The following is a 258,836-nucleotide window of genomic DNA, read 5'->3' as shown; positions in this document are numbered from 1 at the left end:
CGTGGAGACCACCCCAAAGGTGGCCCGTCGATCTCCGGTTTCCCCGTCCACGCCGCCATCTGGTCCCAACGCCTGATATTAAATTTTGCGTCCAGGCAGCGCGCCACCCATCGCGATGTAAGTGGTTCGTGGCCGCACACTGGCAGCGAAATCTTGAGTTCCTGAGCCAATTCCAGCATACGGGAGAGGATGAGAGGATCCAAATGGTCGGCCGTCGCGTCGGGGTAGGCAGCCATGGCCAGCGCCATCAATGCCCCACGATAGGCCAACGGCGATTCCTCCGATGCTCGGCGATGTAACATAAATTTTCTGGTGGCTGACGTCGGTGGGTCATAGAATTCCGCCATCTCCACGAACGCGTCCCGCAGTGTCTTCTTCTTGGCCGCCGGAATGGAACGGAAGACCCCCAGAGAAACATCGTCGAGCAGTGTAGGTAGCGCTCCCAGTGCTTCATCCTCCGTCCAATTGACGGATCTAAAAGCCGATTCAAAGCGCCATGTGAAAGCACTCCAATCACCTCCGGCGATGAATTCTTTGATTTGTGGAAGGCGATGTCCGCGGTGGCAAGCGCGCGCCGCGGGCGTCTCCGACTGGCGTTCCCGCTCTCCATCCGTATCAGACAAAATGGCGGCCGGTGGCCGCGTGGCGGTAGGCGCGCCCAAAATGGCGGCCGACGGCTCCGGCGCAGCTGCTCCACCCAGAATGACGGCGTCCTCTCGCGTAGCAGAAGGAATGGCGGACGCAGGTTCCTTCACCGGACTCCTTCCCGCGGCGTCCAGTTGATCGGCAATCTGGCGGCCCGCGGCTGGTGAGGATGCCACCGCGGTCACCAGACTAAGCAGAATGGCGCGTAATGACTCGATCTGCTCCGCCATCAGCCGCCACTCGCCTTTTGTTCCTGCAGCGGTCGCATCTTCCGTCGGTCGACGCTGAGAGACGTCGAGAAGTACATCTTCAACAGGCGGCATAGGGGCTGTAGTTCCCAACAGCTCATCTTCATCCGTCTCGCCCTCCTCCTCCGATAGAGGCACAGTCAGGTTCTTTTTTCTGGGGTGCTTGGACATCTTGACGATCGTCCAAACAGTCGCAGAAGTACTTCTGACACCAATGTAATAATTCTCCGGAGACGGATTCGGAATCGGTCCTCTTTATTTTCACTTCACGGTACACTTGCTCCCACACGCTCCGTTGCTGGCAGACAACGTAGTGGCAACGGACTCCCACCAGCTCCCACCGCGCACGTGGCACCCGGAGCCCCGTACGCGCGTGGCTCTCGCCCCCGTTCAGTTCCCAGTCTCCCCCCCGATCCTTCCTCTCTCTCCCTCTTAATCCCTTCGTCACGTGGTCCTCCCAGCCAATCCTCCATGGGCAATCTCGACCGTTCTCGATGGTTCCCTGTCAATCCCGGGACCACGCCTCTTACCCGGATCCCCCTTGGCTGGGGCCCCAAATGGCTGGGCCAATCACTCCTGATGACATGCCGTGATCACGCCGGCCCCACACTCCCTATCTCGACCCTTATTGGCTACAAGCAGGACCGGCAAGCCAATCCCCCACGTGAACCCACGATAGCTGTTATTACAAATACATAGATTACGTAATAAAACAGATCCACTGCAAACCATAGTCACGACCATGCCATGTATTAATCCACCTCGCACCTGCACACGAGCTGCTGTCATTACTCCATCTCCATGGTGGACGTCCTTCAGGACACGTTATCTCCCTTGCCTGCTACTCCGCTATAGTTATCGACAATGGTCAATGTGCATTGGACATCATCCATTCGCATTCATGCCTCTCACACCCTGATTCGCTTTCACAGAGATGTATTAACTCAAGCAAACTTAATTCCTGTTCACAAAGATCTGTTATTCAAATAAAACATTTCCCCGTTATTTGAAGTCATATCTGTTTACAATCATAAACAGCTGTCAGGTAAATTCAACGCCATTTAGATAGTCAGAATTATCCTTATCAAAGTCACAAATATTCATGTAAACTATGTCCAAAAAACAATGTAACGTCATCTTTTGTGTAACTATGAATGATGTTCATGTGCTTGTACTCGTGTCTCCACCAGTGCCGTCAGGCGGTCAAACACCCCCGGCTCGAGCTTCGTGATCCGATTGTCTTGCAAAGCCAGATACTGCGGGTTGCTGGGGATTCCGGCAGGCACAGACGCGAGGCTTTTGCTATTGCAGTTCACAGCTGCCCCTGGGCACGAACACTGCGAGGGACGGGCGACGTTTAGAGGCGGCTCACAACGGCCTCCCCTTGCACGCGAGCAGAGTCGCGTGTGGTTCAACAGTTAGTTGCCTCTTCCCGAAGATTTCCCTCAAAATGTTTTACCCCAATTACATTTAAAAGTGCTTCGTTGAAACGTACTGTATATACGCCGCGAATACTGATCACTGTATTTGCGTCTATAGTTTACTTACTAGTAAATCTATTGCATCATTGATTAAAGTATTTAAGATTTCAATAGGCTCTCACCTACTTCATATAACATTCTTTTCACGTCAATGCGTGTATATGTAATCATTAAGAACAATCATCGATCCATTTGCAAGCCGAAGTCACGACCATACGATGGATGAATTCACCTCGCGCCTGCACTCGAGCTGCTGTCATTACTCCATCTCCCTGGTGGACGTCCTTCCAGGCGCGTTCTCTACCTTGGCCGTCACTCCAGTATAGTTATAGACCGTGGACAATGTGCATTGGCCATGGCAGATTATTATTCCACAGCCCCCTCTTGTGCGATATCATGACCAAGCCAGCTTACTTTTATCATCGGTTTGATGTCATTTACAAGAGTTTGGTCTGTTATCCACGTGTTCCTCTGCCTTGCAATGTAATTTCAAGCATGCAACTCGCAGTGCTTATGTACACACTTCAGTCCACAAACTCGTCCAGGAGAACTGGCCATGTGCTGTCTTCATCATCGTTGCCGAGGTCTGCGTTCATAGTCCGGCTGAACTCCAGGATATTGCACCATTGATCCTTGTTGACCACTTTGTATTTGCATTGCTCCAGGAACTGATGGAAAGAGGAGAAGAGAGGTCAAATTCTGCCCAACAGCATGGCCAAAATGGACGTGGTTGTGTCAATGTCCAAACTTCGCTGACCTTTGTCCCTAGCCAAGTCGAAGCAATATCTGTAGATCTACTTGAAGAACACGGGATAATTGCGAAGCGAGCGCAGGTACCCAAACTTTCCCTGCAGCTTTTCTGAGCCTCCAGCTTCGATGGCAACACAAGCATGATTATATTTTCATAAGCCGGGTCCCTCTGGGGGACCCGGCTTATGTTCTCTGTGGCGTGGCTGGCTCCGCCTTTGGCCATGACCACCTTCCAGAACCCTCGAGCGGGATCTGGACCTGGACCACGTGACCACCCCGAGCTCCCACTTTGGTCCTCCTTGTAGACTTAACTGGTCATGTATCCTTTCGGGTCAACCAGTGGCCTTTAGCAACCCCTTTCCTACGGCTAGCATCCCTACACCCTATCTTGTAGGACTGGAACTGCACGCCGAGCGTGGTGCCATCCAGTGCTATCAATCGGCACTCACCGAGTCCCTATAGGGCCGGTAGTACACCCACATCATAGCGGTGTCTGCGATGTGGTTACATTGCACGCCGTGCCTTTCTAGGGCCGGCACCATTCAGTGACATCCCGCGATGTCACAGAATCACCCTCCCTCTTCGTAGCACTCAGCCATCCCGGCTGTCAACTCTCCCTGCAACAAACAAACATAACCCCTATGTGTGCCTCGAAAAAATAACCCATCCCCACCTATACAATATATACAAATATACAGTAACTAACGGGGAAAGGGGACGAAAGTACAGAACAATAGACAACAAAGAAAGAGAGAAAATATAAAAACGCAGTAAGTAACACGCAAAACTACAGGATCCGCCCCAGAACCCGCATCTCCCACCCTCACCGTGTAACACCTGCAAGCACAATAAAGGCCAGGTTCAGCCAATAACCAATACGGCCTGCCGAGTGCGACAGCCAACTGACTGTGTGGGAGCGTGTGTGTATGGGGATCATTTATTTGATGGAGTCCTTGTGGCCGGGCCCCCAGGGGAGGTGGGCTCACCTCTCCCTGGAGGTCCCGGGGGGAATTTACAAATGCCCCGTCGAACCCGGCTCCTCAAGAAGAGCAGCCGGCCGGGCAGTTAGGCCCTCCTCTCCCGAATCCAGTAGAGATGGCGCAGGTGGCAGCTTGGACGTTAAACGCGCAGCACCGGAGGACAGGATCACATGACTTCCCTGAAGACCAACCTCTACCAGGTACACACCTCAGCTCGACGGACACATCTGACACTCGGGCCCCTGCGTAGTTGGAGATGGAATGAAAGGCTTGAACCATCACCAGGCTCTGGAACAGAACACTCAGCGGATCAGTCCCAGGCACCTCGAGCGGGATCAGTCCCAGGCACCTCGAGCGGGATCAGTCCCAGGCACCTCGAGCGGGATCAGTCCCAGGCACCTCGAGCGGGATCAGTCCCAGGCACCTCGAGCGGGATCAGTCCCAGGCACCTCGAGCGGGATCAGTCCCAGGCACCTCGAGCGGGATCATTCCCAGGCACCTCGAGCGGGATCAGTCCCAGGCACCTCGAGCGGGATCAGTCCCAGGCACCTCGAGCGGGATCAGTCCCAGGCACCTCGAGCGGGATCAGTCCCAGGCACCTCGAGCGGGATCAGCAGGTAATTTTGAGCAGGATCATTAGTGAAATAAAATCCCGCCCCCGCCTCAGTCTCTATCTTAGCAACCGCCTCGAACAAGCCGAGTAGCGGAGTGAAATTTTCACCCCCTCCCCGGATTCCCCGCGCCGGGGCCTTTTATTCAATCACGCCCTTTCCCCATTTAATTATAACGTGCCCATGAGTCCAAACCCCCGTGCCCACGAGCCAATCCAACCCCACACACCTGCAACCACTTTCACACAAAGCCACCACCCGCAAGTCCTCGCTTCTCCCCAATCAAAGAAACACCCTACCCCCCAAATGTATCATTGACTGCAACAGCTTTGTTGAGTAGTTTTTTGCTGTGTTGCGTTGTGGTGATTATTTTGCGTTGTTAGGTTATATTGTTGTTGCTGCACTAACCAAGCCTGCACATCACGGGTGAGTTTCTATAATCGCTCAATATCAGCCCTAATTATTCACACAATTCACTACATGCAACATTTACTGATGCACTAATGCAGACGCTTACCTCACTGCTCAGTGACACTGCAGACTAACACATCGCACAAGGGGGCACAATGACGACGATGATAATGACGTGGTTGTTAATAACGAGGTAGTTTTATAAACTGAACGCTACTCGTGCCGAGCGTCATCTCTATCCCTATTCCCAGCAACACAGCAGAGACCGTTGCTGGCAGCGCTGACTCCGTTTGTCAAACGCGCCCCTGGGAACGCTCTTCAGCTGGTTGTTGTACAGAGTCAGATAAGTGAGTTGGGTCAGTTTGTCAAACACCCCAGTGGGGAGAGACGCGAGTTCCTCATTGCGCAGAAACATCAGACAATCGCTGTCCACTGTTTTATGGAGACTCTAGCAGAGTGAATGTAAAAACGACTACAAATAGCGTTCATTGCATTTCACTCACCGATTAAGCTTGTGAGCGGATTGGTATGGTTCGAAACATCAAAAAAATCATTCAAATCCCTTTGTTTATCTACTGCTGGTCTGATTTCCAATGTAGTGGTCGTTACACTGATATTGGGTGACGAGGTTTGAGCTTTATCTTTACCGTTCTTCCAATATTTTGGCATTGTCGTCGGAAAGGCGGATATGGAAATTTCACACTCCTATGCTGGGAGCCAAAACATTGAAGATCGATTCATGACTGGTTCCAATCAGTCTTGAATACATTAACCCGGCATGGGCCTCCCCTCTGTTTACTCAGCCTTAAGTGAGTACCTGGCACGGTTAGTAAGCATCAGCACTGGGGAGACAACACGTGTGTGAGAGGGATTGTTTTGAAACGAGGATTCTGTGACAGTCTTTGTCTGCTTCATCACTGCTATGAACCATCACTGATTCGACCGATGCCAAGCCGTTGTGTCTATTTCTCACCTGTTTGATGTCACGCTCTGCCGAGTAATCGAAAATGCTATCACACGTGAAGCTGTGCACGCGTGACTTGCATTGCGATGTTAACAGAACACAGTTGCAAAGGAATCGCGGATCAACGCGGGGCAGCTGAAGAGCATTCCCAGGGGCGCTTTTGACAACCTCAAGAGCCTCACTTACATCTGGCTGTACGGCAACCCCTGGGACTGTGCCCTGCGCGGAGCTGTCAGCCTCCTCTCTCTCTTTCAGCCTTCTCGCATCTCTCAGCCTCCTCGCCTCTTCAACAGCTCCCTCGTCTCTCCCAGTCTCCTCGTGATGACGAATGATAAAGTAGCCTACACCGTCGTTGCATTATGAGCATATGTAGAAGGTTGTGATTTGTTTAAAATGGCAAATGTGAGAGATAGCCGCGGGGAGTGGTGGGCCCAGTGGTTAACGTACTGCGCTCTGAACACGGTGACCTGGATTGAACGTCAGCCACGGCGAACATCAGAAGCGAGTGATGATCATCACCACTTCAGCAGTGACGTTTGGTCAAAACCCCTACAACCGACGCAGTGCTTGTGCCAGGCTAGGTGCACACACACACATCCATGCATATGTAATGTAGTAACTCGGCGGGAGACGACTTCACGGGTAACACACTCTTTATTTTATCAAACTCGTTCACAGGTGACTAACACCTACTTTGTATCTCGGGTGACAAACACCCACTTAGTATCTCGGGTGACAAACACCCACTTAGTATCTCGGGTGACAAACACCCACTTAGCTACTAGGCGACTAACGCCCACTGAGCTACTCGGATGACCAACATCCACTTAGTATCTCGGGTGACAAACACCCACTTAGCTACTCGGCGACTAACGCCACTGAGCTACTCGGATGACCAACATCCACTTAGCTACTCGGCGACTAACGCCACTGAGCTACTCGGGACACTCCCTGGCCGGGGTATCCGTCTCGACTGTGGGTCCCCAGCCCGACCCACGGGGGCGTCGGACCCCGGGTCCCACAGCCTCGCCTCCGAGCCACACAGGGCCCCGGTCCCCACAAGGACGGCGGGACTAGGGGTCTCGGGGCACTAGGTCTTCAGCTCCGTCTTCGGGTCTTCAACTGGGTAACTCTCCCCGAGTGCTCTCGCGCGTCCCCCTTTATACCCCACCTGCGGACGTCGCTGCGAGCACCCACTTATTCGACCAATCGCTGGGCGCTGGCTACGATCCTGTTTTCCCACATCTCATCGTGCCTCACCACCCACGCCGCGCCGCCCCGTCATCTGTCACTCCCGGCGCGCGCGTCCACACCACGCCCACAACGCGTGCCCAACCCCGCACCCCGCGCCGCCCCGTGATCCATCACTGTCACAGTCGGCGCACGTCAATACCACCACTACATCACCCCCTACCACATAGCTCGCAGCCGACCCGGCTGCTATAAAAATATACAAACCGCCCTGTGTGCCCCGTAACACAACACAACAACAAGAACAACAACTAACGTAACAACACAACACGACGCGAACACTACCATCCGCAACCATCAACCAATGCCACCGCGACAATAGAACAATATATACAAACCGGCGAGTGACAATAGCAATGTGTATGCAGAAAGGAAAATAAATGGAAATTTTTTTTTTTTTTTTTTTCTTTCGACTCGTGCAGTGTCCCCTTCTTTCCGAGCGTCCCTACAACGGGACATTACCCCGGCAGAGGGGAACACCGGGCGAGCTCGGTGTAGAGAAAAAACGTCTTCATGAAAATTGTTGAGCCCTAGCCCGAGTCCGCCTTGCCGGTCCGTCGTACGGCACCAGACGCGGTTGAACGTCCGGTGGTGCCGGCGGTTCAGGAAGACATCGGCCAGGCATCGAGGACCCGTGCGTGCCCCGGGGTTCAGGCTCCCGACGGTCAGCAGCCGTCAAGCCCGAGGCACCTGGGGGTGGGTCAGGTGGAGACACGTGAGGATCAGCCTGCGACACCTCCCTCCCCGAGTCGACGGTCACATCACACGCCTGGTCGTCACAGCACAGAACGGGGTCACACGGTGCCGCATAGGGCTTCAGTCGGGAGGGGTGCACGTACCAACGGCGTTTCCCCCATTTAATCTGTATACTCTGGGGTCGTGCAACCCGCACAATTTCCACCGGTCCCCTCCAAGGTCTCAACAACTTGGGGGACGTAGCCAACGGTGCATGTGGACAATGCAGCCAGGCCTTATCGCCCGGTTTCCAATCATACGTATGCACCCTCCGCTCATGCAATCTCTCGTTCGCAATTTGCCGCGACCGCGAATTCAACCTCGCCGCCTCCCGCGCTTCAGTCAATTTGGCGATATTAAATTTGATGTGGTCTGCCAATTTAGATTTTGCACGTGGCTGGGAAATCCCCAGTTGGACGTCCATGGCCGGATCGGCCTCCCGCCCATACATAAGAAAAAATGGGGAAAACCCCGTCGCCGCATGAGGGGCCATTCGATAGGCCGCGAGTACCCCCGGCACCTGTAAGTCCCAATCAACCTGATCGTCGCAGACCTGTTGGCACAACATAGACGTAATCGTCCTATTCAGACGCTCAACCATCCCGTCAGTCTGCGGGTGGTAGGGGGAAGTACGCACTTTCTTTGTACCCAACAGGTCGCACACCTCGCGCAACAAAACGCTCGAAAAATTATTTCCTTGATCCGTCAGCAAGCGTTCGGGGGCGCCCTTGTCCAAAACATAACCCTGGACAAAGGCGTCCGCCACCGCCGCAGCCGACTGGTTGGCGAGCGGCCATGCCATAGGCCATCGGGTGAAGTATTCCACGCCAACCAGCAGGAACCTATTTCCCCTTGGTGTAGCCGGAAAGGGCCCCAAGATGTCCAACGCTACCAATTCGTTTATACGCGAAACCTGAATGGATTGCAGCGGTGGATTAGCTGCCAATGGTGGCGGTTTCCTTTTGGCGCACCCTACGCATCCCTTAAGAATATTCGCCACGTCGTTACCCATCCCCGGCCAATAATAGTCTCGCTGGATTAGGGCGAGCGTTTTGTGAAAACCCAGATGCATGAGCCGTTCATGAGCTGCCAGAACAACCCTACCCCGCATAGCAACAGGCACAACGAGCACGTGACGCCGGGACATGCTGTCCCACCTCATCAAAAGGCCCTGTCTGCACACCCAGGAACCGACCCGCGCCTCCCCTACCTCGGGAGCGCCAACTTTCCGACGTAGCGTAAGTAGGGAGCTGTCGGACATCTGGAGACGGCCCCACTCAATGAGGGGCAACGACAACAGCGAATCCCTCCCCGTGGGGGCGTCCTCTCCCGGGGTGTCAGTGGCGGCGAGCGCAACTCCCGGCGTGCCCGCGACCGGGGGTTTGCACCGCGCCGATCCCAACAAACATGTGCAGTCCGTGCACGGAGGCAACCGCGACAAGGCGTCCGCATTTGAGTGTCGCAATCCCTTGCGGTAAATCGTCGTGAATTGGTAGTCCTGAAGGACCTCCAACCATCGGGACAATTGGCCCGATGGCTGTGCCACGCGCATAGCGTATTGTAGAGCCGCATGGTCCGTACGGACCGTAAAATGACGGCCGTAAAGATACGGCCTGAATTGCTGTGTAAAAAACACAATGGCTAACAATTCACGACGAGTTACGCAATAGCGTTGTTCGGCGGGGGAAAGAACTCTACTACCGTAGGCGACCACCCGTTCAACCCCCCCGACCACCTGTGAGAGCACCCCCCCCGATACCCGTGTTGCTGGCGTCTGTGTCAAGCAAAAACGGTTGTGTGAAATCGGGGTAACACAAGGGGGGAGCCTGCACCAAGGCGTCACGAAGGGAGCAGAACACAGCCTCCTCTTCCGCCCCCCAGTGAAACCTCACACCCTTAGCCGTCAAAGCGTGCAGGGGCCTGGCTATGGTGGCAAATTGCTTGACAAAACGACGGTAATAGGAGGCGAAACCAATGAAACTGCGAACCTCCGTGACCGAGGTTGGCGTTGGCCATGAGCTGACGCAATGCGTCTTAGCAGGGTCCGTCGAGATCCCTGAACGACTCACGATATGGCCCAAATACCTGACCGATTCCCGAAGCAGAAAACATTTAGCCGGTTTAAATTTAAGCTTAGCGGAACGCATCCTGAGGAACACCGCTCTCAGTCGCTGGAGGTGCTCCTCGAAAGTCCGACTAAAGACGATGATATCGTCGAGATAAATCAAACAGGTATCCCATTGGAGGCCCGACAAAACCAATTCCATGAGTCTCTGGAACGTGGCGGGAGCGGAATGTAAGCCCTTGGGCAAACGGTTGAATTCAAATAGGCCACCAGGTGTCCGGAAAGCAGTTTTAGGTTTAGACTCGTTATCGAGTGGCAATTGCCAAAATCCAGAAAGCAGATCGAGTGTGGAAAAAAACTGTGCTCCCGCCAAGGCATCCAGCGACTCATCCATCCTGGGGAGCGGATACGCATCCGCCATCGAGATTTTGTTTAAGCGGCGGAAATCGACACAAAACCGCAAGGACCCGTCCTGTTTCTTTACTAGGACAATAGGAGCACCCCACGGACTAGAAGAGGGCGAAATGATATCGGCCGCCAACATATCATTAACCGCCGATTGCACATGTTCCTTCTCGGCTGGGCTGAGCCGGAAGGGATTCTGACGAATAGGGGCCGCGTCCCCTGTAGCTATGTGGTGGCGCAACAGGTCAGTGCAGCCGATATCGTACTTATGTTTGCTGAACACGTCAGCAAACTCGAGTAGCAAACCCCTCAATGCTCCCAATTGCACCTCGGACAAGTTAGCAGAACCGGCACACAACGAGTCCAACCACTCAGTCCCCTCATCACTTGGAGGATGCGACTTGACAGTGAAATCTGCTTGAGCCACGAGCCGTTCCTCAACGGGTAGCGGCGCGGCGTGAGCCAGCACCGTTCCCTGCGCAATTATGGCCGGCCGCGACCCCGTATTCAGGACCATTACGAACGGCTCACTGTCCCCTCTCACCATGGTTTGAGCAACCGCTAAGTCGAGGCCCCTTCTGGCCCTGTTAGACGGCCCCAACAGCACCCCCTGTGCCTCCGCACCCACCTCGAGTGGCTTCATGAACCGAAGGGGTACTAACATTTGCGATCCCGGGGGCACCCGTACAGTGTGAGTTGCCAGCGCCTGCACCGTCGCACAAACCGTGCGCATTTTGGTAGGGCTCGTCAAGAACGCAACCCGCCGACCTGACGGAAGCTCTATGCAGGCCTGATCTATAAGAATTTTGATGGGCATTTTGGACAAAAAGTCCGTACCTAGCAAACAGGGAACGGCCAGCGATGATGATACAAAAATAGGGCCCGCCAATTTGATGTCACCAATGCAAATAGTCGCCCGAATCTGGCCGATGATCCCCAGGGATCCCCCATTCGCCGCATAAAATGGCACGTCTACTGGCAGAAGGGGTCTACTTTGGACGGGAAGAATGTTATAAATAAGGTCCGAGATGATGGTGGCCGACGCACCCGTGTCAACAAGCACCCGGACCTCAACCCCGTCAATGAACCCCGTTACCACGGACGACCCGGCCGACGCAGCCACGATCCTGTGGGCCAATTCGGACCACTCGACTGCTTGCGGGCCGCGTACGGACCCCCCTCGCCGAAATGAACCCCCGGCACCCAGCCGCGAACCCCCCACCGCCAAGCGGCGACCCGAATGTGCCGTGTTTGTGGACCGAACGTGTGAGGTGCCGCGACTTGCCGGGTTTTGTTGGGATGACTTGTGGCCCTGGTCGTCGTCCCGACGTGGTCCTGTGGCGCGCTGACGCGGGGCCCGGCACCCGGCTGCGACGTGACCCCGAAGGCCGCAGTTGTAGCAGACGACGGACGTCGTAGGTTTCGGTTGCTCCAGCTTGCGGGGTGAACGTGTGGGCGAACGACCTCCCGTTCTCCACTCCCCCGGACGCGATGCAGCGAAGGCCTGCTCCTGATCCGCAGCTGGCTGAGGTTCGGCGATCGTGGCGGCCAGTGCCGCGTTCCCCGCCCATTCGCAGACGACCCCCGGCTTGCGTTTGAGGACCTCGTACGCGTGAATGCTCGTGGCGATCGCCAGGGAGCAGATATCCATCTCGTCCGCCACATTGATGGGGACCCCCAACTCGTGGGCCAACGCCAGCAGCTGCTCCGTCACCATGGCGTCCTTCCCCTCCTTATCCATGCGGGGAAAAGCTGCGTCCGCCAAGGCGAGTAGTGCCGTGCGATAGGCGAGCGTCGTTTCTCCAGCCACCTTCCGCCGATCGTACAACTGGTGGCGACACGTGGAGGGCGGCCCGAACACCTTCGCCATCAGGTGTAGTGCGGCCTGGAGCGTAGAGCGGGACGACCTTGCAGCAGATGTGAAGGCTGCAAGCGCGTCGTCGTCAAGCATCGCTGGCAACGCACGCAGGGCAGTGGTGTCGGACCACCCCGACATCTCCTGATGAGCGAGGAACCTTCGTTGGAAGGCTCCCCAGTCGCCCCCATCCGCCTTGAACGCCGACAGCGCGGGCAATCTTTGCTGGAGGACCCGATCGTCGTCGACGTCGGAGAGATTTTCCCGCGCTACGCTGTAGTTGTGTAAAATGTCGGCTCGGTTGTCAGGCGCAAAATGGAGAGCTCCGGCGCGCGCTGATGACGTGGGCTGCGCTGAGCGGAGGTGTCCGGCCACGTGGCGTCCGTCTTTCCCGCCAATCGGTGGCGGCCCCCCAAAAACGGCGGCAACTTCCAGACTTTTGGCGCGAAGCGCCTTTTGGCGGGATTCCTCCAACGTCGCTTCCTCCACCAACCCCGCAGCCGTTTTTCCGCTCGCCGGAACGGAGATGTCGGCCAAGACAGCGGCGGCGGCGAGTAGCAACTCCGCCAACCGGGAGTGCGCGTCATGGAGGCTGGTGTCGGAGGCAAGCGGAGCGTCGGCCATCACCGCGAAGTGCTGCATCGGCGGCAACTCCTCGTCCTCTCCTCCCGAGGTTGGTGTCCCCGGTACGCCATCGTCGTCCCGACCTCGCTCGTGGGTACGGGTAGTCTTCCTCGTGTCCATACTTCTTGAAGACAGGTTTACTTCTGACGCCAGTTGTAATGTAGTAACTCGGCGGGAGACGACTTCACGGGTAACACACTCTTTATTTTATCAAACTCGTTCACAGGTGACTAACACCTACTTTGTATCTCGGGTGACAAACACCCACTTAGTATCTCGGGTGACAAACACCCACTTAGTATCTCGGGTGACAAACACCCACTTAGCTACTAGGCGACTAACGCCCACTGAGCTACTCGGATGACCAACATCCACTTAGTATCTCGGGTGACAAACACCCACTTAGCTACTCGGCGACTAACGCCACTGAGCTACTCGGATGACCAACATCCACTTAGCTACTCGGCGACTAACGCCACTGAGCTACTCGGGACACTCCCTGGCCGGGGTATCCGTCTCGACTGTGGGTCCCCAGCCCGACCCACGGGGGCGTCGGACCCCGGGTCCCACAGCCTCGCCTCCGAGCCACACAGGGCCCCGGTCCCCACAAGGACGGCGGGACTAGGGGTCTCGGGGCACTAGGTCTTCAGCTCCGTCTTCGGGTCTTCAACTGGGTAACTCTCCCCGAGTGCTCTCGCGCGTCCCCCTTTATACCCCACCTGCGGACGTCGCTGCGAGCACCCACTTATTCGACCAATCGCTGGGCGCTGGCTACGATCCTGTTTTCCCACATCTCATCGTGCCTCACCACCCACGCCGCGCCGCCCCGTCATCTGTCACTCCCGGCGCGCGCGTCCACACCACGCCCACAACGCGTGCCCAACCCCGCACCCCGCGCCGCCCCGTGATCCATCACTGTCACAGTCGGCGCACGTCAATACCACCACTACACATATAACACTCGATGGAGAGCAAAATTATCGCCCTGCAATGCTCTTAAACTGGTTTACGTCCAAACCTATGTGAGTAATTTGAGGTTGATTTGACCTAGGGGAAGCACAGGACTGGTTCGGATAATCGTCGCTGGTGGTGGGAATCGAAATCGGGTCGCCGTGTTTATAGCGCATCACGTTAACTGATACACTCCCGATCCCCATTAAACTGGTACAATGAACAGTTTACCACCAGAGAATAGCCCTGGAAAAGGACGTCAACATTTATACGCCTCTTATTCTCACTCAGTGGCGCACTTTCCCACAAGCCCTGCCAAGTGGGTTCCTCGCATGCATTTATTTCAGCTGGAATGAGCCACATCAAGTGGATTCTCATGTGTAACATAATTAGATTGGATTAGGATTCACTAGGTTGTTTGTGCACTCATTGGTCACTGCGCTGAGCCCATCAGCTAAAAATGTCTCCTCACTTCTCATCTCTTAAGGATGATCTACGAATGCGTCGACGTCTCTTGCTAATTGCGCTTCTGCACCACTTCCAACGCGGCATCGCCAGACAATCGGTGAACCGTCATCTCAATTCACAACGAGCTGCAGACCTTTGCTGAATACGCGGCGTTCATCTGGCAATGGAATTTGCTTTCACAACCAGCGCGTGGTCGTAACAAAAGCAAAGAGCCTAACAGATGATCGTCTTGGCCGTGACGTTAACATTCCCCGGTGATGGTGCGCCGCAGTGGCGAGATGTTAACTACCTCGCCTGATATGTAGCAGGTTGTAAGGTCGATTCCAACCCTAACTCTTGCTGTATATTTGTAATTTGGATGTTCTCCCGGCGGTCGCGCGAATTTTTTTCCAGGTCCTCTGGATTTTTCCCCTCGACATTTAGAAACACGCATTGAACATTTGGCTGCTATACATTTCCATCATTTATTGCGAGGTTGCTTCTGAAAAAGAGCTAGATAGCTTAGTGGACCTGACCTGGTAAAATAACAAGTTTAGTATAGAAAAGCACTGCTGTGGAAGACACGAGGAAGCACACTTACTGCCCCATCCCCACTTCCCCCCGGCTATGGCTCAAAAACCCGGGTGTGGAGTGCGGTGTTGCGATGTGAAAGATGGCGGTGTGGGATGCGGTGGCGTGGAGCGAGCTGGAGCTATGGACCTGCACTTCATTGGAGGACTCAAGCTTGGGATAATATTACAGTGGTTTTAACGGAGCCCCAGAGTCTCGCGTCTCCCCAGTCAGACTGTCAATAACCCCGAGTTTGAGCACTGGAATGCAATTGCTCTGCAAACACAGGATCTGCGTGTTGGATTTGCAGCTTATGCCTTGAGCACGCGACCGATTCATTAAAACTCGACTGCAGCTGATATCTTTTGTCTATCCGACCCATGGTTGTTTCATGGAGGCGATGGTTGATGCCCTCCATAGCCGTCGCCTGATTCTCGCGCTTGTGGCTCCAACTCCACCGCCAGTCATGCTCCTGGGAACGCTCTTAAGCTGGTTCTGATTCAGATACAGGCGTTGCAGATTCACCAGGCGGTCAAACGCTTCCTCGGGAAGGGCCTGCAGCCGATTGCCACTAAGAGACAAAAGGGTCAGCTGGGTCAGACTGTCAAACACCCCAGCTTGTACTAATTTAGATTTACATATATGTTAATGAAAGCGGCATCATTTAAAACGAGATTAGTTAAAGAGACCTTCATTCATTTACATAGAGAAATGTTTAGTTTCAGCGATCTCAATTTACTGTTATAGACATATGTATTTCATACCAATGTGCATTCACAATCAGAGCGACTTCCTTTCACTTCCATAGATATATTAGCTTAAGCGACATTCTTTCATTTTCATTCACACATTTTACGTAAACATACGTGCGTTGACTGAAATACAGATGTGTTCGTTAAATTGTTCGTGATTCACATGCATACTGTCAAACACCCCAAGGAATACTTATGGATTATGATAATGCGAATGACCTGTCAGTTCAAAGTGGCCTCTTCACTTCTAGAGACTTCAGTTGAGTGGTAACCTCCATGCTATTTGTCCAAAGGGAACTACCACCTGTCTCATGGAAATATATTAGTGAGAGCGAAATCCATTCACGTAAAGTGTTCAACCAAGGCCGCTCTCTCTCATGCAGATATGGGAGTTGACACAACCTGCATTCGCTATCATAGAGACTCATGATCTAAAAGAACTTCTACTAATTTAACGTGAAAATTTTGACAGTTAAAGTGATTCCAGTTAACTTCCGTCGAGATCTGCTCGTTAAAATGAGAGACGTGTCAAGTAAATAAAGTAAATATAGTGTTTCTATTTAAGGCTTTCGTGACTGCAGGGATTCATCTTCTTGGTTCTTTCGGTAAAGTCACGTAGAATATTATTTTATTATTTCCATTCTACGTGACTTTACCGAAAGAACCAAGAAGATAAATATAATGTCATAGATTACAGCGTTATTAATAACTGCGTGATCCATTCGCATTGATGCTTCTCACAGAGACCTATTACATTCACCTCGATTCTCTTTCACAGATGTATTAAATCAAGCAAACAACATTAACGTTCACAAATATATGTTATCCAAAGAAAGACATTAATGCACTTATGTTATTTTGAAGAAATATCAGTTTACAATCATAAACATCCGTCACGTTAAATTACCTACATTTTAATTGTCAGTTATACTTTTTAAAGGCACAAACATTCCCCGAAACACTGTCCGATAAACAATGTTAGGTTAGCATTTGTGTTAATATGAAATATGTGATCATACGCAATAATTCACTATAGTAGGAGCTTCAGGGTCTCGTGTCTGCACCAGTGCCGTGAGACTGTCAAACACCCCGGGCTCGAGCTTCGTGATCTGATTGCTGAACAAATACAGAGTCTGCGTGGTGGTGGAGATACCCGCAGGCAGTCCACAGTTTACCCGTAGCACGAACAATGAGAGGGATGGGCGACAGTTTAGAGGCGGCTCACAACGGCCACTCCTTGCACGCGAGCGGCGTCGCGTGTGGCCCAACATTTACACGAGTTACCTCTTCCTGAAGATTTCTGTTCAAATGTTTTCCCAAATAGTTTTAAGAGTGCATTGTTTAAATATATACGTTGCTAACACTGATCGCTTTGGATGTGTTTTTTTTATAGAGCTTTGCATTTCGGTCTGTAGTTCATTTATTGGAAAAGCTACTGGATCATTATTTTATGTATATAACGTTCAATTGGCTCTCACCTACTTCATATAAAATATATCTATATCAATATGTTATCAATCTACTGAAAGTCGTATTCACGACCAAGCGATGTATGAATCCACCTCTCACCTGCACACAAGCTGCTGCCATTACTCCATCTCCATGGTGCACGTCCTAATGGGCGCGTTCCCTCCTTTGGCTGCCACTCCGCTGTTGTTATCGACCATTGTCAATGAGCATTGGCCATGGTGGATAATTCCATAACCTCTTCTCGCACCGTTTCCTGGCAAAGCCAGCTTGCTTATATAATCTGTTTGATATAATTTGCGAGAGTTTGGTTTCCGGTCCATTTGTTTCTCTCTCTGCCTCTCAATGTAATTCCAAGCATGCAACGCACAGTACTTCTGAGTTCACTTCTCGGTTGCGTTATAGTCACCGTGTTTCTAAACCATCTGCCATAATAGGCGGGTAACATTGATCAAAATATATCTTCATTAGTGATGTTAAATTTCTTTGTGAAGTTCAGTATTACAAAAGCACTTCAACCTGCTCTCCTTCGCTTCTTTATTTGCATTGCTTTAGCCTCCGTGTCAGTGTTGGTGAAATCTCGCATGAGGAAACAATTGGCGTTCAAGTTACAGCGTTGGCTGCGATTCGTAAACTCATACGGAGGGTGCGGTGAGAATGCGGGTGATGCATTGAGTCTAGAGTCGAAGCGTTGACTCTATAACGACCACCAGTCCTTGGTAACACTCCTCGGTTGGTTGTTGTTCAGAACCAACCCATGCAAATTCCATAGGCGGTGAAATACCCCAGCGGGAAGACCCTGCAGCTAATTCCTATTTAGATCCAGAATTGTCAGCTGGGTCAGACTCTTAAACACCCAGCAGATACTGATAACTTGTGCTGATGATAATGACCTGTTAGTTCAAAGTGGCCTCTATTCACGTCTAGAGAACTCCATGCTATTTACTCATAGCGAACTCTTACTGCTCTCACGGATATTTATAAGAGAGAGCGAAATCCATTCACATGAAGTTATCAACCAGCCCCACGTCCATTTACTTTCATGCAGACACGGGAGTTGACAAAACCTCCATTCGCTATCATAGACACGTGTTGTTTAAAACAACGCTGACTTACTTCCCATGAAACCTGGCAGTTGAAGTGTGATTCCGGTTACTTCCATCGAGACCTTCTCGTTATAATGAATGTAATTTACTTGCAGAGACATCTGTGAGTTTAAGATACCTCAAATCACTTTCATGGAAAGACGTGTCACGTAAATAAACAACATTTAATGTAAAAAAATAATCGCGTTATTAATTACCACGTGATCCATTCGTTTTCATGCCTCTCACAGAGACTTACAGTCACATCGATTCGCTCTAACAGAGATGTATTAACTCAAACAAACTCCATTTACGTGATGCACAAAAAACCCTTTCATGAAAATATGTTATTTGCAGCGATATGTTTGCAATCATAAATATCTCAGGTAAAATCACCTCCATTTGAATTATAAAAACTTGACTTTTTTAAGGTACACATATTCACGTAAACGATGTCCGAAAAACAATGTAACGTTATCTTTTGTGCAAATATGAAAGATATAATTTTGATCGCAAGAGCAGGAGCCTCATGGTGTCGTGTCTCCTCCAGTGCCGTCAGACTGTCAAACACCCCGGGCTCGAGCTTCGTGATCTGATTGCTGCTCAAATACAGAGTCTGCGTGGTGGTGGGGATTTCCGCAGGCACAGACGCGAGGCCTTTGCAACAACAGTTAACTTCTGTCCCCGAGCACGAACACTGCGAGGGACGGGCGACGGTTTAGAGACGGCTCACAACGGCCTCCCCTTGCACGGAAACGGCGTCGCGTGTGGTCCAACATTTAGACGAGTTGAGATTCCGTGAATTTTTTTTACCCCATTACTTTTCAGAGTGCTGCTTTTAAACATTTATACGTTAACACTGATCACTTTCGATTTGCGTTGGGATTTGTGTTATATTTGCGTCTATAGTTATTTGTAAATATATTGGATCATTAATTAATGTGTTTACCAGGTGCTCCTTTGAGCATACAGGTGTCGTGTTTTGAATTACGGACGAATAAACTCATTTGAGGCACACACTGTTTATTGTCTTTTCTGCGACACGGTCCCTAACACACAAGGGGTATACGGTCCCCTTACCCGCTAACCTAAGGAGGTACATTCTAGATTTGAAGCTTTCGTGACTGCAACGAATCATATTTTTAGGTTTTTTCGGTAAAGTCACGTAGGTAAAACATCAAAATTAATGAAAATAAAATAAAATAAAACAAAAACACGACGTTTCGGAGGCAACACAAGTCGCCGTCATCAGGTGGGACCGTCACAGCCAGATTAGCTGCATCAAGTGAGGCAATGATTCAAGATGTAATCCCTTATAAGCAAGTTGAAGGGGGGAGGAGAGGGGGGGGGAGTTCATCAGAATGTGGTAGCCAATGAATGGAACGTATCGGGAGGGAGGGGGGCGGGAGGGGGAGGGGGGCGGGAGGGGGAGGGAGCCAACAAAAAGTTGGCGACGGCTTGGACGCGGCTGCTGCACACGCCAACACAATGGACAGAGAGGGGGAGGGGAGGTCTGATACACATGATAGAACAAAGGAACGAAAATGCCCATGTTTATACCAATGCTGGCTGAACAATGAAGAGAGTACTGTTAAAAATAACTGGGGATGTTAACACTCGGTAAAGTAAAATAAAATAGTGCCTGTCAGATAAGAAGGTCCAAAAAACTGTAATTAGGTCTTTTTTGCGTGGTTGATAACATCTTTCCAATGATTACTTAGTTTGTACCCATCATCACGGTTGAAATTATGTCTGTTTTTGTATATTTGTATGGCTTCGTGTACAAACCTTTGATGGTATCCGGGAGGTTTGCAGAGAACCTTGGTCTCGGAAAAGACAATTTCATGTGAGCCCACCGAGTTGTAGCAATGATCGGCAACGGCAGAAGAATCAGTTCTGCCGTGTTTCAGATCTGACTTGTGCTCGCGGACACGATCAGCAACATGACGTTTCGTTTCTCCAATGTAGCAATCACCACAAATGCAACTCAATTTGTAGACTCCAGGATACTGTAAGTCAGGAACGACATCCTTCACAGATGGAATCAGATCACGGATTTTATGCACTGTATTGAATCGGACTTGGATCTTATGTTTGTTTAGAATTTTGGAGATCTTTTTGGTCACGCCTGCTATGTATGGTAACGTGATGGTTTTGGTCGGAGTTTCATGTGGCTGTTTCTGTGTGGTGGGAGAGACAGCTTGGCGGATTTGACTTTACCGAAAAAACCTAAAAATATAAGGAGGTACAGCCTCCGGACTTGGCGGGACCTACTCACAAGTTTACCCGCTAACCTAGCGTCCTCTGACTGGGACCTAGGGGAGGCTAACTGACCCACCGCTGGCTCGGTGAGTCCCCGACCACTTGTCACGCTGAGCCTCAGCCCTCAGAAGGACTGCAAGGCTGGGTTCCAGGGTCCTGCCGATCCAGGACCTACTCTCCCCTGACCACTGGTAACACTGAGCCTCAACCCTTAGAAGGGCTACAAGGCTTGGTCCAGAGTCCTAGCTATCTTCTGCATGGGCTTCGGTGTTCGTGTAGGTAGATCTCTTTCGCGCTCTCAGCTCTCACCCTTTTATACCGGTTCATGGCTGGCCCTGTCCAATCCACCGCTCCTTCGTGGAACCCTCTGATTGGTCCTTCCCAATCTGTCGTTTTGATCCGCTTTTACCTTATCTGACCCCGGCCGTTTCCCGAGCAGGAATCTGCGTTTTTGATCCGCTCTCACCTCTACTTTTCCCCAGGGAGGTAACGCTGCAGCGCCCCTTTATATATCAGAATAGACTAATCTAAGAATGTGTGTTAAAAACAGTCATATTTTATTTCCTACTTATTTTCGAAAATGGTTATCTCGAATAATGACGGGACAATACGAACAAGGAATACATAACTGTGTTATCTTGGATTGAATCGTGACAATTTGTTGAATTGCTGGAGGATGTCTGTGTAAATGTGCCTGCCCTGCATAAATGTACTTAGGCTGAGTCCCATGCTGACCAACACAAGTGTAAAGCTGTATGATTGAGTAAAAATACCTTAACATAACGGTAATGCTCTCTTCTCTTACATCAGTGAAGTCACTGCATAGAAATTTCATTAAAACACATGCAAGTTTTGGTTAAGCGCCTAATAAACATGAGCTCGACCATAAATCAGCGGCTTTTGGATAATCATCGAACAAAAACGGTCACTGCATCGCGCGCTTTCAGATTCACGTGTGCAGTCGTCTGGAGCGTTCTTCCTTCCAATATGAGGAAGGCACTGTGTGCTATGCATTTGCAAATCCACATTGAAAAGTCACTTCAAAAGAAGTGCTTTTTGTTGTAAGTTTGCTGTCCTTCCCGCAAGGCACCTTCTTTATTATAACATTCACGGTCTCGTCCACCCACTCTCCACAGTCGCTTAGCCTAGCCTGTACACAACACTAGCCATCTATCACTGACGTCGCTGACTGAGACAGTCAACAACTATCCTGCAGCGCAATATCTATCGAAGACGGCAGCGACGACGAGACGACAGCATTGACGAGACGAGTCCACTCCCAGAACCGGCAGCCGCGAGCTCCTGCTCTCAGCTCCTTTTATTCTACCAGCGTGGCCTGGCCCCGCCCTGACCGTGCCTCCCTTCTCGAACCTCCTAGCAGGTGACCCTTGCCCCATTTCCTCCAGTCTGCCAACACACCCGTGCACACACTCACCAGAATGTGTACTGGCTGTCCACCACAGTTGCCTCTGCTGTTCACCAACCAGCACTATTACACTACATCACCCTACCCCTCCCCCCCCCCTTGTTTAAAAAACACAGCCGTCCCGGTTAATATACAGCAACGCAACTGGGTGGACAGGCAGAACAATCCCACAACCGAGGAACATCAAAATTCCCACAAAAAATACAACAAACAACTAAAAAACATAGTCGTGACACTTCCCGCGAATCGACAATCACAACATCTGCTCCACCCAATCATGCCCGGCGCACGGCACAGGCAAAAAACCAACAACATTCCTCCGATATTGGGCCACAAGGTCGGAGCTTCATCATTACCCTGATTGCAATATTTCACCACTTTCCTTGGCACATAATTGCCAACTGGAGGAATTGACCTGATAAAATATTTTCTGAAGCTGTACCGCAACTGAGTTATGTTGACTGATAGCACTTCACTCTGTCATACAACAACAAACAACAAGAAGCAACAACAACCACCAATAACCAACCACTTACCGGACACCTGAACTGGAACCCACAAAGTGGCAGAGCCGGGGGCACCTGCTAATGACTGCAAGTTTTGTGCAGTAGCCAATCGTTAGCGACTGCACTGAACGTGCCGTGATCTCTGCAATTTGGTAGCTCCAACACACAAGCTCCACTAATTCAAGCGTTACACAGTTTAAAGGAACAGGTTTCAAATGGGCATTGTCCATCCAGCTCTAGACACACATACGCCCAGCAAACTTCCCCTGGGAATACTCTTCAGTTGATTGTCGTGCAGACTCAGAGCAGTGAGCAGGGTCAGTTTGTCAAACACCCCAGCGGGTAGAGCCGTCAGTTTGTTTTTATGCAAACTCAGAATAGTTAGTTGAGTCAGTTTATCAAAAATTCCGACAGGCAGAGCCGACAGTTGGTTTGTATATAAATACAGCTTCTGTAGATTCACCAGGTGGTCAAACACCCCCTCGGGAACGACTATCAGCCGATTCTCAGACAAATACAAGATGTGGAAATTCGATAATATGTGCTTGGATTAGAGTTCACTACACCAAGGCTGTCTGTTATATTCCACGAGCATTTGTTTTCTTAACTAAATATTCGAGCCGTTATGAATAAATTAAGATAATGCGTAATATATAAATAGATTTTTACTTATATGTTGCTGTTTCCTCCACTTTATTGCAATTGTAATACCAACGCCAGTTCATGATATGAAGGAACAACTGGTAACTTTCAACCATCCCAATGGGTAGAGCCGACGCTGGTTCCCAAAAAAATATCTACTTGGTACAAATGGAATCATACAATGAAACATACACGTTCGTTACATTTCGGGTGAAATTTCTTTACAGCAATGACTTTTAGTGAGTTCATACTCAGTGTAGCAAAGCAACTCACTTTCGTCAATAAAACTACATTTTATATGGATTTTGAAGTATTGCATCTATATACATTAAAATCTACAGGCGCATTAATATGCTTCTATTTCCCCATGCAGGTGCGGTATCGGTTTGCTATGTTTAAGTCTTCGTAACTTGTCTAGTGACTTCATGATGACATCAGACGGAATATGTTGTTACACTTAGCCATTCTAAGTTATTCCTTTGGCGATGTTCCATGTTCAGCGGTTGGCCACAATGGACAAAACACGGGGAGCCGATGGCAAGGGCTGGAATTGCTGAGCTGGTGGCAAGTTCCTGAAATTCCTGCACTAAGTAGAGTGTGATTATCAAAGAGTCTGTGTGTGAGGACACTCACGGACATAGATAGACAAAGGTTCACTATGACCAATTGATCCATGATCCACCACAACCCCCTATGACCATACATCGTGTACACGGACTGCAGTGATTGTGGGTAAAACCTGGACCTGTGGAACGGTCTACAGCTGTGATTGTGCAGCTCCACTCGGGTCATTTGGTTCAGTTTGAGGACACCCATGGGCAGAGCTGTCAACCGGTTCGGTATACAACTTTAGTTTCTTTAGACTGAACAGGAGATCGAATCCGCCATGGAGTAAAGACTGGTTATCACACAGGCTCAGGTCGATCAGATGCATCACACTGTCAACCACCTTTGCAAACAGCTATGGGAATTTCACATTCCTATGCCGGGAAGTAGTATATTAAAGTTATATTCTTGACCGTGTCTAGTATAATTCTCGAATATCTTAACCGGAAATTGGCATCACCTCAGTCGACTAACCCATAACTGAGCACTGTACCTGCTATCGTGTGTAGGCATTGGCACTGGGGAAACAACGCTTGTGTGAGGAGGAGAGGCTGCCACTCCTCTGTCGGGAGCTAAACCGGTACCGCCTGGATCTCTGTGGTATTCAGGAGGTCCGGTGGACCGACTCTTGCTCCTGCAGGGAGGGTTTCCACACATCTGTCATTTTTATTTTATTTTTCTACCTACGTGACTTTACCGAAAGAACCAAAGAGTATGGATTCCTGCAGTCACGAAAGCTTCAAATCAATATTGAACAGCCTCTACCGGGAGGGTTTCCACACATTTGTCATTTTTATTTAATTTTTCTACCTTCGTGACTTTACAGAAATAACCAAAGAGTATGGATTCCTGTAGTCACGAAAGCGACAAATCAAGATCGAACAGCCTCTATGGGGATGGTTTCCACATGTCTGCTATTTTTATTTTATTTTTCTGCCTACGTGGCTTTACCGATAGAACCAAAGGGTATGAACACCAATCCGCTCACAAGCTTGATATGTGAATAAAATATAGCCAGTGCTCCTTATAGTCGTATTCACATTCACCCTGTTAAAGTCTCAGAAAACAGAGGAGAGCGAGTGTCTGAGGTTCCTGCGTAGTGAGGAACTCGTGTCTCTCCCTGCTGGGCTGTTTGGCCGCCTGGTGAATCTGCAGCAGCTGTATCTGGGGGCGAACCAGCTGGGGGCTCTACCTGTTGTGGTGTTTGACAAACTGACCTAGCTCACTCATCTGGCTCTGAACGTCAATCAACTGAGAGCGTTCACAGGGGCGTGTTTCAAAAACGTATCTGCCTCTACTCTCCCAGTCTAAGCAGATCATGGCCTTGAATATAAATGTTGATTACCTTCACTACGCATATGAAATTAATGCACTGTTCACGTGTTTGAATTAATAAAGCATATTCTTGAGCTAACAAATTCAAATTATCTTTTATATTGCAATGTAGATTGACTGCCATCGTAAAAAAGCTCTTTATAATGTCTGTTACCTTGTCTGGTAACCCGTAGGTGTTGAGAATCACCTCCCCGTGCATCTGTCAAAAGCCTTTTTTCCCAAAAGTATTTTAAAGAAACAAACCATTCAAGTACACACAGAAGACAAGTATAGGAATTGACACCAGTAGAGACACAATGCGAAGTACAATGATTGTTACTGTTTTTTTTTACCTGTCTATGCAATGTGTTTCAATAAACTCTACATCCCCAGTGTCTACTTCCCTAACTCGAATACCCATCTAGAGAATGGACAGAAGTAGGAATGAGGGGAGGAAAAATCAAACTCGGGGGGGGGGGGGGGGGGCTTGACAGCCCTTTTACAAATATAAGTATTTAACCAATATTCGTGTTTCATGCGCAGTGACTCTTTATGGTTGGGGAAAGTCAATCAATCCTCTGTCACTTCATATTTCTTATTGATACGTCATGGCGAGAAGTATCCACGGATTGACATTTGTAACTGGGGGAAAGTTGGAACGCTAATATTTTCAAACGCACTCCAAATTGACAGACTTCACATGTAAATATTACAATTTGGATCACGATCTGATCTCAAAAATAGCCCTAAGGAGGATATTCTGATGCGGCTTCAAGCTGAATCCCTCCAACAATTATTTTATCGCACTTGTTTGGTGTTTAGTTTATTATATGAGTGCATATTGTAGTGACTGACTCAGAGACAATAAGAGTAGGAGGCCTTCTGTTTATTAGCAGCCTTAACAGTTAACATTTTAGCAACTACGGTTCCCAGTCAGGACAGCTGGCAGATTGCCTCTGACTGGCGACGCCGAGATAGTTAAGACGGAGACGATGGTGAAGACTCCAGCAGCAGCACGACGGGATCCCACTCCAAACGACAGCCCCGAGATCCCCTCTCGGAGCCCCTTTTATACTGTCAGCGTGACCTCTGGCTCCGCCCCGGCCACGCCCCCCTTCTGGACCATGCTAGCAGGTTCTCGATGTGCCCCTGCCGTAACCTTTCCCCTACATCCCTCTCTCTTGTCTATCATGTGACCTGCTGTCAGTCAGGGTTGCTGTAGCTGCAGATCCCCTTCCCTGCCAGCAACCAGCGCTATGCTCCTAAGGGGACGTCCATAAATGACGTCACGCTATTTTGGACGATTTTTGACCCCCCCCCCCCCTTTGTCACACGACGTCACACGACGTCACAAAACTCTGCCTCCCCCCCCCCCTAAATTAAACATGCTTCAAATCGCTTTAAGCTATTGTCATTGTAGTGCGTAGTTAATGTGGCGCTGCACTGATGTTGTAGGAGAAAACATTTATTTAACGTTTATTTAATTAAGTAGAACGTGTTGTCTATATTTATTTAAAGTTGTGCATATTTACGTGATGTCAAATTTCTCAACTCCCCCCCCCCCCCCCCTTCGTCACACATCGTCACAAATGTCTAACCCCCCCCCCTCCCCCTAGGTGCGTGACGTCATTTATGAACGGCCTCTAAGTGAACGATTCTATGTCACTGCACATATAACAACATTTAGCTTGATTATGAATTATTTTATTACCTGCAATGATGTAGTTTACATTGACATTCTTGAGGCTATTCATAGTAAAATTTAAGTTGTAACAATGTGTTATTAGCTCAAAAATTGTTTCCGTATTCAAGGTTTTAGCAACATCTAAAAGGAGACTAAAACAATGCAAATAAAACAATACAAACGAGAGCAGGTTGGAGTGTCTTTGTAAACCTGAACTTCACAATGAAACATAACATTCCAATGTGCCTACAACAAGACACGTTGATCCGTGTGAACCACCTCCGATAGCAGATGGTTCAGAAGCACAACCGAGAAGTGCTCACATAAGCACTCCGAGTTACATGCTTAGAATGACATTGAGAGATAGAGTAACACGTGGATCAGAGAATACACTTTAGCAAGTTACATCAAACAGATGAAGGTAAACAGGCTTGGCCAGGCTATGGCACGAGAAGGGATGATGGATTAATCAACGATGGCCAATGCACATTGACCATGGTCGATAACAATAGCGGGGTGGCATTCAAGGTAGGGAACGCGCCCTGAAGTACGGATACCATGGAGATGGAGTAATGACAATAAGCTCGTGTGCAGGTGCGAAGTTGTTTAATACATCGCATGGTCGTGACTACGGATTGTAGAGATCTTTATCCAGTAGTGGGATGATCATGACGAGCATATTGGAATACAGATCTCTATTTTTAAGGGATACATCATGATTTTGATACATCATGAATAAATAATTACACTTATGATCCAAACCAATTACAGCAATTAAAATAAAGAAACAAATAGATTTCACAAGAAAAACTCCGAAACAATCAATTCATACCATTGATTTAGAAATGCACTAAACACTCAAAATGTTTCGTGAACAACGTTTGCATGGAAATCTTCAGGAAGAGGCAACTCGTGTAAATGTTGAACCACACGCAACGCCGCTCGCGTGCAAGGGGAGGCCGTTGTGAGCCGCCTCTAAACCGTCGCCCGTTCCTCGCAGTGTTTTTGCTCAGGGACAAAAGTGTACTGTGATGGGAGAAGCTTCGCATCTGTGCCTGCGGGAATCCCTACCAATGTGCAGAATCTGCAATTGCAAATCAATAAGATCACGAAGCTCGAGCCTGGGGTGTTTGACAGTCTGATGGCACTGGTGGAGACACGATACCTTGAGGCTTATTTTATTATCACTGCGATAGTGAATCATGATTTTGAATTCCTCACATACACCGGCATGATGGCAAACAAGATACAATAACAATGTTCTAACGGGCTTCATTTAAGGAAAGTGTGGGCTTAATGAAGTGAAATTTTCTTATGATAGGTTGCACACTCGAAATGAAGGACGTGGGCAGGTGCTCCAAATCGAGGGCAAGCACATTTATACATTGTAGTTAATATTAATCTTGTGAAAAACCGCACCGTCACTCTGTAAAATGAAACAGCGCGTGTTACACGCAGCAATTCTTCCGAGACGCCATTAACCATGTGGCTGGTTTACACGTGCGGTTATTCATTAACCCTTTCTCTTAAACCCAATTCTACTACTGATAAACCATCTTTGTCTTTGACAATCACATTTGCACATCACTATTCGAATATTACTTTAATCCTAAGCTGTATGTCCATCTATACCATCCACTTATATCGGTATCTTACACCTATTATATGTACTGTATGTGTACAGTATACGTACTGTATCTCACCATTGTACAGTTTACTACTTTACATGTGTTCTCTATTCTCAATAGCATTGCAAGTAGTCATACTCTGGGTACATGGGCATGGTTATAGACTAAACAGTATTAGAGTTAGAGAATTACAATGACAGTAACTAATTACAGTGCGTCATCCCTTTACAATGCACAGTGCTAAAACGCCTCTAATTGCATATATCACAAACGAACAATTCAAAGCCCAGCTTAAAGTCTAGAACAAGTCTAGAACAAGTCTAGAACATTTATATAACGATCAAAAACAACCTTTGGGTCCTTTACCTGTAAAATGAAACAGCGCGTGTTACACGCAGCAATTCTTCCGAGACGCCATTAACCATGTGGCTGGTTTACACGTGCAGTTATTCATTAAACCTGCCAGCCACCTACAGGCCCGACTCAGTCATTACATGCTGCTGTACACACATGCATTGATGCACTGCACAGCACATCCAGGACCTTCACAGAACCACACTTTACTCCCTTGCTGCCCAAGGATATAATTAAAAGAGTGATCCATTCCTAATGTGCCACAGAAAGAATAGAGGTCGCTTTAGTTAAAATATGTATATGATTGTGCATCAAGGTCACTTCAACTAAGTTCTCAATTCATGTGAATGCACCTAGCCTTATTTAAAAAAATAGTTTGGAAAGTGAATGTAATTCGTATAACTTCCTGCCAGCGGGCGTTCGACACTTCACGTGGCCTCAAGTTGCACATAGCCTGGCACAAGCGTCGTGGTGATGTCACCGCCACTTAGGGGTGAACGGTAGTTGTTGTAACATTCACCTCGATTCGCTTTCACAGAGATGTATCAACTCAAGCAAACTCCATTCCTCTGCACAAAGATCTAGTATCCAAAGAAAACGCTTTCTTGTTATTTTAAGCGATATCTGTTTTCAATCATAAACATGTTTAAGGTAAAATTATCTCCATTTAAATAGTCAGAGCTTTACTTTTTCAAGGCACTAATATCCACGTAAACGATGTCTGAAAAATAATATTAAGTTATCTTTTGTGTAAATACAAAAGATGTCTATGTGATTATACGGGATGATTCACCATCGCAGTGGCAAGAGCAGGAGCCTCAGTGTCTCGTGTCTCATCCAGTGCCGTCAGACTGTCAAACACCCCGGGCTCGAGCTTCTTGATCTGATTGCTGCTCAAATGCAGAGTCTGCGTGGTGGTGGGGATTCCCACAGGCACAGACGCGATGCCTTTGTTCCAACAGTTAACTTCTGTCCCCGAGCACGAACACTGCGAGGGACGGGCGACGGTTTAGAGGCGGCTCACAACGGCCTCCCCTTGCACGCCAGCGGCGTTGCGTGTGGTTCAACATTTACACGAGTTGCCTCTTCCTGAAGATTTCCATGAATAATGTTGTCACAAAACAATTTAGAGTGTTTAGTGCATTTATAAATCACTTGTGTAAACGGACTGTTTCAGAGTTGTGTTGTTTTATCTATTGGTTCTATGTTTGAATTATTGTGAATGGTGAGGATCATACTTTTATTAATTTATTTCGCACGTCTCCATTGAAGATAAAGATGTGTATTTCAAAAGGCTCTCATCGAGAAACATTCATATATCAATACCCTGATATGAATGTGTAGTGTTGTAAAGGACGGACTAATAAACTTCTTAAGGCACACACTGTTTGTTGTCTCTTAAGACACAGTCCCTAACACACAAAAGGGTATACGGTCCCCTTACCCGTTACCCTGAGGAGGTACAGCCTCCGGACCTTACACAGCTCAACACTCACGCTTAACTCCTATCCTAAGAAGGTACAGCCTCCGGACTTAGCAGGCTATCTAAATCTGCCTGCTATCCTAGCGTCCTCCGGCTGGACCTAGGGGAGGCACACTGACCCACCGCTGGCCCGGTGGGTCCCCGACCTCTGGTCGCTCAGGACCTTCGCCCTCACAAGGGCGGGAAGGCTGGGAGCCAGGGTCCTGCCTATCCAGGACCTAATCTCCCCTGACCACTGGTTACACTGAGCCCTAGCCCTGATAAGGGCTGGAGGGCTTGGTCCAGGGTCCTAGTTGTCTTCGGCCTACTTGGGTCTTCGTGTAGGCAGAACTGCCAAGAGCTCTCAGCGCTCTGGCTTTTATACTGGTTCGTGGCCAGGTTGTCCAATCCCCGGCCACCTTGTAGAACCCTCCGATTGGTCCTTCCCATTCTGGCGTTTGGATCCTACCTTACCCCATTTGACCCTGACCGTTTGATCGAGCGGGAAAACCGTGTTTTACGATTCGCTCTCTCACAGCATGCGAACAGCAAGTAGTTATCACCACTACAAATGTATTCATCAGCTATGTTCACGTGTGGTCCAACATTTACACGAGGTACCTCTTCCTGAAGATTTCCCTCAAAATCTTTTACCCCATTACTTATGAAAGTACTTCTTTGAAACGCACTCTATATACGCCGCTAATACTGATCAATTTCGATTTGTAGTTTAGTTAGTCGTTTTTGCATCTATAGTTCCATTACTAGTAAATCTATTGGATCATTAATTAAATATCTACCAGGCCTCCTTTGAGCATAGACATATGAATTTCAATCGGCTCTCAACTACTTCATATAATATAGTTTTGTTCACGTCAATACGTGTATATATTATCATCAAGAACCATGATCAATCCATTGCAAGCCGTAGTCACGACCATGCGATGTATGAATCCACCTCTCGCCTGCACACTAGCTGCTGTCATTACTCCATCTCTATGGTGAACGTAATTCTGGGCGCGTTCCCTACCTTGGCTGCCATCCGCTATAGTTATGGTCAATGTGCATTGGTCATCGTAGTGAATTCCATCATCCCCTCTTGCGTTATATCCTGGACATGCTAACTTACTTTTATCATCGTTTGATGTCATTTACAAGAGTGTGGTCTTTGATACACGTGTTCCTCTGCCTCCAAATGTAATTCCCAGCATGCAACTCGCAGTGCTTCTGTGCACTGCTAGTTCACACGGATCAACATCTCTAGTTGTAGACACATGGTAATGTTACGTTTCATTGTGCAGTTCAGCATTACTTGCACTGCTTTAGTCTCCTTATCGCTGTTGCTTAAACGTTGAATACGGAAACAACTATCGGGCAAATGACACCTTGTTACAAATGAAATATACAATGAATAGCCTCAAGAATATCATTGTAAACCGCATCATTGTAGGTTATTAGATTATTCATAGTTTCATATATGTACACGTAGAGTAAACTAAACAACAATGTACTGTACAACAAGTGTGATGATCAAAATTTATCATACTTAGGGCTATTCTTAAGATCAAATCGTGTTCCAAATTATAACATGTGTAGAGGAGTAGAGGAGAGTGGTGGCGTCGTGTGCGCTGTCCGGTGCGGTGACATCACGGGACGTGGGGTCGCACGCGCTGGGCAGTGCACGTGACGTCACGCCTTCTAGGGTATTTAAGGGAGACCCCGTGACGTAAGCGGGGTCACTGGAGGAACGGGGATAGTCAACAGGGTGAAGAGGGAACCAGGGATAGTGAGTAGGACCCCTAGCCCCTGGGGAAGAGGGAACCAGGGATAGTGAGTAGCAGTGGCGGCTCCTGCAAAATCTCTCAGGGGGGGCAAATGTCTGGATGATTGATAAGGATAAGGTCCACCCATGCAATGGATAAATTAACAGCTTAAGCATGTAAAGGCAACTTCACTTCTTTAATATTAATGAAAAATAAAGTGACTCTTACAATACATCTTGTTTGTTTCTATACTCACTATTAGTACAATCCACTCAAGTTTATTTTATTAAAGATTCCACTAGGTGGCGACAAATTATATTGCTGGATGAAACGTGCTTACGTATGATGACGTAAGCACGTTAGTGCGAGCCCTCCCGGAAGCCATAGAGAATGCATTGCAGCGCCCCCCGTTAGAAAAAAAACATCTTTGAATGTAAGTCTATGGGACCACTCGGGGCGATTCTCAGCCAGAGTGAAATCGCCCAAAAAGAGGCGGTACTCCACAGAACGTGACATGACGCTGATTGGACTATATCCAGAGGCACAGTGACGGCTAGCGTGACTCTGTGGTTGAATGACATTGGTGGTGCGTCGCCCAATCGCCCTAATGAAGAAACCGCCCCTGGTGAGTAGAACCCCTAGCCCCTGGGAGTTGTGAACCCTGTGAAGTAGTGATACGTGTTAATAAACCCTGGCGGAAGCCCCTAACTCACCTCCGCGTCCGAGTTCGTCTGTCGGAACTACTCAACACATGTACAGATGAAGTCTATCAATTTTGGAGTGCGTTTGAAAATATTCGAACTCTTAATCTCAGCGTTCCATCTTTCCCCCGATTACAAATGTCAATCCGTGGATACTGCTCGCCATGACGTACAAATAAAACATAGGAATTGACAAAGACGATGGATTGACTTTATCCAACCATAAAAAGTCACTGTGCAAGAAACACGAATATTTGTTAGATACTTGTTTGTAAAAGGGCTGTCGAGCTCCCCCCACCCCCTCCATTTTATTTTCCGCCCACCCCCACCCCTGTCCATTCCCTAGAGGGGTATGTGAGTTAAGGAGGGAGACACCAGCGATGTAGAGTTTATTGAAACACATGGCATAGATAGGTGGTGCAAAATATTAAACGTTGGTAACAATCATTGTTCTTCGAATTGTATCTATACTTGTGTCAATTCCCATACGTGTCCTCTGTGTGTTCTTTAATCGTTTGTATAATTTAAATACTTTTGGCAAAAAGGCTTTCGACTGTGTGTACAGGGAGTTTATTCTCAACAACCTCAGTTTAACATACAAGACAATAGACCTTGTAAAGAGCTGTTTTGCAATGACAGTCAATCTTCGGTGCAATATGAAAGACAACAGTTGTGAATTGGTTCCATATTGTCGGACAACGATATGCTGAAGCAAATAAAACGCGTGTCGAGTGCAGTAACTTCATAGGCGTAGTGCAGGTACATCAGTATTGATGTTCAAGGGCATGACCTGCTTAGGGTGCGGGAGCAGAGGCTGCTGAGTCTGTGTAACGCAACCCTGGGAAAGCTTTCAGTTGATTGACTGCAGAGTCAGATGAGTGAGCTGGGTCAGTTTGTCAAACACCCCAACAGGTAGAACCAATGGCTGGTTCCACCCCAGATGCAGCTGCTGCAGATTCGCCAAGCGGTTACACACCCCAGCGGGGAGAGCTTGTGCGTGGGAGTTGCTTTGGTCAGAGAGCTCAGAAGAGAGAAGACGAACGTGGATTTAATTCTAACTTCACTAGCAGTACAGGAGCAGTTCCACGATGAGAACTTACATTTGAGTCACTTAAAGATGTTACATTATCTCCATCCAGCGGTAAATAGACACTGGCGAATGACGATGAAAGACAACGGCTGATTATACAGGCCATATACACAGTTGACCGGCATACTGTTAGATTAGAATTGCGTTTGGAGACTTCATAAGGTTTTGGATTACTCAAAGAGAATGGAGAAGGCTTGCAGCTATATTGTAAGACGCTTACTGAAATAAACTATGGGCCAGGCTTATTAGTCGAAACAATAAGGCAGACCTACTGGCAGAGACTATAAAGGTAGGCTGACTGATAGAAGCTAAACAGCAGGGTTACTGGTAGAAACCATAAGGCAATCTTACTGAAAAAGGCTGTAAGGCAGGCTTACTGGAAAAGGCTATAAGGTAGGCATACTGGTAGACACTCGAAGGTTGTAGGTTTATAAGCTGAACACTGCTTGTGCCAAGCGTCATCTCTATCCTATTGTCCTTCGACAATGCAGCGTCCATTGCTTGGAGTGCTGGCTGCGTTTGTCACACGCGCCCCTGGGAATGCTCTTCAGCTGGTTCGCATGCAAATACAGCTTCTGCAGATTCACCAGGCGGTCAAATACGCCAGCGGGTAGAGACCGATTTGCCTACTGCACAGGAACCTCAGACACTCGCTCTCTACTGTTTTATGAAGGATCGAGCAGAGTGATTATGAATAGGACTACAACAACCACTGGCCACATTTTATAAATCCATAAAAAAATGTGAGAGGATTGGCGTTGTGCTATCAATTTTAAAATGAATTATTAAAAGTATTTTTTCGTACCAGTGCTGGATGAAGGCCTTCCCATGCCATGTCAGTCATGGGGTGCATTTTAATATATTTTACCACGCTGTTCACGGGGGGAATACATGGGTGCCCCTCACCAATGTTGAATAATGAAGAGTGCGTTAATGATCTAACTTTAGTATGAACAGACTAAGGGAATGACGGCATTAAATACACAGAGCTGGAACTTGACTGAATATGCACAAACAACGTTACACATTTTCCAATGACACTGCCTTGAAGTGAAAAATATATAAAACGCGACGTTGCACACACGTACATTTACGTGCTATGCAGAAGGGCCGTCGCCCGACACGTCAGCCATTATATATTTCCCATTCAGCGCGGTGTGTGCATGCCGCCACGAGAAGAAGCTCTCAAAAGCCTGATGAGATCTTCCTCAAATCACTACTCTGTTGGCGTATAGCACATAATATGCTCTCGGCCTTCATGGGGTAAAGAAACAAGGTAACATGATTACACTCAACTTGGATATGAAGGAACAAGACATTATGACTCGTCAAAAACAGCTCATAAGATTTTATATTTCGATTTAAAGCTTTCGCGACTGCAGGGATTCATATTCTTGGTTCTTTCGGTAAAGTCACGTAAAAAGGAAATAATAAAATAATAAAAATAAAACATAATACAAATTATCACAATGTTTCGATTGCAACACAAGTAATCATCATCAGGTGTGAAAACTACGGCAAAAAAATGTTAGCTGAAGTGGGAGATATAAGTATATATACAAGGTCGGGTCTCTTGGAATTTCTCTTTACTTGATACAGCAATCGTGCTGTGACGGTTACACCTGAAGACGGAAGCTTGTATTGCCTCCGAAACGTCGTCACGAAAGCTTCAAATCTAGAAGTAAACAATGCTCTTTGGAGTCGTTTTAACATTCACTCTGCTAGAATCTTCCAAAACAGCAGAGAGCGAGTGTCTGAGGTTGCTTCGCAGTGAGGAACTCGCGTCTCTCCCCACTGGGGTGTTTGACAAACTGACCCAGCTCACTGAACTGACTCTGTACAACAACCAGCTGAAGGGCGTTCCCAGAGGCGCATTTGACAAGCTGAGCCAGCACTGCCAGGCACGGTCTCTGCTTTGTCGCTGGGAATAGGGATAGAGATGACGCTCGGACACGAGTAGCATTCAGTTTATAAAGCAAACCGCGTTATTGAAATCCACAGTCATCGTTATCATCACCGTATTCATGGTGTCCTTTAGTGCTAAAGGTTAGTCTGTAGTTTAAGTGAACATTCGTGAAGATTAAACGAGTGAATGTTGAAAATTATTAGTGCTGGAATTTATCGTTTACAGAAACTAGCATGTGCTGTGCGGGTGTATGTTAGTGCGGCAACAAACACAAAAATAACAACCACACAACAACAAAGACAAAGATTCCCGTATAACCTTAAAAGACTGTTGCGGAAAGTGCTGTTAGCGAGCACCGATGAAGGTATTTACACATCATACCAGGTACTCATTTGAGGCTGAGTCGACCTAGGGGAGGCCCAGGACCGGTTAAGATAATCGTCACTGATGTTGGCCATGATCGGAAATCGAACCCGGTTCGCCAGGTTCGTAGGGCAGCGCGCTAACCGCGACACTGCTGATCGAGTAAAAATGTTCCAGAGGGAATGCGAGCTCTGAAGACCGTGCGGGTCACTGTTCTGCACCGCACAGACAGTGGGCACGGCATGGAGCGAGGTGCCGAGATGTGAGGTGAACACGACACCGCTAACGTGACCTAAGGGCCCGTGTTGAACTCCACTGCCGTGTGAAGAGCGACGCTCTCTTGTAGAGTCTGCTCTACAGCAATAGGCGGAGGCTGCTGACCTGCGATTCGTACTCAGCGATCAACTCACAGCTCTCCCTGCTGGGGTGTTTCGATCAGTGGAATTTATTCCGGAATTCGCCTGTCAATGGGAGGCTGACTGAGTCCCCAGGCTCTGTCTTCAGTACGATGCTTCTACAATGGGATTCGTGGCCAAGTCCTGTTGGAGTAAACTTTTGAGTTGTTGGTGCTGTTTGTATAGTTGTTGTTTTGTGTGATTGCTCTTGTTCTGCTGTTGTCCGGTTCTTTAGTCATGTCATGTTTTTTTGTTGTGTTGCGTTGTTTAGATGTTGTGGTGATTTTGTAGCGTTATTCTGTTGTTGCTGCACGAACTAAGCCCGCATAGCACGCGTGAGTTTCTATAAACGCTCAATGTCACCTCTAATAATTCACACAATTCCCTCCATGTAATATTCACTGATGCACGAAGGCAGACGCTCACCTCACTGCTCAGTGACACAGCAGGCTAAGTCGTAGCACAAGAGGGCACCATGACGATAATGATAATGACGATGGCTGTGGATGTCAATAACGCGGTAGCTTTACAAACTGAACGCGACTCGTGCCGAGCGTCGTCTCTATCCCGGTGCGCAGCGACAAAGCAGAGACCGTTCCTGGCAGTGCTGGCTCTGTTTGTAAAACGCGCCCCTGGGAACGCTCTTCAGCTGGTTGGTGTCCAGAACCAGATGAGTGAGCTGGGTCAGTTTGTCAAACACCCCCGCGGGGAAAGACGCCAGTTCTTTACTGCGCATAAACCATTAACCATAGGCACTCACCTACTTCGTATGAAATGCATATTTATCAATATGTAGATATGTAATCAACAGGAAGCATGATCAATCCACTGCAAGCCGTCGTCACGACCATGCAATGTTTTAATCCACCTAGCACCTGCACACGAGCTTCTGTCATTACTCCATTTCCATGGTGGACGTCATTCAGGGGCGCGTTATCTCCCTTGCCTGCTACTCCGCTATAGTTGTTTTCTTCTTGGTTCTTTCGGTAAAGTCACGTAGAAGGGAAATAATAAATAATAAAAACAAAACATAATAAAATAATTCAGACGCTGTCTTTCCGACAGACCTGTTCTTCACCTGAGGACGGCTGCTTGCGTTGTGGCCGAAACGTCGTGAGAATTATTTTATTATGTTTTATTTTTATTATTTTATTATTTCTCTTCTACGTGACTTTACCGAAAGAACCAAGAAGATGAATCCCTGCAGTCACGAAAGCTTTAAATCGAAATAAAATTCCGCTATAGTTATCGACAGTGGTCTATGAGCATTGGCCATCCATTCGCATTGATGTCTCTCACATCCTGATTCGCTTTCACAGAGATGTATTTTCTCAAGCAAACTTCATTGCTGTTCACAAATATCTGTTATCCAGAGAAAACACTTCCCTGTTATTTTACCTGACAGATGTTTACAATCACAAACATTTATCAGGTAAAATTTAGTCCATTTAGATTGTCAAAATTATCCTTTTTAAAGGCACATATATTTAAATAAACGATGTCCAAAAAACAATGTAATGCCATCTTATGTGTTAATATTGTAGAAGTGTCAGGGGAAGGATTCCCACCAATAGGAGGGGTAGTGGGACTGTGACAGGAGAAGGGGGATGGGTAATCGTGGAGATATAAGGGGAGAACGGGCGGGAAGAGAGGAGCTTTGGCAGGAACGAAATAGAGACGGCTGGGGACAGGTGGGGATGAGAGAAGAGGAATAAAGGACGAACCCCTTGCAACCTTGTGTCGGCTCTTCTTTACAATATTAAATGTCATGTAATTATACTCGTGCCTCCACCAGTGCCGTCAGGCGATCAAACACCCCGGGCTCGAGCTTCGTGATCTGATTGACGTACAAATACAGAGACTGCGCGGTGGTGGGGATTCCCGCAGGCACAGACGCGAGGCTTTTCTCATGGCAGTACACATATGTCCCTGAGCACGAACACTGCGAGGGACGGGGGACGGTTTAGAGGCGGCTCACAACGGCCTCCCCTTGCACGCGAGTGGTGTCGCGTGTGGTCCGACATTTAAACGAGTTGCCTCTTAAAGAAGATTTTCCTCAAAATGTTTTACCCAATTACTTTTAAGAGTGCATCGTTTGAAAATATACACACATCACTTTGGATGTTCGCTTGCAATCGTTTTCTACTTGCGTCTATAGTTAAATTATTTGTAAATCTATAGGATAATTAATGTACGTACTTAGCAGGTCTCCCATGAGAATAGAGATATACATTTCAATAGGCTATCACACACTTCCTATGAAATGTATACATAGGTATGTAATTGTGTCTGAACATCTTAACACTTGTTTCATTGCAATAAAGGGTAAAACATATTATAATTTTTTTCATCATCTTGATACTGGAAAAGAGGTCCTATGGATATTAACTGCTCAACCCGAGCTATTAATTATTTATACTTTTATACTGTTCGCCTTTTGGCGTTCTCTGGTCTAGCAATCATGAGACGAGGCCATAAAAATTAACCCGTAAAAACAAAGATTTTCACTATAAATCCTTTATATGCGTGTTCAATGGGCCACAACCCAGCCCACATTGGTCTTAGAAACGGGCGGCTAGAGTCCTCTCGTCCTCTGGCTTGAGATGGCTGCCACCTATGGGTCAGATGATTGTGTGCCAGCATTAACCAATTGGTAAATAAATATGTTAAAAAATTTCCCTAAACAGTGTAAAATTTTGGAAAAATTTTTTCACGAAAATGCATTGTCACGCACAACGAATCTGTGTACAAAATGTCAGCTCGATTGGATCACGGGAAGTGGGTTAAAAAACGACCGAAAGATTTGCAGGGTCCTAAGCAAGCAAGCAAGCGAACTTAATATAAAGGATTTAAAAAGAAGCCTGCCTCTGGTGTAGGCCAATCAGTATCAAATACAAATCAAATATTATCAGAGAATTCTTGACTTGAAGCTTTCGTGACTGCAGGAATCTATACTTTTTGGTTCTTTTGATAAAGTCACATAGGTAGAAAAATAAAACAAAATAAAAATAATATATCAGGATATATTGAGTTTTATTTTTCTACTTACGTGACTTTACTGAAATAACCAAAGAGTTCTAGATTTGAAGCTTTCGTGACTGCAAGGAAACATCTTCTTAGGTTTTTTCGGTAAAGTCACGTAGGTAAAACATCAAAATGAATGAAAATAAAATAAAATAAAATCAAAATTCACGACGTTTCGGAGGCAACACAAGTCTCCGTCATCAGGTGGGACCGTCACAGCCAGATTAGCTGCATCAAGTGACCAAAGAGTATTATCAAAATATGTTTGTTTGTATGCTTTGCCACAAGTATGTGTAGTTTTTGCAGACTTCACGACTTTTAATGTGTATCTATTTGGTGTTTGAACGTTTAAAACCTGTTTTATAGCATATAGATATAAAATCGATTTATATCAATCAGTGTGTAAACCATATCAATGGTCTATAATACAGGTTTTGTTGGGTTTGATCACGTAAATTTATAAATGTGTCATTAAACCCACCACCACCCGATACAGCCAATTAGTAAGGTTTGTCACGTAAACAGAACATGTCAATTCGTTACTAGTACAGCACACTGGTGTGTTGGAGAGCAAAGCCACAACATTTAAAATCTGAGTGATTTTTTGCTGGTAATTACAACTAGCTTCATCAGGCGACAGACATATTTGCGTGGAGGGGGGCATTAAAGAATGAATATATATATGACTATGGATATTTTTGCCATTTGGGTTATTTAAATGGTAATTAACTTGTCGATTGTGTGCACTAAAATAGCCATACGGTAATTCCTATTGAAGTATGGTGACCTGTATAGGTGTAGTGGAGTAACGCGCGCAGGGGTTTGCAAACGGTGTGCACGCATGTGCGAGTTACGGACAGTGAGGTCGCATCAGGGCGAACAAGTGCTGCGAGAGAAAGCAACGGGTGGGAGACGGCCAATAAGGATGCATACCAGTGATTGGCTGGCTGCAAATGCAGGAACGGAACAGGCGCCAGGTTGACGGGAGATTGAGGCGATAGCGGGCATGAGAGGGAGTACGCCAGCCTAATTAGAAAGTTAATTAGGGAGATAAATACGGGAGCGTGTAAGAAGAGAGTCGAGTTGGTCGGAGTGAAGACAAGAGGAAAGATAAGAGAAGTCCAAGGCCCCGCTCTCCACACCACCTCGCCCTCCAGCAGTGATGGCTGAACCCCCACTGGAGGCAAGGGCGAGGTTAGAGTGGCGAGGGTAGACAGGCTAGCAGTAGAGAAAGCTAGTAAAGGATATAGCGAGAGGCTATCAGTGGAGAAGCTAGCAGAGGGTATGGTAATAGGCTATCAGTGGAGAGGCTAGCAGAGCATATGGTGGGAAGCTATCAGAGTGTGTAGTTATAGGCCAGCAGCGGAGAGAGCAAAGCGAGCGGAGGGTGGCAGGCAGGCTAGCAGCAGAGAGGCTAGGAAAAAGAGAGAGAGCAGGCTAGCAGTAGATATGTTAGGAGAGTGAGAGAGTGAGCAGGATAGCAGTAGAGGGGCTAGGAGAGTGGGAGTGAGATAAGGCTAAGAGTAGAAAGGCTAGGAGAGTGAGAAAGGGCAGGCGAGCAGTGGAGAGGCTGAGAGAGAGAGAGCGGAGCGAAGCGAAGCAGGCGAGCAGCGCAAGCGTGAGAGTTACGACGGAGTTACGGGGTGTTGAACGCGAGAAGTTCTGTTCAATAAAAAGTGACACAGGAAAAAATAAGTTGTCCACGCGAAATAAAAACACTACATAGGCATGCTTCAATTCCAAGCAGCACTAAGTCTGTCCCTATCCGAATGGTTAACTTATTTTTAATCTCAATTTCGATAGATTATCGAATTAGTCTTGGCCAGTAATAAATAGTTTAGCACAAAACTTCAACATTATCAAAATCAATTGTGTCCTTGATGGTACACCTGTTCTGCCACTACTGGCAGTTGCATTTGGGAGTACATAATATTTATTTGGTGTTCTTTTACTCTCGTGCTGATCATTCGCCCTGTTTGCACAACATAGCATTTGCCACACGTGCAATTAATATGGTACACACCTTCTGTTGATAGCTTTGGCAATACATGTTTTGTACCATATATTAATATATTTATTCTATGTACCATGCAAAATCTGACTCGGATGTTATGTTTTTCCAAAAGATGTGGCTAGTTTATCAGTTATTCCCGCAATACGAATTTTTAATAGTTTTATTTGCTTGCTCAGTTTCCACGGTGGTGTTGAAACTTAACAAGTAATGTGTGTTATTAAATCATTTATATTAAGTTCACTTGCTTGCTTGCTTGCACACTTACGACAGTGCAAATCTTTCGGTCGTTTTTTAACCCACTTCCCGTGATCCAATCGAGTTGACATTTTGCACACAGACTCGTTGTGCGTGACAATTTCTATTCGTGAAAAAAAAATTCCCAAATTTTACACTTTTTAGGTAAAAATTGTTTTATATTTAATTACCAATTGCTTAATGGTGGCAGGCAATCATCTGACCCATAGGTGGCAGCCATCTCAAGCCAGAGGACGAGAGGACTCTAGCCGCCCGTTTCAAAGACCAATGTGGGCTGGGTTGTGGCCCATTGAACACGCATATAAGGGATTTATAGTGAAAAACTTTGGGAGAGTTCTGGCAGCTTCCACTTCCATGGTGAACTGGAATGACGGGTTTTGCGAGTTTATATGATTGAGAAATTCGTTAAGTGTATCTTTGCCAAAACCAAATTAAATAACACGACCGTTGAAACTGACCAAGTAATTAGAACTATTAAAATACTGTACATTGCGGGAGTAACTGATAAACCCGCCAGATGTTTGGAAAAACAAAACATCTGAATCAGATTTAGGACGGTACATAAAATACAGAAGTTATATCTGGTACAAAAGATGTATTACCAAGGCTGTCAACATAAGGTGTGTTTTTGCGTCCTCATAGATGTTGGTGAAACCTCGAACAATACTGCCTCGGCGGTGATTAATGAACTCATGGAGGATGCGCTGAGAACGCGAGTGATGCGTTGAGTGCAGAGTCGATGCATCATCATCTCTGTGGGACTGTAACGTGTGTAGCCACCACCAGTCGCGCCCCTAGAAACGCTCTGCAGCTGGCTCATGTGCAGAGCCAACCACTGCAGATTTTGCCCGTCCAACGCAGTGGTCATGCCCAGGGACACCTTTGGACTGCATGTGGAGAAGCCTCGCATCTGTGCAGTGGCGTAGCTAGGATATTTTGCGCCCGGGGACGAACTATTAAATTGGCGCTCCCCCCCCATTTAATCACATACCAAAATGTAATTACATGACATGTAGGCTGTGTGTGGCGGGATATAGAAACTTTTAGGTTGAGGTGTAGATTTGTGCAGTAGTTTCAGGCTGCCGCGCCCGCCGCAATAAGTTATAATGTAGCGTTGTAAGCCTCATTTTGGCGCCCCTTTACCTTGGCGCCCGGGGACACGTGTACCCCCCTGCCCGCCCCGCTAGCTACGCCTCTGCGTCTGTGCCTGCCGGAATCCGCACCAATGTGCAGCCTCTGTGGTTGTACAGCAATCAGATTACAGAGCTCGGGAATCTGCAGCGGTTGGCTTTGAACAGCAATCAGTTGATGTCTCCCCGCTGGAGTGTTTGACAAACTTATCCAGCTCATATGTCTCACTCTGCACACCAACCAGCTGAAGAGCATTCCCAGGGGCGTTATAGAGTCTCACGAGGTTATAATGCAATTAATTAATCCATCATCAGCAAATATCTCAGCGTAGAGAGACAAACGCCAAAAATAAACGATCGTAAATAGCAATCACGAGCTGTTGTGTTTAACAAATGTTACACTGAGAAAATTCTCAAGAATAAAGTGCCAAAGTTGACTAATTTGGAGCCATTCAATTAATAATAACAATAGTGCTGCTTACATAACGGATGTCAGCAATGATGTCAGTAAAGACTACATTTTTACTGCTTAAACAGATATTCTACACAATGCATCGATTATCTTCTAAATAAATCAGCTATCGTGCCCATCACTGCATTGATAAAAACGCTGGTGATACTGAATCTACATCTCCTATAGATATAGAAGCTCAAATCTACATTTCACCAGACGAGATACTTTTGAAATCCATTCCTTTTATTGGAGACCTTGTAAGAAAAGCATGCAAATGAATAACCATCAATAAATGTATAATTAACGAACCAATATAACCACTTAAACACGTCAACAGTAAAAAAAAGTTGGATAACAACATTATTACGAAGAGATTCAGGAAGAGGAAACTCGTGTCAATGTTGGACAACACGCGACACCGCTCGCGTGCAAGGGGAGGCCGTTGTGAGTCGCCTCCAAAACGTCGCCCGTCCCTCGCAGTGTTCGTGCTCAGGACCAACTGTGGACTGCCGGAACAACCGCTTATCGTCTGTGCCTGCGGGAATCCCCACCGACAGGCAGAACCTGTGGTTGAATGGCAATCAGATCACGAAGCTCGATCCCGGGGTGTTTGACAGTCTGACGGCACTGGAGGAGACGCGAGACTCTGAGGCTCCTGCTAAAGCCGCTGTCAACTCGCAACATTTGCACCAAAGCGTGCATGCGAGTTGAGATCACAGTAAGCAAATAACTTTATGTTGTGTTGGCAGTGGTGCAAAAGCACAATTAACAAGAACACGCTCATTCGTCAAAAACCCCTCAGAGATCAAGGGAAGTGAGCAGAGAGTAAGCGAAGTGTTAATCTGATGGACTGTTTTAGTCCAGGAACGAATTACTTCACGCAAATAAACACTCTAATAAACTATAATTAAATATAATAATGTTACCTCTCGAAATTCACTTGACGTGACTTATTCCAGGTTGGAGAATTACATCTGTGTTTTGGTTTCCACGCGAGGAACCCGATCTGCCCTGTATGTTACGTTATAACGACCGTGTTCATGAACGATCTTCCATAGCAGGTGGTTCACTCCGAGCCACCTGCTATGGAGCGCCATGGTGGCGAGATGTTAACTAACCCACATGGCATACAGCAGGTCGTGGGTTCCATCCGACCCTGATGATCTCTCCATGGTCGCGTCGAGTTTTTTCTCCAGGTCCTCGGGTTTTTGTCCCTCCACATTTAAAAACACATGTTTAGATTAATTAGTTGCTATACATTTCCACATAAGCAACTTCCTTAAGCTCTTATTTGTGGCCAGGTTGCTTCGGAAAAAAGAGTTACATAGCTCATTGAGTTTTATCTCGTAAAAACAATTTGCGTATGAAAAAATATTGAGTAAAAAAACAGAAACATTCGAATTTTAAGTCCAACAGGTAAATCTAGTCTGTTATATCTGCTGTGCGGGCCTGAATCCGATGTCTTTGAGGCTTCTGTATTCGAGTATCACAACGCCGCTATAACTCCACTGTCCAATCTCGACAGCCGTCCCACTCACCACGGTGATTCAGTGCCAGCCACCCGCGCCACTGTCTGTTCGCATGAATCATGTCTGTCCCGTATTTTTATTCCGTGCTGTATGTACCGCCTGTATCATGTGAAAAGACTGTCCTGAACACCGTGCGGGTCGCTGTACTGCACCGCACAGACCATGAGCACGGCATGGAGCGAGGTGCCGAGATGTGAGGTGAACACGACGCCGCTTACGCGACCTAGGGACCCGTGTTGAACTCCACTGCCGTATGCAGAGCGACGCTTTCTTGTAAAGGATGCTCTACAGCAAGAAACGGAGGCTGCTGATCTTCGATTCGTGCTCAGTGATCAGCTAACAGCTCTCCCCCCTGGAGTGTTTCTGTAGTGGTGGTATTGACGTGCGCCGACTGTGACAGTGATGGATCACGGGGCGGCGCGGGGTGCGGGGTTGGGCACGCGTTGTGGGCGTGGTGTGGACGCGCGCGCCGGGAGTGAGAGATGACGGGGCGGCGCGGCGTGAGTGGTGAGGCACGATGAGATGTGGGAAAAGAGGATCGTAGCCAGCGCCCGGCGATTGGTCGAATAAGTGGGTGCTCGCAGCGACGTCCGCAGGTGGGGTATAAAGGGGGACGCGCGAGAGCACTCGAGGAGAGTTACCCAGTTGAAGACCCGAAGACGGAGCTGAAGACTTAGTCAGTGGCGTTAGTCGCCGAGTAGCTAAGTGGATGTTGGTCATCCGAGTAGCTCAGTGGCGTTAGTCGCCGAGTAGCTAAGTGGATGTTGGTCATCCGAGTAGCTCAGTGGCGTTAGTCGCCGAGTAGCTAAGTGGATGTTGGTCATCCGAGTAGCTCAGTGGGCGTTAGTCGCCAAGTAGCTAAGTGGGTGGTTGTCACCCGAGTACTAAGTGGATGTTGGTCATCCGAGTAGCCCAGTGGCGTTAGTCGCCGAGTAGCTAAGTGGATGTTGGTCATCCGAGTAGCTCAGTGGGCGTTAGTCGCCAAGTAGCTAAGTGGGTGTTTGTCACCCGAGTACTAAGTGGATGTTGGTCATCCGAGTAGCTCAGTGGGCGTTAGTCGCCAAGTAGCTAAGTGGGTGTTTGTCACCCGAGATACAAAGTAGGTGTTAGTCACCTGTAACCAAGTTTGATAAAATAAAGAGTGTGTTACCCGTGAAGTCGTCTCCCGCCGAGTTACTACACTACATTTCGCTCAGTGGAATGAATTCCAAAATGCTCTTGTCCAATGCAGCCTCTTCGAGTCCCGAGACTCTGTCTTCAGTAGGATGCTGCTACAATGGGATGTGTGGCAAATTTCTGTTTGAGGAGAGTTTTGCGTTTGTGTTGTTGCTCTTGTTGTGCTGTTCTGTGGTGTTGGATGGTTGTTTTGTTAGGGTGTTTTTTCATGTATTGTGTGGATGTTGTGCTATTTTATGACGTTGTTCTGTTGTTGTTTCTGCACTGACCAAGTCCGCACATCACGCGTGAGTTTCTAAAAACGCTCAATATCACCTCTAATTATTCACACAATTCACTCCATGCAATGTTCACTGATGCTCACCTCACTGCTCAGTGACACTGCAGATTAACTCGTAGCACAAGAGGCCACCATGATGAGGATGATACTAAAGATGACCGTGGATGTCAATAACGCGGTAGCTTTGCAAACTGAACGCTACTCGTACTGAGCGTCGTCTCTTTTCCGGTGCCCAGAAATATAGCAGCGACCGTTCATGGCAGCGCTGGCTCCGTTTGTCAAACGCGCCCCTGGGAACGCTCATCAGCTGGTTGGTGTGAAGAACCAAATGAGTGAGTTGGGTCAGTTTGTCAAACACCCCAGCGGGGAGAGACGCGAGTTCCTCATTGCGCAGAAACCTCAGACACTCGCTGTCCCCTATTTTATGACGACTATAGCTGCGTCATTGTAACAACGACTACAAACAGCGTTGGTTGCATTTTACTCACCGACCAAGCTTGTGAACGGCTTGGTGTTGTTCGAAACATCAAATGCATCATTCCAAGCCCTTTGTTTATCCACTGCTGGTCTGGTTTCAAATATGGTGGTCGTTACACTGATATTGGTTGGAGCGTCATCATTACTGGTGTTGCAACATTTTGACAATTTCTTCGCAAGGCAGATGTGGAAATTCCACACTTCTATGTCGGGAACCAGTACATTCAAGATCGATTAATGAACCGACCACGGGCCATCCCTGCCATAAACCATCACTGAATCGACTGATCCCAAGCCGTATCGATGTCCGTTGTGTCTACTCCTCACCTGTTTGATGTCACGTTCTGCCAAGTCAGCGCAGATGCTATCTCACGTGAAGCTGGGCACGCGTGACTTGTATTGCAGTGTTAACAGAATGCAGTGTAAAGTAATCGCTGGGAGGGTTCTTTATGAAATACATTTTATCTTGGTTATGTATGATTGACTTATTTCGCCTTTGATTCTTCTGGACGACCCTCGGTCCAATACTTCATAATTATTATTTGGTTTATTTTTATCCAAGATTTCATTTTTTGGTTCTTTCGGTCAAGTCGTGTAGATGGAAGGATAATAATAATAATAATATTTAAGGTGAATAACATTAGTATTAAAATAATGAATGAGAAATAATAATAACTAATGTAGATTTTAGCCTGGTTTTAATCGGAGTGTGTGGGTCTATAGTGTTCACTTATTCTTGTCGCTATGTTTTGAAGTTTTCCCTTAACTAAAATAGCCTACAAAAACGTGTCTGTTTGGTTTTCGCTGCCCTGGACAAGCTGGCCGCCTGTTTGGTGGTGGTCATTGAAGTTGTCATGAGATCTCCCCAGAATCTCATTAGAGAACTCCCGACATCTTCTCTTTTGTTCTGGTTTTTTATTATCATTTTATGGTTTACTGTACCTCCGGCTCTCTGGTCCCGAGTGACAAAGGCGGCTGCTCGTGAGGGGGGTGAGGGTGGTTGTTACATTTTTTGTTTGTGCCTCATGCTACACCCCGATTAATTATTAAGGGAAAAAATATTGGCAGAATTACTCTTAATATTCATAATGGAAAAAGGCCTATATATACAACATGTTATCATAGCAGGTACCACCACAGTCAGTATACACTGCTGTAATCATAGCAGGTACCCCCACAGTATGCACTGCTGTCATCACAGCAGGTACCAACCACAGTCAATATGCACTGCTGTAATCACAGCAGGTAACACCACAGTCAGTATGCACTCCTGCTATCATAGCAGGTACTACCATAGTCGCTATGCACTACTCTAGTGATAGCAGCTGCCACCACAGCCGGTATGCACTGCTTTAGTGCTGGCAGGTCCCACCACAGTCGGTATGCCACCACAGATACCACCCTGATGGCGTTCTTTGTTTCGTGCCAAAGTTACCCATTTGCTACCAAACCTGCTCCACCATTAAGTTCCCTCTTACTATACATGGACTGCTAAAAAAAATGGAAGAGACGTGCTGCTAACGGTGAATCTGATGCCTTACGAAGACTCTACACAGTTAATTCCAATAAACAGGAGTGCTACTTTCTCCGAATGCTTCTCAGTCTTGTCAAAGGGCCCAAATCTTTCCAAGACCTCAAAACAGTGAAAGGGTTGTCTGTCAAACATACAGAGAAGCTTGCAATTTTCGTGGAATTCTTGATGATGATCAACATCTTGATTAAGCTATGATAGAAGTGTCTGTTAGTCCCCTTCCCAACTGATATTGCTCTTCTGCATACATCTTCAAGTTTGCAGCCCATCTAACCCCATGGGACTCTGCCAAAAATACAAAGAGGCCATGAGTGAGGACATCCTCCACAGAGCTCAACGAGAAAATTCAAACCTCGACGTCAACTTTTCTGATGCCATCTTCAACCAGGCCCTCATTCTCCTTGAGGACAAACTAAACTCCATTGGTGGAAAAGACCTCATGTCTATGGGACTACCAACAGCCTACAGCAGGGGTCTGCAACCTTTAAGACATAAAGAGCCACTTGGACCCGTTTCCGAAGGAAAAAATAAACTGGGAGCCGCAAAACCATTGCAACTATTAAAACAAATATAACACTGCATATATTGTTTCTTACCTTATTGCTATATACAGGATCATGCAGTCAGCTGTCAATCTGAATAAAAAAAGGACTTTTTCACTTAACAATGTAAAATATATTTTTGCAAATTAATAGCTAAATTACCTGGTTAATGGGATTTTTGCTCCTGAACCTCAGTGCACAGTGTCTGCACATCAGGGCTGTAAGACGTCACCTTCATTTTCACACAGGCTTGCAAGCTGTCATCTGTGAGGCGTGATCGATGTTTGTTTTTAATATAGTTCATGTTGGAGAAGACCTGCTCACATACATATGTGGAGCCGAAGATCGACAGGACTCCAAATGCATACTTTTTCATGTTTATATAAGTGTTGGGGATGGCATTCCATGTTTCGAATACAAGTTTGTCCTGTTTGGGAAGGTTTTCAATATCACTCCATTTATGATTCTGAGCCAGAATGGCCTTCTGACGGGCAACATCCTCAAGAGTAGCGGTCAAGCATTTGAACTTGGACACCCATATATCTTTGTCGGCTATATCGGCCAGTTCCATCTCAAGATCAGGTTGACTTACACCTGCAAATGCAGTCATATTCAATAGGGATGGATCGATCGCCAGGGGAGTGACAGGGAAGGATAATGTCGTTTTTTCCTCTCTGAACTCACAGAATCGTTTCCCAAACGAACTTTGCATTGTGGTGATTGCAGACTTGAAATATTCCAAATTTATCGTATCATGACTTTGTTTGAACTCTCTCAAAGAGGGAAAGTGAGACAGTGTACCTCTCTGTAAATTTTTGACAAACACTGTCAACTTGCGCTCGAATGCCAAAACCTCCTCCAGCATGTGCAGGGCTGTGCCTCCTTTCCCCTGAAGGGTTGTATTTAGCGTGTTTAGATGTGCTGTCATGTCTACCATAAAATGTAATTTTTCCAGCCACTCTGGCTGTTCCAGCTCAGCAAAGGTGAGCTCTTTGCTGCCCAGGAAGGTTTTTACTTCTTCCAAACATGTGACAAAGCAACGGCAACGTTATTGCCTGTCACCGGGCGGGCAGTGTGGAGCGGAGCGGCGACCTGTCAGCAGCGGCAACGCCAGAGCAGGTGTCACAGTGCGCCTCCTCCCCTCGCTAGCATCCGCCCCGGAGCCGCGGTCAAGGTTCAAAAGAGCCGCATGCGGCTCCGGAGCCGCAGGTTGCCGACCCCTGGCCTACAGGGACAACCTGCATGCCCTTGCTCAACAGATCCTACGTGAAATATCATACGATGAATTACAGCTTCTTAAATGTATTGAGAAATTTTTACCACAGCTGATGGATGCACAAAGAGAAGCCTACGCGAAATTTTGGAAGACATTAATACTAAAAATAGTCATTTCTTTCCTCGAAGCACTTTTGCGGTACTGAAAACACTTTTTTTCTAGATTTAAAGTTATCGTGATTGCAAGGATCCATACTCTTTGGTTCTTTCGGTAAAGTCACGTAGGTATAAAATAAATAAATTAAATAAATCACGACGTTTTGGGGGCAACACAAGCGTCCGTCATCAGGTGGGAACAACCACAGCAGGACTTTCCTGAAAAAACCAAAGAGTATGAACACCTTTGTTCTCAACCTGCTCCTCGCTGAAGTTTGCCAGAGGGAGAAAATTGCTCGAGCTGTGGCATCATCGGGAATTGGTGTCTAAGTCGATGTGTGTGCGTGAGTCGATGTGTGTGTTTGAGTCCATATGTGTGTGCGTGTAGGTTTACGTGTATGTGGGTCAATATCTGTGTGTGGGTGTAAGTCTATGTGTGTGTGTCTTTTTTGCCCAGGCAACGCCAGGTACTTCCCGCTATTTAAATATAAAATAGTCTCTGAGTGATACATGTGCCTATGACGCACGCGTGAGGTTCATCATCAATCACTGTTACGCGGCTTCTGTGATTGGCGCAAGTCGACCCCAGCCATCTTTCTGTACAACAACCCATGGAACTGCGCCTGTTCACACGGCCTGCGTCTCAGCTGGTGAGTGACTCGAGCCGAACTCGGGAAACGTCGCCTCGATTGGTGACACCCAATGCCCTCACTCGTTCAGTATCGTGAAGAGATGGTGATGATCATGAGGATGATTCATAATAATGATATGTTAAATGCAATACTCCTCAAGTTATTGTCCAACATTCCAAATAAGATTAATCAGAATCTCTTGAACTAAACTTTACTAATGCAGGCAGTGGTTAGTAAACTCTGTTGTGATTTCAAATTTGGTGGCCGTTACACTGACACTGGTCCCCAGGGTTCTAGCTTCGTCATTACTCTTCTTGCAATGTCCCGGAACTGTCGTCAGCACACAATGGCCAACTCGAACAATTGACCTGAGGAAATATTTAACGAAGCTCTACTGCAAACGGTGCACTTTGACTAATAGTGCTTCACTCTGCCATTAAGAACAGCAACCAACAATAACCAACAACAACAATAAACAATAACCAATCACCAACCCGACACCTGAACTGGAATCGACAAAGTGGCCTGGCGGGGCACACCTGCTGGTGGATACAAGTTTTTGTGCAGTAGCCGATCGTTAGCGACTGCACTGCACAAACCGTGGTCTGTGCAAGGTGGTCCCTCCCACACACATCCTCTACCCATTCATGCGTCAAGCCGTGCAGAAGAAGAGGTTTCAGATAGGCATTGTACATCCAGCTCTAAAGACGCACATGCCCAGCAAACTTCCCCTGGGAATGCACTTCAGATGATTGTCTCGCAGTCTCAGTTCAGTGAGTTGTGTCAGTTTGTCAAACACCCCGGCAGGGAGAGCCGACAGTTGGTTCGCGCTCAAATACAGCTTCTGCAGACTCATGAGGCGGTCAAACACCCCCTGGGGAAAGACCAACAGCCACTTCCCAGACAAATACAAAATGTGGAAATGTACCAGCATGTGCCTGGCTTGGGGTTCTATATATCTCAACTTCTGGTGCCATTTCGGCTCCCGCCTCGTTCAAATTTGGCGCCATTTCCCCAACGGGCGCACCACGGGAGTTGGGCGCCAGTTTGGCCACGACGCAGCCATCGAACGCCATTACCACTGCGACTCCGCAAACCGCCGCCATTACCACTGCGACTCCGCAAACCGCCGCCGGTGCCGCTGCGACTTTGTACACTGCTGCTGTTGCCACCGTGACTTTGCACACTGCCGCTGTTGCCGCCACAACTCCGCACACCGCCGCTGTTGGTGCCGCGACTCCGCAGCCGGGCGCCGGAGCTGATGCAGCTCAGCAACCCGGCATCGCTGCTGCTTCCATTGCGACGCCGTCGGATGGGCCCATGTTCATTTTGGGCGGCCAGCAGCTACGTCGGTTGCCACCAGTCCGCCCATTCATCGCTGCTTCGATGCGGCATACGCATCAGTGGGTTGGCCAATGGAAGAGGCTCTGCGGGCGCTCCCTACATGCCTGGATGACAGGGCACTGCGGGCACTCCGGCGGATAGGGCGTCGCTTCTGGCGGCAACCTAACAGATGGCTGCGGTGTTCGAACCACCGTCAAACACGTGCCTGAAATTTTCGCTGCGGCGGCGGGAGGAGGGGTAGCCACCATTTGCCTTTTCTTCTCCCTGCTGGCGCTGGCACAGGCTGCCTACCCCGGCCTGGAAGGCAAGGTACTGGACTCGCTAGCCTTGGAACGATTGCTCTCCCTGGTGTGTGAGCTCGGGATCATTTTGTCTATCACCGAGGAACGCCAAATTACATCACTAAAGGTGGCACAAAACATACAGGCTCACCTTGCCTTGCGACAGTCACCCAGTGTGGCGGCGTGAGCGGGGGTCCCAGTGCCTGCGGGGGTGGCCGGGTGCCTTTGATACCTCATGGGAAGGACTCCCTCGTGGCCCTGGTGGTGGCCGATAGCCGCGGGAGGGGTGCCGGAGATCGCCGGCCAGAGCAGCAATGGTGGGCAGGACCTCCTCACCCCCAAGGCTCTGCAAACCTGGCCTGCTTCCGATATGGTCAGCAGGGCCACATCGAGCGGGGCTGCCGCAACGCTCCTGGGGCCTTCAACAAGGCCTCTCCACCTTCCCTCGGCTCTACGCAGCATCGGCTACTGAGTCCCAGGCGGGTCGCGATGCATCAATAACACGGCCGCTCCCCTCATCTCACGCATCTAACAGGGTTAGGGTCCATCATCGCAGGGTCATCGCCGGCGGGTTGGGTTCATCCCCTGCGCACTCGTTGCCATCCGCAGGGTGGCCTAGGCAGATCCGCCAATGGGATGCGCTCGCGCATCGAGTTGTGGCGGCCGCTGCCGGGTCCTCGGCGGTGGTTGGGTACGTGCAGGGGGTCGAAATGCGGGTTTTGGTGGACACAGGGGCATCCGCCACTATTATATCCGAGTGCATTTTTCAGTTGTTGCTACACAACGTTGGTCCATTACGGCTGATTCAAGGGGGTTGTGTTGTGTGATGCCGCCGCCAAGAAGCCGTTCGGCAGGCACCCCATCCCCGACCTCACCACCACCAAGCGACGGAGCCAACCCCTCGTCCCCCTCACCTCACCTCACATGAACACACCCGCACGCACTTTCCCCCACCCATAGAGCTGGAAGGGGAGATCACCTGAGCGACCGGTTTTTATCCGAGAAGCCCTTATCGGGATTGACTTTCACGGTTTCCGGCGACTAGGGAATTGGACGACCTCCCCCGACGCTACATTGCACCGCGGCGCTGCGACCGACCTTAAGATGGTATGGTTGCGGCGAGGGGCATTCGGCCACCGCGGTTGAGGCGCATCCCCCACACACACCCCCCACGTGTCGACGAGGCAAGCAGGGACGGGACGGCATAATTAGCAGGAATGCGGCGGCTCTTGCATAGTCGCGGATGGTTAGGATGGTTGCGCTCGAGCGCGCAGGCACCATTGTTAGGGAAGGTAAAGCACTAAGCGGAAAGTATGAATAATCGGGAGGGCGGACGCACGCGGGGAGCCCGGGCACAAATTCCCACGACGAGCCTTTGTAATGGACGCCGCCGCATAATCTGCAATAACAAAGGCATGCGTGAGAAAGGGATTAACTTGCGTAACGCCGCACTTGCGGCACATCCGATTAGCATATCAAAGGCACCCGGTACGTGGGAAGGGGGTAGGGGCCTGAGTCCGGGAATTAGGATAAAAGGGAGCGTAGCAAGGTAGGGAGGCTCTCTCCTCACTTCTCTTCAAGAGGCACGCGTGCAAGTCGGCTCCCAGCTCTGCCCTCCGGACGTCCGCGTGACGTGCCCCGACGGCATAGAGGAAAAGCCACAGGACGCCGAATACTTCGAACCGTGAGTAGGAAGGTGAAGTAGGATCATAGCCGATAAATAGAGAATAGATTCAGGGATGGTAGAATAGGCCGGCCTCGTCGACTCATACTGATCTAGCATCAATTCGCAGGTAGCAAATAATAAATCATTAATAGCGAATCGTGGCCTCGTGTGATCTCGTGAGCGGTGTGAACGCGTGAAGTGCTGCGGCTCGCCTCGGGGGAGCGCTGCGCAGAGCGGCGCGAGAGTGGGTGTCGCGTGTGGAGCTGCGTGTGTGCGCGTGTGTTCACTCCGTGTGTGATACAGGTGCGCGATCACAACGTGAGTGCTCAGTGGCGAGTGAGCACTCGGGGAGCTGTGTGCGGGAGTGCGCGTACGTTCGCTACGTGTCAGATACGGGTGCGCATTGGTCACGCGGTTATTCGACGTGGAGGCGAGTGCCGCACCGGGCTGTAGACAGGCACACGCTCGCAGCGTGCGAGAGCTGTACGTAGCGGCGTAAAGAGGGGGAGTATGGCGTTTGAGTGATGATGTCGTGCGCACGTATGCTCGCAGCGTGGGAGCGCTGCGCGAAGCTGTAACAGTAGGGGCGTCGCGTTTGAATGCCGGCTAAACCTTAGCGGGGAATAGGGCGGTGCGACAACGCAACCGGAATAGGGGATGCGTGAGGGAGAGACCCCGGGGGCCAACGGCCCCCACAGTTGCTGCAAATGGCGACAGTTTGGGTATTTTGGGCACATTGTGGCATCGGTCAGGATTGGCAAAATCTATTTGGAGGGGCTCATTCTAGTTTCCAGGACCTTGGCAGTGCCATTCCTCTTGGGAACTGACTTCTTGGCCAAGATGCCCATTCGCATTTTCGTGGACAAGGGTTGTGTGGAAATGCCATTGGGGCATCGGTTACACTTCCTCCAGTCTCCCACTATTTTGTCCCCCCTGGCCACCAGTCTACGGGCCTTAAATAAGGCGTCCGTGACCGTTCCACCGGTGTTACAAATCCTGCTACCCCTCAGGCTGCGCAGACCCCTGAAATTGGACTCACCGGAGACGGGCTTCCTTTTGTTTCCCTCTAATTACTTTACAAGAACACCCGGGTTGTTAGGTGCCTTGACGGCCGTGTCGGAGGGCCAGGACCTCTTTTTGCAAGTCCTCAATTAGGGGCCCTCGCCGATCGTGGTTCTGGCCGGTGCTGTTTTGACACACACAACCCTGGGCCCTCCACCGGCTGGAGGGGTTGTGGTGAGCGTGATGCACGAGGGGAGGACTGACACATCTTGGATCAATGCGCTGTGTAACGAGAACGTCTGGTTATCCTCCGATGAGCGCCAGCAGCTCCGCAAACTTTTCGAGAAGTTCACCGATGTGTTAAGTCAGAGTAAATTCAATTTTGGTCGCACCACTCTTTTGGAACATCACATAGACACCTATTCGGCTAAATTCACACCGCTTCAGCCCGGCAGAAAAAGAGCATGTCCGCTTGGCCGTCGACGAGATGTTGGCAGTGGACATTTTCTCCCCATCCACTAGCTCTTGGGGTGCCCCCATTGTGCTAGTCAAGAAACGGGACAGGAGTCTCTGGTTCTGCATCGATTTCTGTAAATTAAGCAAGATCTCGATGGCTGCTGCATATCCATTGCCTCGCATGGATGATTCCCTGGATGCCCTCTCAGGTGCGCAGTTCTTTTTGACCCTAAACTTGCTCTCAGGCTTCTGGCAATTGCCATTGGACGAGGCTTCTAGACCCAAGACTGCATTCCACACACCCCAGGGGCTGTTCCAATTCAATCGGCTTCCTATGGGTCTCCATTCATCCCCGGCCACCTTCCAGCGTCTCATGTAGATGGTCTTGGCGGGGCTACAATGGGAGTATTATTTGATTTACTTGGACGACGTTATTGTTTTCAGCAGTACGTTTGACGAGCACTTGCAACGCCTTGAATCAGTGTTCGTCAAAGTGCGTGCTGCGGGCTTGAAATTTAAGCCCTAGAAATGTCATTTGTTATGTAATGCGGGCGAAAGCGACCTTCCGGATGTGACGTCACGAGGAGGTGGAGCCAGGTGACGTGGGTGAAAGGTAGGGGGTCCTTAAGCGGGTAAACCGGAAGGAGAAGGCAGTCGGGGTGTGAGCGGAAAAGAGTGAGGCCACGCGGGCGTGTGTGGAGAGGGGGGGCGCCGACGGCCATCGGGAGCCAACCCCGAAGATAAGAGGAAGCTGCGGAGTGGTGTGCAGCTGCGGAGGAGACAGCCAGGAGGGCTGCGTGTTAGAGGCAGCGGTGTGGCTGCCAGGAGGAGCTGCGGAGAGAGAGAGAGAGAGGGCTGCTTGTTAGAGGCAGCGGTGTGGCTGCCAGGAGGGAGCTGCGGAGAGAGAGAGAGAGAGCAAGAAGCTGTGAGAGCTGCGGAGGGAGAAGAGCAGCAGCGAGTACAGCCAAGGGAGGCTGTGTGAGAGAAACAGCAGCGGAGCTGCTGTTGTGGATCGGGCCGACATTGGAGTCAGCACCGTGGAGAAGCTGAGAGAAACAGCAGCGGAGCTGCTGTTGTGGATCGGGCCGACATTGGAGTCAGCACCGTGGAGAAGCTACAGAGTAAAGACAGCCGTGTGGGTGTACAGCACGAACCGAATAATAAAGGACACTGAGCCAGACATCGTGGTCCAGTCGTTCATTACACTGGTGTCGGAAGTGCAACGGCATGTCGAAACAAGTGAGGAAGAAAGTTAATCCGGCGCCTGCATCGGCTTCTTCGTCCGACGACGACGAACTCCCTCCAACCACGGATCCTGTTGGGGTGGTGGAGGAGAGCCCGGCTGAGGCGACCACGGGAACGGGAGTGGAGGATGTTGGAGCGGTGGCGGGTCCGTCGACATCATCAGACGCGGATCAACGATGGCAAGCGATGGCGGTACAACTGGAGGCACTTAAGGACGTCCTGGCGCATCTATGCCATCTCGTCGCGCCAGGGACGATGGATGATGCAAGTGGTGCTCCGCGGGCCGCCACGTTGCCTGTCCTGCCGCCGCCATTGCCCACGCGGCAAGAGGCCGCCATTTTGCGCGCTCCGTGGCGCCAAATCGCCATCTTGGCCACGCCGCGGGCCGACGCCATTTTGAATTTGCCATCACAACCACCACCATTGGAAAACGGCGGGAAGAGGAGTCGGAGTCGCCACCTTACAACGGTTAAAGAATTTTCCGTCGGTGGGGACTGGAGCGCGTTCGCCTGCCGCTTCTTGGCGGCGGTACGCACAGCAAGATGGACCGATGCGGAGGCTTTGGAGGTGTTGCCGACTCTCCTGGACGACGAATCTGTCCGATTCTTCCGTTCCATAGCGACCGATAAGAAGGCAACTTTATGTGGTGTTTTTCAAGAAATGGCCGATGCTTATGAGCCACCAGATGATGCGCATCGGCGATTCGCTCAACGACAACGAGCACCAGAGGAGTCGCCCGTGGCGTTCAGGGGTGCGGTGCTGGAGCTGGCCATGGCAGCTTATCCTGAGACGCCACAGGACCTGCTTGAGCCTCTCATATTAGGGAAAATGTTGGAGCTGTCTCGGGATCTAGGGATCCCCATGCCTGTGTGTGGGCATGAGAAGCTAACTTCCCGGATGGCTGCTAAGTGTCTCGATGCGCAATTCAACCTCCGTCGCTGGAAACAAGTGACGGCGTGGACGGGGGGGCCCGTCAAAGAAGGGGAGGCGCTGGGGTGGAACCCTGCGCAGGCCGTCTATGTTCCGGATGACCGGGGCCCTCAACAACTGACGGCCGCCTCCGCTCCATGGACGGGACGCGGCGGGCCGAGACCGCGCGCGGTGCTACCAGGACGGGGCCGTCAGGAGGCGAGGCCTGCGCTTCGGCGCAACGAGGCCGAATGTTTCCGCTGCGGGCGTAGGGGCCACTACGCCAGAGACTGCTGGGCCCGCTTCCCGGCTCCGCCGCAGCAGGAGGCCTCGGCACCGGTCAAGTCGGCTAAAGATCCTCCGAAACAGGCATGTCGGCACGCACCAGACACTCGGCAAGGCTTTCCACCTCACCCACCACCTGTGTTGCGCGATCCTATTGTTGTTGTTAAAGAAAGGCCATCGACGGGGCCTTTTCATTCAGTTACGCAGTGGCGCAAATTGGCACGGAGAGTTGTCGCGGCCGCTACGGGTTCGTCCACTGTACCGGGGTCCATACAAGGTGTGGACGTGCGCATTTTGGTTGACTCGGGGGCGTCTGCGACTATTATATCGGATGTCATTTTCCATCTGTTGGGCATTCCGTCGGGGGCTGTGCGTCCGGTTTATGGGTCGTGCGTCGCTGCGAACGGGGGTAGCATGGGTATCGTGGGTCAGGTGGATGCTAAGATATCTATTGGGGATGTGTCGGCCTCGGGTGTTGTGTTGATATCGAGATCTTTGGCGGTTCCTTGTTTGTTAGGCACCGATTTTTTGGCTAAGATGCCCATTTTGATCAAAATCAATGAGAATTGTATTGAACTGCCGGGGGGCCGTCAAATCTCGTTTCTGCCGTCGCCCTGGGGGCGACCTGCTTCGGCCGTACAAGTGCAGGCGCTGTCCGTCGCATCTGTGGACATCCCACCTGGTACACAGATGCTTATACCCTTGCGGTATCGGAAGCCCCTGCCTGATCGGCTAGGAGCAGTAGGGGTCTTGTTGTCACCGTCCGCCACGATAACAACCGGGTTGGCGTTAGTGGGGGCACAGACCATCGTCCGGCCGGATCAATTACCGTTTTTACAGGTGCTTAATGCGGGGGGGGAAAACGTCCGTGTCCCGGCCGGTACGGTTGTGGCACATGCCACTACGGCGTTTGCGACCCATGATTGTCCACATAGCCGGGGAGTCGTTGCTGGGGTTTCCGAGCCAAGGAGTTCGGATGATCGTTGGGTTGCTCAGTTATGTGACGAAAATTCTTCCCTGTCCATGGAGCAACGTGGTGCGCTGCGTAAATTGTTGTTGACATATTCCGATGTGTTCAGCTCCGATGATTTGGATTTGGGCCGCACTTCCTTGCTTTACCATCACATTGAGACGGGCGATGCTGCCCCTATTCGATTAAATTCGCATCGGATGAGTCCTGCGGAGCGAGAACACGTACGGGGGGGCAGTGGAAGACATGTTGGCTGCGGACATTATATCGCCATCTAACAGCCCATGGGGCGCTCCAGTCGTCTTGGTTAAGAAGAAGGATGGCAAATTGCGATTTTGTGTTGATTTTCGCAAATTGAATAAGATATCGGTGGCAGATGCGTACCCCCTGCCGCGTATGGATGACTCCCTCGACGCATTGTCGGGGGCTAAGTTCTTTTCCACACTGGACCTCTCTTCGGGATTTTGGCAGCTTCCCCTTGACGAGTCCTCACGGGAGAAAACCGCATTCCGTACGCCGCAGGGGTTATTTCAATTCAACTGTCTCCCGATGGGATTGAATGCGGCCCCTGCTACATTTCAAAGATTGATGGAGCTCGTTTTGACGGGGTTGCAGTGGGAGACATGTCTTATATATTTGGACGATATCATTGTCTTCAGCCGCACATTTGATGAGCATTTGACGCGGCTGGAGACAGTGTTCACGAGGATGCGTTCTGCCAAATTGAAATTCAAACCAAAGAAATGTCACCTACTGCAACGGTCCGTCCGCTATTTGGGGCACATTGTGAGCGCTGAGGGAGTGTCCACGGATCCGGAAAAGACGGCGTGCGTCCGGGATTGGCCGACTCCGGCCACCGTGGGGGATGTTCGGCGGTTTTTGGGATTTGCCTCGTATTACCGAAGATTTGTGCCGGGTTTTGCGACGATTGCGAGGCCTTTGCATCTCCTTACGGGTAAAGGACGGAAGTTTGTTTGGGGACAGCCGGAGGAGGCGGCCTTTCGGAGTCTGCGTGATCTATTGGCCACGGCCCCAACATTGGATTATCCCGATTTCGATCACCCATTCATTCTTGATACGGACGCGAGTGACACAGGTATTGGGGCGGTGTTATCACAGTCTAAAGGGGGTGTAGAGCGTGTCGTGGCGTATGGTAGCCGAGTCTTGTCTCCTGCGGAAACCCGCTACTGTGTCACTCGCAGAGAATTATTGGCGGTTGTTTTTTTCCTACGGCAATTTCGACCATACCTCTACGGTCGTTCTTTTATTGTGCGTACGGATCATGCGGCCTTGCAATATGCCCTTAAAATTGACCAGCCATCCGGACAGTTGGCACGTTGGTTGGACACGCTACAGGAATTTTCCTTCCAAATTCAACATCGGAAGGGAGTGCGCCATGCAAACGCTGACGCACTTTCCAGATTACCGCGGCGCGCCCCTTGTAAATGTGAGTCGGGGACGCATAGGTGTTCGCCGATTCCAAACCCCCCTCAGCCGCTTACGTTGGCCGTCGAGAAGTCGGACACTCCGATGGAACCGGGACCGGCTGACGGGGTTTTGAATCTGCCGCGGTCTGTCTGGATCCGGGAACAGATGATGGATGAGTCATTGGTGTCCTTGCGGAAGCGGTCTGCTAAGGACAATGGGAGTCCGAGTACGGCTGTGGGGCCGCAAACCGCTCTCCGAGATGGTCTGCTTATGTGGCGGGAGGGGTTCCAGGAACGTTGGCGCCTGGTGGTACCAACGTCCTTGCGATTCGAGTTGATTAGAACCCTCCATTGTGACACTCTCTTACATTTAGGGGTGCAGAAGACCTTGTTGACGTTACAACGTCATTATTTTTGGCACGGCATGGCGACAGATGTCGTAGGGCACGTGCGCGCGTGCCCTGAATGCGCCCGGCGTAAGCCGCCTAAACATCCTTACGTGCCGCCTCTCCAGTCGATTCAGGTGTCTCGAGTCAATGAATTGGTGGCACTGGACATATTGGGACCCTTCCCACCATCGGCGAGGGGAAATAAATATTTGCTGGTAGGGGTTGAGTATCTCTCCCGTTGGCCGATGGCCTGGCCGTTGCCCGATCAGTCGGCCGCGGCCATCACCGACGCCTTTTTGTTTGGGTACATTATGGACAAGGGGGCGCCGGAGAGACTCCTCACGGACCAGGGCCGAAATTTCTCTTCTAAATTATTGGCTGAAGTGTGCGCAGGCCTTGGGACTAAGAAGATACGGACATCTCCATACCATCCGCAGACGGATGGTATGGTTGAGCGGCTGAACAGGACATTGTCTGCCATGCTTTGCCATACCGTGAGTGAACAGCAATCGGATTGGGATCTGCACATCCCCGGAGTGCTTTCGGCGTACAGGATGACGCCCCATGCGGCTACAGGGTATTCGCCGTTTTACCTTATGTATGGTCGGGAAAACGTGCCTCCGGTGGATGTGCAATTGGGTACTGGGGTGAAGGGACCTCGTAAACCACTCCCTGAATACATTCAGGACACGGTTCGCCGGGTTACGGAGGCGCGGGAAAACGCCCGCGTGGCTACGGCCAAAGCCCAGGCCCGGAACGAGCGGTATGCTCGGCGGTCTGAGGGGGAGTGCCCCTGGAAGGTGGGAGACCTGGCCTGGCTCCATTGCCCGCAGGTGCGGCCGGGGACCTCTCCTAAATTGCACAAACCTTGGCATGGTCCTGTGCGCCTCATTGAGGTTCCCAATCCACAGTCGGCGCGCGTTCAGTTTGGTTCTCGCCGTTGGTTTGTTCATACGTCGCGGTTGAAACCATATGTTGCTCCCCTACGTGATGCGTCATCTCCCAATGTTGCCTTGCCGGGGTCTGTTGCTGCTGACTCTGACTCTTCCCCGCCTGCGTCCATTGATCTTGCTGGAGCGCCTGTCGTACCTGTTCCAGACAGGCCGACCGTGACACCGCGGGGGAGGAGTGGGCCTGTTCGGAGGGCGCCTGCCAAGGCTGCGGGACCTTCTAGCCCGGCGACCCTTCCGACCCCGCTGCAGGCGCATTCGCGGAATATGACCAAGACTGATTCGTCAGGGACACGAGATGTCGGTGGACTTCCAATCGCAGCAGGGGAATTACCCCCTGTCATTTCTCGTGTTCCATCGCGTCCCCGTTCTACAAGCGGGCCGCCGACCGTCCGGGACAGGCCGGCGACCCGCACTCGTTCCAAATCGCTTACGTTTCGTTGATTGTATGTTGTTATTGTTCTTGTTCTTGCCGTCGTATTTATCGCATGCTTTCGTACGTTCGTCGATGTTACTTGTGTGTTGTTCTTGTTGTTATATTGCATGCTTAGTGTCCTTTAAGGGGGAAGGTCGGTTCACCGCATTACGCTTTGGTGTTGTTCAGCCGAGGTCGGCTGGGTTTTTTCTATGGGGGAGGGTGGTGTAATGCGGGCGAAAGCGACCTTCCGGATGTGACGTCACGAGGAGGTGGAGCCAGGTGACGTGGGTGAAAGGTAGGGGGTCCTTAAGCGGGTAAACCGGAAGGAGAAGGCAGTCGGGGTGTGAGCGGAAAAGAGTGAGGCCACGCGGGCGTGTGTGGAGAGGGGGGGCGCCGACGGCCATCGGGAGCCAACCCCGAAGATAAGAGGAAGCTGCGGAGTGGTGTGCAGCTGCGGAGGAGACAGCCAGGAGGGCTGCGTGTTAGAGGCAGCGGTGTGGCTGCCAGGAGGAGCTGCGGAGAGAGAGAGAGAGAGGGCTGCTTGTTAGAGGCAGCGGTGTGGCTGCCAGGAGGGAGCTGCGGAGAGAGAGAGAGAGCAAGAAGCTGTGAGAGCTGCGGAGGGAGAAGAGCAGCAGCGAGTACAGCCAAGGGAGGCTGTGTGAGAGAAACAGCAGCGGAGCTGCTGTTGTGGATCGGGCCGACATTGGAGTCAGCACCGTGGAGAAGCTGAGAGAAACAGCAGCGGAGCTGCTGTTGTGGATCGGGCCGACATTGGAGTCAGCACCGTGGAGAAGCTACAGAGTAAAGACAGCCGTGTGGGTGTACAGCACGAACCGAATAATAAAGGACACTGAGCCAGACATCGTGGTCCAGTCGTTCATTACAGTTACAACCATTGGTGAAGTATTTGGGACATATTGTGAGTGTGTCAGGTGTCACCATGGATCCGGAAAAGACAGCTTGTGTCCGGATGTGGCCGACTCCCACATCTGTCGCTGAGGTGCGTAGCTTTGTTGGCTTCACATCGTATTATCGTCGATTTGTGCGCGATTTTGCGATGATAGTGAAGCCACTGCACGCACTCTCTGCCAAAGGCCAAAGTTTTTGCTGGGGCGCCAACTTTGTTACGCTTCGCACATCCTTAGCGGATGCGGCGCCCTTGGGGTACCCAGATTTTACAAAACCCTTCCTTCTCGACACCGATGCCAGCGACATGGACATTGGGGCAGTCCTGGCTCAGGTGGTCGATGGGGTTGAAAGGGTTGTGGCCTATGGCAGCCGTGTTTTTCCCCCGCTGAACAGTGGAATTTTGTGACCTGGAGGGAGCTGCTGGCCATAGTTTTCTTTGTGCAGCTATATCGGCCCTATTTGTATGGTAGGTGGTTCACCGTCCGGACTGACCATGCGACCTGCAATATTTGCTGCGGATCGATCAGCCCTTGGGTCAGCTGTCCTGCTGGCTCGAGGTGCTGCAGGAATACCTTTTTGACGTCATCCACAGGAAGAGGGCACAGCATGGTAATGCTGATGGGCTGTCCAGGTTGCCTACGGAGGGTGGTTGCACTTGTGCCCTGGGTTCAAGTTGCTGCAGGACCCCAGTGGACGCCGCGGCCCAGTTGGTTGCATCGGTTGAAGCGGCCCCCCCTCCAGGTGTGGCGTTGCCCATTGATTTTATCCTGGAACTCCCCCGAGAGGTATGGTCCAAGTTGCAGGTGGAGGATTCCTCTCTGCTGAGGCTACAACGCCGTTTTGGGCCAAATGACCGAGGCCCAGCTATGTCGGCTGCCCCGGTGATCGCTGTGCATAACAGCCTCCTCATGTGTTGGGATGTTCAATTGGAACATTATTGTGTTGTTGTACCCACTGCCCTGCGAGGTAAATCGACCCGGGCATTTCACGAAAAACGTATGCACCTTGGCTACAATAAGACCTTGTTGACCCTTAAATGGGACTACTACTGAACGGGTGTTGAGGGTGACGTGGCACTAATTTTGAAAGGTTGCCACGACTGTGCGTGGAGGAAGGCCCCAGTTGGCCAGGATCGGGTTCTGCTGCAGTCAATCCGGGTTTCTCGTGTCAATGAGCTCATGGCACTCAACATTTTGGGCCCATTTGCAGCATCCAAACGGGGCCATAGGTACCTTATGGTGGGAGTCGAATACCTCACACGTTGGCGTATGGCATGGCCTCTGGTGGACCAATCGGCCTCTTCCATCACCAAGGCATTCGTACAAGGGTCCAATCTGGACAATGGTGCCCCTGAACAACTGTTAACGGACCAAGGGTGGAAGTTTTCTTCCCGGTTGCTCAAGGAGGTCTGCGACCTCCTTGGCACCAAGAAAATACACACCTCGCCCTACCACCCTCAGTCCGACGGGATGGTAGAGCGGGTGAACCGCACCCTCACGTCCATGCTGTGCCACCATGTGAATACGTCCCAATCAGACTGGGACCTGTTCATTCCGGGGATCCTGGCCGCATATTGGTTGGCTCCTCATGCCTCAACGAGGTTCCCGCCATTTTATATAATGTATGGAAGGGAACCAGAGCCCCCGATGCACATCTAAATGGATGTAGGGACTTCCAAAAAGGGGTCGTCAGTGCCCGCTCTAATGAAGGTCGCACTTGACCGGCTGCACGAGAGATAGCAGGCGGCTGTGGATAATTCGACCAACCGGCAGGTGGCTAACAAGTGCCTGCCCAAACATTAAGCTGCCGGCCTTCCATGGGAAACAGGCCAAAAGGCATAGCTACGCTGCCCCCAAGTACCAGTTGACACGTCTCCTAAATTGCATCGCCCTTGGCAGGGCCCTGTTGAGGTCGTGGAAATCCGTCGGCCGCAATGTGTTTGGATTCGGTTCGGTCGCCGGCACTGGATAGTACACCTGTCCCGGCTCAAACGATATGTGCCACCTAGCCTCGTGGATTCATCCTCACTTCCTGAGTGGCCGGTGATTGATGCGTCCGACAAGCCGGGCCGCACGGATCGTGATGACAAGAGCGATGTCCGGCCTGTGTGTGCGCCTGCAGAGCCCTCACCAGTAACACCTGCGGCGACGCCTCATCCATTGGAGGTCCCGGCGATGGGCCTGTCACCTGCTGGCGTGCCGCCTGTGCCACCAACCGACGCCGCATGGGGGAGCGGGCCTGCGGCACATATGCGCTTGAGGGGCATGCGGCTCCGGTGAAAGCCAGTGTGGCCGTTTTCATCGGCCTCCAGCCTTCGTCGCCCAGTCCTAAGTTGTCCCGTGTGATGAAGGCCTTCAAACTTTAGTTTATATTTATACCGTGCTGCCCTAATGCTGTGTTCATAGTTTGCAGATGGTCCCGCCTCAACACACACATCACATGGTTTTTATTGGTGTTCTGTTGATGTCTCCCTGTCCGGGTTGCCGGACTTTGCTTTTGTAGTGGTTACAGCCAGGTCGGCTGATTTTTTTTGACGGGGGGGGGGGGTAATGTAGAGGAGTAGTTCGGGGATGTTACGTCACGCGCACCTTCCGGTGTGATGACGTCATAGAATGTGACAGCATGCGCGCCTTCCAGTACAATGACGTCATGAGAAGTGACGTCATGCATGTGGGGCGGGGCGATGACGTCATATCTCCTCGGGGTACTTAAGGTGGAGCCCGTGACGAGAGCGGGGTCGTTATAGGAGCCCGGGAAGGTGAACGGTGGAAGAGTTAACCAGGGGTAGGGCTCACGGAGTCTGGAGCGATAGGAGTGGCTGCTCTCCTCGGTCGGTCGGTGTTGGCTAATCCTCCGGCCGACGCAGAGGAGAGAGCCCGGGAGCTAGCCGAGCTACAGAACAGACAGTGTGGGTCCGGGTGAAGGACCGAGCATAGGACCCCTACCCCTGGGGAATAGTTTGTAATCCCTTAATGATACCGGTGTAAGCCCTTAATAAACCACTGACGTAAGCCCTTACAGAAGATCTGCCTCCGAGTCGTATTTTGCACCTTAACACTAATATACAGTTGGTAGATGCAGACACCACCACAGTCAGTATGCACTGCTGTAATCATAGCAGGTACCACCACAGTAGGTATGCACTGCTGTAATCATAGCAGGTACCACCGCAGTCAGTATGAACTGCTATAATCATAGCAGGTACCACCACAGTCGGTATGCACTGCTGTAATCATAGCAGGTACCACCTTAGTCAGTATGCACTGCTGTAATCATAGCAGGTACCACCACTGTATGCACTTCTGTAATCATAGCAGGATACCACCACAGTCAGTACGCACTGCTGTTAGATTTTTAAGAGTAGTTTTGAAATATTTTTAAGACCCGGGCAATGCAGGGTACTTCCTGCTAGTTTATAATAAAAAAACAACAACGTTCATGACTCGCTCACCGTCACAGTCCGAGTTTGCAATGCTTACGGTCTTCCAATGCGTGTTTACAGGAAATATTAATTAAGTCACTGTTAGGGGCCGTCCATATATGACGTCACGCACATGGGGTGGAGGGGGGTCAAACATTTGTAATGATGTGTGACGAGGGGGGTTTGAGAAATATGACGTCACATCAAAATGCGCAACTTTAAATAAATATAAACATCACGTTCTACTTAATAAAATATAATTATTATAACAACAGTAATTTGTATTAATTTTCATTATTAACTATTTGATTAATTAAATTTACTAAGGAGCATTTTGCTTCCCCATGGGAGAATGGAGAAGCATACATTTTGTAAAAAATTTGAATGATTGTCATTAAACATTTTGATTTTAATGATTTTACAAGGGCTTTTCATTCTGTGGAATGAATATGTTATTGTTATAATTGTATTCTCCATTTTGCTTCGTTCTACTACAAAGTTTCAAGTATTTTTTATAGTTATAATTATGAGAGAATTTCAATATAATATTCTGAACATCTGCAGTTTTAGTTACACGTTGATTATTTTCAAGTGAATTTTATGCTAAATTTCAGCTTTCCACCGCCTCCTTTTAAATATTTGTTTTCTCCTACAACATCAGAGTGCAGCACCACATTAAATACGCACTACAATGACAATAGTTTAAAGTGATTTGAAGCATGTTTTATTAATCGGCAAAAATCGCGTAACGTCATTATGGACAGCCCCTTACTTCAGCGAGGTCTAAATACATAATATCTATACGATGGTCGGTTCAATGCAATGCTGTTTAATGTGTATGATATGCCAACGTGTCGTGCAATGGTCCTTCTTCAGAGCAGAGAGAGAGAGGGCAGTTTGACTGATGTATGGTTGAAGCCCGCGCTCCACAGTAGGGCCCTTTAAACCCTTGGATAATCTGAAGTTGCCGTATTAACCCAGTCTCCCAATGGGTAGCAAACAAACTCCCTCGAGCAGGGAGATATCGATATAGAAAGATCTAATGCCCAATAGGAACCCAGCAGCTTCTGTTAGCGATCAAAAGCAGCCCTCTCATGTAAATATAGACACGTACATATGAATGTAGACATGTCCATATAGACATGTGTACTATACGGATACTACCCGCTTGGGCAGGGCTTCATCTAGCAGTGGATTGATCATGGCTACTGCTGATGATGATGATGATTTTAAAACGTGTACAGATAATTAACAGTGACACTACATCGCGTACCCGACAGGCAGAACACTCAAGGCAGGCGATGCGACTGACAGTGCGCAATTACACAAAAAGGGCAGGCGATACAGACTGAGCATATGAGGCGTACAACATACAACACACGCGCCACAGGGGCAACAACGACGACTACAACAACCACTAGCGCCACAGCAGCAGCAGTCGTGCGTAGCGGCTGGAGAGTGAAGAGCACGCAGACGTAAGTGTGAAACGTCCCTGCGGATCACTATTGTGCAATTTCACTCAAACCTTTGTTTAACACCGTTATTCAACAAAGAGAGCGAGTATTCAACTAAGCAAGGGTCCGAGACCCCACTGGGTCAAACACCCCCACGGGGAGACTCTGTATCCGATTGTTTTGCAATTGCAGGATCTGGGTGTTGACAGGGATCTCAGCGGGAACTGAACTCAGTTCTCTAGTGTAACAGTCAAAATAATGGAGCCTATTCACAGGACCCACGTAGCACGAACACTGCAAGGGTCGTGCGGCTCCGCGTGGCTCCAGCACAGACTTCGCCTCCTTCAAAACTCAAATCATCAAGGAAATTAGATGATTTTCACTTAGCAGTTATTTGCGTGTGATTTATTATCATGGGTTATTATTAAAACACTTGTATTGTTATTTTTTCCTATATATTAATATGCAAGTATCTCCAAGTATTTGATCAACATTCAGGTACCACACAATATTCAGAATATTCAGTTTATGTCTATTCTGTTTCTATACATATGTGCAGTGACACAGCGCTGTCCACCAGCAGAAACTGCAGTGGACAGTTAGTGCACGCGCTGTTGATTATTTACACGGGTGCGCCAGCAGGGTGGAGGAACTGGGGCAGGGAATCACGAGCGACCTCTTTGAGAAGCCCCTGGAACCTGCTAGTGGTGCCAGGCCAAGCCGAGTAGGATAAAAACAGCAGAGAGCAAGAGTTATGTGCTGTCAGATCTGGGATTGGACTCATCTCGTCGTCGCTGTCAGCTTCGCTGCCTTCATCGCTGATGCCTTCACGCGATTATTGCATGCCTGGATAGTTCTTGGCTGTCCTTGTCGACGCCGTCAGTTTAACGCGGTTAGACTTGAGTTTAGGCTGGGCTGTACGAAATCAGGAAACTACGGGGAGAAATTGTCAAGCTGAGAGTGATAAGGTGCCTCCGACAACTACCTCGTCTCTGACTTGTGCTACACTACATCTGGTGTCAGAAGTGGGGTACCCAAGTAACTAAGAAGAGGGACCCACAAATGGTGTCATCAGTACGAGTACGGCAGGACGGCCATCCCTTCGACAATCCCGGGACCCGGGACCCCGTTTATGAAGCCAGTTGGCTGCGGAGCAGCCGGAGAGCCGCCGCGGATCAGCGCGACATCCGCTACACATCGACGGGAGGGCGGCTACGCATCTGCGGCAGAAGCGACCACGCATTGGCGGGAGAGCGGCTACGCATGTGTGGAGAAAGCGGCTGCGCATCGAAAGGAGAGCGGCGCAATTTTTCTGCGGTCGCGTGCCAACCACGTGGCATCGTGGAGGTTCGCCGTGGCGGGAGAGGTGAGGGACATCATGGAGGATGCGCCGCGGTAAGTGGCGCAGAGAGGAGGAGCCCAGACCAGAGAGCGGAGGAGCCCAGACCAGAGATCATACATATGACGGGCACCATTTTTCCCCTGGAGGATCTGCCATGGCCAGCAGCCGCCATTTTGAGGTGAGCGTGTGAACGTGCGGAAAGTCGGCGGTGCTGCAAGAGGCCATTTTTAGCGTGCCACGGGAGGCCCTCACCAGGTTCCTCCAAAGGGAGCGAAGGGTGGCCGAGATGCCCTTACATGTTCCGGGAGGCGCTGCTGGTGCTGGGACGGGAGACATACCCACATTTGGGTGAGAGGGCGCTCGACTTCCAGGTAGCAGAAAGGTTGAGGGCGCTGGCACAGGAGTTGAAGATCGCCCTACCATCTGCCACTGGCAAAGAAATCTTGTCTTTGATGGTGGCCCAAAAAGTTCAAGGCTACGAGGACCACCAGTAGTGGTCAAAGGTAGAGGCTGGGCCATGGGGGATTGAGGACGTGATGGCTGCATTGGGTGGTCGGGTGACGTGCGGGAGAAGGTCCCCGCGGGCAGATTGGCGGCCAGGGCAGTCCCTTCTGCCCTGGGAACCCATGGCCAAGTGTTTAATGTGTGGTCGGTCGAGCCACATCACGATAGAGTGCCAGGGAGGCGGCAAGGTGCCAGATGTGCCACCAATGCCCTCCCACCCGCCAGCAACATCTTCTCAGGCCCCACCAAATCCAGGTCTCCAAGGCCTACCGAAAACACCATGTGTGAAGTGCCAGGGACCGGATCCGGACAGGTGGGATAAATATTCAGGGAGGGGCCGCGCCCTTTGGGCCACTGTGTTTGTTTTTTCCCCTTCACCTCTCCATTTCTCGGAGTCCCAAATGTGCAAAACCCTGCTAAGGCAGGAGTGACCTGTGTCATGGACTTGCTCACACAAGCTACGTCCCAAAGGAAATGGGAAATCTCCCTTGCACGGTGGAATTCGGGGGGAGAGTGGGCTCCGCATTGTGCAGGGTGTGTTGTCGGTTCATGGGAGGCGCCGTGTTGTGTCAGGTGTGCTGTCAGTTTGCAGTGAGCACCACGTTGTGCTGGGGGCTGTGTGTTGTTGGTTCGCGGAATGCACCGCGGTTGTGTTGTGACTGTATGTTATGTTTTTTTTTCGGTGTTAGGGGTGTTTCTCGGGTTCGGGGATTGCTCTACCTGTCCACCGGTTGCAGCTGCTGTTTTGTCAGCCGCGACAACTGTTTTTTTTTTAAGAGAGGGGGGAGGGGTGATGTAGTAATACAGCACCAACTGCTGTCCAGCAGCAACAACTGCGGTGGGCAGTTAGCGCACACGCCATTGAGAATATACAGGGGTGTGCCCGCAGGACGGAGGAACTGGGGCAGTGGTCACGAGAGACCTCATCGAGAAGCCCCTGGAACACGCTAGTGGGTTTGAGAAGGAAGGCTCAGCCAGGGCTGAGCCAGACCGCGCTGAGTAGGATATAAGCTGCAGAGAGAGAGGTCGTCTTCGCCTCCTTTGTTCGATTATTGCGCGACCGGATAGTTGTTGGCCGTCCTGGTCAACGCCGTCAGTGTAACGCGGTTAGGGTTGTGTTTAGGCTGGGCTGTACGAAATCAGGAAGCTACGGGGCAAACCTGTCGAGCTTAGAGTGATAATAAAGAAGGTACCTCCTGCAACTTCCTTGTGCTACACTACATATGTATAGAAGCTATGATGAGATGTTCATGAATATTGAGGTATGATTTTTGGCATGCTGTTTTAATTCAGTAATAACACATTGTTCAACAACATAATAATAACGGTGTTTTGTATGTTTTTAGGGTGGATGGAAAAATAAGTATTGTTGCTTTCAAATCCTAAGAACTGGGTTAGTACGGAAGATAATACACACATAGATGGAGTGGTATTGTTCGATTTGAAACAGCCATGATAATGTACCTCAGTGGTAATAATTTTAAACATTTTAAACATTCACACCAAGAGGAGGGATCTTTTCGGCCTGAAAGAGGTTAATTTGAAATTGTGTTAGCCGGGACGGCTATGTTTTTAAAATAAGGGAGGGGGGGGGTGTAAGGACAGTACGAGGTGATTTAGGGACAGTACGGCTCCACATGGCCATGGTTACTAATTAATGTACCAGCAACAGACAGGGTCACGTTAGGGAAATGTGTGACCTAAGTGGTTGCTAATAATGATTGATGCGACAAGCGTTGACAGGGTCACGTGAGGGGAAGCACGGGGCCTAACGGTCGTAAATTGTAATAAGGGCAGAGACAGACGGGGCCAGGTGCGGTGAGAGAGGGTTCGGGAAGAGGGGCGTGGCCGAGTCTGAGGTGGATAAGAGCCGGCACGAACCGGGGCGCTGGGCTGCTGTTGTGGGGAAATTGCCTTCACCGTCGTCACCTTGGAGCGGGTCGTCTTCATCACCCTGGAGTGGGCACCTTGTAGTCTTGAAAGGCTAGAGTTATTTTGTCTCAGAATAGAGCTATGTAAGTTACCCAAGTGTATATAGTCACTCGCGTTACTATTTGAATCATCAGTGAGTCGGCGGAATTTATTCATAATATACATATAACTGAACAAAACGGTGTCTCTGAGAGCTACATTACACTTGTATTTATTAAAATAAACAACTCCTGCATTTACACCATTGGAACCTCATTTGCCAGTAAAAATATGATAATTGGTTTTTTTACACTTCTATCTGGCAACAAAACTGACACCTTTTTTACAAGGAGTCATATTTACATAGACCACAATACCTGCAGTCATAATGTGTCATCTAGTCCAACCCATGTGAGACTAGGCTCTAAGGAAAGCTGTCTCGGGTGTGGACCAATCAATTTCAAGGACAGTGCACATTATCAGAGTTTTTTTTTTGCATTATGACTGCAGGTATTGTGGTCGATGTAAACATGACTCCTTGTAAAAAATGTGTCAGTTTTGTTGCAAGATAGAAGGGTAAAAAACCAATTATCAACTCCTGCATCATCATCATTGTCACGGGGCAATCTCAGTGTATATATAACCTCAGTAAATGTTATTATTAAATGACATCACAAGGCTATCAGTAACATAAAGCAATTCCCATTTGTAACACAGTATCCTTTATTTGACCGCACCACGTGACACGGGGATTTAGTTCTCAATGAAGCGAGGGGGTGAGGCCCCACTGGGTCAAACACCCCCTGTGTGAGTCTCTCGATGCGATTTCCCTCCAAATCCAGCCACTGGGTGTTGTCAGAGATCCCAGAGGGAACTGAACTCAGTCCCTTTCCTGCACAGTTTGTCCTTTGGAGTCCATAAACCACACCGCATGAACACTGCGAGGGGCACGCGGCTCCGCGTGCTCTCAGCTCTGAGCGAGACCCAAGACTCCTGCACAGACCTCGCCTCCTCCAATACTCAATCATCGCTACTCCGCCAGCACCATCACCACGAATGATAATACTAATAGTATAACTATTTTTGAAACCACTACTACTACGTAACCTTTCGATTTAAAGCTTTCGTGACTGCAGGGATTCATCTTCTTGGTTCTTTCGGTAAAGTCACGCAGAAGGGAAGTAATAAAATAATAAAAAATAAAACATAATAAAATGAAATAATTCTCACGACGTTTCGGCTACAACGCAAGCAGCCGTCTTCAGGTGAAGAATGAGACACTACCAAGCTAGGAGCTTATATATAAACTGGGTTGGAGGTGGAAGAGCGCCTTAACAAAAAATAATGTGCATATGAAGAGGAATTTAGCATATTCATGGAAAATGCGTAGGAGGTGGGCGGGGGGGGGTTTCAAAGGCATATTATTCCCATGCATTATACAGGATCAGCAGCACCAAGGGGGGGTGCAGGGAGTAGCATTAACAAAGGAAAGGAATGTTATTGATATGTAGCTGCAGTTACTAAACAACCACGTAGAAAACTAAAGTATAAACTACATAAAAAACTAAAGTATAAACTGCATAGCACCATCAGTATACTTACTATACTCTACAATAAGCTGAGTTACTAACAGCAAATAATACATTACAATTCTACGTCGTAAAAATTATATAATATGCTTCCATCTAAACTTTATTCTCTTACATCACACGAGCATATACCGTACTATATACTGCCATAGATAAACCCAACATTAAATTATATACTGTATTACTATAAACCACCCTATACCTTATACATTTCAACATAACACTATGTATTATTCTACCCACCCTAATGTGTATCGAAATGGTTTATTACGTCCTTCCAATGATTGCTAAGCCAGAATCCATCTTCTCGGTTAAAATTGTCTCTGTGTTTGTATATGTGGATCGCCTCATGAACGAATCTCTCATGATAGCCAGATGGCTTGCAGAGAACCTCTGTCTTGGAGAAGTCAATGTCATGTGAGCCCACTGAGTTGTAACAGTGATCTGCCACGGCTGAGGTGTTTGTCCTACCGTGTTTCAGGTCAGCTCAAACACGGTAGGACAAACACCTCAGCCGTGGCAGATCACTGTTACAACTCAGTGGGCTCACATGACATTGACTTCTCCAAGACAGAGGTTCTCTGCAAGCCATCTGGCTATCATGAGAGATTCGTTCATGAGGCGATCCACATATACAAACACAGAGACAATTTTAACCGAGAAGATGGATTCTGGCTTAGCAATCATTGGAAGGACGTAATAAACCATTTCGATACACATTAGGGTGGGTAGAATAATACATAGTGTTATGTTGAAATGTATAAGGTATAGGGTGGTTTATAGTAATACAGTATATAATTTAATGTTGGGTTTATCTATGGCAGTATATAGTACGGTATATGCTCGTGTGATGTAAGAGAATAAAGTTTAGATGGAAGCATATTATATAATTTTTACGACGTAGAATTGTAATGTATTATTTGCTGTTAGTAACTCAGCTTATTGTAGAGTATAGTAAGTATACTGATGGTGCTATGCAGTTTATACTTTAGTTTTTTATGTAGTTTATACTATAGTTTTCTACGTGGTTGTTTAGTAACTGCAGCTACATATCAATAACATTCCTTTCCTTTGTTAATGCTACTCCCTGCACCCCCCCTTGGTGCTGCTGATCCTGCATAATGCATGGGCATAATATGCCTTTGAAACCCCCCCCCGCCCACCTCCTACGCATTTTCCATGAATATGCTAAATTCCTCTTCATATGCACATTCTTTTTTGTTAAGGCGCTCTTCCACCTCCAACCCAGTTTATATATAAGCTCCTAGCTTGGTAGTGTCTCATTCTTCACCTGAAGACGGCTGCTTGCGTTGTAGCCGAAACGTCGTGAGAATTATTTCATTTTATTATGTTTTATTTTTATTATTTTATTACTTCCCTTCTACGTGACTTTACCGAAAGAACCAAGAAGATACTACGTAACCATTATGAATCAATAATTCTAACACAATGACATCGTTAGAAATGTATGAAATACTTCCAGAGTTACTGCCACCACTACTGGCGGCAAGAACAGAAGACCCCTTCTGTAACTTGATACCGATTAACTGATTGATCAGTTAAGATCGATTCCTACGCGCCAAATAAACGCATCGAATCGTGTGTGTCATGAATCTCTACCGTTTCGTTTGTTGAAGAAGGAAAGTATACACTTGGGAAGATAGCAGTACAGTACGCGTGTATGTTTGTTGAAATTATTTCGCACCGTACATAGCCAACCGTGATAATTAAATGTGCGGGGGAAGGACAACAAACTAAACACAGAAAGCAGTTATGAATGAATACGTTTTCAATCTAGATTTGAAAGTGCATAGCTCCAGTGTCGATTACTGATTCTGGTTGCCAGAATCAGCAGTCGTACTCAGGACAGTGTGGTGTTTGACGGTTAATTATCTGTGCCTTGGGCAGCCACGTGACTCTTACTTTCAGCTGTGTGATTTACTTGAGGATGATGAATGCAGTGCGCCGTCACCTGGAAAGGAGTGGATCGTGTCTCGCGAGAGAGAGATAATCGTCAATGATACACAGAATAAGTTATGTTCGAGACAAAACATCATTGCGGAACGCCAGAGTTAATGGGGAAAATGTCCGATTGGCTGCCATCTTTTAACTAATGTATATTACGACGCAATGCCCGATCCACAAATACGAAGGAGACATCTCGGTGATACAATCCACTACTCCTTACGGGGTTATTTAGCTTGACCACCTGAATGTGAATTTGTAGTTGTTGCTCCGCATCTACATCAGCCGTATCAAAGAAGGAGAAATGAATGGGTGTGGGATAGTCCAGTTCAGATAACCCTGGCCTGTGGACAACCTTGTGCGGATGGCATTATAGAAAGGAAGAAAAACTTATTTAAAAGAGAAACGCACATGAGTGCAGATAATATGCCGCAACAAAGTTGTGCACAAGGAACTCCCTCTATACAGTGAGGGAAAAAAGTATTTGATCCCCTGCTGATTTTGTACGTTTGCCCACTGACAAAGAAATTATCAGTCTATAATTGTAATGGTAGGTTTATTTGAACAGTGAGAGACAGAATAATTACAACAAAATCCAGAAAAACGCATGTCAAAAATGTTATAAATTGATTTGCATTTTATATGAAGGAAATAAGTATTTGACCCCCTCTCAATCAGAAAGAGTTTTGGCTCCCAGGTGTCTTTTATACCGGTTCACGAGCTACGATTAGGAGCACACTCTTAAAGGGAGGGCTCCTAATCTCAGCTTGTTACCTGTATAAAAGACACCTGTTCACAGAATAAATCAATCAGATTCGAAACTCTCCACCATGGCCAAGACCAAAGAGCTCTCCAAGGATGTCAGGGACAAGATTTTAAACCTACACAAGGTTGGAATGGGCTACAAGACCATCGCCAAGCAGCTTGGTGAGAAGGTGACAACAGTTGGTGCGATTATTCGCAAATGGAAGAAACACAACAGAACTGTCAATCTCCCTCGGCCTGGGGCTCCATGCAAGATCTCACCTCGTGGAGTTGCAATGATCATGAGAACGGTGAGGAATCAGCCCAGAACTACACGGGAGGATCTTGTCAATGATTTCAAGGCAGCTGGGACCATAGTCACCAAGAAAACAGTTGGTAACACACTACGCCCCCTGCTCAAGAAAGCACATATACATACCCGTCTGAAGTTTGCAAATGAACATCTGAATGATTCGGAGGACAACTGGGTGAAAGTGTTGTGGTCAGATGAGACCAAAATGGAGCTCTATGGCATCAACTCAACTCGCCGTGTTTGGAGGAGGAGGGATGCTGCCTATGACCCCAAGAACACCATCCTCACCGTCAAGCATGGAGGTGGAACATTATGCTTTGGGGGTGCTTTCTGCTAAGAGGACAGGACAACTTCACCGCATCAAAGGGACGATGGACGGGGCCATGTACCGTCAAATCTTGGGTGAGAACCTCCTTACCTCAGCCAGGGCATTGAAAATGGGTCGTGAATGGGTATTCCAACATGACAATGACCCAAAACACGCGGCCAAGGCAACAATGGAGTCGCTCAAGAAGAAGCACATTAAGGTCCTGGAGTGGCCTAGCCAGTCTCCAGACCTTAATCCAATAGAAAATCTGTGGAGGGAGCTGAAGGTTCGAGTTGCCAAACGTCATCCTCGAAACCTTAATGACTTGGAGAAGATCTGCAAAGAGGAGTGGGACAAAATCCCTCATGAGATGTGTGCAAACCTGGTGGCCAACTACAAGAAACGTCTGACCTCTGTGATTGCCAACAAGGGTTTTGCCACCAAGTACTGAGTCATGTTTTGCAGAGGGGTCAAATACTTATTTCCCTCATTAAAATGCAAATCAATTTATAACATTTTTGACATGCGTTTTTCTGGATTTTGTTGTTGTTATTCTGTCTCTCACTGCTCAAATAAACCTACCGTTAAAATTATAGACTGATCATTTCTTTGTCAGTGGGCAAACGTACAAAATCAGCAGGGGATCAAATACTTGTTTCCCTCACTGCACCTACGCATATATCTAGACAATTATACCTGAGGATCGGTCTGCTTAAGCTTAGGTATAACTCACCGTCTACGTACTCACCGATCTACCCATAACATGTGATACAATGGGCCGGTGCAGGTGTGCCGCTTCATTCTGTAGAGTCTCGGCAGCGGGTTGGAGCCTGAACTCCCTGCCTGCCTCCTCGCCTGCCTGAAAATGTGTGGTCACGTGGAGCGCGTGAAAGTGAAGTTTCATGGACAGAGTCGAGCAACGTCGCGCACCTCATATTAGCACGGTTGGCTACGTACCGTGCGACACCTGCTGAGCCGAGTCACCAAGCCAAGGTGTTGACATTTATCTGGCTCATCTCCACACGTGAATCACAGCTGTTGAACCTGTTTTTTTTCTTCTAGTTTACCTGTTTTAAACTCAACTTTGCGCCGCTCCCGAATAATGTCGGGTAATGTTGAGCTAAGAATTGTGAATGTATCCTCCAAACAAGTGCCGTCCGTGAAGATTCACCAGATAATCAAACACCCCAGCGGGCAGAGCCGTCGGCTCATTGGCTTTGGAGCGGCGACTGTTTGAGATTCGCCGGATCCTGTCGCGACGATCGGGTCAGATGGTCAAACACCCGCTCAGTGGGGCGGGTCGAACCCGGCTGTTCGGTTTCACTCAGGCTCGCCGGAGACCGCGTGGCTTCTTCACAGGCCGTAGAGCCCCACGTGTGCGTCCCTGCCTCTGTACAGCGAGGGGCACACACGCGTGCGTTCCTACGCAATGTGTTCAAGCGAAATGATCTGCGCTCGCACGGGACGTCCCGTGTGGGATGAGTCGAGTGCGAATGCGGCATTGTCAGCCTCTTGCAAAACATGAAGTCATAACCATTTTCTCAATGTGCGATGCACGGTAGACTGATAGTTTCAGAAGAAGTACAACATTATCTGTTTTTGTGATCATCTTCCTACCCGTCAACTGTTAATAATTGTTATACTGGTAGGAACGAAGTGGACCAGACCACCAATAGATTAATGTGTCCGTCCGTCCGTCCTTGGCATGACCCTGTCCGACAAGATGGCCGCCCGCTCCCCCTGCGATCTGTGAATTAAACAAGATGGCCGTCGCTTCCGGCGCCTCACGGCGAAACTTTTTGATCGACTGACTATGGGCGAACTCATTTATTCTGGTGGGTGAACAGTGGCGGGGAGGGGTGGAGGAGGAATTGATGATAAAAACAAACTTGCACCATCGATACAGCTGCCGCGACGAGAGATGTGGGAGGAGAAGCGGCGACCGCTGCCTTGCAGGTGAGAGGTGCGTGTGTGTGTGTGTGCGCGTGTGTGCGCGTGCGTGCGTGTGTGTATGTGTGTGCGTGTGTGTGTGCGTGTGTATGCGCGTGTGTGTGTGTGTGCGTGTGTGTTTGCGTGCGTGCGTGTGTGTGCGTGTGTATGCGCGTGTGTGTGCGTGTCTGTGTGTGCGTGTGTGCGTGCGTGTGTGTATATGTGTGACTGTGTGCGTGTGTGTGCGTGCGTGTGTGCGTGTCCGGCCCACTCGAGCGGCGTGATGAATGGGCGCTATTGGGCTTCGGATCGTTATTCACGGCGAACTGGAAGCGTAGCAACACAACTTCATTACGTGTGCGTGTGCGTGCGTGCATGTGTGTGTACGTGTGTGTGCGTGCGGTGTGTGTGCGTGTGTGTGTGTGTGTGTGCGTGTGTACGTGTATGTGCGTGTGTGCGCGTATGTGCGTGTGTGTGTGCGCGTGTGTGTGCGGTCGATATCCCTGTACCAGTATTAGTATTATTCCTACCAGCCCACCCCGCAGGGTCCTGTTTTATAATAACTTGTAACATTTTATTATCATCGTCTTTTTGGGGACTGGTAGGAATGTGTAATGATAAAAGCTTTCTAAATCATCATCAGTGTCATCATTCATCATCAGCACGAGCATTTAGATCGTCAGCAGCAGCTGATTCCATGCTCAACAGTCATGTTTTGTGTCAGGGACGCTCTTCAGCTGGTTTCCTTGCAGAGCCAACAGCTTCAGCTTGGTGAGTTTGTCAATGCCAGTGGGCAGCTGTGTAAACTTGTTGCAGCACAAATCCAGAGCCACTATATTCATGAGGCGGTTAAACAGTCCCTCGGGTAGAACCGTCAGTTGGTTGCTGTAGAGCTTAAGATCCTTCAGATTCGTCAGTTTGTCAAACATCCCGGCGGGTATGGACGACAGTCGGTTCTGATACAAAAACAGCTGTTGCAGATTGATCAGTCGGTCAAACACCCCCTCGGGTAGAGCTGTCAGCTGGTTGGTATGAAGGCTGAGATAAGTCAGTTGCGTTAAACTGTCAAACACCCCAGCGGGGAGAGCTGTGAGTTCATCACTGAGCACGATTCTGATCTGCGGATCAGCAGCCGCCGCCTCTTGCTGTAGAGCAGCCTCTACAAGAGAGCGTCGCTCTTCACACGGCAGTGGAGTTCAACACGGGTCCCTAGGTCGCGTTAGCGGCGTCGTGTTCACCTCACATCTCGGCACCTCGCTCCATGCCGCCCGCTGTCTGTGCGGTGTAGTACAGCGACCCGCACGGTGTTCAGAGCTCGCCTCGCATCCCCTCTGGAACATTTTTTCTCGATCAGTAGAATTAATTCTGGAATTCCCCTGTCCATGGGAGCCTCATCGAGTACCGAGTCTGTCTTCAGGATGATGCTGCACCAATAGGACGTTTGCCTAATTTATGTTTGTTAAGAATGTTGCGCTCCTGGTGCTGCGTGTGTAGTCGCTCTTGTTGCGCTGTGCTGTTGTATAGTTTTGTTTTGACATTGCAATTTTTTTGCTTTGCGTTGCTGTGTGGTTGTTGTTGTGATTGTTATTATTGTTGTTGTTGCTGCACTACCACAAACCCGCACGGCACATGCGAGTTTTTGTTCAAGATCAATATCAGCTCTCATTATTCACACAATTCACTCATTATTCACTAATATGCAGTGACACTGCAGACCAACTTGTAGCACAAGAGGGCACGATGACAACGATGATGATGACGATGGCTGTGGATGTCAATAACGCGGAGCTTTACAAACTGAATGCTACTGATGACGAGTGTCATCACTATCCCGTTGCCCAGCGACACAGCAGTGACCGTTCCTGACAGTGTTGGATCCGTTTGTCAAACGCGCCCCTGGGAATCCTCTTCAGCTGGTTGTTGTACAGACGCAGCTGCTGCAGATTCACCAGGCTAATCACATCACACGAAGCTCGAGCCTGGGGTGTTTGACAGTCTGACGGCACTGGAGGAGACACGAGTTAATGCATCTCTGTGAAAGCGAATCGAAGTGAATGTAAGAGGTCTCTGTGAGAGGCATCAAAACGAATGGATCACGTGGTAAATAGTAACGCGGTTTTGTATGAAATGAACTCAAGTGGATTTATTTGACACTTCTTTAAATGAAAGGGAATTAAGGTCTCCTAATCTCACATGTGTTTATGCAAGTAGATTACATTAATTTTATCTAGCAGGTCTTGATGGAAGTAACTGGAATCACTTTAACTGTCAGGTTTCATGTGAAGTGAGTCGGAGTTGTTTGAGATCAGAAGTGTCTGTGATAGCAAATTGAGGTTTTGTCACCTGCCGTGCCTGCATGGAAGAGATTGCAAGTGGTCTGGTTAATAACTTCATGTGAAAGGATTTTTATCATTATCATATAATCGTGCGAGTGGTGAGAGTTCACTTTGAAAGAACCGGTCACTATCATCATTCTAAGCCATGAGTAGCCGTTAGGGTGTTTAACAGTCTGACCCAGTTGTCTATTTTGGATAATAGCAACTAGCTGCAGGCTCTTCCCGCTGGGTTGTTTAACCGCCTGGGGAATCTGCAGCAGTTGTCTGAGCAACAACAAGCTGAAGAGCGTTCTCAGAGGCGCGACTGCCGTCGCTAGAGTCGACGCTTAGACTCTACACTCAAGTAAACTCGCATTCTCAGCCCACCCTCTGTATGAATTAACAAATCACCGCCAACTCGACAAAGCTGTAATTTGAACAGCAAATGTTTCCATATTCCTGGGTTCGCCAACATCTATAAGAATACAAAAAAATGCGAGTAAAAGGCGAACGAAAGCGACTGAGAAATGCGCACAGTAGCACTGCGAGTTGCAAGCTTGGATAGATTTAGAGGCAGAGACAATAACGATCAGAGAAGAAACGCTTGTGAATGGTATTTAACGGTTTACAAAAGTAAGCTGGCTTGGCTAGGATATGGCACGAGAAGGGATGATGGTCGATAACAACAGCGGAGTAGCACCCAAAGGAGGGAACGTGCCCGGAAGGGCGTTCACCTTTAGAGATGGAGTAATGACAGCAGCTCGTGTGTAGGTGCGAGGTAGATTACTACATTGCATGGTCGTGAATACGGCTCGCAGTGGATTGATCATGGCTGTGTATGATTACATAAACACATATTGATAAATATACATTTCATATTAAGTCAGTGATAGCCACTTGTAATGTATACTTCTATTTTCAAGAGAGACCTTAGAAATATATTAATTCGTTATTCTATAGATTTACTAATAAGTGAACTACTAGACGCAAATACAACACAATTGAAAACAAACCTCAAAAGTGGTCAGTATTTACGGCATGTAGATGTTCAAACGAAGCAGTCTTTAAAGTATTAGGGGGGAAACATTTTCACGGAGATCTTCAAGAACAGGCAACTCGTGTAAATGTTGGACCACACGCGATGCCTCTCGCGTGCAAGGGGAGGCCGTTGTTAGCCGTCTCTAAACCGTCGCCCGTCCCTCGCAGTGTTCATGCGATCAGACAACAGTGTACTGCCAGAGCAAACGCCTCACGTCTGTGCCTGTGGGAATCCCCACCGACAGGCAGAAGCTGTGGTTGTACGACAATCAGATCACGAAGCTCGAGCCCGGGGTGTTTGACAGACTGACGGCACTGGAGGAGACGCGAGACCCTGAGGCTCCTGCTAAAGCCGCTGTGAACTTGCACCGAACTTGACTCCTCTACCGAAGGGCTGGTCCATGGTCCAGCTTCCTCCATCTGATGCGAGTTGAGATCACAGTAAATACATAATTTGGTAGCTGTGTTGGCAGTGGCGCAAAAGCAAAATTAACAAGAACACGTGTATTCGTCAATCACCCTTCAGAGATCAGGGGAAGTGAGCAGATAGCAAGCAATGTGTTGAGCTGATATACGGTCTCAGTCCAAGAACGAATGACTTAACACAAATAAACAATCTAATGAACCAAAATCAAATATAATAAAGTTACCTTTTCAATTTCAACTTGACGTGGCTTATTCCAGCTTGGAAATTTACATCTGTGTTTTGATTTACACACGAGGAACCAACTCTGTAGGGCACGCGGGAATGTGAACCACTAAAATAGGCTGAAACGGTTAAATGGAATCCCTTTTTAGGGTCATACTCTGGCACAAGTGTAAGTTCCGATTAAATCATTTGTTATAGCCAGGTCGCTTCTAATAAAGCTGCATGGCTCAGGGGCCTTACCTGGTAAAATTAAAGTAGTTTACTTTAAAAAAAGTTAAGTTGAATAAAAATAATATTTTGTAGGCAAATTGGAATGCTAAGTTGCATTATGAATTTGAGATTCACAAAATGACTCCAATATGCTCTCATCAACCACCTTATTTGCGTCGTTTTAATATGCGTATACGTTTTGTTAAAACTTATAACAACTATGGAAACAACTGCCGTTCAAATTACAGCTTCCACTTTTGGCAGTGATCCCCGAACTCATATGGAGGGTGCGAGGCGCATGAAGGGTCTGCTTTTTGTCAGTAACTTTGTCCTGGTTTATGGGTTCGTTCGGGTTCAGGGTTCGTGATCTCCTAGTCCGGGTTTATTGGTTCCTATTCCGGGATTGTGGTTCCTAGTCCGGGTTTGTGGGTTTCTACTATGGATTCCGGAGTTAGACGATTCGTAGTCAGGGTTTGTGAATTCCTAGTCCGGGTTTCTGAGTTCATAGGCCGGGTTTGTGAGTTCCTAATCCGGGTTTATTGGTTACAAGTCCGGGTTTGTGAATTTTTAGTCCAGGTTTGTGGGTCCTTAGTCCAGGTTTGTGGGTATATATTCCGGGTTTGTGGGTTTTTAATCTGAGTTGTGGGTTTCTAGTCCGAATTTTTTCATTTCCTAGTCCAGGTTGGTTTGTAGGTTCATATTCAATGTTTGTGATTACCTAGTGCGGGTTTGTGAGTTCCTAGTCCGGACTTGTGAGTTTCTAGCCCGCGTTGTGGGTTCTTAGTCAGGCTTTGTGAGTTCCTAGTCTGGGTTTATTGGGTCCTAGTCGGGTCTGTGGGTTTCTAATCCGGGTTTGTCGGCTCCTAGTCTGGGTTTGTGGGTTTTATTTCGGGTTTGTTGAATCCTAGTTCGAGTTTGTGGGTTCTTAGCCCAGGTGTGTGGGTTCTTAGTCCAGGTTTGTGGGCTCCTGGTCGGGATTTGTGGGTTTCTATTCCGGGTTTGTGGGTTTCTAGTCCGAGTTTTTGGGTTTCCCTGTCTTGGTTTGTGGGCTCCTAGTCCGGATTCCGGAGTTTCTAGTGCGGGTTTGTTGGTTCCGAGTTCATAGGTTCCTCGTCAGGGTTTGTGAGATCCTAGTCCAGGGGTCGGCAACCTGCGGCTCCGGAGCCGCATGCGGCTCTTTTGAACCTTGACCGCGGCTCCGGGGCGGATGCTAGCGAGGGGAGGAGGCGCACTGTGACACCTGCTCTGGCGTTGCCGCTGCTGACAGGTCGCCGCTCCGCTCCACACTGCCCGCCCGGTGACAGGCAATAACGTTGCCGTTGCTTTGTCACATGTTTGGAAGAAGTAAAAACCTTCCTGGGCAGCAAAGAGCTCACCTTTGCTGAGCTGGAACAGCCAGAGTGGCTGGAAAAATTACATTTTATGGTAGACATGACAGCACATCTAAACACGCTAAATACAACCCTTCAGGGGAAAGGAGGCACAGCCCTGCACATGCTGGAGGAGGTTTTGGCATTCGAGCGCAAGTTGACAGTGTTTGTCAAAGATTTACAGAGAGGTACACTGTCTCACTTTCCCTCTTTGAGAGAGTTCAAACAAAGTCATGATACGATAAATTTGGAATATTTCAAGTCTGCAATCACCACAATGCAAAGTTCGTTTGGGAAACGATTCTGTGAGTTCAGAGAGGAAAAAACGACATTATTCTTCCCTGTCACTCCCCTGGCGATCGATCCATCCCTATTGAATATGACTGCATTTGCAGGTGTAAGTCAACCTGATCTTGAGATGGAACTGGCCGATATAGCCGACAAAGATATATGGGTGTCCAAGTTCAAATGCTTGACCGCTACTCTTGAGGATGTTGCCCGTCAGAAGGCCATTCTGGCTCAGAATCATAAATGGAGTGATATTGAAAACCTTCCCAAACAGGACAAACTTGTATTCGAAACATGGAATGCCATCCCCAACACTTATATAAACATGAAAAAGTATGCATTTGGAGTCCTGTCGATCTTCGGCTCCACATATGTATGTGAGCAGGTCTTCTCCAACATGAACTATATTAAAAACAAACATCGATCACGCCTCACAGATGACAGCTTGCAAGCCTGTGTGAAAATGAAGGTGACGTCTTACAGCCCTGATGTGCAGACACTGTGCACTGAGGTTCAGGAGCAAAAATCCCATTAACCAGGTAATTTAGCTATTAATTTGCAAAAATATATTTTACATTGTTAAGTGAAAAAGTCCTTTTTTTATTCAGATTGACAGCTGACTGCATGATCCTGTATATAGCAATACGGTAAGAAACAATATATGCAGTGTTATATTTGTTTTAATAGTTGCAATGGTTTTGCGGCTCCCAGTTTATTTTTTCCTTCGGAACGGGTCCAAGGGGCTCTTTATGTCTTAAAGGTTGCAGACCCCTGTCCTAGTCCAAGCTTGTTGGTTCCTTGTCCGGATTCCGGCATTTCTAGGTCAGAGTTTGTGGGTTCGCAATCTACATTCGGGAGTTTGTAGTCGGAGCGTGAGGATTCTTATTTCTGTTTTGTGGTTAATGAGTCTCTGCGTACAGGTTGTTAATTGTGCAGCGTGTAGGGTGTTCATGGTACAGTGCATATAGTGTTTTTGGTGGTGGGTGTTAATTCTGCAGCGTGTATGGTGTTCATGGTGCAGCATTTAGGGTGCTCATGGTGCTGTGTGTTGGTGTTTATGGTGGAGCCTGTTCATTCTGCAATGTGTATGGTGTTCATGGTACAGTGTTTAGGGTGTTCATGGTTAAGCATGTAGATTGTTCATGGTGCAGCGTGTAGGGTGTTCATAATGCAGAATGTATATTGTTCATGGTTAAGCGTGTAGAGTGTTCAATCTGCAGAATGTAGGGTGTTTATGGTGCAGTGTGTAGGGTGTTCATTTTGCAGCATGTAAGGTGTTCATGGTTAAGCGTGTAGAGTGTTCCATCTGCAGCGTGTATGGTGCACATAGTGCAGCGTATAGGGTGTTCATGGTGCACCGTGTAAGGTGATCATGGTTAAGCATATAAGGTTTTCATAGTGCAGTGTGTAGGGTGGTCATGGTGCAGTGTGTAGGGTGTTCATGGTTAAGCGTGTAGAATGTTCATCGCCCAGCGTGTAGGGTGTGCATTGTGCAGAGTATTTGGTGTTCATGGTGCAGCGAGTATTGTGTTCAGTGTGCAGCATGCACTGTGTTCATATCGCAGCAAGTAGGGTGTTCATAGCGCAATGTGGAGGGTTTTCATTGTGCAGGATGTTGATGCGTCAGCCTGTAGAGAATATATGTATGTGAAGTATTGGAAAATGACGGCAGGAAACTCCTTGACGGGAACACACTTCTTTTATTAAATCTTGACTTGTAACAATACAACGCGTGGCCTCTCTTCTTCACACCGCACTTCTCTTGACTCAGGATTCTGTGCTGCCGGCTCTCTGTGCCTCGTGTAGACTCCGCGCCTCGGCTACACTCCTCTCTCGCCTCGTGTAGACTCTGCGCCTCTGCTACACTCTCCTCTCTCGCCTCGTGTAGACTTTGCCTCTCTCTCGCTGGCTACACCGTATGCATACTCGGCTCGTGCAGACCGTTCTCTCTCGCTGGCTACACCGTATGCACACTCGGCTCGTGCAGACCGTTCTCTCTCGCTGGCTACACCGTATGCATACTCGGCTCGTGCAGACCGTTCTATCTCGCTGGCTACACACTATACATTACTCAGCTCGTGTAGACCTTTCTATCTCGCTGGCTACACACTATACATTACTCAGCTCGTGTAGACCGTTCTATCTCGCTGGCTACACACTATACCTTACTCTCTTCTACTCTCCATTACTCTCCTCTCCGGGCTCTATCTCTACACCTTCGTCTTCATTCTTAGATGGTTCCACTTCTGCCCCTTGCTCCTCTGTGCATCACCTTATATACCCCTTCTTCCCGGGAGACGGAGCGGATGCGGACCTCAACGTCGGCACCGCTCCTCCGTTACCCAATCCCCACGCGCTATCCCCACGATCCGGTTCCGCTCAGCGCGTGTTTCCACTCTCCGACCAATCACACCGCGCTGCTACCCGATCACTCCCTCTGGGCGCGTCACCGGCACACAGCCAATCAGCAGCACTACCCCCACCCGCGCACTGACGCCTGCTCCTCCCCGTCAGCGCGCGTCACCACACACACACCCGTACATACGCGCTGGCACACGACATATACACCCAGCGCGTATCACCACTACATCACCCCCTCCCACATAGCTCGCAGCCGGCCCGGCTGCTAACAACAACCAACCACGACGATAAAACGACAACCAACAAAAAAAAACCCCATAACCCCCCGAGTGTGCCCCGTAACATAACACAACAACAACAACAACAAGAATAACTATGTACAGATTGACAATGAACGCGAAAAGTCAACAATAACACGATACGAGCAAATACGAAACGAACGCGCCCCACGTCCCTGCGACTACACGCAGTGACGAGGCGCTCCAGCTGCCCCGACTCCTCACGAGGCAGGTCATGCAAAGTAGCACGACCTGGCGCGAGTCCGTCTGGCTGGTCCATCGTATGGGGCGGGACACTGACGACCGTCCGGCGGTTCCGGCCGCTCCAGACGGCGCGGAACGGGCCTGAAAGGGCCGGCCCCGCCGCGGAGATCCGGCCGCCGGTGATCGGCAGCTGTCAGTTCCGAGACACCTGGGAGCAGATCAGGCGACAATACGTGTGGATCAGGCAGAGACATTTCCCCCTCTGGGTCGCCGGTCACGTCACACGCCCGGCCATCACGACACAAGGGGAGGCCATATGGAGGCGAGAACGGTTTCAGTCGGGAGGGGTGAACGTACCACCGGCGCTTTCCCCACTTTATCTGAACGCACTGGGGCCGTGCAACGCGCACGACCTCCACTAACAAATATTTATTCCCTCTCGGCGTGACTGGGAAGGGCCCCAAAATATCGAGTGCCACGAGCTCGTTGGTACGCGAGACCTGAATAGATTGCAGCGGTGGATTAGCTGCCACGGCCGGTGGTTTACGCCTGGCGCACTCAACGCACCCCTTCAGAATATGCACCACATCACTTCCCATTCCCGGCCAGTAATAGTCACGCTGAAGCAGGGCAAGCGTCTTGTTAACTCCCAAGTGCAAGAGGCGTTCGTGTGCCGCCAAGACAACCCTCCCCCTCACAGCGGAAGGCACCACGAGTGCGTTCCGCCGGGACAAACTGTCCCATTTTAATAACACGCCCCGCTCAAGTACATAGGAGCCGGTACGCTCCTGGTCCCCCTCGGGACCCCCAACCTTGCGGCGCAATGCTAGCAGCGGGCTGTCCGCCATCTGGAGGCGGCCCCATTTGCTGAGCGACAGCGAGAGCAGCGAGTCCCGACCCTGAGAGGCAGTGGAATCATCCCCACTCGGTGCGCCCGCTGTCGCAGCCAGTGCCCCTATCTCCCCCGCAAGCGTCGGTTTACAGCGCGCCGATCCCGACAAACACGCGCATTCATCACAAGGCAACAACCGCGACAAGCAATCGGCATTCGTGTGTCGCAACCCCTTACGGTACGTAGTCGTAAACTGATAGTCCTGGAGGACTTCCAACCAACGCGACAACTGGCCCGAGGGCTGGGCGACCCTCAATGAATACTGTAGCGCCGCGTGGTCCGTTCGGACTGTAAAGTGACGACCATACAGATATGGCCTAAACTGCTGCACAAAAAAAACAATGGCAAGCAGCTCGCGACGGGTGACACAGTAGCGCTGCTCCGCCGGAGACAACACCCTACTACCGTAGGCGACAACTCTTTCGACACCCCCAACGACTTGGGATAGCACCCCCCCAATGCCCGTGTTGCTAGCATCCGTGTCCAGCAAAAAGGGACTGGCAAAATCGGGATAACACAAGGGTGGGGCACCCACCAAGGCGTCCCGGAGGGAGCGAAACGCGGCCTCCTCCTCCGGTCCCCATTTGAACTTCACTCCTTTCGCCGTTAGAGCGTGCAAGGGTTTTGCAATAGTGGCGAAGTGCTCAACGAACCGCCGATAATAAGAAGCAAACCCGATGAAACTACGCACGTCGGAAACGGACGTAGGTGTCGGCCATGAACCGACACAATCCGTCTTCGCGGGATCGGTGGAGATCCCCGAAGAATCGACAATGTGACCCAAGTATCTAACGGACCTACGAAGGAGGTGACATTTGGCCGGTTTAAATTTCAACTTAGCCGATCGCATTCGCAAGAACACCCCTCTCAATCGCCGGAGGTGTTCCTCAAACGTTTTACTGAAAACAATGACATCGTCCATATAAATCAAGCATGTATCCCACTGCAAGCCCGACAAAACCAGCTCCATAAGTCGCTGAAACGTCGCTGGAGAGGAGTGAAGTCCCATGGGTAACCGGTTAAACTGGAACAGCCCCCCTGGAGTCCGAAATGCTGTCTTAGGTTTCGACTCTTCGTCGAGCGGCAACTGCCAAAACCCCGATAACAAATCAAGAGTCGAAAAATATCGCGCACCAGACAATGCATCGAGGGACTCATCCATCCTGGGGAGCGGATACGCGTCAGCCACAGAGATCTTATTCAGGCGACGGAAATCAACGCAGAATCGCAGGGACCCGTCCTGCTTCTTAACCAGCACAATAGGCGCTCCCCACGGGCTAGAGGAGGGTGAAATAATATCGGCTTCTAGCATATCGTTAACAGCCGACTGAACATGTTCCTTCTCCACGGGACTCAGTCGGAAGGGATTTAGCCTGACCGGCGCCGCATCGCCCGTTTCAATGTGATGGTGCAACAAATCCGTGCACCCAATGTCATACTTATGTTTACTGAATACATCAGAGAATTCAATGAGCAACTCGCGCAGCGCACCCAACTGCGCCGCCGACAAATCGTCCGAGGCGGCACATAACGAATGGACCCACTCAAGGTCTTCCCTTGGCTCAACGTTCCGCGCGGGGCTCGAGCCCACCTGCGCAACCAACCCATCATCCCCAGGAACCTGCGCCGCGTGAGCCAGCACGGTGCCCTGCGGGATGACAGCTGGTCGCGACCCCGCGTTCAAAACCATCACAAACGGATCCCTGTCAGCCCGCACCAAAGTGTGAGCCACCGATAAATCAAGACCCCCGACAGCCTTGTTAGAAGGACCCAAAAGCATACTCTGTCCCGAAGCCTCCCTCACCCATGGTTTTCGCAACCGGAGGGGAATCAACATCTGTGAACCCGGGGGCACTTGCACTGTCTGCGTCGCCACCGCTTGTATCGTAGCGCACGTCCGAATGTCAGTAGGGCCCGTCAAAAATGAAATCCGGCGACCCGATGGCAGTTCAATGCATCGTTGATCGATAAGAATTTTAATGGGCATTTTAGCCAAAAAGTCAGTGCCCAAAAGACACGGAACTGCCAAGGAAGACGAAACGAAAACGGGTCCCGATAATTTGATATCTCCAATGCAAATGGACGCCCTAACCTGACCGATAATGCCCAACGATCCCCCATTAGCGGCGTAAAATGGCACATCCACTGGAAGCAGCGGACGACATTGGACTGGAAGAATATTATAAATGAGGTCCGATATAATAGTTGCCGATGCCCCCGTGTCCACTAACACCCTAATCTCAACCCCATCAATAGATCCCGTAACAACGGACGAACCCGCCGAAGCAGCCACAATTCTATGCCCCAATTCCGCCCATTCAATGTCTCCCTGGTCCCGGCCGAACCCCCCTCGCCGAACCGAATCCCCGAACCTTAACCGGCCCTCCTCCGCCGCAACGCGGCGTCCCATGTGTGCCGAATAAACAGGCCGAGCGTGTGAGGTGCCGCGACTTGCCGGGGATTGTAGAGATGACTTGGGCTCTCGGTCGTCGTCCAGCCGAGCTCCCCTGGCGCGCTGCCGCGGAGCGCGGCACCCGGACGCCACGTGGCCCCGGAGGCCGCAGTTATAGCACGTGACGAGGGTCGGAGTAGATCTTGGTTGCTCCGACTTTCGGCCCGATCGCAGAGGCGACCGGGCCCCCGGCCTCCAGTCCCCTGGTCGTCCCGTGGCGAACGCCTCCTCTCGTGGGCTGACGACTTGGGGTTCGGCGACCACCAACCCCGGGGCTGCGACGACAGCAGCGTTGCAACCAACGCCTTGCTTCCGTTGTAGGGCCTCGTGCGCTTGAATACTCGTGGCGACTCTCAAAGAAGAAATATCAATGTCGTCAGCTGTGTTGATAGGGACCCCCAGGTCCTGCGCCAACTTGAGCAGCTGCTCCAAAACCATCGCGTCTTGGCCCTCCTCGTCCATCCGAGGGAACGCAGCATCAGCAAGAGCCAGCAACGCCGTGCGATAGGCCAGCGCGGTCTCCGTGGCCGCTTTCTGTCTTGCGTAGAACTGATGGCGGCATGTAGAGGGAGGCCCGTAGACCCTGGCCAACAAACCCAGCGCATCCTTCAGCGTGGAGCGGTCCGACTTCCGTGCAGCCCTGAAGGCCGCGAGCGCATCGTCGTCCAGCATGGCGGGCAATGCCCGCAGCGCCGTAGCATCGGACCACGCTGACATCTCTTGATGCGCCAAAAACCTTCGCTGAAATTGGCCCCAGTCTCCGCCTTCCGCCTTGAAGGCTGACAACGTGGGCAGGCGCTGCTGAAAAATGAAGTCATCCGCCTCGTGGTTCCTCTCCGCCTGTCCGTCGGTGTCTAAGATGGCGGCTCCAGCAGCAGACGTAAGATGGCGGACCCCCTCGCGCGCTGATGAAGTCGATGCGCGCGCTTGGGAACCCACCACCACGTGGCGCTCGCCGTTCCCGCCAAAAGCAGGCCCAGGCGCAATGGCGGGAATCCCCCATTCGTTTTGGCGGGAATCTGCGGGGCGACCTTGTAAAATGTCCCCCACCGTCCCCGCTCCTCCCGACGAGCTGATCTCCGCCAAGATGGACGCGGCGGCGAGCAGCAGCTCCGCCAGTCGGGAGTGCGCCTCACGAAGCCCGGCGTCTGTCCCCGGTCGCTCGGCCGGCGCCGTCGACGGACCCTGCAGCGTGGGCAAGTCCTCTTCCTCACCCCCCGCCACCAGCGGCTCCGAGTCGTCCAGGTCTTCCTCGCGGTCAATCCCGTGGGTCCTACGGGTCTTCCTCGTCTCCATACTTGGAAGCCCGTTTCACTTCTGACGCCAGATGAAGTATTGGAAAATGACGGCAGGAAACTCCTTGACGGGAACACACTTCTTTTATTAAATCTTGACTTGTAACAATACAACGCGTGGCCTCTCTTCTTCACACCGCACTTCTCTTGACTCAGGATTCTGTGCTGCCGGCTCTCTGTGCCTCGTGTAGACTCCGCGCCTCGGCTACACTCCTCTCTCGCCTCGTGTAGACTCTGCGCCTCTGCTACACTCTCCTCTCTCGCCTCGTGTAGACTTTGCCTCTCTCTCGCTGGCTACACCGTATGCATACTCGGCTCGTGCAGACCGTTCTCTCTCGCTGGCTACACCGTATGCACACTCGGCTCGTGCAGACCGTTCTCTCTCGCTGGCTACACCGTATGCATACTCGGCTCGTGCAGACCGTTCTATCTCGCTGGCTACACACTATACATTACTCAGCTCGTGTAGACCTTTCTATCTCGCTGGCTACACACTATACATTACTCAGCTCGTGTAGACCGTTCTATCTCGCTGGCTACACACTATACCTTACTCTCTTCTACTCTCCATTACTCTCCTCTCCGGGCTCTATCTCTACACCTTCGTCTTCATTCTTAGATGGTTCCACTTCTGCCCCTTGCTCCTCTGTGCATCACCTTATATACCCCTTCTTCCCGGGAGACGGAGCGGATGCGGACCTCAACGTCGGCACCGCTCCTCCGTTACCCAATCCCCACGCGCTATCCCCACGATCCGGTTCCGCTCAGCGCGTGTTTCCACTCTCCGACCAATCACACCGCGCTGCTACCCGATCACTCCCTCTGGGCGCGTCACCGGCACACAGCCAATCAGCAGCACTACCCCCACCCGCGCACTGACGCCTGCTCCTCCCCGTCAGCGCGCGTCACCACACACACACCCGTACATACGCGCTGGCACACGACATATACACCCAGCGCGTATCACCACTACATATGTATTTTGAACTTATTTCACACTGTACGTAGCTAGCCATGCAAATAATCGTAGGTGCTGGACAAGGACAACACACTAAACACAAAAGGCAATTCTAAAAAAATTAGTGTTCAAACTAGATTTAAAAGTTCGTATCTGCGATGGCTTCCTAATATCGGAAGGAAGAACGCTCCAGACGGTCGCAGAAGCGCACCTGAAAGCGTACAATCCAGTGACCGTCTTTGCTCGATAGCTAGCCAAAATCCACTGCGAGGAAAACCAGAGTTCGTGTGATGGTTTATGATACTTTGAGATCAGCAAGGTATTGTGGTTCAGTTGTGGCAAGCACTTTATGTGTAATGAGCGCGGCCTAATAATGTATTCGCTAGGCAACCAAAAGCCAATCTAGCTTAGTGAGGCCTGGACGGTCGGATCGTGCAGTTCCCATCACGACACGTGCCAAAACGTTGAACACGCTGCAGCTTTGTAATTATGTTTTTTTGTTAGACGTCCCGTACAATAGTGAGTGGCAATAATCAAGCCTTGTCGATACTTTGCTACACGCCACTGTGTTGGCCCCTGGCCACGCCCCCTTTCTAGAACCTACCCACGGGTTCCCCGTGTGCCCCTTCCGTGACCTTTACCCTAGATCCCTCTCTGGTGTATCACCTCGCCTGCTGTCATCAGTGCTGCTATAAGCTGCAGATCCACTTCCCCGCCAGCAGCCAGCGCTATGCTACATGACAAATATTATGTCACTACACATAGACCTGGTTGCCTCGTTAATGGGTGGTTGAAAACCAACAGATGCGTCATAGACCACGGGGGTCGCAAGCCGACTCATTGACGTGCAGAGCATAGAACGATCTGCGAGACTCAATCATGAGTCAGTTGGCAGATCTGCAGCTGGCTCTGTAAGTGAGTTGTCTCAAAACCATTTTATTCCAAAGATGCTGCAGCCTCCTCCTCGTCTGCTTCGCAACGATCACCTCCGGTGAAAGATAATCATTGCACACATTCTCTGTTATATTTGTGCTTGTTCGGATAGGCCCGAGTTCATCAACAAAGTGGTGATGTCATTTTCTAAATGAGCTGCAAATGAATCGAGTGTCGATGCAGGATTTAGACACGCAGATGACGACCGGATATTTTGATTGAAACCATCGTGGTCCAGTAAGAGGCTGATGATTGGATGGTAAACATGCAATAATTCACTCCACTAGCCATTAGATTAATTGTCACGATTCAATTAAATAGTCTACTATTATTTTGGCCGTGTTTTTCCATCTCCCTTGCACTTTGGTGCTTTGTTCCGTCTCAATTTCAATGATTTACTTGTTGAGGAAAAGGATGCTATTGTAGTGAGTTCAACTGAGTCACAGACGTTCTATTTGGGAGCAACACTATTTATGCACATAACAGTACGTAACATAACACAACCTACGCTCGGGTCTCGAATGCCCATCTAACCACACTACGGCAGAACTAGACACGGTTCGCTATCCCGGTCCGGACCGCGTGGCTTGAGGCTTCTTCTCCCTGACGTGGATCTTCGAACACCAGCACTTGAAGAACCCCGAGCTCCTCGCAGAGCTCTCATTATATGCTCCCGGGCTGGGGCTGGCTCCGCCCTCAGCCCCGCCCACCTTCCAGGCTTCTCAAGCTCCTCGAATGTTCCCGAGAGCCCCTCGGAACCACGTGACCCCCCTCGGCCCCCGTCCACCGGTGCCCCCCCCCCCCCCTCTAGTATCGTCCGGTCACGTGACAACAGGTCAGGCAGAGTGTCTTGCCCCAGAGTAAACCTGGCTGGCTGACGCTCCCTCTCGCTCCCTCACTGGGAGCCGGCACCGCACACTGCTCGCGGTGCCTCCGCACTAACCAGCGCTCACCCAACCACCGCTAAAGTTGGTACTGTAACCCGGGCTGCACGTTATCACAACGTTCTTGGTCGTGATTTCGCAAGCCCGGCACCATACAGTGACAAGTACAGTCACTACACTATTACCAATAACGATATAATTGGTTGACTAAAACGAATACAAATACCTTCACAAAAAGCATACTGCATCTAAGATCGCCGATCGCTTCAGGTTGGCTACGTCAGACAAAGACCACGTGTATGATCTTTACAATTCAGTGTAAATGCCAAAAATTCCAACAGCCACAGTAAAAACAACGCGGCTAAGAACCTCAGACTAGCAGGATTTCAAATTGAAACCGTGACAAGAACTGCCACGTAAGGAGGAGAGATTGCTCATTTGAATCCATTCCACCACCATGCTCGTAACTTGTTCAACTATGGGTACGATACCGCAATCGGTCCGCCAGAGGTCGCACCATTCGTTGCATTGAGCCTCGGGTAAAGTGCAGTGACATGCGGATTTTAGATTGGGGGCTCCCTTGGGCTGCTGTCAATCTCAACATAAAACACATTGTTTGTGTAACTGCAACTGACAGTGATGTACAAGCACAAACAACAGCAAAAAAATCAACATGTTCATCAACAACACTGTGGGCTTTTAAAAGAAAATATAACGGGCAATGTTTTGGATCACGGCCCTTCATTGCACATATTTATATATTTTTTTTAAATATGTGCTTTGAATAAACATCGCCTCATTATAGTGTTACATCCTAACCTACTCCTTGTTTTGTTTTCCTCAATTACATTTAAAGGTTAAACCCGCTCATTGAGATTTATTATCTGAGGGGAGAGCCCGACTTACCAGCTCTGAAATCTCCCTACGTTAATCCGACTATGAGTTCCAAGGGTGGTGATATCACTGCCACCCAGTGGCAGCAATTGGACATTCATTTTATTACTACATTCTTACAGTCTGTTCTTCTATAACGTGTGTTTCATAACGCCAATTGGACCATACGCGATTTTGTACACATAACTACCTCGTGTGAGTAGACTGCTTCGGCATAGCATCACACAAGAAGGGATGCTGCTGGATGTGTGTATTTGCTACCCATGCGCCTCAGTCTTTGTTCAGCTTTGTTCAGCATGCATGCGCATGTCACGTGTTATTGTGGTCTGGGCTTGTACCCTATATTATACATTATTTACTACAACGCGATTTTCCCACAATGTGGTGTTCTGCAGAAATGCAACTACCGCGTTATAGGAGAACAAACTGTATTTTCACGCATGTATACCCTTGGATATCCTCAGAGACAGCCATCGGGCCGCGATCACATATATATATAAAGCACTTACAAGCATGATCTGCTCGTTATCCATCTGAGCCACAAACTTTTGCCGCCAAACCCACGGAGCCGTCGTCATACCTCAAACCTTGTCCCAATGCACGCACCAACATGCAAACTCAATGTGAACTCGAAATGCCTATGGGTTTTTTTGTTGTTGCAACATTTCAGGAAGACGAAGGTACGTTGCAAACCGACTGGCTGTCTTCAAAGATTCATTCATGAAGCCATCCATATATACAGACACAATTTCAACGGAGAAGATAGGTAAACACTGAGCAATCATTGGAAGGACGTTATCAACCAATTTAAGTCATAACTGGCTGTTATGTTTCCATCCTACCACCTTCCGATGTTAGTTGTTGTTTTCGGCTCTGCGATTTTACATTAACAGAGGTTGTGGCTCTACGATCTACCATTAACATGCTAATCTCTCATATTAACATAGCCACCTCATTTCGCACACCATGGAGGCCACTCACCAATCTTACATGAACATGCTAATTTTTACCTGGCAGCCCTTCAATTGGAGGAAAACCCACCACCGTCGAAGTCGCCGTCCACCACTGACATTAACATTAGCTGCCACACCCAAGCTGCTGACATTTGGGCTACGCCCACTTCAAACCTTGAAAAACAGTTTACCTTGAGAAGATAATCCCCTTTTCCTGATGATGACCGCTTGTGTTGCAATCGAAACGTCGTAGTTTTTTGTTATTTTCTTTGAACCTATCTACATGACTTTACCAAAATACCCAAAGAATATAGATAAAGTATAGAAGTACAAATTGCACAAGTGCATAGATTCCTGTCGATTTGTCAACACCAAATAAGGCGCCGTGGTGGCGGGATGTTAACTCTCTTGCCTGGTATGCAGGAGTATGCGGGTTCAATCCCGACCCTGACACCTATATATTTGGAGTTTGCATGTTCTACCTGTGATTGCGTGAATTTGTCTCTGGTTCCTACGGCTTTTTCCCTCCACAATTAAAATCAACACACCTTTAAATAATTTGCGTGCTTTAAATGTCCATGTGATAGTCCAGTAGTACTTATCTGGTAAAAACATTTAAAAGTGTTTAAATGCAAGCTTGGGGCAAGCCAAAAACACAACAACAGTTCCAAGAATTCACTAAAACAACAACGCACAGTCCCTTCAATTAATTTGCACATTAAAATGTAACCATCGATACACAGGGTAAGGTTAAACTTTACAAATAACATTGGCGAACATGGCCGTATTCTCCACGCTGTCCTCTGCATTTCTGGAGATATTGGGGTAATAATCACGGTACATCCGTTTAATGTTTCCGTGACGACTGCATGACGAACGTCTGAACCTAATTTATCTGCGCCATTTTTGAAAGTATATATCTGTGTTTTTGATTCCTCCTGTAATTGTGTTTAATGTTGCTCTGCAATTGATATTTGCTTCATCGTATTACTCTACTTTATGTTATTCTACGGTCTTTGTCATATTGGTGATCCAGGTTACTCCAGCACGTTTGGAACGCTGGACTTATTTACACATTTATAACAAAGAGTAACATACCACTGCGCCTAAAGGAGAACGATTTTTATCAGTACTGTCTTTTACGACACATGCTTCAGAAACGTGCTTATTCAAAAATTATATATAAAGACCAAAACACGGGAAAGTACGCAAAGCAGCGTGGAGAGATGCATACTTTTTAATTACACTGAAATTAACAGAGAGGAGACAAACATTAAAAACAGTAGGGGGGACTAAGGCAGGCCTTGTCGCTAGAAGGGATGATGTGCGATAGTTAAAAATAACGCATACGTTATAAGGTCGCACTCATTTAGAACACCAAAGTTCTGGCCACAAATGAACCAAAATACCTCGCTGATCTCGTCAAGGAGCATAATTCATCATCACGCAAAACCTCCGGTCATCCTCACAGCAGCGGTTTTTGGCTAACCATCGAACGAAGACGGTCACCGCATAGCGCGCTTTCAGATGCACTCCTGCGGCCGTCTCGGGCGATCTTTATCCCAACATTAAGAATCCACAGAAGCTCAGCAATTTTAATTCATAAAGATTGAAAAACTAATGACTTTAGAACTGCTTTTTGTGTCAAGTTGGTTGTCCTTCACCCGTACCTCCGATTAGCACGTTTGGCTCAGTATAGTGAGAAAGAAGTTCAACGTAGATACATACACAGTGGCAGCCAGGGAAATTAACACGTCCGAGATGATATCTACCAGGGAGATAGAACGATCAAATCAGTTCGTGTGTAGGTGCTGGGTGTATTATAACATCGCAGTATGGTGAGTAGTGGCAGTGGCTTGGGGAGGCCTTCATCCAGCAGTGGACAGACCCTGGATGATGATGTTTCTGTACGAGTCCCTGAGCTCATGCACGTGGTGGCCTTGATGCGGTCGCTCGTTCCGTCCTTGTGCTGAAGGGGAACTTCCCGGATTTTGCAAAATCAGCGTGCGTGTGTCCGAACGTACGTGTGTGTGAGTTGTGGTGTGGAGCGGTGATGCAGCGCAGCGGTTAGCGTGCTGTGCATAGAATCCCGGTGACCGAGTTCGATTCCCGTTCACTACCAAAGCATTGACGATTGTTTGAACCGATCCTGGGCATCCTCTGGGTTGACTCAGCCTCAAATGAGTACCTGGTGTGGTGTGTTAACATCGCCACTGGGGAGACTAACGCGGCCGGGCGTGATGCTGGCCACCCACCCCCTCGTGTCCTCACCTGGCCTTCATAGATGCTCGCGAACAGCACTTGCCCCAAAACGTATGTTAAGGCTACCCGGGGATCTTTGTCTTTTTTGTTGGTTGATGAGGGGGTGGTGGGTAAGGAGCAGTGACGCAGTGGTTGGCGCACTGCGCTACTAACTCGGAAACCTAATTTATATCTGAACCGGTTCTGGGTGTCTGATAGGTCGATTTGGCCTAAAAATCAGTACCTCGTGCGGCTTGTTAAACATCAGCAATGGTGAAGTAAAAAGCAGTGTCCTCTAACAGTGGCAGCAATTGCCCCACGTGTGTTAAAGCCTTGTTGGGGGATCTTTATATTCGTATGTGTATGAGTGTATGCGACTATACGTGCATGGATGTGGACACTCAGGTGTCTGTGTAAGTGGTTGCGCATTGCACTACGAACCAGGCTTCCCAACCAACATCAGTGGCGACTTATTTCTGAACCTGTGGTTGGCTTCACTAGGTCGACTCAACCTGAAATGAATACCTGGTGTGGTGTGCGTTAAACATTAGCAATGGGGAGACAGAGGCGGCCGGAGATAGTTCTGACCACAGCACCCACTCGTGCTTTGCTCTATGTTTGTGGCGAGTATCCACTGACAGCACTTGCCCCACCAAGTTGTTAAAGGCTATAGGGGGGATCTTTATCTCTTGGCTGTATGTGCTTGAATTCACAGTGATACATACACTATCGCTCGTTACCCGCAGCACCTGGTTCCAATGGTGTAAATGCTTATCCCGAGCTCTCATACTCTGATCGTGCATTGTCCTTGAGTTGTGTGCCTTTTCGCGTCATCTGGTCCAACACCATGTGAGACTAGGCTCTAAAGAAAGCTGTCTCGGGTGTGGACCAATCAATTTCAAGGACAGTGCATACATTATCAGAGTTATGTTTTTTGTTTGCACTCCGACTGCAGGTATTGTGGTCAATGCAAACATGACTCCTCGTAAAAAAGGTGTCAGTTTTGTTGCCAGATAAAAGGGTAAAAAAACAGTTATAACAAATAATCCCCTTATGGCTTGAACAGACTTTTAGGGAAAGTAGTGCATGCAGTCATGAAGGCCGGCACACCTTGTCACGTTGTGCCGTCAGGTCGAGTACGACTTCTGGTGACATCCACGACAAGACTCCGCCATCCGCACACATCTCTTTCTGCCTCTCGTAGCTCAGTTAGTATCAGGCCAGTGGTGTTCTTGATGTCGTCCATCCACCTCCTCCGAGGTCGACCTCCGCCCCTTCTACCTTCTCCATTAATTGAAAAAAACCGATTCCTTTAGTCCAGAGGTCCTCATAACGTGTCCAATATTTTCTGAAGGCCTGCATGGTGCACCTATGACAAGGGGTTGTGTGGCTAGCACCATGGCCGGCCGCAGTTGTATCCCCAATGGTGATATTTATATACCAAATCAGGTACTCATTTAAGTCTAAATAGACCCGGGGAAGGTACATGACCGGCTCAGATCCAAAGCTTGAAAAATAAATATAAAAGTGTCCTGTTCAGCCTGGAATTTTCAGATGAAATTTAACAGCCTCACGAAATGTATTGATTAAGATCAACCTAAATTTTCGTGTTTTTTTTTCAAAGTTTCATTGGAGAATAATAGTTCATGTACATGGGGGCCTTGGGTTTAAGAAGGAGCCTTTTAAATAAATAAAGTGTTCATTATTTTATTTAAGTCCCACTGATGTTAGCCGTGAGCGGATATCAAACTCAGATCAACGGGATCGTAACGCAGTGCACCGAGCAACGACCCCGTCCACAAAAGACAAAGACTGTTAGGGCCATTGCTGTTCGCGAGCACCTATGAAGGCCGATACGGTACACAAAGGGGGTGAGTGGCCAGCACATCGCTCGGACGCACCAGCTACTCATTTGAGGCTGAGTCGGCCTAGGGGAGGGCCAGGACCGGTTCAGATAATCAGCACTATTGTTGGCTGTGAGCGGGAATCTCACTTGGGGCGCCGGGTTCGTTGCACAGCACGCTAACCACTGTGCCACCGCTCCCGTCTACACACACTCACCATAACATACCGATATGTTTAAGGATGGACGTTCTCAACCAGTGTGTACCACGACTACTACCTGCTATGGCTCAGAAACACGGCCACGTATGATGAGATCAGCTCGTGTGCAGGAGGCGCTGGGTGGATTGTCGTTGCATCGCAGGATTTCGAGGAGTGGCGGCTGCGGCTTTCAGCCAGCAGTGGATTGACCGTGCCTCGTGATTATGCACACGCACACGGAGAACGCTGACTTTTGCGAAACCTGGCAAGTTCCCGTTTCATGCGCGCGGGAAAGCTCAGGGCCACCATCCCCCCTTTTGCATGGCGATCGCTTTGCTCAGCGCAATGCGGTGACTGTTGTGGTCGCGATTTTTCCGCTTATAGCTGGCGTTTAGGTCAGGTGGCGTTCGCGCGCCTCGCTCAGCGTAGTTTACCAAATGCTTAGGGCGATGTGCGTGATGCCGCGTCCGTCCGTGCCAAGCAATTCATAGAAATGACTGTTGTGTGTGACCTCGAGCACTTTATTTGGCAGGAACATAAATGACCCTGCATGCAAAAAATGTGACGGGTGTAATTTTATTGGGGATGGTGTGGTTGGCCCAGTGGTTAGCAAGCTGCGCTCTGAACCCCGGGTCCCCCGAGTTCAATTCCTGGCAACGGTTAATGGACATCAGAGGCGAATGATATCTTAACCGTGCTGATACATACGTGGTAGGGTTTATCTCTTGCGTTCAAAAACTTTCGAGGTACCAGTCGCAAGGACCAAGTGTATGTTCCACTTGTGCTCACTGTCTGACTGTAACTTGCCTGTCCCTCCGATACTACGTATCTCCTTAGCTTTAGGTTTCATTACATGTGTAATAAAGGACTTCGTCACACACTGCTGGTCTCCGTTGCTCTTTATTTAGCTTCTTGCTCGCACCCCGCTGGTCCTGACAGCGGACCAGCGTCTCCTCACTCGCACCCCGCACGCGCTTTCTCGTCAGTCCTTCCGCTCCCCCACTCTGCACACCGCTGGCCGACGGTGTGCCGAAGCTCCTCCAGCCAGGTGGCTGATGGCGCGGATCCCCTCCGGCCACCCAACGTGGTCCAGCTTCTTAACTCCAACAACTGACCTGGAGCCCTTCCGGGCTCCCACCTATATCCCCATTACCACGTGATCCTGTCTCCCCCCTTCAGGACCGTCAGATCGGGCCTTCCCATAGCGCCCTGTTGGCTCTACCCCCCGTTCACCTCGCTTCCGATTGGACCCAAGGTGAACGGCGGGCCCTCCCATATGCCTCCATACTGGGCTCCGCCCCCCAATACCCCGGGCCGTATGATTGGGCCAGAGCCCAGCAGGGAACCCCGTTTACGCTCGCATTACACATGATTCGAGACAGTCAAGAAAACCTCATCTGTGCGGTTCATAGACGTGTAGTGTCTTGTAAAATTACTCAGACTGACACGTTGTAACAAGTCACCTACTTACACTTTATTAACCCATTTCCGCACCAGTTGTAGGCACTCCTATCGCTATCTGTGCGGTCACTTCTGTTAACCAGTTCTCACTCTTATTTACGTTACACCTCACTAACCTGCACACAGCAGCTCTCAGCATCTCCGCACTCAAGGCTTCGCACACATCAACTCTTACACAGAGGCTTGCACTCAGCAGCTCTCACACAGCTTGTCACCCAGGGCTTGCACTATGCAGCTCTCACACAGCTTCCCCTACTCCACCGATGCACTCACCTACGTTCCCTCAGACCCACTCACTCATCCATCCCGGGCGGGGGGATCAACCATCACCCACCCGGCGACTCGTGAGGTTTGAGGTCCTTTCCTGGCTTGATAGGCAGTGGCGAGACATCTTCTTTCTCTGGTCTCCAGCAACATGAACTCTTGCTCCGCTCTCACGCGCGTCCTTATATCCCCCTCACAATTGTCCAGCTCCTCCCTTGTGTCTCTTTAGAGCCACACAGGCTGGCGCCCGTCAGGCTATCAATCACCCCTTATTGCACGTCTCCCTGGCAACACCTCCGGTGTCAGCGTGCAACCCCGGGCCGGCCTGGTCTGCACCAGCTTCTCTCCCAAATTAGGTGGCCGTTTGCCCGTGCAACCTCATCTTGCACACGCACACGTGTTTGTCCTCGGTTGCCCTCGACCAACAGTGTGCGCCACGTATTTCACCACACTACAGACGTATAGTTCTGACATTGTTGTGCTCAGTTCATTCCCATATATTCGGCAGCATAAGAATAGCTGATCTTGTTTATTCAACTGGCTAGTTAACCGTGTCCCAAACTCCTTTGCACAGCTCCGGGATCCTTTCCACCATAGTTTCATCCACTTCAGTGTCAGTGCTGCGAGGTATTTCCCTCTGTGCCAACTACTTTATTTGATTACAACAAAAATACTTGCATATCTCCCTCTGCTTCACCTCGTAATATTTATCCGGTCTCGTCTGCTTTGCAGGATGAACCTTTTAATATTTATTCACAACCAATGGTTATTTAGTTGGGTGTCCAATGCCCACGTTGTACAGTTTCGTAAAAAACTAGAGCGATGTCGTACAGGCTGAGTGGGTTATTTGACCATATTTCACCACACTTGTCATTGTGAGTTAATAAAAACGGCCCATCATAGACTTCGGAGCATAGTAGAGTACAGTAAATGGTTTTGCTGTTTTGCTGCACTACCCTCTGCTGCCCACAACGTTATATTATGAGACGATATATGGAGTGTATACATGTAGTTACGCATGTATGCACGTATGTATGGACAGTTATACCCCGATGTACGTCCCCCCCTATTAAGTCGTTTCGCAAATATGTCGTCACTTCATGAATACACGTCTTGATTTGCGTTGCCTCAACCCACATTTACAACGCTGACAGCATCGTCATCCATCCTTTCTCATTATCCGTTGCCTCGGCGTCCACGTACCCTGTACAGCAGTGTTCTTCATTGCAAGGCCCGCGAGCCACTGGCGGCCTCTGTTGGCCTTTAGTGTGGACCCTGACAATATACGAATGTGAAAACACCCATTGTAGGCGGTGTGGCGGCCCTCGCACTGGTATCTTATCAGTGAAAGTGGTCGCCCTCTGAAAATTAGTAAATAACATTGCTATATGGTGTTCTTAAATATCTACCCTAGACACCAGGTTAGCTCTCTAAAGACTCTCAATAATGGTTTGCCTCAAAAGCCTCGGTGGTGGCACCATTGTCATTTCATATCTCAACAAGCAACCTGTTGCAAACAATATAACAGAGGATTGCATACGCCGTTAATGTGACCTTTGCCAAACGAACACGAGATTGAAATGACATGAGCCGCGCACCAATCACAGACAAGACCATAACGGAGGGCGACTTTGGCACGGTGGCACCTCTGTCTGAACCATTAAAATTGCTGCGGTTACCACTCCGCTTGCCATTTTCGATGATCGGCCAGCGAATGCTGAACATGAACGCTTCTTTCCATGGCGAAAAGTCCAGGAGGTGGACAACCAACCCAAAATATATCGGTGTAAAGCTTGACTTGCCGAGGACACCCGAGAGGCAGGTCTGCGTGGTAAACTAAAGCACAAACAAAACTTGCGGGGCACGAGCTGGAGAGCGACCGCGTGAACTCTGCATGCCGCCACGTTGGCCTGCATGGTTTTTCACCCGTAATGTGTTCCTGTCTGGGCGAGGAACATTCGCACAAAGCACTTGGACCCCTTCCTAAATTTAGCAATGCACATCATCACCGGCACACTCACCTCCACTCATCTTCCCTGGCTGGCGAGGCTATCAAATATTCCACCCACCCCACTATCAGTACCCGCAAGCTCGACTCTTGATATCTGCATTGATAGTACCACGCTAAAGGCAACACGTAACCCACCCATCCACGAAGATCTCCAAAACATACGGCAAGCTCGTTCTAGAACTGACTGATGCACACCAATATGAACGCAGGAGTCGACGCTACAACATTGGAGACAATTCTGATCTATTACGGTGACGTGCCGAACAAACATCTGGCATTGGATTTCACCAATGCACCACGTGGTGATGACCTTGCCTGAAACAATGGAGCACGTAACCTGAAAGCAATGGAGCACGTGGTTCAATTGATTGCCACATGACCTATCACGGTCATAGCCTTCACGAGTGGAACATCAAAGAGACCCAGATTGTGATCTCGGAGACCCCTGACCAAACAATTTAGTGCATTGTAAATCACTGAAAACTATGGGAAGTCAACATAGGCACAGCAGCAGAAATTAATTGAGCGTCAAATGAAACTGTCGCGTGGCTTTCCAGCCTGGACATGTACTGTATCTTTAAGGAGCATATTCATTATGCGATATGCAGTAAGAATATGCCAGTTCTGTATTATAGCTATCAGTATGAGATCACTTCATGACAAGGCCGTATTTCCCCGTTCCAAGTGTATTTTATTTAACCAGATGAGAACTCAAGAGATCGAACATGCAACGTTGGCTTGTTATGTCTGTGATATTTATATATAATAAATATGTATGGTTTTTGTATATGTTATGCCCATATGATATCTCTGTGTTCAAGATGTGCATGTTAAGTCTCTATGATAGCACTACTTAATTTGTATGGCATATTTTTGGAATTTCAACATATTACAAATTGATGTCGAGGTTTGATATCCATTCAACTGCTTCAGGAGTAGCCGCTTAGATTTGTTTCAGATCGTCGTTGAATGATCTGATTGTTGTACGGTTTGAAATGTTGCACCACCACAGTCACAAACTGGACTCTCGTTAATTCTCCATTTGTGATAGTGTCCACATCTTCCATGGAGTGTCCGGATCCGAATCAAGGAGGACCAGATCTTTCTCGGAAGGTCAGATCCGGGTTGGAGAATTATGTGGTCGCTGATGATGGATTTCTGCAGCAGGTTGGTGTTTGCTCAGGCTTCCCTCCATCGTGCTTTGGTGGTCAAGTCAACGTCATGGAGGTTCTTTGCATATTGACAGAAAGGGTTTTAGGGATTTGAGTTTGTGCAGCAGTATCATGGAGATGTGCTTGTTTATTAGGATGTTATAATTTCTGATAGTCGTGCGATACTCCCTCACACACGCGGCATCGCGGCAGAGCTACAGAGGAATAATGTTTGTGAGGACCAGAAGCCACTTCAGCGGTGTGCTTTTTGGCGTCCCTGAGATGATCCTCATGGGTACATTTAGCTGTGTGTCCACCAGCTTCATGTGCATGCTTTTGTTCTAGGCTGGAACACAATATGCTGCCACAGAGAACTACCGCTGTGGTGGCCGTCCGGAGCATTATTGCGTTCCCCCCCCCCCCCCCCATGTTGTTCCGGTGACTATATGAAGTAGATTAACTCGTGATTTAGTTTTTATAGCAGTATTCTGCAGATGTTCGCGGAAGGTGAGCCTCCTGTCCAGAGTTACACTGACATATTTTTGGTGACTTTTCGTGCTGGACCTCTTCGCCACAGAATGTGACGGCCAGTTTTTGGTCAGCATTTGCATTTTTCAGGTGGAATGATGTTACCGCAGTTTTACTTGGGTTTGGCCAGAGCTTCCAGTACTTGAAGTACATTTCGAGTTTCTTGAGGTCTTCGAAGAAAGGTTGCTTTGTACCTCAGTTTGGGTCCTTCGTTTGATGGTAAGTGCCAGATCATCGGTGTCGCCAAATTTCAAGCTGATGGTAACAGAAAGGTCACATATATATGTTAAAAAGTGTTGGAGCAAGCTCTGATCCTTGTGGGAGCCGGTTATTGAGTAAGCGGACTCTGCAGATAGTGTTTCCCAGGTGGACCCGGTATTGCTGGTTGGACACGAGTGATGATAGGCGTCGGAGGGTCTGCTGGCATCTGATGACCATCAAAACCGTTAGCATGAGGCCCTCCCGCCATACTGTGTCATAGGCCGCTGATAAGTCGACGAAAGCAGCTGTTGTGATGTCATTGCGCTGGTAGCCAGCTTCAATGTGCGAGGTGAGTGCCAGCACTTGCTTGCATGTGCTGCGGCCAGGGCGGAAACAAGCCTGTTTAGTTAGCATAGCCTCCTCGAAGATTGGTGACGTACTGGTCAGTAGCATACTCTCGATGAGTTTGTTCACCGTGCTAAGCAGGTATATGGGGCAGAAGTTATTTGGTTTTGCGGTTGATTTCTTGGGCTTCGGATTCGCAATGACCCTCGTTTGTCACAATTTATTCAGAATTTTGCCTGAGGCCATTGTGTCCGAAAGCAATCTGACCCACCAGCGGCATCCATTTTGGCTAAGGTGTTTCAGGAACTTTGGATAAATCCCGTATAAACCTTATGATATCTATGTATGTTAGCACTGTATAATACCTAAATATCTTAGCTTTGTATGAAAGCTCCATATTATAAGGTATGATCGCTTTGTATGATATCTATATATTAATCTTTATGTTAGATATACATTATAGCTTGATATGCTCACTCTACATGGTAGCTCTGTCGGTTAGCTATTTATTTTGCTCTAAATGAAAGCTCTTTAGTTTATGTATGTTGCACTTCGTTGGCACTATACACAGTCAACAGTGATAATCTTTGTTAGCTCTGGATAAGAGCTCAGTGCCGTTGCTTTGTGTGATAGCTATGTGTGCATATACTGTATATGTTAGATATATTTGATAGCTTTGTATGATATTCCCATGTGATAGCTCTAAATTTCAGCTCTGTGTAATCGCTGTGTATGTTATCTCTGTATCATACATAGCGTTTTAGGATAACTCTGTACATTACCTGTGCATGGTGGCTCAGAATGAATCTCTATATAATATATTTGTGTGCTTGCTTTGCAGGATCTCTTAATCTTAACTCTGTATGGAACCGTTTATGTTAGCTCTGTATGATAGCTCAATAGAGTGCCCGTGTTTGATAACCTCTGTATGAAACACAGTGTAATAGCAATGTATAATTATCTCTAAGATATCTCTTTAAGATTATCACATTGTTTCTGTGTAAGTTAGCTCCATATGGTAGCTCTGTCTATTATCTATGTCGGTTATATCTGAATGATAGCTCTAAATGTTAGATGCTTGAAAGCTCAGTATGATTGCTCGGTATGATACCGACGTACACGATGTGTATAATTCCACTGGGCTATTGGAATCGCTTGGTGTTAGACGCCGTTGTGAAATATGTTTGTTGTGTCAATGGGTTCTCACCTTGATACATTATAGTAAGTCGTATTCTTATAATAATAATAATGATGATATATTAAATCGTTATCGCTAAATGGACATACACGCCAATAAGATGTTGTAATAAGAACTTGTGATTATGAGGATAGTGAGCCCCATTGCGTCACATTGTTTGAAAGGGGCATAGGTGAGGAGGTGGGGGGGGGGTGCAAAGACGCAATGTTAAACAAACTTTAAACGTGTATGTATGTTGAACTTCTATCGCACCATACATAGCCAACCGTGCTCATCGAAGGTGCGCTGAACGAAATGAGTAACCATTTGCTTTTGTCTATCATGCATCGTTTGCCCGTAGCTCTCACCCCCTGTGTATAGATGAGTAGAGGCTCCGAGTCAAACGACTCATTGGACTTGCATTGTGTCCAGCCGTCATCCCCTCTTCCACCATTGCAGAGAGTTTGTATATGAAATTAAACGTATTTATAAAAAGAAGGGGGGGGAATTTGAACCTCCCCTCGCCCCCCTATCCCTAACGTGTTGACGGAGCTAAAACCTTGTTCTTGGGATAGCCGATTTAGCAAGACTTTATGTTGTGGCTCTTCTAGCAGCAGCTCCGAGATGCATTGGCACACATTCATACCTTAACCCCAGTGGGACTTGAAATGCCCAAACAATCGTGCCACGAGGCTAAAAATTGCTATAAATAAAATTTTCTTTACGATGAATCACCACCATCACCCTCATAATCATGTCTAATCCACTGCTGGATGAAGGCCTCCCCAAGCCGTCGCTAAATTTATCAAGATTTTGGCGATGTTAACGTGTGCTCAATAATTATAATGTTGCAGTAATTGTGCGTATCTTTTCATTTTCCATCTTCTGCTAGAATTTGACAATGTCCCACTATGACTTCACAGTACGAACAAATGCTTCCAACATTTGTATTACACTCTTAACAATATGTGCCACGGTTCATTAAAAAGAGAATTTTCACTGTCGCCCAAGTGTGTGGATGTGCATGTGTTGTAATAACCGCCACAAAACAACTACGTTGGATATATCTTTTTTTACATAACAGCAACTCAGAAGCTGACCTCGACCGCTGCGGTAGCCGACTCAGCGCTAACGAGTGGCTAATAAATTAAATAATATGCAAATTACACAAATTAAACAATTAATTGGCTCCAGTTCCTTTTCTGACGTCGGCAGTTCCTCATTGAAATTCGTTTAAAAAGGAGCGCCTGAGTCCAGAAAGGCACAGCGACTCGGCTCTGCAGCTCTCAACAGCTCCAGCTACAGCCACCACTGTCTCCTCTCTCGCTCTCTCTCCCCAACACTCTCACGCTCTCCGCTACTCGGGTGAGCCTGCAACACTTCTGCTCGGAGCCTCTCCGTGCCATTTCGAAAGATGTTGCTTACTTGTTAAATGCCCGTTTGAATCTTGCTTCGTGAGAAATGTTCGCATTGTGTGTGGCGGTGCGCTTGTCAAATTGTCTTTGTCGTCGTTGCTGCTGAATTCTGATGGCGATGGATCCACGCAGGGTTGGCAGCGCGTGCCGGCGTCCTCACACTCGATGGCTCTGCACCGAGTGTTAATTATGCTCAGTCGATCGAATGTGAAGACAAAACGTCGCTCGTTTGATGAACGTTTGGGTCGAGGATGCAATGCACTTGCAATGTGCGCCTACTCGATCAGAATAATGTTTTTTTTTTAAGTTAAACAATTAATTCGCCTCATTTAATTTCTGGACTAACCAGGGCACGAACCCGTTCGCTTCTGCCTTCGTCTCAAATTCAACAGCAGCAATGAAGATGCAGCCTTCCACGTGTCGCACTTCCCGGTGTATAACTTCGAGCGGCTAATCGCATTTTTGGCCAATTTTGGCAAATTTTGGCACGCGCATGAATCCCTTCGGTGCGAGATGCGTTTACGATGGTACTTAACGCACCCTGTCCGTTTTTATCTCTCGCCCATCAGCCTGCAGGAGCCAATCATCATGTGGATCAAGTGGATCGCCACGCTGGTCGCCTTTGGCGCCCTAGTGCAAAGTGCAGTAGCATGTCCCGCGCAGTGTTCGTGCATAGATGCTCCTCAGTATGGTGGGGCCAATATACAAACAATGCAGGGTTCTTAACCAATATTTAAGTTGCTATCAGGATATATGTAGTTAAATATATTAACATATATTTGATATAGTGTTAGAGATGAAGTGAATATGATATGTAAAATTTTCCAAAAAATATTTTGATTTTGTTTTTTTAAAACAAATAAGCCATTTGTAAAAAAAAAAAAAAAAAAAAAACTATGTTAAATAATTCGAATCTGGAAAATAAATTCCAATTCTGGAAAATGATCAAATAATGGTCAAAAAAATTGCATGCGTGAAATCATAATAATCGGAATTTTGAAAATAAGTCCAATCTAAAAAACTTGGTCCAATGAAATTACGATAAATGTATATATAGTCTGTCAACAGGTAGGTGCTGCATAAATCAGAGTGCACACTTGATATCGATGAAGGCGTCTCAAATGGAATTACATAAAATACAATTCACACAAAATCCCAAACCGTAGAATATATTTAACACTTAGTTTATCAATAAAGAAAACAAACAATCAATTAATGTGTATTCGTAAACACGAAAAGTCCTGTGTAAGTTCAAAGTTAATTTATTAGGTACAGCCCTGTGAGCCATTCGGCTCTTGAATCGGGTGCAACCGCAACAAACAAAAAACAAAAACATAAACAAAAAACATCTTAAAGTGAATATGTGACTGAGTGCAAGCTACTAAGCTAGCTTGCAAGGGAGATCCCGTGGTGCATTGGCACTACACAAGAACAACAACGACATCAAAGTGATACGTACAGAAGAAACGGGCAACAACGGAACAAAACGTGTCATAGGTGCAGGCAAACATTGTGCTTAAAGAACAATACGTAACAACATTAACAAAATAAACAACAGGCACATTGCACCACCAACAGCAATAAGGATGAGGTAATGAACTATTGGACTGGGCGTGAGCACGATGTGAAGCGAATGCGATCGAGCGATTTAAACAACAACAATAACCACCACGGGAACGCAGACAGGAATAGCACGTGACTCTCGGTAGAGATGCAGCATCCAAACTGTGTGTGTGCATTTGGAACGAGGTAAGGCCAGGGGAGGGAGCCGAGCCTCAGCCGAAGAGACGAGGGCATTCATAAAATATCAACATAGCAATATACTCCAGGAAATATAATTTACAATACATAAAAGCTTATCCTCCCTCATATTAAAGGTCATTTATTAAAATCAAGGAATGGCACAGTTCAAGGTAGATAGCCAGCTGTCCTGTATTGAGAGATATGCTATGAAACGTACTGAGAGATGTACACTCTCTTGAAAGAGGCGAGGTTATTTGAGCTCAACAGCTCGTTTTCCAAGGGCGACCTGCCCATGAAGGCGGAAATAATGCTACATGCACAGGGAATTACGAGGGATGATACGTTACAAGAACTAGTAGGAAATGAAACGCAGCGAGTGGCAAAAATATTTTAACAACAAATGGAATAATTACAACGGACTGGAGGAAGGCCTGCAAACGCGAAGACGCGTTTCAATGACAATGCATAAAGTGACAGAAGTAATTATATAAATAAAAATAATCAATGAAACACTTTGATCATTCGGGATGGCATTCGCATCTGTGGGTGTAATGCTCTTGAAGCAACAATCATAAGCTGCGTAGAGCTGGATGCGATTGCAAATCTCAGTGCCAAGACCGGTTCATTCCGAAATTTAAACGCAGCGATTGAGAATGCCCCGGAACACTGCGGTGTTCTCGAGATGAGCCGGGGTTGTGACCCATTCCATAACTGCGTGTAATTGTTCTTATATTTTTTGTTATAAATTTTGTTCCTTCAATAAAGATCGCATGAATGTGTAAAGGAGAGCCGACACAAGATTGCAGGGGTTTCGTCTTTTAATCATTTTCTCCCATCCACACCTGTCCCCAGCCGTCCCAATCTCGTTCCCGCCAAAGGCCCCTTCTTCCCGCCCGTTCTCCCCTTATATCTCCTCGATTACCACTCCCACGAACCCTCCTATTGGTGGGAATCTTTCCCCTGACACCCCTACAAATGAAACAAATATCTACCTCTGTTGATTGAATATTCTTTGGGTCAAGAATTTCACCACTGCCTTGCTCGATGTCGGGCGCCTGTGATGATATGAATCACAGGTAGCTGAAACACAGATTCTAAGCCAGGAAGACAACAATTCCAGCTCAGTCCATTATGGGCCATCTGCCCATTATTTTTGTGGATGACGATTCCTAACGACAATGGGGTTGTGTTCATAAGGTAGGGCCATGATTCTGGTGCTCATAAATTGCTGGCGCCTCAAGAGGAGCGTTGATGGCAGTGCACGTGGCGTGTAATCCAGCAAGGGTTGGTGACTCACCACACAAATGTTCAGAAACTCCTTTCCCGTGCGCGTAGAGTAGGAGCCATAGCCTGATTCGCAAGGAAAATGCAGTATAGTAAATGTGGACTCCACCTAATAGATCTTTGTGGGAGACATGTGTGGGTTTTATCCAGGTGCTCCAGTTTCCCCCCACATGTAATTGCTCATTAATTGGTCAACATCACTCTCATCTAAAGAAGACAACAGAGCTTGGGCAATTGTTGGCGCCAGTTCAGCGCATGGTTACCTTCCATCGTGTCTATGCTTTCTCCACGTGCCGTCGAGTCGTTCTCCGTTGTCGAGAATGAGCGAATACTGTCGTGGTGCATTACAAGTACAAATTATTCCAATAATAATATGGCAGTCAAGAAGAGACACTCTGGAGTGCACCTCAGTGTCAAAAGCATCACATATGGTAACCCTTTGCACTGACGAGATCAGTATGCTTGAGATCACAACAGCCACCACGTTCTGGGGTTTGCCCGGGATCAACCAGAGCAGTTGTGGGTGGATCCACCTTTACTGATCCCACCACTCTCCGGCCATCGCACCTCAGAGACAGAAGCGATTTCAACTCTCAGCTTATGTAGCTGCGACAACAGCAAGGGCAGATGACGGGAACGGGAGAGAGATGATAATCCAGGTGCTCACTCAGATGGCTTACCAGGGATTAAACACAGAGCAGGACTGTACTAACCTGGCAAAGCTTCCCCCAAAAGAAGTGCAGTATACTAAACCCAATGTGACCATTAGTCCCCTCGCATGTGCATAGGGGATGCTGCCGTGGTGTGATGTATATTACGCACGCTGGACTAACAATTCGGAAGGTCTAATGATGTAGATGCTTACCCCGAGCCCTCATTACTTTGATAGTGCATTGTCTTGAGCTGTATGCCTTTTGGCGTCCTCTGGTCTAGCACCAATTGAGCCGTGTCTGGTGTGGACCAATCAATTTCAAGGACAATGCATATATTTTCAGTGTGTTTTTTTTGCATTTTTACCGCAAGTATTGTGGTTAATGCACACATGAATCCTCGTAAACGGTTTCAGTTTTATTGCCAGAAAAAAAGTGGAAAAGCCTTCTTATTATCTTTTGGTACTGGCAAAGGAGGTCTAATGATGTAGATGCTTACCCCGAGCCCTCATTACTTTGATAGTGCATTGTCTTGAGCTGTATGCCTTTTGGCGTCCTCTGGTCTAGCACCAATTGAGCCGTGTCTGGTGTGGACCAATCAATTTTAAGGACAATGCATATATTATCAGTGTGTTTTTTGTTTGCATTTTTACCGCAAGTATTGTGGTTAATGCACACATGATTCCTTGTAAACGGTTTCAGTTATATTGCCAGAAAAAAAGTGGAAAAGCCTTCTTATTATCTTTTGGTACTGGCAAAGGAGGTCTAATGATGTAGATGCTTACCCCGAGCCCTCATTACTTTGATAGTGCATTGTCTTTGAGCTGTTCGCCTTTTGGCATCCTCTGGTCTATAGCACCAATTGAGACGAGGCTCTAAAGAAATCTGTTTCTGGTGTGGACCAATCAGTTTCAAGGACAATGCATATATTATCAGTGTGTTTTTTTTTTTGCATTTCGTTAATGCATACATGATTCCTTGTAAAAAAGGTTTCAGTTTTTTTGCCAGAAAAAGGGGAAAACCCTATTATTATATTTTGATACTGGCAAAGGAGATATAATGATGTAAACATGACAATTTATAGGAAACACATCGCTAACATAAAAAATATCATAAACGGCCTCCAGATGGTCACATCTTCGATAGATCGGTGCATTCAAACAGTTCTTAGTTTGAGCTCAGCAACTCTTCCCCCATCTCAAGCCTCACCTATTTCGATAATATTGGGGATCCGCCTGAACCGTTTAAATTTAATATCACAGCGCCGGATGTGCTCAGCCAACTAGCCTCAGGACAGACACCCTCCTCCATTGGGGCAGATAAACTACTCACTTTTTAGTTGGTCACAACGGATAATATAATCTATAAACCTCTAGTCCATCTCTATAACCTATCGATCAAGAAAGCCGCAGTGCCCCATGAATTGAAAACTGCGTTCATTCGTCGTCTTCGCCACAGGTGTATCTACAGACGACTCCAACAATTACCGGCCATTTTAGATCCTATCACCATAAATTTACATCTTTGAGAAGAGTCTCAAGGCCCAAATGAACAATTACACGTCTACAGATGGGCTGTCTCACCTTAAATAACAAGGCTTCTACAAAAAAACCCTTTCACTAACGTAGCTGTACTCGGCTTCCTTGATTTTGTATTTAATAGACTGGACCATGAGCAATACGATGCCACACTTTTCTTGACTTGTCCAAAGCCTTCGATACGATAGGTCGTGCAATCCTACTCAAACGACTCGACAGCCTCAATTTCTGCCGCCATACAATTGACTGGTTCAATAGCTACTTTTTTGAGCGAAATCAGGTTGTTTCCGTCGAAAGTTGGTACCCAAAATGTTTTAACCACGAAGGCAGTTCCACAAGCCTCCACACTTGGACCAATTTTATTCCCCCTCTTAGTTAATATTCTTGGAGACCAACTTAAATTCTCTAATGTGGGCATTTTTTCTGACGATACTGCAATAATGTTAAGTGGAATTTCACAAGAAGCAGTAATACCTTACATTACAAAGTGATTTTGCCCTCATTCAACATCTCCTTTGTTCCCTCAAATAAGTGCTGAAGGAAAATCAAACCAAAGTAATTATTATCTCCAATAAGATAAATCCTGCCACATTAACAACCCAGGTTGTGTATCAAGATAATCAACACATCGAACAAGTGGGGAATTACAAATACTTGGTATTCATCATCGAGTCCAAACTGAAGTTTCACTCCCACTTTGATTATATTGAAGATTAAGGTGATGTTTCGGCTAGACGATAAGAAGTGCTGCATCGGTTGGAAGGTGTGAACGAATCGATTGTGAAGACGATCTATTAATCACATATGTTGTTGTCTATGTATGTTTCTTTGTATAACACACTCAACACATTCATGTACAACGGAACAATGGAACAACGTAAATGTTTCACATTATCGCATGCATCTATTCCTCCAAGTAATTGAGGATATCAGTCATAAGACCGTCTACATAGCGAATCATTAACGTTCAAGAGACAGTGTCAGGGGCGAGCGTTGGGCGTGAGTGCCGTGGAGTGGGAAAGGTAATGAAGACGGGGGTTATGTGTTGAGGTGAAATTGAAAGAGTGTACACACAGAAGACATGGAGAGCGACTCAGCATATTTTAGTATAAAAACAAGTGCGGAAATCATCGAGAATTATGTAAACAAAGAGGGAGGGGGTGATACTTTTTGACCCTGGAATGTAACCCTATTTTTCTGATAGGGTCTATTCTTTGTCAAACGCGGTTTTTCCCAACACGGCATTTTCCAAAAACGTGTCATAGTTGGTAATATACACTGATTAACATCTATTTAACATCTATATTTCCATATACGCATCGCTTTATTGCTTTTTATTATTAAGTTTAGTTTGCCAAAAGCACGGACCCATTCTCATCCATTCTGCGTTCAATAACCGCCATCAGTATCTATGCTCTGAAGTGTGCCCCAGTTGTCTCTCTTTGACGGATATTTTACATCCCTTTAGGAACTTGTTGAACGTTGTTATTGTGTTGCTCTTTTTTCTTGAGACCCACTTTGTAACCTTCTTCATAATCTTATATCCCCTGCTGTTAATTAGCATTACTTGTCAGTAATAATCCGTTGATCAACACATTTTTATTGTAAAAATGTTCTCCGTTTAATATTCATGCCTTTGCGTCGTAATGACAATTTTTTGCGAAACATTTTCATGTTTCGGCGCGTGTGTTTTTTGTGCCGAAGTTTCTTGACACTCAGAAAGCACACATGCACCTGGGACTGCGCCTGCACGGACATCTTGTATCTCAGCACGTGGATCGGCCAGAATTCGGGTAAAGTCATTAAGGATAGTGTAAACAACCCAGATAGCGCTGTGTGCTCTGGTACCAATACAACTGTCCGTGGGTAATTTCCCTGCTCGACTCCCACAGCCGCCAGGGACTCGCATCAACTGCTCCATGTGATATGACATACGTCCTCGTCTCTTTATTGCACTTGTTAGTGGAAAAATAACTCTACATCTCGTTAATGTCTTTGCAAGGGTGAAAGGTTTTCAAAACGAATTTGCTTGAGGCAACTTATATTTCAGGTAATTGCATATTTGCCTTAAGTCCAAGGAAAAATGACACTCCTCAAACTGGGAATATACCACATCGGAGAACAATTAGTTTTTGATCAATCTCCCTCTTGTGCCAACCGTACAAGCCGATTTAAAGGTTCACAATAAACTACATTGCACCACACGTCAAAAAGAGGCGGATTTGTGTACGATGAAAATTATGCATTGTTCAGACGGTGACTTTAACAATCTGAAAACCTAACGTGCAGAAAACCGTCTATGCACGAGCCAACTCATCGAGACTCAAGTCTGCGGACTGCGCATCACACGGAAATGGCAGTAACCTGCCACACCGCTTAAATCCTGTCGACCTCGGCGCAACTCTCAATGAATCTCTGACGTCCGAGTCACCTCTGATTAGTACGGTTGGTTATGTATGTTGTGACAAAATTTCAACATACATACGTGTCGGGAAAATTAGGATGAAGGGGAGCTCAAAGTGTAATATCATCCATACACTGGCGAACACCTAATCGGGAGTGGATGCATCGACACTCAGGTAAGCCGCGTTCACTCTCTGCTGGTCACCAGTGGAGTGCGCACGTGCTGTAAGGTAGGCGTCTGAATGTGCAAGACAGATTGACCCATCAATATTATTAATTAAATTCCGTAGAAGCATTACTGGCTATCTAAAGCGAAGCAATTTAGACAGTGTTCACCTCTTGGCTGGCATTGTACACCTGCACATTCGACGTACGGTGCCCAGCTGTACAGATTGGTTACGTCATACCAAGGACCCAAGGCATCAGCTCTACCAGCTTATAGCAGCTGCCACTTTACTCAAATCACAAAGCTGTTGCCAGTAGACTTTAATTACATAGCAACTGCCACTAGACTCAAATATCATCACCAGCGTTGTATTACCACCATAAAACCTCTCAGCTGGAATGTACGACCTCAAGCAACATCAGGAGCTGCTCATATAGGACTTTAAATAGTGGATACTCTATCACCAGGGTCAGAAGAACCACGGACAAAATCTGGCGATACCTTAACAGCGTCAGTTCAGGTATTGGCCACTCCAGAGCAAATATATCTGTCAATGGTGGTCCATCTCGACCAGGTCCAGAACACGACCAACGTTTGTTGCAAGAATCAGACGATCCCTCACTCATCCTGTTATCTTACCGAGGTGTCGCACACAACTGACAAAATGCAGCACTGTCATGGGCCGTGTGAGGGCCTGTGTCCACATATGATTGTGACTGGTGGGCACAAAATGAATGAAGTGTTTTCTTCAACAGCCCTTGTCACAAGAATCTACGATGGTTATACTGGATATCGTTCCTTTTGGGTTTTTATTTCTCTATATCTCTCTCTGTATTATTGACCTTCTTTTTGGCTCCCTCCCTGTCTACATCTATCTGTACATGCATCTCTCTTGATATCTCACGTCCGTGTTTGTCTACATCCCTCCGTGTCTCTTTCTCTCCGAAGCCCATCCTCCAAGTAAGTAAACACCATTTAGAGCATCCATCCACTCGAGAACCTGAAAATTATTAACCTCATATATTCGCCTGCTTGGTGCCCTGCTAGATTCAGATGTCTTATTCGGTTAGAATTCTACGGTTTGGTTTTGGCTCAGCTCGGAAAATGGCAAGTGGTAAAACCTGTAGGGGCATGAGTGTTGCGAAGTCGTTGCCAGAACCGAGCGAGGTTCCGAGGCATTTAAGCCATTTCCCCAGAAGCTGAGCCTTAGTCCACGTTATTCTTTAATCTACAGTGCATGCATACATGTGTCGTGACTAACTCGGAGACGAATAGAGTTGGAGGCACTTCTTTATTAACAAGCACCATCGGGGTTAACACTTTTATAATTAGTTCGTCTATGGTCGGCGACGTTACTCAGTCCGGACAGTTGGTAGGCTGCCTGACTGGTGACGCCCCGAGATGGTGAAGATGGAGATGACGACAAGAAGGATGGTGAAGATGACGAGAAAAATGGTGGCGAAGACATCAGCAGCCCGATGGGGATCCCACTCCATACAACAGCCCCAAGGTCCCCTACAGGGGCCCTTCTTATACTGACAGCGTGGTCTGGCTTCACCCCCGGACACGCCACCTTTCTAGAACCTACCAGAGGGTTCTTGGTGTGCCCCTTCTGTGACCTTTCCCCTAGATCCCCCTCTGGTGTATCACGTGGCCTGCTGACGTCAGGGCTGCCGTAAGCCACAGATCCCCTTCCCTGCCAGCAGCCATCGCTATGAGGCTACACTACTATTATTCTATGCCACTACACATGTGTAGGTGGTATCGAGGTGCCTTACTGAGCCCACTCTGACCATACGTCAGAGGGAGTCGCCAGGCAATAGCCCTAGACAATGATTAACGGACAAGTATAGCTAGAGCAAGGAATAAGGAGTGGGGAATTTCACGGGAAAGTGTAGGACTGTTGGAATAATATAGGATTGGTGAGTGGAGATAGGGTGTGGAGCAGAAATAGGGGTGAAGGGTATACAAGAGAGAGGAAGGAGGGAAGTTCTGATTGCGAAGTCTGAGCAAGCGTGCATGACCTGCTTTGTAAATCTGTTGTGTCACCTGTGGGTCGTCAATATAGGCACCTTTGTAGAACACAGCGTGAGCCGAGTACCCTCAAATGGAAGTGCTTTTAAATATGTTTGTATTGATCACTAATTTCATGTTTGGTTTGGGATGTTTCCGTGGTGTAATGGTTAACACACTGGACTTGCAATCCAGAGGCCAACGGTTTGGTTCTATCTCCCAGTGCGGCAGTTGAATCGATGGTCAATTTCTTTTATTTTTGTAATTCCCCTGCCTCTATGCACCGAGTAAACATGGGAACATGTAGTCAACCAACAGGTGGGGTGTGTGTGGCGGGGTAAAGTGTAGGTATTTCACAATTTTCAATACGTCTGGCGAAGTGGACACCTTTTGCAAATGCGATTTTAAACCATTAACCTTATCCATTGCATTGATAATTCAATTATAAAGTCAATGTAATCCACATACTGTATTGTCGTAGTTTGATCTTAGCTTGTTGCTGTTATTGTTGTTTAGCTGCTTTGCCCAAGCATACATTCTATCTTGACAAAACAGCAAAAAATGTTTCGACGAGTACAATGTGTACTTCCATGCTTGAACTATATTTGGTTTTTCACAGATTTTTCTAAACGTTTTTCTATCTTACTCTTGTATACTCTCTTGTATTATTTGTTGATGTAATTGTTCTGACCCGCCCCTACTGGCTGGACATCGGTGAACAAGAGCTTTGTATCTTCATCAGATTCCTCGAGGAAAAAAACACGTTCTGATTCTGATCCAGAATGGTCCTCGAGCGCGCAATCAGAGCTTGTGGGGGAGCCGTCACCTCCGATTATCATGATTGGCTACGTATGGTGTGAAAGACGTTCAACACACATACGTGCATACATTTTCTCAGCATGATTGGCTACGTACCGTGCGAAAGAAGTTCAAGATGAATACATCCGATTAGCACGGTTGGCTACGTACAGTGCGAAAGAAGTTCAACATACATACATACATAGAATTTACTGGAGACTCTTCCGTCAGCAGCAGCGTAAAAAATAAATGTCGGGGCTGTCCCTTACCATATTATGCGATTCCGATGGCACGCTCAATTGCCAAAGATGTTCGAGTTTGTTGTTGTTGTGTTTCACGGGTGTTTTGTGATTTATGCTTCGCTTCAGCTGTGTTGTTCTAAAACGAAAAAAAACCTCCCATGTCAACCAAGGAGACCATTCAGAACTAAACCTCGTTGCACGTTTTCTTAGCGGGGTCGTGTTGCCCCTACTTCTGCCATGTGATCAAGAATAACGACGGCGTGGCATCCGAGAGGTATGAGATACGTACGCGACGTGGTCCACAGTCGTGCATCATCATCATTATCATCGTTATAACGTATTTTTTGTATCAATTCACTCCATCATCATTATCGTTATAATGGTTATTTGTATTCATTCACTCCATCATCGTTATACCGGTTAATTTTATTAATTAACTTCATCATCATCGTTAAAACGGTTATTTATATTAATTCACTCCATCATCATCGTTATAACGTCTGTTATCATTGATTCACTCAATCATCATCGTTATAACATTTATTATTGATTCACTTGATCATCATCATCGTTATAGACGTTATAATTAGTATTCGGTCACTCCATTATCAACAGCACAGCTGCACCAAACAGTCACAGGCCGCTACCACACGTGTCAACTCATCGCCCACGAGAGCTTGCGGTCGATGTGGGTTTTTTTTGCACGCACGAAGCAATAACGTCCTCTCGGGCGAGTCATGGAGTTTTATTTGTGTTTTGTGAATTCGCTGACGGCTTCCCCACAAGTTCTGTAAACTACGCGGACACCACCATCCACCCAACGCTTACTCCTGACTCATCACAGAATTCCCGCTCACCACTGCAACCCACCAACTCACCGCCCCTCCCTTCCCCCCTCCCCTCAAAATCCAACATCACACGCCACTCTTCGTCAAGTGTAGAGTGCTCCAGTTGGACGCGGACACAGCAGCGAACTGGTAATAATTAATAGGTGCTGCTTGCTGAAGAAGATAACAGCCGGGTTCATGACCTGTAGACGTGGTGAGGTAAGGGTCGGCTATAGTGTTTGGTGAGGCAGAGGATCCGGATTGGTATTGGGTGGGGAGTTATGTGGGGGTGAGCGATGGTGATGGGTAGCGGATGGTGAGTGGTACGCGACTGGATGGTGATGAGCAGTGGTTGGTGGGTGATGTCAGTGTGCCTGGCGAGTAGATCTCTACATAATTGGTTTTCCACGCGATTTACTTAGACTCCATATCAATATACTAATCATTTCGCGAGCCGAGCGAGTTTTTGCGAGTCTATGGATCGGCGATGGAAAGAGTGGGTGTTGAACGGTGGGTGATTTGGCTATGGATGGATAGTGATGTGCGATTGAGGAACGAAGTTTTTGGTGAGTTATGGTGGGAGGTGGCGATTGGTGGTGGTTGATGAGATGAGTCGTTGTAATCGGTGACGGACACCAAGTTATTGGTGATGACGGACGGTTGATGTTTGGTTGCTGATGAAGGAGTGATGACGTACGGGTGAATGGTAAGCAGTGAATGATGGATGATATTGGTGGATACAATCGATGGGGTGATGAGCTTTTCCGCGATGTATAATGAGCCAATCAATAACACGGTGCTCACCGCTCCCTTGTGTGATACAATCCTATGATGCAGACGCTTTTATAAATACACGTTGCATTGTGCTTCACTCACAAATTAATCCATATGTATCATCATCATCATGTAGTGCAATAACGATGCATTAAATCGTATCAATACAAACGACCAAACGCGTTACACATGATGAGAAGGCATTCACGGCCATGGCCAAACCTTGTGATGGATTCTAATTCGTATTCACGAAGGGTATCGCGTGCACTTGTGAGCGGGTGGGACTTGCTTGCAATTGGTGGCCGGGCGACGGCTTACAGCTGTTTTTGTTCTACGATTAAAGTCCCACTGTTTTCACTTCGCACGCGCCGTGGATTCTTGTTAGGTTCGTTTAGTTGCTTAATTCCGAGCTCGTTCGTTATTGTAAGTAAATAAAACCCCCCACAATAATCCGTAAATGAGCGCGATATGCAAGGGTTAACAGATATAGCATTTAAAATGTAAGGCTGAACTCGTCGTATTCATGCGTCGTATTCCATCCGATTGTCTTTAAGACGTGTGCTCTGTTAATGATAAATATTTACTATACATACACACGCGATCAAGCAATAGAACCGTTATAAAACAATTAACCAAAAAACTAAAAAGAATAGCAAAAATTTTCAAAAAAACACCCAACTATATAGACTTGTAGTATGTAAGTTAATTGCGTGGGAAAAAGAAAATAATACTATATTTTTATCAACCTAACGGCAAAAACTAACAATTGCTGTATGTAACCGCCATTTTTTTATAATACAAAGTAGTAACAATCTGAGAACAAAAGACAAAAGTAACACCGATTTAAGGCTGCAACATATTAAAAAGTGTCACAAGACCATGTAGACCGTACCACGTTGTTTAGTTATATGCGTCCATCAATACTAAACGTGGTGCACGTATAAATAACAACAAAAAATGGCCCGAAATTTTGCCACATTTTCTGGTGATACTGGAAAATTTGGGGAAATAAAACTGGAAAAAAAACATTGAAGCGAACACAATGCACCACATGTCACCATAAAACATCCATCGCCCTCTGCAGTTGCTCTGGTACCAATACCCCCGTCCGTGCAGTCACCGAGGCCAGCACTAGCCCCTCAAAATGCCCAGGCTACGTTGCTACGACCACGACGCCGACGACGACCACGCCCGAAATCATCCCAGAGACCACAACCTTGCCGCAGACCGTGATCACAACCCAGAAACCCAGGTCTCTGATGAATTTCAACTGCAGCTCAATTCAGGAGAGGAAGAACGACGGCGGCGACTGCGGAAAGCCCGCCTGCACAACTCTCCTGAACTGCGCCAACTTCCTCAGCTGCCTCTGTTCGACCTGCGCCCTCTGCAAGAAACGTTAATCGGTGTGCGACGGTCGGGGAGGGCGGTTGGTAGGCGGGCGGGGTGGGGTGGGGGGTGTAGTGGAGAAGGTGGGTGGAAGGAGATGGAGGAGGAGAGTAACAAGAAGAGACGATTTGATTGAAAGGTTGACAAACTTCTCGCGCAAACTCCACCACCTTCGCGTCCGAACGACCACGAGGATACCGCGACGACGACGACGATGATGATGACGAAACCAAGCAAGGATCAACGACCACTCTTGTCGAATCGCTTCGTCGGCGGCTGCTGCCGACACACACGCACGCACGCGCACACGCACGAGCGCATTTGAAAACAAATAGAGTTCCGATTTAATTTGTTTGGTTTTTCCGATCCGTGTGATGCAGCAGTTTCGGCGACTGTCGATTTCGTCGCTTATTTTACTTAGTTTATAATTTTATGTTTTTATTTGATCAAATTATATAACTTGCATATTCTCTTTTTTAAAGTATAGTCAACAGTTATGCAATACGTTAATCACCGCTTAAGTGACGTTTCGCTGGTAGTTAAGAGTTTAATTCTACGAGTTCATGCGTGAAGAGTTGAGTATTTTGTCACCCAATACTCTCGATCGTGTGTTTTCGTGACGCGATCGCTGTTTCCTGGCTCGGCTCTCGGCTACTGTTCACCATTCGCCCACGTCTGTCTTCGCTTCATCCATACAACTACAAAATAAAAATGATTTAAAATTTCAGTCGTTGCATTTTCGCTGTCACTCTGTTCGCGATGCCCACGCGTCACGGTTACTCTCGGACCCTCGCAACGGTCTCACTGTCCGACTGAAGGTTTCATTGGGTCTCTTGATACAGGACACTGAAGCATATGTTCATATCTATAGACATATATATGGTAATTGAAACGTCATTGTAGGACTTTTCGAATAGAATATGGATAGAACATTTTACATAGAGACGGTAGTTGGTAGGGGACACTGATATTAACCATAGTTAGAGAACATTCATAGGGTATAGAGTACATAACACCATTGACAGGAGATTTCATTTCACACTATCGATGGAGCATAGAGTACAGAACATTGATAGGAACTTTAGCACAAGGACATTAACATAACATATTGCACAAGGTGTCCATGAAGTCCCTACCTATTTTGTTGAAATCAAAGCAATTTCGGGCACCCCATGCAATAATATAATCAGAGGTATACTTATTAATAAAACGTAAGCATTGGCTTCTAGACGAGCACTGTCAATATCTTTGCACAGCTCAAATCTTGTCAGCTGCATTGCGGAACACATTTTGCAGCATCTGTGGAGTTATTATTAGTAACCGCAGCCCCTATATAGAATCTCCTAAATCTTGTAGATCTGTAAGTCATGTTTGATAACAGCTCCTGACTTGATAAAGCTCCTTGCTTCGGAGATGGAGTTGTCCAGGTCCTGTTACCGCCGCGTCCAATCCAGCAATTTGGAACACGTCCATGAAGGTTCTCCCGAACAATAATTAACGATAAGGAGCCTCGTCTTATTCAAAGTGTTATTACCATCACACGTTCTTGTACATTCACATTCATAGGATCCTGAAAATATATATACCATTAGTTCAATCAAATACATAGGGACTTAATAGACACCCTGTACAGAACATTCATCCGAACAATAGTGATGTAATATTTACAGGTGCTTTAGCGTAGAACATTTATTTTAAATCGATACAAACCACATTCATAGCACGTTCCACCGCTATGTGGTATTTGGTACAGATGACCAATAGGATCCCTGCTAGCCAACAGTGATTGGGACCACAGAGCATTTGACAAACAACAGTCAATCAAAGGGCCCATGGACACAAACGTGGCTTCGGTAGAGAATATCTCCTTACGAGTATTGATGCACAACATTCATTTATAAGGTGTTTCATATCAACATCACTGTTGGTAAACACGATTAATATTGCCTCTGAAACAAAACGATAACACTTGGTATCGCTGTCCCTTTATGAGCAAGGACGACGATGACGCCGCTGATAAATATCACGGCTCGTGTGCGCGACTGTGTCTAAGGGGAACATTGCGTCGGTGGCGGTATGTCTCCCACAGTGGCTGAACTTGTAGTTTGACGTTTGAGGAAAGGCTTGAGTTGAGTTGTTTTTACGAAATCAAAGCAATGGGAGGAATTTTTAAAAATAACACGGATTAATTGAGTCCCATTGACGTCCAGATGGTCGAGGTTTTTTTTTTGTTTACAAAAATTCATAGGATTGCGGAACACGAATTGGACGATGATCACGGTATATTAAGCTGCTTGGCATCGAGATGTCCGCTAATATTGACAAGATCTTTTGCAACGAGATAGATTGTGGCATGTTATGGTTTTCATGGCATAATCGTATTTGTCAAACAACATTGGCAATCCCATATTCGGAGAACATGAACAGGACACCATTAGAACAAATGTAGGTAAAACGCCCGCGCCATCAAGATGGAGTTGGGTATATCACGCACGGGCAGCGTCATTGGTACGGAAACATAAAAGGCTCCCTCTGTCACGCACATTACCTCGCAACGTACCATTCACGAGGCCTCCGCCACGGTACAACGAAAGGGGCCTCTTGGCTCCCAAGCTTGAGAGGGCCTTTAGATTAGATCACTGGGGGGGTGGGGGCGTAGTTCGCTGCCCAACGGCCGCCCTGGTAAATACAGCAGGTGTATCAACCAAAAACAACAAACGAAAAGCGCCGTCTGCATAACAACTATTCCATTATTTTTTTATAATCTATGTGAGCTAATTAGGAAAACGCCAGTAGACAACGAGCCCATTTTAGGGCACATTCCATCGAGACACAGTTAATATACATAAACGGAAGGACGCGCATGCATACAAAGCAACGTTCGTATATTGTTAGACTTAATCAATAGATAGATATACATGTACATATATTACCATGTAGTGTGCACGAAGTAAAAACAATGCCCACAATAGCCACCATGCGCCCGATCTCGGGTTGAGCCTGGGATTGGGCTTGGATGTGCGACCAAATGCATAACAGGTATTATAGGGTCCTACGGGGCAGCGTTGTCAGTCGTGGGCAGTGCAACCCATTGTTGTATTTTACTACGGCTCTGTCGTCTGTGCTTCTCACCTTGCTCAAAACCGCAATGACCGGCGCGGTGAAGTATGGTCAAATATCAAAATCAGAAAGTGTATTCATAGAGGGAATCCGATGAGATATAAAGCTCTTGTTCGCAGATGTCCACGTCCAAACAGCCGCACCCAGGGATCCTCCCGGCGAGGGGAAGCCCTCATCCCTCATCTAGCAGTGGAATGAGAAATGGCACGCATGCTATCAGTGCGGTGGTGAATAATACTGCTGCGCTTGACATTGTCCATTGAAGTGCACCTGTTCGTCAGAAAATGAGAAGTCAAATGTTGCTGCTATAATAATCCTCGAGTCGCACACTCGACCCACACGGGCTGACAGCGACAGCAATCGCAGCACAAAAGCGGTCGTAACAACAACACCACGTGCTCCAACTTCCTCTTTACTTGCCAGGAGGTCTCTTTTAATTATTTCATCAGCCACTGCACGCAATGTATATTATAAAAAAACATCACATATAGCGTTGAACAGACTGTTGGGGAAAGTGCTGTGAGCGAGTACCTTAGTACCTATGAAGGCCGTCACGGCACACGAGGGGGTATGGGTGGTCAGCATCACGCCCGGCGGGCTTTGTCTCTCTAGTACTGATGTCAACACACCGCACCAGGTACTTATTTAAGGCTGAGTCAACCTAGAGGTTCGGATATCCATCGCCACTGATGCTGACTGTGGTCGGGAATCACACTCATAATGCTCATTTCGAAGCGCGGGGTGCTAACCACTGATCCCAATGGCACACATTACATTGCGACGTAACGCATAACCGCGAATTGGACACGTTCACTATAGGGCATAGGTAGTTGAAACAACGGTGCAAGTCAGTTTCTGACATTCCCCACCTCTGTCCACTCAGCACCAGGTCGTCGATCGACAGGTGGGGTAAAGTGTGGGTAGTCCGCCACCCCCACCTCTTCCAAGATGTATGAGCAGCGTAGAACGGTAGAGCGCCCTCTAGCACTCTAGAGCTCCCTCTAGTGGAGGGCCTTCCGCCAGTAATGGAGTGGCTTATGCAAGAGATTGCAGGGATGTACCTTTAACTTTTACTGTAGCATTATTCATGAAATCCCACGTAAAATGCGTTAGATTTTTCAGCGAGAACTCAAACCTCACCCAGCCTGCCTGCAACATGTGACACGGGCCATCTGAGCCACTGCTAACATCAGTGGCGAATGATAATTATGTTCCAGTCATGTCCGTCGCCACTCCACCAAACCCGTACTGACCATCACGGTGAAATATGGGGCGGAGCCCTTCATCTCGTAGTGCCCTAACAAAGGGCTGCATGATATTAGAGAGATATAGGCCGAATTAGTTGGACAAGCACTGTTAGCGAGCAACGATTAAGGCAGACAAGATGGACAATACTGTTTCATGCTATTGTAATAAAGAACTTGACCACGATGTCTGGCTCAGTGTCCTTTATTCGGTTCGTACTGTATTCCCACACGGCTGTCTCTCTTATCCGTTCAGTCCCCACAGTGCTGGCTCCGATGTCGCCCCAGTCACCATCAGCTGCCCTGCTGCTGTTCCTTGTCGCTCTCGTAGCCCCACAGCAGCTCCGCTGCTGTTATCTCACACAGCCCCCTTGGCTGTTCTTGCTGCAGCTCTTCTCTCCCTCTCTCCTACTCCGCAGCTCTGACAGCCTCGTGCTGTCTCTCTCTCCTGTTCCTGCTACTCTTGGCAGCCACACCGCTGCCTCTCACACACAGCCTTACTGGCTTATTCTATCTGCAGCTTCACACCTCCCAGTAGCTCCCTACTGTTCCCGGGGTTGGCTCCCGCTCCGACGGTGCCCCCCTCCTCTTGTACGCCCGCGTGGCCTCCTCCTTTTCCCTTCACAACCCGACTGACTACCCCTTCCGGTTTACCCCCTTAAAGGCCCGAACCTTCCACCCACGTCACATGACTCCGCCCCCCTGTGACGTCACATCCGGAAGGTCGCTTACGCCCGCATTACACCACCCTCCCCCGTAGAGAAAATCCCAGCCGACCTCGGCTGAACAATACCAAACCGTAATGCGGCGAACCGACCTTCCCCCTTAAAGGACACTAAGCATGCAATATAACAACAAGAACAACAACACAAGTAACTTCGACGAACGTACGAAAGCATGCAATAAATACAACGGTAAGAACAAGAACAATAAAACAACATACAATCAACGAAACGTAAGCGATTTGGAACGAGTGCGGGTCGCCGGCCCGTCCCGGACAGTCGGCGGCCCACTTGTAGAACGGGGACGCGATGGAACTCGAGGAATGACAGGGGGTAATTCCCCTGCTGCGATTGGAAGTCCACCGACGTCCCGTGTCCCTGACGAATTAGTCTTGGTCGTGTTCCGCGAATGCGCCTGCAGCGGGGTCGGAAAGGTTGCAGGGCTCGAAGGTCCCGCAGACCTGGCAGGCGCCCTCCGAGCAGGGCCACTCCTCCCCCGCGGTGTCACGGTCGGCCTGTCTGGAACAGGTACGACAGGCGCTCTAGCAAGATCAATGGACGCAGGCGGGGAAGAGTCAGAGTCAGCAGCAACAGACTCCAGCAAGGCAACATTGGGAGATGACGCATCACGTAGGGGAGCAACATATGGTTTCAACCGCGACGTATGAACAAACCAACGGCGAGAACCAATCTGAACGCGCGCCGACTGTGGATTGGGAACCTCAATGAGGCGCACAGGACCATGCCAAGGTTTGTGCAATTTAGGAGAGGTCCCCGGCCGCACCTGCGGACAATGGAGCCAGGCCAGGTCTCCAACCTTCCAGGGGCACTCCCCCTCGGACCGCCGAGCATACCGCTCGTTCCGGGCCTGGGCTTTGGCCGTAGCCACGCGGGCGTTTTCCCGCGCCTCCGTGACCCGGCGAACCGTGTCCTGAATGTATTCAGGGAGTGGTTTACGAGGTCCCTTCACCCCAGTACCCAATTGCACATCCACCGGAGGCACGTTTTCCCGACCATACATAAGGTAAAACGGCGAATACCCTGTAGCCGCATGAGGCGTCATCCTGTACGCCGAAAGCACTCCGGGGATGTGCAGATCCCAATCTGATTGCTGTTCACTCACAGTATGGCAAAGCATGGCAGACAATGTCCTGTTCAGCCGCTCAACCATACCATCCGTCTGCGGATGGTATGGGGATGTCCGTATTTTCTTAGTCCCAAGGCCCGCGCACACTTCCGCCAATAATTTAGAAGAGAAATTTTGGCCCTGGTCCGTGAGGAGTCTCTCAGGCGCCCCCTTGTCCATAATGTACCCAAACAAAAAGGCGTCGGTGATGGCTGCGGCCGACTGATCGGGCAACGGCCAGGCCATCGGCCAACGGGAGAGATACTCAACCCCTACCAGCAAATATTTATTTCCCCTCGCCGATGGTGGGAAGGGTCCCAATATGTCCAGTGCCACCAATTCATTGACTCGAGACACCTGAATCGACTGGATAGGTGGCACGTAAGGATGTTTAGGCGGCTTACGTCGGGCGCACTCAGGGCACGCGCGCACGTGCCCTACGACATCTGTCGCCATGCCGTGCCAAAAATAATGACGTTGCAACGTCAACAAAGTCTTCTGCACCCCTAAATGCAAGAGTGTGTCACAATGGAGATTTCTAATCAACTCGAATCGCAAGGACGTTGGTACCACCACACGCCAGCTTTCCTGGAACCCTTCTCGCCACATAAGCAGACCATCTCGGAGAGCGGTTCGCGGCCCCACAGCCGAACTCAGACTCCCATTGTCCCTCATAGACCGCTTCCGCATGGACAACAACGACTCATCCATCATCTGTTCCCGAATCCAGACAGACCGCGGCAGATTCAAAACCCCGTCAGTCGGTCCCGGTTCCATCGGAGTATCCGACTTCTCGACGGCCAACGTAAGCGGCTGAGGGGGGTTCAGAATCGGCGAACACCTATGCGTCCCCGACTCACATTTGCAAGGGGCTCGCCGCGGTAATCTGGAAAGTGCGTCCGCGTTCGCATGGCGCACTCCCTTCCGATGTTGAATTTGGAAGGAAAATTCCTGTAGCGTGTCCAACCAACGTGCCCACTGTCCGGATGGCTGGTCCATTTTAAGTGCATATTGCAAGGCCGCATGATCCGTTCGCACAACAAAAGAACGACCGTAAAGGTACGGTCGAAATTGCCGTAGGAAAAAAACTACCGCCAAAAGTTATCTACGAGTGACACAGTAGCAAGTTTCCGCAGGAGACAAGACTCGGCTACCATACGCCACGACGCGCTCTACACCCCCTTTAGACTGTGATAATACCGCCCCAATACCTGTGTCACTCGCGTCCGTATCAAGAATGAATGGGTGATCAAAATCGGGATAATCCAATGTTGGGGCCGTAGCCAATAGATCACGCAGACTCCGAAAGGCCGCCTCTTCCGGCTGTCCCCAAACAAACTTCCGTCCTTTACCCGTAAGGAGATGCAAGGGCCTCGCAATCGTCGCAAACCCCGGCACAAATCTTCGATAATACGAGGCAAATCCCAAAAACCGCCGAACATCCCCCACGGTGGCCGGAGTCGGCCAATCCCGGACGCACGCCGTCTTTTCCGGATCCGTGGACACCCCTTCAGCACTCACAATGTGCCCCAGATAACGGACGGACCGTTGCAGTAGGTGGCATTTCTTTGGTTTAAATTTTAAATTCGCAGAGCGCATCCTCGTGAACACTGTCTCCAGCCGCGTTAAATGTTCCTCAAATGTGCGGCTGAAGACAATGATATCGTCCAAATATATAAGACACGTCTCCCACTGCAACCCCGTCAAAACAAGCTCCATCAATCTTTGAAATGTAGCGGGGGCCGCATTCAATCCCATCGGAAGGCAGTTGAATTGAAATAACCCCTGCGGCGTACGGAATGCAGTTTTCTCCCGTGAGGACTCGTCAAGGAGAAGCTGCCAAAATCCCGAAGACAGGTCCAGTGTGGAAAAGAACTTAGCCCCCGACAATGCATCAAGGGAGTCATCCATACGCGGAAGGGGGTACGCATCTGCCACCGATATCTTATTCAATTTTCGGAAATCCACACAAAATCGCATTTTGCCATCCTTTTTCTTAACCAAGACCACAGAAGCGCCCCATGGGCTGTTAGATGGCGATATAATGTCCGCAGCCAACATGTCTTCCACCGCCCCCCGAACGTGTTCTCGCTCCGCAGGACTCATCCGATGCGAATTTAATCGAATAGGGGCAGCGTCGCCCGTATCAATATGATGGGAAAGCAACGATGTGCGGCCCAAATCTAAATCATCGGAGCTGAACACATCCGAATACGTCAACAACAATTTACGCAACGCACCACGTTGCCCCATGGACAGGGAAGAATTTTCGTCACATAAGTCAGCAATCCAACGATTATCCGAACCCCTCGGCTCGGAAACACCAACAACCACTCCCCGGCTATGCGGACAATCGTGCGTCACAAACGCCGTAGTGGCATGTGCCACAACCGTACCGGCCGGAACGCGGACGTTTTCCACCCCCGCATTAAGCACCTGTAAAAAAGGTAATTGATCCAGCCGGACGATGGTCTGTGCCCCAACTAACGCCAACCCGGTTGTTATCGTGGCAGACGGTGACAACAAGACCCCTACTGCTCGCAGTCGATCAGGCAAGGGCTTCCGATACCGCAAGGGTATAAGCATCTGTGAACCAGGTGGGATGTCCACAGATGCAACGGACAGCGCCTGCACTTGTACGGCTGAAGCAGGTCGCCCCCAGGGCGACGGCAGAAACGAGATTCGACGGCCCCCCGGCAATTCAACACAATTCTCATTGATTTTGATCAAAATGGGCATCTTAGCCAAAAAATCGGTGCCTAGTAAGCAAGGAACCGCCAAAGATCTTGATATTAACACAACGCCCGAAGCCGACACATCCCCAATAGATATCTTAGTATCCACCTGGCCCACGATACCCATACTACCCCCGTTCCCAGCGACGCACGACCCATAAACCGGACGCACAGCCCCCGGCGGAATGCCCAACAGATGGAAAATGACATCCGATATAATAGTCGCAGACGCTCCCGAGTCGACCAAAATGCGCACGTCCACCCCTTGTATAGACCCCGGTACAGTGGACGAACCCGTAGCGGCCGCGACAACTCTCCGTGCCAATTTGCGCCACTGCGTAACTGAGCGACAAGGCCCCGTCGATGGCCCTTCTTTAACAACAACAATAGGATCGCGCAACAAAGGTGGTGGGTGAGGTGTAAAGCCTTGCCGGGTGTCTGGTGCGTGCCGACATGCCTGTTTCGGAGGTTCCTTGGTCGGCTTGTCCGGTGTTGTGGCCTCCTGCTGCGGCGGACCCGGGAAGCGGGCCCAGCAATCCTTTGCGTAGTGGCCCCTCCGCCCGCAGCGGAAGCAGTCGGCATCGTTGCGCCGAAGCGCAGGCCTTACATCCCGACGGCTCCGTCCCGATAGCGTAGCGCGCGGCCCCGGCCCGCCGCGTCCCGACCATGGAGCGGAGGCAGCCGTCAGCTCGTGAGGACCCCGCTCCTCTTGCACGTATACCGCCTTCGTAGGGTCCCACCCCAGCGCGCCCCCTTCTTTGACGGGCCCCCCCGTCCACGCCGCCACTTGCTTCCAGCGACGGAGATTAAACTGCGCATCCAGACACTTTGCTGCCGCCCGGGAAGTGAGCTTGTCATGCCCACACACAGGCATGGGGATCCCCAGATCCCGAGACAGCTCCAGCATTTTTCCTAATATGAGAGGCTCGAGCAGGTCCTGTGGCGTCTCAGGATATGCTGCCATGGCCAGCTCCAACACCGCACCCCTGAACGCCACGGGCGATTCCTCGGGTGCTCGTTGTCGTTGAGCGAATCGCCGATGCGCGTCGTCAGGTGGCTCATAAGCGTCGGCCATTTCTTCAAAAACTCCACACAAAGTCTTCTTCTTATCGGCCGTTATGGAACGGAAAAATCGAACAGATTCGTCGTCCAGTAGAGTCGGCAACACTTCCAAGGCCTCCGCATCGGTCCATCTTGCTGAACGAACCGCCGCCAAAAATCGGCAGGCGAAAGCGCTCCAATCGCCCCCGATGGAGAATTCCTTAACTGTAGTAAGGTGGCGACTCCGACTCCTCTTTACGCCGTCTTCCAATGATGGTTGTTCTGGAGGCAAATTCAAAATGGCGTCGGCCCGCGGCGTGGCCAAGATGGCGGTTTGGCGCCGCGGAGCGCGCAAGATGGCGTCTTCTTGCCGCGTGGCCAATGGCGGCGGCAGGGCAGGCAACGTGGCGGCCCGTGGAGCACCTTCTCCTTCCGCCGTCGTCCTTGGCGTGACGAGATGACATAGATGCGCCAGGACGTCCTTGAGTGCCTCCAGTTGTTCTGCCACCTGTTGCCATCTTTGATCAGCGTCCGATGTTGTTGACGGACCCGCCATTGCGCTGACATCTTCCACGCCCGTCCCCGTGCTCGCCTCAGCAGGGCTCTCCTCCACCACCCCAGCAGAATCCGTGGTTGGAGGGAATTCGTCGTCGTCAGACGAAGAAGCCGATGCTGGCGTCGGAGGAATTTTCTTCCTTACTTGCTTAGACATGCCGTTTCACTTCTGACACCAGTGTAATAAAAAACTTGACCACGATGTCTGGCTCAGTGTCCTTTATTCGGTTCGTACTGTATTCCCACACGGCTGTCTCTCTTATCCGTTCAGTCCCCACAGTGCTGGCTCCGATGTCGCCCCAGTCACCATCAGCTGCCCTGCTGCTGTTCCTTGTCGCTCTCGTAGCCCCACAGCAGCTCCGCTGCTGTTATCTCACACAGCCCCCTTGGCTGTTCTTGCTGCAGCTCTTCTCTCCCTCTCTCCTACTCCGCAGCTCTGACAGCCTCGTGCTGTCTCTCTCTCCTGTTCCTGCTACTCTTGGCAGCCACACCGCTGCCTCTCACACACAGCCTTACTGGCTTATTCTATCTGCAGCTTCACACCTCCCAGTAGCTCCCTACTGTTCCCGGGGTTGGCTCCCGCTCCGACGGTGCCCCCCTCCTCTTGTACGCCCGCGTGGCCCCCTCCTTTTCCCTTCACAACCCGACTGACTACCCCTTCCGGTTTACCCCCTTAAAGGCCCGAACCTTCCACCCACGTCACATGACTCCGCCCCCCTGTGACGTCACATCCGGAAGGTCGCTTACGCCCGCATTACACCACCCTCCCCCGTAGAGAAAATCCCAGCCGACCTCGGCTGAACAATACCAAACCGTAATGCGGCGAACCGACCTTCCCCCTTAAAGGACACTAAGCATGCAATATAACAACAAGAACAACAACACAAGTAACATCGACGAACGTACGAAAGCATGCAATAAATACAACGGTAAGAACAAGAACAATAAAACAACATACAATCAACGAAACGTAAGCGATTTGGAACGAGTGCGGGTCGCCGGCCCGTCCCGGACAGTCGGCGGCCCACTTGTAGAACGGGGACGCGATGGAACTCGAGGAATGACAGGGGGTAATTCCCCTGCTGCGATTGGAAGTCCACCGACGTCCCGTGTCCCTGACGAATTAGTCTTGGTCGTGTTCCGCGAATGCGCCTGCAGCGGGGTCGGAAGGGTTGCAGGGCTCGAAGGTCCCGCAGACCTGGCAGGCGCCCTCCGAGCAGGGCCACTCCTCCCCCGCGGTGTCACGGTCGGCCTGTCTGGAACAGGTACGACAGGCGCTCTAGCAAGATCAATGGACGCAGGCGGGGAAGAGTCAGAGTCAGCAGCAACAGACTCCGGCAAGGCAACATTGGGAGATGACGCATCACGTAGGGGAGCAACATATGGTTTCAACCGCGACGTATGAACAAACCAACGGCGAGAACCAATCTGAACGCGCGCCGACTGTGGATTGGGAACCTCAATGAGGCGCACAGGACCATGCCAAGGTTTGTGCAATTTAGGAGAGGTCCCCGGCCGCACCTGCGGACAATGGAGCCAGGCCAGGTCTCCAACCTTCCAGGGGCACTCCCCCTCGGACCGCCGAGCATACCGCTCGTTCCGGGCCTGGGCTTTGGCCGTAGCCACGCGGGCGTTTTCCCGCGCCTCCGTGACCCGGCGAACCGTGTCCTGAATGTATTCAGGGAGTGGTTTACGAGGTCCCTTCACCCCAGTACCCAATTGCACATCCACCGGAGGCACGTTTTCCCGACCATACATAAGGTAAAACGGCGAATACCCTGTAGCCGCATGAGGCGTCATCCTGTACGCCGAAAGCACTCCGGGGATGTGCAGATCCCAATCTGATTGCTGTTCACTCACAGTATGGCAAAGCATGGCAGACAATGTCCTGTTCAGCCGCTCAACCATACCATCCGTCTGCGGATGGTATGGGGATGTCCGTATTTTCTTAGTCCCAAGGCCCGCGCACACTTCCGCCAATAATTTAGAAGAGAAATTTTGGCCCTGGTCCGTGAGGAGTCTCTCAGGCGCCCCCTTGTCCATAATGTACCCAAACAAAAAGGCGTCGGTGATGGCTGCGGCCGACTGATCGGGCAACGGCCAGGCCATCGGCCAACGGGAGAGATACTCAACCCCTACCAGCAAATATTTATTTCCCCTCGCCGATGGTGGGAAGGGTCCCAATATGTCCAGTGCCACCAATTCATTGACTCGAGACACCTGAATCGACTGGAGAGGTGGCACGTAAGGATGTTTAGGCGGCTTACGTCGGGCGCACTCAGGGCACGCGCGCACGTGCCCTACGACATCTGTCGCCATGCCGTGCCAAAAATAATGACGTTGCAACGTCAACAAAGTCTTCTGCACCCCTAAATGCAAGAGTGTGTCACAATGGAGATTTCTAATCAACTCGAATCGCAAGGACGTTGGTACCACCACACGCCAGCTTTCCTGGAACCCTTCTCGCCACATAAGCAGACCATCTCGGAGAGCGGTTCGCGGCCCCACAGCCGAACTCAGACTCCCATTGTCCCTCATAGACCGCTTCCGCATGGACAACAACGACTCATCCATCATCTGTTCCCGAATCCAGACAGACCGCGGCAGATTCAAAACCCCGTCAGTCGGTCCCGGTTCCATCGGAGTATCCGACTTCTCGACGGCCAACGTAAGCGGCTGAGGGGGGTTCAGAATCGGCGAACACCTATGCGTCCCCGACTCACATTTGCAAGGGGCTCGCCGCGGTAATCTGGAAAGTGCGTCCGCGTTCGCATGGCGCACTCCCTTCCGATGTTGAATTTGGAAGGAAAATTCCTGTAGCGTGTCCAACCAACGTGCCCACTGTCCGGATGGCTGGTCCATTTTAAGTGCATATTGCAAGGCCGCATGATCCGTTCGCACAACAAAAGAACGACCGTAAAGGTACGGTCGAAATTGCCGTAGGAAAAAAACTACCGCCAAAAGTTCTCTACGAGTGACACAGTAGCAAGTTTCCGCAGGAGACAAGACTCGGCTACCATACGCCACGACGCGCTCTACACCCCCTTTAGACTGTGATAATACCGCCCCAATACCTGTGTCACTCGCGTCCGTATCAAGAATGAATGGGCGATCAAAATCGGGATAATCCAATGTTGGGGCCGTAGCCAATAGATCACGCAGACTCCGAAAGGCCGCCTCTTCCGGCTGTCCCCAAACAAACTTCCGTCCTTTACCCGTAAGGAGATGCAAGGGCCTCGCAATCGTCGCAAACCCCGGCACAAATCTTCGATAATACGAGGCAAATCCCAAAAACCGCCGAACATCCCCCACGGTGGCCGGAGTCGGCCAATCCCGGACGCACGCCGTCTTTTCCGGATCCGTGGACACCCCTTCAGCACTCACAATGTGCCCCAGATAACGGACGGACCGTTGCAGTAGGTGGCATTTCTTTGGTTTAAATTTTAAATTCGCAGAGCGCATCCTCGTGAACACTGTCTCCAGCCGCGTTAAATGTTCCTCAAATGTGCGGCTGAAGACAATGATATCGTCCAAATATATAAGACACGTCTCCCACTGCAACCCCGTCAAAACAAGCTCCATCAATCTTTGAAATGTAGCGGGGGCCGCATTCAATCCCATCGGAAGGCAGTTGAATTGAAATAACCCCTGCGGCGTACGGAATGCAGTTTTCTCCCGTGAGGACTCGTCAAGGAGAAGCTGCCAAAATCCCGAAGACAGGTCCAGTGTGGAAAAGAACTTAGCCCCCGACAATGCATCAAGGGAGTCATCCATACGCGGAAGGGGGTACGCATCTGCCACCGATATCTTATTCAATTTTCGGAAATCCACACAAAATCGCATTTTGCCATCCTTTTTCTTAACCAAGACCACAGAAGCGCCCCATGGGCTGTTAGATGGCGATATAATGTCCGCAGCCAACATGTCTTCCACCGCCCCCCGAACGTGTTCTCGCTCCGCAGGACTCATCCGATGCGAATTTAATCGAATAGGGGCAGCGTCGCCCGTATCAATATGATGGGAAAGCAACGATGTGCGGCCCAAATCTAAATCATCGGAGCTGAACACATCCGAATACGTCAACAACAATTTACGCAACGCACCACGTTGCCCCATGGACAGGGAAGAATTTTCGTCACATAAGTCAGCAATCCAACGATTATCCGAACCCCTCGGCTCGGAAACACCAACAACCACTCCCCGGCTATGCGGACAATCGTGCGTCACAAACGCCGTAGTGGCATGTGCCACAACCGTACCGGCCGGAACGCGGACGTTTTCCACCCCCGCATTAAGCACCTGTAAAAAAGGTAATTGATCCAGCCGGACGATGGTCTGTGCCCCAACTAACGCCAACCCGGTTGTTATCGTGGCAGACGGTGACAACAAGACCCCTACTGCTCGCAGTCGATCAGGCAAGGGCTTCCGATACCGCAAGGGTATAAGCATCTGTGAACCAGGTGGGATGTCCACAGATGCAACGGACAGCGCCTGCACTTGTACGGCTGAAGCAGGTCGCCCCCAGGGCGACGGCAGAAACGAGATTCGACGGCCACCCGGCAATTCAATACAATTCTCATTGATTTTGATCAAAATGGGCATCTTAGCCAAAAAATCGGTGCCTAGTAAGCAAGGAACCGCCAAAGATCTTGATATTAACACAACGCCCGAAGCCGACACATCCCCAATAGATATCTTAGTATCCACCTGGCCCACGATACCCATACTACCCCCGTTCCCAGCGACGCACGACCCATAAACCGGACGCACAGCCCCCGGCGGAATGCCCAACAGATGGAAAATGACATCCGATATAATAGTCGCAGACGCTCCCGAGTCGACCAAAATGCGCACGTCCACCCCTTGTATAGACCCCGGTACAATGGACGAACCCGTAGCGGCCGCGACAACTCTCCGTGCCAATTTGCGCCACTGCGTAACTGAGCGACAAGGCCCCGTCGATGGCCCTTCTTTAACAACAACAATAGGATCGCGCAACAAAGGTGGTGGGTGAGGTGTAAAGCCTTGCCGGGTGTCTGGTGCGTGCCGACATGCCTGTTTCGGAGGTTCCTTGGTCGGCTTGTCCGGTGTTGTGGCCTCCTGCTGCGGCGGACCCGGGAAGCGGGCCCAGCAATCCTTTGCGTAGTGGCCCCTCCGCCCGCAGCGGAAGCAGTCGGCATCGTTGCGCCGAAGCGCAGGCCTTACATCCCGACGGCTCCGTCCCGATAGCGTAGCGCGCGGCCCCGGCCCGCCGCGTCCCGACCATGGAGCGGAGGCAGCCGTCAGCTCGTGAGGACCCCGCTCCTCTTGCACGTATACCGCCTTCGTAGGGTCCCACCCCAGCGCGCCCCCTTCTTTGACGGGCCCCCCCGTCCACGCCGCCACTTGCTTCCAGCGACGGAGATTAAACTGCGCATCCAGACACTTTGCTGCCGCCCGGGAAGTGAGCTTGTCATGCCCACACACAGGCATGGGGATCCCCAGATCCCGAGACAGCTCCAGCATTTTTCCTAATATGAGAGGCTCGAGCAGGTCCTGTGGCGTCTCAGGATATGCTGCCATGGCCAGCTCCAACACCGCACCCCTGAACGCCACGGGCGATTCCTCGGGTGCTCGTTGTCGTTGAGCGAATCGCCGATGCGCGTCGTCAGGTGGCTCATAAGCGTCGGCCATTTCTTCAAAAACTCCACACAAAGTCTTCTTCTTATCGGCCGTTATGGAACGGAAAAATCGAACAGATTCGTCGTCCAGTAGAGTCGGCAACACTTCCAAGGCCTCCGCATCGGTCCATCTTGCTGAACGAACCGCCGCCAAAAATCGGCAGGCGAAAGCGCTCCAATCGCCCCCGATGGAGAATTCCTTAACTGTAGTAAGGTGGCGACTCCGACTCCTCTTTACGCCGTCTTCCAATGATGGTTGTTCTGGAGGCAAATTCAAAATGGCGTCGGCCCGCGGCGTGGCCAAGATGGCGGTTTGGCGCCGCGGAGCGCGCAAGATGGCGTCTTCTTGCCGCGTGGCCAATGGCGGCGGCAGGGCAGGCAACGTGGCGGCCCGTGGAGCACCTTCTCCTTCCGCCGTCGTCCTTGGCGTGACGAGATGACATAGATGCGCCAGGACGTCCTTGAGTGCCTCCAGTTGTTCTGCCACCTGTTGCCATCTTTGATCAGCGTCCGATGTTGTTGACGGACCCGCCATTGCGCTGACATCTTCCACGCCCGTCCCCGTGCTCGCCTCAGCAGGGCTCTCCTCCACCACCCCAGCAGAATCCGTGGTTGGAGGGAATTCGTCGTCGTCAGACGAAGAAGCCGATGCTGGCGTCGGAGGAATTTTCTTCCTTACTTGCTTAGACATGCCGTTTCACTTCTGACACCAGTGTAATAAAAAACTTGACCACGATGTCTGGCTCAGTGTTCTTTATTCGGTTCGTACTGTATTCCCACACGGCTGTCTCTCTTATCCGTTCAGTCCCCACAGTGCTGGCTCCGATGTCGCCCCAGTCACCATCAGCTGCCCTGCTGCTGTTCCTTGTCGCTCTCGTAGCCCCACAGCAGCTCCGCTGCTGTTATCTCACACAGCCCCCTTGGCTGTTCTTGCTGCAGCTCTTCTCTCCCTCTCTCCTACTCCGCAGCTCTGACAGCCTCGTGCTGTCTCTCTCTCCTGTTCCTGCTACTCTTGGCAGCCACACCGCTGCCTCTCACACACAGCCTTACTGGCTTATTCTATCTGCAGCTTCACACCTCCCAGTAGCTCCCTACTGTTCCCGGGGTTGGCTCCCGCTCCGACGGTGCCCCCCTCCTCTTGTACGCCCGCGTGGCCCCCTCCTTTTCCCTTCACAACCCGACTGACTACCCCTTCCGGTTTACCCCCTTAAAGGCCCGAACCTTCCACCCACGTCACATGACTCCGCCCCCCTGTGACGTCACATCCGGAAGGTCGCTTACGCCCGCATTACACTATGAAAATATTTGTTATTTTATTTTGCCAGGTGAACCTTATGGCAGGACCCCGGGGTCCCATAAGCCCCCGGCTCTCGCATAAACATGAAATTATAATGTAAACAAAAACTTTGCTCTTTTTCACTAATGGGTTTAAAGGATGGTGGCAAGTGTTGTCTTGTTAAACTATGCCTTTAAAACTGAAAACCACTTACCTACAGTACCTCTGTAGTGGTGATACGCGCTGGGTGTATACGTCGTGTGCCAGCGCGTATGTACGGGTGTGTGTGTGGTGACGCGCGCTGACGGGGAGGAGCAGGCGTCAGTGCGCGGGTGAGGGTAGTGCTGCTGATTGGCTGTGTGCCGGTGACGCGCTGAGAGGGAGTGATCGGGTGGCAGCGCGGTGTGATTGGTCGGGGAGTGGAAACACGCGCTGGGCGGAAACGGATCGTAGAGATAGCGCGTGGTGATTGGGTAACTGAGGAGCGGTGCCGACGTTGAGGTCCGCATCCGCTCCGTCTCCCGGGAGGAAGAGATATATAAGGTGATGCACAGAGGAGTAGAGGGCAGAAGTGGAACCATCTAGGAATGAAGACGAATGTGCAGAGATAGAGCCCGGAGAGGAGAGAAATGGAGAGTAATGTATAAGTGTGTAGCCAGAGAGAGAGAAAGGTCTACACGAGCTGAGTAATGTATAGTGTGTAGCCAGAGAGAGAGAAAGGTCTACACGAGCTGAGTAATGTATAGTGTGTAGCCAGAGAGAGAGAAAGGTCTACACGAGCTGAGTAATGTATGGTGTGTAGCCAGAGAGAGAGTGGAAGGTCTACACGAGCCGAGTATGCATACGGTGTAGCCAGGGAGAGAGTGTAAGGTCTACACGAGCCGAGTATGCATACGGTGTAGCCAGAGAGAGAGTGTAAGGACTACACGAGATAGGTACTGAAGAGTGTGTAGCCGAAGATGTAAGGTCTACACGAGACGGGTACCGAAGAGTGGGTAGCCAGAGGTGCAAAGTCTACCCGAGACGAGTGAAGAGTGTAGCAGAGGCGTAAGGTCTACACGAGACGAGTGAAGAGTGTAGCAGAGGCGCAGAGTCTACACGAGACGAGAGAAGAGTGTAGCCGAGGCGCGGAGTCTACACGAGGCACAGAGAGCCAGCAGCACAGAATCTACGAGAGTCGAGAGAAGCGTAGGGCGGAGAGAAGAGGTCACGAGTTGTACCGTTGTATGGTGACCGCATTGTGAAGAAGAGAGGCCACGCGTTGTATCGTTACAAGTCAAGATTTAATAAAAGAAGTGTGTTCCCGTCAAGGAGTTTCCTGCCGTCATTTTCCAATACTTCACCTCTATTAAAATACACTATCGAAATAAATAATTTACACCCCTCTGTCAATCATCGTGTTTCTCGGTGTGGATTTGAAACACACACTTTGTAAACAGTACATAAAATAGTACGCGTTTAAAATGCGCTGTTCATATTGTAACAAGCTATTATACCAATGTTACTCTACAGAGTAGTGGGTCGCCGTTCCTCTTATCCACATTTATACGAGCGGTGTGTGGAGACTATGGCTTAACCGCAAAAAAATTATATCTGCACAGATGCATACGGACAAGAGAAGTAATTATCAAACAGGAGGAATTAACGGTGCAACGCATCTCATCTGTTAAATATCTGCAGATAATAGGATTGTCATCGATTGATTCTGGCTGCAGACATTGGTCGGTCACAAATAATTATTAAGATAAAAGAGCAGTTTCACTGTATTATGCATACCGTTATGACAAATAAAGGACTTAAGTCGCGTAGGCAGTTTGAGCAGCTTTGGATAAAACGTATGATCCTGCCCATACCCGAGCATGGAGTGCATTCGCTTGTTTAGCTCTTTTGCGCATTCGTCCTCACTGCGCCTGGACGACATGACAACAGAATGATCCGCGCCAGGTGAATCGCGGCGTTTATGTGTGCGGTGGAACGGAGTCGCCAAAAATAAAATAATTATTTACGATTTTGACTTCCGTTTATTCGAGACCCCGGGGTCCCGCCATGAAGTTTGTAAGGCCCACTGAACTATGTAGCTCTTTTTCAGATGCGACCTGGCCACAAATGATAGCTCAACGAAGTGGCGTATCACGTGGAGACGTATAGCAGCCAAATACTCTAAAGTCTCAACGCATATTGATTCTAAATGTGGAGTGAAACCCGGAGGACCCGGAAAAAAGATCCACGCGACCACGGGGAGAGCATGCAGACTCCAAATAGACAGGCGACATGCTCGGGAGCGAACCCACGACTTACTTTATACCAGGCGAGGTAGTTAACATCTCGCCACTGTGTTGTGGACCGCCTAATTTTGTGTTTTGTTCTCAATTATGGTAGGTGTACATTTATAGCAGCAGTAGATGTGGTAATACAAAATTAATAATGAAAGAGCCTCGTTATGCACACGTGTTCGTGAAAAGCGGAACAAAATAATTCCAGCCTTAAAACACAAGATACAATTTGCAGAATAGGCAGGGCAGTCGCCTCGGTAATAACCCCGGCCCATTATGTTACCAAGGTCCCCGTATAGGCTTAGTAGACTGTTTGGGTGAGTGCTGTTAGCGATCACCTATTAAGGCCGATAAAGGACACGTAGGAGTTATGTGGCCTCGATCACGCCCGGCCGCCTTTGTCTTCTCAGTTTTAATGTTCAATGGGTGTGTGTAATCACTCGCCTCCCTCACGATTTATGATCTTAAGTCTGGTCAACAAACATTTTTTCGTACATTTTTGTTAATGGCTGGATATCTCAAGTGAACCCTTTATATACAACATATATTGTACAGCAAGTCCTAGTTTAATGCTGTAGATGAGTTCCTGAAAAGTGCCGCGTGAAGCTAAAAACGCATTAAGCGAAAACAATTACCTAATGGAAGAACCGTGTAATAGCGAAAACACGTTGCGCGAACACGCGTTAAGCGAGGACTTGCTGTGCTCGAAAATAAAAGCTTTGCTTTTCACGCGAGTAAATTAGACCCGTCTACATTGGGTCTAACAACAGGCATTAACCGATGATGCGATGTTTATTTTGCAATCCTAACGTCCACACATCGCATGAGGTACTCATTTTAAGGCTGAGTCTACATTTGGGGAGGGCTCTTTTGCCATTGGTACTGCCTGCGTGCGCTCACCGATCCACGCACAGCTTAAGCAAAAAACCCAAATAGGAATGGTGACCGATGGGTCAAGACTAAGGACGGGGTGGGTAGGCAAGGAAGAGAATGCGCCCCACAGCACAATCGCCGGAGAGATGGAGGGGTGAAATCAGCTCTATATAAGCAGGTGCGATGTGCATTATGACATTACAAGATCGTGAGAGGGAAGCCTTCATTCATTGTAACGTTCTTGCCCGCCCCTACTGGACATCTGCGAAAAATAGCTTCATAGCTCATCATATTACTCCAGCATAAATAAGTATTTTGATTAAATTGTGACTTAAAACTTTCGTGACTGCAGGAATTCATATTATCGGTTCTTTCGGTGAAGCCACGTAGATAGAAAATAAAATTAAAATAAAATATAATAAAACGTAATAACAAATAAAATTTATATAATACATAGAAAATAATATCTACGTGACTTTACCGAAAGAACCAAGAATAAGTGTTTTGATTCATATAGCAATGGATTAGGCATAGCCGATGACGATGTTGACGATATGGTATAATATAATCCCCGTAGTGGGTTATGGGTAGGTGTTACGGGGGTTTCAACGGATAGAAATGCAATCGCCATGTGGTATTGCATAATCGTGGCGTGCATTGCGTAGTCTACATCGATTCGAGGATGCCGCAGTGGTGTAATGGGTGGCAGCACACTGAACTTGCAAACCAGACATCACCGGTTTGCTCTCCTGGCACGGCAGCTGAAACAATGAGCGCGTTCGTAAAAATTACCACCGCCTTTGTAACGACGGGGACACATTTTAGTCGATTGGGAACAAGTTTAGCTGGTTGGGGTCAAAATGTGGGTATTCTCACTTCTTCCAAGACGTCTGCCTCGCGTAGAAAAGTAGGCTAAATACCCCACGGAGGAGCTATCCAGGAGCTTATTTTCTCAGAGGCTCGAGCAGGCAATTACAGAGCTGCACCTTTATATTTGTTACTCAACAGGAAAACACGCGTTTAAACTTGAAGCGGCTAAGCCAGAGATCTACAAGAAAAATAACAAGAAAATAATTTTTTGTTTCGAATTCGGTGAAAAAACCCCTCAATATTTCAAAAGCCGCGAAGCGTGTGAATAACGTCGCGAAGAAGTCCTTAAATAGCGACATGCTGATCCGGAGCTGCAGGTTGGGCTAAGCGCACTAAGGCCAGTCATCTGAGGATTGTTGGTATAAGAACACAATGCACTGTCGGCGTCAATGCTTCGTCCAAAGTTCACTAACTTCTCCCCGTTATGACCGACCCAGCGACTGAGATACAGGATGTCCGAGCAGCCGCAGTCCCAGGGGTTGAGAACTGGGATGATGAGTCTCTCACATAGATATAGAAACTAAGATTGTTTTTTTTTTTATCAAATACAGCCTGACACCAATCCTTACCCTATCAACCTACCGTCCGGTGTCACACATAGCAAGAGAGGTGATATGTTTTGTGCAACTATAATTTACGTCTTAATTTGGAGCTTTCGTGACTGCAGGAATTACTCTTTGGTTCTTTCGGTAAAGTCACGTATAAAGATAAAATAATAATATGCTATTATTTAATTTATTATTTTATCTTTATACGTGACTTTACCGAAAGAACCAAAGAGTATAATTTACGTAATACAATGAGCCGACAAGCTAGCCAGCATAAGGACTCAATGTAAGTGAAACTGAAACTGATATTTACTATTTATGTTGGATAATTTTTTGTTTTATCTACTACAGTATTTTTTACAGTTTTCTATGCAACTGCACAATGTTTATTATTTATGAGTTTAACAATGCTTCAATTTTTGTTGAACCATAACACATTTTGAAACATTGACCGTATGGGTATTAAAATCCAATATATTATAGTATTCCGACTTACGAACAGTTCGGCTTTAGAACGGGTCCCATGAACGAATTATGTTCGTAAGTCGATGACTACCCTATATATTTCGAGTTAAAGCTTTCGTGACTGCAGGGATTCATCTTCTTGGTTCTTTCATCGGCATACGCAGATACGAAGTGAATTCGTATTTGCTCAAAGCGAACCCCTATTATTTTAATTTAAATATGTTCGTGAAAAGAACTGACATTCACTTTCATAGCGATATTGTTTACAGACGTACTTCATTTATTTTATAGAGATGTCAATAAAGCAACCAGTGGTCGCCTTAAATAGAGGTCTTAGAAAAGGATAATTTCCAATAACCAAGTCTATTAAAACAATGTTAGTTTATGATCTTTGGTTCTTTCGGTAAAGTCATGTAGGTATAAAATGTAATAACGGTACTCCGCTTGTTGTCATGAGCATCACTCTTCTGCCCTCCGTTGTTACTGGAGGGCGACTACCTCCCACTGCCCAGAAGCATTCTTCACGAGCCTCCTCTGCAGAGGCAGATCTTGACACCGCTGGTACCAGTCATCGGCAAGTCCACTCATTAAAATGCAAATCTATTTATAACATTTTTGACATGCGTTTTTCTGGATTTTTTTGTTGTTATTCTGTCTCTCACTGTTCAAATAAACCTACCATTAAATTATAGACTGATCATTTCTTTGTCAGTGGGCAAACGTACGAAAACAGCAGGGGATCAAATACTTTTTTCCCATCACTGTAGATAATCGGCATACATAACATGGTTGACCAATAGGAGCCATCGGCGTCTCGTGTGTCCACCTGTACAGTCAGGCTGATTGGCGTACAAATCCAGCCGTTGCGTGATGTTGGAGCCGCGAGGTTTCTACGATTGCAGTTCACAATTGTTCCTGAGCACGAACACTGCGAGGGACGGGCGATTTTAGAATTTAATTTAATTTACTTCCAGTGATCTGTAAGTGTAAGAGACCTTAAATCACGTTCATAGAGTGAGGTATGAGAAAAATCCACTTAATGTAATAGATAACCGCGTTATTAATTAGTACGTGATCCATTCACATTGATGCATCTCACCGAGACCTCTTACATTCACCCCGATTCGCTTTCCCAAAGATATATCAACTCAATCAAATTTTATATACAATCATGAAATCCGCCAACTAAAGTTACCTATATGTAAATGATCAGAGCTATACTTCTTAAATGCACGAATATTCACATAAACGCGGTCCAAAAATATATTATTTTATCTTTTGCGTAATTATGAAAGATGTTTTTTTTTTTATTATATGCAACGATTCACTATCGCTCTGGCTATAGCAGGAGCTGCATAGTCTCGCGTCTCCACCAGTGCCGTCAGGCGGTCAAACACCCCGGGCTCGAGCTTCGTGATCTGATTGGTGTACAAACCCAGCACTTGCGTGGTGGTGGGGATTCCTGCAGGCACAGACGCGTGGCTTCTGCTATTGCAGTCCACAGTTGTCCCTGAGCACGAACACTGCGAGGGACGGGCGATTTTAGAGGCGGCTCACAACGGCCTCCCCTTGCCATGCGAGCGGTGTCGCGTGTGGTCCAAAATTTACACGAGTTGCCTCTGACTGAATATTTCCCTGAAAACCGCTCTTCACGCAACATTTTAGAATACCTAGTGCATATATAACTCTTTGGTATGAATTAATTGTTTTAGAATTGTGCTGTTATATATATATTTAGTCCCATATTTTGATTATAGTTTGGATCATACATTTGTAGTGACGCAGATCGGAGACAGTAATACTTGGAGGCACTTCTTTATTTAACAAGCACCATCGGGATAATCCACACCCTACGTGGGTGCACACTAGAAGACGGAGACGACGACAAGGAGATGGTGACGACTACGAAATGGTGACGACGACGAGATGGTGACGACGATGATGTTGAACAGCACGACGGGGATTCCACTTCCAGAGACAGCCCCGAGCTCCTGCTCAGGGCCCCCTTTTATACTCCCAGCGTGGGATTGCTCCGCCCTGGCCACGCCCCCTTTCTGAAACCTGCAAGTGAGTTCCCGGGGCTTCCCGATGGTCCCCTTCTGTGACCTTTCCCCAAGATGTCCACCTCTCGTATATATCGTGGCCTGCTGACGCGAGTACTGTCGTACACCGCAGTTACCCTTTCTGCCAGCAGCCAGCACTATGTCACTTCACATTTAAGAATGTATTTCCCATGTCTCAGTGAAAGCAGAAGTGTATTTCCATAGGCTCTCGCTGAGTTACGGATGTGCATGTTTTTTCAATACGTAGATTTGCATACATAATCATCGGGTACGATCAATCCACTGCTGGATGAAGGTCTCTGCAAGCCGTAGTCACAACCATGCAATGTATTAATCCTCCTTTGACTTGTCATTATTCCATCTCCATGGTGTACGTCCTTCCGCAAGCGTTCCCTCTCTTGGCTCCACAACATTTATCGACCATCTTCAATGTCAATTGGCCATCTTGGAATATTACACCGTCACTTCTAACGCTGTATAGGCCAAGCCAGCTTCCTTTTATCCGTATGATGTCATTTGCGATAGTTTATTATCTGTTCCATGTGTTCTTCTGCCTTCCTCTCAATGCAATTCCAAGCATGCAACTCGCAGTACTTCTGTGCGCACTTCTCAGTCGATGTCTTATACTTTGTTATAATCACCGTGTTTCTGAACCATCTGGCAATGCAGGTGGTTGCTCTTTTATTGCCAAGTGTTTATCTGCTCATATGTGTTGCTAAAACCTCGAACAAAACTGAAATAACTGCCGTTCAAAAAACAGCTTCGGCTCGTTGGCTGTGATTCATAAACGCATACAGAGAGTGCGCTGAGAATGCTAGTGATGCATTCAGTGTAGAGTCGATGCATCACAAACTGTGGGACTGTAACGTGCGTAGCCACTATCAGTCATACCCCTGTGAATGCTCTTCAGCTGGTTGCTGTGCACACCCAGCTTCTGCAGGTTCACTAGATGGTCAAACAACCCGGGCTCGAGCTTCGTTATGTGATTGTTGTACAAACGCAGCTCCTGCGTGGTGGTGGGGATTGGCGTAGGCACAAACGCAAGCCTTCTGACCTGGCAATCCACAAGTGTCCCGGAGCACGAACACTGCGAGGGACAGGTGACGGTTTAGATGCAGCCACGACTACATTATATTCTACCTTCATAAACGACCTGCAGTGAGCACTCATTCCTGAAATTAAGTAAAATATAAATGTCTTAATTTAGGAGCTTTCGTGACTGCAGGAATTATTCTTTGGTTCTTTTCGGTTAAGTCACGTCTAAAAATAAAATAATAAATTAAAATAACATATTACGACGTTTCGATTGCAACACAAGCAATCATCATCAGGTATAAAAGAAATAGCAACAAAAATCTAACTAGAAAACTATAGACAGACATACAAGCAGACAGACATCACAACGGCACACAGAGAGAGGACACACATCGGCACAAAGAGAGGGGTCGTTTCTGTGACGGTCCCTTAAATATAGAGAGGGGGGGCGGGGACGGAGAGAGGGAGAGGGGGGCAGAGAGAATTAGCATATCAATGAGTGTACGGCCACGTGTTGTATTACATCACATTTCGATATTTTGCTAGGTTATTTAATTTTCGTGTGCCTGTCTCCTAATTTTCAATTTTGCGTGCCCGTTCCACATTGTCATCTTACTTGCAACAAGAGTACGTGGCCGTACACTCATTGATATGCTAATTCTCTCTGCCCCCCTCTCCCTCTCTCCGTCCCCGCCCCCCCTCTCTATATTTAAGGGACCGTCACAGAAACGACCCCTCTCTTTGTGCCGATGTGTGTCCTCTCTCTGTGTGCCGTTGTGATGTCTGTCTGCTTGTATGTCTGTCTATAGTTTTCTAGTTAGATTTTTGTTGCTATTTCTTTTATACCTGATGATGATTGCTTGTGTTGCAATCGAAACGTCGTAATATGTTATTTTAATTTATTATTTTATTTTTAGACGTGACTTAACCGAAAAGAACCAAAGAATATAAATGTCATTTGATGCTCGTTTTACAGTCGTTGCGGTCCAGGCTGAGACCATCACCTGGCTGCACCTAAGATTCCGAGTGAATCACGTACGGCTCTCCCGCGAAGATCGTTGTAATTATTTACATGTCACGGTGCTTTCGCTGTCAAACGAGCGTGAAGAGGTGCTCATCTCCCGTGTAAAGCCCTGCATTGACATGCTAATCTATCCCAATACAATGACCAGCCCAATAGCTTTGGGGTGCCCTCGATCTTCCTTTTCTAACCCCACCCACTTACCCTTGGGCTGCACCCATCTCAGGCCTATATAACACCCTGCTTCAGCAGCTCTCTTGCTATATTTTTCACCTGAGGATGATTGCTTGTGTTGCGATCGAAACGTTGTGATTTTTTTTCTATCTACTTGACTTTACCGGAAGACCCAAAGAGTATCAATTCCTGCAGTCACGAAAGCTTCAAGTCAATCTAGATTTGAAGTTTTCGTGACTGCAGGGATCCATACTCTTTGGTTCTTTCGGTAAAGTCATGTAGGTAGGAAAATAATAGATCACGACGTTTCGATCGCAACACAAGCAATCGTCATCAGGTGGGACAACCACAGCAAGGAAAACTGCTGAAGTCGGCGAGAGATCTGCCATGGCACGAGGTTATATAGGACTCAGCAGAAGGGGGGCTAGGAGTGGGGAGCTGAAGCAACAGGAGATGCGGATTCAAACACAAATCCAAAGCAGTCAGTGTTAACAATGTATATATGTGTAATAAAGGTCGCGGAGGCAACTTCTGGAATCAGTGTTCTTTATTTACTTTCTTCCACAGCTCTCATCGTACTGGCTCCTCTGCTCTATGGCTCCTTCACGCTGTTGGCAGACAGCGTGAGAGGGAGGGATAGAGAGTGAGAGAGATGACTGTCGCTGCCACGTGGCAGGCTCTGGACCCCGCGCTCCCGCGTGACTCCCCCCTTCGTTCGTTCTAGCTCTGACCACGTGTTGCCCGTCTCCACCCCTTTTAATCCCTGCGTCACGTGGTGCCTCTCAGCCAATCCTGGGTAACCTCCCTGGAATCTTCCAGATCCCATCCTACGGTCCCAGGACCACGCCCCTAATTCGTCTCCCCATTGGCTGTGGCTGAAGCCAGCAGAGCCAATCATCTTCTTCCAGGTGTAACCTTCGCATTACGTCAGGACCACGCCCCTACTCCTCTCCCCATTGGTTATGGGCTGGGACCGGTAGAGTCAATCATTATCAATCAGGTGTGACCACTTAATCACCCAGGTGTACCCTCACATTACATATGTATTGAGGGAAAGGATACTAGCGTAAATGTTTGACTGCACGTGACGCTGCTCGCGTGCAAGGGGAGGCCGTTGTGTGCCACCTCTAATCCGTCGCCCGTCCCTCGCAGTGTTCGTGCTCAGGGACAACTGTGGACTGCTATAGCAGAAGCCTCGCGTCTGTGCCTGCGGGAATCCCCACCACCACGCGAGTGCTGGGTTTGTCCAGCAATCAGATCACGAAGCTCGAGCCCGGGGTGTTTGACCGCCTGACGGCACTGGTGGAAGCACGAGCCACTGAGGCTCCTGCTATAGCCAGAGCGATAGTGAATCGTAGCATATAATGACAACTTATTTTATAATTACGCAAAAAATATATAGTTTTTTGGACCGCGTTTAGGTGAATATTCGTGCCTTTAAGAAGTATAGCCCTGATCATTTACATATAGGTAATTTTAGTTGGCGGATTTCAAATAACAGATGTGCATAAAAGTGTTTTCTTCAGATAACAGATCTTTTTGAATGTGAATTTAATTTGATTAAGTTGATACATCTCTGGGGAAGCGAATCGGGGTGAATGTAAGAGGTCTCGGTGAGATGCATCAATGTGAATGGATCACGTACTAATTAATAACGCGGTTATCTATTAAATTAAGTGGATTTTTCTGATACCTCACTCTATGAACGTGATTTAAGGTCTCTTACACTCACAGATCTCTGAAAGTAAATTGAATTCAGTTTAGCAAGCAGGTCTGTTAGGGTTAATGTAAAGTGAATCTAAGTTATTTTAGATCAGATTTGTCTGATAGGGAATGGAGGGTTTGTCAACTCCCATGTCTGCATGAAAGAAAATGTAAATGGCTCTGGTTAATTACTTCATGTGAATGAATTTAGCAGTCACTAACAACATGATTTCCATGACAGTGGATAGAGTTCAATTTGACCAAATAAAGATCTGAGAAACAGTATGGAGGTAACTCCTCAACTGATGTATTTGGAAGTGAATAGACGCCATTTTGAACGAAGAGGTCTCCTACACCACCATAAGCTATTAGTACCCGCTGGGGTGTTTGACAGTCTGACCCAGCTGACTGGTCTGGATCTTAATCGGAACCAGCTGCAGGCTCTTCCCACTGGGATGTTTCACCGTCTCGGGAATCTGCAGCGATTTGATCTAAGCAGCAACCAGCTGAAGAGCGTTACCAGGGGCGCGACTGGTGGTCGCTACAGAGTCAACGCATCGAGTCTAGACAGTCATTATAACGGAAAGTATGGGACAGCGACAGATGTGCGTAAAGAAGTCATGCGAGTTGCGAGTTTGGAATTACATTGAGATACAGGGGGACAGATAGATCAGAGAAAAACACGCTTGTAAATAACATCAAACGGTTACCAAAAGTAAGCTGGCCTTGCCAGGATAAATGTTGGGGCACACGTGACGCCGCTCGCGTGCAAGGGGGGCCGTTGTGAGCCGCCTCTAAACCGTTGCCCGTCCCTCGCAGTGTTCGTGCTCAGGGACAACTGTGGACTGCCGGAGCAAACGACACGCGTCTGTCCCTGCGGGAATCCCCACCAACGCACTGAATCTATGGTTGAACCACAATGAGATAACGAACCTCGAGCCCGGAGTGTTTGATAGCACTTGTCGAGACACTAGACACTGATGCTTCTGCTGTTGGGACTGCGATTGTGAATCATTATGTTTAATTACACACAAATTCCCATGAGAAAAGTGAGAGTTCGCTTTGAGCAAACAGCTTGTAGGCAAATACTCACACAATGCCTCTAAAAGTGAATAGAGGCCACTTTGAATTAACACGTATCTAGCATCATCATAAGCCATTTGTACCCGCTGGGGTGTTTGACAGTCTTACCCAGCTGACCGTTCTGTCTCTGCCTACAAACCAGCTGCAGGCCCTTCCCGAGGGAGTGTTTGGCTGTCTGGGGAATTTGCAGCGTTTAGATCTGAGGTACAACCAGCTGAAGAGCATTCCCAGGGGCGCGACTGATGGTCGCAAAAAGTCAACGCATTGACTCGAGACCAATTGCATCACTCGCAACCCCAGGGCACCCGTTTTATGAGTTTAAGAATCACGACGATGTTGTTAATTAAACTGCAGTTGTTTCAGTAGTGCCCGAGGTATTACCGACACCTATAAATAGACTCAAACAATGCAAATGAAGAAGTGAACGGCAACTGGTTGAAGTGCTTTTGGAAACCCGAACTTCACTTTGAAACGTAACATTCCAATGTGGCTGCAGAGGAAGTTTTTGATTGGAGTGGACCACCTGCTATGGCTGGCGGACTGGCGGACGGACACCTGTAAAGGACGTGTGGGCTGATAGTTTATATTATATGATAGTTCACATATGAAGAAATGCAATCGCATATGGAGACACTATGCAGAACAGATGGACATGGAATCATTTTACAGAGGACAACAAGACAATCTTGCTACGTGTAACTTAAACACTACTTAACACGTAGGCTTTCGCGACCAATATTATTCATAATATAGGTTTTTGGGTCAGATCGCGTTATTTATAAATGTGTCGTAACCCTCCACCACCCGACACGGCCAAACAGTAAAACATGTGTCACGTTTTCAAAGGACAAATTAATTGACTTCTTTAGCCCACCGGTGTGCTGAAGAGAGAATCAACAGCAGTCAATTAATTTGTCCTTTGAAAACGTGACACATTTTTTACTGTTTGGCCGTGTCGGGTGGTGGAGGGTTTCGACACATTTATAAATAACGCGTTCTGACCCAAAAACCTATATTATGATTAGCAGACCATGGATGCGGCTGTAACCTCGCTCCCAAACTGTTGCTGCTGACGTGTGTGTGTGTGTTTGCAGCCTATCGCACAGGATTGCCTAGCGCCAACTGACTGGCCGATAGGCAGAGTGATAAACGTAGCACTAGAATTATATTTTAAAAATAGATCTTCGGTTGACGAATGACGACCGAAAGTCAATATCAGTTTCGGCCGAAACCGAAACCAGACCGAAAGTTAAAAATTTACTTTCGGCTGAAACCGAAAATATGCCGAAAGAGGCCATTTGCCAACTTTCGGCGCTGAAACCGAAATCGAATTTCGGGCGGCCTCTACTCGTCGATCTCTTTTTCTACCGAGCTTTAATCTCGTTATGGGAATTGGTAAAAGCTCAAACGATACAAAAAACAGCACCTTGGGCATGTTAGCAATGATTCCTAAACGCGTACAGAGGATGCACCGAGAATGCCAGTGACACAATGAGTCTAAAGTCGAAGCATTGACTCTGGATTGACCACAATTCACGCCCCCTGGAATAGCTTTTTAACTAGTTGTTTCTCAAATCCACCGCCTGCAGATTCCCCAGGCGGTGCGGTCAAACACTCCAGCGGGAAGAGCCTGAAACTGGTTACTATCAAGACCAAGATCAGTCAGCTCGGTCAGACCGTCAAACACCCCGGGCTCCAGCTTCGTGATCCGATTGCTGTAAAAACCGAGCACTTGCGTGGTGGTGGGGATTCCCGCAGGCACAGACGCGAGGCTTTTCCTTCCACAATCCACAGTTGTCCCTGAGCACGAACACTGCGAGGGACGGGCGAAGGTTTATAGGCAGCTCGGTTGGTTGTTCCTCAAATACAAACCTTGCAGATTCGGCAGACGGTTAAACACCCCAGCAGAAACAAAACTGAACTATAAACGAAACTATTTTAATGGTATCACGCTAGGTCCATTGAGCAAAATATCTATTTTTCTGAAGCGAAGTGACCACAAACGATAACTCAACTTAGTGGCTTATCATGTGGAAATTGATTTCAGCCAAATACTATAAACGCATGTTTGTAAATGTGCAAGGAAACCCTGAAGGACCCGGGAAAAAGTCGACGCGACCATGGGGAGAACATGCAAACTCCAAATTTAAAAGAGTCAGGGTCGGGATCGAACACACGATCTCCTGCATAGAACTGGTTTTGTGTTTAGTTTCTTGTCCTTACCCCGCAACTCAGATTAGCAAGATTGGCCATGTACTGTTCGAAATAATTAGAAAATACATACATACCAGGGGATATATTTAACATATCGCCACCGTGGCGCCCAGAGCTGACAGCTGGTTCCTCTTAAGATCCAGAGATGTCAGCTCTGTTCAGACTGTCAAACACTTAAGCAGGTACTAATGATTTATGGTGTCGATATCACTTATTTCAAGTCGCCTCTTTTCACTTCCAGCGACATCAGTTTAGGAGAGACCTCCAAAATATTTCACAAAGATGCATTTGCTCTAAGTGAATGCTCACTACTCTCGGGGAAATGTGATAGTGAGAATGAAATCCATTCCCGTGAATTAACGAGAGCTACTTCCATTCGCTATCATAGAGACTTCGTGCCTGAAACAACTTCGATTCACTTCGCATGAAACTTACCAGTTAACGTCATTCCTGTTAATTTCATCGAGACATGCTCGTTAAATATTTTCACTTGCAGAGCAAACTGAGTTCACGCGACCACGATTCACATTCATAAAGAAGAGTCAGATAAATGCACTTAATTGTTTTCTCCTGTGTCGCGTTTATTTGAGCAGCACTCCTCGCATTCCACACCCCGTAACCCCGTCGTGATTTTCCCGCTTGCGCTGCTCGCCCGCTCCGCTCCACTCTTCTGCAGAGGGCGAGGCATCGAGAGCGGGACTTGGGATTTCTCTTGTCTTGTCTTCACTCCGACCAACTCAAAAACTCTCCCTCACCCTCCTTTATATATCATCCTTCTATTCACAATGTAGTGAGTCCAACTGAGTCAGACCACGAGTTGGACCGCGTGGCTGGAGGCTTCTTCAAGCTGGACGTGGATCTCCTGCCTCTCCAACAGTAGGAACCCCGAGCCCCTCTCGGGGACCCCCCTATAGCGGACCGGGCTGGCTCCTCTTCTCGCCCCGCCCACCTTCTCGATCTCTCTCGCCCTTGCCCGAAGGCTCTCGAGAGCTCTTTCCAGCCCACGTGACCACCCATCGGCCTCCTCCACCGGTGGCCCTCCTCCAGTATCATCCGGTCACGTGTCCCCAGGTCAGCCAGAGTAGCATGCCCCCAATGTAACCCTAGCTGGCTGACACTCTCTTGCTCTCTCAACGGGAGCCCTCACCGGACTGTTCGTGGTGCCACCGCGCTTAACCAGCGATCACCCAAGCCCCCACTAGGGATGGTACTATACCCCGTGTCCAGGGTGTACACACAACAGTATATCTCCCGCCGTGGCCTCGCAGACCCGGCACCACACAGTGACATTCCCAGTCACTACAACAATATAAACATGTCATTTTTAATTAACCTATTCTTCCATAATAGAGTTTTTTGGGTTAGATCGCATAAATATATAAATGTGTCATTAAAACACGCCATCACCCGACACAGCCAACTAGTAAGGGTTGTCATGTAAACAGAACATGCCAATTCGTCACTAGTACAGCATACCGGTGTGTTGGAGAGCCAAGCCACAACATTTACAATCTGAGTACGACGTTTCGCCAATAATAAACGTCGTGAGAATTTTATTATGTTTTATTTTTATTATTTTTTGATTTCCCTTCTACGTAACTTTACCGAAAGATCCAAGATTAGTGACGAATTGGAATGTTCTGTTTACGTGACAACCCTTACTAGTTGGCTGTATCGGGTGGTGGCGGGTTTTGACGACACATATATTTACGTGATCTAACCCAAAAACCTCTAAACATGGATGATATTGGTCGCGAAAACCTACGTGTTAAACTAACCTATTCTTATACATTGCTTAGTATGTATGTGTATGTACAGTTGTGTGAATTATAAAATAGTTATGGAGTGGTGGGTTTTTTTGTGAATTATTTAGATAACTAATTTACGTGTTTTTGTTTCCCAGGTCGCCAATGTAAAAAATAACTGTTTTCAATATGTAGAGATATAGATTAATCATCACCAGCGTTACTATTAATCCACTGCTGGACACTGATTCATTGAGACGATAGTCAATGCATTGTGGAAAATATTTGTGATGCAATGAAAATGCAGTATTTACTGACATCATTGCTAAGAAGCATTATAATTGTTATTTAATGAGTCGCCTTAATGGAAATCGATTAACCGTTGGATTTTATTATTTAGAATATCATTAATTGAACAGGTTTAACTATTTAACATTCATGGTTACACGTAAGCAGGCATGGATGTTTTATTCATGTTGAGAAGCTCGTGATTGTGTTGTTTACAATTGTGTATTCGTATTTTTCGTCTTTCTATGCTGAGAAATTTGGCACTGTTTACATGTTTTTATTTCACCAGGACTTCTTTTTCTCCAGTGTCACTTTTTATTGATCAGAACTCCTCGCGTTCAACACCCCGTAACTTCATCGTGATTTTCCCACTTACGCTGCTCGCCTGCTTCGCTCCGCTCTCTCTTTCTCAGCCTCTCCACTGCTTGCCTGCTCTCTCTCTATCACTCTCCTAGCCTCTCTACTGCTAGCCTGCTCTCACTCTCCGAGCCTCTCTACTGCTAGCCTGCTCTCTCTCACTCTCCTAGCCTCTCTACTGCTAGCCTGCTCTCACTATTCTAGCCCCTTTCCTGCTAGCCTGCTCTCTCTAACCTCTCTACTGCTAGCCTGCTCTCACTCTCCTAGCCTCTCTACTGCTAGCCTGCTCTCACTATTCTAGCCCCTTTCCTGCTAGCCTGCTCTCTCTAACCTCTCTACTGCTAGCCTGCTCTTACTCTCCTAGCCTCTCTACTGCTAGCCTGCTCTCACTATTCTAGCCCCTTTCCTGCTAGCCTGCTCTCTCTAACCTCTCTACTGCTAGCCTGCTCTCTCTCACTCTCCTAGCCTCTCCACTGCTAGCCTGCTCTCACTATTCTAGCCCCTTTCCTGCTAGCCTGCTCTCTCTAACCTCTCTACTGCTAGCCTGCTCTCTCTCACTCTCCTAGCCTCTCTACTGCTAGCCTGCTCTCTCACTCTCCTAGCCTCTCTACTGCTAGTCTGCACTCTCACTCTCCTAGCCTCTCTACTACTAGCCTGCTCTCTCTCACTCTCCTAGCATCTCCACTGCTAGCCTGCTCTCACTATTCTAGCCCCTTTCCTGCTAGCCTGCTCTCTCTAACCTCTCTACTGCTAGCCTGCTCTCTCTCACTCTCCTAGCCTCTCTACTGCTAGCCTGCTCTCTCACTCTCCTAGCCTCTCTACTGCTAGTCTGCACTCTCACTCTCCTAGCCTCTCTACTACTAGCCTGCTCTCTCTCACTCTCCTAGCCTCTCCACTGCTAGCCTGCTCTCACTATTCTAGCCCCTTTCCTGCTAGCCTGCTCTCTCTAACCTCTCTACTGCTAGCCTGCTCTCTCTCACTCTCCTAGCCTCTCTACTGCTAGCCTGCTCTCTCACTCTCCTAGCCTCTCTACTGGTAGTCTGCACTCTCACTCTCCTAGCCTCTCTACTACTAGCCTGCTCTCTCTCACTCTCCTAGCCTCTCCACTGCTAGCCTGCTCTCACTATTCTAGCCCCTTTCCTGCTAGCCTGCTCTCTCTAACCTCTCTACTGCTAGCCTGCTCTCACTCTCCTAGCCTCTCTACTGATAGCCTGCCTGCCACGCTCCGCTCGCTTCGCTTGCTCCGCTGCTGGCCTACCACTACACAATCCGATAGCTTACCACCGTACACTCTGCTAACCTCTCCACTGCCAGCCTATTATTATATATGTAGTGGTGATACGCGCTGGTAGTACGGATCGTGGGGTAGCGCGTGGTGATTGGCTGTGTGTTGGTGACGCGCGCTGACGGTGAGGGATCGTAGGTCAGCGCGGGGTCATGGGTTATGTGATGGTGATTGGCTGTGTGTTGGTGACGCGCGCTGACAGTGATGGATCGTGTGGCAGCGCGTGGTGATTGGTTATGTGCGCTGACACAAGAAGGGATCGTGTGGCAGCGCGTGATGATTGGTCGGCTAGGGTGGGTGCTCACATCGCGGTCCGCATAGGCTCCGTCTCCTTGGAGCGGAGGGCTATATAAGGCGGTGCGCGCGGGCGCTCGGGGAGAAGTTGGTGACCAGTGAAGACGGAAGACGGAGGAGGAAGAGATAGGGCCCTGAGACACCTAGTCCGGGGCCCTGTGTGGCTCAGAGGCGGGACCTTGGGACTCGGGGGCCGGACGTCCGTGCGAGGACCGGGCCGCGGGACCCAGTGGTCGTTATCCGTACCCAAGCTGGGGTGGGTCTAGAGGTTCCCCCGGATGCTACGGGGCTGGAATGCCCGTGTGTGTGTAGCCGGGTGGAACGGGTAGCGCGAGCTGTAGTAACCACCCGTGTCAGGTGGAACGTGTAGCGTGAGCTGTAGATACCACACGTGTCAGGTGGAACATGTAGCGTGAGCTGTAGTGACAACACGTTATTGTGACAACCCAAGTGTGAATAAAGTGTGCTACCCGTCAAGTGGTCTCCCGCCGTAGTTTACTATACTACATATACTCTGGTAGCTTCTAATTGCTAGCCTCTCACTATATCTTCTGCTAGCTTCTCTACTGCTAACCTACCACTACATACTCTGCAAGCTTCTCCAATGCTAGCCTTCTGCTATATACTCTGCTAGCTTCTCTACTGCTAGCTTCGCACGCTCACACTTAGAATTCCGCTAGCTTCTCTACTGCTAGCACTTCTACCCTTGCCTCTCCAACCTCGCCCTTGCCTCTAGTGGGGGTTAAGCCATCACCGCTGGAGAGGGCGAGGTGTGGCGAGCGGGGCCTGGGACTTCTCTTGTCTTTCCTCTTCTCTTCACTCCGACCAACTCAACTCCCTCTCTCACACACGCTCCCGTATTTATCCCCCTCCTTATTAACTCCTCATTTATTAAGCTGGCGACCTCCCGTCGCCTCATGCCCGTGGCTTCTGTCGCTATCGCCTCAATCTCCCGACAACCTGGTGCCTGTTCCGCGCCTCATTTGCAGCCAGCCAATCACCGCTATGCATCTTAATTAGCCATCTCCTTTCCGTTGCTCTCTCTCGCCGCACCTGTTCGCCCCGATGCGACCTCACTGTCCCTAACTCGCACATGCATGCACACCGCTTGCAAACCCCCGTGCGCGTTACTCAGCTCCATTTATATTGGGTGCATTTTCACCACCAGCGAGACTCACACGCGCGTGGCTACAGCTCCATCGCCAGTCGCGCCCCTGGGAACGCTCTTCAGCTGATTGTTGTTCAGATCCAACTGCTGAAGATTCACCAGGCGGTCAAACACCCCCTCGGGAAGGGCCTGCAGCCGATTGCCACTAAGATCCATATTAGTGAGCTGCGTTAGACTGTCAAGCACCCCTGGCTCGAGCTTTGGTGGTGGGGATTCCCGCAGGCACAGACGCGATACTTCTCCCGTGGCAGTCCGCATCTGTCTCTGGACACGAATGATGCGGGGGACATACAGGTACGGCGGTTTAGAGGCAGCCACGACTGCATTCTATGTTATCTTCATAAACGTCATGCAGAGAGCACTCAGCGCACGCTTGTATTACATGAACATTACAAAATGAGAATATTACTGAAATTAAGTAAAAATACCAATGTCATTTGATCCCTCTTTTTCCATCATTGCATACCGGGTTGAGACCATCCTGCACCTGAGAATCAAAGTGAATCACGTGCGGCTCTCCCGCGTGGTACTTGTAATTAATTTCAAGGTGCGGTGATTTCCCAGTAAAACGAGCGTGTAGAGGAGTTCATCTCCTGTGTTTAGACGTGCGCCACTCCTAGAAATTCCACATTCATTAGGCAGGAATCTTTCGAACCGCAAAACACCCACTATTGATTTTCCTAAAAATAGTCCGAATTGTGTTTTACCCACATGGATTAATATGGGAATCGACGTGTGAGTAACATTTGCACTAAATATTCTTCAAAATGTGCGTTTTGTGATTATTCTATTTATAACAATAATACCGATCACGCATTCGCTTGGGTGTTCAACATTCTGATCCAGATGACTAATCTGGATCTTGGTGTGGCAACCAGCTGACGGCCCTTTCCGAGATGGTGTTTGACCGCCTGGGGAATCTAAAGTGGTTGAGTCTGCACGTCAACCACCTGAAGAGCATTCCCAAGGGCGCAACTGTTGGTGGCTACACACGTTACAGTCCCACAAAAACCGTGATGCATCGATTGTACATTTAATACATTACTCGATGTTCTCAGCACTCACTCTTTATGAGTTCATGAGTCACTGCTAACACGCTGAATGTATTATTTAAACGGAATTTGTTTCAGTAGCGTTCGTGGTGTCCCCAACACCCATAAGGAGATCACAAGGAATAAAATAATGTTGCGGACGAGAGCAGCTTGGAGTGCTTTTGTGAATCTGAACTTCATAATGAAACTTAACATTCTAATGTGACTGCAACCAATCGTTGTTAATCAGCGTGACCCACCTGCTATGGCGGATGGTTCAGAAACACAGTGATTGTAACGCAAAATTGAGGGAAATAACTGACAAGTGCGCATGGAAGCACTCGGTGTTCCAATCTTCGAAATACATTGATAGACAGAGAAAGGAACACATGGATAAGAGGAAAACGCTCACCAAAAACAACAAACGTTTCATTAAAATAAATTTATTTGTACAGAATAAGGCGCAAGAAGGTATAATTGAATAATTAACAATGGCCAATGCACATTGGCCATTGTCAATGTGTAGGGGTGTTAGAGAGAGAGCCGTTATGCATGGCAGCTTATGGGAAACAAACACAGTGGGCGGAGCTACGTGAGTGCACGGGGGGGGTGCTCTCAACGACGTCCGCACCAGGCAGCCCGGGGCCCCACCCCTCAGCGGGGGTGGAGTATAAAGGGGGATGTGTCAGAGGGCTCGGGGCAGAATGTTAAAGCTAAACCAGTGAAGACCGAAGATCGTCTAGCTAGAGCCCTGGACTCCCCTGGGACGCCGCCCTTGTCAGGGCCGCGCAGGACCGAGCTAGCGGCATGGTCCCGAGAACCAGAGCTAGTGCTCTGGGACTCCGGGTACCGTAGCCCGACTTACCAGTGTCGGGCCAGACAGCCTCTCCTAGCCCGTTAGTGGAGGACTAGGAGGTAGGTCAGAGATAGCTAGCAGTGTATTCCCAGCTAGCCGGGTGAGGGGGCCGATACCCCCTCTAGTATTGTATGTCCACAGTTGTGACTACTTGTACGAAATAAATACGTGTACCTCACCAACGGTGTCCAAGAGTCATCAACGGTACTTCAAATGCACATTGGCCATGGTAGATAACAATAGCGGAGTAGTAGCCAAAGGAGAGAATGCGCCTGGAAGAACGTCCACTGTGGAGATGGAGTAATGACAGCAGCTCGTGTGCAGTTGCTGGCCGGGGTCTACGGACCTTCAGCGGAATGCAGGCAGCAGTTTTACGATCGCCAGCGGGGTGCAAAGGAGTCGCCCCTGGCGTACAGGACGAGTCTCCTGGCACTGGCGAAGACGGCCTTCCCTCGAATGGACGACGACGGCGTGGACGCCATGGTCACAGAAAAAATCCTCCTGCTGGCAGACGACCTGGACATCGCCGTCGTTGCACAGGAGGACACGGAGATGAGTTCCCTCCAGGCTGCGCGGCTCTTCCACGCCAACCTGCTGTCACAGCGTCGGAAAGCCAGCAGGGCAGCGGCCGGGCGTGCGGTGGCTGCAGCCACCCTCCCGGCGGAGGAGGTTTACGCCGTCGACCGTCGACGGCAGCAGGGGACGGGAGCACGGTCGGGCCGGGATGGGTCGAGCCACTTCGACCGTCCGTCATCGCCGCCGGCGCTCCCGCGTTGCTTCAACTGCGGCGTCCGGGGCCATGTCGCCTCGGGGTGCCGCTCTCCTCGGCAGCGCGGGACGACGCCTCGACAGGACGCCGGCCCTCCTCCTCCCAAGCTCCATCAACATAATCCGGCGAGTCGCGGCACCCCTCATGTTTGGCCCAAGCACACACTCGTCACACACTCGCACACCGCAACGAACGGGGGGCCGACATTGCGCTGCGACGGGCCAACACGCACCACTATGGGGACTCAAATCGAACCCAGGCAGTGGTCCATGTTGGCCCATCGCGTTGTGGCCGCGTCGTCGGGGTCGTCGGCCGTGGTGGGACACATTGACGGGGTGGAGGTACGCATCCTGGTCGATACGGGGGCATCGGCGACCATCATTTCCGAACTCATTTACAATATTCTACCTGTCCAGAGCCGTCCTTTACTGCCGGTTAACGTCCCATTCTATGCTGCTAACGGGGGCTCTCTTGGCATCATTGGACAGATTCGAGCGCAAATTTGTATCGGGGATATCAAATTGTCGGGCCCGATTTTTGTTTCCTCCTCGCTGGCGGTTCCGTGCCTGCTGGGGACGGACTTCTTGGGCAAAATGCCGATTCGTATTTTAATAGACCAGGGATGCATTGAGCTCCCGTCGGGACGACGCATGGCGTTCTTGCCTTCCCCTACTGCGGCTCGGACGGCGTTCGTAACAGTACCAGCGTTCGTCGTTAAAACAGTTTGTGTGCCGCCGGGAGCTCAAATGTTGGTGCCTCTAAAACTTCGTCGGCCCTTCGCTGAGGGCATTGGGGACCAGGGAATTCTGCTGGGACCATCTAGGGCCGGGGTTAGTGGACCTCATTTGATTCCGGCCCAGACCGTCGTAAGAGGGGACGGGGACCCTTTCATTGCGGTCCTCAATGTGGGGTCGCAGACAGTGGTAGTTCCTCAAGGGACGGTGCTTGCTCACGCGACGCCGGTGCCCTGCGAGGAACCTGTTGCGAATCACGTCGGCACTGCTCCCCAGCCGCACCCACATTCGGACAGCGATGGAGGGTGGCTCGAAGCGCTTTGTGCGGGATCGACGGACCTGTCAAATTCAGAGCGCCAACAGCTTAGAACGCTACTGCGGGAATTTTCCGACGTTTTCAGTCGGGACAAATACGATTTGGGTTGCACTCATCTGCTGCGTCACCATATTGACACGGGTGACAGCGCGCCAATACGCCAGAATCCGTTTCGGTTAAGTCCCGCCGAAAAGGACCATGTCAAATCGGCTATTGATGACATGTTAGCCGCCGACATCATTTCTCCTTCCACCAGCCCTTGGGGAGCGCCGATCGTCCTGGTTAAAAAGCAGGACGGCTCGTTGCGGTTTTGCGTTGATTTTCGGCGCCTTAACAAAATTTCGGTTGCCGACGCATACCCGCTCCCACGGATGGACGAATCGCTGGACGCCTTGGCGGGAGCGCGATTCTTCTCCACACTGGATTTACTTTCGGGATTCTGGCAGCTTCCTCTGGACGATGATTCAAAGCCTAAAACTGCTTTCCGTACACCGCACGGCCTGTTCCAATTCAACCGGTTGCCGATGGGCTTACACTCAGCGCCGGCAACTTTCCAGCGTTTGATGGAATTGGTTTTAGCTGGATTGCAATGGGAGTCGTGCCTGATTTATTTGGATGACGTTATCGTCTTTAGTAAAACTTTTGACGAACATCTCCAGAGGTTGCGGGCGGTTTTCCTAAAGATGCGGGCTGCTAATTTGAAATTCAAACCCCAAAAATGTCATTTGTTACGCGATTCGGTGCGTTATTTGGGGCACATCGTGGGGCGCTCAGGTATTGCTACCGATCCCGCCAAAACGCAGTGTGTCAGCTCCTGGCCGACTCCCACCTCGGTGGGAGAGGTCAGGAGTTTCATTGGCTTCGCGTCGTATTACCGACGGTTCGTCGCTGATTTTGCGACGATTGCCAAACCTCTACACGCTTTAACATCAAAAGGGGTTCGGTTCCACTGGGGTCAGGAGGAGGAGGCTGCTTTCTGCTCCCTTCGGGACGCCCTGGTAAAAGCTCCTCCCCTGATTTACCCCGATTTTTCGGAACCATTTTTGCTCGACACCGATGCGAGCAACACGGGTATTGGGGGCGTGCTTTCCCAGGTGGTTGACGGCGTGGAACGGGTGGTTGCTTACAGCGGAGCAAAGATATTGTGTCACCCGTAGGGAACTGTTGGCAATTGTCTATTTCATCCAACAGTATCGCCCATATCTGTACGGTCGGCATTTCACCGTCCGCACAGATCATGCGGCACTGCAGTACGCCCTGCGAGTTCAACAGCCATCGGGACAATTGTCCCGATGGTTGGAGATCCTCCAGGATTTTGATTTCGAAACCACCTACCGTAAGGGCGTTCGCCACACCAACGCGGACGCTCTGTCGCGCATGCCAACCACCTCCGAATGTGCATGCCTCCTGGGGTCGGGACGTTGCAAGCCAGCAGGGGACATGCCGGTTCCGGTCCTGGCGGCCGCCGCCGACGACGAAACATTGCTTCCAAATTCTATCGCACAACAGGGAAAAGATTCCCTGCTGGGTTTGCCTGTTAATGAATGGGGGCGCCTCCAGATGGAGGATACCTCCCTCCTCGCGTCGCGTTGTCGCGCCGGGGAGGCGGGGCGGGGGACGGGTGATGCCGACGCATGGGAAATGCACGCGGGGTTGCTGATGCATTGGGACGGGAAATCCCATCGACACCGGCTGGTGGTCCCTTTTGGGTTACGGGGTAGGGTGGTGTGGGCTGCTCATGAGCGCCTCCTCCACCTGGGTACCCAAAAGACCCTCGCCTTGCTCCAGCTTGATTTTTTTTGGCCAGGCATGACGAGGGATGTCGCAGATCTGTTGGCATCATGCCCTCGGTGTGCGCAGCGAAAACCACCAGCACGGGAGTCGAACCCGCCTTTGCAGTCTATCAGAGTCTCCAGAGTGAACGAACTTGTCGCGCTGGATATTCTGGGGCCATTTCCCGCCACCCCTAGGGGCAATAGAGATTTGTTGACCGGGGTGGAATACTTTACGCGCTGGCCTATGGCCTGGCCCCTGGCCAACCAGTCGGCAGCAGCCATCGTGGAGGCCTTTGTCCAAGGTTACGTCATGGACAAAGGTGCTCCGGAGCGGCTGCTGACCGACCAGGGAAAACATTTTTCCAGCAAACTCCTCCAACAGGTCTGTGAGCTCCTGGGAACGAAAAAAATTCGTACCTCTCCCTATCACCCGCAAACTGACGGGATGGTCGAGCGTCTGCATCGAACCATCACGTCTATGTTGTCGCAGCAGGTTTCGGACTCACAGACCGATTGGGACTTGCAAATTCAAGGGGTCCTGGCAGCATACAGATTGGCCCCCCATGCTGCGACGGGATTTTCACCCTTCTTCCTTATGTATGGCCGCGAACCTGACCCACCTGTTCGGGCACAGCTGCAGATCCCCGCGCCGCTGGGAAAAACTAAATTGGCCGACCATGTTAAATTTAACCTTGCGAAATTGACTGAGGCACGGGATGCTGCCATGCTAAATTCCGACAGGCGTCAGAAAGCGAATGAGCGCCTCAGACTGGGTCGCGCGCACGTGCTACAGTGGAAGCCGGGGGACAGGGCATGGCTGCACTGTCCCCAGGTACCACTCGCGACCTCCTCAAAACTGGTGCGGCCGTGGCGGGGCCCCGTCGAGGTGGTCGAGGTTTTGCAGCCTCAGTGCGTTCGCATCAAATGGGGGAAGCGCCGGTGGTTTGTGCACCCCTCTAGGCTGAAACCCTTCGTTGCGGTGCGAGGCCCCACTCCACACACGCGTGGCCAAACATGTGGGGGGTCGGCCGACTCAAAGGGTCCGTCTCTGCTGCTCTCGCCTGACGTGTTGCCGGCTGTCCCGCCCCCAGGTGCACCAGGAATGACTGGCTCCCGCCCAACAACCCCTACGGGGGATGCCGAGGGTCTCGCGACATCAAGCGCAGACTCACTTCGAAATGGACAGCTGCCACCGGATGGTCCGCCATCCGGGGTTGCCCCGTGTGACGGGCCTGCGGCAAGGACGCGCGCAAGAATGCGCAGACTCTTGTGATGCACAAAAAGAAGAAATTTTTTCTATTTTTTTATTTTCACGTGTATGGTTACTGTGCGCTGCGTCGGTGGTGTGCTCCTGGCACATTGTGTTGTGTTGTGTGTGTGTTGGGGGTTCCTTGCGATTTGTATATACGTTGCTTTTACGGAATTCGTATTTATTCGGGTGGGGTGCGTCGGGTTGTTTTCCCTTCGGGGTTTTCTGGTTCTTGTTGTTGTTCTCTTTGCGTTATGTTGAAAAATAGTGAGGCACACGCGCGGTCAGGGGGTAAATGCGCTTTTATTGTCGTTTTTTTTGTATGTTGGCAGCCGGGACGGCTGCAAGCTATGCGGGGGGGGGGTGATGTAGGGGTGTTAGAGAGAGTGCCGTTATGCATGACAGCTTATGGGAAACAAACACAGTGGGCGGGGCTACGTGAGTGCACGGGGGGGGGTGCTCTCAACGACGTCTGCACCAGGCAGCCCGGGGCCCCACCCCTCAGCGGGGGTGGAGTATAAAGGGGGATGTGTCAGAGGGCTCGGGGCAGAATGTTAAAGCTAAACCAGTGAAGACCGAAGATCGTCTAGCTAGAGCCCTGGACTCCCCTGGGACGCCGCCCTTGTCAGGGCCGCGCAGGACCGAGCCAGCGGCGTGGTCCCGAGAACCAGAGCTAGTGCTCTGGGACTCCGGGTACCGTAGCCCGACTTACCAGTGTCGGGCCAGACAGCCTCCCCTAGCCCGTTAGTGGAGGACTAGGAGGTAGGTCAGAGATAGCTAGCAGTGTATTCCCAGCTAGCCGGGTGAGGGGGCCGATACCCCCTCTAGTATTGTATGTCCACAGTTGTGACTACTTGTACGGAATAAATACGTGTGCCTCACCAACGGTGTCCAAGAGTCATCAACGGTACTTCAAATGCACATTGGCCATGGTAGATAACAATAGCGGAGTAGTAGCCAAAGGAGAGAATGCGCCTGGAAGAACGTCCACTGTGGAGATGGAGTAATGACAGCAGCTCGTGTGCAGGTGCAATGTGGATTAATACATCGCATGGTCGTGAATACATCTTACAGTAGATGGATCATGGATCTTCATGATTACATTTCTACGTATTGATAAAGATAAATTAACATAACTAAACAAGAGAGTCTTGAAATACACATCATTATTTCAATAGTAGACATGTGGAATGCTTGGATAAATTAAGGAGCAAAAACTAATTACAATATTTGACATGTATAAAGAAAAGCCAATTCAAAACTAATTTGAATGGATCAATGTCAAAAAGAACGTGTGATGTATATTAGTTGACAGGCAACACTGAAATATGTTGTGAAGAACGTTTTTAGGGAAAGCTTCAGGAAGAGGCAACTCGTGTAAATGTTGGATCACACGCGACGCCGCTCGCGTGCAAAGGGAGGCCGTTGTGAGTCGCCTCTGAAACGTTGTCCGTCCCTCGCAGTGTTCGTGCTCAGGGACAGAAGTGAACTGCCAATGGAAACGCCTCGCGTTTGTGCCTGCGGGAATCCCCACCACCACGCGAGATCTGTGGTTGGGCGGTAATCAGATCACGAAGCTCGAGCCCGGGGTGTTTGACCGCCTGACGGCACTGATGGAGACACGAGACCATGAGGCTCCTGATAAATCCCCTGCAATCGTAAATTATTAGGAATTATCCACATATATAATAGCCCAGATCTGTCATTCTGTGACTGTGATTAACGCCCCCGGATTGGTTGAAGTGCGTCACGTGATCGCGAGCTGTCCACTTCGTGTTGTGGTGCGCCCCGCACCTCGAAGGCCCGAGAAGCAGCAACATCACAGCCACAGCGCCGGAGACGCAGCCACGGAAAGCTCACGGTCGATCCACTCACACACGGCTCACTCATACACACAGCTCACTCACACTCACTCACACAATCGCATGCAGCTCAGAGGAGACGGGTGAGTCAGAGTGAGGCAGAGCCGTGCTCTGTCCACTGCTGCCCTGAGGGAGAGCCCTGCTCTGTCCATTACATTAGTACTCGAGTTTTTTTGGTGCTTAAATCCACTGCTGGATGAAGGCCCACCGCACGCTGTGCGAGTGGATCGTGAGGATTTACTTGACCAGCCTGTGGTAGGCCGCTGCAGGCTGTGGTTGTTGGGGCCGCCGCAGGCACCCCCGCACAACCACATACTGTGCTCTTAATTTATAATTAAACTCAATATAATAACATTGTTTAAAATGCGTTCAGGTGAAGATGCTTGTCTTTTTTAAAGAAGATATCTGTTATATTGAATGGAGGTCGTTTTAACTGTAACTTGTCTATGAAAACGAAAGTAGGTCGTATTAGCGAACATTTATTTGTGACAGTAATCGAGGTGATTTTAACAGGTCTCTAATAAGGGGCATTAAAGCGGCTGCAGGTGGTATTTAATAACAATGTTATCTGTGGAATTAATAGGATGAATCTAACACTTCTCTATGAACATGAATCGAGGTCGTTTCAACTCCTAGATCTCTCTGCAAGTGAATGAAGTTCGATTTAACTGACAGGTCTCAATGGAAGTAACTGTTGTACCTTTAACTCTTCCATTGCATTTTAAGTGAATCGACGTTGTTTAAGAAAATACAATTCCGTGGTATTGAATGTAGGTTTTGTCGATTCCAATGTCTCTATGCGAAAGAACGGAAGTGGCTCTGCTTAAACACTTCATGTGAATAGATGTCGCTCTCACGAACACATTTCCATGATAGTGCTGAGACGTCCTTGTGAGCAATTAGCATGGAGGTCACTACTCAACTCATATCTCCAGAAGTTAATATGGGATACTTTTAACTAACAGGTTTCTAACATCATCATAATCCATTACAATCCGCTAGGGTGTTTGATAGTCTGCCCCAGTTGACTCCTTTGGCTCTGAAAAACAACCAGCTGCAGGCCCTTCCCGAGGGATTGTTTGACCACCTGGGGAAGCTGCAGCATTTAGATCTGTCAAAGAACCAACTGAAGAGCATTCCTCAGGGCGCGACTGGTGGTTGCCCACAAAATCAACGCGTCGACTCTACACGCATTGCATCACTCACATTCTCAGCCCACCCTCTGCACGAGTTTATGAGTCACCGCTAACACGCTGATCCTGTTATTTCAACGACAGTTGATTCAGTAGTGATCTAGGTGTTACCAACACCTATAAGGATACTAAAACAATGCACATGAACAGCACGTTTCAAAACTTCATTTTGAAATGTAACATTCAAATGTGCATGCACAAGAGCGTTTTTGACTGGAGTGAAGCACATGGTTTGGCTGGCTGGCTGGTTAGAGGACGGACGGATGGATACCTCAAATCCGATAGGAAGACACTGTGCAGAAAAGAGGGACAAGTAATAATTTGACGGAGGACCACAGGATAATCTTGTCACTTGTAACGTACACCTCTTTGACATTCCACTGTGAAACGAAGACCCTCTGCAAACCATATAGGTAATGGGAAGTTGTTTTACCATTCTTCACCATGCGGCTCAGTGGGTGTTAGTGAAAACTGGGGTAGAAAGAACAACTTCTATTAACTTTAATCGCGATGTGTATTTTAAAGCGAGTTGTATTCCCATTCATAAACATCTGTTATAGGGACCTTCATTCACAGACAGAGGACTGGTAGATTTACCCAACTCCCAGCCACCTTTAAAGAGACCCGTTAGCTTAAGATAACTCCATTCATCACATACACGTGAGGTAACTTAAATAAACTACATTTACTTTCATAGATATGTACCTTGATAGAACAAGACGTATAATAGTTTCATATTAATTCATTCACTTTAACGCCATTCGCTTTATTATAGAGATGCATACATTAACACGACTATATTCCCCTTATGTAAAGTAACGTTCATTCTGTTTCATATTTTGCATGCTTTAGTTAAAAGGACCTGCATTTAATTACAACATTCCTCGATGTATTGTGATTATTGTTCATTTATCTATGCTGCTGTTTATGGATTTACACTACAGTAAATGTATTGATTGCTGTTAGACTCTCACGCACGTGGCTACAACTGTACCGTCAGTTGCGCCTCTGGGGCCTTTCTTCAGGCAGTTGTCACTCAGAGCCAAATGAGTGAGCTGGGTCAGTTTTTCAAACAGCGAAGTGGGGAAAGACGCCAGTTGGTTCTGATCCAGATACAGGCGCTGCAGATGAGCCAGACTAATTACCATTTAAATCCACAAGCCAGATGAGTAACACTGAGAATAACCACAGGGTACTCTTAGCTTATGATGATGCTTGGGATTTCTTCGTCAAAGTGACCTCCATTCATAACTATGACATCAGTGACCTCGAATGGTTTGCGTTAAATTTCAATCAATCAATAATTATTGGTCGACTTTTACGAACTGAATCGGGTCGCGGGAGCAGCGATTCCACCAAGGCCTTCGATCCTGTCCTGTCCTTTGCCAGCGATATCAATTGTGGCTCCCGGATTGCAAGTCTCTCCTCGGCCAGGCACACCACCTGGTATTTTCAGCGCAATCGCAGGCGGCTATTGGGTCTTTTGACTGGAAGACGTCCTTCGAACGTTTCCCAGGGGAGTCTTTTTTTCGACATCCTTAGCAGACGACCCATCCACCGTAGCTGCCTTTGCTTCACACGTTGCATCTCTTGTGGATAGCCATGCTTCTCACCAGATCCCCGAGAGAGAGTAGAGAGACCTGCCACCCTGCACAGGAAACCCATTTCGGTTGCTTTCACCCTTGAGCGTGTCCTTTCTGTCAGTATCCAGGTTTCGTGGCCGTAGGTCCGGATGGGGACGAATATCGTCCGATAGACTGAGAGGTTTTCCTGAAGTCTCAGCTCCTATCTTCAGACCACAGACCAGTTCCTCGTCTGCATTACTGTGACCGCCGTTCCTATCCAGTCTTTGATCTCCTTTTCCCTTCTTCCATCCCTCGAGAAATACACCCCGAGGTACCGGGAGTCTTCGATCTCCTCCACTACATCGTCATTTAGGAAGAGGGCTCTGCTACTCTGGTTCGGCCACAGCCATGGTCTTGATCGCGCATAGCAACAAGTCAGTAACGTTATATTCACGCATCACTTACCACATCAACTCGTCAGGGACTCGGCCGTAAGCCTTCTCCAGGTCCACAAAGCACATGTGGACAGTTTGGGCGTGCTCTTATCATTTCTCGAGGAGTTGCCACAGGGTAAAGAGCAGATCCACAGTCCCCTCCCAGGGTGGAAACCTCCTCGCTCCTCCATCACTCTTCCCTCGACCACCTTCTGGAGCCTCTTGTTTAACAGCACAGCATAGACTTTCCCAGGTAGGCTGAGGAGGCTGATGCCCTGGTAGTTAGAGCATTGCCGCCTGTCACCTTTCTTAAACATGGGTTTGATGACCCCGTTCTGCCAGCCCCTCAGTGCTGTTCCAGTCTCCCATGCCTTGTGGCATAGCTTAGTCAGCCATGCAATGCCTTAATCATCTCGGGGCGAATATCATCATTCCCAGCCGCCTTGCCGTTCTGCAGTCATTTGACCGCTTCTGCTATTTCAGCAGCCGAGATATTGTCCCAAACGCCCGTGAGCGACTCAACTGATGCCGCAACCACCACAAGAGACGTGCCGGGCGGGTCTAGAAGCTGCTGGAAGTGCTCCTTCCATCTCTTGGCGATGGTTTCAATACGGCTCAGCGCTTTTCCGTACTTGTGCAGCACAACCTGAACAGAGTCCTGCCCTCCCCTCCAGGCACGCCAAATGGTCGCCAACGGAGTTTCGGAGCATCTCCGTGGTCGGTTTCCATTGCTTTTCCAAACGTTTCCTACGTCTCGACTGTTGCCTTTGCAACAGTTTTAGCCGCTGCAGCTTTGACGTGCATCGAGCTGGTTATCCAATAGCATTGCCCTGTACACCGCCTTTTTCGCATGGACAGCTTGCCATACGTCCGTTGTCCACAAAATGGTCCTAGGGTTGCCACCCACACAGGCTCCGACTGACTTCAGGCCGCAGCTACTCGCCACTCTAAGACACACAAAGGTCTTCACCTGAGTCCATTCAGTCTCGATGTTCTCGTCCTCCTTGTCCAGGCATCGGAGACATTAGTCCTGTCTTGACTCGTTGAAAAGCTGTTACTTTGGGCTCTCTGCCACTCCGCCACTATTTTCCCTGCTGGTCCAAGACACCATCTTTGGTCTTTGTGTCGGGGAATAGCACGAGTTGTTGGCGCAAAAGGGTAACTGTGGTGTATGGCAGTAATGCGCCAGTTGGCGACAATATAGACGGGAGGAGAATATCTGGGAGAAAGGTCACAGAGGGGGCCATTGGGAAGCCTCGGGAACCCGCTAGTAGGTTCCAGAGAGAGGGGCGTCGCCGGGGCGGAGCGAGGCCATGCTGAGAGTATAAGAGGGCCCCTGTGGGGGACCTCGTGGCTGTTGATTCTAAGTGGGATCCCCGTCGTGCTGCTCAAGTCCGTCGTCGTCGTCATCACCTATCTTCTCATAGTCGCCGCTGCCGTCGTCGCTTGATATTGCGCTGTTATACAGTTGTTGGCTGTATTGGTCAACGCCATCGGTGTTAGATGGCTAGTGTTTGTATAGGCTAGGGTGTGTGTAGCCTAAGCGACTGTAGGATGTGTGAAGGGAGATTGTGAGTATAATAAAAGAAGTGTCTCCAATAATTACCCCCGAGTTTGTACACCCAGAGATATGTTCACAGATGTTTTATCGTCTCGTCTCACGTCTCCCATACCGTAAAACCTTTGTCTCAATGGGCTCTGATCCCGATTTAATTCGCGCTCGTCCCTGAACTCTTGTCTGACCAGACAAGACCCCTGCAGAGATGAAAGTCTCTTTCGCAATGGAGACCTGGGGTAGAAGCAAAGGATGCACAATGCAAGATATTTCACTGTTCATAGCTGATCGACAAAATCTTAAAACAACAAAGGCAAGAACACAATGTTTAGTTTACATTTATAAGGGCAGTATTTGTGTCTGTAATATATCCAACGCATGTAATGGGCAAGAGTAAATGTGATATTTAATCGATAGCTATTTTCAAATTTACTCTGGCTGCAGCTCCACCATTCGCGCTTGGGAATACTCTTCAGCTGATTGGTTCTCAGAGCCAGACGAGTGAGCTGGGTGAGATTGTCAAACACCCCAGCGGGGAGAGAGGTCAGCTGGTTGCTGTACAACGACAGCTGGTGCAGATTCACCAGGTGGTCAAACACCCCGGGCTCGAGCTTCGTGATTTGATTGTCGTTCAACCACAGGCTCTGACTGTTGGGGATGCCCACAGGCACAGACGCGAGGCTTCTCCGCTCACAGTCCACAGCTGTCTCCCAACACGAACACTGCGAGTGGCGGGCGACGCTTTAAAGCTAGATCAGTTAGACAAGACACTCTACAAATCACACTTATCTTTGAGTGCAACAATGTCCACATCGGATTGGGAACACGTGAAAAAATGACTGCCTCTTCAGCTGCCGCTATGTCGACTAAATGTAAGGACAACTTGATTTCCAAATTCAACCGCCTCTCAAACAAGAAACCGGACCCACACATTGAAAAGCTAGATGTTAACAAAGTCGTAATTAATCGCAGTAACAGTCCTATTTCTGAAGGTTTGAAATCCGTTTAAGCTAAAGGACTAAACTTTGCAGTCACTCCTAGACACATACCAGTTAATGATATAATTGCTCGAGTAGATGTAGCTCTCAAGGGCTTGAGTCACATCGCTGCAGACGTAGCAAGATCTGAAATCTCTGTAACCCTCAAAAACGCTAAGATGCCAGCTAGCAACATCAGCAAAGATGAGCGTTTTGAATTAGCTCAATTAAAAAAGAGGGATGACATTGTCATCCTCTCAACCGACAAAGGCAATGCCACTGTCATCATGGACAAAATAGAATACAACAACAAAATTCAAGAACTACTCAACGATGGCAGCTATACAAAAATAAAAAGAGACCCCACCAACAGCCTCGTCTCCAAAACCAACAACATCATTTCTGCTTCAACCACATTAATTGATCAGACCAAACAGTTCTCGTTGAAACCTTCTGCAGCCAGGCCACCAAGATTGTACGGCTTGCCAAAGATACATAAAGAAGATACACCTCTTCGTCCCATTGTCTCTACTATCAACTCCCCCACTTACAAACTGGCTCGTTTTTGTCCGAAATCCTACGGCCTTTCACTGGAAAAACCACCTCTGCAGTACTAAACTCTACTGACCTGGTATCGACAATCAAGGGGATTGCCTGTCCCCAGACGACCTGCTTGTCAGTTTTGATGTGGTTTCCTTGTTCACCAAGGTGCCTGTGCCTGACACCATCGCAATCATTGAAGACTTGGTTCATCAAGGACTAAATGCTGGGGTACCCCCCCTGGTGAGACACTGCTTAACCAATACATACTTCACCTGGAATGGAACCTTCTACAAGCAAATTGAGGGCACCCCAATGGGCTCCCCCCTATCTCCGGTTGTAGCCAACATCTTCATGGAGAAATTTGAGACGGACGCCATCCAGACTGCCACTCTACGCCCGACCTTATGGAAGAGGTATGTAGACGACACATTTGTCATCTGGCCACATGGCCGGCCTGCTCTAGACCAATTTCTCGACCACATCAATTCCATACACCCAGCCATCAGATTCACCATGGAAGTTGAAAATGATGGCAAGCTACCCTTTTTGGATGTCCTAATCAAAAGGAGACCTGATGGTTCAATGAGCCACTCTGTCTACAGGAAAGCCACCCACACGAATGCTTATCTAAAACCGGATTCCCACCACCATCCATCCCAGAAGAATTCCCTCATCAAGACTCTATATCATAGAGCCCAATGCATCTCCGACCATGAACACATTTCCAGTGAACTCAAACACGTACGCCAAGCTCTTAAGGCTAATGGTTACTCCGACTACACAATCCGCAAAGCCATCACTCCAACCATCAAGAATGATCCTGTTGAGGAGCCTTTCAAGACCATCACCTTACCCTACATTGCTGGGGTCACAAAAAAGATCTCCAAAATCCTGATTAAACACAAGATCCAGGTCCGATTCAACACAGTACATAAAATCCGTGATCTGGTACCGTCTGTAAAAGATGTGACTCCAGACATACAGTACCCTGGCGTCTACAAACTAAGTTGCCTCTGTGGTAGCAGTTACATTGGGGAAACCAAACGACACGTCTCAGACCGCATTCGTGAACATAAAGCTGATCTAAAACACGGTAGGACAAACACCTCAGTCGTGGCAGACCACTGTTACAACTCAGTGGGCTCACATGACATTGACTTCTCCAAGACGGAGGTTCTCTGCAAGCCATCTGGCTATCATGAGAGATTCGTTCATGAGGCGATCCACATATACAAACACAGAGACAATTTTAACCGAGAAGATGGATTCAGGCTTAGCAATCATTGGAAGGACGTAATAAACCATTTCGATACACATTAGGGTGAGTTGAATAATACATAGTGTTATATTAAAATGTATAAAGTATAGGGTGGTTTACAGCAATACAGTATATAATTTAATGTTGGGTTTATCTATGGCAGTATATAGTACTGTATATGCTAAGAGAATAAAGTTTAGATGGAAGTATATTATATACTTCTTACGACGTAGAATTGTAATTTATTATTTGTTGTTAGTAACTCAGCTTATTGTAGAGTATAGTAAGTATCAGTTTATATTTTAGTTTTTTATGTAGTTTTTACTTTGGTTTTCTACGTGGTTGTTTGGTAATTGCAGCTACATATCATTAATATTCCTTTCCTTTATTAACGCTGTTCCTTGCGCCCCCCCGTGGTGCTGTTGATCCTGCATAATGCATGGGCATAATGGGACTTTGAAACCCCTCCGCCCACCTCCTACGCATTGCCCATTGGTATGCTAAATTCCTCTTCATATGCACATTCTTTTGTTAAGGCGCTCCTCCTCGCTACACCTATATAAGCTCCTAGCTTGATAATGTCTCATTCTTCGCCTGAGGACGGCTGCTTGCGTTGTGGCCGAAACGTCGTGAGAATTGTTTTATTATGTTTTATTTTTATTATTTTATTACTTCCCTTCTACGTGACTTTACCGAAAGAACCAAGAAGATGAATCCCTGCAGTCACGAAAGCTTTAAATCGAAATAAAATGTGGTATTTACTGACTCATTGCTAAGAAGCATTAGTATTGTTATTTAATGAGTCGCATTAATGGAAATCGATGAACCGTTGGATTTTATTATATAAAATATTATTAATTGAACGGGTATATATATTTAACATCCATGTTTGCCCATAAGCAAGCGTGGATGTTTTATTCATCTTGAGAAGCTCGTGTTTTTGTGTTGTTTACGATTTAACATTCGTATTGTTCGTCTTTCTACGCTGAGATATTTTCCATTGTTAATATTGGGTGCATTACCACCACCGGCGAGACACTCGCGCGCATGACTACAGCTCCCCGCCAGTCGCGCCCTTGGGAACGCTCTTCAGCTGATTGTCGTTCAGAGCCAACAACTGCAGATTCACCAGGCGGTCAAACACCCCCTCGGGTAGGGCCTGCAGCCGATTTCCACCAAGATCCATATACGTGAGATGCGTTAGACTGTCAAACACCCCTGGCTCGAGCTTCGTGATCTGGTTGTTGTACAAAAGCAGCTCTCGCGTGGTGGTGGGGATTCCCGCAGACACAGACGCGAGACTATTTTGGTACTGGCAAAGGAGGTATCATGATGTAGATGCTCAACCCGAGCTCTCATTACTCGGATAGTGCATTGTCTTTGAGTTGTATTCCTTTTGGCGTCCTCTGGTCTTACACCGTTTGAGACGAGGCTCAAAAGAAAGCTGTCTCTGGTGTGGACCAATCAGTTTCAAGGACAATGAAGATGTTATCAGAGTATTTTTTTGTTTGCATTCTGACTACAAGTATTGTGGTTAATGCAGACATGCTTCCTTGTAAAATGTTTCAGTTTGGGTGTTTAACAACGTAACACCTGTTTTGTTGCCAGAAAAAAGTGAAAAAGCTATTTTCATATTTTGGAACTGGCAAAGGAGGTCTCATGATGTAGATGTTCAACCCGAGCTCTCATTACTCGGATAGTGCATTGTCTTTGAGCTGTACGCCTTTTGGCGTCCTCTGGTCTAACACCGTTTGAAATAAGGCTCAAAAGAAAGCTGTCTTTGGTGTGGACCAATCAGTTTCAAGGACAACGCATATATTATCAGAGTATATTTTTTGTTTGTATTCTGACCACAAATATCGTGGTTAATGTAGACATGATTCCTTGTAAAAGGTTGCAGTTTGGTGTTTAACAACTTAACACCTATTCATATTCTTGGTTCTTTCGGTAAAGTAACGTAGAAGGGAAATAATAAAATAATAAAAATATTTAATTATCATGACGTTTCGACTGCAACACAAACAATCATCATGCAACACAAGCAATCATCATAAGGTGTGGATGTCACACCTGATGATGATTGCTTGTGTTGCAGTCGAAACGTCGTGAGAATTGTATTGTTTGATATTTTTATTATTTTATTATTTCCCTTCTACGTGACTTTACCGAAAGAACCAAGAATATGAATCCCTGCGGTCACGAAAGCTTTAAATCAAAACTTAACACCGGTTTTGTTGCCAGAAAAAACGGGAAACCCCTATTTTCACCAAACAGTAACCTTTTGCAAGAAACCATGTCTGCGTTAACGACAAATACTCGTGGCGAACATTCGAAATAGGAAAAATGCATTTAAAATTAACCAATTCTTATAAATTGCTTAGTGTTTATGTGTATGTACATAGTAAGTTGTGTGAATTATAAAATAGTTGTAATGGAGTTGTAGTATTTGTCTATCTATATGTTTTCAATTTGTGATTGATTTAGATAACTAATTTACATGTTTTTGTTTCCCAGGTCGCCAATGTAAAAAGATAACTGTTTTTAAAAAGTCTCTCGTCTGGTTAAATACAGATGTAATAAACGACTGGACCACGATGTCTGGCTCAGTGTCCTTTATTATTCGGTTCGTGCTGTACACCCACACGGCTGTCTTTACTCTGTAGCTTCTCCACGGTGCTGACTCCAATGTCGGTCCGATCCACAACAGCAGCTCCGCTGCTGTTTCTCCCACACAGCCCCCCTTGGCTGTACTCTCTGCTGCTCTTCTCCCTCCGCAGCTCTCACAGCTTCTTGCTCTCTCTCTCTCTCTCCGCAGCTCCTCCTGGCAGCCACACCGCTGCCTCTAACAAGCAGCCCCCTCTCTCTCTCTCTCCGCAGCTCCTCCTGGCAGCCACACCGCTGCCTCTAACACGCAGCCCTCCTGGCTGTCTCCTCCCCAGCTGCACACCACTCCGCAGCTTCCTCTTATCTTCGGGGTTGGCTCCCGATGGCCGTCGGCGCCCCCCCTCTCCACACTTGCCCGCGTGGCCTCACTCTTTTCCGCTCACACCCCGACTCACTTCTCCTTCCGGTTTACGCGCTTAAGGACCCCCTACCTTTCACCCACGTCACCTGGCTCCGCCTCCTCGTGACGTCACATCCGGAAGGTCGCTTTCGCCCGCATTACACCACCCTCCCCCATAGAAAAAACCCAGCCGACCTCGGCTGAACAACACCAAAGCGTAATGCGGTGAACCGACCTTCCCCCTTAAAGGACACTAAGCATGCAATATAACGACAAGAACAACACACAAGTAACATCGACGAACGTACGGAAGCATGCGATTAATACGACGGCAAGAACAAGAACAATAACAACATACAATCAACGAAACGTAAGCGATTTGGAACGAGTGCGGGTCGCCGGCCCGTCCCGGACGGTCGGCGGCCCGCTTGTAGAACGGGGACGCGATGGAACACGAGAATTGACAGGGGGTAATTCCCCTGCTGCGATTGGAAGTCCACCGACATCTCGTGTCCCTGACGAATCAGTCTTGGTCATATTCCGCGAATGCGCCTGCAGCGGGGTCGGAAGGGTCGCCGGGCTAGAAGGTCCCGCAGCCTTGGCAGGCGCCCTCCGAACAGGCCCACTCCTCCCCCGCGGTGTCACGGTCGGCCTGTCTGGAACAGGTACGACAGGCGCTCCAGCAAGATCAATGGACGCAGGCGGGGAAGAGTCAGAGTCAGCAGCAACAGACCCCGGCAAGGCAACATTGGGAGATGACGCATCACGGAGGGGAGCAACATATGGTTTCAACCGCGACGTATGAACAAACCAACGGCGAGAACCAAACAGAACGCGCGCCGACTGTGGATTGGGAACCTCAATGAGGCGCACAGGACCATGCCAAGGTTTGTGCAATTTAGGAGAGGTCCCCGGCCGCACCTGCGGGCAATGGAGCCAGGCCAGGTCTCCCACCTTCCAGGGGCACTCCCCCTCAGACCGCCGAGCATACCGCTCGTTCCGGGCCTGGGCTTTGGCCGTAGCCACGCGGGCGTTTTCCCGCGCCTCCGTAACCCGGCGAACCGTGTCCTGAATGTATTCAGGGAGTGGTTTACGAGGTCCCTTCACCCCAGTACCCAATTGCACATCCACCGGAGGCACGTTTTCCCGACCATACATAAGGTAAAACGGCGAATACCCTGTAGCCGCATGGGGCGTCATCCTGTACGCCGAAAGCACTCCGGGGATGTGCAGATCCCAATCCGATTGCTGTTCACTCACGGTATGGCAAAGCATGGCAGACAATGTCCTGTTCAGCCGCTCAACCATACCATCCGTCTGCGGATGGTATGGAGATGTCCGTATCTTCTTAGTCCCAAGGCCTGCGCACACTTCAGCCAATAATTTAGAAGAGAAATTTCGGCCCTGGTCCGTGAGGAGTCTCTCCGGCGCCCCCTTATCCATAATGTACCCAAACAAAAAGGCGTCGGTGATGGCCGCGGCCGACTGATCGGGCAACGGCCAGGCCATCGGCCAACGGGAGAGATACTCAACCCCTACCAGCAAATATTTATTTCCCCTCGCCGATGGTGGGAAGGGTCCCAATATGTCCAGTGCCACCAATTCATTGACTCGAGACACCTGAATCGACTGGAGAGGCGGCACGTAAGGATGTTTAGGCGGCTTACGCCGGGCGCATTCAGGGCACGCGCGCACGTGCCCTACGACATCTGTCGCCATGCCGTGCCAAAAATAATGACGTTGTAACGTCAACAAGGTCTTCTGCACCCCTAAATGTAAGAGAGTGTCACAATGGAGGGTTCTAATCAACTCGAATCGCAAGGACGTTGGTACCACCAGGCGCCAACGTTCCTGGAACCCCTCCCGCCACATAAGCAGACCATCTCGGAGAGCGGTTTGCGGCCCCACAGCCGTACTCGGACTCCCATTGTCCTTAGCAGACCGCTTCCGCAAGGACACCAATGACTCATCCATCATCTGTTCCCGGATCCAGACAGACCGCGGCAGATTCAAAACCCCGTCAGCCGGTCCCGGTTCCATCGGAGTGTCCGACTTCTCGACGGCCAACGTAAGCGGCTGAGGGGGGTTTGGAATCGGCGAACACCTATGCGTCCCCGACTCACATTTACAAGGGGCGCGCCGCGGTAATCTGGAAAGTGCGTCAGCGTTCGCATGGCGCACTCCCTTCCGATGTTGAATTTGGAAGGAAAATTCCTGTAGCGTGTCCAACCAACGTGCCAACTGTCCGGATGGCTGGTCAATTTTAAGGGCATATTGCAAGGCCGCATGATCCGTACGCACAATAAAAGAACGACCGTAGAGGTATGGTCGAAATTGCCGTAGGAAAAAAACAACCGCCAATAGTTCTCTGCGAGTGACACAGTAGCGGGTTTCCGCAGGAGACAAGACTCGGCTACCATACGCCACGACACGCTCTACACCCCCTTTAGACTGTGATAACACCGCCCCAATACCTGTGTCACTCGCGTCCGTATCAAGAATGAATGGGTGATCGAAATCGGGATAATCCAATGTTGGGGCCGTGGCCAATAGATCACGCAGACTCCGAAAGGCCGCCTCCTCCGGCTGTCCCCAAACAAACTTCCGTCCTTTACCCGTAAGGAGATGCAAAGGCCTCGCAATCGTCGCAAAACCCGGCACAAATCTTCGGTAATACGAGGCAAATCCCAAAAACCGCCGAACATCCCCCACGGTGGCCGGAGTCGGCCAATCCCGGACGCACGCCGTCTTTTCCGGATCCGTGGACACTCCCTCAGCGCTCACAATGTGCCCCAAATAGCGGACGGACCGTTGCAGTAGGTGACATTTCTTTGGTTTGAATTTCAATTTTGCAGAACGCATCCTCGTGAACACTGTCTCCAGCCGCGTCAAATGTTCATCGAATGTGCGGCTGAAGACAATGATATCGTCCAAATATATAAGACATGTCTCCCACTGCAACCCCGTCAAAACGAGCTCCATCAATCTTTGAAATGTAGCAGGGGCCGCATTCAATCCCATCGGGAGACAGTTGAATTGAAATAACCCCTGCGGCGTACGGAATGCGGTTTTCTCCCGTGAGGACTCGTCAAGGGGAAGCTGCCAAAATCCCGAAGAGAGGTCCAGTGTGGAAAAGAACTTAGCCCCCGACAATGCGTCGAGGGAGTCATCCATACGCGGCAGGGGGTACGCATCTGCCACCGATATCTTATTCAATTTGCGGAAATCAACACAAAATCGCAATTTGCCATCCTTCTTCTTAACCAAGACGACTGGAGCGCCCCATGGGCTGTTAGATGGCGATATAATGTCCGCAGCCAACATGTCTTCCACTGCCCCCCGTACGTGTTCTCGCTCCGCAGGACTCATCCGATGCGAATTTAATCGAATAGGGGCAGCATCGCCCGTCTCAATGTGATGGTAAAGCAACGAAGTGCGGCCCAAATCCAAATCATCGGAGCTGAACACATCGGAATATGTCAACAACAATTTACGCAGCTCACCACGTTGCTCCATGGACAGGGAAGAATTTTCGTCACATAAATGAGCAACCCAACGATCATCCGAACTCCTTGGCTCGGAAACCCCAGCAACAACTCCCCGGCTATGTGGACAATCATGGGTCGCAAACGCCGTAGTGGCATGTGCCACAACCGTACCGGCCGGGACACGGACGTTTTCTCCCCCCGCATTAAGCACCTGTAAAAACGGTAATTGATCCGGCCGGACGATGGTCTGTGCCCCCACTAACGCCAACCCGGTTGTTATCGCGGCGGACGGTGACAACAAGACCCCTACTGCTCCTAGCCGATCAGGCAGGGGCTTCCGATACCGCAAGGGTATAAGCATCTGTGTACCAGGTGGGATGTCCACAGATGCGACGGACAGCGCCTGCACTTGTACGGTCGAAGCAGGTCGCCCCCAGAGCGACGGCAGAAACGAGATTTGACGGCCCCCCGGCAGTTCAATACAATTCTCATTGATTTTGATCAAAATGGGCATCTTAGCCAAAAAATCGGTGCCTAACAAACAAGGAACCGCCAAAGATCTCGATATCAACACAACACCCGAGGCCGACACATCCCCAATAGATATCTTAGCATCCACCTGACCCACGATACCCATGCTACCCCCGTTCGCAGCGACGCACGACCCATAAACCGGACGCACAGCCCCCGGCGGAATGCCCAACAGATGGAAAATGACATCCGATATAATAGTCGCAGACGCCCCCGAGTCGACCAAAATGCGCACGTCCACACCTTGTATGGACCCCGGTACAGTGGACGAACCCGTAGCGGCCGCGACAACTCTCCGTGCCAATTTGCGCCACTGCGTAACTGAATGACAAGGCCCCGTCGATGGCCTTTCTTTAACAACAACAACAGGATCGCGCAACACAGGTGGTGGGTGAGGTGGAAAGCCTTGCCGAGTGTCTGGTGCGTGCCGACATGCCTGTTTCGGAGGATCTTTAGCCGACTTGACCGGTGCCGAGGCCTCCTGCTGCGGCGGAGCCGGGAAGCGGGCCCAGCAGTCTCTGGCGTAGTGGCCCCTACGCCCGCAGCGGAAACATTCGGCCTCGTTGCGCCGAAGCGCAGGCCTCGCCTCCTGACGGCCCTGTTCTGGTAGCGCCGCGCGCGGTCTCGGCCCGCCGCGTCCCGTCCATGGAGCGGAGGCGGCCGTCAGTTGTTGAGGGCCCCGGTCATCTGGAACATAGACAGCCTGCGCAGGGTTCCACCCCAGCGCATCCTCTTCTTTGACGGGCCCCCCCGTCCACGCCGTCACTTGTTTCCAGCGACAGAGGTTGAATTGCGCATCGAGACACTTAGCAGCCGTCCGGGAAGTGAGCTTCTCATGCCCACACACAGGCATGGGGATCCCTAGATCCCGAGACAGCTCCAACATTTTCCCTAATATGAGAGGCTCGAGCAGGTCCTGTGGCGTCTCAGGATAAGCTGCCATGGCCAGCTCCAGCACCGCACCCCTGAACGCCACGGGCGACTCCTCTGGTGCTCGTTGTCGTTGAGCGAATCGCCGATGCGCATCATCTGGTGGCTCATAAGCATCGGCCATTTCTTGAAAAACACCACGTAAAGTTGCCTTCTTATCGGTCGTTATGGAACGGAAGAATCGGACAGATTCGTCGTCCAGGAGAGTCGGCAACACCTCCAAAGCCTCCGCATCGGTCCATCTTGCTGTGCGTACCGCCGCCAAGAAGCGGCAGGCGAACGCGCTCCAGTCCCCACCGACGGAAAATTCTTTAACCGTTGTAAGGTGGCGACTCCGACTCCTCTTCCCGCCGTCTTCCAATGGTGGTGGTTGTGGTGGCAAATTCAAAATGGCGTCGGCCCGCGGCGTGGCCAAGATGGCGGTTTGGCGCCACGGAGCGCGCAAAATGGCGGCCTCCTGCCGCGTGGGCAATGGCGGCGGCAGGACAGGCAACGTGGCGGCCCGCGGAGCACCAATTGCATCATCCATCGTCCCTGGCGCGACGAGATGGCATAGATGCGCCAGGACGTCCTTAAGTGCCTCCAGTTGTACCGCCATCGCTTGCCACCGTTGATCCGCGTCTGATGATGTCGACGGACCCGCCACCGCGCCAACATCCTCCACTCCTGTTCCCGTGGTCGCCTCAGCCGGGCTCTCCTCCACCACCCCAACAGGATCCGTGGTTGGAGGGAGTTCGTCGTCGTCGGACGAAGAAGCCGATGCAGGCGCCGGAGTAACTTTCTTCCTCACTTGTTTCGACATGCCGTTGCACTTCCGACACCAGTGTAATAAACGACTGGACCACGATGTCTGGCTCAGTGTCCTTTATTATTCGGTTCGTGCTGTACACCCACACGGCTGTCTTTACTCTGTAGCTTCTCCACGGTGCTGACTCCAATGTCGGCCCGATCCACAACAGCAGCTCCGCTGCTGTTTCTCCCACACAGCCCCCCTTGGCTGTACTCTCTGCTGCTCTTCTCCCTCCGCAGCTCTCACAGCTTCTTGCTCTCTCTCTCTCTCTCCGCAGCTCCTCCTGGCAGCCACACCGCTGCCTCTAACAAGCAGCCCCCTCTCTCTCTCTCTCCGCAGCTCCTCCTGGCAGCCACACCGCTGCCTCTAACACGCAGCCCTCCTGGCTGTCTCCTCCCCAGCTGCACACCACTCCGCAGCTTCCTCTTATCTTCGGGGTTGGCTCCCGATGGCCGTCGGCGCCCCCCCTCTCCACACTTGCCCGCGTGGCCTCACTCTTTTCCGCTCACACCCCGACTCACTTCTCCTTCCGGTTTACGCGCTTAAGGACCCCCTACCTTTCACCCACGTCACCTGGCTCCGCCTCCTCGTGACGTCACATCCGGAAGGTCGCTTTCGCCCGCATTACACAGATATGGATCTCTGGATATGTACATATATAGATTCATTATCACCAGCGTTGCTATTAATCCACTGCTGGACACGATAGCTGATTCATTGACACAATAGTCAATGCATTGTGGAAAATATTTTAGATGCAATTAAAATGTAGTATTTACTGACTCATTGCTAAGAAGCATTAGTATTGTTATTTAATGAGTCGCATTAATGGAAATCGATTAACCGTTGGATTTTATTATATAAAATAGTATGAATTGAACGGGTATATAGATTTAACATCCATGTTTGCACATAAGCAAGCGTGGATGTTTTATTCATATTGAGAAGCTCGTGTTTTTGTGTAGTTTACGATTTTACATTCGTATTGTTCGTCTTTCTACGCTGAGATATTTTCCATTGTTAATATTGGGTGCATTACCACCACCGGCGAGACACTCGCGCGCATGGCTACAGCTCCCCGCCAGTCGCGCCCTTGGGAACGCTCTTCAGCTGATTGTCGTGCAGAGCCAACAACTGCAGATTCACCAGGCGGTCAAACACCCCCTCGGGTAGGGCCTGCAGCCGATTTCCACCAAGATCCATATACGTGAGATGCGTTAGACTGTCAAACACCCTTGGCTCGAGTTTCGTGATCTGGTTGTTGTACAAAAGCAGCTCTCGCGTGGTGGTGGGGATTCCCGCAGACACAGACGCGAGACTATTTTGGTACTGGCAAAGGAGGTATCATGATGTAGATGCTCAACCCGAGCTCTCATTACTCGGATAGTGCATTGTCTTTGAGTTGTATTCCTTTTGGCGTCCTCTGGCCTTACACCGTTTGAGACGAGGCTCAAAAGAAAGCTGTCTCTGGTGTGGACCAATCAGTTTCAAAGACAATGAAGATGTTATCAGAGTATTTTTTTGTTTGCATTCTGACTACAAGTATTGTGGTTAATGCAGACATGCTTCCTTGTAAAATGTTTCAGTTTGGGTGTTTAACAACGTAACACCTGTTTTGTTGCCAGAAAAAAGTGAAAAAGCTATTTTCATATTTTGGTACTGGCAAAGGAGGTCTCATGATGTAGATGTTCAACCCGAGCTCTCATTACTCGGATAGTGCATTGTCTTTGAGCTGTACGCCTTTTGGCGTCCTCTGGTCTAACACCGTTTGAAATAAGGCTCAAAAGAAAGCTGTCTCTGGTGTGGACCAATCAGTTTCAAGGACAACGCATATATTATCAGAGTATATTTTTTGTTTGCATTCTGACCACAAATATCGTGGTTAATGTAGACATGATTCCTTGTAAAAGGTTGCAGTTTGGTGTTTAACAACTTAACACCTATTCATATTCTTGGTTCTTTCGGTAAAGTAACGTAGAAGGGAAATAATAAAAATATTTAATTATCATGACGTTTCGACTGCAACACAAACAATCATCATGCAACACAAGCAATCATCATAAGGTGTGGATGTCACACCTGATGATGATTGCATGTGTTGCAGTCGAAACGTCGTGAGAATTTTATTGTTTGATATTTTTATTATTTTATTATTTCCCTTTTACGTGACTTTACCGAAAGAACCAAGAATATGAATCCCTGCGGTCACGAAAGCTTTAAATCAAAACTTAACACCTGTTTTGTTGCCAGAAAAAACGGGAAACCCCTATTTTCACCAAACAGTAACGTTTTGCAAGAAACCATGTCTGCGTTAACGACAAATACTCGTGGCGAACATTCGAAATAGGAAAAATGCATTTAAAATTAACCAATTCTTATAAATTGCTTAGTGTTTATGTGTATGTACATGGTAAGTTGTGTGAATTATAAAATAGTTGTAATGGAGTTGTAGTATTTGTCTATCTATATGTTTTCAATTTGTGATTGATTTAGATAACTAATTTACATGTTTTTGTTTCCCATGTCGCCAATGTAAAAAGATAACTGTTTTTAAAAAGTCTCTCGTCTGGTTAAATACAGATATGGATCTCTGGATATGTACATATATAGATTCATTATCACCAGCGTTGCTATTAATCCACTGCTGGACACGATAGCTGATTCATTGACACAATAGTCAATGCATTGTGGAAAATATTTGAGATGCAATTACAATGTAGTATTTACTGACTCATTGCTAAGAAGCATTAGTATTGTTATTTAATGAGTCGCATTAATGGAAATCGATTAACCGTTGGATTTTATTATATAAAATAGTATTAATTGAACGGGTATATAGATTTAACATCCATGTTTGCCCATAAGCAAGCGTGGATGTTTTATTCATATTGAGAAGCTCGTGTTTTTGTGTAGTTTACGATTTTACATTCGTATTGTTCGTCTTTCTACGCTGAGATATTTTCCATTGTTAATATTGGGTGCATTACCACCACCGGCGAGACACTCGCGCGCATGGCTACAGCTCCCCGCCAGTCGCGCCCTTGGGAACGCTCTTCAGCTGATTGTCGTTCAGAGCCAACAACTGCAGATTCACCAGGCGGTCAAACACCCCCTCGGGTAGGGCCTGCAGCCGATTGCCACCAAGATCCATATACGTGAGCTGCGTTAGACTGTCAAACACCCTTGGCTCGAGTTTCGTGATCTGGTTGTTGTACAAAAGCAGCTCTCGCGTGGTGGTGGGGATTCCCGCAGGCACAGACGCGTGGCTTTTCCCTGCACAGTTCACTTGTGTCCCTGAGCACGAACACTGCGAGGGACGGGCGACCGTTTAGAGGCAGCGACGACTGCATTTCTTTGTTACCTTCATAAACGCCCTTCAGAGAGCACTCAGTACACGCTTGTTTTACGTAAAAAAAAATTAGCATTTTACTGAAATTCAGTAAAAATTCCAACGTCATTTGATCCCTATGTTGCCATCATTGCGTACCGGGCTGAGACCGTCATCTGGTTGCACCTGAGATTCCGAGTGAATCACGTGCGGGTCTTAAGCGTGGTACTTGAAATTAACATTGAAATTAACATTAATTTCAAGTTCCACGCTTAAGAGCGGCACGTGATTCACTTGAAATTCATTTCAAGTCGCGGTGGTTTCGCTGTCAAAAGTGCGTGGATAGGAGCTCATCTCCTGTGTAAAGTAGTGAGCAACTCCTAGAAGTTCCACATTAATTTGGAGGGGGTGTTTTGATCCACAAAACACCCACTATTGATTTTCCAAAAAAATGTTCGAATTGTGTTCCACCCACGGGGATGAATGTTTGGATCGATGTGTGAGTAAAATTTAAAACAATGATACCGATCACGCATTCACTTGGCTGTTCAACGGTTTGACCCAGCTGACGAATCTGGATATTGGTGGCAACCAGCTGACGGCCCTTTCCGAGATGGTGTTTGACCGCCTGGGGAATCTAAAGTGGTTGAGTCTGCACGTCAACCACCTGAAGAGCGTTCCCAAGGGCGCAACTGGTGGTGGCTACACACGTTACAGTCCCACAAAGACCGTGATGCATCGATTGTACATTTAATACATTACTCGATGTTCTCAGCGCTCACTCTGTACGAGTTCATAGGTCACCGCTAAAACGCTGAATGTGTTATTTAAACGGCAGTTGTTTCAGTAGCGTTCGAAGTCTTCCCAACACCAACAAGGAGATTACAAGGAATCAAATAAAGTTGCGGACGAGAGCAACTTGGAGTGCTTTTGTGAATCTGAACTTCATAATGAAACTTAACAGAGAAAGGAACACATGGATGAGACAAAAACGCTTATAAATGACAACAAATGGTCCATTAAAGTAAGTTGGTTTGGCCAGAATACGACGCGTCAATGTGCCGCTATTGTTATCGACCATGGCCAAAAACGAATTGTAATATTTTACATATATAAGGCAAACCCAATTAAACAAATCTGAATGGATCATTGTAAAAATTAAAGTGTGATGTATATTAGTTGACAGGGAACACTCTAAAATGTTTGGTAAACAACGTTTTTCAGGGAGAGCTTCAGACGCTAAGGGAGGCCCGTGTGAGCCGCCTCTAAACCGTCGCTCGTCCCTCGTACTGTTCGTGCTCAGGGACAGATGTGGTCTGTGAGAGGAGAAGCCTCGCGTCTGTGCCTGCTGGAATCCCCACGACCACGCGAAGGCTGTGGTTGAACAGCAATCAGATCACGAAGCTCGAGCCCGGGGTGTTTGACAGCCTGACGGCACTGGTGGAGACACGAGACCCTGCGTCTCCTGCTAAATCCCCTGCAGTCGTGAATTATTAGGAATGTATTATATATGTACTGTGCTCTTTTGAAAAACGTTCATAATTTAACTATATATCACAATATTGTTTAAGAAGCTCGTTCAGGTGAATATGGTTGCCTTTTGTTAAGAAGATCTCTGTTATATTGAATGGAGGTCGTTTTAACTGGAACATGTCTATGAAAGCGAATGTAGGTCGTATGAGCGAACATTTATTTCTGACAGTAATCGAGGGGATTTTAACAGGTCTATAATGAGGTTAATTAAAGCGGCTACCGGTGGAATTTACTAACAGAGTTAACTATGGCATTAAGACGATGCATCTGACACTTCTCTGTGAACATGAATCGAGATCGCTTCAACTCTCAGATTTCTCAGCAAATGAATGAAGTTCGATTTAACTAACAGGTCTCGATGGAAGTAACTGTTGTACCTTTAACTCTAAGATTGCATTTTAAGTGAATCGACGTTGTTTAAGAGAATAATATTCCGTGGTATCGAATGTAGATTTTATCGACTCCAATGTCTCTATGCGAGAGAACGGAAGTGGCTCTGCTTAAACACTTCATGTGAATGGATGTCGCTCTCACCAACACATTTCCAGGAGAGTGGTGAGAATTCCTCGTGAGCAATTAGCATGGAAGTCACTACTCAGCTGATAGCATCATCATCAGCCATTACAACCCGCTAGGGTGTTTGATAGTCTGACCCAGCTGACTATACTGGCTCTGAATGACAACCAGCTGCAGGCCCTTCCCGAGGGATTGTTTGACCGCCTGGGGAAGCTGCAGCATTTAGATCTGGTGAACAACCAGCTGAAGAGTATTCCTCGGGGCGCGACTGGTGGTTGCTACAGTGTCAACGCGTCAACTCATTCTCGTCCCACCAACTGAATGAGTTTGAGTCACCACTAACACGCTGAACGTGTTATTCAAATGGCAGTTGATTCAGTAGCGATGTAGGTGTTACCAACACCTATAAGGAGCCTAAACCAATGCACATGAAGAAGCGACCGACAGCACGTTTAAAATTTTCATTTTGAAATGTAACATTCCTATGTGCATGCAGAAGAGCGTTTTTGACTGGAGTGAATCACCTGGTATGGCTGGCTGGCTGGCTCGTTACAGGACGGACAGATGGACGCCTCAAATCCGATAGGAAGACACTGTGCATCAAAGAGGGACACGTAATAAGTTTACAAGAACCAAAGAGTATGGATTCCTGCAGTCACTAAAGCTTAAAATCAAGATTGAACCGCCTTTACGGGGAGGGTATCCACGCAACTGTTAGATCTTTTAACAGACTGCGAGACAAGAAGGCTCACCTCATCGACTCGCTCACCTTTCTGAAGAGATGCCGCGACACCAAGGTAATATCGATCGCCTTTACACTCACATCTGCTGCTGTCACTTCTCCTAACTCTAAACGGATCTTGTTTAGGGCCAGCCTAGCTCTAATCTCAGAGAGAATACGATTGCTCCGATTTGAACTTGATTATTTGGACAAGACTCTCTTACAATGACACAATGACACATCTGATTGGGACCATGTAGATAACATGACAGTTTCTTACAACAACTGAACACCTGTTTTGTTGCCAGAAAAAAGGGGAAAAACCTATTTCATTATTTTGAAACTGGCAATGGAAGTTCCATGCTGTAGATGCTCACCCGAGCTCTCATTACTCTAATAGTGCATTGTCTTTGAGCTGTACGCCTTTTGGCGTCCTCTGGTCTTACACCGTTTGAGACGAGGCTCAAAAGAAAGCTGTCTCTGGTGTGGACCAATCCGTTTCAAGGACAATGAAGATGTTATCAGAGTATTTTTTGTTTGCATTCTGACTACAAGTATTGTGTTTAATGCAGACATGCTTCCTTGTAAAATGTTTCAGTTTGGGTGTTTAACAACGTAACACCTGTTTTGTTGCCAGAAAAAAGTGAAAAAAGCTATTTTCATATTTTGGTACTGGCAAAGGAGGTCTCATGATGTAGATGCTCAACCCGAGCTCTCATTACTCGGATAGTGCATTGTCTTTGAGCTGTATTCCTTTTGGCGTCCTCTGGTATTACACCGTTTGAGACGAGGCTCAAAAGAAAGCTGTCTCTGGTGTGGACCAATCAGTTTCAAGGACAATGAAGATGTTATCAGAGTATTTTTTTGTTTGCATTCTGACTACAAGTATTGTGGTTAATGCAGACATGCTTCCTTGTAAAATGTTTCAGTTTGGGTGTTTAACAACGTAACACCTGTTTTGTTGCCAGAAAAAAGTGAAAAAGCTATTTTCATATTTTGGTACTGGCAAAGGAGGTCTCATGATGTAGATATTCAACCCGAGCTCTCATTACTCGGATAGTGCATTGTTTTTGAGCTGTACGCCTTTTGGCGTCCTCTGGTCTAACACCGTTTGAAATAAGGCTCAAAAGAAAGCTGTCTCTGGTGTGGACCAATCAGTTTCAAGGACAACGCATATATTATCGGAGTATATTTTTTTTTGCATTCTGACCACAAATATCGTGGTTAATGCAGACATGATTCCTTGTAAAAGGTTGCAGTTTGGTGTTTAACAACTTAACACCTATTCATATTCTTGGTTCTTTCGGTAAAGTCACGTAGAAGGGAAATAATAAAATAATAAAAATATTAAATTCTCATGACGTTTCGACTGCAACACAAACAATCATCATGCAACACAAGCAATCATTATAAGGTGTGGATGTCACACCTGATGATGATTGCTTGTGTTGCAGTCGAAACGTCGTGAGAATTTTATTGTTTGATATTTTTTTTATTTTTTTATTTCCCTTCTACGTGACTTTACCGAAAGAACCAAGAATATGAATCCCTGCGGTCACGAAAGCTTTAAATCAAAACTTAACACCTGTTTTGTTGCCAGAAAAAACGGGAAACCCCTATTTTCACCAAACAGTAACTTTTTGCAAGAAACCATGTCTGCGTTAACGACAAATACTCGTGGCGAACATTCGAAATAGAAAAAATGCATTTAAAATTAACCAATTCTTATAAATTGCTTAGTGTTTATGTGTATGTACATGTAAAGTTGTGTGAATTATAAAATAGTTGTAATGGAGTTGTAGTATTTGTCTATCTATATTTTTTCATTTGATGATTGATTTAGATAACTAATTTACATGTTTTTGTTTCCCAGGTCGCCAATGTAAAAAGATAACTGTTTTTAAAAAGTCTCTCGTCTAGTTAAATACAGATATGGATCTCTGGATATGTACATATATAGATTCATTATCACCAGCGTTGCTATTAATCCACTGCTGGACACGATAGCTGATTCATTGACACGATAGTCAATGCATTGTGGAAAATATTTTAGATGCAATTAAAATGTAGTATTTACTGACTCATTGCTAAGAAGCATTAGTATTGTTATTTAATGAGTCGCATTAATGGCAATCGATTAACCGTTGGATTCTATTATATAGAATAGTATTAATTGAACGGGTATATAGATTTAACATCCATGTTTGCACATAAGCAAGCGTGGATGTTTAATTCATCTTGAGAAGCGCGTGTTTTGTGCTGTTTACGATTGTGCATTCGTATTGTTCGTCTTTCTACGCTGAGATATTTGCCACTGTTTATATTTGGTGAATTATCACCACCGGCGAAACACTCCCGCGCATGGCTACAGCTCCACCGCCAGTCGCGCCCCTGCGAACGCTCTTCAGCTGATTGTCGTTCAGAGCCAACTTCTGCAGATTCACCAGGCGGTCAAACACCCCCTCGGGTAGGGCCTGCAGCCGATTGCCACCAAGATCCAAATACGTGAGCTGCGTTAGACTTTCAAACACGCCTGGCTCGAGTTTCGTGATCTGGTTGTTGTACAAAAGTAGCATTCGCGTGATGGTGGGGATTCCCGCAGGCACAGACGCCAGACTTCTCCCTGCACAGTTCACTTGTGTCCCTGAGCACGAACACTGCGAGGGACGGGCGACCGTTTAGAGGCAGCGACGACTGCATTTATTTGTTACCTTCATAAACGCCTTGCAGAGCACGCTTGTATTACGTAAACGTTTAAAAAATTAGCATTTTACTGAAATTCACAAAAATACCAACATAATTTGATCCATATGTTGCCATCATTGCGTACCGGGCTGAGACCGTCATCTGGCTGCACCTGGGATTACGAGTGAATCACGTGCGGCTGTTACGCGTGGTACTTGAAATACATTTTAAGTCGCGGTGGTTTCGCTGTCAAACGAGCGGGGAGAGGAGCTCATCTCCTTTGTAAAGCCGTGCGCAACTCCTGGAAATTCCACATTCATTTGGCGGGAGTGTTTAGATCCACAAAACACCCACTATTGATTTTCCAAAAAATTGTTCGAATTGTGTTCCACCCACAGGGATGAATGTTTGGATCGACGTGTGAGTAAAATTTGGACAAAATATCTAAAATTTGGACAAAATATCCTTCAAAATGCGCGTTTTGTGATTCTCTTATTTAAAACAATAATACCGATCACGCATTCACTTGGCTGTTCAACAGTCTGACCCAGCTGACTAATCTGGATATTGGTGGCAACCAGCTGACGGCCCTTCCCGAGATTGTGTTTGACCGCCTGGGGAATCTAAAGTGGTTGAGTCTGCACGTCAACCACCTGAAGAGCGTTCCCAAGGGCGCAACTGGTGGTGGCTATCTTCTTGGTTCTTTCGGTAAAGTCACGTAGAAGGGAAGTAATAAAATAATAAAAATAAAACATAATAAAATAATTCTCACGACGTTTCGGCCACAACGCAAGCAGCCGTCCTCAGGTGAAGAATGAAACACCACCAAGCTTGGAGCGTATATTTAAGCTGGTTTGGAGGGGGGGAGGTGGGAAGAAGAGCGCCTTGACAAAATAATTTGCATGTCAAGAGGAATTTAGCATATGGAAAATGCGTAGGAGGTGGGCGGGGGGGTTTCAAATTAATATTATGCCCGTGCAATATGCAGGGTTAGCAGCATCAAAGGGAGGGGGAAGGGGGGTAGCATTAACAAAGGAAAGGAATGTTAATAGTATGTAGCTGCAGTTACTAAACAACCACGTAGAAAACTAACGTATAAACTACATAAACAACTAAAGTATAAACTACATAGCATCATCAGTATATTTACTATACTCTACAATAAGCTGAGTTACTAACAGTAAGTGATACATTACAATTCTACGTCGTAAAAATTATATAATATGCTTCCATCTAAACTTTATTCTCTTACATCACACGAGTCTACACCGTACTATATACTGCCATAGACAAACCCAACATTAAATTATATACTGTATTGCTATAAACCACCCTATACTTTATACATTTTAATATAACACCTTGTATTATTCTACCCACCCTAATGTGTATCACACTGCTATATGTTTACTATACAATTACAATTACATTGTATTAAGCATATAAATTTTATACTATTTGTTATTATACACTGTACCATTGACCGTCGTGTCAATGGGTGAGTCGAGGGGGGAAACTTGCAGTGGAGCAAAAAATCCATTCCCTGCGGAGAATACAATGCCAGTGAGTGGCACGCGGTCTGAAAGTCACCGTAAACGTGAACACAACCAGTTAAGATCCGAAATGGTGTATTACGTCCTTCCAATGATTGCTAAGCCAGATTCCATCTTCTCGGTTGAAATTGTCTCTGTGTTTGTATATGTGGATCGCCTCATGAACGAATCTCTCATGATAGCCAGATGGCTTGCAGAAAACCTCTGTCTTGGAGAAGTCAATGTCATGTGAGCCCACTGAGTTGTAACAGTGATCTGCCACGGCTGAGGTGTTTGTCCTACCGTGTTTCAGGTCTGCCTTATGTTCACGGATGCGGTCCGAGACATGTCACCTGAGGACGGCTGCTTGCGTTGTGGCCGAAACGTCGTGAGAATTATTTTATTATGTTTTATTTATATTATTTTATTACTTCCCTTCTACGTGACTTTACCGAAAGAACCAAGAAGATGACTCCCTGCAGTCACGAAAGCTTTAAATCGAAATTTGGTGGTGGCTACACACGTTACAGTCCAACAAAGACCGTGATGCATGGGCTGTAGATTTAATACATTACTCGATGTTTTCAGCGCTCACTCTGTATGAGTTCATGAGTCACCGCTAACACGCTGAATGTGTTATATAAACGGCAGTTGTTTCAGTAGCGTTCGAGGTCTTCCCAACACCTACAAGGAGATTACAAGGAATCAAATAAAGTTGCGGACGAGAGCAGCTTGGAGTGCTTTTGTGAATCTGAACTTCATAATGATACTTAACAGATAAAGGAACACATGGATAAGACAAAAACGCTTATAAATGACAACAAATGGTCCATTAAAGTAATGGTCAATGTGCATTGTGCCAATGCACATTACCATGGTCGATAACAATAGCGGAGTGGCAGCCAAGGGTGAGAACGCGCCCGGAAGGACGTCCACTGTGGAGTTGGAGTAATGACAGCAGCTCGTGTGCAGGTGTGAGGTGGAGTTATACATCGCATGGTCGTGAATACGGATTGCAGTAGATGGATCATGAAACTTGATGATATCATTTCTACGTATTGATAAAGATTAATTTACATAACTTAATAATAGAGTATTGAAATACACATCTCTATTAAAGGTAGACATGCGAAATGCTTGCATAAATGAAGGACCAAAACGAGTTATAATATTTAACATATATAAGGCAAACCCAATTAAAACAAATATGAATGGATAAATGAAAAATTTAATTGTGATGTATATTAGTTGACAGGGAACACTCTAAAATGTTTGGTAAGCAACGTTTTTCAGGGAGAGCTTCAGACGCGACGCCGCTCGCGTGCGAAGGGAGGCTGGTGTGAGCCGCCGCTAAACCGTCACTCGTCCCAGGCAGTGTTCGTGCTCAGGGACAGATGTTCAATGTGAGAGGAGAAGCCTCGCGTCTGTGCCTGCGGGAATCCCCACGACCACGCGAAGGCTGTGGTTGAACAGCAATCAGATCACGAAGCTCGAGCCCGGGGTGTTTGACAGCCTGACGGCACTGGTGGAGACACGAGACCCTGAGTCTCCTACTAAATCCCCTGCAGTCGTGAATTATTAGGAATTATTATATATGTAGTGTGCTCTTTAAAAAAAACGTTCATAATTTAACTATATATCACAATATTGTTTAAGAAGCTCGTTCAGGTGAATATGGTTGCCTTTTGTTAAGAAGATCTCTGTTATATTGAATGGAGGTCGTTTTAACTGGAACATGTCTATGAAAGCGAATGTAGGTCGTATGAGCGAACATTTATTTCTGACAGTAATCGAGGTGATTTTAACAGGTCTATAATGAGGTTAATTAAAGCGGGCACTGGTGGAATTTAATAACAGAGTTAACTATGGCATTAAGACGATGCATCTGACACTTTTCTGTGAACATGAATCGAGGTCGCTTCAACTCTCAGATCTCTCAGCAAATGAATGAAGTTCGATTTAACTAACAGGTCTCGATGGAAGTAACTGTTGTACCTTTAACTCTAAGATTGCATTTTAAGTGAATCGACGTTGTTTAAGAGAATAATATTCCGTGGTATCGAATGTAGGTTTTGGCAACTCCAATGTCTATATGCGAGAGAACGGAAGTGGCTCTGCTTAAACACTTCATGTGAATAGATGTCGCTTTCACCAACACATTTCCGTGAAAGTGGTGAGAATTCCTCGTGAGCAATTAGCATGGAAGTCACTACTCAGCTGATACCTCAATAAGTGAATATGGGCCACTTTGAACGAACAGGTCTCCAGCATCATCATCAGCCATTACAACCCGCTAGGGTGTTTGATAGTCTGACCCAGCTGACTATACTGGCTCTGAATGACAACCAGCTGCAGGCCCTTCCCGAGGGATTGTTTGACCGCCTGGGGAAGCTGCAGCATTTAGATCTGGCGAACAACCAGCTGAAGAGTGTTCCTCGGGGCGCGACTGGTGGTTGCTACAGTGTCAAAGCGTCAACTCATTCTCGTCCCACCAACTGAATGATTTTAAGTCACCACTAACACGCTGAACCTGTTATTTAAATGGCAGTTGATTCAGTAGCGATTTAGGTGTTACCAACACCTATAAGAAGCCTAAACCAATGCACATGAAGAAGCGACCGATAGCACGTTTCAAAATTTCATTTTGAAATGTAACATTCCAATGTGCATGCAGAAGAGCGTTTTTGACTGGAGTGAATCACCTGGTATGGCTGGCTGGCTGGCTCGTTACAGGACGGACAGATGGACGCCTTAAATTCGATAGAAAGACACTGTGCATAAAAGAGGGACAGGTAATAAGTTTACAAGAACCAAAGAGTATGGATTCCTGCAGTCACGAAAGCTTAAAATCAAGATTGAACCGCTTTTACGGGGAGGGTTTCCACGCAATTGTTAGATATTTTAACAGACTGCGAGACAAGAAGGCTCACCTCATCGACTCGCTCACCTTTCTGAAGAGATGCCGCGACACCAAGGTAATATCGATCGCCTTTACACTCACATCTGCTGCTGTCACTTCTCCTAACTCTAAACGGATCTTGTTTAGGGCCAGCCTAGCTCTAATCTCAGAGAGAATAAGATTGCTCCGATTTGAACTTGATTATTTGGACAAGACTCTCTTACAATGACACAATGACACATCTGATTGGGACCATGTAGATAACATGACAGTTTCTTACAACAACTGAACACCTGTTTTGTTGCCAGAAAAAAGGTGAAAATCCTATTTCATTATTTTGAAACTGGCAAAGGAGGTCCCATGCTGTAGATGCTCACCCGAGCTCTCATTACTATAATAGTGCATTGTCTTTGAGCTGTATGCCTTTTGGCGTCCTATGGTCTAACACCGTTTAAGACGAGTCTCAAAAGAAAGCTGTCTCTGGTGTGGACCAATAATAAAATAATAAAAATATAAAATTCTCATGACGTTTCGACTGCAACACAAGCAATCATCATGCAACACAAGCAATCATCATAAGGTGTGAATTTCACACCTAATGATGATTGCTTGTGTTGCAGTCGAAACGTCGTGAGAATTTTATTGTTTTATATTTTTATTATTTTATTATTTCCCTTCTACGTGACTTTACCGAAAGAACCAAGAATATGAATCCCTGTGGTCATGAAAGCTTTAAATCAAAACTTAACACCTGTTTTGTTGCCAGAAAAAAGGAGAAACCCCTATTTTCACCAAACAGTAACTTTTTGCAAGAAACCATGTCTGCGCTAACAACAAATACTCGTGGCGAACATTCGAAATATAGAAAATTCATTTAAAATTAACCAATTATTATGAATTGCTTAGTGTTTATGTGTATGTACATGTAAAGTTGTGTTAATTATAAAATAGTTGTAATGTGATTGAATTAGATAACTAATTTACATGTTTTTGTTTCCCAGGTCGCCAATGTAAAAAGATAATTGTTTTTAAAAAGTCTCTCGTCTGGTTAAATATAGATATGGATTGGATCTCTTTGGATATGTAGAGATATATAATCATTATCACCAGCGTTGCTATTAGCTGTTTCATTGACACGATTAGCAATGCATTGTGGAAAATATTTGTGATGCGATTAAAATGCAGTATTTACTAACTCATTGTTAAGCAGCATTATTGTTGTTATTTAATCACGAGTGTTAATGGAAATCGATTAACCGTTGAATTTGAGGACCTCGTGTTTTTGTTTACCATTGTTCGTCTTTCTATGCGAAGATATTTGCCAACGTTATTTATTGGGTGCATTATCACCACCGGCGAGACTCTCAGTTGCGTGGCGACAGCTCCACCGCCAGCCGCGCCCCTGGGAACGCTCTTCAGCTGATTGTCGTGCAGAGCCAACAACTGCAGATTCACCAGGCGGCCAAACGCCCCCTCTGGAAGGATCTGCAGCCGATTAAAACCAAGATCCAAATACGTGAGTTGCGTTAGACTGTCAAGAAGCCCTGGCTGACATGCAAACACAGATGTAGGGGTCTTACGGAGGAGAGATGTGTAGGGGTGATATGTATGGGATCCTACGAGAAACTAGCACAGTGGGCGGGGCTTAGTGAGCACACGGGAGGGTGCTCGCAACGACGTCCGCAGATGGCACCCCAGCGGGGGGGAGGGGTTCGAGATATAAGGGGATGAGCCGGAGGGCTCGTGGCAGAATGTATTGGTAACTCCTGAAGACTGAAGACTGCCTAGTGAGAGCCCTGGTCTCCCCTGGAACGCCGCCCTTATAAGGGCCGCGCAGGACCGAGCCAGAGGCGGGCCCCGTGAATCAGAGCTAGGACTCTGAGACTCCGGGTGCCATAGCCCGACTCACCAGTGTCGGGCCAGACAGCCTCCCCTAGCCCAGTAATTGGAGGATTAAGAGGCAGGTTAGGGATTAAGAGGCAGGTTAGGGTAGATAGCCGTGTCTATTAGGATCGTGCCCTAGGTGTGCGCAGCGCAAACCACCAGCGAAGGAGTCGAACCCGCCCCTGCAATCTATCAGGGTTTCCCGGGTGAACGAACTCGTCGCGCTGGACATTCTAGGACCGTTCCCCGCCACCCCCAGGGGTAATAGGTATTTGCTAACCGGTGTTGAATATTTCACTCGCTGGCCTATGGCCTGGCCCCTGGCCAACCAGTCGGCGGCAGCCATCGTGGAGGCCTTTGTCCAGGGATATGTCCTTGACAAAGGTGCTCCCGAGCGGCTGCTGACCGACCAGGGTAAAAATTTTTCAAGCAAATTGCTCAAACAGGTCTGTGAGATCCTTGGCACTAAAAAGATTCGCACCTCTCCATATCACCCACAAACCGACGGGATGGTCGAGCGGTTGCATCGTACCATCACGTCGATGTTGTCGCAGCACGTTTCTGACTCACAAACAGATTGGGATTTGAAAATCCAGGGGGTCCTGTCAGCATACCGGTTGGCCCCCCATGCTGCGACGGGATTTTCCCCCTTTTTCCTTATGTATGGCCGCGAACCAGAGCCACCTGTTCAGGCCCAGCTGCAGATCCCAGCGCCGCAGGGAAAAACTCAATTGGCCGAACATGTTAAATTCAACCTGGAAAGATTAACGGAAGCGCGGGATGCTGCCATGCAGAATTCTGACAGGCGGCAGAGGGCTAATGAGCGCCTCAGAATGGGTCGCGCGCATGTGTTACAGTGGAAGCCGGGGGACAGGGCATGGTTGCACTGTCCCCAGGTACCGCTCGCGTCCTCCTCTAAACTGCTGCGACCGTGGCGGGGTCCCGTCGAGGTGGTTGAGGTCCTGAGACCTCAGTGCGTGCGCATTCAATGGGGGAGGCGCCGGTGGTTTGTACACCCCTCCAGGCTAAAACCCTTCGTTGCGGTGCGAGATCCCACTACACACGCGCGTGGCCAAACATGTGGGGGGGCGTCCGACTCAGGGAGGTCTTCTCCGGTTCTCTCGCCTGACGTGCTGCCGGCTGTACCACCCACAGGTGCACCGGGAGTGACGGGCTCACGCCCGACGACCCCCACAGGGGATGCTGAGGGTCTTGCGACGCCAGCAACAGACTCACTCGGTGATCAACACCTGCCGGCCGACGACCTGCCGGTCGGGCCTGTCCCGTGTGACGGGCCTGCGGCGAGGACGCGCGCAAAAATGCGAAAACTCTTGTGAGAAAATTTGAAGAAAAAAAAAAGAGAAGAAAAAAAAATTTTTTTTTTTGGTTTCTCTTTTCCGGTGTTCATTCGCATGTTGTGCTCACGGTGTGGGGCGTCCGTGCTGTGTTCCCGGCAACGTTGCATTATACGATTGTTGGGTGTGCTGTCTGTGTGTTCCGGGTGTTCTGTGTGTGCTGGGGGGGATTCCAGGAAAAGAAACACGTGTATATACGCTCGTCCTACGGAATTCGTATTTATTCGGGGGGGGTTCGTCGGGTTCGTCGGGTTATTTTTCCTTCCTGTTGTTCTTCTCGTTGCGTTATTGTTGAAAAAATGAGGCACACGCTGGGGGATGGAGATGGGTTGAACTTTTATTGTCAATGTTGCAGCCGGGACGACTGCGAGCTGTACAGGGGGGGGTGATGTAGGGGTCTTACGGAGGAGAGATGTGTAGGGGTGATATGTATGGGATCCTACGAGAAACTAGCACAGTGGGCGGGGCTTAGTGAGCACACGGGAGGGTGCTCGCAACGACGTCCGCAGATGGCACCCCAGCGGGGGGGAGGGGTTCGAGATATAAGGGGATGAGCCGGAGGGCTCGTGGCAGAATGTATTGGTAACTCCTGAAGACTGAAGACTGCCTAGTGAGAGCCCTGGTCTCCCCTGGAACGCCGCCCTTATAAGGGCCGCGCAGGACCGAGCCAGAGGCGGGCCCCGTGAATCAGAGCTAGGACTCTGAGACTCCGGGTGCCATAGCCCGACTCACCAGTGTCGGGCCAGACAGCCTCCCCTAGCCCAGTAATTGGAGGATTAAGAGGCAGGTTAGGGATTAAGAGGCAGGTTAGGGTAGATAGCCGTGTGTTCCCAGCTATCCGGGTGAGGGGGCCGCTACCCCCTCCAGTATTACGTGTCCCCTGTGCTTATTGTGAATAAACATCAGTGTGCCTCAACCCCGGGTGTCGACCTGTATTAGACGGTACTACACAGGTACTGATCGTTGGTGGGGATTCCCGCAGGCACAGACGCGAAGCTTCTCCCGTGGCAGTCCGCATCTTCAGCCGGTTAATACCAAGATCCGCATACACCCCAGCGGGTTCTAATGTAGATGTACAGATATGTTCCTGAAAGCGACATCCTTCACAGAGAAATTAGTTAAAGGAACCGGCATTCACTTTCATAGGAAGCCCTTCAGTTAAAGTCACCTCCATTCGTTCTTATAAACTTTTATTAACTCAGAAAAGCTGCATTAACTTCGATAGAGATGTCAGTAAAGCGAATTCTACTCACTTTGAAAGAGAACAGTATAGTTAAAGCGATTTCCCTATTCGGTCAAAGACATATTTTAGAGAAATATGCGTGCTTTTATTTCATGGCGATTTGTTCGTTAAAGTGAGCTGACTAACATTCATTAAGATCTGTTATGTGAAGCGATACTCATTGACAATGAAAATACATGTGAGCGACACCGACCTATATTCACTTAAATAGAGATATGCACTTTCTTAAGATACTACTAAGATTGTAAATACAATAATATGCATTCTGGTATGTTATTATGCAGTGATTACACGCAATTATTCACTTTCGCAGTGGCAATAGAAGAAGCCTCAGGGTCTCGTGTCTCCACCAGTGCCGTCAGGCGGTCAAACACCCCGGGCTCGAGCTTCGTGATCTGATTCCTGCCCAACCACAACCTTTGCGTGGTGGTGGGGATTCCCGCAGGCACAGACGCGAGGCGTTTCCCGTCACAGTTCACAAGTGTCCCTGAGCACGAACACTGCGAGGGACGGACGACGGTTTAAAGGCGGCTCACAACGGCGTCGCGTGTGGTCCAACATTTACACAAGTTGCCTCTTCCCGAAGCTCTCCCTGAGAAACGTTCTTCACCAAACATTTAAGAACACTTGGAGCATATGTGCATTTATAATTCATTTGTATTAATCGATTGTTTCAGATTTGTGTTGGTCTATTTAGGCTTTCGCTGAGTTACATATGTACATGTATATTTCAATACGTACATATGTATTCTGTTGTCTGAAGGTATTTCCAAGCCGTGGTCACCACCATGCGACGTATTAATCCACCTCAGACCTGCACACGAGCTCCTGTCATTACTCCATCTCCATGGTGGATGTCCTCCGGGCGCGTTCCCTCCCCTGGCTGCCACTCCGCTGTTGTTATCGACTATGCTCAATGTGCATTGGCCATTGTGGTTTATTCCATCATCTCTTCTCGAACCGTATCCTGCATAAGCCAGCTTTGTTTATTAACAGTTTTATGCCATTTACAAGCGTTTGCTCTCTGATGTCCATGTTTTTTGTTCGTCCAAGGTCTCCAATGAAACGAGTGTATTTCAGAGGTATATCGCCTGATTAACTGTAGATATGGGTTTCTATATATACATGCAAATGTAGATTCATCATCACCAGCGTTGATATTAATCGACTACTGGACACGATAGCTGATTTAGGGAGACAATAGTCGATGCCTTTGTAAAATATATTTGAAGCAGTTAAAATGCAGTATTTATTGACATCATTCCTGACATACATTACGTAAGCAGAACTATTGTTAAGGACTGTCGTCCAACATTGACACGAGTTGTTTCTTCCTGAAGTTTTCCTTGACATTTTTATTTTCACAAAACATTTGTAGTGCTTAGTGTGTACGTGTTTAAGTGTATATACAGTTGTGTGAATTATAAAACACTTGTCATAGTGGTGTGTTCTTATTTATTATTTTTTGAATGATGTTGGTGAATAATTTACGTGTTTTTGTTTACAAGGTCTCTGCTGTAAAAAGATGCGTTTTTTCAAAGGCATCTCGCCTGGTTGACTATAGATATGGTTCTCTGTCTCGAAATGTAAATCTAGTTTCAACATCACCAGCGTTGATATTAATCCACTGCTGGACACGATAGCTGTTTCATTGAGACAATAGTCGATGCGTTGTGTGCAATATCTGTGATGCAGTGATGATGTGGCATATACTGGCATCATTGCTGACATCTGTAGTGAGTTCTTATGGAGACGGAGACGTTGTCGTAGAGGCAACACGGTTTATTCATAAACTAACAGACAACGCCCTTAACATCCCCTATCTAGGGAGGTACAGCCTCCGGGCTATCGTGACTCACACACTGCCAGCTCAACTCTTAGTCCTCCGGCTATCAGTGCCCTACGGGAGGCTATCTGACCCGACTCAGCCAAGGTTCCGGGTCGACCACTGGTCCCAGCTCGGGCTCGAGGTCCCAGGGTCCTAGTCTCGCTGGTCTTCAGTCTTCAGTTTTCGTAGCACTGCCTCGAGCTGCGCTTGGGGTGCCCCTTTAATAAACCTCCAGGGGACCCTCTGCCCCTGGTACCGCTCCATTTTCTGGAACCTTCCAGAAGATCCTGGAAGGGTCCCCCTCCCAGCCCCCCACCTGGGGTAGGGGAGGGGAACCCAGCCTCTCTTGGGACCGGCTCCCTTTCTATCCCCTTGTACTGGCTAGCACACCCTACCGACCTCTGGCTGCAACTGCAGGTAAGTGAATACAGGCGAACAGCAAGTTCAAGTTCATTTATTAGATATAGCCCTGTGAGCCATTCGGCTCTTGAATCGGGTGCAACCGCAACAAACAGAAAACAAAAACATGAACAAGAAAACATCTTAAAGTGACTGTGCAAACAAAATCCAAGAAAAGACAGCAAAATATTGCAGAAAAAGCACCGTACACCAACACTGTGCAAAAATCCTAGTGGGATGCAAGTCAAACAACAACAACCACAAGACAACTTAGATTAAGGCCATCAGTCTATCTCTGTACTACAACAAACAAACATGGCCAAACCAAAAAACTTTTCAAAAATCACCAAAATAAAGCCATAAATGCAATGAAACAGTGATCATAGGAACTGTGACCGAATTTTCACAATAAACGACGTCAACAACATGTACTACCAAACTCTGCAGCCATAGCTGGCTGCATGAGTCACTCCACAACAGCAGGAGCATCAGTCGGAGTATACACATTTTTCAATGCACCTTTAAGATCAGCACACTAAATCAAAACACAGATCATACTTTGCAGCGATCATCCGGAGCGAAACATTGTATTTTAGGCCACTAAATTGCAGTGGCAGCTAGGGGTGTACAACTCCTCTAGAGCAGTTTTGAGTGAAGATCTCATAGGTAGTGATTCAAGTTGCAGTTTATTGGCAATAGCATTCCAGACCCTGGGGGCATCAATAGCAAAGGCCCTTCCTCCAGTATTTAAACGGCAATAAGGAATGTGAAGCTGGTAAATGAGCGAAGACCTTAGGTCAAATTTGTTCTTTGAAACAGAGAGGAGATCCAGCAGGTAATCAGCAGGTAAGTGGATACCGGCGGTGTGTGCATACGCGATCCAACGCTACACATCTACTAAGTAAGCAGCATAATGGTTGTTGCCTAAGGACTAGAGTTAAATGAAATACATTAAACTTGGCACTCTATTCTTGAGAGTGTCATTACTGGAACGTGTTTGACGTTTGTACAAAGTTTGCACATACAATATTATTTTAGTTGAGAAGCTCGCATTCTTTGTTGTTTGCGATTGTGTATTCGTATTGCTCGTCTTTCTAATGCTAAGATGTTTATAATGCTAATGTTCATATTGGGTGCATCATCACTACCAGCGACACTCACGCGCGTGGCTACACGCCACCGTCAGTCGCGCCCCTGGACACGCTCTTCAGCAGATTGTTGTTCAAGATTAACTGCTGCAGATTTACCAGGAGGTCAAACACCCCGGGCTCGAGCTTCGTGAGCTGATTGCTGTCCAACCACAGGTTCTGCCTGTCTACGGGGATTCCCGCAGGCACAGACGCGAGGCTTCTGCTCTGGCAGTTCACCAGTGTACTTGAGCACGAACACTGCGAGGGACGGGCGACGGTTTATAGACGGCTCACAACGGCCACCCCTTGTACGTGAGCCGCGTCGCGTGTGGTCCAACATTTACACGAATTGCCTCTTCCCGAAGCTCTCCCTGAAAAACGTTCTTCATGAAACATTTTAGATTGCTCAGTGTTTATGTGTTTTACCTATATATTCATAGTTGTGTGAATGCTACAATTGTTTTGGAGTGTTAGTGTTGTGTTTTCGTTTCTATATTATTTTTTGGTGAATACGATGGATTAATAAATTTTACTTTCGTGAATGATTTGGATGATTAATTTTAAAAAAAATTCAAGTTCTCCACTGTAAAAAGAAAAGTGTTTTTCAAAAGGCTCTAGACTGGTCTACTGTAGAAATGGTTCTCTATCTCCATATTGTAGATATATATTAATTATCACAAGCGTTGATCTTCACACACTGTTGGACACGAACGACAACCGATATATGGAGACAATGGTGTTAATGCATTGTGTAAAATATCTGTGAAGCAGAGAAAATGCAGTATTTACTGACATCATTGCTGACATCTACGAAGCGAGCATGCCTACTGTTGTTATTTAAGGACTGGCGTTAAAAGAAAATGTATTAAACTTGGCACTCCAGCAGGTAGTCGTTGCGTAAGATGATGCTCAATATCTCTTATCAAAGTTACTTATATATTAATATACGTACTGAAAATCAATTATGTCATCCATTCAATTTCATATCCAGACGTATTGGCTGTATTGGCTCAAAGCGACCGCCAATAATTTTCAGAGATATTATTTACAGACAAACTTCATTACCTATTTTATACATGTCCGTAAAGCGACCTGTGTCTGTCTTTATGGAGATATGCTAGATGTATATTTCCTAAAACGAATTCGTTAAAACAATGTTATTTAGTTTAACATGTAGGCTTTCACAACCAATACTATCCATAAGAGTTTTTTGGGTTAGATCGCGTAAATATAAATGTCGTTAACCCCTCTACCACCCGACACAGTCAATAGTAAGGTTTGTCACGTAATTTGCCACACACTGTAAAAAATGTGACACATTGTTACTTAAAAAAATTATGGCAACAAAGTGACACGTAATATAATTGAGTAGATTTTAAGCACTACAACTTTGAATAAAAAGTGTTGAATAAATTAACAAAAAAATAATAATAAAAAATAAGTACATGGTAATAAAAGCAACAGTTAAAATGTGTTGGATTTAGTAATAGGATTCCAAATGATGAGTTATATAGCCTAAAAAAATTGTGTAAATCCAAATAGATTTTACAAGGAAAAGTGATTTATATTTACTTAATATCTGAGCAATGGTAATTTAGATTTACTAAATATCTGGTGGAATCTGATTAATATGTATTAATGATCTGGGTGAAATTGATTTACATTTACTAATTGTTTGGGTGAAATTTATATAAGCTATCTAAATATCTGGATCAAAATGATTTGGATTTACTAAATAAAATACTTATATTGAATGTCTGTTGCCATAACTTTTCTATTTCTAATCCACCCAATATCATGCCTTCGTGGTGCCACAATTCACTTACGTTAAGTCAACCGATCACCATGAAAAAGATAAGAACCATGAAAAGGAACAGCAGGTTAACATTTATTCGTGTAATTTTGTCTCAACATGTTTATCCAACATATTACAAGTACAAAACAAAGACAGAAATCATGTATGTGTACAATAGGGATACAATACTGGAGGTATTTATAATTTGTGGGCATTACAGGCACAGATTACTTTTTTGGATGTGATTCAAGGTTTAGTCTTTTTAGCACATTTAAATTACGACAATGTTTTTTAAAAAAATCTGTAAAAAAACTTTCATATTATTTCTTTTTTATATGCGCAAATTGAAATCCTAAGGGCCAATATGTTTTTCAAACAGCTAAAAGAGATTAAAACATCACGTGAATTGACTTGCATTCCCTGTACTTATACTAGTAGCCATAATCCACAATCCGGGTGGACCTATCTTTTTTAACATGCATAATTACAGTACAAGCATGGCTTCCTAACAAGTAAACTAGCACAGCCTACAGATGTTCTATGCATCTTACATCTATTCCTTTAGAACAAACACTTGCAATGGCCTAGGTCAGCGTCACATCAAAAGAAAGCACAATGTTAGAACACCCAAGAAACATTAAACAAAAATAAAGATAGCTTTCAATAACAAATCAGTGCATTCTCTGATAGCCTATCAGATGTATAGGCCTATAACGCAGAACTTTGACAGTCAGACTCAGTTATTAACTCGTTAAGCTCAGTCAAACTGAAGTACTTCTTCTTGGTGAAAATCTGAAAACACAATGCTAGTTCCTTTGGGACTATGCCTTCCAAAAGGTCATGTAGTACATCTGGTGGGTACCCAGACTCAAAATGAAAGTGATTTAATTTATCAGTCAATGGACACGACCGCTTTACGCCAAAGCAATGAGTAACATTTGGATTTTCTCTGTTTGCACATGCAAACTATGTTCCTTCTTTGTCCGAGGTGGAAACACTCCGGTCCGCACTTCGTGTGTCTGGTACTCTGAAGAATGTCCAAGACAAAATCTACAGATGTACGGCCCCGTGAAACATTCAACTAGTCCACTGATAGAATGTGCATCGAGATTGTCAGCTACAACACAATGTACTGTCCCTTTAATTTTTTTTCCAACACTGGAAATGAAAATCCCTTCCTGTTCTAGAATGACAAGATCCTTCAAGAGTGGTTCCAAAACTGCTCTGTATTCTAACTGTTTGACATCAACAGCTTTGCAAAGTAAAGCTAGGTGTATTGACGTTAATGCAGATTGCAACTTTGTTGGAACATTTGCCAAAACCCAATAAACAGCTGTTATTTTGTGTGTTTTTTTTTCTCGAAGTTCCTAGTGGGTTACACACCTCAAAGTCGTCAACGTAAAGGATTATAGACAGTCTTGTTTCTTCCCCAGCATAAAATACATTTTGCTTGAAGGATTTCCCATCAAAAATTTACTTAATATATCCAGTACTATTTGATTTTCTGGATAAAATTATTTCTGCAATGTCTTTATTCTTCAAGACTTCCTGCAAAGTCTGGAGAATAGGCACATATTGAAAGGTCCTGTTCTTTTCAGTATCAATAATATATTCAATGCTATCAACACACTGGAAATGCACCTTAAAATACTTTCTTCTCTTAAAAGCCGTACCAAGTGGACCACCTGCTCCAAGTGCTGTACTAATGGGATGGAAGTTGCACAACTGCTGACAATTCAGTTACGATGGCCTGGTCAACAATGCATTTATTCACCTTCAATGTTGAATCTAGTATGTTCCTAACAACTGCAACTGATACTGAAGATGAAATGAACTGAAGGTCTTCAACCAAGGCATCAATGCACTTCACTGAGGCATTATAGATGGTTTCTAGCTTCAGCAGAAGTAAGCCAATTCTTTGAAGAACTAAGTATGATGCACTTTCCTGATCACAATCTAAACTAGTGCCCTCACCATCAGTGGCCTCTGGTAAATCAGAATGGTCAACAGTCTGATTATGGCGACTCTCATACACATGTTTCTTAAAATCACTCAAAGAATAGGATTTGTGTCTTTTGCTTTTGTGTTTTAGAAATGTATTGTATATATTTGTCTGAAAGCTGCATCCTTCAAATACACAAAAGACAGTTTCGTGGCTCTTCAGATGATTTCCAATATGCTGAAAGTAGTCCTTCTCTATAGAACAACAAGCATTGCAAACTAAACACTTAAAAGCAGAGATGTTTCCTGACCGTAGACTTTCTTCATCTGAATGGTATCTGGACAAATGTGTGCGAAGGGCACTCTGCGTTTTAAATGTGCAAGGGCAACTGTCATATAGGCATGGCTGGGATTGGCCACGACCAAATATTGCGTGTTGTCTGTAATGCTTTAGTAGATTTCCCTTTGTGGCAGACAAAGACCTGCAGATCTTACACTTCCATTCCATAAGCAAAAACCTGAGGCAGAAAAAGGTCCATGTATCAGATGCAAGGCCACCAGGTCTCTAATCACATGAGGACAATAGAATCACATTTACAAGATAATTCTTTATTATTTTTAATATTCAAGTTTTCATGCTCAAATTTAGCACATCAACTTCTTGTCACTCACATCATCTAGCTAGCTAGCAACTACACAACAAGCTAGCCACAACGTAAAGGCGACGCTAACTGACTGGTGGCAAGCTAGCTAACGTTAGCATACTGTACGTACATCAACACCAAGATATAATATACTGGAGGTGTAACGGCAGGTACAGGACTTTTGGTTCGGTACACGCTGTGATCCGAATGAATATAGTCTAGTTTTAATCACGCACGTTACTTTTTCGTGTGCGGAACAAAAAGTATAGTCTCGTGCTTTTAGTCGAATCAGACTGACTTCCAAAGGCCTAACGTTGTGCTAGTTAATTCTGATATACGTTACAGCCAGTTAAATTGGCATGCTGGTAACATGCAGTAACATAAAACAATGTTCAACTGCTACCACACCTTTGTTAAAAAATTGTTCGCTAAAATAATAAAAAAATGTCTTACCTTTGGGAGAACGGCGGTCCCTGAAACGTGTCTGTTGAAGAAGATGTTGACATGCACGTGGCGCGAAAAAATGCCTCGAGTTTAGGCGGGAGTGTAACGTTATTAAATTCAAAAACCTCCCGGTTAGTAAAATTAATCAATTTTTGGCATTTTTGACTTTCCTGATAAAATACAATTAAATTCTACTCAGTTATTGATGGCTGATTTTATTTGAACAAAACTGAGTAAAATACAATTAATGACTAATAGAAAGGTGTTGAATTCAGCTCAATGTGATTCTAAACTACACATAGTCATTATTTTTATGTATAGGCTACTCCTATATATTTACTAAACATTAATTAACCCCAGTCTCGGTTTTTACAGTGCAGGAGCAATTCATCCGGTAAACACGGTCTATTGATAGCTTTGCTAATACAGGTTTAATACCAGATATTAGTTTTTGTATTTTATGTACCGTGCCAAATCTCACTCGGATGTTTTATTTTTCCGAAAATCGGGCTAGTTTTTCAGTTACTCCCGCAAGGTACAGTATTTCAATCGTTTTAATAGTATGATCAATTTCAACACTTGTGCTATTTGATTTAGTTTTGGCATTTAGTGCCCTGTTGATTTGTGCATCATTGTAACCGTTCAATTGCAGCGCTTCTTTAACATGTTTAATCTCACTCCTCAGACTTTCACCAGCTGACACCTTCTTAGGCCGATGTATGAGCGTCTTTATGAAAGAGGATTTCTGTGCGGGGTGATGGTGTGACTCTGCATTCAGAAAGGGCGTCAGTGTGCATTTTCTTTCGGTAAACCCTGTGTGTTATTTTACCATTTTGAAAGCGCCCGAGTAGAATACCCAGAAAGGGGGCAGTTTTATCCACCTCAACTTCCATGGCGAACTGGATAGACAGGTTTGCGAGTTGATGTATCTTTACCACGTGATCCCAGATGTGTCATCCACGTACCTAAACCAAACAGAGGAGTTCAGTGTACTTGAAGCTAGTGCTTTTGCTTCAAAGTCTCCCGTTTACAGATTCACAATCGCAGGAGACACAGGAGAGCCCATTGCTGCTCCTTCCTTTTGTGGGATACCTTTTCATAAACCTGTGTTAGTTACAAGAGTATCGAGTAATTCAATTGATTCGTTCACCAGAACCCTCATGAACACAGAGATTACATAAAAAAATTACCGGAATATCATTTGCGTTATGCCTAATATTTTAAACTAGCCTTTTGCCCGTCCAAGGACGGGAGTATTTCAGTAAATCTGACACTTGCAAGCGAAAAGCAGACCGCGACGTGATATTCATTGCATCAATTCGTGTACAATTTGTAATGCCGCGGTGACACAGACTTATTTCATTTAAAGGTTATAATCAATTGTTCATCATGACGTCCTTTTTACTTCTATGTCTCAATAGTGTTACGGAGATCTCGTGACGTGAGAGTTCTACCTATGTAGTGAGGGTTGTAAGTTGACGCTGAGGAGCGGGGAGGAAGCGCCTCGGCCCCCCCATGTGGAGTAACGTGGGAGGGGGAAGGAGGTGTCCATTTGGAAGACATCACCTCTTCATGATTATTAATGAGGGGGGCTGTTTGATGTGGAGTGACGTCACCTGCTCATGATTATTCTTTGGTTCTTTCGGTAAAGTCATGTAGATATGAAAATAAAATAAAGTGAATAAAATATCACGGCGTTTCGATCGCAACACAAAGGCAAAATGTTTATAAAGGTTTGGGGATGGGCGTGGCCCAAGCGTATCGGTAGCAACCAGGAGCATGGGCGGTGAACCAATGCCAATGCAGCAACAATGCCAATGCAGCCAGGAAATCATTGCACCCCGCTCCACACACCACACTGCTGACGGTGGAGGTTGATTGACAAGAAAACACAACTCAAGTCATGACCCAAAGTAGTTGATGACATCTTTCTAAAGATTTCTGGATTTATAACCTTCCTCTCGGTTGTGTGTCTGTGTATGTGGATGGCTTCATGAACGAAACTTTGTTGATAGCTAGTAGCCTTGCAAAGTACCATCGTCTTAGAGAAATCAATTTCGTGTGAGCCAGCCGCATTAAAATAATGATTAGCCAAGGCAGAAGTATTGGTCCTACCGTCTTAAAGATCTGCGTTATGTTCACGAATACGGTCTGAGACATGTCGCTTAGTTTTCCTAATGTAACTGGTGCCGCAGATACAGCTTAGTTTGTAAACACCAAGATATTGCATTTCAGAAATCTTGTCCTTCACAGATGGGATCAAATCACGAATTTTATGTACTGTGTTAAATCGGACCTGGATCTTGTGTATGTTCATGATTTCAGAAATTGTGTTGGTTATCGCTATGTGTAGTGACATATGACGTCACTACCGTGTTGGGTCTGTACACATGATGTCACTACGTCAAGTCTGGACGTATAACGTCACTGCCGGGTCGGCTAAGTATGGAGGCTGTTGGCAGGTGCCACGGGGGTTGTGTCCGGCTGTGGCATTTCGCGTGAACCCGTGGGGACACGTGACCAGATCAAGGTGGGGGCCAGGGGCCCCAGGGGGACCTTGTGGGTCACGTGGTCGAGGGCCTGGGCCTTCTCGAAGCATCGAGAAGGTGGGCGTAGCCTGGGAGTGGCCGGCCATGCCGAGGCGAATATAAGCGGGCTCTGCATGCAGAGCTGGGCTGTTCGTGCCCGGGATGAAGACGCCTCATGAAGTCCGAAGTCCAGAAGCCTCAAGTCTTCACAAGTCTTCACAAGTCTTCGTGACCAAGCAGAAGTCCTCCTGGCTTGCTCACGCTCTGTAGTACCCGAGTGTTAGTGAGATTAGGACGGTGGTCACCACCCTATGTATAGCGTGTGTTGTTGTTAAATAATAAATGTTGCCTCCACATGAGTGTGTGCGCCTCTGTCGAACCCATTACATATGTATGGCAGGGTAATAATTTTGATTGGTTCCGCAGATGGCTCCTTCCTCACGGTCAGGGTGATAGCTTTGCGGATTGTGGAGTCAGAATATCCATTCACCTTGAGAGCTTGGTGTACGTGTTTGAGTTCACTGGTTAGGTGTTCATGATACATTGAGCTCTATTGTGTAGCGTTTTGATGAGGGAATTATTCTGGGATGGATGGTGGTGGGAATCAGGTTTTAGGTAGGTATCGGTATGGGTTACTTTCCTGTAGACAGAATGGCTCATTGAGCCATCTGGTCTCTTTTTGATTAGGACATCCAAGAAAGGTAGCATGCCATCCTTTTCTACGTCCAGGGTGAATTTGATGGCTGGGTGTATGGAATTGATGTGGTTGAGGAATTGGTTTAGAGCCGTTCATGTCATCTACGTACCTCTTCCACAAGGACGGGTGTAGAGTGGATGCCTGGATGGCGTCCGTCTCAAATTTTTCCATGAAAATATTGGCTACAACCGGAGATAATGGAGAACCCATTGGGCTGCCTTCAGTTTGTATGAATAATGTTCCATTCCAGGTGAAGTATGTATTGGTGAGTCAGTGTCTCACCAGGGCCAGTATATCCGCATTCATTCCTTGTTGAACCAAACTTTCAAAGATTGCAATGGTATCAGGCACAGGAACTTTGGTGAACAAAGAAACTAAATCAAAACTAACGAGTAAATCATCTGGGGACAGTGAGATGTCTTTAATTGAGTTAAGTACAGAAGAGCTGGTCTTACCAGTGAATGGCTGTAAGGTCTCAGACAGATATGGGGCCAGTTTGTAGGTGGGTGAGCCAATGGTGGAGACGATGGGATGAAGGGGTGTACCTTCGTTATGGATTTTTGGTAAGCCATATAATCTGGGCGGACTAGCAGCAGAAGGTTTTAAGGAAACCCGTTTGGTCTGTTCAATTAATGAAGTTAAATCACTGCAGACGTACTCTTTGGTTATTTCGGTAAAGTCACGGAGGTAGAAAAAATAAGAGATCACGACCACCGTAGTGGTGGTCTGCTTGGATGTTTGTGGGGTATATAGTTTTGGTGAGATTGTCTCTATGCAGCAGAAACAGTGGCAGTAAAGAGGTTGGTCGTCAATTGGGAATTTATTTCAGAGTTAGAGGTGACTTATGGGTCAAGAGGTCAGAGTGCTGAGTTGGCACTCCTGAGACCCTGGATTCAAGTCTGGGTTTCATAGACTGACTATAATTTTGTTTGCTTTCTTGTACACACTCAGGTAGTACAGCAACTGGGCGTGATGGTGGCTATGCACGCTTGTGATTCATTTTGCATTGGAGGCGAGGGTTCATCAAGTAGTGATTTGTGAAACTCCAAATACGCCGCACGCACCCCCTTCCTCGTTCTCGAGTACCGCACAGCCCATATTTGGGGTCAGTCGGGCTGCTGTTTCAGGGGCTTCCCTCTGGCCATGCTGCCCGCCAGTGATGGGGGAAATCACGCTGATGTGGCGCCCATGCTTGGTGCGCCTTACTATCTTTAAACTCTAAACTGCGTGCCTGATTTTATCCCACACCCGCACATGGAGACTACACGCTCACTTATGAACTACAATTTTTTTATTCCATGCGAACTACTAACGTGTACTGTACACCGAACTGAACACGACCACGCTGCGACGAGTGACGTCTGGTGGGACTCCGTTCCTGAGCTGACTCGCATAACCGTATGTGCCCGTATCTATGCCATACACCACAATGACCGTGTCTCTGGGACACGTCAGGTGGAATGAGAGAAAGATGTGCTCACAAGTTCCGTTGGCTTTGCTGGCTAAGAAGCAAGGGAGAGTGTTGAACAGTCGGGGGTTATTTTCACTTCATCGCTATCCCGACAATCACTTGTCCATTACTCTGCATTCCACAATGATTTTTGCCCATACTTGAAAACCCCATCCCTTCAAACCAGCGGCTGATTTGTTGCCTGCGATTAGCGGTGCCTCTTTCAAATGGCCGCGATGTCACAATTATAATTGGAGCCCTTTGTGTGGTGTTTTGGTCGAGGTCCCTTCATTCCCACTTTGGCTTCAATACAATGGTTGGCCATATGTGAGCAGCCATTGCATAAAATGACTATCACTTTACATTTGGTTTTACAAGTAAAATTCCAGCTATGAGGACTAAAATATAGGTTCACTGTCATGCAATGAAATTTCTTTCTCATGCATAGCGAGTGGAAAGTGTTGCCCTCTACTATTTTGATCAGATGCCACTTGAATAGAACTCAGGTAGTTCTGTAATATCTGCTTCAATTTGCCATTCTTTCTCACGAAGGTTTGCACTGTATTTACATGGCACTTGATTATATGTATCAGTCCCTGCTGCCATTGGGATTGAAAATTGAGATGTTGCAATGTTAATCCCAATTGTGTAATTTGTGCGTGATTTTTCGAACATGGCAAATTTGAACCATGACGCCAGCACACAGTGAACTACTTTTTTCGGAAGACGTCCCGAGAATCTACAGTATCCGCTGTGAAGCAGATTACTTGTGGTGTTTCGTGGTTCATACACCGCAGTATTAACCAGGGTGGCCTGCCCACATTGACCCCGCGAACCTCCATAAATGAGCGGCAAGCACGCAACCACTGGGCCATGCCATCGCCATCCAAATCCATAGCCCTTTATCCGCTACAACAACAGACGATGAATTGAGCACACATTTTAATGCAATGTAGCCTTTATTAAACCCACCGCCAAGCACCCACGCACACGTCTGCTTAGCAACACTCAAAAGCATTGCTACGACTTAATGTCATGGCAGCAATCAGAGCTTGATATCAGCTGGAGACAGTCTGAAATTATGAATCTTTTAATTATCTTGGTAAGTCATATGTCCTGATTTTAATCTCATAACTGTATACATAGATGATAACATAAGTGGGCACAATGATATATTATTACGGATAGACATTTTGCATTCTAGTGATAGTACCTTACGCCGATCACCCATACTCTGAGCTAGCCGCGAGCAGTGTTTCGAGCGAGAAATTAATACCTGGTCGTACAGAGAGCAGTGTGAGAGCAAAACGCATGACAAAAAAGAGCTTGTCGGCCTAGGGCACTCCTGCTAGCGATACGTGACAAAGAAGACATGAATTAGTCATATTTTGATAATTGTTACGTCATGCCAAACGTTCCAATACATATAAAAAAACATCTGCCGATTTGTTGTAACACTTGCTAAGCATAGTGCTCAAATGCCCAAAACGCCAAGCGGCCAGCAACACATAGCTCTATCAAAGTTGTAATGGACGACCGTGTAACAATATGGACTTGTGTGGTCGCGCCATTATCATCTCTCCCGGTTGACAACTTTCGAGTCTGTTCTGGCTGAAATTACGCCCCGTCGGAATTAATAAGAGGGGATCAGGAATCCGCTGAACACGGTGTCCCGGCGTATATTAATATACATATTCGCCCAACTGTTGTCAAACTCCACGGTAACATGGTCGCCTTTGTTCAGCAACATCACAGTACCACCGCTCATTTGCTGATCGAGGTTAACTGTCATTCTGATGACCGTATTGCCATTCTTATTAAGGAATGCTACGAGATAACCTTTGGTACTGGAGTGTGACTGGAAGGAGAAGTAATAGGCGCCCGGGTAGACGCACGTGAACTTGCCCGTGGTGGGGTCGTAGTGGTTTTGCGGATTGCTGATGATGATGTCAAATTTTATGGGAGTCCCCGGCTTGACTTCTTGATTTGATAGTCTGGCCGAGAAGACGGAATGGGGCACCTCGCTTTCACTCCACTCCAAATCTGATCTTTTCTGACGTTGAGATATATCTAGAGATACACACGTGCCATGGTATCACATATTGGTAGTGTTTTGTTTTGATAGTGCCCTATGTGCGTGGTTGTCCTCAGGGTGCTTTATATCACATCATTTCCAGTGGATCCTGTCACTGTGGGCAGGACCCAGTGGAAATTACTAAAGCCTGGCCTGCAAATGGGCATTAGCCTGTCAGGGGAAGACGATGAGTGCTATTTTTAATTCCCATTTAGTATATTTTTGGTATTTTTGGGGCAAATGTAGGCCGTAGAGGGAGAATAAAAAGTGAACGCCCAGTACCACTCAATAGATGTAAAAAAATGTGACAGTGGGGCATTAGCGCAAATAGTAAATATGCAACCCATTAATCTAATAACACAGCCACTAAAACGAACATAAATAATAGAAGTAGGATACGTTTTGGAAAATGGACCTATATAGCACATGCGATTAGGATGGGCCATTCCCCAAAATTTTGCCTATTATATAATTTTCCTTTCAGGGTAGTGTTAAGAATGACATGTTGTGGCTGTATGTGCCTTGTGTAACCAACGATGCACCTCACCTTGGGATAATCCCTCAGTCGAACAGATCACGTACAGCGTGACGAGAAGAGCCAAGGCAATCGTGAGAGGGAGGCGAGACATCGTCTTGCAGCTGCAACGCAACCCGTCTGTGGGCAACATCAGAATCAAAGAGGGCTGCAAAGATCAACATCAAGATATAATCATGGCCAAAGCCGCTGATGCCACCATTACCACCACATTACCAGTGCTCTCTACCCTCCGCCTAGCTGCTGCACAGGAGACACGCGGCCTCCCATGATTTGCCGTGACGGTATCCCACCATCTGACTCATATGGAAATCATATAGGAACTTGCAGTTTACTATTGGTTTTTGGATTAGATCGCATAAGTATACAAATCAAACGGGGTCATATACCCTTCCTCGACGCGACACAGGAAAACGAATCAAGTTGTCACGTGAATAAAACCAGTTTCCTGAAACTATCAATGGGCATGTTTTCTTATTTTGACAGCTTGATTGGTCTGGCCATTTCGCATGGAGAAGGGTAAATTACTCCATTTTATAGCATACGCATGCAACCTGACCCTTACCCCAATTACGAATTATAATGATGGTCGTGAAACCCCTCGTGGAACCTATACACTCAAAACACATGCTCGCATATAGACCAATAGTCTCGCACAGAGACCCGCGGACTCACAGCGACCCATATAACTCATCTAACAGTGTCCTCCCATCTGCTCTGAGGTCTCCTCTTCCCCTTGGTCGGCACACTCGTGGAGACTACTCCAATTTCTGTCTAGCAGCACTCACCCATCCTGTAGACGCGACGCACCCAGCGAAATCGTCTTTGCAGCATTGCATCTACAATGTGCGCCTCTCGTGTTCTCCTGTGGGGCTTGCATAGCGTACGACTGTGCCTCATCTCATTACATCGCTGTCTTGTCGACGTCTGTTCTCCCCTCGCACTACATCTGTCTGGACTATGTCTAGTCTCTCGCGTTACTTTGCTTTTTGTAGAGTCCTAGATGACGTCCACCTTGGAGATTGAGTGATACAATCAGTCCGTGCGTAGAACACCTGGCGATATGGATTCGTATGTCGAGAGGTGGCGGCAGCTTGGGAAGGACTTCATTCAGCAGTGCATTAACCGTGGCTGATGATTGTGCAAATATTAACATTTACCAAACTATATTGATCATCCCTCTCCATAGAGAGTTAACCCAAAACAATGTACGTACCTTTTCGGATGCTGAAAGCGCGCAGGTAGATGCTTCGAAGTTCAGGTTCTTTGAGGCTGTAAACAGAGGTCTCTTGCAGGTATCCTTGGGCTGTCCATCATTTATATAAATATGCTAATGCACCGCACCATGAAGCTGTCAAAATGCATCCCATTTACATTTCTGTGACACCCAATCTCAGCGTCACTTACAAAGCAATATTTATATATTCATGATCAGTCCTCTAACTGTACAGGGGCCTGGGGTCTCCAGTGATGCTTTGGCAATCAACTAACACTCTTGAATGGCGGTAGCCAAATGTTCAAATAGAGGGCCACAGGGCTTAGGCAAATCTTGTCGCAGATGCTGGCAGCCTTCCAGCTTGTCTGTGTTTTCCTATGCCTCTGAATTAATATTTTCACTCTGAAAAACACAGACTGAATTATGCTGCAGCATGATCTTTTCTTCAAGCGGAACGGTCGGTTTAGTTTTTATTATATCTCATTGATTGTGCACGGTTTTCGATGTATTCTATATCATTGTTGTTTTTGGCTCTGATTTATATTTTTTTAATTGTTGTACTTATTTTATGTTACTAACTTTGTCATTTTAGTGACCCAGGTAACTTTAAAATGAGACTCCTATCATGGTCTCTGGAGTTCTTGCCCTGGTCACACAAAATGGACTTGAAACTTACACTCACACTTTGTTTTTTGCTGTCAGTCTCCTGAGATTTAAATATGTTGCCATCGCTTCGGAACTCGATGGTGATTCCCTCAAATCACAGTTCTTAAAAGCAACGAGACACATCATGGGGGATGATGCTGAGCGGCAGTGGTGCAGGAACGTGTCCCCGCTTAGTTCTGTTTGAAGTGTTGAATGTCGCTGACAACTTCTACTGCATCCAAAATTCACGCCATCACACCGCTCGTGGAATAAACGATTGATGACGACTAATTTGTTAAGACCGACAATTTTTCTCATCACTTTTTGTTAGATCCACTTAAACGATGTAGAGATCAAGCGCCATTCATTCAATATCTCTTTGAATTGTCTGGCAGTAGAAGATCATGATAACTATTATGCCACAGGCAGAACGGATGTTGCAGTGGCTCTCAGAGATAGATAACAAGCGTGGGAATGAGTTGAGCCATGAGTCTGCCAGAATCTTTCCAACAATCGAAAGTATGATCATTGCATCAGATGCAGTCCCTTTTTCTTTGTAGACGTGGACGATTGAAGTCTCGTTAAAGACTCCTATAACCGATTCCTCATTTCAATAAGATGAATCAGTCCATTTCGTCGTCTTCCATTGGGGAGCATGCCATATTTGATGTAAACTTCTGGAGGGTTCTCGGAGTGCTTTCATCAGTTGTCAGCGGATTCGTTAGCTCTTCTATCAAAGATACACCAAATTCAACGTACCACTCTAATATTCCTGTTTCTATGGCTAATCTGATTGCTTTTCAAAGATGTTTTCCAAAAGTAAAAGTATTTCATTTCAAGCCAGGTTCATGCCTGTAATCCAGGACTCTGGAGGCAGCGAGAGTTGGTGGATCACACAAATAATTTCTTGTTTACAGCCCTGAGCCAGTGGTGGAAATTCCCCATTCCTGCAATGGACACTGTTGACTTCCCCACAAAGTGGCACTTATTATATCGACTCCGAAGGGATGATGGGCTGCATAAAACCCAAATTAGAATTGTAACTCATAACCTTCAGATTGCGAGCCACTCACTATCACCTGAGCTTGTTTGAATCATTCATGGATGGAATAAATGCATGTTTAGTGTCCTCTGCGGTGTGTGTGTGTGTGTATAACACACGCAGTCGGAGACGAGGTAGTTGCAGGAGTCACCTCTTTTATTCCGTTACACCACTCCAGCTATTCACATTAACAGGATCGCCTCTTCTCTCAACTACGTTGCTGTACAGCCCGGCCTAGACACAACCCTGACCGTGTTGCACCGACGGCGTCGACCGAGACAGCCAACTACTGTCCGGCCGTGCAATTATTTGATGAAGGCGGCGAAGACGACAGTGACGACGAGACGAGTCAACTCCCAGAACCAGCAGCCCAGAGCTCTCGCTCTCCACTGCTTTTATTCTACACTAGCAGGTTCCAGGGGCCTCCCGATCAGGTTTTCCGTGATCCTTGCGCCAGTTCCTCCGCCCTGCCGACACATCCGTGTATTTGCACGACGGCGTGTGCGCTAACTGTCCACCGCAGTTGCTGCTGCTGGACAGCAGTCGGCGCTGTGTCACTACACATGGATTATTATCAGAATTGCATTTAGACTGTAATAATTTGATTAACTATTAAGCTCTTTTTGCAGATGTCTTGTAGCAGCTGGTTAGAAACTTACAATAAACAATACAAACAGGAGTGCACATTATAGGAAAGCTAAGAAAGTTACTCAATATATATTTGTATAAGTACAAATGGCATAAGTAGTACAAAGCAGCAAAACAAAAACAGTCCCAGACCACACCAAAACAACACAGTCCCTCAATAAAATCGCCCATTAAAATTTTACTATCGATACATGGGTAAGAATCAGAGTTACAAATCGCATTGGCAAATATGGTTGTATCCAGCAAGGCTTCAGAATATTTTTGAAGGAATATTTAAGGGAGGAAACAATGTTGTTCCAAAACATTGGTACTAAAACTGCAAAGGCTTTGTCAGCGATTTCCAATTTTTGTTCTTGGGATAGTTAAAAGGCAATTAGATGGACGACTGAGGTTTCTCTGGTTTTACAAGGATTAATTAATTATCTGAGTATTGCGGAGATTTGAAAAAAAGGGTTTTATTAATGAACCTGGCCCAATGCAGATTTCTAACAGCATCAAGTGACGTGAGATTGTATTTTAAGTAGATGTCACAATGGTGGGTCCTGTATTATACGTCCATTGAAAATCGAAGAGAAGAAAGAGGAATCTGGTTTAGCATGTTTAGCGATTCATTAATAGCCAATTCGTAAGCAGCGTCACAGTAATCAATAATGAAAATCAGTATCAAATTAAGGCAGCGCTTTGCATTGGTTTAGTTAAATAAACACTGAAAATGCAACTATCAGATTAATGTAATTTTTTAATTGGTAAAGCCATGGAATATAATTGGTCATCGATTATCTGGCGGGCAATTTTCCAGCTTCAAACATTATCCAGTGGTCCCAGGCCGATCCGACGAAACAAAAATCGCTCCAAAGACTACCAGTCTAGCAATTGACACCATGTGCATGAAAAACAAGTATCTATGCTTGATATCAGTGTCAAATATCTTACCTATGAAATACATTTTTTGTCTCTCTGTCTGTGCACGTCTTGGAACACTTTTAACTGCCAACCTGTTGGGTTTACGTTTTTAAAAAAGTAAACAGATACAACACAATGAGCTCTCAGACGAAAACGCGCTATTCGTTTTTCTCCTCGGTCAAATGTAAACTAATAAAATCACACTTTTCTACAATTTATTATTACGCTGATCGCTGCGCCAAAGTACGCATTTGCGCATGCACGAAAACACTGACTCGTGGATGCCTCTAGCAACACACACAAACTCGCCGAGTGGCGATGGGAGGGAGGGAGGTTCTCATTCGCGTTAAAAAGGCTAAAAAGACACAGAAGCACAACACTGAGGTAAAGCCTGAACAGTGTGATGTCCTTTTCTCCTCCCTCTCACCCCAATGTGTGCAGTTACTAATATAGAGTCAGTAGATACTACTATAGAATCACTAGATGCTACTTTAGAGGCAATAGGTACTACTATAGTCACTAGATACTGATAACTCTTGTATGTGTAATAAAGGTCGTTGAGACAACTTCGGAAATTCAGTATTCTTTATTGAGTTCTGTCACAACTCTCCCTATACTCGTTCCTCTTGCTCTATGGCTCCTTCACGCTGTTGGCAGACAGCGTGAGAAGGAGAGAGAGGGAGAGAGAGGTAGAGAGAGAGGGGGAGAGAGAGAGACTGCTTCGGCCCGCCACGTGGCAGGCTCCAGACCACGTCACCAGCGTGGCTTCGCCTCCGTTCCTCCAAGCTCTGACCACGTGCTGTCCGTCTCCACCCCTTTTAATCCCTGGCCCACGTGGTGCCTCGCAGCCAATCCTCAGCCACCTCCCTGGAACCTTCCAGAGCCCATCCTCCAGCCCCAGGGCCACGCCCCTAACTCGCCTCCCCATTGGTTGCGGCTGAAGCCAGCAGAGCCAATCATCCTCTTCCAGGTGTACCCTTCGCATTACATCAGGGCTGCGCCCACGGCTCGACTCCCCATTGGTTGTGGGCTGAGGCCAGCAGAGTCCATCATTATCATCCAGGTGTAACCAATTAATCATCCAGGTGTAACCCATTTATCATCCCGGTGTAACCTCACATTACATATGTAGGGTGTGTAGGTGTCTATGCCTATGCAGTGACTCTGGGACAACTTCTTGTCAGAGCAACAGGCCAATTTCCAACAGCCTAAAATCGGTTCTAGCTAAAGGGTTGAATTTCGCCGCCACCCCTAAACACATCCCAGTTGATGATATCATTGCCCAGGTCGACGTAGCCCTCAAGGGTTTGGGAAACATTTCTGCAGACGTGGCAAGATCGGAAATTGCAGTAATCCTCAAAAACGCTAAGACACCTATTAGCAACATCAGCAAGGATGAGCGCCTTGAGCTTTCTCAACTAAACAAAAGAGATTACATTGTCATCCTCTCAGCCGACAAGGGCATTGCCACTGTCATCATGGACAAAACCACATACAATAACAGAATGCAGGACCTGCTTAATGATGGAAGCTATACCAAAATCAATAGAGATCCTACCAACCGCCTGGTTACGAAAACCAACAATAGCATCACTGATTCGACATCTTTAATTGAACCAACCAAACGGCTTTCCTTAAAACCCTCTGCTGCTAGACCACCCAGATTGTATGGATTACCAATCATCCATAAAGAAGGTACACCACTCCGTCCTATCGTCTCCACCATTGACTCACCCACCTACAAACTGGTCCGATTTTTGTCTGAGACCTTTCAACCATTCACTGGTAAGACCACCTCAGCTGTACTTAACTAAGCTCACTTGGTATCTTCAATTAGGGACATTTCACTATCTCCAGGTGATTTGCTTGTCAGTTTCGATGTAATATCTTTGTTTACCAAAGTTCCTGTGCCTGATAACATTGCAATCATTGAAGATTTGGTCCAACAAGGACTGAATGCTGATGTACCGGCCCTGGTTGGACACTGCCTCACCAACACTTACTTCACCTGGAATGGAACATTCTACAAACAAGTTGAAGGTACCCTAATGGGTTCTCCCTTATCTCCAGTTGTAGCCAATGTTTTCATGGAGGCAGATACCATCCAGGCATCCACCCTACGTCCTTCCTTGTGGAAGAGATACGTAGATGACACATTCGTCATTTGGCCACATGGCCTACCAGCTCTGGACCAATTCTTCAACCACATAAATTCCATACACCCGGCCATCAAATTCACCATGGAGGTGGAAAAGGATGGCAAATTATCATTCATGGATGTTTTAATCGAAAACGACCCGATGGCTCACTGGGAAACTCTGTCTAGAGGAAAGCCACTCATATGGATGCCTACCTAAAACCTGACTCCCACCACCATCCATCCCAGAAGAATTCCCTTATTAAAACTCTATACCATAGAGCTCGTTGTATTTCCGACCATCACTACCTAGCCAGTGAACAGGAGCATGGAAACCAAGCCCTCAAGATGAATGGACATTCAGATTATACAATCCATAAAGCTATCACCCCAATCGTTGGGAATGAACCATCTGAGGACCCAATCAAAACAAATCACCTTGCCATAAATAGCAGGGGTCACCAAATATATTTCCAAAATCATGAGCAAACACAAGATCCAGGTTGGATTCAACACAATACGTAAAATCCGTGATCTGATCCCATCTGTGAAGGATGTGATCCCTGACATGCAATACCCCGGTGTCTATAAACTAAGCTGTGTCTGCGGCAGCAGTTACATTGGGGAAACTAACCGACATGTCTTGGACCGGGTTCGTGAACATAAGGCAGATCTGAAATACGGTAGGACCAATACCTCAGCCATGGATGATCATTGTTTTAACGCGGTGGGCACACGCGAAATGATTTTGCTCTGCAAACCCACTGGCTATCAGCAAAGATTCGTTCATGAAGCCATCCAGATATATAAACACAGACACAATTTCAACCGAGAAGATGGGTACAAACTGAGCAATCATTGGAAGGACGTTATTAACCAGTTTAGGTCATAATTGGCTGTGATGTTCACTTTCTACCAGCCTATGTTAGCAGTTATTTTCTACTCTCTGAGTTACATTCATTAACACAGCTACCATTCTCGTTTTCCTCGATGTGGCGGTGGCTCTTGCCGAGCTCTCTCCGATTTCACATTTACACGAAAATTTCTCACACTGACATGCTAATCTCTTACAATACAATGGCCACCCACACTGCTTCATCGTCGTGAGTATGGCTCAGCTCTCCGATCTTACATTTACATACAAATTTCTTCTCTAGTCCCACCCATTTACCCTTTGGCTATTCCCATCTCAAACCTTTATAACATCCAGCCTTAGCAGCTCTCTCGCCATATATTTTTCCTGCCTAAGCAGCTCTTCCGCTATTTTTTCACCTGATGATGATTGCTTGTGTTGCGATCGAAACATCGTGATATTGTTATTATTTGTATTCTTTTTTAAAAAATATATATCTTTGTGGCTTTACCGAAAAACCCAAAAAATATGATTGTCTTTAGTCTGTATTTATTAAGGCGCGTCAGGCAGATAACGTATTCTCGTATCCTACAGTACTTGGCTATGACTAACATACAGTACTTGGGCTAGAATAACAACAGATACTTGGGCTAGGATAACAACAGATACTTGGGCTAGGACCGCACCCAAGTAGAAACGACATGAAGACAGTGACGACACAGCGACAGCCCGAAGACGACAACGGCGTGGAAACAGTCCATCCCGATTCCAGGGCAGCCTCGAGCTCTCTCAGCCACCGCCTTAAATTCTCCCCGGTGTGGCCTCGCCCCGCCCCGCCCGCGGCCACGCCCCCTTTCTTGAATTGTCTCGGCCAATCCCGAACATCTCCGATGGTCCGTTCTCTGATTATTCCTCGAGACCACTTGGCCACGCACTGTCCCTACCCCCTCACTGTCTCCATCCATGCACTGCCTCTCTCTCTCCGCACTGTCCCTACACCTACAAGATAAAAACTTGGCTTGGTGGAGGAAGATTTTTGGAGGGGGGGGGTGTCGACAACTTTTTTTGAAACCTTTTAGATCAACTATTTACCCCCCACTTTCTATTACTTTTTGATTCAGCACTTCTGAAAGGCTCTTCTAATTTTGTTGACGGACAAATGGACAGACAAACAGAACGTTGGGCTTTCACAATAGCATAGTATTTGTACATGTTTATGTCATGTTTTTAAGAGAAGGCAAAGCCGGGTACTTCCTGCTAGTAATATATAAAATACATTATACACTACATACGACAACTTAAACGATGAAAATACTGCACGTACATGGAGTTTTCATGACATAACCAGAGTAATGAAAAGAGAAAATATACAGTGCGATCCGGCGAAAAGTGTGTATAATTCGGCGTTTGCCAGCTCACCGGTCTTAAAGGCTGCATCAGTCTGGGGATCGGCAAACGCAATTTGTTGAAAAAAGAGTGGAGTACGCATGATCTAGATGTATGTGTGGTAAGTACGGTACAATAAAAATACGGTAACTTTTACAGTAGGATATTTATTTCGTATTTTCGTATATTAATTTATGACAATTTTACATTTTTTTAAATGTAATCTAAAAAAACAGTAACACCTAAAAACACGAGAATTTACAATAACATAGTTTATGCAGCACTTGGCATAGGTTTAACTAAATAATCACTGACAATGCAAGCTATCAGATTAATGTATTATTGCAATTGGCTAAAGGACGCAGAAGGCACAGTAGCATAGTTTATGCAGTGTTTGGCATCAGTTACAGAATAATAAAAACGCTGACACAAGGGTTATTTGACAATAGCGTCATCGTGACGCCACTGTGCATTGCATCGGTTTTGGCCAACAGTGTTATGGAGTTACTCTGAGTGTTCTTTGCTTCAAAGTTGGGGTCATATACATACGAATGTACAATAGGTTCGTTAAACAAATGGGTGCAATAGTAGAGTTCGCGGGCGTTAAGTGTGGTGGTCACATGGAGGACAGGGGGCCACGCCAATAGAACTAAGGAGAGAGTGTAACATATAACAATAGGTTTTACCGTTTTTGGCAATAAAACAGGTGTCAAGATGTTAAAACACCAAATAAAATCCTTATTCAAGGAATTCCTGTCTGCATTAACCACACGTACTTGTGGCGAACATGCAAAAAAAAACATGTTCTGATAATATATGCATTGTCTTTGACAGAGACAGCCTTCAGAAAAGAAGGACGTGGGCAGGTACTCAAAATCGAGGGCAAACCCATTTATTGTGGTCAATCTTTAAAAGGCAACAGCACGTGTGTCACACATAGCAATCCTCAACCGAGTCGCCATTAACCACATGACTGGTGTACAAGTCCAGTTCATCAATAACCCTGCCAGCCACCCACAGGCCAACTCAGTTATCGCATGCTGGTGTACACACGTGCATTGATGTACTGCACAGCACATAAGTACTTTCACAAAACCACACTTTCCTCCCTTGCTGCACGAGGAAATGATTAAAAGAGAGGTCCATTCCTAATGTGCCACATAGATATTACTGTGGAGTCGGTAGATACTACTGTAGACTCAGTAGATGCTACTGTAGACTAAGTAGATACTACTATAGTCAATAGATACTAGTGTAGAGTCTGTAAATACTACTGCAAGGTCGGTAGATACTACTCCAGTCCGCAGATACAACTGCAGACTCAGTAGATACTACTATTGAGTCAATAAATACAACTGTAGAGTCAGTAGATAGTAACTAGATTCGAAGCTTTCGTGACTGCAGGAATTATTATTTGGTTCTTTCGGTGAAGCCACGTAGAAAATAAAATCAAATAATAATAGAATACGACGTTTCGATTGCAACACAAGCAACGATCATCAGATAAGAATAAATAAAAAAACACAGACACGGAAACAACATAGGCAGACACATATGCAGAGCCAGACACACACAAAGCCACTGAGCGAGACACACACCAAGACAAACAGAAGGACAACGATTCTGTGCCAAAGCCTTAAATAGAGAGAGGGGGAGGGGCCAGAGCAGAGAGAAGACTGGGGAGGTGGACAAACGAGAGGACCAGCAGACAAACGAGGGGACAAGGAGGAAGCAGTGTGGAATTCCGGACCACAGTGACTAGAAGAGAGACAATAGTTTAGAGCAAAAAAATCGAAAGTTTGAGAACGCAAATTTTGTCAAATTAAGAAGTGTAATGCAATGCAACACAGAGGGTCGGTTAACACACAGTTAATGCATAGACTGGTTGATTAACGTTCTTCCAAATATTGCAAAATAATTAAGTTACGTGTGGAACAGACAAGCGAGGAGAAATTTAGAAAGAGAAATAGGAATTTTGACAACATATTTTGTAAAATTAGAGAGTGTAATGTAATGCAACGCAGAGAGTCGGCAAACACACACTTAACGCATAGCCTGGTTGATTAATGTTCTCCAAAAGATTGCTAAATTAGAAATAAAGTGTGAGTTGTGAGTAAACCGTTCCCTTTCATAGCCAATCAGGGCTACGGGTTCGATCTGGGCCAAAGTTCATGGGCAAAGCTCAGGGGTACATGCGGGAACCATCGAGAAAGTTCTGAAAGGGGCGTGGTTAGAGGCGGGGCTTTACTCCGCCAAGGAGGATATAAGGAGAGGCAGGAGGATGACTCAGGGTTCGGTGTGGGAGCCTGGGTCCGGACTGCATCTCCGCCATCTCGTCAGCCACCGAGCACTTGGCAGCTGCAAAGCGCTCCCGATTCCCAGCGTGCCGTCGACCAGTGGTGCGCGGGGATGTGAGAGCAAGGGAAGCCGTGCGGGAACGGAGGAGCAGAGAGCGGGTGCATGCGGCGAGAGAGAGAGAGGGTGACCATCTAAAGAGAGTTTGGAGCCGAGCAGTCATTACTAATAAAGAATGGACGCATGTCTCAACGTGTCGTGGAAGTCGTTTATTACAACTGGAGTCAGAAGCGGTTCTTTTTGAGACAAGACAACACTACAGAGTGCGAAGATGTACAAACACCTCAAGAAGAAGAGCCCACCGGTGGCGTCTTCCGACGACGACGACTCGGTCACCCCAGGTGCCGCGAACCCGGTTAATGTAACCGTGGCTGGTGCGGGGGCACCATCATCGTCTCCACATGTGGAGGACGGCTGGCTGCGTGTTGCGGAGCAGCTGGACTCACTCCTCACCATACTTCTCCAGCTGGTGACGCTGGTCGCGTCGTCTGCGGGGACGGGACGGCCACAAGACGTGTCGCCGATGGGCGGCGAGCAAAGGCTTCGTCAGGGAACCTTGGAGGGTCCCCATTGGGAATCGACTGCCGCCATTACGCACGCGGTGGACACCACGTGGCAAGAAGCCGCCATCTTGGGCGCGGCTGTGGAGACGCGGTCGGAGCCTGCCATTTCCTCGGAGCTGCGTGGCGAGCCGCCATGCAGGGCTGCCGCTGCCGAATGCGGCGGAGTGGGGCGCAGCCACCGCCTTCCTCATATCAAGGAATTTGTCGTGGTGGGCGGCGACTGGAGCACTTTTACGTGGTGGTTTGAATCGGCATTCCGTTCGATGCGGTGGACAGAAGAGGAGGCCCTAGGTGCATTACCTACCGTGCTCGATGACCAGGCACTGGCGGTGTTCCGCGCGATTCCGCGGACAAAAAGAAGACCTTGAAAGACGTGTATGCCGAGATGGCCTAGGTTTATGAGCCGCCTTCGGATACCCAGCGGAAGTTCATGCATCGTAAGCGTGGGAGTAACGAGTCTCCCCTGGCCTACCACGGCGCCTTGCTGGCACTGACGGGGGCTGCTTATCCAAACGCCATGCCTGAAACGATCCTTTCATCTTGGGAGTTGGCAAAAGACATGGAGGTTTCGCTGCCTGTGTGCATTCATGAGCCGGTGACGTCCCGGTGGGCCCAGATGGCTGCTTGGACGGGAGACCCGGCTCATGACGGTGAGCCAAAGTGATGGTCACCATCGAAGGTGTCCACATCCCGGACAACGCGCGGGATGGGGATCTAGCAGCCGCCGTTCCTCATTGGGACCCACGGCGGGGGGCTGAGTCACGTCGCCGGGAGTCCTACGGTTCGTGCGGGGGTGATGAAGGGGCTGCTCGACAGCCTGCGGTTACGTGCGTCAGGTGCGGGCGCTTGGGCCACTTCACCCGGGAATGCCAGAATCCTCCTCGTTCTCCGACACCTCCTGCGGCTCCAGCTCCAGCTCCTCCTTCGGTGGATCACAACTCCGGGCAGGCAAGTCGGTACGCATATCAGACCCCCGGCCTAAATCGTCACCTCAGGCATCTCTTGACGCGCGTATGATTTCACCGCATCGCGAATCCCATAATGTTCTTGGGGATTGGCCGCTCTCGATTCCACAATGGAGGAAGCTAGCGCGTCGTGTTGTAGCCACAGTGGCAGAATCTTCGACAGTGCTTGGTTCCATACAGGGGGTAGATGTCCGAGTTTTGGTGGACACTGGTGCATCCGCCACTATTATCTCCGATGTGATTTTCTAGCTCCTATCTATCCCTGTTTCACAAGTCCGGCTGGCTTTGACGCATGCGTGGCAGCAAACGGGGGTAGTATGGGCATCATCAGTTAGGTGGATGCCCATATTGTCATTGGGTCTGTCGCTGCATCAGGGCCGGTCTTGATCTCCAGATCCTTGGTGGTGCCCTGTTTGTTGGGCACTGATTTTCTCAGGAGAATACCTGTTAAAATCCTCGTCGATCAGGGATCTCTTAATTTGCCTGCAGGACGTAAATAGTTTTTTCTGCCGTCCCCGCTCTGTCGTTCGATGCCATGTGCTGCCATTCAGGCTGGCGGATGTCACAGTCGAAATCCCACCGGGGTCCCAGATGCTCGTTCCCTTGCGGTATTGGAAAGGGTTCTGTAGCGCCGATACGGCGGCGGGGATACTCTTGATCCCCTCCAACACCGCTACCAAAGGTCTCTCTCGGTGCTCAAACGATGGTCCGTTCCGGGCAAGCCCCATTTTTACAAGTCCTAAACGGTGGTCCGGAAGGGGTTTTGGTCCCTGCTGGTTTGGTACTGGCTCACACCACTACCGCCTTTACGGACCACAACGAGGATGTATCCTGTCGATTGGTGGGGGCGACGGCCCCGTTGTCGGACGATCGTTGGATCGCTGAGCTATGCCGGGAGAATTTATCACTGGCTGCTGATCAGCGCGGGGAGCTGCGTGTGCTGCTGACCGAGTTTGCTGACGTTTTTAGCAAAGATGATTTCGACTTAGGTCGTACATCACTTCTGTCCCACCACATTGATACCGGGGACGCCAGCCCTATTCGGCAGAATTCCCACCGTTTGAGCCCCACGAAAAAAGGGCAGGTGCAGAGCGCGGTGGATGAGATGCTGGCTGCTGACATAATTTCCCCGTCTAACAGCCCGTGGGGTGTACCGGTTGTTCTTGTCAAAAAGAAAGACGGCAATTTCACATTCTGTGTTGATTTTCGGAAACTTAATCAGGTGTCCGTGGCTAACGCGTACCCTCTGCCACGAATGGATGACTCCCTCGATACACTGTCGGGAGTGCGGTATTTTTCAACTCTCGACTTGTCTTCCGGGTTTTGGCAGTTGCCCCTGGACGACTCATCGAAGCCAAAAACTGCGTTCCGCACGCCACAGGGACTTTTCAATTCAAATGTCTTCCCATGGGATTGAATTCCACTCCCGCCACATTCCAAAACTTGATGGAGATCGTTTTTGCGGGATTGCAATAGGACACGTGCCTTATATATTTGGATGATATTATTGTGTTCAGTCGCACGTTCGAGGAACACCTTCAGCGGTTGTGGGCCGCTTGTGACAGGATGCTCTCCGCTAACTTGAAATTTACACCGAAAAAAATTCATCTTTTGCAACGTTCCGTGCATTATTTGGGACACATTGTGAGCTCCGACGGTATTGCTATGGACCCTGACAAAACATCTTGTGTTCGTAACTGGCCAACCCCTTCTTGTGTTGGGGATGTATGCAGTTTTGTCGAGTTCACGTCATACTACCACCAGTTCGTTCCACATTTTGCTACGATCACCAAACCTCTGTATGTACTCACTGCTAAGAATCAGAGATTTTAATGGGGACCCGAGGAGGATGCTGCATTCATGGCCCTTTGCGATCACTTGTCGGCTGCGCTGACGCTCGATTACCCCGATTTTTCCTTGCCTTTTATATTGGACACTGACGCCAGCGATACGGAATTGGCGCCATCTTGTCCCAATCTAAGGATGGTGTAAAAAAAGTTGTGGCGTATGGCAGCCGTGTCCTGTCGCCGGCTGAGAGCCGCTACTGTGTGATGAGAAGGGAGCTGTTGGCAATTGTCAACTTTGTGCGTCAATATTGGCCTTACCTGTATGGCAGGAAATTTGTCGTGCGTACTGACCATGCAGCTCTCCAATACTCTTTGAAAATTGAGCAACAATCCAGCCAGCTGTCTCGCTGGCTTGATACCTTACAGGAGTTCTCCTTTGACGTAATTTACCATAAGGGCTCTCGGCACAGTAATGCAGATACACTATCTAGATTTTCACACAGTTCCCCGTGTGCATGTTCGTCGGGCACCAATCGGTGCACACGGGTCCCTCCGCCTCCTCGTCCTGTCATATCCGCGGTGGCCGAGCCCGTGGTGCATGCCAGTCCGGGGCCGGCTGATGGCATCTTCCATCTTCTGCGCTCTGTATGGGTGCGCGAGCAACTGCTGGATGACTCCTTGGTTTCCTTGCGGCGTTGTGCTGATTGCTCGCTTGACTCCCCTGCGGCGGGCGACGCAGGACGAGTAACGTTGCAGGATGACCTTTTGATGTGGAGGGAGGATCTGGTTGGCCAATGGCGTGTGGTAGTTCCTGTTGCACTCCGGTACGAATTGGTTCGAGTGTTGCATGCCGAGAAGTTGTTGCACCTGAGCATGCAGAAAACCTTGCTCACGCTGCAAAGGGATTAATGACAGCCGAGATCACTAACATTATCCACGGCTGCCCCGACTGCGCTCGACAGAAACTGCCGCGTAAAAATATATTCCGCCCTTAAGATTAATTTCTGTTACACGAATTAACGAGTTGGTGGCCCTCGACATTCTGGGGCCATTCCCAACAACCCCCCGGGGCAATAAATTCCTTTTGGTGGGAATCGAATACTTTTCCTGATGGCCAATTGCATGGCCGTTGCCAGATCAATTGGCATCCTCCATTACCGACGCGTTTTTGAATGGCTATATTATGGACAAGGGTGCCCCGTAACAATTGCTCACGAATCAAGGTCATCATTTTTCGTCCAAATTACTGTGCGATGTTTGCAACGCATTGGGCACTAAAAAGATCAGGACTTCGCCCTACCATCCACAGACGGATGGGATGGTCGAGCGACTAAATCGTACCTTGACCGTCATGCTCTGCCACACTGTCAGTGAAAAACAGGCCGATTGGGATTTGCATATGCTCGGCGTGCTCTCCGCCTACCGGATGGCCCCACATGCTTCTACCGGATACTCGCCTTTTTTTTCTTAGGTATGGGCGGGAGAACATGCCGCCCATTGAGGTGCAATTGGGGATGGCCGAAAAAGGGCCCAAACAGACCCTCCCCGAAGATGTTCGCGACTCCATACGCCGTATTACTGAGGTGCGGGAGGCAGCGCGAATTAGCACGGCCAAGACTCAAGCTCGGAACGAGCGTTGTGCGCGACGGTCTGGCCACGAGATGCCGTGGTCTGTGGGTGATCGGGCCTGGCTTCATTGCCCTCAGGTACCTGACTCACCATCCCCTCTCCACCTCACGGCGAACTTCTGACAGGTGTTCAGTGGAGGCTCGAAAGGGGCGGCCATCTGGTCAAACGCCTGCGTGAGGGTGGACCTCTCGGACAGCGGGATGACGAGGAATGCCGCCAAAGCATCATCGTTAAAAGCGGCGGGGAGTGCCTTCAGCGCGTCCGCCTCTGACTACCCCGCCATGTCGTCATTAGTGAGAAATCGCCGCTTAAATGCCACCCAATCACCGCTGGCGGCAACAAATTATTTAATGAAGGGCAGCCGACGGTGGACAAGGACGTCCCTGTTTCAAGCTTGGTGGGCTCCGCGCTTCCCACCGGCGGAAAAATGGCGCCTGCTAGCATGGGCAGCGGCGATGGCGTTCCCGCCTTTTGTGAAATGGCGGCCGAGTCTCCCCGTCTGGACGGCTCCACCGCCCCCTCTTTCGCTGTCGAGGGTAGGGACCGCATCTCGACGAGGATGGTGGACACCGCTTGGAGGAGGTCAGCGAGACAGCCGTGCGCGTCACTGATGAGCTCCTCCACTGAAGGCGAGGCGCTCCTCGCCCCGACTGCGCCCTGCTCCGCGGGCAGCGTCTCCGCTCCTTCCTCGGTGGCCGTGGGCAGAATCAGCTCCTCCTTGTCTTCTGATAATATATGTTTATTGTTTGCATTCTGACCACAAGTATTGTGGTTATTGCAGACATGATTCCTTGTAAAAGGTTTCAGTTTGCGTTTTAACATCTCAACACCTGTTTTGTTGACAGAAAAATGGGGAACACCTATTCTCATACATACTATAGAGTCGGAATATACTACTATAGAGTAATTTGATACTACTATAGTTACTTCTTATAGTCATTAGATACTACGGTAAAGTTAGTAGTTACTACTATAGAGTCGGTAGATACAACTATAGAGTCGGTAGATACCAGAGGTGTGGACTCGAGTCATGTGACTTGGACTCGAGTCAGACTCGAGTCATGAATTTGATGACTTGCGACTCGACTTGGACTTGCATAACAATGACTTTGTCCCACCTATGAGATGTGGACTCGAGTCATGTGACTTGGACTCGAGTCAGACTCGAGTCATGAATTTGATGACTTGCGACTCGACTTGGACTTGCATAACAATGACTTTGTCCCACCTCTGGTAGATACTACCGTAGAGTAGGTAGATACTACTACTGTAGTGCTTCAATAAAGACACACACACTACGTGAGTTGAGGCGAGTCTTTATTTAACACTTCCCTTACGGGACGGGTTCTATAATTGGTGTAAACGTAACTACCCCCATGTAACACTGTGTAACACTATGTAACCCTCTTACACACGAGGTTATTGAAGATCCCAACCCGACGACGTGACCCGACCCACCGAGTGTTACCCACAATGACGACCTCTTTACTGTAGCACGCTGCCCTTTTATCCCCCTAGCGGGCCCTCCCCCCGCCCTCTGGCTACGCTCTCCTTCTGGTACTCCGCAGCAGGCTCACGCCCTTAATTACCCGAATGATGGGATATATCAGCATTACACTACTATTGAGTCAGTAGATACTACGGTCAGTAGATACGACTGCAGTCAGTAAATATTACTATACAGTCAGTAGATACTACAATAGTCAGTATATACGACTGTACTCAGTAGTTACTACTGTATAGTTAGTATATACAACTACAGAGGCAGCAGATACTACTGTAGAGCCAGATACTACTGTAATGGGTTCAACTGAGTCACAGACATAGACTTGGAAGCAACACATTTATTCAGTTCTAACACACGGGGTAACTTCTCCTTAACAGAATAACAACCTAAGGTGGTGACCACCCGGCTAACTAGACTAGTTACTACGTAACTGCTACTATGGACTGGGACCAATGATGTCGGCCCGGGTCCACGTGTAGCAGACTCGTTGAATGGAGAACGTAGACAAAGGGTTTCTTCCAGGATGAACAACAACCCTGGTCCCTCTCGGGACCCGGCTTATATTCTCTGTAGTGTGGCCGGCTCCGCCCTTGGCCACGTCCATCTTCTAAAATCCTCGGGAAGGATCTGGGTCCCAATCACGCAACCCCCCTTAGCCCCCTCTTGGGGCCCCTCCGTCATCTTAACCGGTCACATGTCCTCCCGGGTCAACCAGAGTGCCATGGTCTCACACAACCTTATCCTTGGGTCGGCATCCACACACCCTGTGCTGTAAAGCGTGGTGCCATCCAGTGCTATTATTCAGCGCACACCTTACCCATCTAAGGCCGGTGCTACACCCACAACATTGTGGTATCCGGCAATGTCGTTACACCGCACGCCATGCCCCTCTAAGGCCGGTACTACACCCACATCATATTGACATCCAGCGATGTCAATACACTATTATACAGTCACTCGATACAACTCACTCTATTGTATGTAGGGTGTGTAGGTATATATGCCTAAGGGGGGTAAAAAATACTTTTTGATGGTGGGGGGTCGACAATTTTCAGAAACCTTTTAGATCAACTATTTACCCCCCACTCTCTATTACTTTTTGATTCAGGACTTCTGCAAGCCTCTTATAATTTTGTTGACATACAAAGTGGACAAACACAAACCCGGGCTTTCATAATAGCTTAGTATTTGTGTATGTTTATGTTATGTTTTTAAGAGAAGATAAGTTTTGAAATATATTTCCCCCCCGGCAACGCCGGGTACTTCCCGCTCGTAAACTGTAAAGTTGAGCTATACTTACCTCATCCCATGTCCATTTCACTTATGTAGAAGACTAGCTGTACTACCCGGCTTCGCCCGGGACTTGGATACACCACGCCCGGCCACCTTTGTCTCCCTAGTGGCAATGTTCAGACACCACAGCAGTTACTCGTTTTGTAGCTGAGTCGACCTATGGGAGGCCCAGGACCGGTTAAAATAATCGTCACCGGTGGTGGCCGTGAGCGGGAATCGAACTCGGGTTGCCGGGTTCGTAGTGCAGTGCACGAATCGCGAAACAGCCCCCCCACCCCACACAGGATAAAGACAAAATCCCCCGTGTAGCCTGTAGGGAGCAAGTGCTGTTAGCGAGCACCTATGAAGGCCGGCACGGCACACGAGGGGGTGGGTGGCCAGCACCACGCCCGGCCGCCTTTATCTCCCCAGTGGCGATGCTCACACACCACACCAGTTACCCGTTTGAGACTGAGTCGACCTCGGGGAGGGCCCAGGACCGGTTCAAATAATCATCACCGGTGGTGGCTGTGAGCGGGAATCGAACTCGGGTCGCCAGGTTCGTAGCACAGCTCGCTAACCACTACAATGCGTTACGCTTCCACACGCGCGGGTCACATGACAGATTTACATCACAGCTCACTTGCATTGCAAAAAATATATGCATTATTGAGCTCCCCCCCCCCCCCCTCAAAAAGAAATTAAAGTGTATTTTCATAATTTTTGCATAGTGTACAGTCTGGAAAGTACCCACATGGCAAATTTCAAGTTTGTTGCATGTCGGGAAGTATGCTAAACATTGTGAACAGACACACATATTCACAACTTTGCCTTTTATATACTGTATATGGAGATTACAGCGCTGTGCTTGGGAGAGGAAGAGGGGAAGGCCGTGCTTCTCGTGGGTAGGGGAGCGGGAGGTGACTGGGCAAGATTGACGAGAGAGGGAGGAGCCTCGGATAGATTTACAAGAGGGGATTGGCCAAGGGGAGCGAAAAAGAGAGAGACTGGATGGATAGGCCACGCCAAGCAGACTGCTCGACAGAGGTCGCAAACGGGTTTTGATTCCTTACCCGTACCCGGCCGCACCAGGGTCGCAATCGGGTACCCGATACCCATACCCTACCCGATACCCGGCTACTCGTACCCAGCCGGGTATCGGGTAGGGTACGGGTACCCGATTGCGACCTCTGGGATGAAGCCATGTTGCAGGCACGGGTGGGTTGATTCTAGGAACTTAAATTGTGAGAAGAGACAAGACGTTGGAAAATGAGTGACAAACGGTTACTCACCAGTGACTCACGGCCTACCCGTACTCGGTCGCACCAGGGTCGCAAACGGCTACCTGTACCCATACCCGGCCGGGTACGGGTAGCCGGGAATCGGGTAGGGTACGGGTATCGGGTACCCGATTGCGACCTCTGCTGCTCGAGCACCATACATTTAATTTAATCAGTGGAAAAGTGAGACTGGTGCCTCCACCCACCCCAGCATGTGCTGCTCGTGCCTCGGGGTGACACTGGGCGCCAGAGGAGCACAACCCTGAGTAGAAAGAGGGATAGAGGTTGGCACGGGAGCCGCGGCCCAACGCCACGTGGAAACCTTCCTTTGCCTTGTAAAAGCACGGGAGGGAATATTTTTTGCAGGCAAGAGGATTTTGGGTTTGCAGATGGCTACTGAGTCTTGAGATGATAAGTCTTACATCGGAGGAATAACGTCAAATCGTGGAGTTTGATAAACACGGACACATGAGCAGGTTTAAAGCATCTTTATTGTATAATACAGGTGTGCACACATGAGCCATGCTTCGAGGCAAAATGTACAAAGATTATCAGTGAGTTGAGGGCAGAGAGTTATTTTACTTGAGTGATATATCAGGCTTCAGGGAAATTGGTTAAATTGTTATAATGTTTTCCAAATGTTTTCAATGTGTGCCGTGGTAAAGTAATTTCTGAGATTTATTTTAAAGGTACAGTACGGATTCATGTGTGTAATAAATCCCGTTGAGACGTCAGGAATTCAGAATTCTTTATTAAGTTTCGTCACAGCTCTCACTACATCCGTCCTCTACTCTATGGCTCCTTCACGCTGTTGACAGACAGCGTGAGAGGCAGAGACTGCCGCGGCCCGCCACGTGGCAGACCACGGCACCAGCGTGGTTTCCACCTTCGTTCCTCCACACTCTGACCACGTGCTGTCCTTCTCTGCCCCTTTGAATCCCTGGCCCACGTGATGCCCCACAGCCAATCCTCAGCCACATCCCTGGAACTTTCCAGAGCCCACTGTACAGCCCCAGGGCCACGCCCCTAAATCGACTCCCCATTGGTTGCGGGCTGAAGCCAGCAGAGCCAATCATCATCCTCCAGGTGTAGCCTTCACATTACATCAGGGCCACGCCCCTGGCTCGACTTCCCATTGGTTGTGGGCTGAGGCAGGCAGAACCCATAATTACCATCCAGGTGTAACCAATTAATCATCTAGGTGTAACCCATTTATCATCCAGGTGTAACCTCACATTACATGTGTGATCACATTTTAAGTTTTCAGGCAGGGAGAAAGCCCAGGATGAAGGTTATTCACAGGTGGTTTCAGAGGCCTTCAGGTAGAGACAAAGGTGCTGGATAAACGTTGTTCACAGGTTGTGTTAGTGAGTCCTTCAGGGAGAGAGTCCTGGAGCTGAGTGTTACGGGCATTTAATTTGAGACAGGAAGGATGTGAACCGGTTTTAATGTTACAGGCAGAGTGGTATTTAGGCCACTCCCGGCCATTGTGGTGTCTGGGTGGTGGTCGTGCCCTGCCTCCGCTGTGCGCGTTCAAGAAACCATCCATCCCGTGTATATATATTGAAATCAGAAACTCTTTAAGTTTCATTCAACTGAGTTGACATCTGCAGAGGTCTACCTTTATAATGCCTTTTTCTTCCAATTGATATCCCGATTGTGCTATCGGCTTCACGTCATGAGACAAATACTACTCCATTGAGTCTCCTGCAGAGCAGTGCAACCCTTGGTGTTACATAATGGCCCGCGGAAGCGGATATCACAGAGCTACCTCAGAGACCACTGCAGGTGATCTCCGTTCGACGCAGCAGGGTGCAGCACTTTGCTCACCCTCTTGCTACAGAGAGTATTGTTCATTTCATGACAGGCAAACCAATAGTTTGAACAGTCAGAGCTGTAATTCAGACAATTCAAGTGCAGAATCAAATATTAAGTGGTCGGGGTTTCTTTGTGTGCCATCGTTGACGATTAGGCACAGCCTTAAACGCACGACCCCCGAGAGTTTAATCACTGAGTTAAATCACGAGTTACTGCCTGGATTCAAACTCAGGATGACAGCAGTGCCATCGCAACGCTCTGACCTCCGCAAACCTCCTGGCCACCTCTGAAAAAAAATTAATGGGTACTTATCTGGTGAGTTATGAAGCCCATCAATCATTCACTCAATCTGCCGTATGGAAGATGGATATGAGCACGCCTTATATAAGCATATTTCTGATACAAACACCACACATCCTTACATTACATGTATCAGGGGTTCCAAAGGGGAATTATATAAGCACATCCTCCCTTGCTCCCATCGAGTATCCAGCTTACAATTTGTCTTTTATCTAAATGCTGCAACAGTTGTCACCTTAAAAAGGCAGTTTTTAATTAACTTTTTGAAGCTGTTGCACTTGACTGGACTTTGTTGCACAGATTATGTTTTGAATAGGAGGCTCCAGGTATCTGTACAGCCCACCTTTGCATATTCAACACTGACCGGAGGTATAGGTGGATATAAGAACACTTATAGAAAATGAATTACCCCATGCACACGTAGTCTTCTTTACATAAATGAAGCACTAATCGCTGTAAACACAGGGAAGTGCTTTGGGGTACTTCAGAAGCGAAACTAAAGACACATTACTGCATATGAAAATGTCTAATTTGTGAACGTCTAGAGGAAATGCCATTTACACCGTGCACCAACACTGCACTTGGGTATGTGTGATCAGTAAATGATTTTTCTTCCAGCAGCTAACCACCCACTAGGCTGCCACGCGATTTTATGCCATGTTTTAACTAGCAAATGGTGCAGGATTTGTCCATAACGCCCCCTATGGTGGCGAAAATACCACGGTCTTTTTTCTTCTCCGCATACATCTCCATCTGCTGCGCATGCCTTTGTCGCTGCGACTCCAGTTTCTCGTCCGTTTGTTTCTCCACCTCCCTGAGTTTGTCACTGAATGACCGCTGGTTTGTCTGCGCATGCACATAAAAACAAAGATCACCTATATAGCCTTAACACTTGGCAAGTGCAGTTAGCAATCACCTATGAAGGCCAGCATTGCACACAAGAGGTAGGTGGCTAGCAGTATGCCTGGCCACCTTAATTTCTCTAAGGGGAATGTTTTCACATCGAACCAGATACTCATTTGAGGCGCGCAGTGAGTGAACCACTGCGCCACCGCTATCTGTGTGTGTACACAAACACATGATTCACAATTGATTTTGGCGTTCTGCCACGTAAATATCTGAACAACTGTGTTGTGGCATCCTCCACCGACCCGATGCAGCCAGACACTGAATTGTCACGTGCTGTGCAAGCCTTGTCATGTACGAAACATTATTGTTTCAGCTAACCAGTAAGTTGAAAGAGCAATTCTCACAACCGAATTTTAGCAATAGACACGACGTTTCAATTGGAAATACAAATCGCATTTGGTGGGGTAAAGTGTGGAGTTCTCCAACCTATTCTAAGACCTCTTATCTAGCGCAGGGGTCAGCAACCAAAACAACAAAGGGAGGAATTTTTATTCGGTAAAACCAAAATATTTCAAGAGCCGAAATGCATGTGAATACGAGACTGTCATTGATAAATAACATCACGAAACAATCCTCAATGAGACGCATGTGGCTCCTGAACCGCAGGTTGCTGATCCCTAATCTCGTGTGAACAAGTAGGCCAAAATACCCATCGGAGGGCCTCTCGAGAACTCGCCCTATTGCACACCCTTCCACCAGCAGTGGCGCGTGCAAGCCATTGCAGGGCTGCACCTCTACCTTATTAGCCCTCTCCTCTGCCCACCCACGAGTGTCAGCACCCACCTCCATCTGCATCTTGAGCGCGCTGATTTGCGCCTCCTGCTGGGCATTGGTATTCTCCAGCGCCCTCTGCTGCTGGACCAGTCTCTTCTCCATCTCCTCCGTCTCTGTGTGCCCCAAATTCACAAAAACAACACCGACACGCAGAGTACACCGCCATGGTGCGATGGTTATCACACTGGACCGTCGACAGACATCGCCGCTTATTTTGAATCTCTCTCCGCGGCAGTTGAAACAATGGAGCATGTTTCTTAAATCCCTCCACCATCCACAGTCTCTGCCCACTCAGCAGTAAAAACGGACACACCACAGTTCGCGTGTGGTGGATGGTGTAAAGTGTGAGTACTACCACCTTTTCCAAGATGTCTGCCTTTTTTATGCCATTCCTATCTGGCTTTTTAAAATTTGATCGTTATGACGGTATGAAATAATGCAAAATGGCAAAAGCAATTAAGTATTTTATTTCTGGGACACTACTTTTTTCCAGGGGCGTACTTAACTCCGCGACTGGGGTACCAATCAATCCGAAGTCAGTGCTACTCCGCGATGTCGATAATGAAAATTTCAACTTTTAATAGTGCATCGTGTACAGCTCGTCGAGATGAGTCAATTGCCGCATCGTCGACCATCAACAGACTAAAAATAACTGCATCACGGATATTATGTGAGAGCCGGGGTACCACGGTACCCCGGGGTACCACCATAAGGTTTATTTGTTCAATCAAACAGTACTACTTTAATCTACGCAGAGTATTTGTTTTACTAAATATTGTGCAAAGAAGCATGGAGTGGCTCATCTTTCGAATTACACCACGGGGGAGTAAGAGGAAGACGTGGATCAGATAACGTCCGCAGGTTAGAGACATCGTGTCGACTGTCAAGGCTAGGGCAGGACTTCGCTAGAAGGGATTGACGATGGCCGCAAATGGGCAAGACTGGTGATGGAGTAGCACTAAAATTACAACACAACGTGCATTTTTATATCATCTAAACGAGGATGCATGTCAAGATGCTTGTGCAGCTGTATAACTAACAACATCGACACTGCAGCTCCAAGGTCTGAGTGTGTTCCCGCGTTAGAGGAGCTCGTGGTTTTGAACAGCAAGCGCTTCCACGCAGTCGTGCATTCTTTGGCCCCGCCCCCCGCCCCCCTCCCGATGCGTTGTGCAACACCAACCGCGTCCACGCCGACGTGCATTCTTTTGGCCCCCCTCCCCCCTCCCGATGCGTTGTGCAACACCAACCGCGACCACGCCGACGTGCATTCTTTTGGCCCCCCTCCCCCCTCCCGATGCGTTGTGCAACACCAACCGCGTCCACGCCGACGTGCATTCTTTTGGCCCCGCCCCCCCCTCCCCCCTCCCGATGCGTTCCATTCATTGGCTACCACATTCTAATGAGCTCCCCCCTCTCCTCCCCCTCAACTTGCTTTTTAAGGGATTACATCTTGAATCATTGCCTCACTTGATGCAGCTAATCCGGCTGTGACGGTCCCACCTGATGACGGAGACTTGTGTTGCCTGTTAAGATGAGTATGAAGGCCCGGAGAGTGTGTCACGAGCGGGGATGATGAATGATCTCGCGATGGATTAATGTAATTGCGAGACCGAGGCCTTCATCTAGCAGTGGATAAACCTCTGCTGACGAGGATGAGTTCGCACCAATTCTCTGCTTCTGCATCTCAGTCACGCTCTTGTCCATCATGAGAATGAGATGTCCCTCTTCTTTCTTCAGATCGATGAAGGCGAGGAGCACTGCCTCCATCTGTGTTAGAATCGCAAGCGAGAGGCGTGAATACCGTCCTGAGTATATGTTACATCGGGGATCTTGCACATCTCTGTAGTGGAGGTGCGCTGGTAGTGATGAGTTGGATGAGGGTCTCCCCATGCAGTGTGGCCATTGAAGTTATCTGATTCTACTTCTCCAGTGCTGGTCAAGGCGTTGTTTGTGAGGGCGGGGAGCATAGGAAGTACAATCAATGTTGCTGCACTCCCCTCTACTGAGTACAACATAGCCGCACACCCGCTTTTGCCAATCTGGCATGAATGGTCGCATGCCGTGTGACCTTGGTCAGTGGGTGCCATGGTGGCAAGATGTTAACTACGTAGCCTGGTATACAGGAGTGCGTGGGTTCGATCCCAACCCTGACACCTGTATATTTGTTTGCATGTTCTCCCCGTAGTTGTGTGGATTTTCCTCTGGGTCTTCCAGTTTTTCCCTCCACATTTAGAAATACTGTATGTGTTTAGAGTGTTTGGCCGCTATACATTTACACACGATAAACCACTTCGTTGAACGATCATTTATGGCCAGGTTGCTGCTGAAGAAGTGCTATATAACTCAGCGTGCCTTGCCTGGTAAAATAAAATAGTTACATTTCCAGAGGCATGACATGAGCACGTAATATTATCACTCTACTATGACAAAATACGTATTAGCATTCCTATCCCAGAGGTGAGGCTATCCGTAGGACAACTGATGTTGACTTCCCCAAAAATAGTTAGATTTTTCATTGACTCAAAGGAATGACGGGATGAGTCAGCCCCTAATCAGGATTTCACATCGTGACCTTCCAATTGCGAGCTGCTTGCGCCACCACTAAGTCACGCGGACAGATTGAGTAGATGCCTCATTAATAATAAAGAACTCGGGTTATGGGCTGAATATTTCTAACTGTGCTGTGATGGTTGGTAAGACACGATGAGGTGTCTCACCTCGTCGCCCAGTCCCTGGGTTGCACGGTAGCTCTTCTCGGCCATGTCCATCATGCCCTTGTATTCCTGGTAGCCCCCGGGCTTGATGAAGATCTTCTCAGCCACTCTCACACGGATGGGCTCGTAGAGCTCCGACAGGCACTGCTTGCACCTCTGCATGGATGTTTCCTTGTTCTTCTGATTCCACTCATCGTATGCAGTCACGAGCGAGTCCTGTGAGAGAGCGGTTTGTGGCAATGGTGGTGATTGTGCTCATGACGATGCTTTTTCCGTGTCTTTAATTATGTGATATCGTATCCTGAGATAAAGAATCCATTCGGAATGATCAAAAAGCAGCGCGAGATAAGGGCCCGTGGAAGTGGATATGCCAGAACTGATTGTGAATTCAAGAGGGCAACACTTTCGCACCTGCCCTGGTGCAGAGAGCGAGAGATAGAAAGCTAACGTGTGTTCCTTTTCAGATGGATTTCAGCTACACCATGTGTTATAGTACCTTTTGTGCCAAAATGCAGAGTTTTGGAAATCACATTGATGAACTGTACAATGACGGTGTCCACTCACCATGAGCTCCTCCTCGTGCGTATTGTCACGGTCGAGCACGGATCGTTGGTGGAACGCCTCCACCGCCTGCTCCAGCGCGTGCTGGTGGAACTCGTTGAGTTTGGCCATGGGTAGGGGCAGCTGCTGGTTCACGGCTTCCATCCTTTTCTCGTAGAGCAACATCGCGTCCTCCTTGGCCTGCATGTTCGCCAGTGTCACCACCTGCGTCAGTGCGCTCTCGATGCACGGAACATCGCCCGAGCGCTGGGAATGCACGTACTGCTCCGCCAGCTTTAGGAACACTGTGAGAGGTGAGTACGAGAGGTGGGGGGGGGGGTGGCACGATGGTGAGACGAGATGTAATCTGATGTAAAGGCCACACAGCAGGTGTAGAAGCCACCTATTTACACCGCCGATAGAAGATGAATAGCAGCCCTCCGCATTGCGACCGCAACTATCAGAGCCAAATCATGGAACAGATCGTTCAACAATGGCCTATGCTTCGTTCATTCACTGGCAGCGTCTCAAACATTCGCAATGTTGTTCTCCCTTAGCCCTTACTGACCCACCAACCTCGACCTCAACCTAGAATGCACCGAATCGCCCTGCCATAAGATCGAAGAAATGTATAAATTGTTGTTATTAATTGGTGCCTTTCACAATGTGTCAATACACCAAGATAATTCTGATTGTAATTACGTGAATGGAATTTTTTTCTTCTGAAACTAGTGGGAAGCCCATTGGAGATTCAATGTCTAACCATCTTCGCATGCCCCCCTTTACAACGGCATACGCCTTTCTGTTGTATGAATAAAAAATATAGGGATCTTGTCACCCACTGGGCTATTGTAAATGGACGATCAGGTAAGCAATACCAATTGGCTTAATGAGTCAAATTATTGGGTCAAATGTCAGGAGTCTTCTTTTGACCACATTAATTATGCAGTGAGCTTTAAACTGATTCCCCAATTCATTTAAGTTTGTGGAGCATTCTCAGCGTATGCTAGACAAGCATACATATTGATTTATTTCATTTTCCAGATAATATGCATCTACATCATATTTATATTTGTTTAATTCATGTAAAATTATTTCCACAACTGCAACATATTATTTCACCTCACTCGCCTACGTTTATATTCATCTACATCCTGTAAGTGGTATGTGCTATGGAGTTGAGTGCGTTGATAAGGATTTGAATTGGGCGATTAAATCCCTTGGCATCTCAGAGCATTTTGCTTAACATTTCTTCTCAACCATTCCCATGCCCTGCTTAAACCTAACGAGCTGGAAATCCTACTAATACATTTACTGATCGTTGTTGCTCAATTCATCCGCACAAAAGAAAAGTCTAGCCAAGGGGCCACCAGTGGCAGCTGTCTCTGTGCAGCAAGAACTTGCAAGTGGGCAAAAGACTAGCAATGCGGGTTTGTTTTCCAAATTAAATAATTTGTGAGTAATCAATAAATGATGACAAACTGGAACTCAGACGCTGACACACTTGGTCTATTTTTATAATTTTGAATTTGTAACGTCCACACAGAATCGGACGGAGCACATGGCTTTACGGTTAAAACACAGTGCAGTGTTAACCAGGGCGGCCACTGGTCGTGTACTGCTGGGCCGCTTCGCTAGCGGCTGGACTCACGGGGACCCGTGAGCACTGCGTTGTCGACGTGCTTGCTGTGCGCCGTCTGGAGGATGTGAGTCGTGAACTCCTCTGCCGTTCGCAGGAACTCTGGGTTCAATTGCTGCTCCGAAATGGTCTCCAGGTGGTGCAGGTCTTCAGGGTGGGTTGGCATCGGGAACACAAAGCATTTCCGTTTCTGCAGGGATGGTGAACGAAGGCATGAGATGTGCGCAGCTTTATTTTGGAAGAGTTTAACTAATTGTTTTATATATTTATCAACGAATCCCACTGCAAAGGATGGATTATTATTGTTGTTGTTTTGCTTGTTTAACCAGAAAAGTCTTCCCGAGTCCCAAGACTTTCTGCAGGAGGGGTTGTGCCAAGTTTTCACAGTAGGAGGCGATGTTGCTTTGTGTAAAATCCAACTCAGTAATTTTGCGGGCAATTCAGGATTAGCAAGTCCAGCCAAAACAGTTAAAAAGATTTAATCTATAGGATAAAACTGGGGAGCCCAGAGAAAACCCAGAAAGAACAAGGGAACATTATACAAACTCCATGCGTAAAGACGGTGTAACTGGTCCGCCCTGTCCCTCTCCTCCCGTCGTGAATCCTAACGAGGAGGATTGGTTGGGAAAATAGGCTACAACAATAAAAAGAGTAATGTTCGTAGACGACGAGTAGGTACTCCGTGTTGTTTTCTGTCCTCCGGAGGAGTGGGCGACTCCACAACAACTGAGCACCGGGGGTTTGTGGAATGGCTAAACTTTGTTTCAAAGTGTTCCTCTGAAGGGAAATTGCATATTTGCAATAGCGACCAGACGCACCCTCCAAGTCACAACACCGCAGCTCAATGTATCAGCACGAAGTCCGTCCAAATCTGAAGTGGGGGCGTGCACTGTACTCTTCAGTGCAAATGGGGGTCCAATCCCTGATCACCGTTGCGTTCACTTAAAAAATAAAAACTTTCCTGGCTCTGATAATTGTTTTTTTTACCCTTTTATCTGGCACCAAAACTGACACCATTTTTACAAGGAGTCATGTTTGCATTGACCACAATACCTGCAGTCGGAATGCAAACAAAAAACATAACTCTGATAATGTATGCACTGTCCTTGAAATTGATTGGTCCACACCCGAGACAGCTTTCTTTAGAGCCTAGTCTCACATTGTGTTGTAAAAAAGGTGTCAGTTTTGTTGCCAGATAAAAGGGTAAAAAAAACAATTATCATATTTTGTTACTGGCAAATGAGGTTCCAATGGTGTAAATACTTTCCTGGCTCTCTTTAACTATTAGCAGAGTTCACAATTATACGTGTGATTAATCACAGGTGAGCTCACACCAGCTACATCAGGAATGGAACCCAGGCATTTCTTGCTGTGAGGCACAAGTTTTCCACAGTACCATCCTGTCACCCATCAAAATCAACACCCATTCCGTCTGTCCATCCATCTGTCCCTTGCCCTGTGATGAGGTCATGTGGAAGAGGTTGTTGTCAGTTCTGTACCATGGCGACTTAATTCTGGAAGTGACGGGAAAACCCATTGCAACAGAAACATGAGTGCGAGCTGGAAACAAGCAAACAAATGTGTGGCCTTGCACGTGTAAGGATAGTTCGTGGCTTGGTGGGCTGGGGAGATGGTCGTGGTGACAGGAGAAGGAAGGGTCACACGAGGTGACTGTCCAGAGCATCCCAACAAGGCTGGGAGAGTTTGAGAGGTGGGGCGTGGCCAGGGGCAGAGCTTGGTCAAGCTGAGGGGGATATAAGGAAAAGGGATGGGGCTTCGGGGCTATTTGGGGAGTCGGGGTCTGGATCGTCATTGCTGGAATCATCATCATCACGGGGATCGTCGTTATCTATTACACTGGTCAACAACAAAAAAACATTTTTTTCTGGCCTGGACTTTTGCACCTGTTTTAGACTAATTTCAGGGTGCTGACTCCAAATCTGATCTCAGATTTGCTCTATCACATCAATTTTTTTTTGCTATCGGCATACCCCATTTTCATTGATTTTACCCGAAATTAACTCTGTCACTTATGATTGCAAGTTGTTGCGAGTCAGTGACTGCTTTAGTGTTAAAATATGGTGCTGTATTTTTTGGATAGTGTGTTTATAATATCATTTTATGTAGATATCCACATTTATTTAATATTTTTCTTCTGCAGTTTCTATTGAAAATGCAATATTTGATATCTCAAAAACCTGATATTATAGACAAAAACTGATGCCAGATTTGGAATCAGCACCCCAAAATTACCTTAAAACCGTTGGAATACCTTATGCCAGAAAAAGTGTGTTGACCAGTGTTATCGTTGTCGTCAATGTCGGCGTCATCATCATCTAAGTTAACACCGGCACGAACGGCTACATCGACGTCTCCCGATATAGTCGACCAACTTTCTTGGAACGTCGTGTAGCAGCTACATCTCATCTGCCGAAGTCCGCCGGTGATGCTGAATAAATATAACTTTCAAAAAATATAAAAAAAACTTACGGGTGCTACGTTACACATGTATAAAACCCATCAGCCTTTTGCACATCGCCAAGTCAAAATAACTAAATGTGTGGCCATTTTGTCGAATTGACCACCAACTTCCACGGATGCCTTGTTCGATACTGCGCATATATTAACCATTAAAATACTACGACCCATCCACTTCACAGTTGACGTTAAAAATTCCATGCCATAATTCACAAGTGTAAGGCACTGTGTGCCGGCATCATGGTCCATGTTTGACAAATGACACTGCAACATACTCAATTGTGATCACAGAGAGCAACCATCACTCCCTACTATGAAACCTTGGCATGACCCTCTTGAAAAATTATCATGCGACTTAGTGAAGCTTCCCTGGGTAAACCAGCATAGTAAGGGAGGCGTGCGAGCCCACCTTGAAGAAGCTGCTTAGGAGCTCCCTCTGCTCGTTGAAGGAGCGGCAGTTAGCTGTCATCCCCTTCTTGCGCATGCCCAGACAGTGCTCCAGGTACTCGTCGGCGTCGCAGGTCTTGCCCTCGATCTCCAGCTTTAGCGTGAAGTCGCGCACGCACACAACGAAGGAGGGGAAGTACCGCTCGAAGTCTGTGCCCACATCCTCCTCCCTCTGGTGCATTTTGGTGCGCACGTGCTCCGTCATGTTGGCCACGAAGCTGCGAGGGAATCACAGTCAAGGAGCGGCTATAACGGCATTGTACGTTATGGCCGCTCCTTGAACGTCATTCAAAATGGAACGCTGCAGAATGGGAATAAAAATGTGGTAGCCGGATGGACCCTCCATACACATTTTTTGCAGGGTCATCCAGCTTTTTGTAATGGGCGCGATTTTACTATACATAATCCCCAAATGAGACATTTGCACTTTTATAAAAACAAAAAAGTGTCAAATTTGGACCCTGACACTGGCACACCATGGCCGACTCGGTGTAGGACTGGGAGTGGGAATCAGTTCTCCTGGAGATGAAAGTGTACGGGGAAGGGGTGTGAGAGGAGGGTCTCCTGGAGATGGAGGATACTGAAGTTGATCGAAGCCATCCTTGCTGAGCACACCGGTCGTGTTCCACACCAGCGTGGTGCTCAGCAGCACGGCCATCACGAAGAGCCACGTGTCGTGATTCTCACCAGCCTGCAAGGAGAACACGATGTGACAATCATGATGATTGTGGAGGAGCTTGATGATTATAATCATGACATCATTTTAGTCAGGCCAGTCCGGGCTAATGATGATGATCATTGTAGCGATGGTGGTTGCCATGATGATATTCATAGTAATCTGGCAGGGATAAAATGCACATAGGTCTGCTATGAGAACTGCTACAAGACCGCTCCAATCGTAATACATCAGATTTCAAGTAAAAGCTTGCCCTAGATAAATTTAACACGTCGTAGCCTTTCACCACCAATGTTACGATTTGTAGCCATTTTAGGCTTACCTTTAATGAGTCGCATGTATAAATGTGCACTCTTGTAGCATATGAGAACCTAACAAACTATTTTACACAACTACTGGACCGGTAAGCTGCATGTTAAATTCGTTCCAATAATACAAACTTAAATTGATATTACTTGAATGGAAATCGACCGACAGGAACTCAGTAATGTTATTTGACTGTTCGCGATAATGAAGATATGAGCCAATTAAGACTTTGATATCAAGGATTATTTCAATATATTAAATACTCAAAATAATTGTTTGTTTTTGTGTTTTTGTGTCAGAAATCTAATAAGATAGCGTCCTGTCTCGTGATGAGTTATTCAATTATTATTACGACGATTGCTTATTGTGATCAATCCAACTCGAATCAATTTATATAACGGAGTTGGAAGGTGATTCGAGTGTATTGGTGATCAAAATAGAAGTCGTTTTTGTAATAGTTGGAAACATTTCGTATTATTGTGTTGACGTTCGCTGTTCATTGGGAGGCACACAATGGCTTAATTTTAACATTTATCTAATTGGGGTGAGCGGGACAGGTGTTTTTGCAGATGTTTCGTTCCTGATTCTGGTATAATGAAGAATAATTGTTATATATGTTTGTTGTCAGTAAAATATGATTCACCTAATTAAAATATTGTTAATACAATTTAAACAAAAATGTTTCTTTATTACTAATTACTGTATATAAGTACGTATTGTCTCATGCATTATTATTTAGGACGGTAGTCGGCGCTACAGGTGTTTTGGGCAGATTTTTACGTTAGATATTAAAATGTTTCCTGTTAAATGTTTGCCGAATAATATGTATGTTAAATGTTTTTAGTTATCATAGTTGAGAATTGGGCTGACTTCTGTACCGAGGAATTCAACTGCGGTGTTCTGACATGGAGGGTGTCTCTCTGATCGCTATTGCAGATACGCAATTGCTCTTCTGAAGAGGTATTTTGAAATAAAGTTTTGCTGTTTCATAATCCCCCCCTGGTGCCCAGCTGTTGTGGAATCGCCCGCTTCTCCGGAGGACAGAACACAATGCAAAGTCACTCCTCATCGTCTCCGAACTTTTTATTACGTTTATTGTTGTCTATTTAGCCAAGCCGTCCCCCATCGCAAGGATTCACGGCAGGAGGAGAGAGGACAGGGCGGACCGGCTACAGATCCATGACTGATCATTGGGTTAGATCGTGCGAGTACAATCCCTGTGTGTGCCGTATACCCTCATCCACCCGACACCACAAACAAATAAGAGTTGTCACGGAAACCAAAGGGGCCGTCCATAAATGACGTCACGCGATTTTGGAAGATTTTTGACCCCCCCCCCCCCTTCGTCACACGGCGTCACAAAAAGTCAGACGCCCCCTCAAATATGACGTCACAAAGCTCTGCCCCCCTTCCCCCCCAAAAAAAATATAAAACATGCTTCAAATCGCTTAAAACTATTGTCATTGTAGTGCGTATTTAATGTGGCGCTGCACTCTGATGTTGTAGGAGAAAACATTTATTTAAAAGTCGATTTAATTAAGTAGAACGTGCTGTCTATATTTATTTAAAGTTGCACATTTTGATGTGACGTTACATTTCTCAAACCCCTCCCCCTACCCCATCGTCACACATCGTCACAAATGTCTGACCCCCCCCCCTCCCTAGGTGCGTGACGTCATTTATGGACGGCCCCAAACCCGCCAGTGTCGATTGCTTCAGCACAGCGGTGCTTTGCAATCCACACACATTTTAACAGTTGGATTAAATTGTAATTTTACTCACGCGGTCCGACTCGGAAATCTATTATGAAAGTTATCACATGCAGTTCACATGAGACCGAGGTGAAATGAAATGGGAAAAAAAATCGTACAATGGTTTAGTGCGTACCGTAGGGAAGGGTGTTTTGTGTTGGGGGAGCGGGGAGAGGGTAGAGGTGGGGGTGAGGGGTGGGGCGGTGGGGGATGAGGGTGGGGGTGGAGGATTGGAGTGGAGGATGAGGGTGGAGGATGAGGGTGAGGGGTTTAGGATGAGGGTGGGGGTGGAGGATGAGGGTGGGGGTGGAGGATGAGGGTGGGGGTGGAGGATGAGGGTGGGGGTGGAGGGTGGGTGTGGAGGATGGGGGTGGAGGATTAGGGTGGAGGATGAGGGGTTTAGGATGAGAGTGGGGGTGGAGGATGAGGGTGGGGGGTGGAGGATGAGGGTGGGGGTGGAGGATGAGGGTGGGGGTGGAGGATGAGGGTGGGGGGTTGAGGAATGAGGGTGCGGTTTGAGGAATGAGGATGAAGGTAGCTCGAGGATGTGGTGGGGGTCGTTGCATATCATGGCTGTCCCACTCGCAGCGCAATCGACAAACATCGTAAACACATTTTTCTGTACTGAGGCTGCGTTGACAGTGGTGAGCAAGCCCAGTAAACCACCACATTCGCCAATAACACTTTGTAGCCTTTAAACTAAAAAAAACTAGAATAGACGACGTTTCGAAAAAGGGCCCTTCATAGCACAATGTATGTACAGTTCTACAAATGATTTGTGTGCTTTAAATAAGGGCTATTGCTTGAAAGAAGGAGCCATTGCCCGAAACGTCGACTTGTACATGTTTTTCCTTGAAGGGCCACAATGTTAGTGACGATTGTTGAGGAAACATCGTCGGCTTGGTAAACGTGGACCCCTGACCTTCTCCACGTCGCCCAGGCCCTCCGTGTCGATGAGCAGGAGGCACTTGTCCTTGTGCAGGGGATGGGCTCTCGGCCAGATCCAGATGCCCTTGGTGTGAGACTGCACCGTGTTCCCCAGGGAGAACCCTGGGAGCCGTGGGGTGCGTGGGGTGGATGGGGTGGGTGAGCGAGTCAGTTCGATTCAAACGTCGACCCAGGTGGAGTTGTACTCGAATATAAATGTCAGCGGCTACTCAAACTTCACAGGGTGATTGGTCCCCCCCCCGCCTCCCTCTCATCGCCAATCCACTGACCTGGAATTGCCCGGTGTCACGCAGAGACACATGGATTTGTCCACGCACTCACGGACAAAGAACACCCGTATAGCCTTAACCCACTGTTGGTGCAAGTGCTGCTATCGCGCACCTATGAAGGCCGGCACGGCGCACGAAAGGGATGGTTTGGCCAGAACCACGCCCTGCCGCCTTTATCTAACAGTGCTGATTTTTTTTTCAATACACCGTATCGTGTGGGGGGCAAATGCACATCACCGGTTCAAATAAACGTCAGATGTTTGTAGCAAGGGCCCGTCCATAAATTACGTCACGCGATTTTGACCCCCCTCGTCACACGGCGTCACAAAAAGTCAGACCCCCCTCAAATATGACGTCACAAAGCTCTGCCCCCCCCCCCACAACCATATTTCCATTTTGAAAATAAAACATGCTTCAAATCTATTGTCATTGTAGTGCGTATTTAATGTGGCGCTGCACTCTGATGTTGTAGGAGAAAACATGTATTAAAAAGGAGGCGTTGGAAAGCTGAAATTTAGCATAAAATTCACTTAAAAATATTCAACGTCTAACTAAAACTGCAGATGTTCAGAATTTTATATTGAAATTCTCCTATAATTATAAAATATTAAAAGTAATTATAACTTTTAAAAAAATATTTTTAACTTTGTAGGAGAACGAAACAAAATGGAGAGTACAATTATAATCATTAAAATCTAAATGTTTAATAACAATCATTCAAAATATTTACAAAATGTATGCTTCTCCATTCTCCCATGGAGAAGCAAAATGCTCCTTCATGGAATAAATAAAAGGTAACCATAGTAAATTTAAATATTCAAATAGTTAATAATGAAAATTTATCAAAATTAGTGTTGTTATAACAATTATATTTAATTAAGAAGAACGCGTTGTTTATATTTATCTAAAGTTGCGCATTTTGATGTGACGTAACATTTCTCAAACCTCCCCTCGTCACACATCGTCACAAATGTCTGACCCCCCTAGGTGCGTGACGTCATTTATGGACGGCCCCCAACGTGGCTGGGAATCCAACTCAGGTGGTCCGGGTTCGTCGGGCAGTGCCCTGTAACCACGCGCCTTGCACCGCACCGCGCCTCACCGTTGTTGGAGCCCGCGAGGCGGTTCATGAGGTATGACTTGCCCGTGCGGTAGCGGCCCGCGATCGCCACCACCACCACCGGCTGCTGGATGCTCGCGATCACCTTGGCGGTTTTTTCATCGATGAAGAATCTGCCGTCTTCGTCCGTGAGGATGAAGGGAAGAGGCCGCGCCACCTGTGCCATGGCTCCTTGACTCATCTTCGGATGTATTTACGTCTTCAAAGACTGGTACGCTACCCGTTCTTCGCCGCTCTTCAAGGCCCGCGGGCGGGAGTCTCTGGACGCCCTTGACCGACTCTCGTTGCCTCTGAGCTCGCGCGGTTGCTCACTGACCTTGACAGAGCGCAATTTGGCTCTCCGTGGACTCCGCTGCTGTCTCGAGCCACCGCTAGCGCCGTAGCTTTTAAAGCAGTGTTGATGATAGGGAGCAGTATAAGGAGGCGGTCACCACTTCTCAAAATAGACCGGGATTTCCCCGAAATTTCGTGAACACTTTCACTTCCACATTAGTGTTTTTTTCATTCTCAGCACCACGGTGAAAACCGGCAGTTCCTCTTTCGATTTCGCCCTTAAGGGAACAATCGTAAATACCTATATATGTACAGAGTACTTTTGTATAGTTTTAATGAGTAGATTTGTGTAGATTTGAAGCTTTCGTGACTGCAAGGATTCATATTCTTGGGTTTTTTCGGTAAAGTCCTCTTACTTGATACAGCTATCGTGATGTGACGGTTCCACCTGAAGACGGAAGCTTGTGTTACCTCCGAAACGTCGTAATTTTTATTTTATTTTTATTTTACTTTTATTAATTTATTTTTTAGTTTTTTTTACCTACGTGACTTTACCGAAAAAACCCAAGAATATAGATTTGTGTAGTTTTCATGAGTACAGGAGTGTCCACGGTCGATCGTAGTCATACAGTGATCCAAGTAATGATACCCTATTGACCTCAACACTTATTGTGTCACTTGTTGGCTCAACTCTTTTTCAGGAGGGTCTTGCCCAGTTAACCCAGGCAGGGGCGATAACGTCGTTTCAGCTGTTTCTCTGCAATGTCGCTTTATTGTAGCGGGGCTTCTGTGCATGTATCGCCTCGTATGCGTGACTACAGTCGCTGTGGTGCAGAGATAAGCGCGATAAGGTTCGAGTCTAACCGCTGTAATGAGTGAGATTTGAACGGGTCATGACCCACACCGACTCAGCCAGCCCGCCGGCCAGCGTTGCCTGTAGATAGTGCGGCAACAATTTCTGTTTTTTAAATCTAATGAGCTAAAGGTGATGTAAAAAATGTGGCGGTGATGGAACTAAGATTGGTCTCAACACCCCACGTAATCAACAATTAATTTTGTAATAGAGTGCTGTCCAAAATGGCGTTATCTGACGTTGGGTCATCCATTTAGTACGTACGCAAAAATCTGTCAAAACTTGATCCCTCCCCCCCTCCCTGTACGCACACGTACTTTTTACACCCCCCCCCCCCCCACCTGCGTACGTACGCTTGACACCCCCCCCCCCCCCGAATCCTATAGAACGGCCGAAACTTAATCCACGCAGAAACGATCAAGGATTAATAATATTAACGCATTTAAGCAAACAGATCGTCCACCCGACTATCTAACTAAGTTGAAGGCCAATGTAGAAAATGTATTATCGAGGCTTCACCCCCCCCCCCCTCCCACGTTTATTATGCGTAACGTACATTGACAATAGACCCCCCATACGCAAGGGTATGCATTTTAGTTAACCCCCCCTCCCCCTCCATGCATACCTACTAAATATATGGCCCCCATGCAGAGATACATATCTAAGAGTAATCTTTAAGCTGAGGTGACAGGTGGAAATTCGCACAGTTGGTTACGTACAGTGTGGAAGCACATTCCTGGTGGTATTGTTGCAAATTCTAGATTTGAAGCTTTCGTGACTGCAAGTATTCATATTCTTAGGTTTTTTCGGTAAAGTCACGTAGGTAAAAAATCTAAATTAATAAAGGTAAAATAAAAATAAAATCAAAATCACGACGTTTCGGAGGCAACACAAGCTTCCGTCTTCAGGTGGAACCGTCACAGCACGCTTGCTGTAATCAAGTAAATGAGAGATTCCAAGGGATACTATCCCGTATATATACTGGTTGAGGGGAGGGGGATGGGCCAGGACCGGCCCACTTTTATTATTATGGTAAGGTGCGGCTTGAGACTACGGCTAGTCTACATAACAAAGGACTGAGCCTTTATTATGGTAAGGTGCGGCTTGACATTACGGCTAGTCTACATAACAAAGGACTGAGCCTTTATTATGGTAAGGTGCGGCTTGACATTACGGCTAGTCTACATAACAAAGGACTGAGCCTTACCATAATAATAAAAGTGGGCCGGTCCTGGCCCATCCCCCTCCCCTCAACCAGTATATATACGGGGTAGTATCCCTTGGAATCTCTAATTTTCTTGATTACAGCAAGCGTGCTGTGACGGTTCCACCTGAAGACGGAAGCTTGTGTTGCCTCCGAAACGTCGTGATTTTTATTTTTATTTTACTTTTATTAATTTTGATTATTTTTTACCTACGTGACTTTACCGAAAAAACCTAAGAATATTGTTGCAAATTCTCAAGTGTTTAAAAAATTTAGAAGCACCCTGTATTTATCTGGAGTGCGTGGCACCATTTAAAGTGCTGCTCACATCTCCCGTTTTACGTTTGTCACTGTTTTTGTCATTTACATTGGCATATCGTGATCTGTTGACGAAATAAAAAAGTGTGACGACTTTTTCACTTTCATTTATTTGCTTCCAGAAATTAGGTTAACCTCCAATGTCAACATGGTTCACATGCGAACTGCTTGCATGCACTGAGTGAAGTTTAATAGGAAATCTGACACTCAGAGTCAAGTTAAAGAGGAAATAGGACACCAGAATAAAATGATCTTGCATGCACTCACTGAGTGAAGTTTAATAAGAAATCTGACACTCACGGAGTGAAGTTTGAAGATTAAATCGGAAACCAGAAAACACTGAATTGCAGCTATGATAAATCTGACATTGGAATGACATTGATTTCTAAGCATACAAAGGACGTTTTTACACAGCTATTTAACACAGCCGTCTAATCAACGATATGAACAACTTAATATAAAAATACGTAAAAATTGTATGATCTGTGAACCGCAGAATATAATTTAAGATAAAAATCGGACATTTTCAAGATGGCTGCCGGATCGACTGAGCGGAATCGGTAAAAAAAACGCGAATCACGATCCGCAATGACCATATATGGGCAAAGACACGCCTCTTCGGCCAACGGCACACCCACTTTCTTCTATATATGGGCAAATCTCTGATGGTTATTTCGTCGAGTGTACGATTTTGTGGTATTAATCGCCGCCCACCATCAAGGCAGGGTTGGAGCAGAACTCCCTCACGCGGGGTTTTTGCGGCTCATACGGGGTCGCTACAGCACACTTTTCCTTTGTTTATCCCATCTATGTGGTTACTCATTGGCACTGATTCGTCTCGAACTCTCAGCCAATTCTGCAGTAGTAGACTCAAGACGGGCATATTCAATAAAGCTTACACGCCCAAAGCGTAGTAGCTTTCTTGATGGCCAAATATCAAGTGTACGGTTGATGCATTTCTGAAACGTGCCCCATCAAGCAAAAAACACATTCAGTGATAAAAAATGTCCCCATAAATAATGTGACAATAAAGTTTCATGAGCCGCACACACAGCAAGATGTCGGGACGAAAAACTGAGGGTACACTGCCATGTTGCTGTATATCATTCCGCATGGTGTATCGTACCACTCAGCTACGCAACTCAAGAAAGTAGTTAGTCGTCGACCGC

At 47.9% G+C, this 258,836-nt stretch overlaps 3 protein-coding genes and 3 long non-coding RNA genes across 6 annotated transcripts; 3 read left to right on the top strand and 3 right to left on the bottom strand.

The window, feature by feature from the left end:
- Nucleotides 1-2,898: 2,898 nt before the first annotated feature.
- On the bottom strand, nucleotides 2,899-37,135 carry LOC144727906 (uncharacterized). Its single transcript, XM_078607044.1, has 8 exons — nucleotides 37,042-37,135; nucleotides 33,509-33,635; nucleotides 32,132-32,135; nucleotides 22,753-22,996; nucleotides 15,421-15,610; nucleotides 4,313-4,453; nucleotides 3,952-3,961; nucleotides 2,899-3,042 (listed from the first exon to the last, which is right to left on the bottom strand). The coding sequence occupies exons 1-8, from the start codon at nucleotides 37,133-37,135 to the stop codon at nucleotides 2,899-2,901; spliced, it is 954 nt and encodes a 317-aa protein (XP_078463170.1).
- A 42,110-nt stretch (nucleotides 37,136-79,245) lies between these two features.
- LOC144727905 (uncharacterized) lies at nucleotides 79,246-92,860 on the bottom strand. The gene is made up of 2 exons (XM_078607043.1): nucleotides 87,648-92,860; nucleotides 79,246-79,582 (listed from the first exon to the last, which is right to left on the bottom strand). Exons 1-2 carry the CDS (start codon nucleotides 91,895-91,897, stop codon nucleotides 79,246-79,248), a joined length of 4,587 nt encoding a protein of 1,528 aa, XP_078463169.1. The 5' UTR covers nucleotides 91,898-92,860.
- A 16,345-nt stretch (nucleotides 92,861-109,205) lies between these two features.
- Nucleotides 109,206-196,808, top strand: LOC144728092 (uncharacterized). Its single transcript, XR_013587478.1, has 3 exons — nucleotides 109,206-109,305; nucleotides 109,925-110,014; nucleotides 196,665-196,808. It is a non-coding gene; the product is annotated as an uncharacterized LOC144728092 (long non-coding RNA).
- LOC144728093 (uncharacterized) lies at nucleotides 116,304-123,906 on the top strand. Its single transcript, XR_013587479.1, has 2 exons — nucleotides 116,304-116,406; nucleotides 122,878-123,906. It is a non-coding gene; the product is annotated as an uncharacterized LOC144728093 (long non-coding RNA).
- A 41,992-nt stretch (nucleotides 196,809-238,800) lies between the features above and the next one.
- Nucleotides 238,801-255,424, bottom strand: LOC144728090 (guanylate-binding protein 2-like). Its single transcript, XM_078607382.1, has 10 exons — nucleotides 255,002-255,424; nucleotides 253,605-253,732; nucleotides 250,531-250,640; nucleotides 249,912-250,167; nucleotides 247,037-247,214; nucleotides 245,410-245,690; nucleotides 244,849-245,061; nucleotides 243,796-243,898; nucleotides 242,138-242,241; nucleotides 238,801-241,291 (listed from the first exon to the last, which is right to left on the bottom strand). The coding sequence occupies exons 1-10, from the start codon at nucleotides 255,198-255,200 to the stop codon at nucleotides 241,112-241,114; spliced, it is 1,752 nt and encodes a 583-aa protein (XP_078463508.1). The 5' UTR covers nucleotides 255,201-255,424; the 3' UTR covers nucleotides 238,801-241,111.
- On the top strand, nucleotides 239,958-251,925 carry LOC144728091 (uncharacterized). The gene is made up of 3 exons (XR_013587477.1): nucleotides 239,958-242,472; nucleotides 245,564-245,699; nucleotides 247,122-251,925. It is a non-coding gene; the product is annotated as an uncharacterized LOC144728091 (long non-coding RNA).
- Nucleotides 255,425-258,836: the final 3,412 nt, after the last annotated feature.

Source organism: Lampetra planeri, chromosome 27, assembly GCF_965212315.1.
Source record: "Lampetra planeri chromosome 27, kcLamPlan1.2.h2, whole genome shotgun sequence".
In the NCBI taxonomy this organism is placed as follows: Eukaryota; Metazoa; Chordata; class Hyperoartia; order Petromyzontiformes; family Petromyzontidae; genus Lampetra; species Lampetra planeri.
The sequence above is the reverse complement of the archived record's forward strand: the minus strand, read 5'-3'. Positions and strand labels throughout refer to the sequence as shown.

Excerpts from the sequence above, each read along its gene's own strand:
- LOC144727906 (XM_078607044.1), bottom strand. The coding sequence starts at position 37,135 with ATGCGCAGTAAAGAACTGGCGTCTTTCCCCGCGGGGGTGTTTGACAAA. Across the intron at positions 15,611-22,752 it reads GAAGAGTATTCCCAGGGGAA|CTGGGGTGTTTGACAGTCTG; the intron begins GTTTGCTGGGCG and ends AATTAGTACAAG. Across the intron at positions 4,454-15,420 it reads GCCACAAGCGCGAGAATCAG|GTGCCTGGGACTGATCCCGC; the intron begins GCGACGGCTATG and ends ATCCCGCTCGAG.
- LOC144727905 (XM_078607043.1), bottom strand. The coding sequence starts at position 91,897 with ATGGAGACGAGGAAGACCCGTAGGACCCACGGGATTGACCGCGAGGAA. Across the intron at positions 79,583-87,647 it reads GTGCGCGTTGCACGGCCCCA|CCTTCATACCAACCAGCTGA; the intron begins GTGCGTTCAGAT and ends GACTTATCTCAG.
- LOC144728090 (XM_078607382.1), bottom strand. The coding sequence starts at position 255,200 with ATGAGTCAAGGAGCCATGGCACAGGTGGCGCGGCCTCTTCCCTTCATC. Across the intron at positions 247,215-249,911 it reads TCCTAAGCAGCTTCTTCAAG|AAACGGAAATGCTTTGTGTT; the intron begins GTGGGCTCGCAC and ends CCATCCCTGCAG. Across the intron at positions 242,242-243,795 it reads GATGCAGAAGCAGAGAATTG|AGACGGAGGAGATGGAGAAG; the intron begins GTGCGAACTCAT and ends TGGGGCACACAG.